We start from the raw sequence: 273,280 nt of genomic DNA on the forward strand, positions 1-273,280 counted from the left end.
GTATCTCCAAAGTTCATGTGCTAGAAACTTAATAGCCAAAGTTCATCGTTAGCAGGTTTTGGAGGTGGTGTTTTTGGAGGTAACTGGGATTGAGTCACGAGGGTCAGGCTCTGCACGGTGGCCTTGGTGGCTTCAAAAGAGTTGGGGACTAGGGTTAGCATGCTTACTCTCTCTTCTCATCCTTTGCCAGGTCACAATGTGGCAAGAATACCTTCCCAGACACCAGTGCTGAGCTCTTAGAGGGCCCAGACTTCAGAACTGAGAACGAAACAAACATCTATTCTTTAGAAAAGTGCCCAGTTTATGGTATTGTGTGGTGGCAACAGAAACTGCCTAAGACAGCTGCATGGGGAGTCTGGGCCCAGGTTCCCCTATCTGTAAAGTGCACGTGTCAAGTGGCCCAGTCATGGAACACCCATGAATGGTGCTCCATTCATGTAGAGAGCCGCATCCATAGGACAGAACTTGTTTGATGAGTCTCAGAGGCCAGCAAATATGAAGACCATCCCCAAATATGGAGGCCTGGCCATCTGTGAAAGGTCCGCTCATTCATGAGCCAGCAGGGACGCACACGTGTATACAGCCCAAGGCATTGGACATTCAAGATGGTACAGGACAGTCAGATGTTGAGCAAACCAGACCTGGTATCTCCTGGCACAACTTTTCCTGCCCGTTTAGACTGAGAGGAAAGTGGCAGTCCCTAAGCCGACCCAGGGTTTGATAAGTCTCACCAGCGACCATTACCTTGAGCAGTTGTGGAGGCCCTCAGAAGGCCGGGCACTTGAGAGGAGAGAGAAATAAAGATTCTAGGGTGGCCTTCCTCTTTCGTGGCCTGACTAGCCTAGGAATGGTGGCTTCCAGCGGATGCTTAGAGCCACTGTGGTGCTCTACTTGTTACATTTTTTATTACGAGTCTCTCCAACCTCGTCTTAACTTTTAACAACACTGTGTGCAGTTCCCAGGGCCCAGGCAGCCCACCTTTTCCATCTTACGCACGCACATCTGTACAGCTTGGTAGCATCGGGTGCTGGAAGGAGATGCACAACCCGTAGCCACCGCAAGGCAGCTGCGGACAGGACTGCCAAGTGACAAGAACAAGCAGGGAGAGGGCTTTAAGCTGACTCAAAGCAAGTTTGGTGCTTTGAAAAACAAATGCTGATCGACGTCAGTGGGTGAAAGAATCAAACTGAGATAGAAACAAAATATATTTATTAGAAATCGTACACAGTGGCACACCTTACCCTTGGGAGCCCTGTCCACCTGACAGTACGTCACATCTGGGCAGTGCTTGGTGCTGTCTATGTGCTCTTGAGGGAAAGGAGGCCACAGGTATATCAAGTGCATTCAACTAATGTAGTTAAAGTCAGTGAGCTACTCAGGGTGTTCCAGTCAGAACTCCAACCTTGTCGGAGGACCTAGATGTCCAGGGGCTTCAGCAGATGCTGGAAAAAACTTCTTTTCAATCATCTGGGGGTTCTCTCTCCCACTTGTGCCAGCAGCAGGGCAACTCAAACTAGAATACTCAGGAACTGCTGGATTTGGTGAGTGGGTTTGTCCCTAAGGGTCTCAGTTCTCCATTTCCATCAGCCAGTGACAGGTTTGCAGGGGACAGAGAGGTCAGAGACTGACACGTGGCTGGTGCTCATGGGAGACAGGAAGATAGTATGGCCAATATTCAATATTGCTAGATGGTTGATTGCTTTGGGATAGCCCCACACTCTCTGCCAACTAATCCCAAATCTCCAGGCTCAACTGATTCTCCTGTCTCCATCTCCAGAATAGTTGAAGCCACAGGTAGCAGCACTGTGCTAGGCAGGACATGGGTTTCTATCTTCTAGCCATGGCTTGTATTCTGGATGGTCTACAAAAGCTGAGGAACAGCTGGATGAAGAATGAGAACCAAGGACAAGTATGGATGCGGAAGTGAGAAGGACTAGGAAGGTGGATGCTCCTTGGAATATTGCCACTGTGGGCAGCGGCCTTAGTGCTACCACCTGCTGTCAATTCAGACACCACGCAGCGCTGAGAAACAGACTTCTTTACGCCTTAACTTCTCAGGGCCTTGCACTTTACAGATCTCTTTAGCTGAGGGCAGATGCGAAGAAACATGGCTGTGGAGGCCTCCAGCGTCCTCTGAATGACAGCTTGCAGAGACACAAAGAAAACAACAGAAGCTAAGCACCAAAGCTGGGTGTGGTATCTAATCTCAGCACCCAGGAGACAGAGGCAGCAAGACCATGAGTTCAAGGCCAGCCTGGGCAACAGGAGGTCCTGTTTCACAAAACCCAAAACAAAGCAAAACAAACAATAACAAAACCAAAAACCAAAATCAAACCAACCAACCAACCAACCAACCAACCAACCAACCAACCAACCAACCTACCAACCAACCAACCAAACAAACAAACAAAAACAAGAAAAAGTAAGGCAGCCCCCGCCCCTGCTGCCATGCTTCTGTTCTTAGCTGGTCAGTTTTTAACATTCATTTTTGTGACTCAGAGATCTTCCCAGACCCTGCACCTTCACATGCAGTAGTGTGGCATCTTGACAGAGAACCTGAGCTCTATCGGTCATGCATGTCCTCTGCCTGGCAGTACCTGCATGCCATTCCTCTCTGACGCCCCTGGCAAGACCTGCAGCAGTCAAGAGAAACCCCAGGCAGAATACAGACAAGAAAAGATGCAGCTGGCCAGTTCACAACGACCTGGGGCCCCAAAGTCCCTCTACTTACAGACACTGTAAGATGTCTGGAGACCAGCACAGAGGCTGCTCTGCTGAGAGCTCCCAGATTCTTAGCACCCTGAAAACAGCCAGAGACAAACCAAACTCTCATGCCTTAACTGTGGCCTCTCCTACACAGCTCCGGAGATTACCCCTGAAGAAACAACACCCAGTTGTGTGGGACAGCGTTCCTGCCCACCCTACTGTGTTGGCCGGGCAAAGCAGACTGGAGACAACTGATGGGGGAGGGCACAACATCAATTATGCCAACACAACGGGCACGGGAGGCAGCCCAAGTACTAGCTTTCAGAGACACATTCATCAGCAAGGAGGTTCTGAGCCCTCATCTTCCACCGGGAAATGAAGGGACCTATTTCAGCAGCAGCTCCTAATGGGAGAACAAGGGGCCGGGAGTAGTGTCCTCCCTCTCTGCGTGGCTGCCCATCAGTTCTGGAGAACTGTGAGCATTGTGCAGACTCCATCTCTGCTTTGTTCCAGTTATTCTAACTCACCTGATCGAGAGTCAGGCATGCAGTTCCCAGGGGAGTCCCAGGGGATCGGCACCGAGCCACAGCTAAGAACTACAGACGGAGCCTACAGGTGGAGTCTGTGGCTCCATGAGGCTACGTTAGCTTGAGAATCAGTGCTGTTGCACCCAGCTGCTACTTATCAGAGCAATGGACTGGAGGGAGGGACAGAACCTAGGTCCTCCAAGGATAGGGCTGGGCCAGCAGAGTGGCTCAGACAAGCAGGCAGAGATTCATTGTAGCTACGGTGGTCATTCGCAGGGGTTGCTATGAGCGTGGTCCTTTCTCAAAGGACCAGTCCAGGGTTATTTGGCACTTAGGACAGTAATGGGTGTTTATGTGCACCCGACTGTCTGAGACAGGAGCGCCCTCATTTGCTATGAAGTGCACATTTGTTCAAGAAAACTAGAAAGACGCCTCTAAAGCAGTGGTTCTCAACCTGTGTGGGGTCACATATCAGAATTCTATATATCAGATATTTACACTACAATTCATAGCAATAGCAAAATGACAGTTATGAAGTAGCAATGAAATACTTTTATGGTTGGGGTCACCACAGCATGAAGAACTCCCAGCATTAGGAAGGTTGGGAACCACTGGTCTAGGGCCTCAGTGGCTTGGGTACTCAGGGAGGGGCTGTGCTGCTTCCTAGGGATCCAACGGGGCATTGGAGGACAGTCACCATTACCGCTGCTAATAGCTTCTTTCATTAGGCACACGTAAAAGGCCCAACAGGTACCAAGGGCCAAACCTGTTTGGAGCCAAAACATGTTTATATTTCTGTCCACCCAGAATCCTAAGGGGCACACCTCCCAACCTGCGGAACTGTGCAGATGTGCAGAGCTCACCATCACAGGCTGCTCCACACACGTCAGAGACTCGTGTGGAGCTCTGTGTTGGGCCAAGAAGTGTGTAAATGGGACTGTAAATAACAGCAGGGCAGAAGGGGCTGTGGACAGCGGTCACGGTTCTCAGCCAGGACACCAGTGCTGTGCTCAGGCCGTGTGGTTAGGGAGCAAGCCAGCTGGCCTCCCATGCACCCTCAGCAAGGTACCTAAGTGCTCCTTGCACTTGTGAGAAATCAAATAGGGACAGCGAGATCTATGCAGTGCCTTTAAGTCCTCGGTTACATAGAACTATTACATCGTACTATTTCCCTAATCAGTGTGTTTCCAGGTTGCTAAGAAGCAAAAGCTGCTTTTGTTTTTCTGTTTTGTGGGATGTCGTTTTATTGGGGGTGGGCAGGCGGTTGGTAAGGACAGAGTTTTGGAAAAAGCAAAGCCAGAGCAGTTTTAGTAAAGGAGGAGGAAGGAGAAAAGACACGGTGACTGAAGTGCTGTTGTCAGTGTGTAGGCCACGTGTGGGCAGCAAATGGGACCGGCAACACTCTGGAGTCTCACAGAAGAGGGCCTGGGTTTGGAACCCACTGTGTGAGAAGCGGGGCCTGCCTCTCTAAAAACTTCCCATTGGGAACAAGGATTCCTGAGCATAGGCTCCAGACATGTTTGCATCTGAGATGGGGACACGTTGGAGCCACCTCTGCTTCTCAATGGAGTGCTGGTCCACTTGGCTTAAGCCTTCCTTGGAAATCCAGACGGCTAGACGGTGGGCACAGCAGTTTGGTGGGCAGTGAGCAGGCGCTTCAGGATGAGCTTCAGGCCATGCGGCAGCTGCTGATGCTGGGTCTTCTGTTTATGTCTCAAAGTACTTGTAGATCTGGGCCACATAGTGCATCACACTCTGCCAGTCGGGCCGGTCTGTGTACAGCATCTCACTGAGCTCCTGCAGGGAAAGGGGACAGCACAAGACGGACATCTCAGTCCCCTTTTACCAAGTGACTCTGATCCAGGTCAGGATTGGTACTGATTGGTACCAATCAGGATTGCTACCTTCCACTAACAGGAACCAAAGTGTAGGCAAACACAGACCATGCTAATGTGCTGAGTTAGGCTTCTTAGCTGTTTTTCCTGGGAGGTATGTCTCTTTCAAAGACCAAAGACATGACTTCCTATTACTTTCATCTTTAAACACCATTACAGATTTTTACAGTCACCTGAACTTCCACATTAGAAGATGGCTTCTGGTTTTATAATATGCATATGAATGTAAGCCCAGTTTCCTAGGCTCCCACCACAGTGGGCATGCTTTCACACATCCCGTGTCTTTCCAAGGGACATTCTTGTGCAGGATTTCCCACACCACTGTACTTCCATGGGTGTGCGCTATCTGTAGTGTCCCTTCACTTCCAATACATTGCACTTTGCAATGTCAAATTAGTTCCTGGAGAGCTAGTCATGGGGTTATCACAGACACCTTGAGCCAACTTAAACCATGTGCTTTACTAGGGTTAATATCTCTCAGCATCTGGGCTTTTCTTTCTTTGCTTTTTTTCCTTTCCTTTCTTTTTCTCCCCCTCTTGTTAAGTGATTTTTATTATTATTATTTATTTATTATGTATACAGTTCTGTCTACATGTAGGCCTGCATACCAGAAGAGGACACCAAATCTCATTACAGATGGCTGTGAGCCACCATGTGGGTGCTGGGAATTAACTCAGGACCTCTGGAAGAACAGCCAGTGCTCTTAACCTCTGAGCTATCTTTCCAGCCCCGTGATTTTTTTTTTTTTTGCTATTTATTTAGTTTTATTAATTTACTACCTGTTGGGGGCTAATTTTGCAAGTAAGGCCAGGCCAAACAGTGATAAGACAGGTGGGTGGCAGGACACCCCACCAAGCTCTCTAGAACACACTTAATTATTAACACTGGGATCGGATGTGGAGTCTTTTGTGGGTGTAACAAAACATGAGCCAGAAGCAGAGATGCAAAGGAAAAAGAGGCTGAACAGAGAACATCTGTGCCTGGTAAATCCTGCCAACTAGTTAACATCTGACATTTCTCTCCTGCTCTGCTCCCTGGTCAGGCTAAAATGATCAGCACCTCATGATCCGCCAGGAAGCGCACAAAGGAAGCAAGAGGGACCTTCCACACAATTCTGCCCAGAAAAAATTTTTTAAAGAAAAAAATGAAGTCTTAGAGCAGAGATTGCTAATGACAGCAGGGACACATGATAAAGAGCGACAGAGTTCAGTGGGGAGGCAGAGGCAGGGGGATCTCTGAACTCAAGGCCAGCCTGGCCTAGACAGTGAGCCCTAGGATAGCCAGGGCTACACAGAGAAACAGTGCTGATTAGGAGGCAGATAAGCTTCGGAAGGAAGGGCAGCCTGAAGACATGCCTAGGAGTTGAGAGGGGCAGAAAACTTTCCGTTCTGTAGAGAGAGGCCTTCGGTCTCAGATGATTCGGGAGCACAGCCACTAGTCACAGTTCAGCTCAGCCCGCTTCATACTAGCGATTACTTAATCAAGAATATCTGAAAATCTTTGCACGTTTCAAGGGGAGGGAGGGAGGTTGTCTTAGTAATAATTTCACCACCCATGAGATTTACTTAAATTAACAGTTAACAGCCCAAACACAGGTCAATATGATTCCACCAAAAAAAAAAAAAAAAAAAACAAAACCACACAGAAGAACTAATTAATATTAGTTATTCAGTCTCCAAAAACGGAAGACAAGAGAATGCTTTGCAACTCATCCTGTGAGGTCAGACTAGCCTACAACCAGAGTTGGACAAAGACACTAGAAGAAAACTGTACATCAGCTTCTCAGATAAATAGACACAAAGCTACTAGCAATTTGAAAAAAAATGTTAGAAAACTGAATTCATTAATCTATAAAGTATTATGATTAAATAAGGCTCGTCCAAGGAATGTAAAGCTGGCTCAATGCTTTTAAATCAACATTAGCATATTAGTAGACTGAGAAAAATAAGATCAACAAACTTCAGAATCTGTTCATGACAAAAAACAAAACAGAGAAGCTAACTTATTTTATACACTAAAGGGTATGTACCTCCTAACCCAATAGCTAAACTCACTTAACTGTGTAAGACAATGCTTTTCGCCCTCAAATCAGGACTAAGACAAAGATGGACTCTCCTGCTTGTCTTGTTTAGTACAGTAGATGAAATTTCAGCTAATATAATAAGGCATAAAAAAGAAACAAAAAGGCATACAGATTACAAAGGAAACAACAAAACTGGTTTTGCAGACGTGGAGGTTGACAGTCGAGTCTGCACACAAGGCAAGCGGGGTCCCATTACACAGTCCACAGACCTCAGCCACTTTCCTGTATGCCAGAAATCAAAACAGGAATTTTTAACCAGAAAAAAAATATTGTCTGCAACCACTCCCACGTTTGTTTGGTTTTAACTTTATGTAAGTGTTTTCCCTGCATATATGTGTACACACCACATGTATGTCTGGTACCCAAGATGAGGGCATCGGATCCCCTGGAACTGAAATTCCAGGTCATTGCGAGCTGCCCCATGAGTGCTAGGAACCAATCCTGAGTCCTCTGGAAGAGCAGTCAGTGCTCTTAACCACTAAGTTATCTCTCCACCTCCCACCCCTACTTTTAAACCCTAAATCTAACATAATATGTACACATTTTATATGCAGAAAACTATAAAACATGGCAGAAAGCAAATATCTAAATGAGAGACATGTATTGTTTATGAGTTTAAAGATATTGTTAAGATTATTAATTATTCCCAGTTTGATATATAGATATAATGTAATCTCAATCAAAATCCCAAGAAATCTCTGTTTTGTTTTGTTGTTTTGTTTGTTTTTGTTGTTTTTCCCGAGACAGGGTTTCTCTGTGTAGCCCTGTCTCCTGAGTGCTGGGATTAAGGACACGTACCACCATTGCCCAGCACTCCCAGCATATCTTAATTTTGGTAGATACTGACAAATGATTCTAAAATTTATGAATGCAAAAAATAACAAAACCATCTAGAAGAACAACAAAGGGGCAAGATTTCATGTCTGGGAAAGGAGAGATAAGGATGCTTTCCTAGGCACCGGGTACTGCCCTGGACAAACAGCACAAGGCAAACAGCACGCAAGCGACTAATGCATGCTTCACAGATCACATAAAAAGTAAATCGGAGACTGCAATTGAAGCTTTCGAAAGTTCTAGAAAAAATACAAGAGCAAATCTAAGTTTGCAACCTTGGGTCGGGTGATGAGCTTTTAACTGCATCAAAGCACGGCCTTGAAAGAAAATGAAGAAAATGAATTATAAACTGCACCAAAATGTAAAACTTTGCTGGGAAAGATACTGCTAAGAGAATGAAAAGATAACTTTCAGACTAGGAGGAAATATCTGAAGATCAAGAATGAAAAGGACTTGTATCCAGTGTGTGTGTGTGTGTGTGTGCGCGCGCGCATTAAAAATTAACAATAAGAAAACAATTAGGTTTAGAAAGGGCAAAGACACCACACCAAGGAAGACAAGTGGCCAGGGAAGAACTGTGAGCAAATCAGAGCTCAGCATAGTTTTCCAACAGAGAAACTCCGAACAACAGAGAGGGCTGTGGCCATGCAGGAGCATCAGGACTTCAAGGCCAGCCTTGACGTAGTGAAAGTGTCTCAAAAGACCCACCCCACGACAAAACTAATCAAAACAAAACACAACAAGGATACAGGTGCTACAGAAGCAGCTAAACCCAAATGACGATGACATTACTAGAGGCAATTGACAAAACACTCTTGCTGTTAAAGCACTATAATAAAATAATAAAATAAAATAAATATAATAAAATAAAACAGTCATAGCATTTATGGATAATTCTTTGATTCTACCAGAAGATATTCACTCACCCAATGTGTGTGTGTGCACGTGTGTGTGTTACATGTGCATGTCATGGCATACATGTGGAGGTCAGAGAGAAACTTGCAAGAGTCAGTTCTTCCCTTCCATCATGTGGACCTCAGTGACGGAACCCAGGCCATCAGGCAAGAAACTTTACCTACCAAGCCACCTCGCTGGTCCACACGGCAGTTCCTGACAAGACACTGGAGGTGTTTTTGTTTTTCTTTTAAATTTCATTTTATGGGTGTTCTGCTTGTATTTCTGCCTGTCCACCACATGTGTGAATGGAGGTGTTGTTTTGAACAGGAGACAAAGAGGAGCTCCAGGTAGCATTAAATCTAAAAGATATCTTCTTCTCCTACTCAACGCTACAGCAGAACAAATAAAATGAAACACAAAAATTCCCCAGTCAGAATGAACATGAACTTGACTTTGAAAACACCGGATAAGAATTTCTTAGTACCTTGTTGCTGATGAGCTTATAAAGAACACTAGAAATGTACCACTGGGGCAGGAGAGACAGCACAGCAGTTAGGAGCACTGGCTGCTCTTCCAGAGGACCTGGGTTCAGTTCCCAGCGCCCACATGGTGACTTACAACCATCTGTACCTCCAGTTCCAGGGAATCAGATGCCATCTTCTGGCCTCCATGGGCACTAGGCACATATGTGGTGTGAGCCCACGTGTGCGTGCGTGCACACACACACACACACACACACACACACACACACACACACACACACAGGCAATATACTCATACCCATAAAATAAAAATAAATGAAACTTAAAAAAAAACAACCAAAACCCAGAAACGCACTATGACTTCTTTTATTCATTTCTTTGCACATACTTGCTACGAACAGTCTACGACCTGGCGCTGTTCTAAGGGCCTTTAGCGATAGAGAAAGCGCTTGTGCATCCAGGTTCACAGTAGCGTTTGCCAAGAAGAACTTAACTACGGTGGCACCGTAGTGTTTCAGAACAGACGAACAGACAAGCAGAACATGGTATAACCGTATCATTTGCCTTAATGAGGAAGGAGGCTCTAACAGATGGACTTTGAGGACCTTACACTATGCCACATAAGCCAAACATGAGACACAGACGGCGGGCAAATACACTTACATGGGGTGTCTGAGACAGGTGAGCTTTCAGTGTCTGAGAACAGAACAGTGGCGACCGGGCTGAGGGCGGGGGGTGGGGAGTTAATGTTTAACAGACTGGGAGTTTCGATTTTGCAAGATAAGAATTCTACACTGGGAGGGTGGCAATGATTGCTCCACAGCGTGAAGGTAATTCACACCACTTAGAATGATTAAGACGGTAAAACTATAAAAAGTAGCTGACCTCACTTACCGGACTCTCAAAGCTTTTGGAGTTCCTGCTTTCAGGATGCTCAGTCTTGTGCAGTGACTACCCTACACAGGCCCCGAGTAAGCAGCATGTCATGGGCAAAGTGACTAAGGCCATAGTGAACCCTCACCAAGCCACAGACGGCTAGTTCTGGAGAACACACCAGAGCTGATCTGAAGCAATCGCGATGATGCCACTAATGTTTGCCCAGTTCTTCTGGTACGGATGATGATGTTGGCTTAAGACGCCCATTTCATGGTGGCTGGGCAGGAATGTGTTCTAAAGCTCGAGGTACACGACAGAGCTTCACTTTGAAGGAATCTTCCTTGCTTATCTATTTACCCCAAAACATGATGGGCTTATACAGATACAGATACTCAAAAAAAAAAACCCTTATTTTTAAGACTTATCTTTAATATTTCTTAAATATGTATATGTGTGTGTTTGAATGTAGGTTTCCGCACAAAAGTGCGGTGACTGCAGAGGCCAAAAATGGGGTGTCAGATTCCCTGGAAGCGAAGTTACAGACAGCTGTGAGCTGCCCAATATGGGTGCTGGGAGCGAAACTTGGGTCCTCTGCAAGAGTAGTGCACTCTTAACTGCTGAGACTTTTCTCCAGCTGGATTTTACTTCTTGAATATTTAGCATCCTATTTTTGAGTAAGGTCTAGAGAATACTTCTATTTGATATTTGAAGGGTATTGGTGCTGCCACTTAACTGTCCATTCTGTTTCAAGTTAACATCGGCATGACATCATCCATAGCGCGGCTGTCTCCACAGCTCCTTCACTTTACATTTCTCCAAGTCCTCCAACCTTGGAAGGCTACAGACTTACATCCCACTGTTATTTCAGCTTATATTTTCCTGACTGTTCTCTTTTCCCTGATTGTATGTGGATTAAAACAACAAAAAACTTTGGCCACACATAGTGTGGTGGTGCATGTCTACAAACGCAGCACTTAGGAGGCAGAGGCAGGAGGATCAGAAGTTCAAGGTCATTCTCATAGTGATATCAAAGCCAGCCTTGTAACACACACACACACACACACACACACACACACACACACACGCACGCACGCACGCACGCACGCACGCACACAATACATTGGGTTACACTTGGCATTTTAAAGCTACAACCATCCTGAAGTAACAACAGTAATTAATAACCTTTGGCCAGTTATACTGAAAGATTATATAAGAAGCTCCAAGAACGGGAAAGCCAATTAACAGTTGCTTAATGAGATTTTCTTTGTTGTTGTAAACAAGAAGCCCAGAAGTAGATTCCAGATTGGTTACCACTAAGTGTTGTCTCTTTTTTCCACTCCACAATATTTATTTATTTATATTTTATTTTTGAGACAGGGTTTCATGTAGCCTACAGTGGCCTCAAACTTGCTGTGTTTGTTGGCTTTCCCATTCTAGAAGCTAAATACACATTAACCAATAAACGTTCTCTACTGTTTTTCAACCCTTCATTGTCTATTCAGCCTGTGGGATGGTTTCCTTGTATTTACTGTGAATCCACCATCTTTCTCCTTTGCTATATTTAACCAGTTTGGCAACCCATCCATGGTCTTTTTCCCCCTCCAAATTTTCATTTCTAGTAGCTTTGTGTAACCTTCCTAGTGGCAACAAAAAATATTCTAGAAAGATCCTTGTGCAGGTCTCTTTGGATATTGGCCTATTTAAACACTGATCCCCAGGAATTGTAATTTCTCCAGAAATCTCTTGCTGGGACAAGGGAAGGATGGAGGCTGGCGCCAGCAGGAGAAAAAGAAGCTTGTCTTGGTGAACTATCCGTACAAGTCTGTCAACTTGTGAGACCACCTGGCAGGGAGACTGACACTAGGCAGTGATAGGTACTGACTGGCAGGAGGACACGCCAGGACTGCTTAATTATATGTCTCTTGCACTCTGTCTCAGCCTAAGCCTCTTGTCAGGGCCCTGAAGATGAACCGGGAGTGTTTGTGTAGGGGTCACGGGGCCTCTATGTCCCCAGTGTGGCCATATTGTATAAATCCCCTGTTTCCCTGCTTTCATGATTTTAACTGGCTTCCTGAGGATGGTCAAGCTTAGCTTGTTAGGGCTGGGAGGGCTGAGGCTCCGACTCAAACAGCTCTGGGAACAGACATCAGTCTTTTCTAAATCTCCCTCTCTTATATTTATAGCACTATGACCCTCCCTGGTTTCCACTCCTCTTCATCTTCTTTGTTCTCTCTCTCTCTCTCTCTCTCTCTCTCTCTCTCTCTCATTTTTGAAGCTGGAGGGAGTCCCTGTGTTGTACAGGCTGGGCTTGACTTCAAGAGCCACGCGAAGTCTCAGCTCCAGGAAACCAGGATTAGATATGTACCACCATGTATGTTCTCTTAAACGTTTTAGTATGTGTGCATGTGCTGCGTGTTGGTGTATAGGTGCCGAGGTCCAAAGTTGGCATCCAGGTCTTCCTTAGTCCCTCTCCACTTTTGGCTACAGGTGCCCTCAGGCCAACAGGAGCTCACAGCCAACAAGAACCTCCCGGCACTGGGATTACATGCCTGGCTTTTTTATAGGGCACTGTAGATCTCATGCTGCCATGCCTGCCCAGTTGGACTTTACCCACTGAGCCATCTCCCCAGTGCCTCTTACCTGCCTGCTAGGTTTAAACAGCTAACATTTGTTACCCCCAGTTCTGGCAGGTAACTCCCTCTCTCATCTGGTGTAACTGTTAGCTAGAAAACTCAATCCTTTTCCTATCTACTTTGTAATCTTGGCTTGTGCACATTTCAGTAGCCATTAAACGATAGGAGCTTCCTGCATCCTACCATTTAGCTAGGTGCTCCATACAGAAATCTGGGTTCCAAACCTCATCTGGCCTTTTAATTCACCCCACCTCCAAGGCAAGCTTCAGCATCTCTCCAGAAGCAGGTGCAGTTCCCACAATGTCTGACTCTTAACACAGACACACACACACACACACACACACACACACACACATTAAAGACAGGGTGCCTTTGTGTAGCCATGGCTGTCCTAGAACTCACCGTGTAGACCAGGCTGGTTTTGAACTCATAGAGATCTGCCTGTCTCTGCCTCCCAAGTGCTAAGGCTAAAAGTGTGTGCCACAATGCCCTGGTGACATTTCTTTAAAAAAGACATTTCACTGACATTGCATGTTGATTTGAACATGAGAATTTTAATAACAATCTAGCTCACTGTTTTTTCAGAATTGTAATTTATTCTTAATGAAATCTTAATTTTAAGAACTCTGAGTCCAGAGCTAGAGAGATAGATGGCTTAGCAATGAAGAGAATTGGTAGCCCTTCCACGGGACCTGGGTTTGATTCCTAGCATCCACATGGCAGCTCACAGTCATCTCTAAGTCTAGTTTTAGGGGATCTAGCAACCTCTTTTGGCCTATACAGGCACCAGACACGGGGTACACAGACCACTAACAGGCAAAACACCCACAAACATACATAATAAGAATAAAAAGGAAACAGAAATAAACAAACAAACCCTCTAAGCGTATATCCTTTCCAACCAGCTGGACAACTTCATATTAGGAATCCTGAGGGACAGATCTGCAAATGGACCTGGGTGTCCTTTATCAGTTTAGTGGGTAGCAGGAAGTTCTTTCTCATGAATTAGGAAAAAAAAATATCAAAAAGGTACAAAACAGGGTACTTACCAGGCTGGGTTTGATGCCTACACTTTCAGCTGCTTCAAATGCCAACAAGAGATTCCGTTTCTGTATCAGAAAGACAAAGACAATGGATGAGAGCAGGGACAGCACAGACTCTGCAGATTGCTCACCGTGAGGAAGCAAGCAATGTCATGTCAGCCGTGCAGCCCAGCTCCGTCCCCGCAAGGAAAGGGTAGCAGGTCACGACCGCCACTGGGGAAAACAACACTGACTGACATCTGACTAAAGACAAAGTTTCATTTGTGGCCTTTTCAAGATTTACAATACTCACCATGTTGTGTTTCTTCACAATGTCACAAATGACAATCAAACCGGGAGTGGCACTGATGCACTTCTGACTAAGGCAGGAGGATTATGAGTTTGAGGCCAGCCAGGGCTACAGAGTGAGACCTAGTCTTTAAAAAAACTACCAAAGTCATATGTGAAGGTAGTTACCCATAACCAAATGAGAAACTGTTTCTTCCCCGGTCCTAACTCTCAAGACAACTGCTCTCTACTTTGTCTTTATTTCCTGTAGTGACTTCTAGGTGACTGTGATTTCCTCACATCACTATTTAGTTTTTAACCTATTCCTGTGTGAGTGTGCTCACATCATGGTGAGCCTGGGGCAGTCAGAGGACAGCTTGCTGAGACTGAATCCCAATCTTTCCTCTAAGGTTTGCTTTTCCCTGTAGCCTGTGCTCATTGGTGACTTCTCTGGCTGAGAGAACGGCCCCTCATCACCTGGTTTTTGCTTGTTTTATTCATCTTGGTGCTGGTGTGAAATCCCTAACTCCTTGCAGCCTGCTGCTTTTCTGTCCTCACACAGTGAGGGTCTGGTCCTTGTATTGCTTCTTGCTTTCTCCTTTTCAAACTCTGACGCTCTGAGCCATTACTGTTACTCAAAGAAGTCTTCCTGCCCCAGGAATCCCCTGAACCTCTTATCAGCTGCGGGATTACACCCCATCTCCCCGGAGAACATTCTTGAGAAAGGCTGTAGAGGAGAAACATTTCCATATGTGTTCATACAGAAAAATCCTCTTTCTACTATCATGCTTGGTTAATAGAATTCTTGGGCAGGGAATTCTAGGCTGAAAATACTTTCCTCTTAGAACAAGAACAGCACCGTTCCCCAGAATCACCGAGCCCGAGTTTGGGCTTTGTTCCCAGACTCTCCTTGGCTACTGTCTGACATCTCTTTGTACAGATAATCTAAATTACTTGTCATGCCATCCGCCTCAATAATATGAAAGTCATTACGTTTTAGAAATTTAACTAGATGCTTTAAGTACCACTAAAAAGCATGGTCACAGTTTATGTCCTATGTATAATTTTACAATTTGATTCGTTTAGCTTTCTTTTTTCTTCCCCAGTACTGGGGACTGAACCCAGGCCTTATGCATGCTAGGCAAGCACTTTACCACAGTCGTATTAAAATTTTGTACATAAGCTGGGATGCATTTGTGGCCCCAGCTATGTAAGAGGCTAAGGGAGGAGGATCCCTGGAATCCTGGAGTTCAAGTCCTTTTCCATCTATAATTTTCTATTTTTCTGTTTCCCCGTAGTCGTCACTCTGCCCCGTCTAAGCATCTGGCCCTGGGTCAAATGGTTCGGCTCGACACTGAAGTCAACTTGCTGATGTATAAATAATGTCAGAGGAAAAGCAGACATGCCTATGCATGCTTCTTTCTAGCCTGTGATGTAACCCTGGGAAGCAGCTGAGCCATGGTGATATTGCCCAGTAGAGCAGCCTCCTTCCTCGACACCTGGAGAGATTGATGGACAAGAGCTGGAAACCTCACCCTTGTTTCTGTGATGTTGCTCTGTTCTGCTGAGCAGAAATGGGTAAATGGGCCCGTCCAGCCCGCACAAGGGGAGCCACCCCCGTTTTGGTGCCAATGGAACCTTTGTTCTTATTTTAAAATCCCTTTGGTTAGGCCAGTGTTTAGGTTACACTGCTCAGGAAGCTGGGATACAAACAGTTTTTATGGCTCATGAGATTGTAATGCCAAACTGGTTCCTAAAAAGGCACACCATTTTCAGCCCCCATGTATCTTTACCTGCCAAATGTGTCAAACTAAACACTGCATTTTGATGTTTCAGTTTGTTTATTGGGTTACTAATAAGGTCTAAAGAGAAGGCGTTTCTAAATCAAATATTTAATTAGAATTCTGTGTGTTTTCTAAGAACCTGAACACAGGATAAACGGTCTGTATTGGAAAACTGCCTCAAAAAGCTCTGAAACAGCATAGCATGGAACACATGGGGTGATTATTTTCTTTGTTCATAAAAATGATATTTGCTCATTTTAATGGAGGCGGAACAACAGTGACCAGGGGTCATCATCCTAATGACCTCCCACTATGCACTGTTGTGGCTGCTGTGCAGAGGCCAGAGAGCAGAAGAGGGATGCCCAGTGAAGAGGCTGGGGAGGAGAGTCAATGTCCTCAGGCCATGAGCTCTGCCTCAGGAGGCTCTGTCATACAGGTGAGGACAGTGAGAGGCCATTCATTCTTCAGTGTCTGTTCTGTGTGCATGTGTGTGCATGTGCGTGTGCGTGTGCGTGTGCGTGTGTGTGTGTGGCGGGGGTCGGGGGAGCGGTAAGCCTGAGCCTCCTAGCTCAGAATAATCTGTTCCCATCTGATGCAGACCTTGGTCTCCAGACTGGCTGGCAGGACTGTACTGGTACAGTATCTTTCTGCTAATAAGAGGGAGAAAGGATTTGATTCATATTCATATTCAATTTCAGATATCAACAGAATCACTTTCCACTCAATAACCTGACTCTGGGCTGCATGGAAGAGCTTCATATGTTGACATATGGAGACTGTACTTCTAATGAAAACAAAATACTTCACTGAAATCTTCCAGTCACTGTGATGTACACCCTGTGATTGAATATTCCTTTACTACATGTAATCTTTGCCTATTTGAGACACCACCTCTTGTAGCCCTATCTGGCCTTAACCTTACTGTGTAGCTAAGGCTGGCACTGAACTCCTGATCTTCCTGCCCCTACCTCCTAAGTGCTGGCTTTACAAGCATGCACCATTGTGCCCAGTTCTTACTTTTAATTCTGAACTAGTTAATTTTCTTTGGTGCTGGGGATAAAATCCAGACCCTCATTGATGCTAAGCACAGGCTCTACCATTGAGCCTAGATCCTTTAACATATTATTTTTATATTTCCATTTTAATGGAATTTTACAAACATTATATTTCCCTTCTTGATATTATTCCACAAGGTACAACCACCCAATCAATGACCCCCTCATACTGAGTACATAAGACCACAGGGCAGAGTCTGAATCATGTTCATTTACCCCAAAGGGTCTGTAGTAGGTATGCTCCCTTCTGTGAAAACCTGCCCAGTGGTACTGTCACCTCAGGGAAATTACCCTTATTAAAAGCTCCGCACATGCTCAGTTGATGCTGTAGTGATGGGCTTTGTGGTTGACGCATCATTTTGACAATCTTCCTCTGTAATGGATGGAGCTGGCCTTTCTCAGTGCACTCCCACCCCTTCTCATGACATCCTGAGCTATAACCATTTCTTCTCTACTTAGGGTGCAGCCAGTAGCCATTGCTTCTCCACTTAGGGTTCAGTCAGGAAGGGACTAGATATTCCTTCAGTGAGTAGTGAGCCAGTGGTAACCAAAAGATCTAGGTGCCGGAACTCAAACTCAACTGGAGTTGACAGGGGAGCTGTGAAGTCAAACAGGTCTGCATATGACACTCCTGGTACATGATGTTGACTCCTTAATTGCTTTATAATGGGCCTTCACCACTGGCATTTCTTGATGACATCACCAGAGACCCAGAAAAAGAAACTCAAGCTGATGTGTGGGAAATAGACACCCTTGTCCTGTAAGAGTAACAGAAACAAGAATCCTGTTGCCAGCCTGCCCTGATGCACAGTTCCTCCGGGTGCCTGGTGCGGGAGGCTCAGGGATGCAGAGTGAGCCTGGGTTTTGGTCACCAGGAAGCAATGCTCACGATACACTGTGAGAGCAAACACTCGCAGGCCCATTATTTTCCAACAGATCTGAATTGACTGGAGGACAAAGAAGCCAGGCCTGTTGACTACCGATAAACAAGCCACTTTCAGGAGGACTCACATTTTAGAATGTGTGTGGTCATTTTAGGAAAGTCTGCTGATTATTTTGAAATTTGTTATGTTCAGTATTGACATAATTATTTTTGTAACATCGCACCAGAAAGGAAGGCAGAGGAAAATCAAAACTGTTCCTAGGTGACAATCAGATGCCCTGCTATGCCCTTGGCCTCTGTGATGGCTGACTGTCCTGACTCCACTCGGCTCTATGGACCTCTGCTGGGTCCTCTCTGTACTTCTCCTGTGCTTGGACAGGGCTTGAGTGTCCCAGAACGTTCATGTGCTGAAAGCTTGGCCAGCAGCACACGTGCTAAAAATGAACCTTTAAGAGGAGGTAAAGCAGGTGACTGGGAATCTTAATCTCTGAAGAGATCAATGCAGTCCCCATGGGACGCTGATTACTCCCTGTGAAAGCAAATTATAAAAACAGCAAAGTTGGCCTCTGAATCTCCCTGGCTTCCTGCCTCCCCGTGCATCTCTCTTCCACACAGGTTTTCACCGCTGTGATACCACCTACCCACTACGAGATCCTCACGAGAGGCCAAACAGATATGACTGCCTCAATTGGGATGTCTCAAAGCTCTAAAAAACCTCTTTTCTTAACAACATACACAGTCTCAGGTATTTTGCTATAGTTACTAAAGTTGCTTAAGACGGTTCCCTTAAGCCTGGCGGTGGTGGCGCACGCCTTTAATCCCAGCACTCAGGAGGCAGAGGCAGGAGGATCTCTGTGAGTTCGAGCCATCATGGTCTACAAGAGCTACTTCTAGGACAGGCTCCAAAGCTACAGAGAAACCCTGTCTTGAAAATAAAAAAAAAAAGACGGTTCCCTTAAAATCAGGGGAATTGGCTAATCTTCAGTTTCATGGCTTCACACGCCATCTCTAGTTACCCTTCAAACATTATTAGGCAGTGCAAATTCAGAACACTGACTGCTTCATCTCAGGAAGTCCTGCCAAATAATACGAATCTTCATGGATTTCTCCCAAATCCATTCTTCTAGCTCTGATTTCCCATCTGAACTCCAGATTTGCTGTTTGCCTGCCTAATATAACACTTGAATATTTTAGACACCTCACACTTAACATGACACACTGCATATTTTTTTCTCCCAAACATTACATGATCTTACTCAGCCTCTTTCACAATTTATAAGGCATTCCACATGGAAATGCTTTGAAAACATTACTTTTTCATTGCTAGAAATTAAACCCAGGGTCTGGTACATGCTGGATTAGTGCTCTGCCATTAGCCACACTGCCAGTCCTGTAAGATATTCTGTGATGGCTAATTTTTTTGTGGTAACTTGGCTATGTCTGGAATTCAATTTTTTTTTCAAGACAGGGTTTCTCTATGTAGCCCTGTCTGTCCTGGAACTCACTTTATAGATCAGGCTGGCCTCAAACTCACAGAGATCTGCCTGCCTTTACCTACCAACTGTAGGGATTAAACACATGCGCCATCACTGCCTGGCTGGTATTCAAATATTTAGACAGACGTGTGTGTACGTGTGTGTGTGTGTGTGTGTGTGTGTGTGTGTATTTATAGAATGTGTTTGTGTGAATGCTCATGTGCAGAGAGTAGAGTACTTGTGGGAGTTGCTTCTCTCCTTCCACTATGTGGGTCCTGGTTATTAAACCCAGGTTGTCAAGCTTGGGAGCAAGTGTCTTTACCCGCTGAACCATTTTGCCAGCCTTCTAGGCAGGTATTTAAAGGATGAGATTAGGCAAGACATGGTGATGCACACCTCTGATCCAGGATGCAGGAGGCAGAGACTGGCAGATGTCTGTGAGTTCGAGGCCAGCATGGTCTACAGAGTTAGAGGAGATTAACATTTACATTGGAGGATTTTTCATAAAGAAGGTAACTCCCTGGAACATGAGTGAGCCTAATTTGTCAGCTTAATGGAAAAAAAAATCAGAACCTCCATTAAGAGGAGGGAATTCTGCTACCTCTTCTAGCTCCATTCTCGGCACTGGAAGAGACTTTGAAAAATAAAGGTCACAGCTAAACCAGGGTTTTCTACAGAGAGCAGGTGATAGGGTCCTATCAGTGACCAAGCAAACTGAGACTCACTGTTCTTCTTGGTAACAAATGACATGCATTGAGAAGGGCAGGTGAACTCGGAAGACAGAGGCAGGAGGATCTCTGTGAGTTTGAGGCCATCCTGGTCTATAAGAGCTAGTTCCAGGACAGGTTCCAAAGCTACAGAGAAACTGGCCTCTGCTGGGATTAAGGGTGTGTGCCACCACACCCTTAAAGGAAAGCATTGAATTGGGGCTGGTTTACAGTTTCCGAGGTTTATTCATTATCATCATGGCAGCATGGTGGCAAGCAGGCAGACGTGGTGTTGAAGAGCTGAGAGTTCTACATCTTGAGGCACAGGCAACAGGAAGTGAACTGTCTATTACACTGAATGACGCTTGAGCACAGGAGACCTCAAAGCCTATCTCCACAGTGACACACTTCTTCCCTCAAGGCCACACTTACTCCAATGAAGCCACATCTCCTAATATTTTAGGGGCCATTTTATTTCAAACTACCCACCCACCCTCCCAGAAATGCATTGCTACAGAAATTCTATTGGCTCTCCTGGAGGAGAAATGAGGTGGTGTAGACAGTGACTTACTTTCTCCTGACTGTTCAGCTCCTGGTATGGGATGTGGGCAGGCAGGTAGGTGTGTAGCAGAGCACAGAGGGCCAGCCCATCGCTCCAGCTGCTGCTGAAATTGGTGATATCAATGTTCTGTGGAGAAAGAAAAGCCAGTGTTAGCCCACAATGCACTGTCAAGAACATGGCAGACAATGTTCCAGTGTTAATCCACACTGCACCGTCAAGGGCATGAGCAAGACAACGTGATACCGGTGTCTATTTAGGTAAGACTACACAATGAACTGCATTTTTTGGGAGTGTGTTTAACTTTGGTAGCAGGAATGGCCTTCTGTGGTTCACATCCATTCACAGGTGTATATGTAGGGGAAGATGAGACCATGGGGAGTTCTTGCTTAATGGGGGATCCATTAAAGCCTAATATTAATCTTATGTCAAGTTACTTCCCTGTTGGGTTTTGTATATCCAGAATTTCCCAGACTGATTGGTCAAGGGAGAACAATCATCACAATCATCTATCACCACTATCACCATCATCACCACCATCATGGCCATCACCACCATCATCATTACCACCAAAACCATCATCATCACCATCACTATCATCACCACCATCATTACCATCACCGTCATCACCAACATCATCATAATCATTATTAACATCACCGTCATGACCATGACCATCACCACCACCATCATCATTACCACCAACACCACCATCATCACCATCACTATCATCACCACCATCATTACCATCACCGTCATCACCAACATCATCATAATCATTATTAACATCACCGTCATGACCATGACCATCACCACCACCATCATCACCATCACTATCATCTCCATTGTAACCATCACCGTCATCATGACTACACATAACCCAACATCAAGCAGACCAGACAAAACATGAGCATGGAGCCCAGGCTACAACTGCTTCTGCTCTATATTCCCTTCCTTAACTAGAGCAGCTTCCTAGGGGCAAGAGAAGCCTCAGGCTCAACAGTCTCCCGGCCAGACAGAGAACATGCGAGAATCATTCCACTGGTGGGGAATGAGGCTCCTCCTGCAAGACAGGCAGTGAGTTAGGGTCGCTGCTTGACACACAGTGATAAGCAACATTATCTTCCCAAAGATGTAATTTTTAAAAGATGTCCACAGGCTGGGGAGTTGACACAGTGGGCAAGGGCATTTGCAGTCAAACCTGACCTTCTGAGTTCAATCCCTAGGAACCACGTAGTGGACGGAGAGAAACGATTCCTGAAAGTTGTCCTCCGACCTCCACAAACATAGAGTGGCACACACATAATTATAATAACAGTAAAGGAGACAAGGGCTCGAAGTCTGGGATCCCAAACCAATGAACTCAAAGGTTAAAGAGAGACATCACAGGAGCACAGTCTAAAATGATAGAAGCCAGGCTAAGTGTGTTCTCTGCCGGAAGGAGGATCTCTTAGCTAAGTTCTTTCCCTTTTGCTCTATTATATCTTAATTGCCCTCAATTCTTTGCTGCTCATTTACTCTGAACAGACTTGCCTCTATGGGTGTGGAAATGATTCCTCTGTAATAAGGCATTTCTCCTGAGTATCAAATTCAAAGGAAAAACCTCAGTCCACCTACGGTTCTAATCTGTGTGGCCATTTAAAATAAAGAGACCAGGGGGTGGAGAGATGGCTCAGTGGTTAAGAGCACTGGCTGCTCTTTCAGAGGACCAGGGTTAACTTCTCAACACTCACACGGCAGCTCACAACTGTCTGTAACTCCATTTCCAGGGATCTGACACCCTCACACAGGCAAACTTGTAGGCAAAATACCAATGCACATAAAATAAAATAAATGCTAAATAAGTAAATAAAATTAAAAAGACCAAAGCTATTTATATACCAAGTCATAGCTTGTCCAAACTTATAGCCTCACAGTTCAGAATTGTTTCATCTTATTGGTTTTTTTTTAAAGAGCTTCTTAGGGTAGAAATCTTATTCCACTGAGAATTTATCTTCAGAGAGAGAAAGAGGCAACTGTGGTATAGTTTAAATCTTGTTCAGCAATGGGATCACATAGACCCCAAAATATTCATAATAGGCTATTGCCAATGACCGTGGTTACATTTCAGAACTTGCTGAAGATACTATGTACTTGAGCCACAGAATATGGAAAACTCAAGCTGGTACTCAACTGGAAGGGGCTAGACATGCTTGCTTTCAAAGGAGAAAAATAACCACCATTCTCATCCAGTTGTGAATCCCACAAGCTACAATGAATGACTGGCCTGACAAGATACACCTGCGGGTGCAATAGTGACAGAGATGCTATGGGAGTGACCAACCACTTTCTGATTAGTTCTAAAGCCCTCACCATGAGATGGAAGCCATAGCTAACACTACTTAAGGGACTAAATAGGTCACAGGCCGTAGGGAACCTAATACTATTATTCTGCTAGAATTAAAACAACTCCTAATTGCTATACCCACAGATCAGAGCATCTCTCAACCTTCATCAGAGAAGCTTCCCTTTGCAGTGATGACAATTAACACAGAGACTCTTAACTGGTCAGTGTGTAGAGAATAAGAAACTGTGGAGTGCCTAGGGCTAAATGGGACATGTGTATCATATCCCTACTTCCAAAGCTCGGGAGTCTTCATGGAAGGAGGAGGTGGGAAGATGGTAACCAAGTCAAAGGTGGTTGATAACATCAAGGAAACAGTGTTTTCCAGACACAACAGGGCAGCTGCACCTACGAACTCAGCAACTGTGACAGCACGTACAAGATCTTCTCAAGGTCCAGCCGGACAAAATTACAACATGGGGGTGGGGTGGGGTGTAAAGCTGCCATGAAACTCCTCCACTAGCTGAAGCGTTCCAGGCACTGACAGCAGCTGGATGAGGAGAGTCAGTTCTTTAATGATGTGACCCCTGGTAGCGGCCCCACTCCCAAGACTAGCTGGGCAACACACACTGACCTCCATGGGGAAAAGGGGCGGGGAGGGAGAGAGAGGGAAAGAGACAAAGGGAGGGAGGGAGGGAGGGAGGGAGAGAGGGGGAGAGAGAGAGAGAGAGAGAGAGAGAGAGAGAGAGAGAGAGAGAGAGAGAGAGAGAGAGAGAGAGAGAGAGAGAGAGAGAATATGAATGAATCTTTGCCAGTTTTTTTATCAACCTGACCCACACAGAGTTATCTGGAAGGAGGAAGCACAGTAAACAATGCCTCCATCAGACTACCTGTAAACAAATTTGTGTGGCATTTTTTTTGGGGGGGTTAATGACTGATGGAGGATCCAGTTAACATGGGTGGTGCCATTCCTAGGCAGGTGGTCCTGGATTATATAAGAAAGCAGGCTGAGCAAGCCACAGGGAGGAAGCCAGTAAGCAGTGTTCCTCCACTGCCTCTGCTTCAGTTCCTGCCCTCACTTCCTTTAATGATGGGCCTGGATGTGGAAGTGTAAGCCTTTAAACCCTTTCCTTCCCCCATCGCTTTTGGTCATGGTCTTTATTATAGCAATAGTAATCTAACTTGGAAAAAATATCTCGAAGTTGGGTGGGAGGGTAGAAAAGGTAGTTATGGGATGAGTGGGAGAGGGTGGTATATGTTCAAGATGAATTTTGTATGAAACTCAAAGATGTAATAAAAATATTGTTACATACCCTCTCACATACATACAAAATATCTTGGCTGGAGGAAAGTAAGTCCAAGAGCATTTGGAACACAGAGAATGTTTTCTTTCTATCTTTAAAAAAATTAATTCATTTTATTTCCTATGTATTAGTGTTTTGCCTGCACGTATATATGTGTACCATGTGCATACCTGGCGCCTGTGGAGGCTGAAAGAGGGTATATGACTCCTGGAACTACAGCTATGGAAGGTTGTGAGCCACCATAGGTGCTGAGAACCCAACCCAGGTCCCCTGCAAGAGCAACAAGTGCTCTAAACAACTGAGCCATCTCTCTAGTTCACCAAATTGGTGTTTTCAATTCTTTTGTGGCTATACTCATGTGTGCCTCCACAGATGCTTAGGGATAGCGTGTGGCGCAGGCAGAGGGGATGCTCCTCTCCTCTCCACTCTAGATACTCTTCCAGCGCTGATCTGTCTCCTTAGGATCATTATGGGAAGTCTGCCTTTATATCATTATGGGAAATCTGCCTTCTATTTCCTTGGACTCCAAACTACTACAAAGCCTCAAGAGTTAGGATAAGCCTGATCCTGAGGCGCTAAGACAAAACAAAACAAAAACAACAGAGGTTAATATTTTACTGTAATACTGTCTGGTCTCAACACACAGAGAGGAAATTAGCCAAAAGATAAAATCTTACACTCTAAAATCATCCCACAGCTGGACCTACTTTGTAAAAACTAAGGGAAGTGATCCTAAGCGCCTTATTTAAGGGTCAGTATGGCAGTTGGTAAAATTCCTCCCCTGGAGGAGACTAAACAATGTCCACCCCTCCTCCAAAGATCCCAATGACAAACTAATAAGGTGCAATTCCACCAACGTTCACTATGAGGAACCAATGCATTAATTAAGCATACCTGCAGAGCAATGTGTGCGGGGTTATAGGCAGGCGCGTGGGTGGCCTTAAAACAGCCATACTGGGAGGTCTGCACCCAGTGGGGATGACAGCTCCTCTGTGGCCACCTAGATGGAGCCCCCTTCCCAGTCATATACTGCTTGTCCTTCCCTGATGCCACATGCAATTAAGGTAGAATTGTACACACTTGGTTGGGAGTGGCGGTTAGATACTCCAGTTATGGTCGCCTAGCTCTCTCCATCTCTCTCCATAGAAGGGAGAGTCAGCCGTCAGTGAGCCCAGCGAAGGAATCCTCTGCAAGTGAGCACAGTTGAGCTCACGGGGAGGTGGCAGTTTGGTGCAGAGGACAGCTCTGTGTAGCAGTGACTCTCTACCAGGATCAGTGACATTAAAGAAAGTAATGAGAGGAGAAAACCAAGCCTCACAGGACACACAGAAATAAAGCTTCTTGTCACCTGTCCACTCTTACGTCTACAGCATGCCTCTAAAGAGAATGTTCGGACACTCAGGTGCATCTTAGAATCCATGTTTAACCACAGACTTTGAGCAGAAAAACAAAACAGAAACCAACCATGACAATCCTTCTCTGAGGACCCCTGAAACAGCACTAGAAACTGGTCCACACTGGGCATGTTCACCTGTCTCCTATGTTGATTCTATCTTGTCTATGGGGACTTCCAAGTCCAACTCTGTTCTTTTTACAGCACCTCTGGTCTTCCGGCAGCCTTTCTGAATGAACACAACTTTTCCTTATGCTGGTCCTATTGCTCTGTTTTTCCTTTTAAAAATTTATTCCTATAACTTCCTAACACAAACAACAACTGTTAGCCTAAGAACTTTTAATAGTACAGGAACCTCGGGCTCTACAGACTCAAAGAGACCTGAAGAACCCGTCCCAGACACATCTGGAGGTACTCAAGGCAGACTGACAGATGACCAAAGACCCCTTTCCAAAGACAGAGATGGGAACATCTCACCTTGTTATGTAATTATGTTAATTTGTGTTCATGTGTGTTCCATGCAATTGTTTGCATATCCTCTGATGTTGGGACAACAGGAAACAGAACTCAGTCTGACCCCAGAATTTCCCCCAAATAAGGTCACTAATTTTTTTCTTTTTTTTTTTCTTTTGGAGACAAGGTCTCTTTATGTAGCTCTGGCTGTTCTGAAACTCACTATAGAGACTAGGCCGGCTTCTACCTCTCAGAGATGTCATACCTACCTTAAAATGTGTGTAAATGTGACTATTTGGGGGATGTACTTTGTAAGTATGTGCTTACAAAGTAAGGCATTCACTTTCCTTCTTGAAGCCCATTAAAATAATATCTTTGAGTCTATTAAATGCTTTATAAAATCTCAGAATGTCATTTGTTTAAGAAAACAACTTTTATTGGAGTCATAAAAGTTTCATTAGGTTATAAAATTTGATTTTGGATACAGAGATTTTAAATAATGATTTCTTTCCCCAAAACCTCTTTAAAATAATCTTATTTCATCTATGTCATAGGTAACAAAAATAATAGGACATAAAAATGTTTCTTGTTAGTTGGGATGCCCTGGGTAAAGTATATTGTACATACGTGCTGGACTAATTGTGATGGATTTCTTTTTCAGAACTATTCTTTTTTTCTTTTCTTTTTGAGACACGGTTTCTCTGTGTTGCCTTGGTTACTCTAGAACTCGCTCTGTAGACCAGGTTGGCCTTGAACTCACAGAGATCTGCCTGCCTCTGTCTCCCAAGTGTTGGGATTTAAGGTATGCACCACCGCTCAGCTTTCCAGAACCATCCTTTATATATATAAAATGTTAAATATGAAGTTTTTACTAAAGCTGTAGTACATGTAAAATGATAAAAATGTTTGTCAAATATTTGTTAAATTTCCTGTCATGGTGGGGATGATAGAAGACACAATACCAACAAACAGTAGTATTAAATAGGTGGATAAATTTATATAATACGATGGCTGAATTATTAAATATTAAGATGATAATAACATCTTATGTTTCTAAGGTGAACTTTAACTTACAGTTATTACGTTGAGATTAAAATTCACTGCCTTGGGGCTGGAGAGACAGCTCAGTAGTTAAGAGCACAGGCTGCTTTTGCAGAGGACTGGGTTTGAGTCTCAGCACCCACACAGGGGTTATCAGTGTGTCAGTAACTGGGGTTCTAGGAGGTCTGAAATCTCCTCTGTCCTCCAAGGATACCAGGCATGCATGTGGTACATTCACATAAAGGCAAAACACTCATACATGTAAAGTGAAATAAATCTAGCAAAATAAATAGTTTGCTTATTCTAACCAAACATCAACGAAAACAACCTAGTACTTTTCTACATGTGTGCTTTCTATCTTCAAAAATTGGGGTTTTCAAGATTTCTAGCTTGTGCAATTTAAACTAAAGGTTTAAAAATTTCTTTTAGTCAGGCAATCGTGGCATGCACCTTTAATCCTAGCACTTGGGAAGTAGAGGCAAGAAGATCTCTGAGTTCGAGGCCAGCCTAGTCTACAGAGTAAATTCCAAGACAGCCAGAGACATAGAGAAACCCTGTCTCGAAAAGCAAAAAGAAAAGGTTTTTGTATTTTAAACCAAGACATTGGTTCTGCTTGGCCTGACTTTAAGCTTTATCAACAGTCATACAAAGCCCTATGTCTTTAAATTTATTGATTTTCTAATTTGTATCAAAATTATTTTTTAACTACTTTAAAAAAGTTTATAAAAGTACAGATGTTTTTGGGCAGGAATGGTGGCATGTCTTTAATCCCAGCACTCAGGAGGCAGAAGCAAGAAGATCTCTGAGAATCTAAGGACAATTTGGCATACATAGAGAGTTTGAGGCTAGCCAAGGCCACACAGTAAGACCCTGTCTCAAAAAAATTTTTTTTGGATTTTGTATTAAGAATTGTTCATGCCTTTATAAAATAGGATCTAACCAACAGTCTAACCTAAAACCTCTAACATACACAAAATCCTTAGTATTCTTAAAGAATCTATATGTTGTATTTATACATTCAACTTCCTTTAAGTAGTGTACATTAAAAAGGATTTTATGTTTTGTCAAAATAATTGCTCATAGTTTCTACTAAGTGTGTCAGGCTTCCCATTAACAAACCGAGTCTTACATCAGGCTTATTGAACACTTGTCCCTGCTAGGCTTTATCTAAGTGCTATACAACAGTTCAATTTTAAAGAATGATTTGTTCTCCAGTACCGGTATAATGGGCTTTCTGGGTACTTAACCACAGTTGGAGACCTATGTTAATATGGAAAGAGACCAAAATTTTGGTCCTTGCCCTATGAGGTCAACTTGGTCCCAGGGACATTTCATAAAGAGTCTGGCATCTCTGGGAGTCACTCGTCCTCTTAACCTCAGAGGCCATGGAGATTTGGACAGCTGGCTCTCACCAGTGTACCTTCTGCAAAGAGAAAGGTCAACAGAGGGCCATGTTTCCTGTTCTTCCAAAGGAAGGCCCATGGTCAGCAAGACCTGGTTCAGCCCAGAAGATGACAAACTGGTTAAACAAAAGATGAAAGACCCACAGGCTCCTCCCTTTCAAGTGACCCCAAGGACCAGATTCTCAACTGGTCTTAACAGTTAAGAAATTAATGTTTGGATATTTACATGGCAGGAAAGTACAGGGAAAAAATGACTGGAACAATAAAAAAAGATAAACTAAACTTTAAAACATGACAAACAATAATTCAAGGTTTATATAGGTCTTCCCATTGCATCCTGTATATGTGTTACTGACATATCAAATGAGACAGCTGAAGTCACCCAGCTACAATACAAAGGCAGGTTGTATTTATATAAACATACTCAGGTAAATTTATGTAAATGTATCAGCAATAGTAACCTTGCTTCATGCTCTAATTTTCTATTTTTCTTTTGCTGCTGTTGGTTCTCCATAGTTACATCCTCACACTATCTCCATAGTTACATGTTCACACTATCTATCTCCATAGTTACCTGTTCACACCATCTCCATAGTTGCCTGTTCACACTCTCTCCATAGTTAGATGCTCAAACTATCTCCATAGTTTCATGCTCGCACTATTTCTGTAGTTACATGTTCACACTATCTATCTCCATAGTTACATCCTCACACTATCTCAACAGTTACATGTTCACACTATCTATCTCCATAGATACATGCTCACACTATCTGTCTCCATAGTTACATGCTCACACTTTCTATCTCCATAGTTACAACCTCACACTATCTATCTCCATAGTTACATGCTCACACTATCTATCTCCATAGTTACATGCTCACACTATCTATCTCCATAGTTACATGCTCACACTATCTCCAGTTACATGCTCACACTATCTATCTCCATAGTTACATGCTCACACTATCTATCTCCAGTTACATGCTCACACTATCTATCTCCATAGTTACACCCTCACACTATCTCAACAGTTACATGTTCACACTATCTATCTCCATAGATACATGCTCACACTGTCTCCATAGTTACATGCTCACACTTTCTATCTCCATAGTTACAACCTCACACTATCTATCTCCATAGTTACATGCTCACACTATCTATCTCCACAGTTACATGCTCACACTATCTCCACAGTTACATGCTCACACTATCTATCTCCATAGTTACATGCTCACACTATCTATCTCCAGTTACATGCTCACACTATCTCCACAGTTACATGCTCACACTATCTATCTCCAGTTACATGCTCACACTATCTATCTCCATAGTTACTTGCTCACACTATCTATCTCCACAGTTACAAGCTCACACTATCTCCACAGTTACATGCTCACACTATCTATCTCCATAGTTACATGCTCACACTATCTCCATAGTTACATGCTCACACTATCTTCCTTTTACTCTATTCACCATCACATTCACTCTTTTTGTTTGAGACAGGGTCTAACCACACAGTCCTGGTTGTCCTGCAACTCTCTATATAGACCAGGCTGGCTTAGAACTCACAGAGATCCACCTTCCTCTGCCTCCCAAGTGCTGAGATTAAAGGCCTGTGCCACTACAGCTGGGATATTCATTCTTAAAATACAGCCATCAATTTTTTAAAATTAATCCAACAGCCAGCTACAAAGGATGCCTCTCCTGGGATAAACATGGCATGGCTTTCCTGGTCCTCACCTTTTTGAGATCATGGGTTGGCATAATCACGTTTCCTTAAAACTTGTATTTCATTCTTGTAGAATGTGTGTCTTCTACAATACACAACCATTTCAAACTAAACTCCCCATGACACAGGGATTCTAGAAACTCCTATTGCTGGAAATCTAAAGTCTCTCCGCCAACCAAGAGACAGACCTTGTGGTCTTTATTAGGTGGGGACCATACCCTTCATCAACATGAAAGTGGCTATAGACAAGTGACTGATCATCACGAGTCTGCTCACCAGGAAGTGATGTGGGAGGGTCTTCTGTTTGAGTTGATTTCATTGGCTAATAAAAAAACTGCCTGGCTCATTTGATTGGCCAGCCCTTAGGTGGGCACAGTAGACAGAACAGAATGCTGAGAAGGGAAGTTAATAAATTGCCATGCCTCTGCTCTCTGGGGCAGACTGCCCTGCCTCTCCTCAGGGTGACAGATGCAATGGAGCCAGCCACCAGGTCAGACATGCTGAATCTTTCCCTGTAAGACACCACTCGTGGTGTTACACAGCTTGTTAGATATGGGTTAGTCAAGATGTGAGTAAGAGGCTGAAGCTAATGGGTCAGGCAGTGTTTAAAAGAATACAGTTTGTGTGTTGTTACTTCGCGTGTAAAGCTAGCCGAGTGGGATCCGGGCGGGACGAAAAGCAGGCCTGCCCACAGCGCCACACTACAGAATGGCACCCAACGTGGATAACTGAATCCACAGAAAGCTTGAGAAAGCTTGGGAAAGAATAGAGTAAAGCTCTATTTTTCGGGTCTGGCAAGCAAGCGCTCTCATCTAATAGAGGCTTCCTGACTCAGCTTCAGCTGCAAAACATTGCAGCTCTTTTAAGGGGTTCTGCTACGAAACACTTAAATGCTGTTGATAAAAGCTGACTGCATGCTTGTTTGTTTTCAGCCGTAGCAGGAAAAAAGTTGTGCTGTTTTAAAATGCTGGCGTTCTGGTCTGTACTGCCAGGACAAACTCTGACTCTTTCAAGCAGGCGGTCCTGACTATGGAGCTTTTGATTGTTGTTTAACACTGTTGCAGCTTGCTTGCTGGCAGAGACCTTGAAACACTGTAGAGCTGTGGCAATGAACATGGCTCTGGCTGGTACCTCAGCCACAAGGCTGTAATCGCAGAAAGCTAAGGAATGGGCTGGATCCAGCCACCAAAGTCAGCTTTAGTCCTACCGATATTGCTCAGTAAATTAAAGACTCATGTGGTCAGAAAGAGAGAGATATACAATAGAGAGAGATTCAAAGATGAAGAAAACCTCTAAATGTTTTACAGTGTGTTAAAAATATACGCAAGCTAAAGGTTAAAATTCTTAAAAGTAAAAAAGAAAAAAGGAAGTAGCTAGGGTGTGGTGGTACACACCTTTAATCCCAACACTTGGGAGGCAAGGTAGATTGACCCCTGTGACTTCAAGGGGCAGGGGTGGATTGACCTCTGTGACTTCAAGGTGTGGTAGCACACACCTTTAATCTGAATGCCTGGGAGGCAGAGACAGACAGATCTCTGTGAGTTCAAGGTGTGGTAGCATACACTTTTAATCCCAGCACTTGGGAAGCAAAGGCAAGTGGATCTCTGAGAGTTCAAGGACAGCCTGGTCTGCAGTTATTCCAGGTCAAAGATATACAGAGAACTTGTCAAAAAAAATAAAAGTAAAAATAAACAAAATAGAGGTTAAAATAAAGCTGCACAAAGATGGAAAATACACAGAGAATCTTGATACTGTATACTATTATGCTCTCTTTGAATTGTTTGAATGCTGAGGAAGAAGCAACAGCTGCTAAAAGATATTTGTTTATAAATGCTGCTGAACTAATCCAAGATAGACATTTTGAAAATACCTTGACTTCAGAATTTAGATCTAAGGATATGATACTTTGGAAAAGAGATTCTTCTTTTGTTTTTACAGAAAATGAGACCTTGTGGATTGCTTCTATCCCAATATGGTATGATAGACCAAGTCCTCCTGAAAGGTTGCTGTGAACACCTTCAGAAAATTACCCAACTGATGACTGAGATGAACCTTCATCACAGGTTACACCATGAAAGATCTGATTAACAGCACCCCTGTTCAGCAGGAAGCAGTTTGGAGAGAAATAACTGTGCTCATGTTCCCAAATATTGTTTATAATTTTTTTTTTACATTTAAAGGGGGATATGATATAGATATGAATAATTTGCATTGATATGGATTTTGCTTTAGTGATTTAAATTTAAGGTCAATTTTGTTATATGTATATGTATTTCTAATAATGATTAAGGTATTGTGATTGTGTAGTTCATTTAAAAATGTATAATTAGGAAATATAGGTTGTTAATGAATAATCATTGATAACAGTTAAGCTTGTAGTCATGTTAGTTAGATTTTCTAGATATATAGAGATATATTTCAGTTAGATAGGCATTCCTAATATCTTTCAAAGACTACAGAATATGGCATTTAAATGTTTTAATAACTTAGGACTGTTCATGACAGTGAGACATGTCTGCTCCTGGCAGCACCAATCTACTTCAAGAAGAAGATGGACATCGAAGAGGATCCTTATGGAGTCTGATAGCCATTTGGGCAAGAAACTGCTCTTGCCTGGACTGTTGGCATAAACTGGACACAAAGAACCCACAGAAAGAGGACTGCTGAACTTGCCTAAAGGTGAGATGATCTTTTGGGGTTCCTGATTCATGAAGGAGTCTGCGAGACATTCTACAGGACACAGCAGATACTGACTGAACTGCTTTTGAAATTCCTGCTTTATGGAAATGTCTGCTGGAAACTATGGGCCTGTAGGCCGAAGATGGATGCCCCAACGATACAGAGGAACTTTGGGTGACTGTCCAGGCAGCGAGATGTCTCTGTGATTTCTAGAGTTTTGTAAGTTGCTTACTTCTCTTTTACTTAGGTAATATTATATCCTTCTGGAATCTTTGATGGAGTTGAAGAATAGATAGTTATAGTTGTTTTCCTTTGTTATGATAAAAGATAAAATGGATATAAATATTGTAACTGTAATTCTTACTTGATAACCGTTTCATTATATGTAATTTTGCTATGTTAAAGTTAAAGCCTTCTTTTTTTGTTTAAACAGAAAAAGGGGAAATGATGTGGGAGAGTCTTCTGTTTGAGTTGATTTCATTGGCTAATAAAAAAACTGCCTGGCTCATTTGATTGGCCAGCCCTTAGGTGGGCGCAGTAGACAGAACAGAATGCTGGGAAGGGAAGTTAATAAATTGCCATGCCTCTGCTCTCTGGGGCAGACTGCCCTGCCTCTCCTCAGGGTGACAGATGCAATGGAGCCAGCCACCAGGTCAGACATGCTGAATCTTTCCCTGTAAGACACCACTCGTGGTGTTACACAGATTGTTAGATATGGGTTAGTCAAGATGTGAGTAAGAGGCTGAAGCTAATGGGTCAGGCAGTGTTTAAAAGAATACAGTTTCCGTGTAATTATTTTGGGGCATAAGCTAGCCGGTGGCCGGGAGCTGGGCGGCGGGAAGCCGGCCCATAGCTCCACACTACAAGGAAGGGCTTTGGGACCACAGCTCTGGAGTGGGAGTGCATAGGGACTGTGGCAGGCAAGTAGAGACAGAACTGGGACATCAAGGTTAACACGTCAAAGAAGAAAGTTTGCAGAAGCCTGGAAGCCTTCACAGACCTGGGCTTATCTAACAAGGCATGGGAGAGGGGAAGCACCCCAAAATACAACCAGAAAAACCGTAGGAAATGTGGGGTTATAAAGACCCTAGAGAGACTATATACCACCACAGTGCTTGCCTGGCTTTGCCCTCAGCTCACAGCCTGTGTACATTCTTGCGAGTGCTCTTCCTTTCTGTGGAAACTGTCTCTGTTTCTATTTCTGTCCATGTGACAGTCCTTTGCCTTGGAGAGAAGGGCCTGGAGGGGGTGGTGGTGGAGGTGGGAACGACTCTCTGAACTCAGATCCTCTGCTCCAGACTCCTACTTAAGCTTTCCCTGACACTCTGGGCTTTCTCAACGATGCTCTGACCTCCACAGCTGAAAGGCATGTCTATTTCCATCTCCACTAGTCCTGCTGAGGACCGGGATTCCCAGCTTGCCTGTCTGTGCTGATGATTTCCCCCAAAACTCTAATGAAATTGTCCTCAAGCTTCCTTCTGAGTCTGTAAATTCTTTTATTTCTGAGGTTAAGAACTCAAGGCAAGCTTAGTTTTCCCAGTTATAATATGAAGAACTGGGCAAGTGTGGGGGGCCCTTTTTAGGATTTCCCCATAGACACCGGGGCTTACAGGGAGGCCCACTGGCTCCTCTTAAGAACACCCTAACTCTGGAGAAACTGAGCCAAAAATCCAGGCAAAGACCAAAAGGAGTGATATTGGCTTGTTTTAAGGGAGTAGAGTCTGGCAGCCCCTCCTCCACTCTGCACAATGGCCAAAGGCAGTGCTAGAATTAGTCAGCTCCGACTGCCCTGGAGAGCTGGATTGGAGCGCTTCCATCAGAGGCAATGTGAGGTTTAAGGGGAGAGGAAGGGAGAACATGAAGTTAAGCTGGACCAGGGGAGGCAGACTCCATGGAATTCTTCTCAAGGTGAGGACAGAGGAGACTAGGAGACTACAGGCTGGACAGGAAATGCAGTGAGACACAAAGTATTGTTTCCTGTGATTAGGGCATCGGGAATAAACTGCAGTCGCAGTTGAGCAGAACCTACATTTCTAGTGTCTGGGATAGTGAAGCTCTTAATTGATAAGGCAGGTCAAAGGCTTTGTGTGATAGGAGAAGAAGTGAAAGCTAGAAGTAAGTCTGTGGTTTATCTAACATCAGAGACACCAGACACTCAAGTCCCCACATTTCTGTCAAATTGTCTCTTTCCTCCTGCCGGAGTTCAACATGAGCCTAGGGGCCCTAGGTGTTTCCCTCACAGCGCAGGCAGTCTGCTCTGCAATTACATCCACAGCAACACCTCTATGCCAGTTTTCACGACTCACGCACTCCTGCCTCGGAGCAGCTTCTGGGCATCCCTGCTACATAAAAGTCTAGAATGTTCTTGTTGCAGGGCCCAGGTTTTCAGGTCAACTGTGTAATAGTCAGGGCCACTGGAAAGCTGAATATTCGGATTTTTGACTTCCATATCTCTGAGTTCAAGCTACCCACTGAGTCTGCAAAATACTTGGGTTTTACATGGTCTAGAGAAATGCATGTGCTACAAAAGCAGAGGAAATAATGGGCTGTGACAGTCACCCATCTGCTCACCCATGCTGCATGTGGACAACAGAGTCCAGGAGGGGAGCTCCAGGAGACACTCAGGCCAACCTGGGGGAAGGCAGAGAACCACTGCACTTAGCACAATAAAATTCCCTTCCTTCTTTCCTTTGCTCTGCAGTCACATATTTTTTAAATATTTTATTTATTTATAACATTTTATTGTATGTGTACATGGTGTGTGTGTATGTGTGTGTGTGTTCAAGCACATGTGGTACATGCACATATGACGTGCACACATTTGCAGGTCAGAGCACAACCCACAGGAGTCCGATTACTCCTTTATTACCATCTGGGTTCTGGGTTCTGGGTATCAAACTCAGGTCACTGGCATGGCAGCAGGTGCCTTTACACATTAAGCCATTTTGCTGACACAGTGTACAGTGTTGGTCTGAGCCAGCTGGGTCATACTTAAAGCTTTTATTTTTTAAAAAAATTAAATATTTTATTACTTTATCTATATGAGTGCTTTACCTGCATGTACGTATATGCACCAGATGCATGCCTGGTGTTGTTGAAGGCCAGTATTTAGATCCCCTGGGACTGGAGTTACAAGTGGTTACAAGCTGTAATTTGGGTGCTGGGAATTAAACCCAGATCCTCTGCAAGAGCACAAGAACTCTTACTGCTGAACCAACTCTCTAACCCCTGCTTAAAACTTTTAAAACTTGCTGTATCTTTCTCTTTTCCAAAGCACAAGAACATCTTACACACACAGGTACCTGAGAGTACATCTCCACACCCATGTCTCGTGTGCCTTGGAGGAAGGAAAGCCAAGCTTTCATTTCAGGAGACTTCCTGCTTACTATTTATGATGACGCCGATGCCTGAGTAATGGGGCAAGCAGGGCAGCACACTGGGAAACTCCTTCCACAGGTAACACCGATGCCCACTCTTCATTTCCATACACACATACAGAAGCTGCATCTGGGCATGAAGACAAATGCTCAGTGATCAAGGTAAGAGCCGCTTAAATCTCGGGCTCCAAAAACGGTGGGATGTAGGGTAGTAACACAAGTTGGGCCTTTGATGCCTGCCACTGAGCACATGTTCCTCTGTTCCTCAGAACTGCCATATATAGTTAATTGGTGTCCACCCATTTTATACACACAGGTGCTGTGGCACAAAGAGATACTGTTAGCGTCAGAACCAGTAGAAATCCCAGGTCCACAGGACTCTGAAATTCACATGCTATTTGCTACGGACACCACCCTGCAAAATGGTAGCAGGCCAGGGTGAGGGCAGGACGACCTCACAGGCCTGTGAGGACACTGGAAGCAGACCTAGCAATTTGTTCTTCTTGCATGCAGGAGAAAAGAGAACACAAGGTGGAGGTGAGAGAGGGTCTAGACTTAGCTTTCACTCACCCTGTGAGTTAAAGAACTAAGAACCATGGCCAACCAGAAGCAGGCTGGTGGGATGGAGTACATTGGTCCACTGTGGTGAAGCTGACCTGGCTGAGGAATATGTGAGTCCAAAGTGGCCAGACTGTCTGTCTGTCCATCCTTTCTTCCCAAATTTATACCTACATTTTAATAAACTTGACACATCTTTCTTGTCCCCAAATGCTACATTTATTTACATGTATTTTATGCCATTTGTCATTCTGTGATGAAAGAAACAGACTGAGATGGTTCATTTTCAGTATGAGTCACAGGGAAGCAGGAGGCCCGGACCCTCCTTCCCCTGGCTGGTGGCTGGCACTGGCTGTCTCAGAATTCAGAGCTGGAAGGCTACAGGTACTTAGCTGTACAACCGAGCCCATGATCAGAGAAGGGGGCTGCCTCAAGTCCCAAATCTTCATTAGACAAGGGGATGCGTTCTAAACCAATGAGATGAGGAATTTGGGAAGAAACAAGTTCTGACTATGAGAGAAGAAGACAGGAATTTCTCCAAATCTGGAACTTCAGAAGCTAGTGCCGTACCAAACCAGCACACCAGTCATTTCTGCTCTTTCTCTTTGATGGCACCCCATTCTGCAGAATTGTATCTTAAGAACTTTGTTTCCACTAGCCTCTTGGGTTTATTATTTTATTTACATCAGTGAACAAAAGTCATTGATTTGGATACAGCACTTCCAGTGGGTCCCAGCACTGGTAAGCCAAAGAGAGACAGGCACTCAGGGGCATCCCCCCAAAATAAGGCAGTCTCCTCCACCTTCTGAGCTATAAAAAAGGACCCTGAAGTGTTGGGTGTCAGTCCATGAGCTGTGTTGTTTACACCGGTTCTCTTTCCTTGTCTTCTACCTTACACAACCACCAGTCTGCCAGTGGGGCTTGTGCTCTATTTTGTAGTCTGGAGGCTGTTCTGAGCAGAAATGAATTAGTTCTATAATTACATTTGTTGTAATTGTATCTTTTGAAAGACAACAACATGAAACTCATTTTCCATTACTGGCATGATCTTCAGAAGCATTCTGAGAGGACAAATACAGCCCAAAGTCATCCAAATACTAGGTTAACGAAATCCCAATTAAGAACAGCTCTTGATCTATGACTATGAATGAGTAATACATTGGGACTAAAATCTAGTGCACATTTTCCCCCCTCAGGAAAGAACAATAAAAATCACCTATCCCCTCAGGAGAGCAGGGCTGCAGACACTTCGGAATAGACCGTGGCCAGCAGACCCTCCTGGGGAGATGAGGCTTATTTTGTTTTCTGGGTTGATTGATTGACTCACTGGTTGCACTGGGGGTTGAACTCAGAGTTGAGGTGGTTCAGTGGTAAACTACTTGCCTCTCATGTATGAGTCCCCAAGTTCTGGTCCCAGTGTTACTCCCTCCCCAACCCCCAGCAAAAAAAAAAAAAAAGAAAAAGAAAGAAAATGAAAAACCAAACCCTATACATTTTAATGCAGACATACATCAGTAGCAGGTAAATGCACAAGGAACCATGCAAGGAGAAGTGCCCTCTGTACCTTTTAAAATAGGGGCTTGCTTTGGAAATTCCAAATCTAGTCAGGAAGTCCAATCCAGCATCTGGGCCAGGAAATGTTTCTCTTTCATGCAAACTGTTCCCCATGTTTAAGACGTTTTATTGTTCTGACACTGATAATGCAGCTATGGTGTGTATTATTATTTATATCCATTCCAGATTCATCAAACCGTCAAATAAAAACCTCACCCTTTTTATTACCAAGAGAGCCTCCATCCTTCCCTGAATGCTATTTGGAATGGTCTTAGCTTTTAGGTGTTTAAGAGAGCTGAGAAAGTGGGGTTTTGCTAGTGTTGTTTTTTGTGTTTTTCTTTCCTTCAGTTCTGGGTATTGAACCCAGGACCTTGTGCATGGTAGGTAAGTGCTCTACCACTGAGCTATATCCTGAGCCTTGAAATGGTCTTTAATTCCATTTGAGGACTAAGCGTGTGAATAATCCCCAATTCAACATACTGGCTGAACAGCTGAAAAGGAGTATATTTATGACCCTTAGTAATGAACTGACCATCAGCCTGTGAGGAGCCATACACACCCCAAAGATTGCTTTCTGTGATGACTGCAAAAGTGGCTTCAGCTGGGCAGTGGTGGTGCACCCCTTTAATCCCAGCACTCAGGAGGCAGAGGCAGGTGGATCTCTGTGAGTTCAAGGTCAGTCTGGTCTACAACAACTAGTTCTAGGACAGGCCCAAAAGCTACAGTGAAACCCTTTCTAGAAAAACAAACAAACAAACAAACAAACAAACAAACAAAAATGGCTTCACTACCAACATCACCGAGGTGGGTTTCTTTAATGAGGCAGCCCCTGGTATGGGTAGCACAGTTTGTTCATTGTTCTTGTTTTATGTAGATTAGGAGAAATCAATGCAGATGAGCTGATGAATGCTTTGTCAGATGTCTTCCCTTCATGTCATCTTGGGGGTGCCACAAGGCTTGCATTACTGTCCCCTGTGGGCCCATCTACAGACTGCTGCAAGCTGTAGACCTCAGAGAGACCTAGGGGCGGAGGATAGGAATAGGTGGTGCACACTGAGCAGGAAGGAAAAGGAGCAACATAGCAGGGTGTCTTGGTTACTTTTCTATTGCTGTGATAAACATGGCCAAGGCAACCTATAAAAGAAAGCGTTTAATTGGGCTTATGGTTTCAGAGGGTTAGAGTCCATGATGGGAGACAAGGAACAGCTGAGAGCTCACATCTTGATCCACAACCACCTGGCACTGGGAATGGCTCTTCTGAAAGACTGATCCCATTGATGCACCTCCTCCAACAAGGCCACACAGCCTAATCCTTCCCAAAAAGTTACACCAGCTGGGGACTGAGCATTGAAGCATGATCCTGTGGAGCCATTCTCATTCAAATTACCACACTGAGATTTCTGAAGTTAGCCCAGCTTTTATTTTTGGAGTTATATAGTTCTGGCTAGAATGGAACTTCCTATGTCTACCAGGCTAGCCCAGAACTCATAGAGATCCACCTGTCTCTACCTCCCAAGTGCTTTTTTCTTTTGTTTTGCTTTGAGACAGGATTTCTCTATCACCTTGGCTGTCCTGAAAATCTGGTTCTGTAGACTAGTCTGGCCTTGAACTCATAGAGATATCTGCCTGCCTCTGCCTCTGGAGGGATGGTATTAGAGGCACGAGCCACCACCACCTGGTTTCTAAGTGCTTTTTTATGTAAGAAAATCTTAGATGTAAGAATTAACATTCCAAGTACCTCCAAAGTAGGCCACTTTTCTAGAGTCTTTTTTAATATTTATTTATTTATTTATTTATTTATTTATTTATTTATTATGTATATAATATTCTGTCTGTGCGTATGCCTTCAGGCCAGAAGAGGGCACCAGGCCCCATTACAGATGGTTGTGAGCCACCATGTGGTTGCTGGGAATTGAACTCAGGACCTTTGGAAGAGCAGACAATGCTCTTAACCTCTGAGCCATCTCTCTAGCCCCTCTAGAGTCTTTTTAAAAAAATGTTATAAGATACAGAACTGTTCTCAGTGAAACAAAAATAAAATGAACACACTGACTATACAGAAGAGGCAAAGACCCTAACTTTGCTGAATACCCAAGGCTGCCCTGGAGCAGCAGAGTGTGGTCTCATGAAACGCAGTGGGACAGAAGCAAAGCAGACTATACCGCCCAGATCTTTCCTGCTTTGTGTTGCCTAGAAACACCAACATCTGGTGGAAACATTAGCCACAGGGGAAAGAAGCTACAGAGCATGATTGAAATGTGCCCCGAGCTCAATTCCACTGAAGACACAGCTGGGTCTGGCAATGACCTTTTCTCCACCACTGCATCTTCTCTGAGGAGCCTGAAGCTCTCCCCACCCCCGCCCCGGTTCCAATGTATGGACTGTGTGTGCCAGTAAGGGCTGAAGTTGAAAAATGGACCCAAAGAAAAGAGCAAAGCTTCTGGGGGAAGGCAGGAACAGATTAGAACACACTGTCCATTCATTCCTCAGGAGCTGGCTGTCCAGGGCCTGCTGATCTAAATGTCCTCAGTAACGCACTATAGATATAGATGATAAAAGCTGTTCATTCCTCCCTGAGACGGAGCATATATAATAACAGCACAGGGAGACCAAACCTCCTCTGAAGATGCAGTACAAAGACATGGAAACACAAACAGAAACAAATATGGCCTACAGCCTCTGCCCTGCACGTGTGTCCTTGCCTCCGAGAAATGCATGCACCCACTGAACTCTAGCTTCTCTGCTTCGGTCTTGGGCTACCTGGAGAAGCTCGAGGAAACCTGCCCTGTGCCTTTGCCGTAGACATGCTTATGGACACTTGTATGCGTCTCTCGGCATGGTTCCCTCCTTCCGGTTGGTCCCTCCCATACAATGAGATGCCCTTCTGCCCCTCTGGCTATAGTTTTTTCCTGTTTGGCTCTCATGCCAACTCTCGATGCTACTGTGTGAAAACTGGCTAGGCAGACAGGAGTGTCCCTTCTCTTTCTTAGCAGCAAGCTCTCAGTGGATAAAAAAATAAATAGATAAATAAATACATAAATTCAATGTATTAGGGGAAAACCACTAGGTTCATAATCTTGGGGAAGTAGGCCATGGAAAGCACACAACTGAAACAGGTAAAAGGATCGAGAAGTCTGACTTGATCATTAAGTTTCGGCGTGACAAAAATTAAGAGCAGTGTGTGCAGCAGATGACTAGTAACTAGAACACGTCCCTATAAGAGATAGGTCAAGCAAAAGCTGGCCAAATGAACCAGTGACACACTACAGAGACAATCTTCTACAACATGGAAAATGATGCTCAGTCTCTCGAGAGATGAGAATGCATGGTTACCGCATCTGAAACCGGAAGTTCAGAAGTCCAGCGTCACTCTCCCTGGATCTCGGATGGCCCGAAGGGACAGGCTTGCATGTGACTCCTCAGACTTTCCAGGCAGGTCATAAGAAATCTCGCTGTTTCTACCCAACACTCATAGAAAGCTCTGTCTGGGCATCCGAGGTATGGGGAACTCTGAAGGAGCCCAGCATGGCCTAACTGTCTTAGCCTCTGGCCATGGGAGGTTCCGGATATCGGGGAGCAAAGAAATCAAATCTAAATTGTAGATTTGTCGGAAAAAAAATACTAATACTGTTGTTTTTCTAATCCACTAAGTTTTAGGTGGTTTGTTATTTACAACAGATGACTAGAACACTTTTACTTAGCTTCCTTGATACTTAAAGAGGATCTAAGGAAGAGATTATCTGCAAGGGGTTGGCTTGTGGGTCTAAGATCTAGCCCATGTGGATGGCATGTAGGCAGGAATTCCTGAACTGCATAAGAGGAGAGGGATCATGTTGAGCATAGGCAAGCCAACAAGTGGGCATGCATGCATTTCGTTTCTCTGCTCTTGTCTGTGGATAAAACCAGCTCCCTTCAGTTTCTGCTGTACTTGCCCACATGCGAAAACCCAAGGCTGATGCTGGGAACTGTTGATGGGTGACAATGAAGATCAAAGAATCCCAGGCTAACTCGAAGATAGACCAATTATATTTTCTTTATTATAAGGGGCAAACTCACGAAACAGGAATGAGAAGTTCAACCTCAGCTGTGTAGCACAGGAACCACAGAGAGAGAGAGAGAGAGAGAGAGAGAGAGAGAGAGAGAGAGAGCGCGAGCCCTGGGTGGGCCGGTGGTTTTTTTCTGGGTACCCAAAAGGTCACGTCCTAACCTGGTCCAACCTCTTAAAGATCATTGGCTGACAGTGGTTTCCCATCTCCTCCCTCCTTTTTTTTTTTTTTGTCTAAATAAGAGAGTTCCAAACCTAATACAAAACCATATACAATAGGAACAGATACCAAGTATAAAATTAGGATTACAACCAACATAAACAATATTAAGCAAGGAACACTTACTAAGTGTTTAATAAACATTCTAAAGAGTCTAAGTCTTGCATCAGAAATGGTTTGGCTAAATCATAAGAGGAAGAAGGTAACTATGACTATCTAATCTTCAACCCCACCGAAGGCCCGAGAAGGGAGATAATATTACTTGAGTAGGCAGGAAGTGCAATCAAGCAGCTTCTAAAATGTGCAGTATATGACAAAGACAACTGGCTACCTGAGCAATTGCCCAAAGTCTCATTTGCAATGTTGAAGTAACCAACTTTGGCCAAGGTCTAGAGTAACTGACAGAGCATATTTAGAGGCAGGAAAATTTTTAGAACTGTCTTACTCTGTCTTGGCAAGCTTTGGCAGTCCTTTTCCTTGTGTCCTGCTTATACACTATGTACTTTGTCAGTAGTTGAGGCATGGGCAGTTCCTTGCCCAAAGGCCAATTGTGACAAGAAGAAAACAAGCTCCAAGTGGAGTGTCTTTGGTGTTGAACATTTTCTTGGGAATAGATCAGTGCTGTCAGGAGCAATTGTGTTTCATGTTAACAGAACCCTAAGTTATTTAAATGCCATGTTTTAAAGATCCTTGAAATGGTTGAAGATTACCTACTGATGCAGAATATAGTCTCTATGTATCTAAAGAACCTAATTAATCTGACTGTATGTATGACAAACATGAATAACTATTGACCTATAATACTTAATACTTGTATAACTTAAAGACTAAGACTTTATATATTAGAATATTAAATAATCTGTAAATAACTGTGCAGTAAAGGAGGACAATGACGTAAAAATGTAAACAGTTTATAAGTATCTTTATCAGATGTAGAAATGTATAATGCAATATGATAAATATATCCTAAAAATTGTATCAATATACAAAATGTCTTAAACAGAGGTAGAAACATGCATGTATACAATCTGACAGAATAACTTTGCATAGGTGTATAAATATTGTAAACAGAAATAACAAATATAATTTGAACTTGTATCAATATATAAGAAACTATACCAATACAAATTGTCTATAAATAATAGCTCACAAGTATTTACTCTATTACTCACTATTATTATTATTATTATTAGTGTGAACAAGTTCACACTCAATTACCTATTATCCCATTTAATTTTTGCCCAACAAGCTCTTAATCTCAGGGTCGTGGGTTCAGGCCTCACGCTGGGCACCAACTATTGATGGGTGAGACCATGGGTCAAAGAATCCCAGGCTAACTCCAAGATAGACCAATTATATTTTCTTTATTTTAAGGGGCAAATGCAGGAAACAGGACTGAGAAGTCCAACCTCAGCTGTGTAGTGTGGGAACCACAAAGAGAGCAAGCCCTGAGCGGGTGTGAGGTTTTTCTGGGTACCTAAAAGGTCACGCCCTAACATGGTTCAACCTCTTAAAGATCATTGGCTGACAGTGGTTCCCCATCAGGGAATCATCCTCAATGTGTTTCCACCTCATTTATTGATGGAGTCTTGCTTAAACTTGCAGCTAGCAGTTATGGCTGCTCTTGCTAGTCAGTTTGTTATGGGAATCCCTGATCTTCAGCTTCTGAGGCTGGAATTGCAAGAACACTTCTCCAGTATGTATGTGGCTTCTGAGGATCCAGACTCTAGCTCTCAGACTTGCACAGTGCATGGTCTAACCACCAAGCCATCTTCCTAGTCTCGTGGTGCAGCTCTAACCACTGAGCCACCATCCTAGCCACATGGTATAGCTCTAACCACCAAGCCATCTTCCTAGTCCTGGAGTGCAGCTCTAACCACTGAGCCATCTCCCCAGCCCTGTGGTATAGTTTCAGCCTAAGTAGGGCAGGCCTACTTTCATCATCATTCTTTTTAAAAGCTTATGTGTGTAGGAATGTGTACATCTGTGTTCTGCAGCACTGTAAACTTGTGGTGACTAGTCCTCTCCTCCCATCATGTGGACTCCAGGGAGTGAACTCAGGACACCAGGCTTGCTGGCTATTTTAGCTACCCCTCCCCCTGATAAATTTTTAAAATGGTTTTGTTAAATATGAGGAGAAGGAAATTATACTGGGATTTTCATCAGAATTGCATTAGGGTGCTGGGTGGTGTTGGTGCACGACTTTAATCCCAGCACTCAGGAGGCAGAGGCAGCTGGATTTCTGTGAGTTCAAGGCCAGGCTGGTCAACAGAGCAAGTTCCTGGACAGGCTCCAAAGCTACACAGAGAGGCTCTGTCTTGAAAAACTAAAAAAAAAAAAAAAAAAAAAAAAAAAAAAAAAAAAAAAAAAAAAAAAAAAAATATGCGTGAGGGTTAGAGATTAATTTGAACAAATCTGAGCAAGTTCACTGTTAACACAGCTCCTCTCAGTCTTTGCTCCCATTGAAGGAACAGAGGGGTTGAGGCCTGGGAGAGCTGACCCCCGAGCACAGCACAACTAGTCAGCCTAGGAAGGGCTGTGTGTTGTTTTACAGGGCAAGAACCAGAGGGCTAAACACAAGGGATTTTGGAGAAGGAACACTCCACTGGGGGTGGCTGTCTCCAGAGATGTTTAGGGAGATTACTGCACAGCCGAGGGAAACAGTGGCTGAATGGGTGTTAAAATGGCTAACTTTAGCTTCTGGAAGTTTGTCTGATAAACCAGAGGGCGTTACTTCTGGGTGTTCCTGGGGTTTCAGAGGAGACTGGTCTGTGAGTGTTGGAGATTTCCCTCATCTCTGGCTGGCACCAACTAATTCACTGGAGAACTAACTAATAAACTAAATAAGAATAATTTTTTTAAAGAAGGCCAGGGAAAAGATCAGTCTCCACCCGACCCCATCAGGGCTCTGGGGCACAGGATAATTTGCTTTTCTGAGGGCTGTCTCGGTAAGAAGGCTCTGCTGGCCACTACTACGGTGTGCTTGTACGCTACTGCTTCTACAACCGTGACTCTTTAAAAACAACGCATGGGCGGTATTCGCTGAAGCAACACAAAGGGGTGAAGAGAGGACCCAGCCTTCTTGTTTCTCACTTAGGGTCCTCCTTTCACCTAAAAACAGAAGACCCCACCCACATTCCTTTCCTGGGGCCTCCTCATCTGCACATGGCTCTGGGCCCTGCTGACCAGGAACTCCAGGGCTACCTGGCTGGTCCAAGCCAGTACTGCTCCTTCCTGTGGTGGCTGCTGCGTTAGTGCTGGACTCACACAGCCAACCCTGAAGGAAGATGGCAGGGTTAACTCAGCGGCTGCCTCTCCTATGGCTTCCTAAAGATTCTCTACAACCCCAGGCTAGACCATGAGACCATGACCTCAGGGGAGCCTGAAATTTTCTCCCCCTCCCCCATATTTTTTCCTCTACTACTGTGAGGATTAATCCTGATTGTGAACTTGATAAGATTTAGAATCCTAATGGGAACAAATCTCAAGGCAAACGTGTGAGGGTTTTTTAGAGCAGGCTTACCGAGGTGGGGACAACCCTAAATCTGAGCAGCACTATTTCCTAGTCTTGGGTCCCGACAAGAAAACACCAACAGGGGCATTCATCCCTCTGTTTCCTGACTTTGGATTCAGTGTGAGCAGCTGCTTCAGGTTCCTGCTGACCTGATTTCCCTACCATGGCCTGACTGCACCCTCACAGTGTGAGGCAAGAGGAAACCCTCCCTTTCTTCCTTTACTTTACCTAGGTGTTTTGTCCAGGGAGAGACGAGTAACTAAAAAGTGACCTTTCTATTAAGTCAGTTGCCTAATTTTAAATAATTTCACTCTCCTTTAGTTACTTTTTCTAAAAAGTAACATTTGTCAGTTGTACCCACCTTCCAGCTTCAGTTATGGGTTAGCATCCCAGAATTCCTCAGTTGCTTCTATATGCAGCTTATCTACATCCAGTAATTCAGTCAAGGAACGGAAAAGAATCTTATGAGCCATCTTCACTAATGATTCAACTCTCTAGGTGGGGGGGGGGGGGGATCTTCATCGGTCAGCTTTAACAGTGACATTATGGTGACATTATACCGGAGAAAACAACTTAAGGGAAGAAAGGTTCATTTGAGCTCATGACCACAGCCCACTGTTTTTGCCTGCAGCAAGGGGACAGCAGAGGGAAAGCTACTCACTTCTGGGAAGTCGGGATGAAGAGGAGAGTCAAGGGTAAGAACAAGACACTCTCTTCAAGTCTTGCCCCATGACTGACCCTTCCTACTAGGCCCTGCCTCCTAATACCCATTCAGCTGTGAGCTTGACCATACATCCATAATTCAATTATTCCTTAACAGCACCACCAGCTGGACCCAAGCCATTAACACTTGAGCCATTGGGGACACTTTATATGCAAACCAAACAGGGTGGAATCTGCCTGAGGGCATTATATCTGTAGTTATAATGGCTATAATATAATAGCTATAATATAATAATTTGTAGTCTCTTTGTGTATAAAGTGCTGAGGGACATACAAACATAATGAAACACGGTCCTGTATGGCACACCAGATGGAAAGCAGTAGTCAGGACAAGAAACATTGGATTCTAGAAAGTAGAGGGGACAAGATGTGGCTGCCCTCAAAGAATGAGCGAGTCACTGCCAGGATTCCCTACACAGCTCTGGGAACCCAAGAGACAGAAATCTAGGCTTGGTCTTTCTTTCCTTTATTACCTAAATGAGGGAAAAAACGATTCAGATTGTGACCTCTTTCCTCCGTCATAAAAGCTGTGGTGTGACTATGACTCCAGGAAGATGACTCACCAGTTCTGGCCTTTAGTGTCCTGTCTCTTACCAAGTGACTGGGTGGTAGCAGCAGTTTCAAAACGGCGAGGTATGGAATCGATTCCTCCCACTAACATTTCTGCAGAGCTTTGTAAAGGCAGGGTTTGAAAGCCACACTGCCCATTCTTTTCTTTTGCTTCCATTCACACTGGCCAGTACAATAGTCACTAATTAATTGGAATTAACGCATAAAAATTTAATTCCTCAGCCCCATTAGCCACTTTGGAAGTGCTCAACAGCCTCACCTCGCCTATGGCTACTAGATCAGTGCCATTATCATATGTTCCACGAACAGTACTGCTTGGTGTGTATGCTACACACACACACACACACACACACACACACACACACCTTGCTTTTGTGCAAATACCAGCATGGTTTGCATGCTTATCTAGAGGTCTCACTACACATAGATCAAACACTACAGTGGGAAGAAGCCCTACTCTGAACATGGGTAGCTCTGTGCCATGGACTGGGGTCCTGCACTGAACCGACAGACAAAAGAGTCAGTTGGGCACGAGAGTGCTCCTTCCTCTGCTTTCTTATTCCAGAGAGATATAATGAGGGGCCCTAAGCTGCATGTTCCTACCACCAAGGGCTGCCTGTGGCTATGGACATCACAATGGACTGTATCCTCTCAAAATATGAACCCCAATAAATTCTTTCTCCCTTAAGTGGCTTCTTATCAGGCATTCTACCATGGTAACAAGAAAAGCAACACAATATGGAACACAGAGGGCTGTAGTCACGATTAAGTGTACCTACGACAGGTACTCACATGACAAACAGCTGTTACCCTCTCTTCCATCAGCAGTGTGCATCCCGTTCTCTGCTAACACAAGGAGGCCCACCAAGACTGCTCAGAGCCACTGCTGTTGCGGCCAGGCTTTGCTGCAAGCACCGGTGCAGTAACTATCCTGATATGCACTCGTCTCTATATATGTGGAATAAATTTTGATGGATTCTGCTAAATTGCCCTCAAAGGTTCTTCCACCTTATACTCATTCTTCAACATCACGGAGACCATTTCTCTCTGCTATACAGCATGTGCCATCTGCTGACTAGATGATTTCACTTAGCATAATGTCCTAAGGCTCAGCACTCATGTGTCAACTGTGGACTTCCTCACACATTCCCTACCCCACCATGGCTCAGACATCATCGTTCTTGAGGGAGAGTTCACAGTGATGATACCACAGCCTTCCAGAATTAAAATCCAGTGGAGCGACGACCTGCTACCATGATCTTAAAAACCCTAAGGATCCTGGATCCAAATGAATTAGACCCATGCTGCTGGCTTGTGTGGACAGACACTTTTGTAGAAAATAACATAATTTGTTCATATAATGATGCTCTAGCACTTCAACTTGGATAATTTTCTTTTCCATTTACTCTCTCTCTCTCTCTCTCTCTCTCTCTCTCTCTCTCTCTCTCTCTCTCTCTCTCTCTCTCTCTGTGTGTGTGTGTGTGTGTGTGTATGATGTGGAGGTCAGAAGACAACTTCCAGGAGTTAGTTCTCTCCTTCCACTGTGTGGATCCCAGGGCCTGAACTCGGGTCATCAAGCTTGGCCACAAGAACCTTTACTGCTGAGCCATCACACTGACCCTTGAGTATTTTTAGTAAGAGGAAAAAAAAATATTTTAAAGCGAACGGTTTGTAAAGGTCAGTTTTTTTTAAAAAAATATTTATTTATTATATATACAATATTCTGTCTGTGTGTATGCCTGCAGGCCAGAAGAAGGCACAAGACCCCATTACAGATGGTTGTGAGCCACCATGTGGTTGCTGGGAATTGAACTCAGGACCTTTGGAAGAACAGACAATGCTCTTAACCTCTGAGCCATCTCCCCAGCCCATGTAAAGGTCAGTTTTAACTGTCAACCTGACCCAATATGGCATCACCTAAGAAGACAGTGTCAATGAGGAACTTTAGGAAGGCCTGGGGGAGACTTTCTTAATTGGGTTAAAGTAGGAAGACCCACCCGAATGTGGGTAGAACCATTTTCCAGGCTAAGCCCTGGATGGTGTAGAGGAGAGCCAGCCAAGCACAAGCACACATGTACTTATTCATTGTTCTCTGCTCTTGACTGTGGATATGAGATGCGTAGCTTTAAGTTCCTGCCACCCCGATTTCAACTGTAAAGATGGCCTATAACTTGAACTTAGAGGCTACAACAAACCCTTTCTCCCCTAAGCTGCTTTCATCAAGGTATTTTATCACAGCAGAAATGACACTAATACACAGCTCTTCTATGTTTCTGGGTATGCGCACCTATAATCCCAGTACTTGGGAGGCAGAGGTAGGTGGATCTCTGAGTTCAAGGCCAGCCTGGTCTACAGTGGCACTAAGCCCATGTCAGATGGCCCTTGGGAAGAATGAAGTTAGGGCACTTTAAATCAACTTTAATTCCAAATAGGAGATTTTTTTTGACGTTTTGACTTCAAAAAATTTTGTGTGTATGGGGTGTTTTGCTTGCCTGTATGTCTGTGTACCATGTGTGGACAGTGCCTACGGAAGTCAGAAGAGGGTGTCAGATCCCAAGACTAGAGTTACAGGTGGTTATCAATTCTTTTTTTTTCCAACACTGGTACCAAAAGCCCTTCTTTAATAGCACCATGGAGGCTTAAATACCCCGCAGTCAATGGCCAACAGGTGAAAATCCTATCCTCTGATCCTCTAGGTAAAGCACAGCTTTTAGTAACTTTAATTAGAAGGCTCTAGACAGGGAAGTGCAGCTGAAGGCCAGGACTCATTAGTCCCAACATCTCCCCACTAAATTTTTTATACAACAGAAGACCCTCCTGTCTTAGGTCATCTCAGAAGAGTAAACCCTTACCTGTCTTTGGGAGGTCCCTTCCCTGTCTTAGGTGGGCCCTCTTCTGTAGAAGTTGCCCGTCTATGGAGGAGTCTTCATTGTTGGTGTAATATTCGCAACCAAACCTGGAGTACGTTCAAGTTACTGGCCAACAAGCTCAGAAGGACTTGCTAAGTGACCATATGCTGCATTCTCATGGGTTGTCTGATCTTACACAGGATTCAGAGATGAATGCCCATGGCAACAGGTGTTAAGATTGCCAGCAGTAGGGTCCCCAGTCACCACTGGACCCAGCCTCCCATTTGAGCTATGGTATTCAACCAACCCTTTGGCTAAAACAGTTACAATCTGGTGAGCTAACTGTAACATTTCAAGGGCTATTCAAGTAATCATTGAGTTGTTTCACCACATAAGAGGCATTAGCAATATTAACAGATGTCACACAAATGGAATGATAAAAGTGTGAACAAGACATTTGTTGTACTAGCCATAAGTCCACCTGCTCCTACAATAGGGTGGTTATCAATTCTTATGTAGGTGCTGGAACTTGAATCTGGGACTTCTGGAAGAATAGCAAGTGCCTCTGAACATATTCTCTATCCATCATTAAAAAAATATTTAGTATTTATTTAGTCTGGCATCATGTTCAAACTTTTCGATACATGAAAAAAAAATTATCCAGCAATTCAATTTCTGTTTTTTGTTTTGCTTTTTTGAAATAAGCTCTCCTGTAGCCCAGGCTAGCCTAGAACTATCTATATAGGGGAGGATGACCTGAACTCTTGATCTGCCTCTGGCTCCCAAGTGGTAGAATTACAGGGATAAGCCTCCATGCTCAGCTACATTGGCGATTGTCTGTCTGTCTGTCTGTCTGTCTGTCTGTCTGTCTCTTCTGGAACTCACCAGATAGAGATCTGCTTGCTTCTGCCTCCCAAGTGCTGGAATTAAACACCACCACACCTGGCATTTGAACTTTATTTTTAACTCCTGTACTTACTTATATGATACCTAGCATAAGGTGTTGATATAGTCTGTATGCTTAGATCACAAAAAGCATACCTTCCTTCTCAAATGGCTATCTTTTCTGTGAGGTAAACATAAAAAAAAAATCCTTTCTTCTTCCTAAAACATATAGTGATACTGCCCCCCACAAGGCTTTCAGCTGACTGGGCTAGTGCTGGTGCTATGCTCTGTCCCTCCAGAAGTAACTGGACTGCTTCTGTGTGTGGTGTATGTGTGCATGTGTGTACATACATGTGTCTATGGAAGCCAAAGGTTGACCTTGGATATCTTCCTCAGTCATGGAGAAAATTTAAAAAATAGATTATTTCATTTATTTATGTGTGTGTATGTATTCAGGCGTGTGTATACCATGATATGGAGGTGGGGGGGGGATCAGCAGAAAATTCTGGGGACTCAGTTTTCTTCTGCCACCTTGGGGGACCCTGAGGCTGTCAACCCTGTGCACAACTGTCTCTACATACTGAACCATCCTGCCTGCCCACTTACCTTATTTCTAAGACAGTGTCTCTCACTTCATTTAGAGCTCACAGATTTAGGTAGGAAAGCTGACTGGTGAGCTCCAGAGACTCTTCTGTCTCTATACCCCCCGCCCCCCGCATTGTCTACCAGCCTGCTTTTCTTTATAAAAGCTTCAGCCTCAGGTATTTTATTACAGAGATAGGGACCTGAGGGGAGATGCATGCTTGTCTGGCCAATGCACAGACCTCTACAAAGCATGCTTGTCTGGCCAGTGCACAGACCTCTACAAAGCATGCTTGTCTGGCCAGTGCACAGATCTCTACGATGCATGCTTGTCTGGCCAATGCACAGACCTCTACGATGCATGCTTATCTGGCCAGTGCACAGACCTCTACAAAGCATGCTTGTCTGACCAGTGCACAGACCTCTACGATGCATGCTTGTCTGGCCAGTGCACAGACCTCTAATTCATCTTCCCTGGAAAGTACTCTTGGTGAGAACAGCTGACTGTAGGCTTTGCTTGCAATTCTGATTTCTGTTTACAACAGAGCCAGCTGAAATAATAAAGAGACTAAAGCCAGACAAATAAATAAACAAACACGTAAGTGAGTAAATAAATAAATGAGGAGAGAGAGATAGACCATTTCTCATTAATGAATCGGCTCCACAGATCTACATACAAAAAAAAAAAAAAAAGAAAAACAACTGACTGACCTGTTGTTGAACTGGATGAGCAGAAATCGGGAAATAGGAAACCAGTAAGAATACTAAAAACAGAATTAAGATAGCAAAAATCATAGAAGCTATATTAATAGCCACAAAAACATGAGTGTGCGAAGCTTCCCTATTTCAGGGATTTTTAGGTTAAGTGTCAACCTAAAATAACTACAGGAAAAACAAATGATCAGAATGGGGTGAAAATAAGAAGCACCAAGATATGACACAAAGAAAACAAATGAGAATATCCACTTGGCGCTGTAAACATCTGTGTCAGAAGCATTAATTGAAATAAAAGACAAAACCACAAGGAAGATACTAGGAATCTTTAAATGTGGTTGAAAGTATTTACAGCAAAAAATCTAGAAATTAAATTTTTTTTAAAAAATTCACACTCAGAGTAAGAGACTTTACGACCTTACTCAGAACCTCAGAGATGCTCAGGGACCGTGGGAGAGTAGGACGAGGGAGCAGGCGCCCTGATACATGTGGGGATAGGTGGGGTACTCCCAGGATCCGGATCTGGGATAGCTCCCAGAAGAAAAGGATATTTAGTACAAAGTCTTCAATTTCAGAAAATACCAAAACTGAACCTTCAAATGAAATTTCCCAATTGCTATCAGAAAAGAGAAAAACAAAACAAAACAAAATACCAAAGAGGTTTTCAGTCTGGAGACGGCTCAGCGGACACTGTCACACCAATGTGAAGACCCGAGTTTGAATTTCCAGAACCTATTTAATGCTATGCACTGCAGCGTGCAACTGCAATCCTACTTTTCCCATGGTGAAACAGGAGGAGGAAACAGGGGACTTCCTGAAAGCCTGTGAGCCAGCTGGCCTGGGGTACACAACCATGAGTACAAGAGGCAGGCTGCGCAGGTATGAATGGCGCAGTGTGCAGTTTATCTGCAAAGCCCCTCTTTATTCTCTGACACAAGGTCTCATAGCTGAGGATGACCTTGACTTGCCTGATTCTCCTGCTTCTGTTTCCTGAGTGCTGACATTACAGGCTGTGCCATCATGCCTGGTTTTTGCAGTACTGGAGATCAAAGCCAGGACTTTGTGTACATTAGGCAAGCCTTCGACCCAGGAGCTGCACCCGCCAGCCCACAAATTAAATTCCTATCATCTTGTTTTGTTACATTGACATAAGGTCTGGGGCAGCCCATGCAGGCCCTGAACTAACTGTGAAGCTGAGGTTGGTCTTGATCTGATACTCACACTGCAGGGCTGAACCACCAGACCCCGTTCATTTCTGTCATCTCAATGTGACCTCTATCCCACTGTGAGACGAGATGGTAGAGGAGTGGTCTTAAAGAGATCAGGTTCATCTCTCCTAGGAAGAGATCAAGACACAACCAAAAGAAAACCCAGTTCTGAGCTTGCTATGTAGCAAGGTAAAGGTGAACGCCACAGAGCCAGTGGGTGGGCACAATGGTGCTGCAGTCTGGGAGCGTCTCTGAGGGTAGTCCAGATGCTTGCTGCCATAGGCTTCTTCAGACCTCACTATAGGGGTGTGTAATGTTGGCAGACATAAAAATAGATGGTCAACCACAAAGATCTCTTACAAATTTTGAAGAAAAAGAGATGACCAGATGTTTTTTTTCTAACCTGCCACGCAACTATACCAGTATCTCACTGAAGTGATATATAAAGGACCACAAACCCAAGATATGCCCACTTCTCCTAGCAAAGAAAAAACTAAAAGCAATGTCACTTTCTTGGTGCACAGATCAAGTGAGTCCCTCCAAATATGCTGGAATACAGTCTCAAAGATGCAGACAGATGTGTGACAGGAATGGCTCTACAGGATAACAACATGAAAACATGTATCAAAACAGAAAGGACAGCATACTCTGCAGAAAGCAAATTTACCCAGGAACTTACTTGACTAAAACTTAGGATTATTACAGACTTAGCACAACCATAACAATGGCGGACAAATGATAAACACCATCATAATAGTGTAAAAAAAAGGTTTTGGGCTTCTTCTTCTTCTTTTTTTTTTTTTTTTGAGACCAGTTTTCACCATGTAGCCCTGGCTGACCTTAAGATCAGCAATTTTCCTGTCTCAGCGTCTTGTGTAATATGATTACAGGCATGCATCTGGATATCTTGGCTTTTTAAAAACTGAGGTAAAATTCTTATAATATCAAATATATCATTTAAAATTAGTTTCAAGGGCCTGGAAAGGTGGCTCAGTGGCAAGAGCACTTGCTGCTCTTCCAGAGGACCCGGGTTCAATGCCCAACATCTGTAACTCCAGTTCCAGGGGATCCAATGTCTTCTTCTGGCCTCAGTGGGCACCAGGTATGCATGGATTGCATAGACATACAAGGAGGTAAGACATCATACACATAAAATAAAAATAAATGTAAAAAAATAGAACAATCACCAAGTCATTTTCATGGTAATTTAGTATCTATCACTACTATCTAATTACAGAACAGGTTTTTTTTTTTTCCCCAATAGGATTCTTTGTACCTCTTAAACATTCCTTCCTGCCTTCTCACCCTCACCCCCAAATTCCTGGTAACCACTAATGCTATTCTGTGATTTTCCTATTCTAGACCTCTCATGTAAACACAATCATATAACATGTGGTTTTTCTGACTCGCCTTGAATTCCCCTGGCATAATGTCTTCAAGGCAGATTCATGCTGTGGCCTGTGTCGCTGCTCCACTCCCCAATATATCTAAACATGGTGATCACCAGGAGGACTCACTCACAATTACTTCTAGTTATAGGGTAATGCTTTTTTTAAAAAAATTTTTTATGTTTTGAGACAAGAGCCTCACTGCCTAGTCCCTACTGGCCTGAAACTCTCAATCCTCCTTCCTTGGCCTCTCAAGGGCTGGGATCATAGGCATGTACCACTTCTACACCTTGCTCCTACTCACAGATATACGGCATAAAAGGCTATAAAGCAGAATGAGCAGAGGGGGGAGAATGGCCGATGGGCTGAAGTCCAGAGGAAGGCAGGCTTCACCCAGAGGACAGCAATGCGCTGTGAATATTGCCAGCGAGGGAACCTCATGAGTGATGCCATGCCTAGGGTTTTTCTAGGGCCTGGTCTCACAGGACCCTTTGCCTAGCACGGGCTACGCTGCAGGTACTCAGAAGGAAAGGAGGTGTTCAACATGAGCCAGTATTTGCAAGAACACTGCAGGCACAGCAAGCTATGCCCATCCATCAGTGCTAGCCCACGGCCAGTCTTATAAGGAGTTGCTAAGGAGAGCTGTCCTGGGTCTGCTACGGCCACTCATTTCTACAGCGGCGGAACTATGGCTGCCAACAGACCCCAGGTTTCATGTCATATCTTAGAATAACTTCTAGTTTTCTCCAGCGTTGCCAGGGAAGGTACTGATGGGCAAAGAATGTCACGGCTGCTTCTCTGGGGTCTACCGAGAGGAGAGGATATGGTCTTCCCACTTGATGTGCAAGCTACAGGACAGAGCTTTTGTTTCAGTTTGGCTCTGATTGCGGTTCTTATGGCTGGAAGTCTCACCTCTGTGCCATACACACACTAGTGGGAAAGTGAGAGGGGGCTCCAAGGCAAACCAGCTGGAGGGATGGACACTGGGTGAAAGTGAGTGTGTGTCACAAGCTGGGAAAATTAATTTTTTTACCTTTATTTTCCAACAAATTCTACTGCTGTTTCAGTTTTTAAGATTAAAGCCTAGGCCATTTTACACGTCTTTACAACCCACTGTGGATACAGCAATCTGGCAAAGACCTTGATAATAGTCATTTTTCATTGGGAATCTCTTTTTTTAAAAAAGCTTTATTTTTATTTATATTTATGTGTGTGAGGAGGTGTGTGTGTGTGTGTGTGTGTGTGTGTGTTGTGGGTCTCCAAAGAGGCAAGAAGGGAGTGTTGGATACTTAGAGCTAGATTATAGGGAGTTGTGAGCTGCTGGAAGCGGGTGCTGGAAACCAAATTTGGGTCCTTTGGAAGAGCAGCAGGGGTTCTTATACAATGAGCCGTCTCTGCAGCCCTCATGGGAATCTATATTTATAATGAAGTCAAGAAAAAGAGTCTCTCAGAAGACAATAAATAAATCAGAACATTTTACATTCTTTGAATTGTAGCCCTCTAGAGACCTGTCTCAAAAAAGAACATATACACAGAACTCAAAATGGCCTGATATTTCCTAGGCTGATTGCTTTTGGATTAGCACGTTGCCCTGCTTGTCTGTGGGAACTAAGGCATGGAATAACAAGAGTTGCCTGCAATGTGGGTGTTCTGTCCAGATTCAAAACCAGATGTCTACAGACTGACTTTTTTTTCCCTCCAAAGGAGAAAATGAAGGTCTTAGTTAACAAGTCCAAACATAACTCAAACCTGTCTTTCTCTCAATGATTGTGCAGGCATCTTCTGCTTCTTGAATTTCAAATAATACAAAACGAGAAACAGAATGGATTCAGATAAAATTTTAAGCAAATCCAAGACACTTAAAGCCTTGTTCCTTGTTGTCTGAAATGCAAGACCCAAACGGGATTTGAACAACAGATCTTTCATGGTTTTATCTAAGCCAAGGGTCAGCACACCTCTGGAGAGGCCCAGGTTGGAAACAACTCTAGTTGAACAGGGTGTTAACTGAAAGCTCTCTGTTGTGCTACAGTGACTCCAACATGTGCTTCAGAGGATGGACCTGAGCGCTTCCCTTACAAAAACACGTGACTGGCTAGAGTTGGCCTGTTTAATCTGAGACAAGATAGGTTCAGCAGTGTCGGCCTGATGTTACTATGGTTTAAGACGGTAAAAACATTGATGATAAAAAGTCCATATTCACTGTCTTTCTAAAAGCAAGGACTATGAGAACATGAGCAAACTGAGTTACCCACAGTATGTATAAATTAGAGGAAAGGCATTGAAGTCTTTTTATGAAACATGCTTTATCAATCCTTTCATGTCTATATATTATTTGTTTATTTGAGACAGAATTTCACTTTGTAGCTTTGGCTGGCTTGGAACTCACTATGTGGACCAAGCTGGTATCAAATTCACCCTCTGCTTTCCAAGTGCTGGGATTAAAGGTGTGGGGTACCATGCCCAGTTTATACAAAGACACAGTTTAAAGGAAGTTATTAGCTTGCTAACTGCCTCACAGTTTTGAAGGAGGAGATCAGAGACATGAAGGGACCCATTCAACAGAATTCTAAAGTGAATCTGAGTGCTGTAGTTACAGAAAAATTCGCTTCCAATTATTTTCCATTCTTAGTTTTTTTTTCTTTCTAGAAAATACCTGGTTTAATTATTGACTGTAATGAACTTTTATAGCCTTTTCCTCAGACTTCCCATCCCCAAATTACATGCCATAATATAACATTCAACGCAAAGAATATATTCACATTATGAATCATAAGAAGATGAATATTTGTGAAACCCATGTCCTAAATAAAATCTAGATTACAAATCCCTGACCTGCTTTACTTTATTGCTTTTTTTCATAAACCTAAAAAGCTATGCACAGCTAAAGAAATAACAGGATGAAGAGGAAGCCCACAGGATAGGAGAAAACCTTCGCTAGCTGTATATCTGACAGAGGTTACATATCCAGGATATACAAAGAACTCACCAACAACCTCCCCCCGCCACAGAAAAACTACCCTGAACCAAAAAAAGGGGTGGAAAGAATGTAAGAGCAAAGGATCAGGAACTTTGCTGTGAGATTGTGTCTCTCAGTAACATCAGAAAAAGTCTTACCAACGTGACCGCCCACATGTGAGCTGAACAAGGATATGGTAAAGGTGAAAGCCCACAAGGCCTCAACTCTCTCTACACAATGAACTATAAAGCAACTGAGTAAAGTCAGGAGCAGGAGAGGTGGCTCTCCCCAGAAGAACACACCAATTAGTTGTCTGGTGCTAAATGGTCAGCCCTGGGAACACACATGCAAGTAATTATAGGGACTCAAAAGGTTCTATTTAGCAATATATATGTATGTATATGCAATTAAATTACACTCTCAAAAATAAACAATAAGTAAACAAAAAAGAAAACCACCCTAAAGACAAAGAGTCATATTTCTATTTGTTTCTTTTCTTTCTTTCTTCTTTCCTTCTTTTCTTCCTTTTTTTTTTTTTTTTTTGAGACAGGGTTTCTCTGTGTAGTCCTGGAACTTGCTCTGTAGACCAGGCAGGCTTCAAACTCACAGAGATCCACCTGCCTCTGCCTTCTGAGTGCTGGGAACTAAAGGCATGCACCATTACTCTCCAGCTTCATGGGCATCTCTGATAGCTGTAGTTTTAAAATATAGATTACTACAGTCCCTATCTTGTTCTTACCTTCTCTCACCCACTATCTCCCAGTCCCTGTTTTGAGCTCTTCTAACTGCATTTATTTATTCCTAAGACACACGGTGTATTAAAATAGTCCACATACCATGAAGTTTACTGTAAGCATCACTATTCAGTACTTTTTAGTACATTCACGAGGGTGGGCATCAGCCCCACTACTTCCTGAACTTGACTTCATATCCAAAGCCACCCAGCCCCCTTAGCAGTCATCGACTAGCCCCTCCCTCTTCCCTGTGAAAGCACTAACTTACCTTCTATTCCTATGGATTTTTCTGATCCAGAAATTCAATATAAATGGAGTCACATAGTATGTGTCATTTGTGTCAGACTCTTCACTCAAAAAAGACATTTTAGGGGCAGGGTTTAGCTTGGAGAGAAAGCCCAGAGTTCGGTCCTCAGTGGTGTAGCTCATGCTTAGTATCCTCACCACAATACAAAACAAACCCCACAAGGACGCCATTTAAAATAACTGTTTTCTAGTAAAAATGCTCTGTGTCCATTTAGAAAACTTTTTAAAGCATGAATGAATTTCAAATGCCCAGAGATAACCCTAATTATTTACATATATTTCTTTTATAAATTGAAGTGCTATGACCTTGTCTTAGGTTGGGTGTGGCTGTAAACACCTGTAATCTAGCATTTGGGAGGCTGAGTCAAGAGGATCACAAGTTTGAGGCCAATCTAGGCTGTGCCATAAAATTTTATTTTAAAAAGAAGTAATTTCCTTTGGTTGCTGCCTCTGGGTCTTCCATGTCCTTGTGCATCTGCATGCTGGGGGACCCCATCCATATCTCCCAGAACTGGGAGGACGTTGGTGTGGAGGACATTTACTGCCATGACTTCCAGCGTGCTGTGGAAACTTCAGGTGTGGTCTTCTGGCCAAGCGTCTGTGGGTTCCTGCTATTGGTGTATTCACTGAGGTCCTGGGAGTTGCGGTGTCCTGTAAGTTTGGTGTGGCTGAACCAAGAAAGAAGGCATGTACAGATTTCTTCAGAAAATGAGTCCATGAAAGATTTGAAGATACAAGGAAGGCTGGTATCTTTCAGACTGCAAAGTGATTTGAGAATGTAGAGAATTCTTTGGATTGGGCTCCACAGAAGTTAATCACTAATCTGTGTTCCTAAGGAGTAGTTTCTCTCAATAAATAAACAAGTAAGAATCATATGGGCAAGAAGAAGGAGGAGGAGAGGGGAAAAGAATTAAACTATATTGAATCTTTTTTTCCTCATCTGTTTTTGCAGTGCGAGGGATGAACCCCCAGCCTTGCACATACAGCGTAAATGTTCTACCACTGAGCTACACCCTAGCCCTCTCTTCAAAGCATGATGTTTAAGGGTTTTGAAATATTCTATCACACTCATATACCATAATTGATCTGATTCTGCAATGTAAGCAATTTTGATTCTTTTCCAATTTTTAAAAAAAAATACAAATAAATCTTTATAGGCATCGATGACTATTTTTTGACATAAATACCTAGGAATGAATTAAAGGGCATAATCATGTTTACAATACCTGTACACATTTCTAGCCTTTCTTTCCCAAGACTGGTATTCAGTCTGTTTGGAGTAGGATTCTCATTCTGAGCACTTCATCATCATCAAAAAAAAAAAAAAAACAAAAAACAAAAAACAAAAAACCAACCAACCAACCAACCAAACACTTCCCAAATGGTAAGCAAAGAAATGGTAGCCCATGCTTCCAGTTGTACTGCTTTGATGCCTGATGTTCAGTTTTAAACATTTAGTTTAAAACACAGTGCCGGAACACAGTCCAAGAATGAAGTTATGTGAAGAGAATTCAGAGTGCTTGTAAGAAAACTCCAAGACAAGAGTCTTGTGACCTCAGTTTCTTCAAAACACGGAATTGTTCCTGGAATGTGCTTTCCTGCCCTCCCAAGTGTAACAGATAGGAGTTCACTTTAGCTCATTCATTACAACTGGATATTGTAATTTGTTTATATACCTATATTGGAAAAACATGTTTTTGCCACATGGGGATTGTCCTTGTGACTGTACACTTTATTCAGGTGACTCTTCTTAATACTCAGAGTATAAATTGTCTGATGCTCTTAATAAGTTGACTATTGCATGAGGCTTTAGTCTGCCTCATTTTTAGGCTGGCTCTCCCAGGTTTACGCTGCCAACTAGAGCAGTAAACAACACAATGTTGGTATTTTTGAGTACTTGTAACTATTTTATTTATATTTTTCAAGTCAGGGTTTCTTTGTATAGCCTTGGCTGTCCTGAAGACCAAGCTGGCCTTGAACTCACAGAGATCCACCTGCCTCTGCCTCCCAAGTGCTAGGATTAAAAGTCTGTGACTTATTTTATTAGCTTGTTTTGAGTGTGGAGGTTAGACCCTCACAAATTAATGTAAAAAACTTTCCAACTGAGCTAACCTCCATCTCCTGCTAGATTGTTTGTTTGAGACGGATCTCTTTGCATAGCTCTGGCTATTTTAGAATTCTCTATGTAGACCAGGCTGGCCCCTAACTCACACAGACCCACTTGACTCTGCCTCCCTGGTACTGGGATTAAAGTGGAGCACTACCACACCCAGACTGCTAGAGATTTAAAAGAATCCATTTACATGCAGCTCACTCTACTGCTCTCAGGGATCTGGAGGCACAGGTAATCATCAGGGCTTGTGCTACAGAACAGACACTAAAACCTCCGGGGAGGCAGGAGTCACACTTCCCTTCCCTTGGAGACAAGTGGGGAATGCAGAGGAAGGCAAACTATGCTGTGCACATCCTCACTGTCCAACAACTATGCTATGCACATCTTCACTGTGCACACATTATGCTGTGCACACCTTCACTGTACACACACTATGCTCTGCACATCTTCATTGTCTACACAACTATGCTGTGCACATCTTCACTGTACACACAACTATGTTGTGCACATCTTCACTGTACACACACTATGCTGTGTACATCTTCACAGTACACACAACTATGTCGTGCACATCTTCACTGTACACACAACTATGTGCACACCTTCACTGTATACACACTATGCTGTGCACATCTTCACTGTACACACACTATGCTGTGCACACCTTCATTGTCCTCACAACTGTGTGCACACCTTTAGTCACCACTTTCCAGTTGGGACACAGCAGAGGCCAAGTACCATCTCTCCTGAGTGGCTGTCTACTCAGATGCCTTACCAGCACGTCTAGCAGAAACAGTCTCTCAATAGTACCTTGACTGCCTTTCCCCTGCCTGCCCATTATCACCCCAAACATGATCCTCTGCTCTGCCCTGCCTCTGCTCAGGACCCTTTCCATACCTGTCTGCACAGATTGACTGACTGATCAGACTGCAGTGATATGGGATGGTTTGAAGGTTGCAGGTCCAGAGCCTAAGCTTTACTTCCTCTTGGGCTAGCTTTAGCCCTCTAAATAGTCATTCCTTGCCCATCTCTGTGTCATAACATTCTCTGATTGACAGACAAAAATCTTTTGGAAATTACTGATGTCCACCAACCCCATGGCTAAGAATGGAGGCCGGTAGGAGAGATTCCCCCATTCCAACCACCTCTCTGATGTTTCCACCAACGTATTCTCAAAATACCTTGGTTTAGAACTCTCTCTGTTTTGTTACTATAAAACTCTGTTGTGGGATAATCTTTCTGTACACAGTGAAGATCTGTCTCTGCCAAGGCACCTTCTGATTGGTTTAATAAAGAACCGAACAGCCAATAGCTAGGCAGAAGATAGGTGGGACTTCTAGGGAGAGAGGAACTCAGTGGAAGAATCAGAGAGGCAGAGATTTGCCAGTGATACTTGGAGGAATTTTGACATACTGTATGGAAGAGAGGTAATGAGCCAGGCGGCAAAATGAAGATTAATATAAATGGGTTAACTTAAGTTATAAGAGCTAGTTAGGTCAAGCTTTTATAATTAATAACAAGTCTCTGTGTCATTATCTGAGAGCGTCAACAGTCCAAAGAAAGTCTGAATATAAAACTCTTCCACCCTGGAACACGAACCCTGGGGTAACCTAGCTCTGTGTTTCCTGGGACATGCTCACTCAAATTTGACTACTTTTTTGTGGGATTTTTGTTTGTTTTTCCATCAATAGTACGGCTAATTATTTTGGTGATCTTCTAAATGTAGCCTAAAACTAGTTTCTTTACTTCATGTTTAATACTCACTTAACTGTCTCCCAGATCAGGTGTGGAAGTATCCCTTTGATACTCTACCTCCCCCAGAACTGCCATGAATCGAAACTATCAGAAACACTACTGACGCTGCTGGCCTTGGGCTGACACAACACTCATCTGTGCTGACAGCAGCACTCAGATCCCCTCCTACAGACGTGCACTAGGGACTGCACAGCGAACACACGGCAGACTTAACATCCAGGACACAGCATCCAGTTCTTAACTCCTACAGACGTGCACTAGGGACTGCACAGCGAACACACGGCAGACTTAACATCCAGGACACAGCATCCAGTTCTTAACTCCTACAGATGTGCACTAGGGACTGCACAGCGAACACACGGCAGACTTAACATCCAGGACACAGCATCCAGTTCTTAACTCCTACAGACGTGCACTAGGGACTGCACAGCGAACACACGGCAGACTTAACATCTAGGACACAGCATCCAGTTCTTAACTCCTACAGACGTGCACTAGGGACTGCACAGTGAACACACGGTAGACATAACATCTAGGACACAGCATCCAGTTCTTAACTCCTACAGACGTGCACTAGAGACTGCACAGTGAACACACGGCAGACTTAACATCTAGGACACAGCATCCAGTTCTTAACTCCTACAGACGTGCACTAGGGACTGCACAGCGAACACACGGCAGACATAACATCTAGGACACAGCATCCAGTTCTTAACTGCTGCTCCTCTCACGGCCTTTCGGTCTCACTCCTCTCTGATCCCAGTACCTATGAAACAAACTGGAGACTTGGACTGGGCCTTGGTGAAATAGGAAGCTAAAATGTGAATCACACTGACTGGTGAAAGGCTCTGAGGGGAGATAATCTTGGTGATGGAGTTTTCTCACCTTGCTTAAGGCATTTTAAATTATCCCACTAAAGATATGAAAGAAGGGCTGTGAGTGTCGCTCACTCTGCAAATCGCCATGGTTATGATTTTAGGAGGTGGGCCTTTGGAAGACAGTATGTCCCCTGACGAGATCAGTGTCTTTACAGGAAGGGCCTGAGATCTGTCTTACTGCTTCCAACATGCAATGGCACTGCCAATGATGCCACCTATGAAACAGAACAGGCTTTCTTTATCATAGATCTGCCTTGATCTTTGATTTCCTAACCCTTAACTTCCTATTGTCTGTAAACTATCTTATCTGTGGTATTTTGTTGCAGCAACCTGAAAGAGCTAAGACTGATATTCAGGCAATTCTGATATGTGGGAAGCATGGAGAACCCTAGTTTAAAGGGTGCTCTTGACAACTATGTACCTCAAGATTCCAAGAGCCTGCAAGCTGAAAAAGTAGGCTATACAAGAATGACAGGAATAGCTAGATGAAAAGACTGTCCTCTGTCCATCATTTAGCGGAAGCAAACATCTGAATCTACAGAAGGGTCTGTGAGGTTTTGTGTGTGGCCTGACTTCAGACGGAGCAGCTTAAACAGCACTCGCTTAGCAGCTTTCTCTGTTTCTGTTTCCACATGATGGGGGCAGGGCTCTGACCTAGAGGCTCAGGAAAGAATCAGCTTCCAAATTCAATTAGCCTTAGCAGACTTCACACTTGGTAACTTTGCCCTGACCTAGACTGAATCACCAATGTCTACCAGAGTCCAGGACATGGCAGAGCCCTAGGAACATAGCCAAGGTGCCCGGTGAGACAACTATGCCTTGTGCTGCTTAGGAGGTAATAGAGGACTTTACAGAAATTTGGGGTAAATTCTATGCAATCCAGGTCAAGGTCCCTTGGGGAAGGAAGGCAGAAGAAAAGCAAACTAACTCCTCAGCCCAGCTGGCTGCAGTACCTGTAACCATCAACCTCACAGATATAAAGCACCCCACGATGCATGTTGTGGGTACCAAGAGGACCTCAGTATTCTAATGCTCAATGCTACTTATTCGCTGTCAGGCAGGGACCCTGAGCCAGAGAAGTGGTGTTTCAAGGCCTCCCTTCCACACTGTCCATTTCAAAGCAACCCCTGGCTAGGTAGAAAGACAGGTAGAAAGTTATTTGAAGTAAAAACCCATATGGCTACGGGTCTTCAAAAAGATTATGAACCATCTGAACTTTCAACAATTGGTTCTGGCCTCTTAATTCTCAGAGTAAGCACAGAACAGTTTAGGGAACAATGTGTGCAAACTGGTCTAGCTGGAGAATAGTTTGTCAAAGGTGTAAGCGAGACACATGTGTGATTTATACTTCTTTCTAAACTTATAGACATTTAACCATGAGTGAAAAATATTCTTCACACACAATACATTGTGGGTTTCACCAAACATAAAAGTATTTTGAAAACTTAATACAAGATATTCACAAAACAACACAAAGTTTAGTATAACAAGAAATTTTTTTTTCAACTTACTGGAAATAGTCTGTCAATCTCCTTCCCTCCATCTAATTATAACATCATGCCACAAAGGGCCAATTTATTCTGAAAATTGTAATTGCCTTTTACCTCCTCTTGGCTCTGTCCTGGATCCACTTCTCTAGTAGAGAAATGACAGCACCCAGTCAGAGATGACCGCACTGGGCTCAGCCACAGTTGAGACTGATTACTCCTTTTGATTGTTTTCTTCCATTTTCCATTACCATATTGTCTTGATGCTAGCACACACCTTTCTGCCCGGTGCCACACACAAACAAATATTCGGCAGTCTCTTGCTCCTTTTGCCTTTCCATTTCCTCAGCAGCATGGCTGACAAACGCAGAGATTGCTGTTACTCAAGTGGCTTCCATTTGTGGGACAGTTCATCCCTTAGAATGGGGTTTACATGGGATAAACAGAAATGCTTAAGGAAGAAAAATGAACTAGAAGTAAGTATGTCCTGGGAGCCTTTATGACCATATTTTAAGTCTTGTGAAATAAAAGGAGAACTTAAAAATGCCAAGATAAAGATATTACTATTCTTGGGTAGACTCTGATTTTAAACTATTGTATGGTTAATAGAACAGAGAGACTCTCAGCCCTGCTTCTCAGCTCACTGAGCTGAGTCTCAGTCAAGCCATGGTTTCTTCTAGCTTCTTTCTCAGTCCTAGCTACTTTCAAAATCTTGACCTTAGGAAGGTGAGCTATAACGTCAGAATCTTCCAAAGTTTTAGCAAAAAGGAGGAACGAAGCCAAGGAAAGAAATTAAAAAGGAGTATCCACTTAGAGTTAACGCTAGAAAAATAAAGCTTCACTGTGAATTCCAGGCTGACCTAGAACTCAGAGATCAGCATACCTCTACCTCCAGAGTGTTGAGATTAAGTGCGTGTGCTACCACACCTGGCTCGCAGAAACATGATTCCTAGGTAGAATAGCAAAAGCACTTAGCCACTAGAGGAAAAAGATGGCCCTAATCAGGTATAGTAGAAATTAAGAGCTCTGAGCTGGCAAGAGATGGTGTGGCAGGTAAAAGCAGTTGCTTGTATTCCTAAAGCTCACATAAAAGTGGAGAAAACCGGCTCTACAAAGTTGTCCTCTGATCTTCACGTGCACTGTGGTGGCAGGTATGCACCCACACACCTGCACACAAACATGTATAAATTGAAAAAAATAAATACAAAATATTTTATTAAGATTTCTGCTTCTCAAGAGTGGAATTTCAAGTCACATTCAAGAATCTGTGTATGCGGGGCAGGGGTGGTGACACCTTTAATCCAGCACTCGGGAGGCAGAGGCAGGCGGATCTCTGTGAGTTTCAGGACAGCCAGGGCTACACAGAGAAATCCTGTCTCAAAAACAAACAAAAAAGTGGGGGAGGGGTGGAGAGAAAAAAGAATCTGTGATAGATCTATTTAACAAAGAACACAGACTTTTAAAATTAGAATTTATGTTTTATTTTACCTATATATGACTGCTTAGCCTGCACGTTTGTATGTGCATCAGCAGGTGCCAGAGCCCTGGAAAAGAAGACTGTGAGCTACCATGCGGGTGCTGGGAACTGAACTCACATGCTCTAGAAGAGCAACGAGTACTCTTAACTACGGAGCCATCTCTCCAGTCCATACAAAAAAGTTTTAAATGCAATAAAGGAAAAACAGAGAAAATTATTTTAAGGATGGGCAGGAGCTTGGAAAGCAGCTCAGGGGCAGAATGTGTGCTTTGTAGGAAGCTCCTGACGGCCAAAATAAATGCGAAGTAAATACATAAGGATGAAAGGCCTAACTAGGTATATCTCTACAGAGAGGCTGTCCAAATGACCAGCTCACACATGCACAATCTCATCAGCCAACAGGAAAACAAATACCAAAACCATAACAAGATACCACTACACCTCTACCCAAACACCGTGAGTGAAGAACACAGCACGCTGATGAGAATACACAGGAACAGATCTCCCATAAACTGCTGGTGGGGTGGACAATGCAGTTACAGAGAAATTTGCTTGGCATCATCTACGATATTTGAATATGTTCATGCAGCTTTAAGGCTCAGGCACGCCATTCCTAAGAGCACATCCAGCAGAGATAAGAATATCAATAGAGTAGACAAGTTAAAAAATAAAAAAAAAATCATATAACATGTTACTAAATAGTGAGGAAAATAAAATATAGCAATAAAGGGCAAATCTTACTAACTTTTTTGGGGGGGGCGGGGGGGTTCAAGACAGGATTTCTCTGTAGCTTTGGAGCCTGTCCTGGAATTAGTTCTTCTAAGACCTGGTTGGCCTCGAACTCACAGAGATCCGCCTGCCTCTGCCTCCCAAGTGCTGGGATTAAAGGCATGCGCCACCACCGCCCGGCCAAATCTTTTTAACTTAAGACTGTGTGAAAAGATGCAAATATTATACAGCTTTCTGTTCCTTTTATCTAAGAGCTGAGAAAGGTATCACTACTCAAGCACTCACACTGTTCCAGAAACCGCAAGGAGAGAAATGAGGCAGACAGGAACCTCGGGGAGCAGCAAGGGACTCTGGCTGGAAAGTCCTGACAGGTTTGAGGGAACTGGAGATGCTACTTCAGGATGGGGTTTCTAACTGGGTTCTCATTTCGTAATGATTAATGAGACTCTAATTCATGCACTTTTACCTTTGTGTGAATTTATTTCATAATAAAAAGTTTAAACCCATATCAGGTATCACTTCCTTGTCTGCTCTTCTCAGAAAGTAAACACCACCCTAGACAAACTAAACTAAACTAAATGAAAACTCACAAAGCTACAAAAAAAAAAAAAAAGATAAGAAAACTTGGGAAGCCTTTATGCATAGGAGAAAGAGCTGCCTCTTTGGGAAGATGCTTTATCAACAGTTATGGCCAGGGCAGAGAGAGCAAAACACCTCCCCCTCTTCCCCTCGCAGTAGATGTGAGTACTCGCAGTCTGTGGGGTGGACTACAGAATGGCCTTCTGTCCCCCACCCCTTCTCCTCACAGGGAGGCCTTAGCATAGTACAGTACACAAATACCATACCCTCCCCGGAAGTCACGGCTGAGAGAACAGAGATGACATTATATGCAAACTGGGCCACCAAGCACATGCACACATGGACCTGGCAAAGGACCACGAACATCCAATTGGCAGCACCGCTCCTTACCGCATAACCTTCTGTCTTCTTCTGACACCATTTCAGGAGTGCATTACGCTTAGAGCCACCATACTCCCGGGCCAAGGCTGCCAGAGGGTCTCTTCTTTCAACACTGTTTACAAAGAAGAAGAAAACGCAGTTAAGGATGGTATTGGTGGAATGGCTTTTTTTGTTTTTCTTTTGAGACAAGGTCTCATATGGCCCAGAGTGACTTTGAACTCCCTATAGGCAAGGATGACTCTGAACTCCTGATCTTCCTTCCTCCACATCCCAAGTGCTGGGACAGGTGTGTACTACTTCATCGGCCAAGACGTTGGCTTGTTTGTTTGTTTGTTTGTTTTGTTTTGTTTTGTTTTTCAAGGCATGGTCTCTCTGTATAGCCTTGGCTATCTAGAACTTACTCTGTAGATAAGGCTGTCCTGGAACTCACAGAGATTTGCCTGCTTCCTTCTCCTGAGTGCTGGGACTAAAATCATGAGCCACCACCACTTGGTTAAGATGCTGGCTTTTAAAAGCCTAAAACATACATAAAAAATAATTAGATTAAAAAAGCCAAAGTGTAGTTTATTCAAATAGTACTCTAAAGAAACAGCTAAATTAGTCACATTAAAAATATGTCAGCCAGGCTGTGATGGCACATATCTTTAGTTCCAGAACTTGGGAGGTCAAGGCAGGCTAATCTCTGTGAGTTCAAGGTCAGCCTGTCTACAGAGTGAGTTCTAGGACAGCCAGGGCTACCCAGTGAAACCCTGTCTTGAAAAACCAAACCAAAACAAAACAAAACAAAAAACTCCCCTCTACACATCACATGAATATACTTTAACATATAAAAGATAAATGAAAAGGCATAGTGAAACTGTAAACTAGCTGTTACAGGAGGTTCTTAGAGTAGAGAGGAAGAGAATTAATAAAATAAAATGAATTGACTCAGAGTCTTTGCCCAGTTTATGGATCATGGAATCTGAGCACAAGATGAGCCAAAGTTGAGATGACATCACTACTATAATATCTTAGCATTCTAACAGCACATTTTAGGAACCCATCCTTGATCTTGCTCAACAATGACATTAATTTTTATGCTAACCAAAAATACTCAAATATTATTAAGAGATTTAAGCTCATACAGTTCCTTCCCTTCTAGCATGGAGGCCATGGAGTCAGAAGTATACTGCTATAGGAGTTTTGTATAGTACTCTATTCCCCAACACCATCCACAGCAGGGCAGGGAAAGAAAGACTCACCAAAGGGCAAAACCTACAGTGGAATAGGAGTTATTAATCTACTGCTAAGGTAGATAGATATAATTGAAACACAGACCCAAGAATGCTCAAGGTAGTACTCTTACAATGGTAAAAAGATAACCAACTACATGCCAACAAGCAAACAGATAAATAAGTTGAGGTCTAATCACATTCATGGAATATACCATGGTAAGAAAAATTATTGCAGATATGTGATGTTACATGTTACCACCTTACCACAGGTCCAAAGCAGCAGGACCAAGAGATCATGGACCTTCAACCTTCAAATCATGAGCCAAAACAAACCTTTTCTTTGGAGAGGTTAGTCATCTCAGGTTATATGATGGAAAGAAAGCTAATTAATAAAAGCCCCCCCACCCACCCATCCTTGGTTATTCCCCTTCTCAGCATGGACACAGACTTTCTGCAAAGTTCTCCCCTGGCTCTGACCAGGTCCAAGAAAAAATGAACACAATTGCCTTTAATCTTCATTTGCCAGACCAACAGAGGAAGAAAACCTGTGTCAAACACTACAACCAGAGTTCGAGGAGTGCACAAAACACAATCCACCACCCACCTAAAACTCACCTAGTCCCCCTCTCTTCTCGCCTGGGTGAGGCTATTGAGGTTTTAACCACTCAGCCTCTACCTTCATTCTCATGGTTTCTCCATGGTTCCCATGTTTCTGCACATTAACAAAATTTTGTAATTGTTTCTGGTTGATCAACTGCCAGTTTACTTCATAAGTTAAAATCATCAAGCCTTAGAGGAAAACATAATAAGAAAAAATCTGTATGTGTGCAGAGAGAGAGAGAGAGAGAGAGAGAGAGAGAGAGAGAGAGAGAGAGAGAGAGAGAGAGAGTGTATGCATGAAGGCGCATGTGTATGTGCACATGTGTGGAGCGCAGGGGTTGGTGGCAACTGTCTTCCTTAATTGCGCTCTGCCTTATCTTTTGGAACAGGGTCTTTTACAGAACCCAGTGCTCACTGATTGGCTACAATGGCTGGCCAGAGCTCTGGGGATCCACCAATGTCATGCCATAGCCCCGCTCCCTGCACTAGGGTCAGAGACAAGGCAAGGGGCTGGCTATCCAAACTTAGGTTCTCATGCTTGTACAACACATACTTTATCTAGCTAAGCCATCTCTCCAGATCCTTAATAAAAACATTTTTCAATAATTGTAACAGAGGAATAGATGATTCTAGATCTCAGGAGTATGAACTAAGGTAGACAGGTTTTAAGAAAAGTACTTGAAATATGAACTAAAAACTTTCCTGTATAATTTGGTGACAGCTTCTCCATGTACTAGACAATTTATAAAATTAGGCCATGGTGGTCACACCTGGAATTATACCATCCTTTATAACTGACTAGTTAGAGAAAGTAGTTTCTGAATAAATGAGAGGCTCAAGAATTTACCATTAAAAATACTTAAATATGGGGCTGGGAAGATGGCTCAGCAGGCAAGAGCACCTGCTGTGAAGGCAGAAGACCCGAGTTCAAAATGCCCATGGTCGGTCATGCCTGCGACCCCAGGGATGGGGAATGGAGACAGATGGCTCCTCGAGCTTACTAGCCAGCCTAGCCAAAGAGGCAAGCTTCAGGTTCAGTAAGAGCCTATCTCAAAAAATAACATGGAGAACAAGAGAAGAACACCCAATGTTACACAGTTAAATGATTGCCCTCATAAGATATTTAAAAATAGAGGCTGAAATTTTATTTTATTTTGAGACAGGAACTCATTATGTACCTCAGGCTGGCCTTGAACTCCTCATCTTCCTGCCTTAGCTTTTTCATTTTGTTGAGACAGTGTTTCTCTGTGTAGCCCTGGTTCTCCTGGAACTCACTCTGTAGACCAGGCTAGCCTCACACACAGAGATCCACCTGTCTCTGCCTCCTGAGTGTTGGGATTAAAGGCATGCACCACCATTGTCTGGACTGTCTCAGGTTCTTAACTGATGGAACTGTAGGCATGCATGACCATGCATACTTATATGCAGATTGAGTTTCTAATGCAAACAATTTCAGGGTTAACAAGAAGGTCCAGCAGGTAAAAGCATTTTCTGTCAAGTCCGGTGACCTGAATTCAATCCTTATTGATACTTATGTTAGAAGTTAAATTAGGTAGAAGTTGTCCTCAGATTTCCACATGCACACTGTGGCAGGGCACACACACAGATAAAAATGAATGCAATTTTAAAAATCTAAAAAATTCTATTCTGTCATAGGTTAATCTTAATAACATGAATGTAAAAGAGATAAGAAATTAAGGTCACTAATCTGACCTCTTATGAAGAAAGGTATACTATAAATAGCATATTCATATATGCAAATTTCCTCTGTGTTTACAGCACTGATTTGAGAGTAGCACTAATTCTGGTCCTTCAAACCTGTTTCTATTAGTTCATATGCAGACAAGCAAGTGATCTATATCTGGGACATTCATAAAGCTCTTGAAATGTCTGAATTTACCTATTTGGGATCAAATATTGGTTTCATCCAAAGATGCATCCGATCTGAATGTATTCAAACTCACAAAACTTCCCATAAGACACAAATAGATGATTATACTACCTACTATAAAATTCTTATCCTTGAAGTAAACAGCACTTTAGGACTCATTTGTGGGTGAACCATTAGATGGAACACAAGGCAAAGCACCAGAAATACCCAAATGTAGGATGACATATTTATCATCCATGAGACGACAGCAAGTTATTCATACTATAAAAGACATACCAGAGTTACAGTCAAATGAGTGGAAGACCCCCAAGCAGGAGTTGAACTTAGGTCCTCTGCTTTCACAGGACATGCTCTCACCTACTGAGCCATCTCCTATGTACTATTTTTAATGGTAAATTCTTTGGTCTTCCATTTATCTCGGAGTTAAGGGTGAAGCCAGCATCACAGGTGAGTGGGATGGAGCTAAACTGTGCACACTCAGAAGGGCAGGATGCAGAGTGATGGCTGCTATGAGGGTTGTCTACGGTGGGACACTAGGTGCTTCAATCAGAAGATTGCCATGGAAAAGCAGGGAAGACTCCGGGGAGAGGGGAGACAGGTGGGACCTTGGTGACCAGGGGCACTGGAAGGGAGGAAGCATCAGAAGCATGGGTTCAAACACAGGCTCACTGTTCGTCTCTTCCTCTGCTGCATACTATACCTCTCTGCTAACGCCCCTTTAAAACTGATCTCAAAAACGTCTCTCTAATCCTCTTTCTATGCCACCGTGCTCTCAATAATCTTCCTTAAATAGCAGGTCTGCTCTTAATCACTACTCAAAAACAAAAACACAATCCCACAGACTTAGTGGTTCCCCACTGCTTTACCAAAATAAGTATGAAGCTCTTTTTGGCAATGCAGACTGTTTGCAATAGGGCTCCAACCTACCTTGATGGCTGTAGCTCCCCAGCTGTCTACCTATGTTGGCTAGGAGTCTGCTGTATATTTGGCAGGGCCTTCTTGAGGCCCTGAGTTGAGTTCCATCATCCACTCTCCCTGGCTCCTTTACAGCTACTGACAGGAATCACATTCCTCTCTAGACTTCCAGATTCAAACAACCCCTCAAGTACTTTTGCTTAAACTTTTATTTTTTATTTTTTTTTACTTTTATTTAGTTTTTTAACCCTAACCCTAACCCTAAACCCTAACCCTAACCCTAACCCTAAACCCTAACCCTAACCCTAACCCTAAACCCTAACCCTATTTTGCTTAAACTTTAAAGATTGATTGATTTAATCTATGGGTATACATGTGTGCCTGAGTGTATGTATGTTCACCATACATGTGCATGTGTTTCTGGAGGCCAGAAGACGGTGGTAGATCCCCTGGAATTAAAGTTTTAGGCAATTGACAGCCATCTGATGTGGGTGCTAGGAACTGAACCTGAGTCCTTTACAAGAGCAACAAGTGTTCTTAACCATTGGGCCACCTCTTCAGCTCCTCTTTTCTAAAATTTTCACTTTCTAAAAATTCTATTATTGGTGTGTGTGTCTAGCATATGCACGCCATGCATTGCATATGGAGGTCAGAGGACAACTTTGTGGAGTGGTTTCTCTTTTCCACGGGTTCTGGCGACTGAACTCGGGTCATCAGGCTTACACAAGAGCCTTTACTCACTGATACTTCTTAGGGCCCCTGCTTAAAAAGGCACAGCCCTTCATGTGGTTTTGTCCCAAACCACTGTGAAGTATCTTCTTATTAGCCTTGTGGAAGGTGTGTTCTATATCTCAGTCATTGTCACTCAGAAGCAAGTTGACTGGATGAAACAGACAGAAGAGAATAATATTAGTCTCATATTCTGAAATTCAGTACCTGAGCTTGCTTGGTTTCAGACCCCCGGTGGATGCACTCAGCAGTCTGGTGTTCCCAAAGCCCAGGGAGGGGGGTCTGCTCAGGGACTCCAGTGAGGGACTCTTCCGGAGATAAGGGTCTGACTTCCGGTCCTCGGCCCTTCCCTTCAGAAGATCTGTGTGAATAACAACATTGTCACCTATTTCTAAAGAGAAGAAATCTGATTGGTTATCATATTTTATTATCAAGTACAAAGAAAGACATATCTACATAGGTTATGTGTATATACTCCTACATATACACATATACACACATAAATGTTTTTCTTTCTGAAATAATAAAAATGCAAATAGGGACATGGTATTTTCTAGAAAGAATTCTCTAGACAGGACTACCCATATAATCTGCAAGACCTTGTGCCTGGGTGGATGGCTCAGTTGTTCAGACTGCTTACGGCAGTCATGAGGACTTGAGTTCAGATCCCAGGAAGCTAGGTGTTCTGCACACATCTACAACCCCAACTCTGATGGAAATGGAGACAAAGAGAATTGCTGGTGTTTATTGGCACACAGCTTAGACAAGAAAATGAGAACCTCAGATCGAGGGAGAGACCCTTCTTCAAAAGGACTAGGTAGTAAATGATAAGAATGTTCAATATCCTCTTTTGTCTTCCTCATATTCACACACACAAAACAAACAAACAAATAGAAAATGTATCTTTAAAGAAGGATCTACAGTACTAGGGCGGGAGAAATGACCCAGTGGCTAAAAGCACTGGCTGGGTTCAATTCCTAGCACCACAACTGTTGTCTGAAATTCCAGTTCTGGGGCATTCAAGACTCTTATTTGGCCTCCATAGCACCAGGTACATAAGTGGTGCACAAACATACTTGAGGAAAAAAGGAAGGAAGGAAGGAAACAAGCAAGCAAGCCAGCTAATGTCAAAGTAGTCCTTTGTTGAAAACTGATTCTAAATTTTCAGACAGCGATCAGAGTATTAAGTAAAAATGGGCCCTTCTAAGAGCCTTGTGCAACTATCCAGTTAGGTCACCCACTCCTCTAGCTCCGTCTCTAGCTGGTGTTGTTTGCATTAGCTGTGGATCAGAGAAAAACCTGGTAGGAAAATGTCTCCTGTGACTGTCAGGTCACAGACAAAAGCAGAGAAAAAGCTTGGAACCGAGAACAATAGCCCACAGGAGAAAAACTGTTCCAACTACAGGCTTATAGTTCACTAAAACCTGAGCAAACCCCCTCTCTTTAAGGCTCCGTTCTGCTGTTGTATTAGTATTAGTGAAAACAGGCACAGAAATGAGCTGAATTCTCCAGGTATCTCTGAAAGGATCACAAAAGCAGAAGGGAGTGGAGAAGAGAATAGTAGAGGCTGGCTGACAGAGAGAGCCAGAGCCGGGAGACTTGGGCGGTTAGTTGAGCGGGACAGCTGGGGCCACCTCCTGTCACCCACAGTCACAGAAGAAAACAGGACCTCTTCGGCTAATAGCCACCAATTATGGGCATGAAGTTGGGGGTGAGGCCAATTAGGTCTAAATAGCAGAGAAAAACAGTTCTACATCACTGAAGATCAAAACAAAAACAGAACATTAATCTGCAGTTAGGGATGACCTCAATGTTGACAAGCAGTTGCTGGAAATGGCTGGAAGCAAATGATTTTCACTATGCAGTCCTTTATTATAGTAAATAGAATCATCACCAGGAGACAGGTGCCTGGGGGGGTAAGAAGGAGGAGGGCAGCCAATGAGCTGCACAGCAATAATTGTGGTCTCAACTTTATTATTTATCTTGTCAACCAAAAGGATGGCTCTTTAGATAATTAGGAAACTTGGAAGTTGGTAGAATAGCCTGAAAAAGACATGAAAACTATGATCACTCACAGAATACTAAGTTTGACGTTTATAGCTTCTACCACAATTAAAAAAAAATTACCTAACACTATTGTGCAAGTAAGTTACTCTCTATTTTAAACTGTATAATGAGTGCTATGATATTACATAATGATGCATAGATTTAAGCCAGACAGGTTTTCAATCTTAAGTTTTAGCCTCCACCCTTAATTTCTGGGAAAGAGGTGCTCAGACTTGAATGCCTTTAAATTACAGCCATATATGCATTTACCAAGGCCTGGGAAGCTTAAGAATGGTTTTAGCTCAATTCTGCCTATACCTTGTAAATGAAACAGCAAAGACTAGATTGCAGTACGTCTCTTTACAACACTGTATGAAATCTTTAAAGCCCACTGCTAAGACCTATGGCTTGCACACACAAAAATTCTTTTCAAAACCTCTCTGTGGGGCTGGAGATAGCTCAGGTTAACAACACTGGCTGTTCTTGCAGAAAACCCGAGTTCAGTTACCAGCATTCACATAGCAGCTCAGAGCTGTCTCTACCAGTTCCCTGAGATCTGAGCCTTCTTCTGGTCTCTCGGGGTACTGCACACACGGTACACACACATATACACACATACACAACACATACACATCATCATTATCATAACGATAGCATCATCATCATCATCATAACACTCTGTCTAGGGACTACAGCATATATCAGTGGATAAGATGCTTGCTGCACAAGTCTGACGATCTGAGTGAGTTCAATCCCCAAAAACCATGAACAAGTATCAGGAAAGTTTTTTTCTGATTTCCACAGTTGTGCTGTGGTACATACATGTTTACACATACGTTATCGACATGTGCAGTAATAACAAAATCAACATCACCTTCACTGCCCACTGAAAGCCCACCTGGTCGGTCACTCAAGAGAATACTGATGAAGATGCACAAAATTAATGTTCTTTTGTTAACATTTCTTAACCTCCTGACGCAGCGGCCATTCCACAGCCAATGGATCAAAGAGTAATTCTGACTTTCAAGTCTTATTAAGCAAATATTTCATAAGCTATAGCTGCAACAAATAATGACTCCTCTCATGAATCAGAGAAAAATAAATGGAAAGCTTTCTGAAAAGACTCGGGACTCCAGATGCCAATAGGAACATTCATGGGAAGAAGTAAAAATGTCAATATCAATGGGAGTTTGGAAGCAGGTGATCCCAGCCCTTAATTATCAATTTGAGGGATCCCAGACTGTAGGTGTGAACATAGCAAAGGCCCTAGATTGGCAATGGAACCCGAGGGGCAACTGAAATGCTGCCATCTCAGGAGAGGTGGGTGTTGAGTTGTTTCTGATGGAGGAACAAAGAAAGCAGCCTCTTAAGACAGAATCCCTGCCTGGTGAAGGTGCTGTGAACACCTGAAATGATAACAAAAGATTCACAATATGACATGAACTCAGGGGGGAAGGTCAGGTTTTGAAAGGAGTGAGTCTGATTTGGAAAGAAGTGCTATGTGGGAGAAAGCCCTTGGGAAAGGCAAGGAGAGGTAACATGGTCAACATCACTGGTGTCTTAAGAACGGCCACCATTACCCCAGCTACAGCAAGTACCACCTGACCAAAGTCAGTAGACATCAACATCGAGACAAGACCCTCTGCTGGGAAAAGATGCTAAGTTGCTGAAGGCTGCTGGATGATTATCTGTAATAATGTAATTATTAAGCAAGCTATGGGTATTTTTAGATGTGATGCTATTGCATACTTAAATTACAACACAGAGTAAGCAGAACTTTTTGTGTCTTACTTCACAATACTTTTGTGTATTAGCTTGGTGCAGGGGACTAGAACCAAGCTTCCAGAAAACTTACTAACATTTACTAGAGCAAAAGCACTGTTGTTCTTTCTCTGAGCATGCTCACAGGCTCAGCAGACAACAGCAAGGAAAGATTAGCGGCAAGTATTTCTATGATGCCCACGACACACGAGGCAGTGACCTGGTTTTAAATGAATTAATTCAATTCTTCAAATGACTCAATGAAGTAAAGTTGTTTTTCTTTTTGTTTTTTTAAATCAATTTTTATTTTGTTATGTGTATATGTGTGAGTGTGAGACTGTGCACATGAGTGCAGGTGCCTCCAGAGGCCAGAAGAGGGCATCAGATCTCCTGGAGTTAGAGGTGATTATAAGCTACCTAATGTGGATACTGGGAAGGAAATTCAGGTCCTTTGCAAGAGCAGCAAGTGCTCTTAACTACTGAGCCATCTCTCCAACCCTGGAAATATTTCTGTATTAGAGATGAAGAAGCCAGAGCATAACAAACCCAAAGCTGGGATAGGAATGACAATGCCAAGAGACTCAAGGCCAACCAGGGCTTCGCTTACTTTCCTTTAATGGCTACAGCTCTGCACCATCAGCACTGGAGGCCCAGCAGAGTAAGAATGTGACCCAGGAGACCCACTAATTACAACCTCCGCTTCACTGTCAGGATTTGAGTTTGAAAAGGATACAGTGCAACAAGAGGAAGAGAATAAAACTCAAAGTCTAAATATGGCACATTTTAAGGACTGTGGAATTAGTTAACAAACACAAAACCAGACAAGGGTTTTGTATAACACAGTAAATTTTTTAAGAATACGAGGTACTATCTTCAGATTCAGTTTATGAAAGAAAGAAAGAAAGAAAGAAAGAAAGAAAGAAAGAAAGAAAGAAAGAGAGAGAGAGAGAGAGAGAGAGAGGGAGGGAGGGAGGGAGGGAGGGAGGGAGGGAGGGAGGGAGGGAGGGAGGAAGGAAGGAAGGAAGGAAGGAAGGAAGGAAGGAAGGAAGGAAGGAAGGAAGAAAAAGAAAGAAAAGGCCAGGCTTCTAACCCCAGCACTTGGGAGGCAGAGGTAGGAGTATCTAAGTGAGATCTAGCCTGGTCTACAAAGCAAGTTTCAGGACAGCCAGGACTGTTACACAAAGAAACCCTGTATCAAAAAACTAAAATTATTAAGCAAACAAACAAACAAACAAAACCCATCTGGAAGGTAGTGGTGCACACCTTTAATCCCAGAAGTCTGGAGGCAGAGGCAGGCGAATCTGAGTTTGAGGCCAACCTGCTCTATAGAGTGAGTTCCAGGACATCCAGGGCTACACAGAGAGACCCTGTCTGGAAAAAAACAAAACCAAGCAATAACAATAACAACAACAACAACAAAAAGAAAATCAAATTTAGCCAAGTTGGTATCTCTTTGCATCCACACACACTGAGGAAGATAGCAAGTAGGAGACATTTCTTCTAGTATGAGCTGCACATTTGGATCTGATGGGCAAAATGATTTCATCCTGAGGGGATGAAATCAGCAGAAATAAATACCACCAAGTTCGAGTTCATGCAACGGAAAGTGAACAGCATAAAATAGGACAAAAGCACTTGTGTTTCCACAAGTTACCTGAGAGGGGAAGGTCCGGCAGATCCAAGCGCTGAGCCATCCCTTTGCTGGCTGGCCGCATGGTGCTGTAGGTCGAGTGTCTCTGTCAAAACCAAAGGGCACCTCAGCATGACGAGCTTGCGACGTGACAACAGCAGAACGCAAGTGCACACTGCTGTGCCTGGACACGACTCTTAATCACATTGTCACACCTAGGGAGCTTTTAAAATAACTTACTTTTTCAAACTGTAATATAACTTCAACTGGCTTAAAGAGAACAAATATGAAAAGATAATCCCCAGTTCACTTCCACCACCAATTCCTTTTTCCCAGTGGCAACTGTTATTAACCGGTTTTAGGAATACCCTCTCTGGAATATTCTATACATTCTCAAGGATATCTGTAAACACCATGTTTTAAGTGAGGTGGGACAGCATGCCTATGATCTCAGCACTGGTAAGCAAGAGACAGGAGAATCCTGGCGTGATGGTAAGGGGTGCAGTAAAAGGGGAATTTGCTGGTCAGCTAATCTAGCAAATTGGTCAGCTCCATGTTCACTAGAAGACCCACCCTGTGTTAAACATAAGACAGAAAGCTATGAGGAAGATACCTGATAATGACCTCTGGCCTTCACATATACATGCACAAATATGCACACCTGCAAACATGTATACATCACATATACACATACTACACACACATGCACACATGCACACACACATACACACACATCCCTTTGGGGTATCAAGGGTCAAAGAGTATATACAAAAATGATCCACATCACCAATCATGAAAACACAAATCAAAACCAGGAGACACCATCTCATTCCAACTCTTAAGACTATTATTTAAGAACAAAAGAAAACACCAAGTATTGGTGACAATATGAAAAGCTTAGAATCTGCATGCACTATTGGTAGGCATATAATGATGCTAGATATAATACAATGAAGGTTCTTGAAAAACTTCAAAATAAAGGTAGATGTGTTGGCCCCCGCCTAAATCCAACACTTGGGAGGAAGAGGCATGCAATCTTTGTGGGTTGTGGCCCGTCAAGACTTTGTTGTGAGTTCAAATTCAGTCAGAGCTACATAGCAAGACACTGTCTCAAAAAAAAAAATCCAAATAGGTCTATCATATGACCCTACTTATAGGCTTTTAACCAGAAGAATTGAAAACAAGATCTTCAAGAGATGTTTGTACACTCATGTTGATTGCAACATTAATCCACAATAGTCAAGAGGTGGAAACTGCCTAAATGTTTGCCCAGCAACTCCTGTTGGATGGCAGAGTCTGTCCTACTTCCGGAAAAAGTTCTGGTGATCTGCAGGCCAACATTGTGTTTATAGTTAGCAATACTACGTTGAACTCCAAAAAACCCAAGAGTGTGGTTGGTTATCCTAACGCATTTGACACTTGAGTCAAATACCTCATATTGTCCCATAGATACAAGTGCAGATCTTATCACACGCACATGCATGCACACATACACTCATATATTTACACATGCGTGCACACGTATAGCTATACACACACATACACACATACACACACACACTTGCAAACACAGGCTATTCCCATAAACAAAAATACCTTGTCTATAAAAGCATAAATATTAACACCACCATACTTATTGGGTGCCATTTGGCTTTGTTTGTTAAATCCATCTTGGAGTTAATTCAATGTGGGCCTGGAGTTGTGCTGGACTCTTGCCAAGCTGTATCCACTACAGATTCACATGAGAACTGCAGTAGGAGTGACCACATGACCCAGAGGGGCCTCTGCAGCCTGAATTCCACCAACTGCCACATGCTTTTGGGCCATGTGATTTTCTGCGCTTTAGCTAGAAAATGATGTGACGCTAATAGTGTCATGGAAATTGCTGGGAGGATGAGATGACTAAAAATCCATTCAGAATAATGCGAGCATCTCATGGGTTAGCTACTATCATTTCCATAGTTCATTCGACCCACAATGAACAGCAATACTGACCTTGACACTGTCTGTACACAGTGCACAGAACCATCTTGAAACTTCCCAGAGCATTTTTTAGGAGTCCCACTCTACACTGATATTAAGCATAAAATGCATGGTTCCCAGTGGTCCTCATAAATAAAAATTGTTTTAGAATACAATTTTCAAAAAAAACATTTTGAAATTTTATTTTCGAAGTCATTATGTTAAGTAAAAGATCCCTAACAATTTAGTCTTACAGAAAAACACCCAAAATTTCATCACCAAGTATTATTACTGCCAATAATAATAAATATTATTATTATGATATAGATTAAAGAATTTCCCAGAGAGGGGCTAGAGATACTGTTGAATGGTACTGGCTGCTCTTCCCAGAAGAACCATAATCAATTGTTAGCACCCATATGGCAGCTCACCACCACCTGTAACTCCAGTTCCAAAGGATCTGATACCCTTTTCTGGCCTCCAAGAGCATTAGCATGCCCATGGTACAAATATATACATGCATGCCAAACACCCACACACACAAAATTTAAAAAAAAAAAAAGAATTTGAAAGAGATAGTACACATGAATTGAACACTGGCACCCGTATGTCACAATTAGGAAAAAATGGCTTACATAATTGACTGTGCTGGTTAGTTTTGTGTCAATTTGACACTAGCTAGAGTCATTTAGGAAGAGGCCACCTCTGTTGAGAAAATGCTCCCACCATATGAACCTGTGGGAAAGCCTGCAGGGCATTTTCTTGATTAATGATTGATGTGGGAGAGCCCAACCCACAGGCAGTGACGCCAGTCTTGGGTTCGTGGTTCTGGATGATATAAGTAAGCAGTCTGAGCAAGACATGGGGAGCAAGGTTCCCGCCTTGCCCTGAGCTTCTTCAGGGATGATTCCAAGCTCTAAGATGAAATAAACCCTTTTCTCCCCAAGTTGCTTTAGGTCATGGTGTTTTATAACAGCAATACAAACCCTAATTAAGACACTGACATAAAGAGAAAGTGTGGTGATCACAGGATAATATAACACAAGGAGAACCACAAGGCTGGTTCTCTCCTTCCACCGTGAGTTCTCACAGTCAAACTTGGCTAGGCTTACAAGGCAAGTGCCTTTACCCACTGAGCCATCTCAACAACCTGAGGATTTTTTAATTTGTAGTGCTGGAGACTGAACCCATGGCCTGGTCTATACTAGCCAAGCATTCTACTACAGAACTATACTCCAGCTCCTAAGGTTTTTCTCTTTGTTTAAATCAAGAAGAGTCACCAAAACTCAGAAGGTTGAGGCAGAGGATTAAAAATTTAAGACTTACTTGGAGCCTGGGCAATATAGCCAGACCCTATCTCAAAAAAACAAAACAAGAGCTAGGGACATAGCTCAGAGGTAGAGAGCTTGCCTAGCATGTTCAATTGCTAGTGTCACAAAGGTATTCCTCAATTACACTTGGCTGTTACCCACTAAGATGAGAATACACATTTTCTTTCTTTGTTACTATGGTGAGTTCCCTAACTCTTCTTAATAGTTAAAACCTTCCATTCTTGGAGCAAAACCCCTTTGGCATACTTCTCATATACTATTCAATTAGGTTTGATAAGATTTTGTTCAAGAATTTTACATGGAGGTTTATGAGCGACTCACCTTTTAATTGTCCTGTTTTTTCTGTTCTTACCAGGAAAAATAAAACTACTCTGGCTCATGAGTTGAAAAGTGTCTCCCTTTTTCCTAGTATTTGTTTGAATTCATGACTACTACTGATGTTATTCCCTTCCTTAAGTGCTTTAGATTTTATTATTAAGCATTCTGGGTCTAGTATTTCCTTTGCAGAAATAATTTGAACTCCAGGCTACTAAAATAAACATAAACTTTACAATTTTCTAAGATTTTTCAAAGTTATCAGCACAAAGTGATTATAATGATTTCTTATGATTATATGAGAATAAAAAGGTTTAATTTTATTTAATTGCATGTTTCTGTGTGTGTGTGTGTGTGTGTGTGTGTGTGTGTGTGTGTGTGTGTGTGATGTGTGAGTGTACCAGTGGAGGTCAGAAGGAATCCCTGGAAACAATTGCTCTCCTCCAGTGGCTCTGGCTTCTGGCTTCAATCATTTTATGGGGAAGCTGTGGTCTTGTCCTGGCTCCCTTGACACCAGAAGCCTGGTCCTGAGTGCCCTACAGTGCTTCTTTTTGTCTCTAGCAGTTTTAACTGATGCACCCACATTGCTCTTTTTGTACACCTCTAGCTTGGGTTCTCTGTTGTTCTTGTCTGTGGCCCGACTCTTTCATCAGCTCTCCAAACTCTTGGCTTTCTCTTTACATCTCCCTCCTGCCAGATCTAATCCTACCCCTTTTAGGAAGTCCTATGTGGCTGGAATTCTATAACTGACTAGAGGACTCTGTATATGGAAACAATAGCTGTACCAGGTGGTAGCCGTGCAAGCCTTTAATCACAGCACTTGGGAGGCAGAGGCAGGCACATCTGAGTTTAAGGTCAGCCTTGTCTACAAAGCAGAATTCCACAACAGTCAGGGCTACAAAGAGAAACCGTCTTAAAAAACAAACAAACAAACAAAAACATATTTAAGAGAAAGAAAGAAAGAAGGAAGGAAGGAAGGAAGGAAGGAAAGAAGGAAGGAAGGAAGGAAGGAAGGAAGGAAGGAAGGAAGGAAGGAAGGAAGAAAGAAAGAAAGAGAATGAATAGCTGTAAGGTAGGTTCCCATATGAGATTACCTTTCTCAAAAGATTTACTTCTGCTGCCAGGAGGTTCTGAAGGTGGGAAATGAACACCTAGATACAAACCCATGTTTTTGTGGGTTTTAAAACTCAACAAATAAGTCAGGCATGGTGGTGTGCGTGTTTGATTTCAGTACGTGGGAGGCAGTGTGGGTGGATCTCTGTGAATTCAAAGCCAGCTTGGTCTACATAGGAAGTTCTAGGTCAGCCAGGGCTATACAGTGATACCCTGCCAAAAGAAAAACTCTTCAACAAAATAAAAGGCTTCTTTGATACTAGAGAAGAATATTTTAATAAGCTAATAGAAAGATACTTAAATGATACAAAAAGTTCTTAAAGCCATGAAAGAAAATACTGAACAGTGTTATCTTTAGTAAAAAACATTTCAGGAAAAACAAACAAAACCACCTCTTCAGTGAACGGAAATTATGATTTTACAAGATAAAACAGTCGCTTCTAAAGAAAAGTCGGGCGGCTTGCTATGTGTGTAGGTATAGGCGTGAGTACAGGTGCCTGTTGAAGAGGCCAGATACATTAGACCCCTGGAGCTGGAGTTACAGACAGTTGTGTGGCTCCATGTGAGTACTGGAAACTAAACCTGGGACCTTTGTAAAAGTAGTAAGTCTACTTAACCACTGAGGCATCTCTCCAGCCCCTAAAAGAAGTATTCTGTATAAAAAATAAAGGTTAAAGAGAATGCATCAAAGTATCTTATAAACAGGAAAAAGCCAAAACCACATAGTAAAGTGGTCAGTGTGAATGTAAGTACATACCTGGAAGATGCAAAGCAACATTACATAGTCATGTAAGAAGAAGCACACAACACACAAAAGTGAAACCCAGTGTCACCTCACTTACTAAAATCTTCAACATGTACACAATGTCAAAATTCTTGGGAAACAGAACTTTCTATGTGAACAAAGTGTACACAGAAGGAACATATCTATCAAGTGTTTCAATGTGCGAGGACAAAGCCAATCCTTCTCCCTTTTTAACAGGACACTTTCTATGTCTAGAAATTGCTTTCTAGAGTTCTAAGGACTAGCCCCTCACTGCTCACTATTTTGAGAGACTAGAAAGCTAAAGGATATGCTTTCTAAACTTCTTAATGCTTGGTTCACGATGTCAGACAGGCCTATCTCAAAACTCTGGAAGATGCCAGGAGGACGCAGCTGCCCTTCTGCTGGCTGTGGATTCATTTGCTTTCCTGTTACAGAGGAGCTCTGGTGTCTGATCCCACAGCTGTGGGTATTATGAGGCATGTGTTTCGCTGTCCTGGATGCACAAGTGGTAGTATATAGTTCTGAAGCTGATCTTAGCTCTCCTCGGAGGCCACTGTCCAAAGTAAGCACTTAGTGAAGGATATTCTGAATCAAGCAAAAACAGAAGCACATTTAAGGGGCAATTTGAGATGTCAGAAAGCCTTTCCCATGAGCTCACCAAGGTTTTAGCTATCTCTTCTAGTCTTGAAGTACCAAGGCCTCTGAACTAAATTCCTTTCTGCTAACTGGAGCAATTTCCAACATTTTGAAATGAATCCTGATATGCTTTCATACAGAAATAAGGCTTCAGGGCATCGAAAGCTTGCACAAGGACCTTCACTGTATTGTTTTTGTACCAAGTTAAATCTATGATGACCGAAACAGCCATCAAGAGTGACTAAGTAACTGCAGATGATGAAGATGTGGTCTTTAAAATAGAATGGCTACTACAGTGACAACCAACACTGGACGGTCCTTTAATATAGAGTCCTTCACGCGATAAAAAGAAATTCACTGCGCTCTACTGTGATGTGATGACCGTCACCCACTCTTCTAGCCAAGAGACCTAGTAGTGAACAAAATACCAAGTATCTCTGTTGTCACAGGTCTTACACTGCACTATTAAAGTGAAATGAGTGTTGGAAGGGTATAGACTCTGTAAGTCCTCTCGCTCTACGGGCACACATTGACAAGTGTAAAGAACACCTGGGTTACACAGAGCTGCTTCTGGGTTCTTCTATACCTGCATTGGAGAGACAGCAGCTGCTGGAGCAGTCCTCACTGGGATCCCACTCAGGGGACTTCTGGGAGTCTTGTGGACAGCAATACTCTGTCCAGCTCCACCTGCCAAGAAGAGATTAGAACATAAATACCTAAATCCAGTTCAAAACTGCAATAATGTTTTTTGATCTGCTACCCTTGTTAGGTGACTCAGGATGAGTTGTGTGTGGTGATGTGCACATTAGTCCCAGCACTCAGGACTCAGGAGGGTGGCAGAAGTCAGCCTGGTCTACATAGTGAGCTCCAGGACAACCAGGACAGACAGACCTTGTCTCAAAACAACAAAACTCTCACAATGTCGGTTTAATGTCTACTCTATTACCCTTTTCTCCTCTGCACTAGAGCTGGTTTGGGGTCACGAAAGGGGAAGTGTGGGAAGTGTTAGGTGAGTGAGAACTGGTCTCAGATGTCGATCGGAGGAAGAGGAAAAGGAGTATGTGATGAGGTTTTTTCTTGGGGGGAAACAACAGGAGCGTTAATGCACCAATCATTACTGATGACTCATGCTCTATCTACAGACTGACTCACTGGCTTTTCCTGCCTCTCAATATGTTGTCTAATCTTAATCTAAGCAATTTGGAAACTATTTTAGCAGAGACAACCAGATCATCCTAGAATTAGCCACTATTGCAGTTTTCCAATACAAAGCACATTTGTGGCAGTCAAAAGAAGCAAATCATCTCTATTATGAACCGAAGCACAATGTTTCTTCAACATGCTATATTTGTGCATATGCTTAAAGTATGAATATGTAATTGCCTCCTGTGTCTAAGATGCACAACCAAAGCGAGACTATGAGTCAGTCAGACAATTCCAGAAAAAGCTGGCAACAGACAGATCAGAAGCAATAAACAGATCTAGGAAAGATCCCATTTAAGACCAACTAGAAAGACATCTAATAGCATATTGCAAGTGAGGATGGTTGAGACGCCCGACAACGAGGCCAGATGCAGGCAGGTGATGATCACTTCCTGGGAGATAAAGCTGCTGGTCATCCTTGCCAGTTCTCAGAATACAGGACGTTGGTCCTGAAATTGATGACTCCATGAAGCAGGAAAGGAATGGAGGGGTACGACCAGAAGTGTAAGTAGGGATGAGGCTGTCCCATTGTTACCCATGGCCTCACAGCCTCAGCAAGGCTCCCTGCACAGGGTGGCAGGAGCTAGAGTGAGCCCTTGGTTCTAACAACTTGGGGCCTGTGTGGCAGAAACAGGCTTGATATGTAAGGCTAGGGTTTGGATGTATAGTCTTGTAAAAATACCTGAGTGTCCTAAGTCAAATGACTTGATCAGGGACTTTACAGTGGTTGCAGAGTCTGAAGGAGCTGGAGATGCTCTGTTGACATAGACTCCACGCCATCGACCAGCAGCATCCACCTCTGAGGGCTCTGACTCTTCATTCACAGGTCTGTATGGCAAAGAGTACATCAAATTGAAAAGGTGGAGGGGGTTTTCAGTGGGGGAGAAGACAGAGATGGAAACAAAACCAATGTGGACAAAATGTGTGAAGCTGGAAGGGGAATCCTAATTTTAAAATTAGTTTTCTGAATTTAAAATTATTTTTATACTGTCTTAGGAAACAGTCAGGAATAATATACTTATAAATAGAATAATATCTCTAAGTGAAAAACACATGAATATCTCTGCAATTGTGAAGAAATATACAAGTGTTATTTATCATAAATAACTGTCAGGAGTGTACGCAGTGCCCTGATGGCACGTGCTCCAAACTGCACGTGGCACATTCAGAGGTTGGATAGATGAATCCCAAGACTCTTTCTTAGCTAAGGTTTCATATGACTTAGACTCTCCATCAGAGGCTTGGGCCAGAGCCAGGACACCAGGCATTTACTATGTTGACACAGATTGTAACAGAGAGAAGGTGCTCCTGGGGCTAGGAACTATAGTTGGAGTTTTCTAAACAGACAGGCAACCTCCTGGTTTAGGGTTCCCAACATGGTGAAGGCCCAGTTGTGTTGTAACTCCAGAAAGCTGTTCCTGGAAGCTCAGTCTATAATCTTGTTGATTCAGTTTTCCCCGCAGTTCTGCAAGTTACTTAACACTTTTCTGTCTACGCCAAATAAAGTACAATCCATTACACACACCAGTCCTTCTTCATATGACGCTTGCCCTCTGAGAATAAGAATGGAAATTCTGTGCGAAGCTTCCACTCTCATGCAAATTTTCTAGTATGTTGTATGGTTTCTAAACAATAGCAGGGAATCATGGGGGACTATTAAAGACAGATCATATGATTCGGCTCTCATACGTGGCTTTCTTATCTAGAGGATTTTAGGATGTCATTTAATCTCCTTGTGAATGAGCCAAGATGAGAATTCCCAACCTCCCTGTTGCTAAATCACTGTACTTTTTATTATTATATCATATTGCCACAGCTGTTATGCAAGATGACTGATTCATGAGAAAGGCTCAAACAGAATATTTCTGGAAATATATTTTAATAAGGTCAGTGAAGGTTTAAAATATTTCCTGATTTTCTGAAACTAATCTAGCTATGCATAAGCTCCTACGATTGAATTTACTGTCATTATTCTCTTAGCTTTCTTCTATTGCTGTGACCAACATCAATATGCTACATTTAAGTGAGGCAGAAGTAAAGCAGGCAAACTACTCTTGATTGCACTGTTCCTCTTTTTGAGTGGGGAAAAAAATCAGTAAACTGAAAACTTCCTTGGGAGGAACTATCAGGCATTTCAGAAATGGTAAGGGACTGATTTTTTTTTTTAAAGTAATTTATAATGATTTGATGCAAAGAGGTGGTTGTTTTGCTCCCCACCTTGTGTTACATGGTATAAAATCAGATAGTGGGCCAGTGTGATTGTGTAACCCGTGGCCCCAGATACTGAGGAAGCCAAGGGATGATCACTTGAGCCCAGGAATTTGAGGCCAAGCTGGGCAAAACGGGAAGACTCAACCTCAAAAAAGAAAATAAAAGAATTAAAGAACAAAGGAAAATCAGCAAGTAGATATTCAGAAAGAAAATGAAACCAGCTTAAGAGATCAGGTCTGGATAGAAAAAAATCTTATTCCTACATATGTGACTCTCAAGCACATCAAACAATGGGCCAACAGTGAGACACCGTTCATTCCATTTAACTGGCTTATTGCCAAAGAGCAACCAAGACAGGTCATTTAAAATATCTTATTTAAATGTCATTCCTTGTTAATTTAGTAGGGATAAAATAGAGGATCTACATACTGCAAGTTATTCTTTTCAGGTGTCTAAGTTTCCCAGTGATATGAAACATGAAATGATAAGTGGAAAGATATCCTTAGGCCTCATAAGGACACAGCCATACAAACTAATGGAAAGGATGCCTGTTTTCACATAACCAGATGATACTGACCAATCAGCTGGATTGGCTTTAACAGTAAGAATAAGTCTGATCATTATCATATGAAAATCTGAAATCTGAAATGATCAAACATCTGAAATTAGGGACTGGAGAGATGGCTCAGCTTTGACTGCTCTTCTGCAAGACCCAGGTTTGATTCCCACCAACCACATAGAAGCTCACAGCTGTCTGTAATTCCAGTTACAGGAGATCAAATGTCCTCTTCTGACTTCCATGGGCATGAGGAAGACATATGGTATATATACATACATAAAGACAAAAACCCATATACATATATTATATATATACACATATATATTATTTACAAAAATTTCATAATCTTTTGAATGTCAATATGATACCACTAGGAAATTCCATACTTGACCCCAAGTGTCAGGTCGTGGATGCATTAAAAGTATAATACAAAGTCACCTTCAACCTATATAAAGTATGTATGATACAGCAATGAATTAGAGAAGGACCGGGTCACAATCCCCCAGATATCTAAGTATACATATGTAAATTTCTAAAAGAAAAAAACTGAGGAAGAAATCCTGTAATTTAAAACACTCAGATAGAGAATACCTCACTCATATTTTAATTGTGAACCAGCTGAAATTCCCTGTACTAGATTGTTTGAGAGTTGTTACGATCTGAGCAATAAATGAATGATCACATTAATTGTGTTCCCAAGAGGAATATGAATTCTGTACATTATGAAAGATATTAAGAAATATTTAATCAGCCAGGTGGTAGTGGCACACACCTTTAATCCCAGCACTCAGGATGCAGGGGCAGGCGGATCTCTGTGAGTTCGAGGCCACCCTGGTCTACAGAGTTCTAGGACAGGTTCTAAAGCTACAGAGAGAAACTCTCAGAAAAAAAAAAAAAAAAACCAAGAAAGAAAGAAAAAGAAATATTTAATCATATAGGAATATCTCAGTAAATTCTGTAAATAAAGGGTAAAGTGCAAGATTATACACTTGGCTAAACCAACTGTTCAAGGCCAACTCTAGCCTCTAGGTTGGATCACACATGGAGTTAAATATGCCTTGAAAATCGAAGTCACCCATAGGCACAGCTTCTGTTGGCTTCAAAATACGAACACACTCTGGTGCTCAGTAAGTCCAACACATTAGTTTTCCCTATAGCACTGTGCAGTTTGCTCTTCTCCTTAGCCATATCCTGAAAGAAATGGCCAGCTTCTGGTTAGGAATTGCATCTAAAACAGAAACAAAGCATGTCTGCCACCACATCTAAAGCTGTAACAGTGATTTCAGTAAATGCACAGGATAGATCTTAACTGCATATGCCAGGAAGTGTAACATGTCACAAAACCAGCATCTCAGACTTGGGAAGACTGAAGAAAGAGTATCCGAAAGCATAATTATCTACAGAAATCCCTTACGTTATATTAATTTTGAGGAAAATCTTGACAAAAGCTACATGGTACCCAAGTGATGAATCTGGGTTACCAACTGAGCTTGTGGGGGAGTGTTTGTTTAATTCTCTGTAGGGTGTGCATGTTCCAGGAGAGGTACACACATAAGGAAAAAGGCCACCAGCACTCACTTCAGTACTCTCTTAGTTCATTACTTTGCATGTGGGAGTTGGAAGCCCATCACCTAAGAACAGAAAACCAGAGGCCAGATATTCTGGAGCATGAATGCAAATGGATTATGTGTTTGTCAAAAGGCAGCATTTCCCATCAACCACTGGTTGGCTGCTGGTCCACCTTCTGTGTCTTTTGTTGTAATTTAACATATGTATACACACATCTGTGATGACTTTCCCTTCAGATCCCCCCATCCCCTCAAACCCACAGCTTTACCTTGTTTGGCTGTAGAACAGAGCTTTCAAATGGTGTTGATTTTGGTATCACTTGGTGGCATTGTCTATTTTGGCCCAAGTCCAGGTGAGCTCTTGTGTATTATGATTTTTCAAGCATTCAAATGTTAACTCTACTTGTCAAGTGTCACATCACAATGCTGATGTGCTTTCACACTAGACAGATTGTTTGTAAAGAGGAGTGGTCCCACCAAGCTCACACTTACACCTGCCACGCTGGAACAATAGAATAAAGCCTGGACCCAGGCTTCTCACAGCGCCATTGTGGGCTTCGGTGACTCCTCTCTGTCCATCTAAGCTTTCAGCTTTCAGCTCAGCCACGGAAATTTCGTTCCTTTTTATGTCCTGATTCAGTGCCTTTGAATATTCTTTGCCCTTATCTGGGATGTCATCTTCACAAAATTATTAATGTTTTTAACAGATCTAAAAGAAGTTTGTTGCTCTTATTATAAGGCAAAAATAATGAGGTCTTTGATCTCAGGCATCAAACAGTATCTTCTGAAATTCACTTTCTATTTTCAGTACTAGCAAACAGAACAAGGGAAAAACATCAAGTAAAATGGTAGCTTAAACACATCTTACTTTCCAAATCCCATCAAGAAAAATCAAAGCAGTTAAGCATCTTCCATCAGCAACAGAAACTAAGGAAGGGTACCATCCACAGCTTAAACTTTAATTCCAGCACTAACGAGTCAGAGTTAGAGGCTGGCAGATCTCTACGAGTTTGAGGCCAGCCTGATCTACATTGTGGGCTCTAGGCCAGACAGGATTATATAGTGAGACTGTCTCAAAAACAAAACAAAACAAACTTTTAAACTCTCTGGTATACAGAGAGTAAATATATATATTTTTACACATTATATATATATGTGTGTGTGTAAGTGTGTGTGTGTGTGTGTGTGTGTGTATTATGGGTGAGGGTACCAGGGACTTTCCCCCAATTCCCTTACAAAGAGAATAAAGATGATAGATAGGGGTCTACCTTGCTAGTATCCTCTACCCTACAGGGCCAGGGCTGGAGAGGAGCATGAAGCCAAGAACATAAAGCACATCCTCAGGGATATGAGCACTATCTGAGGAGTCCATGGAAAGATTCTGAACACAGGTCAGGCAAAGCCATGCAGTATATCTAACATGGACAATAACTAAGCCAAAGCAGACCCAGAAATGTGGCTTCCACATCTAGGTTTCTCCAGAGAAGAAACTACACATCAACAAGTTTCAGACAGGGTCTCACTATGTAACCTGGCTGTCCTGGAACTCACTGTGTAGATTAGGCAGGCCTCGAAATGAGAGATCCACCTCCCTCTGCCTCCTGAGAGCTAAAATAAGGTGTGCACCACCACACAGCAGGATTAAAGGTGTGAATCACCACACATACTGAGCACCTTCTCCTTTTGCACACTATTTGAACTTCAATTTTCTTTGAGAGCACACCCTCTTGTTTATGGTAGAGTAGATGAGTAGAAGCATTCATTGACAGGCAGAATGGTGTATCCAGGTATGATCTACGAGTACTCAGGGAAAGGTCAGGCCCTGACATATTTGTAGCTATTTATGCAAGAGTCTGTGATGAACAGAAACATCTCCTCACATAAAAACATTAAAAAATGAAAAAAACTTAAGTCCTAATCTATAAAAATGTTTCATAAAATAATAATCACATTTAGGAGAGAACAGACCTTCAGAAGTTTATGAAAGGAAAGACACAATTGATAATATTAACCTTAAAATTTCATAAAATAGAATAAAAGATGAAATAAGACAATTTTACTTATGGGGTTGTTCTTTCTTTCCTTCTTTGTTTCTTCCTTCCTTCCGTTCTTTCTCTTTTCTTTATCTTTTTTTGAGATAGTAGTCCTAGCTAGACTCAGACTCATTGGATAACCCAGGATAACCTTTAATTCTTGATCCTCCTGCCTCTACCTCCCAAGGGCAATATTTACAGACATGTAGCACCATGGCTAGCAAGTTAATAATTGTAAATGAAAGGCCAAGTTTAAATATGTGTACACACACACACGGTATAATAATCCAATTAAAATATTCTGAAGCAGAACTAATTCAAAAGGAAATGAAAGAAGAGCGTATTTAGAAAGGCCTCTCTGGACACAGGGAGCACAGATGAAATAAACAATGAAAAGTGACATTTCTATTCAGCAGAAAAGAATTATTTTGATAATAAATTATGCTGGTTGGACTGGCTATGTTTATGGAAAAAAAGAACTACATGCTACATCAGATTCAGTAAACACAGGTGGATCAAATGTCTGGGTGTGAACATTCATATGTGTATGAAATGAAGGATACTTAATAAACTATTTACAAATACTGGAGTAGAAAAAATCTTACACACACACACACACACACCCCACCCAAGAAACAAAGGAAAATACAAATAGATTGTATTATATGAAAGTATTATGGGCTTGAGGTGGTGAAGTGCTTGCTATACACATAAATCTCTAGGTTCATTCCCAGCATCATAAAACAATAAAGTTCTGAAATTATATTCAGGAAAATTTTTTGAACAAAGTTTATCATAAGAGCCCTGCAAAAATGCAACCAGTGATTAAAATTCAAACCGCAGACTCCTCTAAATAATATTTATTTAGCACATCATAAACACATATAAAAACATTCAATAGTATCCAGAGTAAAGACAGATCAATACACAACTGCAAATATAGCTGCGCACTTGAAATTGAGGCTGCATTTTCCTCATTGTTTATATATGAAAATGTTCGGCACATAAATTTTAAGTCATTTTGGAATTCTCAATCTGATGAAAAGATTTTTCAGGACAAATTCCAGTCCTACTTGGACAAACCCTGCTAGTATCTACATTATTTTTTACAAGTTTTCATACCAAGCTTTTCACACCAAAAATTTTTACAATTCTTCTAGTGAAATCTGTGCTCTTGAAGTTAATAAACTCAAAATGTCTTCCTGAGTTTAAGAATAATTCCACATCTTAATTTTCATTTTTCTCACAGATTAACTCATGTCTTCTAATATGATGTAGCTAGAAAGCCTCCAGGGATATGCTGGAGCTGCCTCTCACACAGGAAGCATGGTAGATCTCTACTGGAGCTGCCCCTCACGTGAGAAGTGCAGTAGGTTTTTGCCTGATGGTCTTTACACATACACATGTATCTCCAGAAGTCAAATCATAGGCTGCATTCCAGACCACTCTGAGCTGTGTGCTTCTGCATTGAAAGTCTTTAAGTTTCCCAGGTGAGTTTCATGTATGAGGCTTTTGTTGTAAGTTGTCCTTCATTAATTTGTTAGGTTTCTATTGGCGTCTTCACCTAACTACATCCTTTATCATCAACCAAACGTGTTTATGGTTAACCCATCAAAGACTCTGGAAACCAACCAAAGCTTAGGGGCAGCTTCCTTCAGATGAGGTAATGAAATGATACCATGGCTTGAAAAGGCTCAAGGAAGCCTCAATGTTAGGAGCAGAACTTTTTCTCTGGTCTAAGGCATCATGCAGATGGCTTCTTATTTTGTTATAACTAGCATGAATTTCAAAACTGTTGGATCCTATATTTAAGTAGGCAGCAAAAATGTGAACATCACATGGGCTGCATTCACCAATACCTGGGGATTGCTAAACCACTATTCTTTGTGTATTCTAGTTACATATAAAATATTTTTTTCACAAGACTTGTATTTTGTTTTTCAGAACTTCATTTTATTCTCCAGAGAGAGGGAGGGAGGGAGGGAGGGAGGGAGGGAGGGAGGGAGGGAGGGACAGGAAGGGAGAGAGAGAGAGAGAGAGAGAGAGAGGGAGAGAGAGGGGGAGAGGGAGAGAGAGAGGGAGAGCGGGAGGGAGGGAGGGAGGGGAAGAGGGGGAGAGAATGCTGAATTTTCTGAGAGAAAAAGGAGGGAAACATTTTTGAACATGTGATTAGGCAGTGAGCTGATTCCAGCGTGAAGGGAAGCTAAAGACACTCTGGCTGTAATGACTCTGTGTGGAATAGTGAATGGCACAGGAGACAAATGCGCTCTTTACACAGTGGTAATCTCCTCTACAGATCCCCCTTTCATATAGAAATGGCAGTAGTTTCCAATCATGGCAAGGGCTGGGCTGTCTTTCTTCCACCAAATGCTCTGCTAGCTGACAGAGACCATGGAGCTGTGAAGATAGAAATGGGAGGGAAGTCTGGTAAAGGAGTTATATAAGCCAGTGGGATCTTTGTTTACAAACACAAGAGCTACCAGCTTATCTTCTCACAGGGAGGAGCTAATACCCAGAATATAGAGTCACCATGTTTTCATTTCTATTGCTGCAATTTTTTTTAAATCTTTTTTGAAGCTAATGTTCTTTGGATAGAAAAAATGGCAAAGACTACAAAATGCTATTACTCTGCTTCTTCCACCAGAACTTCTCCAAGAACTGTCCTGATAAAGTAGAGACATCCAGAGTGCACATCAGTCCCTGGCATTTGGAGAGTTTCATGCTTCCCTCCATCATCAATGCCAAAAGAAAAAAACAATGATATTTTTCTTTTTACTGTTCCAGCTTAAAAATTCTAAAGACTTGGGAAGAACATATCCATACTTTCTAAAACAAATCTGTGAAGATCGGGGTCAGATCAAAGAGGCACATATAGCCCTTTAGATTACAGTCTGCTAGGCTGCACAACAGCGAGGCTGTTAGAGACAGGGCACTCGTGTAGCATGCGCAAGGTCCTAGGCGTGGTCCTCAGCATCACACACACACACTGAAACGTCACTGAATAGGTATCGAAAGTCATAACTGTGTATTTTAACGATGAGAGCATATGCAAGTGACTGAATTATGCTTGCTGAGAAGACCATAGAAGATGGTCAATTTTTACTTTAAGGGCCAAATGGAATGCCTATGGCCCCAGGAATGCTAAGGTTAAATAAGAAACTGCGTAAGAATTTCCACGGGAACTGGTCTCTCCACCAAGGCCAGGGATTCAATATCACAGAGAGCTCCAAGAGACATTTTTGTCACCCAAGAACATTAGACCTCCATCATACGAACTTCTAGCGGCAGCTACAGAAAGAGCCCACGCTGTGTGGCCGTGAAATGTTAGCGCTTAAGGACGTAACAGGGCAGCACAGGTACACACGACGGACGTTAGTGCACAGCGCATATCAAAAGCCAGCTCCAGCAGTCTGTACGGGACAAGCTACCACACTGCTCGCTTAACTGAGGGTAACATGTGCACTGAGGACAATGTGTGATCCAGGGGAAATTCAAGGATCAACACATGTGAATCTGAAGCATTTTATTTTGAAAGTTAATGTTATAAATTGGGGGCAAGTATTTCGTGTTTTTAATAGGTTCTTTCTTTTGAAGATGTCTTCCAAGAGTGCTTATTGGTACTATTATGATAAACTTCATAAGAATGGGACAAGTCATCTTAAAAATAATTTCCACTATTATTCGTGATACCTGTACATGTCCTGTTCATCATCAACACCTTTGGTTAGAAGGACTGTAAGTGGTTCCATGGAATCCAGACACTGAGATGTTTCTCTGTATCTGCTGGACTCTAGTACTCAACTTCTTAGGAAACAGATCTGATGGTTTGCTGTATGTATGTATGTGGATGTTGGAGATTAAACCCAGAGTCTGGTACACACTAAGCAAGCAGTATACCAATGAGGTACATCCTATCCCAGACTTGATGTTTTAATTGGAATGAGTTTTCATTTCAATGCCTATCTCCTAACTGTCCAAACAGAGAAGAAGCCATGACTGAGAAAGTTATGTCTTATACTTTCATTCACTAATTTATATGTCCAGAAAACAGAACATTTTATGTTCATTAATAAAAACACATTAGCTTATTCAAATTCTGGAAGAAAAATATCAGGCCCGCAAGTCACAGCTAACATTTGGAGGTGGCCATCAGTGAAGCTCCAAGGACTACATGGGAGACTACATGGGCTTTCTGACTCAAACCCTTGGGATGCTGACTCAAAAGAGAAAGGTCAGCTAACCAACCAGCCTCAGAATGGAGAGTTTGGAAGTATTTACAAACACTGCCTACTCATAGTCTAAACAGAGTAGAGCCGCGCAGGAGAGGAGACAGTGCCAGTCAGCGAGAAGAATGAGTTTACAGAGCGTGATTATTCTCTGTGACTTTTGCATATTTCTCTTTATAGCTCATGCAATTTCTGTTTTATGATTGACTGTTGCTGTTAGAATAATTAATGCATGAATAGTCACAAATGCTTTATCTTATGAATTAAACCCTTTGGCATCATAAAAAAGAAATGAATTAACAACATCAAGATATTAGTATTAAGATATTGAGATACATGGGGACATATGTATATATGTACTTATATTGCTATATACATGTGTGTATGTATATTTATACACACATTTGAGGAGTATCTGTATGTGGTGTGTGTATATACGTGTATGTATTTATGCTCACTTGTGCTTGTATGCACAGAGACTAGACAAAGATGCCAAGAGTTTTTCTCTATTGTTCTCTGCCTTATTCTTGTGAGACAGGATCTCTCAATGAACCTGAAGTTCACTGTTTCAGCTAGGCTGGGTAGCCACTGAACTCCTGGGATCCACCTGATTACAACCCCAACTTGTGCCCATGACCAGCTTCTTTACTTGGTTACAGGGAGTCCTCATGCTTACAAAGCAAGCATACTTACATACTGAGTAAGCCATTTTTCTAGCCCCCCCCCCCGTTTTATGATTTTCTTTTTAAAGATAGGATCTCATGTAGTTCATGCTAGCCTCAATTTCACTATGAAGCCAAGGATGATCTTGAATTACTTATCCTTTTGTTCAAGTATGGGATAGAGATGTCACTAGCATACCTGGCAATCCCGTGAATAAGATCAATTACTCTGACTCTAAGGGAGTAATGGCATGTGCTAAATACTAGGGAAGATGAGGTGGGAGAATTACTTGAGCTCAGAACAAAACACTCAAACCACACGAAACAAAAAACCACATTTGAAAATACAATGGGACTAAAGAATACTAATGAGTTAAATACAACCCACTTCGCTTTAGTTACTTGGTTGTTGATAACAGACGCTGTTCTGTACTCCTACCCAGGCTCCTCATTTGCTCACCTATCAGCTTCACTCTACAGTGATTCCTTTGAATGTCCACTTACACAGAACGGGAGTATGAATTGCTAGCCCCATGTTATAGTTGTGCTGCATTTTGATTGCGCTTATTTTCTCTCAGCTGTGCCTGGAGGATCTCATCAGAGAATCCTCTGCAAGCTGTCTGGCTGTGTCTCTCCATGAATGACCCTTGGGTTCTTATGAGATGACCGTCAAAGTCAAATCGCATGTCAGGCAAGAACTTGTTCCACTAAGATGGAAATATTAAGCTGCATCAGGAGCTTTGAGGATGTGGGCTGGCTTCCATTTTTGTTCATATGGTAGGTTCGGGAGGGCACTGAGTTACCAGCAAGGAATTTTCAAAAAGTCAGTTCTTCAAGGAGGCAGCTTGTGAGAAGTGTGAAATCAGACACGCTATCATCAGCAGTTGTCCCATGTCTTGTCAAATGCAACGAGAGGCAAATCCACTCTGAAGCCTAATGGTTTTCAGTGACACGTCCGCTCTGACCATTGTCGGTCCTAAAGTTCTGAAAGGTTTTGTGATAAGTTGCTTGATTTGGGTAGTTGGTTTAAAATGTTCAGGAAAATAAGAAAACGGATGTGTTTTTAAAGAGACAGAATGTAGCACATGGAGCCCTACACTGTCTGGACACAGGCAGAGGTTTCCTGTTCCATCAGAGTTTCAACTGGGATCTGAGACCCTACACAGGAAATGCACCATTTTGTACAATAATCTATGCAGAGTCACCATAGAAATGTAGAGCCCATATTTTATAAAACATTAATCTTTAAAATAATGCAAATAGTAAGCAATACAAGTTATGGCGTGGTTCCTCTTCCAAAGACATACAATGTGGAAGCAAGACAGACAACAAAAGCAGGTACACAGGCAAACAGAAGGATCATGTGATCATCTTAGTAGGGGACATCAGGAGACCTTTATTCCTATTCTCCATCTGACTTCAATCTAAAAAAACGAAACAAAAACTTCACATTCTTTGGTGGCCAGAAAGTAACTTTACTACAAAATAATGGTCTTGAGAGCTGACTACTGAATTCTTCTGTAGCCAAGGAACAAGGCACAAGGCACAACTGGAACAGATTTGATAGACAGAATTCAAAGAAACAGAATTGTGAGAAGAAGCTAACAACTTTCCCAAGGCTGTGAAACTCATGATCACTGATCAGACCCCAGGCTCAGCAAGTAAGTCAACAAGCAGCCTTTCTAATCCTGGGAAGCACAAAGATTAAGGCAACCTCCAGACTAATATTTAGAAGCCACTAAATTTTACTTTAAAAGACAGTATTTTATATTTGAAAGACATTTGGAAGCTCAACATTAATTTCTGAACACTCAAAATTCTCAAAGTTAAGGATACTGACTCCCAATTAGTGGAAGACGCCACACTACTAATGCCAAAAATGCTGTTTATAATTTTGTCTATGAATCCCACTTAAATTTAAATTTTATTTTATGGGTATGAGTATTTTGTATGCATACATGCTCATGTATGTGCGTACCTTGTACCCTCTGAGACCAGAAGAAGGCATCAGATCTCCCCTGGGACTGGAGTTACAGATAGCTGTGAGCCACTGTGTGGTTGTTGGAAATCCAACCAGGGCCCTCTGAAGAGCAGCCAGTTCTAGTAATTGCTGAGCCATCTCTCCAGCTCCCCACTTAAATTTTATATAATAATAAATTTCAAGTTTGCTTTAGGAACACCCTCCTCTTAAACACGATTGGACTGAGGTATTGTGAGCTACCTGATGTGGGTGCTGGGAATTAAGTTCAGGGAACTCACTATGTAGCTGAGGATGACTCTGACTCCTAATCTTCCTGCCTCTGTCCTTGGGCTGGGATTACAGGTGTCAGTCACCACTGACCCCAACAGAAACATGACTTTTCTTGTTTCTTTTTGTTTGAGGCAGGGTCTTACCATGTAAGGTAGCCTTGGCTGGCTTAGACTTGCTATTTAGACCATGTTCTTCTATCCTTGTGCCTCTACCTCTGAAGTCAAGGCCTTTTTGCAAGAGCCCATGATTGGCAATCAGGAGACACAGCCCTGGGATGGTAGGAATGGATCCTTTATCTAGAGGCAGTGCTCCTTCAAAATCATTTTAGCTTTTCCTGATGTATGAGACCTAGGCAAGTTAGTATTCACGAGTGTGCTCTCCCTATGCTGATAAATACTAAAATCTAACAAGTACCCTTTCTTTAAGTATAAGAGGACATCTGGCTAGATCTTTTCCTTCACATATAGGTGATGTGTTTTTTTCTAAAATCCTGTGCAGAACTCTGACAGAATGTCTTTAGCTGCATACTGACGATGGTAGTGGTACAGTGATCCTAGAAAAAACACAGCAAAACCTGGCACAGAGAGACACAAAAGCATCCCATCCCCCACGACTCAGCAGCCTAGCCACTACACACACACACACACACACACACACACACACACACACACACACTACACCACACAGATCAAGAGAAGCAAAGCACTGGTCATGTGCCCATTAGACTCAGAAGTGTAACTCTTCCTGTAACCCACCTGCTGTGTCCCTGTATGTCCCCCAGCTCCTTCTGCAGCCTGGCATTCTTCTCTTCCTCCTCCAACAACCTCCTCTTCACAGTTCGCAATTCCTGTTGAGCCTCACACTTGATATCATTGGCCACCACCACTGCAGTCTGCAGGTCCGCCTGGAACCGCCTCCATTCCTCAGTTTCCTCCTAAAAAATGACAGAATCCACACGTCCCTCAGATACTGGGCAGGGTGCTGGGGTCTCTATGCATGGGCTCCTGAATCCTAGTATCAGCCACTAAGAAAGGATTAAGCAGAAAGATGTGGCTTTAATGGTGTCTCACTACTTAGAAGAGGCACAAGAGGTTAACTCCTTGGTGCCCTGCCAGAAAGGATATACGACTCAGATTCATGGCCTCCAGATGCTCTAGGACAGCAGCTCTCAGCTTGTGGGCTGTGACGCTTTGGGGGGTTGTATAGCAGACATTTATGATTCATAACAGTGGCAAAATTACCGTGATAAAGTAGCAATAAAATAATGCTGCGGCTGGGGGTCATCTCAACAGGAGGAACTGTATTAAGGGGTTGCAGCAACAGGAAGGTTGAGAATCACTGCTCTGGGAGAAGCTGGCTGGGGGAATGGCAGGGTTCTTTCCCAATGTTACGACCTAAGACAGGAATAATGTCCAATAAGATGACAGAGGAGGTTCCTGGTCATGGCTTTACCTTTATCTGTTTTGTCAGGGTCTTCAGCTGCCGTTCTAGGTCTGATTTCTGCTCCTCCAGCTTGATCACACTGCCTAGAAGGAAATGAGTTAGATGGGAGTTAGGAAGTTGCAAGGCTCCTGGACAGGTAAACTGCAAACCAAGAGGCTTCAAACCTATCCCTGTCCAGTAAGTTAGGTTGTAAAGACTCTGAAAACAGGGCTAGAAGCAGAGTCCTCCACGACAGAATTGGATGGCATGCCACCGCTGCTTAGGTTATATCCTCAGAAGGTTGTATGCACTGTCGTGTAGCACTACGGAAGGAGGTCTCAACAGTCACACAGCTCACACGCTTACCACAGGCTTCCCTTCCAATCACACACAAGCTTCCTGAACAGCCTTTATTACTGAGATTTGGAGGGCTCTGGTGTAAGAGAGGAGTCTACTGGTAATTACTCCTGTGACTTTGAAACTCGTTTCTAGAGTCACCACTCCTAACCACAGTTAACCCTGAGAATCACATGGGGCACAGGTGGGCAAGCGTAAGCTCTAGACCCATGGGTTCAGGATCTGGGCCCGCATATAGAACAGCTCCACAGGTGGCACAACTACCTTTCGATAATTAAGAACTAATTCTGTCCCCTGTTCTCCCTGCCTCCAGCTCTCTCCACACTGCTATCAGAGCCATTTAAATATAAGTATCAATACGACAATCACCAAGCAAAAATTCCTAGTGTTTTTCTATTAAGGATATGAATCAAGCCAGCCATAGTGGTACATACTTATAATCCTAGTCCCTAAGTCACAAAGTGATTCTCTCTCAAAAAAAGAAAAAAGGAAGAAAGGAAGGAAGGGAGGGAGGGAGGGAGGGAGGGAGGGAGGGAGGAAGGAAGGAAGGAAGGAAGGAAGGAAGGAAGAAAGGAAGGAAGGAAAGAAAAAGACAGACAGATAGACAGAAATAAAATTTTAATGGGAGGGGGTTGAGGAGCAGGCTATGAATTAGAATCTCCAGAGAAGGCTGGGATCCATACAGTGACGTCCTGCCCAGAGGCTCTGAACCAGCTTTTGGGGTCTGAGATTTATGTTTAGGATCAATGCCACAGAGTAAGATGTCCCCCTCTTCATTTCTTGTTGTTTTGTCTGTCTCTCTCAAGGATCTCATGGCAGGAAAGGATTAATCTAAGGCTGGATTTGAGTGTCCCTGTCTTCCTGACACAAATATACTTTAATAATACCTTGATATCCCTAGCAGGAGTTTAAAAGCTTCTCAGAAGATGGTCCGTGTTATTTTCAGTCTCAGATATATTATGATATAATCACTAGATGTACGCCTGAAATTTGCTCTGGACATTAATTATACACTGGTTTTCTTGGTGTGTCTGGGCTGACTTTGAAGGATTTAGAGACAATACAGCCACATTCTCCACAGTGCTAAATCACAAAGCAAAACAAAACAGAACTTGTCTCCCTTGACCTTATTCTTTATAAAGAGGGTGCTATGTTTGGAAACAGACAGTGGCCAGATATTTAATTGCATTCTCAAGAACGACTATTGAGCCTGGGTGACACTGAATGTCAGTGCTCTACAGTCCATGACAAAGGCAATGGCACTGTCACTCTGACATTAGCCTATTAATCCAGGCACAGAGCACGCCATCAGCTCCTCTCACAGAAACCATGCTTACTCAACTAGAGAATTCTGGGCTGTGGCATTCAAAGGAAACACAGTGCTGGATTTCTGTAAGCTTTTGGTCGCATTTTTCATCATCCGAAATACTTCTTGTGTGCTATAGTTCTGCCAGCCAGAGTCCTTATAAAATAGGCCTGTCCCATAGCATCAGGAACTTCATCTGTTCTGTTTTTTTTTCCCCAATACCAAACAGGAACTTCTAACATTCTTCTGTAGCTCCCTTGCCTATGCAATCTTCTTGCCGTAAGTATCCTTTCTCTTACGCCTATGGGTACAAAGTGCAAAGCAGTGAACATTTTCCTGGCCCTGGGCTATGTTACGATGAATTCTTCTTGTCTCTGGCATTGCAACACTGCCGGCTACTGGCCTTCATTCCATGAACTTATAAGGCTCCTCCCCGCCCATCGATGAAGATGTATCACTGTTCATAGCTGCTATCATCCCAGCATTCTTGTTAGGATTGGAGAAGGATCTTCTTCTCTGTCAGGATACACTGGACTCCTGATAGGCTGACAATGAACTTGAATTCACCACCACAAAAGCTCAGGCCTGACCAAGATTCTCTAACACACCTATTTCTTTTAGTATTTCAAATATCAAAAACCATGAAAAACAAGGACAAAAGTGTTGTTTGTTTGTTTGTTTGTTTATGGGACAGCATGTAAAAACCACCTGTGGGCTGTTAAGATGGCTCAGTGGGTAAAGGCACTTACCATCAAGCCTGACAACTCTGAGATTGATCCCTGGGTCCCACATGGTAGAAGGAGAGAATCAATTCCCACAAGCTATCTTCCACACTCAAAATAAATAAAATTTCTAAGAAACAACCTTTCTCAAGACCTAGTAATACCACTTTTGGATATATATCAAAAGATGCTCAATCATACCACAAGGACATGTGCTCAACTATGTTCATAGCAGCATTGTTTGTCATAGCCAGAACCTGGAAACAATTTAAATGCCCCTCGACTAAAGAATGGATAAGGAAAATGTGGTACATTTACATAATGGAGTACTACACAGCAGAAAAAATAACAACATCCTTAGGGCTGGCAAGAGACTTGACTCTAGAGGGGTTCCCAGGTGTCCAAGGAGATATCCCCAGCTTGTTCCTTGGGCAGCTGAGGAGAGGGCACCTGAACTGGCCCTATCCTATAGCCACACTGATGAATATCTTGCATATCACCATAGAACCTTCATCTGGCGATAGATGGAGATAGAGACAGAGACCCACATTAGAGCACTGGACTGAGCTCCCAAGGTCCAAATGAGGAGCAGAAGGAGGGAGAACATGAGCAAGGAAGTCAGGACTGCAAGGGGTGCGTCCAAACACTGAGACGGTGGGGCTGATTTAATGGGAGCTTACCAAGGCCAACTGGACTGGGACTGATGGAGCATGTGATCAAACCGGACTCTCTGAACATGGCTGACAATGAGGGCTGACTGAGAAGCCAAGGACAATGGCAATGGGTTTTGATTCTACTGCATGTACTGGCTTTGTGGGAGCCTAGTCTGTTTGGATGCTCACCTTCCTAGACCTAGATGGAGGTGGGAGGACCTTGGACTTCCCACAGGACAAGGAACCCTGACTGTTCTTTGGGCTGGAGAGGGAGGGAGAGAGGGAGTGGGGGGAGGGGGAGGGAAATGGGAGGAGGGGAGGAGGTGGAAATTTTTAATAAAAAATAAAAAATAAAGCAAAAAAAAAAAACCCCAAACCCCAACATCTTGAATTTTGCAGGCAAATGGATGGAGCTAGAAAACATCATTTTGAGTGAGGTAACCCAGACCCAGAAAGACAATTATCACATGTACTCACTCATAAGTGGTTTTTAAAGATAAAGCAAAGAAAACCAGCCTACAAATCACAATCCCAGAGAACCTAGACAAAAATGAGGACCCTAAGAGAGACTTACATAGATCTAATCTACATGGAAAGTAGAAAAAGACAAGATCTCCTGAGTAAATTGGGAGCATGGGGACCTTGGGAAAGGGTTGAGGGGGAGGGGTGAGGCAGGAAGGAGAGCAGAGAAAAATGTAGAGCTCAATAAAAATCAATTAAAATTTTAAAAAAGAAAGGCAAAATAAATAAAATTTAAAAAAAAATTTAAGGAAAAAAAAGGACACTTGTACACAGTATCAGAATTTAGACCAGAAAGCAGAAGTCTCCTGAGCTGGGTCTCTGCTGGGAACAGAGATTTTTCTGACTTTTTGGCTGACCTCTCTCTGCATATCCCCAAACCAGAAAGGTGTTTTGAGTACCAGTGGGGGGCGTGGTACACGTACATTAGTGAGTAGGTGAATTCAGGAATACAGAAGCTGTGAATAATGAGTCTGCTGTGCACACAAGGTAGGAAAACTCCTCAGGCAACTAAACAATTAGTAATAATTAGTGCCATACAAAGTTTTATTAATTAAGTCTTGTTACAAAAGCAAAGCTCATTAGATGTCATATTTGATAAGGCTGGCTTGAACAAAAGCAAAGGATATTTAAAATTTTTTTAAATGTCTACCCCCACCCCGAGCAGTGGGGGCACACATGCCTTGGGAGGCAGAGGCAGGCAGATCTCTGTGGGTTCGAGGCCAACCTGGTCTACAAAGTGAATTTCAGGGCTGCCAGGGTTATTATACAAAAAAAATCCTGTCTCAAAAAACAAAAAAACAAAACAAACAAAAAAAAAGGAAAAAAAGTCTTTCCCTATTCAAAGCAGTGACGTCATAAAGCTATAAACCAATAACTCTTCAGAAACTAAGTACCTAACGAATCTGTGAGAAACCCTACACCTTCCATCAGTGGGAAGCATGCTGGACTTGACCACAGGCATGTATTATTTGTTTCACTCTGAGTAGATGACCTAGCTCTCATGCATCAGATTCTGAAGACAACACACCGCTGACACAAAGGCTGTGAACAATTTATTCTAAATAACACTCTTAAACCCTGAAGGTCATCCTCAGGGAAAAAGCCTCTCATGGTGACAGCTGAATTTAAAGCAGGTTTGGTTGTCTAGTGATGGAGGCCTCAGGATGCTGCACAGCTACACCTAACACTTCCAAAATGCACCTGACCTCCTGCAAGAGCTGCGGTCATCTATCATCTGTTACCCAGCTTTTTATCTAATTTCAGAGATTGCTGCTTGTCTCATAAGTGCTGTTTGCTTGGGAGATTACAGTGATCAAAAGACTCCCTGACACCCCAGCCAACACACGTCCTTAGAAACTCCTCCCGTCACCCACCAAGACAGCATCTACTACATCCGCTGCACCTCTCCGGGTTGACGTCACTTACTTTCCAGCTCACTGATGAGCTGATTATTGTGTAACTTGACGGCACGGTGCTGTTCCACCTGGTCTTCCAATTCAAATATGGTTTCTTTCATGTCTTTGATTTCTGCGTCACTCTCTGAAGCTTTCTCTTGTAATTTTAGGCTGGTTCTGCTCAGTTGTTCTGCTTGATGATCACAGACCTCCTTTAGGTAAGAGTAATCTTTTTCCATCTAGAGAACAAGGAACATTGTCAGTTTAACAACAGTAACAACAACAAACACTCATATCTTCAGGAAGACTTGTTGGGTGCATACTGTTCTTCAGTCTACAAACAGACAACACTACGTTAAGAGAGAGACAATGTGTTCAGAGGGTTAGATTCTGTGCCCCTTTTTTACAAGTGGGGGAGGGGGGAGGACTCCTAGCATATGTGACTCTTTCCCTTACCAGGGCAGAACAGGGAATCATGAAAACCTGAGAGGCAACCCTAACCTCACATTCTTTATAGAGCAGCGCCATCTGCTGGTGAGATTCAATATCCTGGATGCCTGAGCCACAGACAAACCTCAACCTTAGAACACCAGGTTATGTTTCTTTGGAAGACACACTACATAAAAATCTGGGTGCACTAGAAATAGAAAGTCATCCAAGCACATTAATTGCATCTGTTCAACTTTAATTAACACACTTAGATGGAAAAAATAAAATAACAATGCACAGACTTAACAAATTTTGCCATATTTGCTAAATCTTTTAATTCAATAAAACATGTTAATGCCTCAACCTTTTCTTCTATTTCAGCAAGTAACAGGCATTGTTGTAAAGTTAGTGCGTGGTCATTCCTTGAAGGCTTTCCCACACTTATTACATTGTGCTTAAGCCCTTGATAATATATAGACTCATTCTAGGTATTTTGAAACTTTACACAACTGGTTGTATATGTGTGTTGATTTGCAGTATGTAATTTGCCTTTGTCTTGTACTAGAAAATGTTTATTATGCTATTTTAACTTAATTTTAAATGTTAATATATGTAGATTGATACACATTACAACAGGTTACTTATGTGTGGCCTGTGCATTTTCACATGCATGTGGGCACATGTGTGGATGTATGTATACAAGTTTGCATACATGTATAAAGGTCAGAGTTTAACTTCAGTATCTTCCTTGACCACTCTCTACCATCAATATTGAGGTAAGATCTCTCCTTAAACCCAGAGCTAGCTAATTCAGCTAGCCTATCTAGCTGGTTTGCTCTGGGGAGTCCCTGTCTCTACACCCCGAGTACTGAGATTAGGCAGGCTACCATGCCTTCCCCATATTTTACCTGGGTGTCAGGGTTCCAAATTCTAATCTTCATACTTACATGGAAGGGGCTTTATCATCTACTAAGCTATCGCCCCAGCTGTCACTAGATTATTTTAATTATTACATACTGGAAATCCACTGCCTGAAAACACCATTCTGTTATTATAAAAAATGCTACAATAAACACTGTCCTTTTTCTGTCACAATTTGACAATAATAGGCATATATTTACTGGACAATATAAGCTTGATATGCAATAGATTTCTTCCTATTTTTTAAATCTGGGGTGCAGTCGTCACATCCATTTTTTTTTTCCAATTGCAGTTCTGGCTGGGGACTCTATAGGAACAGGGACCTGGTCTACTCTATCTACCACAGCACACAGCAAACTTTGAGTCTTGCAGGCTCATGGCTGGACTCCTCAGGCAGAGGCATGTCACCTGGGGCACAAATATACACATGTGACTAGTGGAAAATACTATAAGTGTAATATTTCTGGGGAATATGATGAGGGAAGTGGTTGAGCATCCTGAATGAGGTCTCTGAGTGCAGCTGAGACTGCTGACCCTCAGAGATTTTGGTTTTGTTTCCCATACACTGATTCATCATGATCATGGGCACCAAAGAGCAGCATGCATGGGGAGGGAACAGAAGTGCAGACTGTGGTGAATCTACAAATCAATACTGTTGCAAAAGCAGTCACTTCTTTCTTTATATGAAATATATCCTCCAAGTCTAAGAAAACTTTGTTGTTTTTGTTTTATTTTAGAGTTTTGGTGGTTTTTTGTTATTTATTTATTTAGAGATAGGGTCTCGTCTTCATAGCTACATAGTCCTGGGTGTCCTGAAGCTCACTATTTAGACCAGGTTGGCCTCAAACTTGCAGAGAGCCACCTGCCTCTGCCTCCTGAATGTAGGAATTAAAGGCATGCACTACTATGCCCAGCCAAAAACTGCTTTTTTTAAAAAAGTAATTTTACCTTTTCATCTCATAAGGACACTCACTAGATCAAAAGGAAGTTATTAATTATGCTCATTTTATAGATTAACATACATAGGGAAATTAGTCAAAAAGAAGAATGTGGGCTGGTGAGATGGTTCAGCAGTTAAGAGCACATAAAAGATAGTTCAGCAGTTATGAACACATACAGTTCTTCCAAAGGACCTCAGTGACTCCCAGAACCCACACCGGGTGGTAACTCCAGCTCCAAGGAATCTGATGTCCTCTTCCGGCCTCCACAGGCACATTCACATAAGTGGCATGTCCATACTCACAGGCACACAAACAAACTATTTTAGGAAATTCAGCATGCAAAGAAGCAGAGAACAAAGCTCTGTATTTTTATGACCACTGGAGTTCTAAAGATGCCTCTTTTTGTGATACTGGCCTCCTTCTGCCTGGCAATGCAAACTTTTGAATTTAGTTTTTCTAATTTGGGAGTTACACGATCAGATAGAAACCACTTCCAAGTGCTCCAAGCATCTTTCATCTCCAATCAGATTCAAACAGATTATCTCAGAGAGAGGGACATCAAGAGTCCCTCCTGATTCACCAACAGCAACCAAACCTGGGAAGCAACCTAGTCAGCTGTGATCAGACCAGGCTAGAATCCTAGGACCTGTCACCACCCCTCCAAGCTTGTGACAGTGAACTGGGGAAAAGTACTGCTACAGGTCAGTTTCCTTGGAAGTACCTGGAGAAGGGCATGTGCACACAGGAAAGTTTTTGAGGCATGCTCCCGATGCTCGCTGTGGGAAAGACATGGAAGCAGGACTGGCAGAAATGGCTGTCTCACAAGGGCATCCACTGACCCCTCAGGAAGAGGGCTACATCCAGCATTCCCTTTGTAGTGCCTCAGCTGCAAAGGCCGTGGTCTTTATTTTCTCAATTTTTGATTAGCCATGTGAAGTACCACCCAGAGAGGGCCATCTTGGAAGGGGCTCCAGTTGGGTGCTGTCAGCTGCCATATTGATCCCCAACAGCTGGAGAAAAAGTGTACTTTGGTTGTGGGAGTCCTGAGTGCAGATGTTAGAGGGTTATATTGCCATAAACATTATCTGGAGTCTTTCCTGCAGGAGATGTGTGAATAACTGGCTGTGACGGCTTTAGCACTGGGTGAATGGACTACATGGAATAATGATTTCTGTAAGGTGAATCTATAGTCTTTAGTTTATTATGGTGAGAAATAACACAAAGAACATCAAGATGGGAGATCAACTATGAACCAAGGCCTTATCATAACACAAACTACCCCCAAGACAGAGAATGCTGAATAAACTGAATAAGAAAACAAACGTATAGCCAATACAACAATATCACCAATGCATAAGGAAGCAAAAGTCCAGTGCATTAAAAGTAAAAACACGATGTGAGGTGAAAACGGGGTCTGAACATTTAAGTTTACAGTCGCGTTTAGTAGTTTCTGATGACAAAGACAGCATCTTGGAAAATCAGGCCTGGCCTTTGAGAAACCATTTATCTTCTACTCAAATAGTCATACACCAGGAACAGAGACCAGGTTGGGCACAGAGCTAGGTCACTGCCATAAATTCTGAATGAATTCTAGCAACACTGAAGTTGTTCAGTCAGGGAGGAACACCAGGCGTGGTGCTGCCCAGAGAAGAAGCCTGGCTTGTGAAGCCCCTGCTTCTGTTGTCAAGACAGCAGCATGGAGGCTTTGTTTCCACAGGGCTGGGGATGAACCCAGAGCCTTGTGCATGCCAGGCTAATACCCTACCACTGTGTAACATGCCCAGCCAGAGTTGGCCATTTTACTAGATTTGGTTATTATACTATCCATTAAATAATTTTGAATACTAAAAAATAATTAAGACTGAGATCAGTTAAAGATGTTAAGATTCCTTTCTATCTTTTTCTCATCTTTAAAAATTATTTTATGTGTATGGATATTTTGGCTATATGTGTAGCTACACATTACAAACATGCCTGGTGCCTGCAGAGATCAAAAAAGGGTATCAGATCTCCTGGAACTGAAGTTACAGACAGCTGTAAGGACCATGTGGGTGCTGGGAACTGAACTCAGGTCTTCTGGAAGAGCAGCCAACGCTCCTAACTGCTGAGCCTTTGCGCTAGTCCTCGCCTCCCCTTTTCAATGGTACCTCCTCCCACAGAGTTATAAACCTACGAATGTGCATCAGGACATTATCATTACACACATTTTTACTGCTTAGAAAGGGAAGGAGGGCGAAGGAGGTCATGACCTAGGAGGCACGTGGTCTAGAGGCTGAGCAGACATCGATGTCGTGTCAGTGACTGCACCACAGGAGTTGACCAAAGCCTTGGTAAGCAGGTCTGAATGTTGTTCCTGCTCCCAGGCAACTCTCCTCACACTTCTCTGGATTCTATGTGTCCTCTCAGGAAACAGCACAACCACGCTTACAGCCACCCAGGCCTGGATCTGTGCAGGGAGTGAAATGCCTCTTTCTGCAATCCCCAATAACAAGTCAGTACTCACCAAACCCTAATCTAAGTGTCTCTCCATTCCCTGCCCTCCTATTCCCACCTGGTCAGTCCTTGGCTTTCTCATCTGTGGCCAGTTAATCTTTCTCAACTGTAAATGTGGTCATATAATTATTTTTAAAGATTCTTCAGACCAACAATATGTGGGTGAAGTCACCTGCCACCAACCCTGACCTGAGTTTGCTTCAGAAGCTCCACAGAAGAAATAAACCCTGACCTCCACATGTAAACTGTGGCACATGCACCCAAAAGTAAAATAAATAAATTAAAAATGTAAGAAAGCAAACAAAAAATATCCAAACAAACAAAAACAAGACTCAAAATAAAAGATTAAACAACAAGACAAGCTGGATTTCATAAAATTAAAATGGCAAAGTATAGCCCTCCAGAGACATTATATAAAACAGTAACAAATGACCCTAATTAGTGAATAAATAAACAAAGTGGAATGTATTTGTACAATGCATTATTAGCCAGGGGAGAAAAGAGAAGTTCTGACACCTGCCATACATGGATTTACCTTGACAACACCATGCTAGGTGAAAAAAGGCAAAGGCAAAAGGCCACAGGATGAATGATTCTCAAAATGCCTGGCAGAGTCGAATCTAAAGAGCCAGAAAGCAGATTACAGACAGCCAGGGATTAGGGGAACATGACTTGGGGAGTTAGCTGTAACTAGGTTCCAAGTTTCCTCATGGGAGACAAGAGCCATCAATCAGACTATGGTGATGGCTGCACAACCACATGAACATACTGAAAAGCACTGATCAGTTCACTTTTTGAATCAAAGCTAGATAAACCTTTTTTAATCCCTTCCTTTCCTCTCTTTTCCCTTTTTCATCCTCCCTCACCTTTAAGACAGAATCAGTATGTAGCTGAGACTGGCCTCAAATACATAATCTTCCTGGCTCAACCAACTAAGCACTTGGGATTGCAGGTGTGTATCATCATGCCCAGCCAAAACTACTTTCTTCAAGACTGATTAGATGATGATGATGATGATGATGATGATGATGATGATGATGTATAAAGTGTTCTGCCTGCATGTGTCCTTGCCGGCCAGAAGAGGGCACCAAATCTCATTACAGTGCTTGTAAGCCACCATGTGGTTGCTGGGAATTGAACTCAGGACCTCTGGAAGAGCAGTCAGTGCTCTTAACTGCTGAGCCATCTCTCCAGCACCAAAACTCCATTTTAGGGAGTGGGGAGGTTCGAGACAAGGTTTCTCTGTCTAACAGCCTTGGCTGTGCTAGAGCTTACTATGTAGATCAGGTTGGCCTTGAACTAATAGAGATCCACCTGCCTCTGCCTCCTGAGTGCTAGGAGGATTAAATGCATGTGCTGCTACCACCAGGCCATGTTTGTTTTCTTTGCTGTAAATTCCTCCCACCTAACAAAACAGGATGAAGATCTCCTAGTATTGAGGCTTTGCTTTCTCTGAACCAAAGGCAGTTGGTTTTAACACCAGTATATAAGTCGTAAGATATGCTCTGAACAAGATCCTGTCTTGTCTTTCATTGCATCTCTTTCTTCCTTCCTTTCCTTTTCATGTGAGACAGGGCTTCTGTGTAGCCCTGGTTGTCCTAGAACTCACTCTTGTAGATCAGGCTGGACTTGTACTCAGAGATCCCTTTGCCTCTACCTCCCAAGAGCTGGAATTAAAGGCATGTGCTACCACCACCTGGCTGTCTTTCATTTCAAGAAGCAGTGCAAATTCATGATTAAGGGTATGTGTAATATGTATAGTCTGGCCTAGCTTTAACCCTGACTTCAGCAATTAACAAGTTAGGCTAATAATTGTTTTCTGCCTTAGTCTCCACAGTTGTAAAGCAATGGATAGGGACTGAAGAGATGGCTCAGGGATTAAGAGCACTGAAGCTCCTCTATATCACCTGAGTTTGGTTCCCAGCACCCACTTCAGGCAGCTCATAACAGTCTCAATCCAGCTCCAGGGGATTTGACACCTCTGGCCTCCATGGGCACCTGCACTCATGTGCATAGACACACACACAGTTAGATATAATTAAAAACAATAAAATACATATTAAGAAAGAAAAAAATAATGTGGTGTCCACAGGAAACACTATAGTTAAATGATCTAGAGTTCTTTTGCTCAGTTGGGACAAAAATCAGGAACAGACAAAATGCCTGTCAGACCTGACATCAGTGGCTCTGGACTCTTTAGTGTACAGTATGCTCTGAGTGTCAGTATCTCAACATCTAGCCATGGTTAGTCAATCCTCAGCAGCCAAAGCTACTCGTTCTTGGGTCTCTCTGGAACCCTTCCCATGGCAGGGCCACAGTCCCACTCTTCATTCTTTGCCGTTCTCTACAGTACTTCACCTTCCACAGTTCCCAGCTTTCCTCTGCGCCCAGGATTCTGTAGACATCCTCTAGCTGCTAGGTGTGCCCAAGTCTGGCAGCCCTTGGTTGTGATCTGCTCTTGGTGCAACTACCTCAGCCTACTCTACCCAAGATAAAACCCTGAGTAGGTAACAAAATGACAAAAACGTACTGGAGACTGTGCTGTAGCACAAGAGGATAGTGTAAAAGGCGGGGGTCTCCTGGACTACTCAAGAGACAGAGAGGGGGACGACTCTTCATATGTTTAGAGAAGGGCAGGACCATATGCACAGACTGGTCCACCAGTCTGTGCAGGGCTGCCTGTTTTAAGACCAGGGTATAAATTTTTAGATCTGCTTTAGGTAGACATGTTCCTCCCTAACCAAACTGGAAACATCTGCAAAGTGGGTGGAGATATAAACAGCAGCTTCTAGGGCAGCTATGACAGCTGAGGCTGCTTCTGCAACTGGAACAAAGCCTCTCAGGGTTGTCAGGATGACAGTCTTCAGGTAACTGAAGAAGTAGCTGCTTGATGAACAACAGTAGTGATTTCCAGAGGCAGTGGGGATGGGTATTGAGGAGACAAGGGCAAGGCACTGAAGTGCACCATGACAGCAGGGGTCACCAGGTGGTCTGGTTCTCTGCCCAACCTTGAGCTGCTGCTTTCCTGAGCTTCAAGACAGTTGCCACTGAACTGGTGACAAGAGCAGGGTTTGAAAGCTGTCAACCAAGCACCCGAGCTACTCATTTTTAGCAACCCTTGGCAGCTTTAGTCACTTAAAAGGTATATGTAACAAATATCCAGCAAAATTAACATTCTTCTTCAGTAAACTTTATCTACTACTTAACTCATAGCCAATGTCCTTAAGGGAAGAAACAAAAAAGATAGTCTTGTGAGTGTCTAGAACACACAAGAACATTAAAATATTAGTTGTTATTAAAGTATTATAGGCTTTCACCTATTATTTGACAAAAGTTACTAAATATCTGGTATGCACTATATTATAATTACTGTGATATATAGTAATTATAATCTACAGTGCTAAGAGTGGAAGGCATACAGTAAAGCATGAGAACAGCCTGAGAGCACTGCCAGGAGGAGGAACGTGTGTCGAGTTTGCTGTTCTTGTTTTGACATCTAGCATGGCTACTGCAGAACTCTTCTGCTGCAGTCTACTGAAAACAGAGGTAGCAATGCTGCATCATATTGTATTCTTATTGACCTAAATCTGGTGGGGATTTTGTTGTTGCTGTTGTTAGTTTTGTTTTTAATGCTATTCTGCCTAGGAAGGGCTTATGCTAGTATATTTACACTTTTGCCATTAAAGAAATTGACAGGTTGGAGAGATGGCTCAGCAGTTAAGAACACTGTTCTTCAAGAGGTCTTGAGTTTAATTCTCAGATACCACATGGTGGCTCACAATCATTTATAATGAGATCTGATGCCCTCTTCTAGCATGCAGGCACACATACAGGCAGGACACTGTATACATAATAATAGCTTCTTAAGGCTATAGAAAATGCAGAGATGAAGCTAGAAATTTGAATTTTGCCTTTGAGAACTAATAGTCAGCTGCAAAAGCAGGGTTCTATCTAGGAAGGATGTGGACAGTAGGTGCTGCCCCCAAACGTAGAACAGAGAGGTGGAGGCACCGCTGCTCTCCCTGATGAGTTCTGAGGTCAAGTTCAAGGAAGAGAATGGTGCTGTGTGTGATCTTACCTCACTAGAGATAATAACACACCTAAGAAAATAAATACATGTCAAGGAAAGGAGGTTAGAGAAGGAAACTGAGGTAAGGAGTAGCCAAGGCCTGTCCCCTGGGAGAGGTAGCACACTCTCTAGTGGAACCACACGTAATAAAGGGCAGAGCCTCAAAGAGGATTTGGCTCCCACTGACAAACCATCCTTCCTTAATCTACCACTTTTCAGGGGGCTTTAAGATCAGAGGCCTGCTGGGGAACCAGGCACAAATGCCAAAAGGCATGTGATGAGGGATGCAGACATGCTGGCTGTACAGTTTAATCTTAATGAGTTTCGTATCATAGCTTGTTTTCCTTTGGGAATGGGTTCCTTCAGAATCATAACTGGAATCCCTGGTTGTTATGGATTAGTTGATATTCTGTAGTAGGGATACAGTGAGCCATCAGTCAATGCTACAGTTTGAATATGGTGTGTCTTCACTCAAACTCATGTTGAAATTTTATTCCAGTGGTGTTGGTATTAGGAGGAATTATGGATAATCTTAACTGTCAACCTGACTAGATTTGGAATCACCATGGAAACACATCTGGTGTGTGTCTAGGAAGACATTTCCAGAAAGGTTTAACTGAAGAGGGAAGACCTACTCTCAATACAGATGGCACTATCCTGCGCTGGGGTCTAGGACTAAGTACAGGGAAACCAAGATGAGTGACAGCACTCAGCCCTCTCTGCTTACAGGCTCCAGAGTGAGGAGCGGCCGCATGCTCCTGCTGCCAAGCTTCCCCTCTTGTGATGGACAATACCCACAAACTGTGAGCCAAAACAAATCCTTCCGTTCTTAAGTGTTTACTACGTATTTTCACAGTCATGAGAAAAGTAATGGATAGCGGAGGTAAAGCCTTTTAGGAATGATCAGAAGGGGTACTACCCTCATGAGTATGCGTGTGCAGTCTCATGGGATCTCTCTTGCTCAGGAGACTGTTATAAACGGAAGGTGACAGCTTTGCTCACTATCTCACCCGTGCTTTCCCGCATGAGGTAATTTTTTCTTCCCATTCTACTGTGAGTAGAATCCACATGGAGCCCTCATCAGACACAGCTGCTTGACTTTAGGCTTCCAGCATCTTGAACTAACAGCTCGAACAATCCTTTCTTTTCTGAATTACTGAGTGTCAAGTATCTGTTAAACAACAAAAGTTTAAGAGGTCTTGGATTTGCTTTTTCGGTGTTGATGTAATACAGATGTATTATAGCTCTTATACATCCATACTCTCTGTACACAACCCAGGAGTCTTAAAACCTATAAAAGGAACCCTGTGTAAGAAGTGTTACACCTTGGGTATGTTCTTCCCTTAGACTCTTAACTAAACACTAGCTAGACTCCTACATTCAGAACATAATAATTCTAGCTGGCAGAAAATCAGTAAATATATGAGCTATGTGAATTACAGTTTAATTATTTAAAAACAGCTATAAGTTTGCATTTGTGTGTTGTGCTCTACAGAAAACACACACTTTCCGTGTCCTCCAAATAGATTAAATTTATACAAGATTTTACTGCCTTTACTTTGGCTAAGCCATATGAAAGAACAAAATTATAACTTTAAATTAAAACATGGTAGGGTAAAGGTAAAGATTTTTACTCAAGAAATCAGGAAGAAAAACAAATTATAAAAATTATTTTAAACAAACTGGGCAGTGGTGGTGCAGGCTTTTAATCACAGTACGTGGGAGACAGAAGCAGGCGGATCTCTGAGTTCAAGGCCAGCCTTGCCTACAGAGTGAGTTCCAGGACAGCTAGGGCTACACAGAGAGACCCTATTGGGATGGGGGTGGAGGTGGGGGGAATAGGTTACAAGTTTTACACTAATTAGTTTTACACTAATCTAACTGGCTCACTGTTTTCGTGGACTGTGCCACATGTGCTCTGTTCTTTTACAAAGAAAGATGAAATATTATAATCCTGTCAACATAGGTTTGTATGCATACCCTGGTATATATCAAATGAGAAAAATGTCTAAAAGATATACAGCAAAATGTTGGCAGATTTCCCTCCGGATGGTAGGACTAAAGGTAATGCCTGTTTTCTTTTCTATACTTTTCTGTAGTTTACTAAATCTTCTGTAATGAATTTAATCATTTGTTTAGAAAAAGAAGCTATTTAAGATGTCAAATTACTTAATATTTACATTTACTGTAACGATAATCAAATTGCCAGAGAAAGAAGAGAAAGAGATTAAGGAAAGACTTCAAGATGGTCCACGGGGAGCTGGCAATAGCTCAGCAGTTTAGAGCACTTGAGAGGACACAGGTACTATTCCCAGCATCCACATGGCAGTTCACAGCCCCAGTTCCAGGGGATCTAATGCTTTCTTCTGGCATCTGTGCGCACACATGTGATGCACATATAGGCAAAACACTCACACAAATAAAATAAATATAAAAAATATTTTTTAAAAAAGGTCCATCTGGGAGATTAAACATTTTACAGAATAGGTAATGACTGATCTTTAAACAACGAAAGAGAACACTCTTACTTTACAAGTGACTTAAGGCAAAGCGTCATTTGTCAACATATAATTCAAACGAGCACCTGGCTCATAACCACTAATGCTTCCTTCCGTTCACTCAATAAAATACCTGTGGATTTACAACAAAGACACAACCTACACGACCTACCACCAAAACCGTAAGACAGCTGTACAGAACTGGGTTGCAACTGACTGACCCTAAAACAGACAGACAACAGGCGAAAATCTCCCCAGGAGCTCACAGCATAAACTGCTTTTGGAACACCAGCAGCCAAGAAATAAGGTGGGGAGATGCTTCCCCCCCCTCCAGCAACACCCCAAGTCATGGCCCCAGAGCTGGAAAGACTGAACAAGGAGACAGCACTGTGAGGCAGACGACTGCCACAGTCACCACCGAGAATCTTGCATCATCACATAACATTGCAGCCAAATCAAAAAAGGATTTTAAAAATGAAAGCCAGGACCAATTATTTCATCTTGGGCCCTCGGCTAAAATAATTTCAGGAAATGATTAACAGATTTGAATGACATAATTTAGTACCAAGTTTTGGCAAGGACTCAAGGAAGCAAGTACTCTCATGAACTGGTGGGAACAAATTGGCATATTATTTCTGGCGGGCAATCTGGCTAAATGTGTTGAAATCTTTAAAATGTTTATACTCTTTGACTCACTAAGTCAACGTCTAGGAATTTTTCCTGAAGAAGTAATTAGAGATATAAAAAATTACTTTTAATATTCCAAGACCAGAAAGGACATAAACAACAAATAATACACACATGGCAATAACAGTGAACTAAGTGAATATAAAATTTACTTGATAAATCCTAGCTGGCATTTAAAACAACATTTAAAAGAGTCAATGCTGAGAATATGTTCAGAAAGCATTAAATGCATCAGAAAGGCAATCAATGTATACAGGATGGTTCTAAATTTTATTTTATCCTATTTTCATGTGGTGCTAGGAATCAAATCTAAAGCCTCAAGGATGCTATGAAAGCATCTTCCAACTAGATGTATCCCACCGCTGATATTCTCCATAACTACATCATACCATCTGATATAATTCACTATATTTCCATTAAACTTTGAACCATCTGTACAGAAATCTGAGTGTTTTTACTTTGGAGTCCCCAGTGCCAACCTGTATACATTCTAATAGATCTTCAAACTAGAAAGCTGGATTCACAAGGACAGCTGAACAACTGATTCTCTTCACTCCATGATTTTAAGGTCTTGAAGACAAATGTCAACAAATACTAGTTGAGAGCCCTCTCCTTACCTTTGCTAGGAGGCTGGAAATGTGTTTAATTTCACCATTTGCCTTTAGCAATTCTTGTCTGAGCTCCGTGCAAGACAGTTGCAATTGATCTTTCTCAGCTCGAGCCACTTTCAGCATTTCTTGAACCTCGAAGTTCTCTGCCGTCTGCCCCGTGGTACTGCTGCCCTCCACAGCCTTCTGCTTATCAGTCTCCAAATGAGCCTTCAAGGACCCATTCTCTATTTTCAAGCCTTCCAAGGTAACCCTACATTCCTCCAAAGTTTTGGCCATCACACTATTATTACATCGTTCGTGTTCTAGGATCCCATTCAGTTTTTCATTTTCCTCCTTCAGGTGCTTGATCATGTCTATAGCTCCTTGGTTTTCTTCCTCAACCTTCCGCAGGCTACAGGTCAGCTGCTGCTGAATGTTAAGCAGCTTCTCTCTCTCAAAGCGGCTCTTCTCCAGAATATCTGTGCACTTCTGCTCCAGCTCCAGGATTTTTCCTCCTTGGGCACTAGGCTCCTCATTCTTCACTCGCTCTTGTAAAAGGTTGATCAGTTTCTCATTTTCCTGACTCAGCTGTTCTGCCCTCTCTCGGTGCTGGTGGAAAGAGGTCTCTAAAATGGTCTTCTCATCCACCAGCTTCTCATTCTCGGCTGTCAGTTCCTGCACCATCTGCTGCTGGTCTGATAACTCCTGCAGAGTAGCCTGCAGCTCTTCGGCAGTGCTGTGCTGATTCTCCTCCATCTTCTGTATCTTCTCAGTCAGAGATGCCAAGGACAACTCGCTCGCATTGTTTGGGGAGCTCCCAATAGGGGAGCACTTGGAGCCCTTAAAAGAGTTGCTGGTGGCTGACAGGGGCCGAGATGGGGTGTCCGCAGTGATATGCTCAAAATCTGAGGCATCTGGTGACAGAGAGGCTTTAGTGACATCACTGCTTGAAGACCCCGATGTCCGCAATGCACTTCCTTGTGTGCTTCTTCTATACTCGTCCACTTCACTGGACAACTCATTTCCAACTGGGCTTCCGAAGCTGGACTCTTGGGTTATGGATGTTGGGCAGCTGCTGTCACCAGTGTGACTTGCTGCCCCTTCCGAATTTGGTGACTGCTCAAGGTAAGTCAGTTTCTCCTTCAAGGCCCTGTTTTCTTCCTCTAGGTCAGCAAGTTCTTTCTGAAAGGTCTTGTTCTTCTCCTCCAGCGTTCTTATCAAAGGCTCTGCATCACCTACTGGGGTTGATGTTCCCTCTGCTCTTAGGTCTGATGTATTGGTGTCCTCGGTGCTTAGGGCCCACCTTTCTTTACATTTTTTTAGTTCACTTCGAAGACGGTTGATTTCACTGTCTTTGGTTTTGGCTTCTGCCAGAAGTTCCCGCACCTGGGACTCGAGTACAGACTTCTCTGTGCCTTCATGGTCTTGCTTAGGTTTTGCAGAGGTGGGCCTCAGGTGCTTGGTAGGAGTGGGGGTGCAGGAAGAAGTTGGACTAGAGCCCAACTTCTTTGAGCTAGAGGGACCACGTGGCACAGATCTCTCTCTTGAGATAGTTACTGAGAGCTCCCGTGGAGCTGGGATGCCTGTCCGTTTGGTTGCTGAAACAGCCCCTAAAGACAAAAGATGAAGAAAAGAAAAGCAATCATGTTCATAATGAAACTCAAATGTCTTCAAAACATGGCATAGAGGATGGTATGGCTATCACCACCCATCCAATTCTTCTCCTCTGGGTAGTAGTTACTCTGTTTTGAGAAGGGGTTCTGTACTCTTCCCATGGGCTTGGGTTTTAAGGAAAGCACACTCAGTCTGAGCAATCCAGAACAGTCCTATCCCCACCACAGTTGGTGATTCAAGGAAGAGACATATAGCTCAATTAAGATCTATGGACACAACCAGGAATTCAAAGCTGCCATACTAGGTAGGGACTCAGAGAGCAGAGAATTGATTAACCATCAACAAAGAAGCTTCTTCTTGCAGCAGACAGTAATTAACAAAGAGATCCACACCTGGACAACGGGCAGCGCATGAGGAACACTGGAGCACTCAGCCCAAATGGGATGTTTTTACCAAAGTCCTCCCCTTAAGGATAAGGGATCTATGTGGAAGAGGAAAAATTTTACGAGCCAGAGGTGGTAGATGACTCCCAGGAAACAGTACTTCCAGCTCTAACTGAACTGACAGACATGTGAACTCACACAGACTGACAGCATACATACCACACAGATTCAAATCAGACACAATCCCAGGACTGAGAGGAGAGGCAGGCACAAAGTCCCACCCCTAACCAAGAAACTATTTGCAACTGATATCTGGTGGGAAAGAGCAAATTAGTTTTCATCAATGCAATGTCACTGGGCATATCAATCACTCTCCAGGACAGGCCATATGACCACAAACTCCATGCTTTTTTTCATGCACATTTTTTGTCTTATTGATTTTTTGTTTGTTTGCTTATCTGTTATGATTTCCATTTTTGTTGTTGGTTTTTTTAGAGGGATCTGGGAGGAGCTAGGGAGAGGAAAGCATATGATCAAAATATACTGTATGAAAAAATTCTTATATAAAATTTTTAAAAAGATCTATAAATATTAGAAAAAACATTTTTTTAAGGGATGCAGGGGCAGGCTAGTAAATATCACTAGCCATCAGGAAAAAGGTATATGATGTGGGAATGGTTGGCAACCAATCTGCCATCTTGTGAGGAGGGTGGAACTTTGTCTGCGGTACAGAAAGAAGAAAATCAAATTCTTAATGGCATCATATCAACACTGGAGCTTGGTCTATTACTGATCTTTCACTTACAGCAGCTGAGTTACATCTTTTCTGTAAGTCACTCTGAATTCTTAATACAGATACACAGATAATGTTGGAAACTAAGTAAAAAACAAGTTTATTTACATTTCCCAATGACATATTTTACCTGAGGGCAACTTTGAGGTAGGAAGAGGGGCTGGGGATATAGCTGAGTGGTAACACACGTGTCTGGTATATCTGAGGCCCTGTATTTTATCTTCAGTGAGGAAGAGCAGGCGGGGAAAGGGAGGATTCTAACAAAGAATTAGAAAATAGAACTGGCATGGAAGGCAGAGGCAGGCTGAATCTGAGTCCAAGGTTACACTGGTCCACAAAGTGAGTTCCAGGACAGCCATGGCAACACAGAGAAACCCTGTCTCGAAAAAACAGCAACGACAACAACAACAAAAAGAAGAAGGGTGAGGAGGAGGAGGAGGAGGAGGAGGAGGAGGAGGAGGAGGAAGAGAAAGGAAGTGAGGGAGGGAGGGAAGAAGGAGGGAAGGAAGGAAGGGAGGGAGGGAGGGAGGGAGGGAGGGAGGGAGGGAGGGAGGGAGGGAGAAGAATAGAAAACAGAATTGGTGTTCTCCTTTATAGCCATAGAGAAACAAAAACAAACAGGATAAGGATGTGGAATAGCTACAAATTTTAAAGAGATTCATAAAACAGGGAAATGAGACAGACCTTAGAATATTATTATGAGAAATCTAAGTTCAAGGAGTTATTACATTTTACTATATTAGAGAGAATGCCAATAATATCTAGAGGTAAAAATAATAAAGTTCATACAGGGGTCACAGGGAAATGAAGACTCTGGACTTAAACTTACTTAACAATTGCAAACCTCTGGAGTCTGGGCTGACTGTGATAGTCTGGTCTCTAATCAGGAAAGAGCCCAGATATGACCCATCTCTCTCTCTCTCTGCAGTCTAGGAAGGGGGTATAGAATACTCCCTTGGCTGGTCACAGTCTAGTGTTAAGAGACTCAGAGTACAGCCTGACCCAGGCTGCCAAAAGAGGAAGTAGTAGCTAGTCTCAACACAGCAATGAAAACGGGCAGCAATGGCAGTCATTGCTAAGTCCTATGTTACTTTACAGAAACCCTGGCTCTTTAACTTTTAAATAATATTGGAGCTAGACAGATAGATGAGCACTTGTTGCTCTTGCAGAGGACCAGGTAGTTTATCAGCACCCACAAGGTGGCTCACAACTATCTGTAACTCCAGTTCCAGGGGATCTGACACCCTCTTCTAGCTTCTGCAGGCAGAGCACTAAGCCCTCATGTGATGCACATTCATGAACATAAAAAACAAATCTAAAATATTAAATTATGTTCTTCAGACACTGAGTACTCTGACAGACTACTAAAACTTGTACTTATCTAGTTAATTTGCTTACATCACACTAAATTACTCAATAAAGAAAAGGTTTAATTATTCTTATAAAATGAAGATTGCAACCACTCAGCAATAAAATGTTTTTGTAAGACGAATCTTCTGGAATGAGGTCATCTTGGAGAGGGCCATGCTAAAGACTGGAAGGTCACTAATGTTTCAGAGTAACTGTGTCTATTCAACAGGCAAACCTGCAGATCTAGGATTATCACAATAGTATCTGCCATTCCTCAAATATCACATAAGTGAGGCTCCTCTTCCTTCCTTCCCCCATTCTCTTCCCACCTTTAGTCATTTGTTGCTTTTCCTTCCTTTTGCTGCCAAAGTTTGTTCTGTTCTTATAATTATTACTTGTGCCTTGTATAAACCACTCAGAATTTAACAGCAAACCAACGCTTATTTATGATATATACCCAGTGTGTTGTGAAACATAAAATGCAAATATTTGTTACATCTATTCTTTTTTTCTTTGTAAAATTACACCACTTTTTTTCCTAAGGCTTTCTGTACCTCTGTATTCTCTCCATTCTATCTAAGGGCCTTCAAATCATATTTAAAATCTCCCTCCTCATTTCTTTCTGTAACCGACCAACTGGTGAATCCTATCAACAGTTATAGAAGTGTTCCTAAGCTGTTCCTTTCCTTTTGTTTTGGTCTGAACCTATAATATTTTTATGTACATGTCTGAGAATTCTTTCAGGTTTTCCTAACTCCAGCCTCCCATACCTTTGGGACAAACTAAACAATCAGTTAAGTATCACATCTGTATTTCTGTCCCAGAATCTGTGTTACTTTTTTGTTTTGTTTTCAGATAGGATCTCACTATGTGCCTCTGGCTGGCCTAGAGCTCTCTATACAGACTAGGCTGGCCCCAAACTCACCAAGATCTACCTGCTTCTGCCTCCCCAATGTTAGGATTAAAGGCATGTGACACCATGCCCAGCCAGAATTCATTTCTTATCCAAGTCTATGCCAACAGCAGACTTTTGTCCCTAATCATTGTATTTGACCTCATTCACTTCTCCTTGACTCTCAACACACCCAGAAGACTCTAGTTGATATCTCCGACATTATACATGGGCAAAGACTTTTCAGTGTGGCTGCTTTAGAGTACCCACCCTCCTGACAGTAGCCTTTCAGCGATGGTCAGTAAGTCAGTCCAACAAACTCAACAGCTCCCTAGGATGAACTCTGATGAAACTGAACTTTGATTTATCTTTAGGACCTTATCAGAGAGGACACACATTGCTTAGCTCCTCCTCCCCAACTGGGAGTAATTTCTTACAACATATAGGAAATTCACTTCTTAATGCTTTTATGTCTTGTGGTATTCAGAAAGAGAAACAGTAAATAAAATGGTAGAAGGATGTAATAATGGAAATTGTTTACTAAAGATGAATTTAAATATATGAAAACTAAGATGGGAGGATGTTTCCAGAATGGAAAACTAGAAAGTTTACACAAATTTTGAAGGTCTGAGTAAGTGATTTAAGGTACATAAAGGATGAAACTTAAGAGATGATGTATATGGGTTTTAAATTTTCAAAGATCAACAATCAGAAGGACTGGTTAAAATGTGTATGTCTAGTCTAAGTTTATTTAGAAATGTTTGGTTACTGAAATATTATACAGTAATTAAAAGTACCAGACTGGTGTAACAGATCTTCTAGCTGTTCAAGAACCAGACTTGGAGGCTATACTAATGTGCTCAGAGGGACTAACAAGGAGAATAGCTTCTCCTTGCATTCCAAGGTCACTGAGGTCCCAGGGGACTGTGAGCCATCTCCTGAATTGTTCTGTAACTGCAGAGGGAAGTTCTCTTGTTCAGGGAAGTCTCTACTATATCCAGTATCAAGTCTACAAAGAGGAGGATCAACACCGAGAAAAAGTTTCCTTACTGTTTTCAAGGGAAGCCACAATCGGTCGAGCCAAAACTTATCCTCACAGATACAGAACAACTGGTAAAAGAAAGGTTAGAGGGGCCAGAGGTTCCTCTCAAGCCCAAGTGATCCCTGAGGACTAGATCCTCAACTAGCCTTGACAGTCCAAAAAGAAAAATAAATTTTGACCACATTCATGGTCTTAAACGCTTAGCAGAAAAGAAAAACCAAAGTCTATGAATATTGGTAACAGTCCCCAAATACCAGACATAGATCTACATGAGATGTTATTTAGACAACTATATCTAACTATTTACTTCTTGATTTAGAAAAATATGTTATTCAGATACAAGACTTCAGAGCTTGGCTCACTGAAGCACCTGTGTATAGCCAAGGGAGAGACTGGTCCACTATTGTTTATAGTTCATAGCCTGAGTCTACCTCTGCTTCGCATCTGACACTGCCATGTAATACCTGAAAGTTCCTGCATTGAGCCCAGCACCCCAACCACCATGCCTTCCTGACACGAGCCTGTGGGTTATGGTAAACCCTTCCCCTCAGTTCTTTTAGATATCTGGTCAAGGTGACCAGAGAAAACTGGTACCGCTGCTGTGATAAACCTGACTACTCTGAAGGCTTTTGCAGTTGGTTTGTGGAAGAAATGTGGAAGATTTTGCAGGCTAATGAGAAGCTCTAGAATCCAGTCAGCGATTAGTGGGTGATTTTAATGAATGTTTCGAAGACCAATATCCAAAGAAATGCAGACAGTAAAGTATTTCAGAGGGGAACATGGACTCTGTCAGGACCTGGGCTAGAAACCATTAGTGTTCCATTCTGGCAAAGAATCTGGCTGCATTCTGCCTGAGTCCTAAAAATTTGAGTAAAACTGAATTCAAAATGTATGAACTAATTTGGTTGGGGGGGATATTTCAAGAGAGCATAGCACTCAGACTGCTGAATAGCTACAGCTCACTGCATTTACCCAGATTTATAGTGAGTAAAAAGTGGAGAGAAAAGGAGGTAACTTTCAGGACAGGGAGGAAACAGACAAGAGGGGCACAATTGTTTAAGACCAAGATCAGCGATGTGAAGAAGCTTCTGGCTTTGTGCTGGGACAAAATGGGAGGAGCCAGACCTCACCAACTGAGAGCTCTAGGGCACAATACAGACTTCATTTAGAGGACTTGCCAGGGGCCTTCAGGGTACCTTGGTGAGAAATGGCTTCCTAGCGAAGTGTTTGGGCAGGTTTAGCTATGAAGGCAGAGGCTTTTGAGGACCCAGGAAGCCAGGCTACATCTTAAGCTCTAAGTAGCTTATCATCATCCAAATGGTGCTGGTTTTGCAGACATGCAAAATGCAAGAAAGCAGGGATCATGAAGGCTTGTAGTGAGACTCCAGAAAGAGCAGGGTCGAATTCCCTCCGTGGAGCTCCTGAACAGGCTCTGAGTGACGCTGGGAAAGTGGAGCCTGAGTCCAAAAGTTGCGGAAATTCCAGGATGTTGTAAACATCAGGAATGTGGGCTAGGAGAGCAGCCACATTTCCCTCCATACCCCCCCCCACAACAGATTTGAAGATGTGGGGGCTACCCAAGCCCACTGGAGCCTCAAGGTTGCCATCACACACCCCAGATACAAGACACAAAGCTACAGGTTTGTGGATCTTTGAATCATGTCTTTCCTTGCTGTGCCCTGCCCCCAATTCCTTCATTTTAGAATAGAAATGTTTACTCAGTGCATTTGTGTGCTGGGCGTAACTTTTTTATTCTTTTAACAGAGTCTCAAAGTTATGAGTTTGCCATTTTGAACCTTTGAACAGTGTCAAAAATGTAAGATTATGGGGACTTCAGAGAATAAATAAAAAACATTATTGCACTATAAGCCAGCTTGAGCCTATGGGGGCCAGAGGTGAAGTGCTATGGTTTAAAGGTAAAATGCCTCCCACAGTATCATGTGTTTGAACACTAGGTCCCCGCTGATGGAACCTTTAACAGGTGTGGCTCAGCTAAAAGAAATAGGTCACTGGGGACAATCCATGAGTTATATAGTTAGCCCTGGTTTGGCCTGGCCCTTCTTTCTCTCTCCCCCTTTCTCCTTTCCCATCTGCTGCGATAGTTTCACCAGGTCCAAGTTCAAATGCCAAGGTTAAAACTAATAAATCCTTCCCCAAAGCTGCTTTTTTCATTTATTTATGAAAACAAATGACAGCAAAACAGTCACAAGTAAAGTAACTAGTACCAGTACCCAGACGCAAGTGTGGAAGACGTCTAGACTAGTTCAGGGGTCAGAGTGCCACAGAGGGGGTTTCTTTTATAGAACATCTAATTGTATAAAGAGTATGAAAAAATTAAGATAAAACAAAAATAGTGAAAAACCAAAATAACTTTACTCAACACAGGAACAAATAAAATAGGCAACAAAACTATAACCCATGACTTGACCCTGCAAGAAAGAAGAGATACGGAGTCACAATAATATCAATACTACATAAATTGCCTAGGCACAGATCATTTGAATGTTATGCTTAAAGGTGAAAAATGTTAAAGAACAGGCAAGGAAGTTGAGAAGCCGATGACAAGGTAAAGAGAGTTGGCAGGAAGAGAAAATAGTATTAATAGCTACCCTAGTCTAACAAATACTGAATCAAAGATACTACATCAGATGACACAACTAGAAATAAAGGTGTAAAGCGTTAATATGAGTGACAACCAGCTGGGTGGTGTCAGCACACACCTTTAATCCCAGTACTTGGGAGGAAGAGGCAGGTGGATCTCTTTGAGTTCAAGGCAGCCTGATCTACAGAGCAAGTTCCAACACAGCCAAGGCTACAAAGCCAGGGCTACACAGAAAGACTCTCTTGGGGAGTGGGGTGATGGGGTGGGGGAAGGCGGTGGTGACAACCAAAATGGAAAAAAAAAAAGACTAAAAACAATGACATTATGGCACTCTGAGAAGGTACAAAGTTAAGAGTTAAATTTTCATCTATCATAACAAGAAAAAAACCATAAATTTGAAACTTTAACAACAGCAATGTCAAGAGAAGACAAGCCACAGTCAGAGAGATAATCTTTGCAAATGCCAGCTGATAAAGGATGCTATTAACAGTATATAAAGAACTCTTAAAGCTCAGTAATGAGAAAACGGCCTGCTTAAAAAACGCACAGAAGTTCTGTGTCGATACCTCACCAAACAAGATACACGGGAGGAAAACAGGCGTCAGAAAAGCTCCACGGAACATCATTAGGGGATGCGGGTCACAACAGTGAAAGCTGGGCATGGGTGTTCACACCTATAATCTCAGCTACTGGGGCACTGACCCAGGATGTCTGCCAAGTGTTTGAAGATAGCCTGGACTACATGTGATACCTTGCTCTAAGAAAACAAAAACCCCAAGCAATAGTGTGATACCATCACATGCAAATTACAATGGCTAAAACCTCAATCAGTGAGAACACCAAATGCTGACGAGGGCATATATCTTAGTTTCTTTCCTGTTGGGATATAGCACACTGACTGAAAGCAACCTTAGGGTAGAAGGGCTTATTCTGCTCACAACTCTAGGTTACAGTCCATCCTTGTGGGGAAGCTGAGGAAGGAACTTAGGACAGCTGGTCATATTCACAGTCCAGAACAGCAAGAATGGATACACGTGTGCCTATCTGTGTTCAGTACCCCTCTGTACTTATACTCAACCCCTGAGAATGTGGAATATTCCTTTACACTGTGTGAATATATGTCACTGGGACTGGTTTAAAAAAGAAGCATTGGCCAATAGCTGGACAAGATAAGGTTATGTCGGAGAACCAGACTAAGGACACTAGGAAGAAGAAGGGCGGAGTCAGAGGAGTTGCCAGCCAGACACGAAGAGGAAACAGAGGTAACACTACATACCAGAATGTAGATTAATATAAAGGGGTTAATTAAAGTTGTAAGAATTAGCTAGTGACAAGCCTGAGCTATTGGCCGAGCATTTATAATTTATATTAAGTCTCTGTGTCAGTTATTTGGTAACTGGCAGGTGGGAAAGAAAAGTCTGCCTACGTGAGAATACAGCAGCCCACTTTTAGGCTGCAACATAATCAAAACAATGCACTCAAAACATGCTCCCCTGAGCTGGCTAATCCCTCAGTAAGACTCTCAGGTGACTCTAGACTGTGTCAGTTTACAAAAGTAGCCTTGAGTGTGCAAACAACAACTCTCATTGTTTGTGGGAACCTAATATTACAGTGAAGGACACTTCAATGGTTTCTTACAAACTATATTAAACTAAACAATACTTACATTACATGGCCCTGGTTTAACAAAAAATACATACACTCCTGGTTTAACAAAAAATGTTAAATCCATCCCAAAACTCATACACAGATATTTTTAGTAGCTTACTCATAATGACCAAAAGTGGGAAGCAACCAAAATATCCCTCCTTGGGTGAATGTATATTATTTGCTATTATATAATGCTTACAAAAAGAGTCATTGGGCTGTGTTCGTCAGCTATCTGTCACTAAATCCCTAAGATAATCAACTTATTAAGATAAGTGCTTTATGGTTTAGCTTTTGAGGTTTCAGTCTATGAGAAGTTAGCCCCATTGGTTTTGGCTTATGGCAGCCTGTAACCATAATCTCAGGCAAAACTGTTCATGTGGCCAGGAAACAAGTGGGAAGGGCGAGAGAGCAGGTCCCACAACCTCCTTCGAGGGCACACCCCACCACCTGAAGGCCTCCCATTAGGCCCTGCCTTTGCAGTTTCCACTGCTTCTCTACCAAGCTAGGGGCTGGGCCTTTAATGTGGGATTTTAGGGGACATGGATCCAAACATGAAGCACAAGTCAAGAAAAGGCAAGGGAGAACTTGTAAGGACACATCATTGAGTAAAAGGAGCCAATCTGGTAAGGCTGCATCCTGTACAGCTGCCATATTTAACATTCCAGAAAACACAAAACTAAGACAGCAGGAAACAAACAAACAAACAAACAAACAAACAGAAGCCCTACTATCAGTAGAGCTTAGGAGGAGGAACAAACAGGTAAAGCACAGAAAATGTTCTGCACGGTTCTAAAGTGATGGATACATGTTATTTTATATTTGTCCAAGAACATATACCACCAAGGTCAAAACCCAGTGTAAACTATGCAAGGTACCAACACAGGTCCACTAACATAAACATGCCTGTCTGGTGAGTGTGTTGATAATGGGAGGCTGTATACATATAGCAGGAGGTGTTGTGTTTAAAACTGATCTAGAGGTGCTGGAGAGATGACTCAGAAGTTGGGAGCACTGGCTGCTCTTCCAAGGGTCCTGAGTTCAGTTCTTAGCGGCCACATGGTGGCTCACAACCATCTGTGGTGGGGTCTGGTGCCCTCTTCTGACCTGCAGACATCCATGCAGAGTGCTGTATACATAATAAATAAATAAATCTTTTTAAAAAAAAACTGATCTAGAAAATAAAAATGTATTTATTTATTCTTTTATTCATGTGTTTATTGGGGGTGCACATGCTGCAGCAAAAGTGTGGAGGTGAAAAGCCAAATTTTAGGAGCTGGCTCTCTCCTTCAGCTGAGACTTACAAGGGTTGAGTGTGTTCCAGGGAGCAAACTTAGGTCACCAGGTTTGGTGGCAAGGGTCCTTTCCAGAGCCATCTCTCTGTGTATGTATTTTAAATGGCAGCAATAAACATAATCAAATAGTTGCCTCTGAAAAGGACAAGACATGAAAAAGTCAGGCAGCTCTGGTCTGGGTTCTCAACAGTTTCTATCCTCCTTCATTCTAACCTGTGCATACAGCACCTGTACAATCAAATTAAGAAAAAGCAATGTGAACACTGTAAATCCAGCGTGGAGGCAGGCAATCAACAATCGTTGGTTTTACAGGCAGACTGAGCCTTTGGACTTAGAAAGACAATTCAGCGGACGCTCTGCTATAAGGAACTATGTTATTACCCTGCAGCCCCACCCTAACTTTGTAAGAAGGGCTTTTCCAGGGCTGGGCTGCCTTTCAGGAGTCTTGGTATGAGGCTTTCTAGAAATACATGTTCTCCAACTAAAGTCAGTAGAAACCACTTTGAAAATCAAACAGAAGGGAACGCATAAGAGTCTTACATTCATCCAAAAGAGCGAAATTACTTGCTCACTTTGTTAAAAGCAAAAACAGTAGCTTCAATGTTTAGAGATGTTTTTGTAAGATGATAACTGAATCGTTTTTATAAATGCAAAATTAATTCCACTCATTCCACTTACACAGCAATTTGGGTTAGCATTTAAAACACTTGTAAATCTACATGCTCCTCTTTCCCAAATGTTCACTCTATACCATGGCCACTATGCATAGCACTCCAGAAAGGGGAGGGGGTACAGCTTCTGAACAAAAGACCCCTAACACTCAGAAGGGGGCCCCAGCCTGAAGAGGACACAGTGACTGCTCTGTGCTGGGTTACAGTAAGACACAGGACAACACAAAGCAGCAGTGTGTGAGGAAAGATAATGCTATGGTCTGACCACTCACAGGGAGCCCACACACTGGCTGCTCTTACTCATCTCCAGAAGCCAAAATGCAAAAAGGCTCTGGAAAAGCAGCTTCCAATGTGCGAAAGTCTGAGAAGTGCAGAGGCGCGTAGCCTCAGAATTCACTCTGCAAGGGTCAGCCTCTCCTGAGCACTGTGTAGGCCATTAAGATCCTCACTGACTGACTCCAAAGCTTGGCACCTCTGAACAGAAATCCCTCAGCATTGTGTAAAGATAAAGCACATGGTCTCCAGGCAGCAAACACCAAGAATAAGGAGCTATGTGTTTGGGGGTGGGGGTACTTTCATGAATGAAAAGATTTGCTTCTCCACATGCAGCCCTGCTTTAAGGAGAGATGGGAAAAGCTTGACCCCCAGTTTTGTGATGATCCACACAAGTCAGAGCTAACCAGTATAGATCACAATGGAGTTCTACGCCTGGCTCACAGTAGCTATGTATGTCAAAAATACCATGAACTACAGCCTCTGCCCAGAGCTTTGGCTTTCAAAGCATTTTCACACACACACACACACACTTACTTGAAGTTCATAAAATTCAACTGACAGAAGGGATTCTGTCTTGCTTCGGTTTGTTTTTGTTTTGTGGCAGAATCTTGTTAAGTTGTTCAGGCTGGCCCTGAAACTTTTAGGTGCATATGATCTCCTTCCTCAGCTCTCCCAGCAACTGTGATTACAGACGTGTACTACCATGCCTCATAATATTAAAAAAGCAGTATTAGCATCATCTTAAAGATGATAAAACTGGGGTCTGAGAGGCTTCACCATTTTCCCAAGGGTCACACAGTAAGTCTTCTGATACTTAGGAAAGAATAAAATCATGTTAAGTTCAGAACTGGAAGAAATAGCCCCATCTTTCATACAGAGTAGTATCGATGCATCTAACTTCTGCTTTTTACTGAACCTTCATGTTCCAGTCACCACTGAGTACTCTGAGTGAAAGCGAACCTAGCCCCAGGCTTGTCCAGCTCACAGTTGGACAATCCCTCTTTATCTGAAGCTGAAATCTGTCCTCCTTATCATGGTACACACTGGTTCCAGTTCTGAAAGAATCTGGAACCACAAAGAATAAACTGACTGCCTCTTCCACATGATCTCTGGGTTTATGGAAGTAGTTTTGTTTCCTGTTGATTTTCTATTCTTCAATCAAACCAAGCATTCCTAATTCTCCATGCAAGGCCTCACAGGACCCAAAATTAGTTCACTGAATTGCATAGAGATTTTTTTGATTTGCCAAAATCCCTCCAAAACTACCCAGAACCATGAAATGCTTCTGATATAGTCTTTTTGAGCTAGAAATCTTTTTTTTTTTTTTTTTTTTTTTTTTTGGTTTTTCGAGACAGGGTTTCTCTGCAGCTTTTTTTTTTTTAGAAATCTTTTCTAAGAGAAAACATAACTCAAGCTTGCAATGATACAAAGAGAAGACTTATTTAGCACAACTGAAAGTCTAGCATCAGGACAGCTTGAGTCTGCTCAATAGGGGCTCTTGGGGTAGGTTTTCTCAATCTCTTGCTCTCTCCTACCTCCCTCAGTCACCTTTATTAGTACACTGCCTATCCTCACGGCAGAATGTGGTTCCAGCAGCACTAAGTTTCACACATCATAGCCCAGCAAATCAGCTGAACAAAGGTGTCTTCTGAAGTTCCACCAACTCATGCTCTTGAACCTGAGACATCCTTTAAACAATTAACACTGAGACCAATATTTCAGTGTTACCACTGAAAGGAGTTGTCCAAGAATTTCAACCCTGGGAAGAAAGTAAGGTAGAAGCCAGCAAATCAAACAAGTATTTGAATGAGGTCTGACCAGGGCTAAGTCAGTTCTCTGTTACAGTATACTAACAGTAATACAGCAGACAGGTAATGGAACATTGCTGTATTGCCTCTAATCTCCCTTCAGCAATGGGACCATTGGTGGGTAACTGAAGTCATAGATACTGAACCCTATTTATGCTCTCTCCCTCGTATACATACAATCCTATAAATTTAATTTGAAAATTATGCATACTAAGAGATTAACAATAATAAAATAAAACAACTATGACAATATGCTATAATAAAAGTTATGAGTGAATGTGGTTTCTTTTTCAAAATCTTGTACTATACTCTTCCTTCCCCTGATGACTTGAGATAAGACAATGCCTATATTATGAGATAAAGGGAGGTGAAGAATGTGGATACTGCAACAGCACTAGGCTGTTAGGTAAGGATTATTTCAACACCCTCATAAGTCTACAACTGATCTGACAACCAAGATGTAGACTAAGTGACTAATGGGAGGATAGGTTACACAGCATGGCTAAGGGAATAGTTAACATCCAGGCAGGACAGAGTAAGATAATGGGAAATTTCATGGTAAGCAACTAAAACTTAGGGTTTATTTCTGTGATTTTCAAGAATATCTGGGAACAAGGTTGACTATAAATAGTGGACTAAAAGCATGGAAAGCAAAATCAGTCATAAGGGGGAAGGGTGGGGAGCCACTGTACACTAAGCCAATAGAAAAGATACAAAGGACTTCAGGATCCAGTAGATACTATTAAGCAAGAAATGAAAAGGGAAATTAGATAAGCTATTTGGCATATAACAAAATAATTAAAAGATATTGTTAAATAGGGGGTGGCAGGATATTAACTTTTAAAACTATTAGAACTGTGATTAGGCCAGCATTTCTGGGTGCAATGAACAGCTGGGGCTGTCTATGAAGGGTCATCCAGCATGAGTGAATGGTCTCACTCACCATGACTTCATTGCTAAATCTACAAGTCTCATCTATTACCACTGTTTGCAAACAAGTGTCCATAAATTCACAACTTAACAGAACTATCTTGTGTTCTCATGATTTTAATCTGGGGAGAGCTTGGTTAAGTAATTTTTGGTTAATGCTCATGTGACTTCAGTCTGAAGTTGATTGGCCTATGGTCATCTGAAATTGTGGCTGGACTGGACATCCTGCCTATCTCACCAACATGGATGGTGTCATATCGAGCTTAGCTGGGTTGTCACAGTGACCTCTCCAGTATGGTTGCCTCCCAGGAACTAAATTCATTACAGAAATGTCTCAGAACTCCTGCAAACAAGTAGATGCATGCATGACCTTTCACAGCTAGCCTCAGCAGCCACACTTACCACTTCTGCCCTCTCTGTCCGACTCAGACAGTCCTAGGCCTGCACAGATTCCAAATGCACGCCCTCCGTGGAAGAAGTGGTGAGGTCACACTACAGAAAAGCATGTGGGGTGGAAGACAGGGTAATAGCTGTCTCTGTAAAGTAATCTGTCATATTTCAGTGGACATTTATTGTGCCTCTATTTCCCAGAATGATGTCTGAATCACTGAACACCCAGACATGGAAGCAGACATGAGCTTTATCAATAGCTGGCTAGTTTCAAAGATGCAGCAAGAGCTGCCATTAAGTTTCTCCTGGTAAATACAGGATCAGTAGTGCTCTGTATTCTACAGCTAGCTGGGCTCTCTCTTCACTCCAGTGCCAAGGAGGCAAAGGAATGATGAAGAAACATTTTGTGTATCACTGTAGTCTTCAAAACCAAGTCCTTTTCCTAATGACTATGTCTGAGGGAAAATTAGTCTCCCAGCAGGCCATATGGAAAAATGATAGCACATTAAACCTGCATGTCTTAGAGTCCTGTCTGCATTACTTCAGCTCTTCTAGGACCACAAGCAGCTCTAATACTTTTAACCTTATATTGTATAATTCTAGTTAAACGTATACCTAGTTCTCTTTGGATTTGTAAGCTGGATTTTTCCTCCTTCATTTTCCAGTGCTTTCCAGTTGCCTCTAGTGCCCAGATGTACATACTTACTTCAAAAGCCTGAAATGCTCCAAAACCCAAAGTGGGTTAGAGATTAAGAAACTTTACTTGGAAGAAGTATATTTGTTTGTTCTGGGTCTAATATAGCCCAGGCTGGCCTTCCAACTCATTCACTGTATAACCCAGGCTGGTCTTTAACTCCTAATCCTCTTGCTTACCCTCCCGAGTACTGGGACATGCAGCACCACACTCAGGTTACCAGATAACGTTAACTTATAGATTTCAAATTTTGAAATCAGAAACACTTTTCTGCATTTTGAAAAAGGTATATTCAGGCTGGAGAGATGGTTCAGAGGTAAAGAACATTGGCTACTCTTCTAGGTCCTGAGTTCAATTTCCATCAACCACATGGAGGCTCACAACCATCTGTAATGAGATCTGGTGTCCTCTTATGGCAAGCAGACATACATGCAGGCAGAACTGTATACATAATAAATCTTAGAAAAAACGAGAAAGAGGGAAGGAGAAAGAAAAAGTATATTTAATAAGAACGGGGAGAAGAGCATTTATATTTTTATATATTTATTTTGCCTTAGCTTACAAGCTCTTACTCTCAAAATGAATTTCCTTTTTCATGATTTAAGCAAAATATAGAAAGAAATTTGTTGGTTTTTGTTTCGTTTGTTTTTACTTTTCAAAAACTGTCTTGGAATTCACTCTGTAGACCAGTCTTGCCTCAAACTCACAGAGATCTGCCTGCCTCTGCCTCCCCAGTGCTGAGATTAAAGGTGTGTCCCACCACCCAGCTCTTTTACTTTATTCAAAAATAATGTTAAATAGTCATGATAACGGCTAGTAAGATGACTCCACAGGTAAGGACTCTTGCCACCAAATGTGACAACCCAAGCTTGATCCCTGGAGCCCACATAGTGGAAGCAAAGAGACAGCTCCCACAGGTTGTCTTCTGATTTCTATGTGTGCAGTGTGGCATGCACATATGCAAGCATGCACACACACACACATACATACACACAAAATAAGTGTAAAATGAAATCAATATATGACTACACTACAGGTTTTCTATTTTCTTAGAAATAACTTTCTGAATTTATATTTTAAAAGAACTGCCATTTTCTACAGTTTTCCAAGTGAATTATTATAGACTTATTTTTTCCACACTCATTGATTCTTTGTATTTTTCTTTTAATTGGGGATAATTTTCAATATCTGGCGTTTCAACAAATAGTATTTGGTTTTACTTCTCTATTCTCTTGTTTCTATTCCATTCTTTACGTTTTTAACTATTATTAATTTCCTTTTGCTTGCTTTATAACTGATTCATATGTACTGCCTTTCTTATAGTAATAAATGCATCTATAATTAAACATTTTATCACAGATTTGGTTTCCTTCTTAAGATTTTGTTGCAAACTCTTCAATTTATTGCAAGGAAATATTTAACTACTATTTTGACTTCCTTTTGGTACACAGATTATTTAAGAGAGTCTCTTAATTCTAGGTTGGGCATGATGGCACACACTTTTAATCCAAACACTCTAGAGGCAGGCAAAGCTCTATGAGTTTGAGGCCAGACTGGTGCTACATAGTGAGATGCTGCATCAAAAAAACAAAAAAGAAATAGTGTCTCTTACTTCCAAGGTACTTTTTGTATAATCATTTTTGTTACTAATTTCATTGGAGTTAGATGAGAATATAAATCATAGTTTTATGTTTTACTTTTGTTTTCTGTGACAAAGTACATGATTCAATTCTATAAATACTCCCTAGATCTAGGAAAAAGGTATACCCCTTGTACCATAAAAAAACTGAGTATATTATTTATACTGTCTATATTTTGGGATTTTAAACACAAAGAGTGTGTTTAAAAAGAGAGCAAAGAGTGAAATTGGTGGTCTGCAAGCTACAGAAAGGCTTTGTCTTAAAAAATGTTTGCTACAAAATGTAGGTATGTCACTACCTGCAGACAAGGCATGCTTTTTCCAGTTAATATTGTTTCCCTTATCCTTGCTGTCTTCAACATATTCATGCTACCAACCAGCTCCTGCATGCATCCAAATTCATAATCAGTGTACTTGACTGTCAACTAGCAGAGACGTGTAATGAACATTTCCTAGCACAGTATGTTTTTGAACAAATTCTCTTTTCTCTGAACTTTGGGGTATTTTTTTTCTTCTTTTCTTGGTGCATAAAGGTTTATGACAAACATTTTGGGGTTGTATCAGTATATGTTATATTTAATGTCTCTATTTGTTCTGTGCAATGTTTCTGCTCTTGAATTCGGCTGCTTCTGGTGAAATGCTGCTGATTTTGACTTGATAGGTGGAATTAGCTTAAGAATATTTATAACAGTAATAATATTTTGGCTTATTTCTTCCACTTTATTAACTCGGTTCAGCTTTTTCCTCTCTTCAATTTGCTGTTTGGTATGTTTCTTTCTGGCTTGTTCATTATCATAGTCAATCTCTGGTATTTTGGAAATACAGTTTGAAAGTGTTCCTTATCTCAACAATAGAAATGTTTCAGACTTACTGCTTTTTGGATTTTGAAATATTTGCAAAGACTTTACAGGTTGAGCATCCCAAACTTGAAAAGCTAAACCCCAAAATGCCCTGAGAAGAGCCCAGTCTTAAATTTTTGATTTTCAGGTTGGAATGTTATGTAGAAGTTTGCCACTCCTAACAGTCATAGTCAAGCCTTTTTGTTGTTGTTGTTGTTTTATTTTGTCTTTTGAGACTGGGTTTCTCTGTATAACAGCCCTCGCTGTCCTGGAACATAGAACCAAACCTTGATCAACATCCCCAATCACATCAACAACAAAAATGAGAATTTTAAGAGAAATTTTACATTCCAAGGCCTGGCATGTTCTCACCCTCAGCCAATACTGAGACAGTTCAAGGTTAGCCAAGCTATTTCCTGGGTTTTCCTGCTAGGCCCATCCTCAAGAATCTGCACTTTGTACCACATCTGCATTTTCAGCCACATATATTTTTATATATGAATATAAAATATAATTTACATAACTTATTCAGTGTTTCCTGCTGCAAAACTCACTGCTCACCAAGGTATCTGACATCCTTCATTTTTCTCTATTTCATATTTCTGTTCTAACCCAATGGCCCATATCTAGTTTGATGTTTAATTATTTCTTCAAATAGGATAAAGAGTTTATGTCTAAAAAGATCTCTTTTGGCCTTAATTCATTGAATAGAATCTTGTCAGGAGTATCTGATTCTGACATCTAATATCTAGTGAACCTTTTCCTTCCCATGAACCTTTTTTACACCTCATAAGCCTTGGCTGAAGGCAGATTCCATTTCCCATTATAAGATGAACTTGTCTCCTTGCTCAGTAACCCCTGGCAGCCAAGAAGGCCCCTTTATTTTCACCTAGCTCTAGGAACTGAGGCTACAAGCAAGGACAACCAGAGGAAATGTTCACTAGCAGCAATGGTGGTTGCAATACATCAAAATCCTGGTGCGCACAGGACCAAGTCACTGGGGATGTCAGTGCCAGTTACAGGCGGTACATGCTGTACCATCTACGATCCTGAAGCAGTGAGTCCTCTGCCTGGGTCAATTCTGCATGAATGCGCAGCATGCAGCACTGTTCCTGGCTGCCTGGCCTTACCCATGCACGCTAGTAGCTTACCAGTAGCTCTTTGGCCCTCTGGACAATTCCCTTTCTCAAAGGAATTTTCATATCACTCAAAATCCTTTTCCTCCCTAAATGAACCACAGTCAACTTTTGTGACCTATGGGAATGCAAGCAAAGATGAAAATTCCAATCTGTTTCTCCTCCAAATTCACCTGCCTTCCCCCTTAAAGTGAAACATACTGTCTCTTTGCTAATATGCCTTTGGTCTGTGGTATCCTAAGAAATCCTCACACAGAGGAAGACTTAGAAGTTCCCGTTCTAGAGTCTTGGTATATATGAATTGGTTCTCGGTCCCTTCTCCTGGATGTAGGGGATATAGGGGATGTAGGGGAATATTTCTGTCTGGTGTTAGATCTCTGAAAACAAAAAAGGAGATGTACTCCTAAACCAAGGAAATATTTAAACAAATAAGCACATTTTCTACATTAGTATTATATGAAATAGAAACCCATTAGAATCTAACAATAGAAAGATTACATTATGATAATATTACTATACACTAGAATGTTAACAATATTTGGGAGTATTTACAAGAAGAAATGTTATGATACCCTGTTGCGATGTAAAAACTGAATTTGAATATATAGTACATATATGTTTATATTACAATTTACTTATTTTTTATGCCTAATGAGTATTTTACCCAAAGGTGCCAAACTCCCTGGAACTGGCATTATGGACAGTTATGAACTGTCATATGGGTGCTGGGAAATTAAACCTTAGTCTTCTGCAAGAACAGTAAATGCTCTTAACCACCAAGCCATTTCTCCAGTCCCCAGTATGGTTTAATTATGTAAAAGTATGGATGTATGTATATCTGTATATACACATAAAATTAAAATACACACAAACATTAATAGTCTTTATTGCTGGGTGTCAGGATTATAAGGAATTTTATCTTTCCTGGTACACTTCTTTAGTGGTGACACATGCCCATAATCCCATCATTCAGGAGGCTTGTGAGTTTGAGTCTAGCCTAGGGTACAGAGTGACATTCTGTCTCAAAAACCCGTGACTTAATTATTCCTCAAAATTTCTAGATTCTTTCACAACTTTACTTCTTGGTAAGTGTTGTTTCCTCCCACTCTCTAGCAAACACCTTTCTGTTCTTCAACGCTTGGTTCCCAGTCTCCAGCGCCTATGGAACTTTTCCCAAATCCACAGGAAGAAATGATTGCCTGATTCTAGGTTCACTCCTCTTTGGTTAGGACACTTCTGTGGAGGGACCCCCCACTCTGCACTTTAGTCAGTCTTCCAATGATCCTCCCTGTGCTACACTGAGCAATGATTCTCTGAGGAGTTCTATAACTTACTCTCTCTCACGCCTATATCGCCTTACATGACCAAGGAGTTCTGCAGATGTGGTTAAGGAACTTGAGATATCAAGACTATACTGGATTATCTTGTGTGTTCAATGTAACTGTATGGGTCTTACTATAGCAAAGCAAGAGTAACAAAGACAGCAGAGAGATGTGACAAGACCAGAGACTAGAGTGTAAAATGGAAGTAACAAATGTGTGTTCAAGGCCACTAACTATGATAGTTTGTCAGAGAGTAACTAAAACTTAAATACATTCTCTTACCATATCAATAGTACCTTACAACAGCCAAAAAAGACACATGGAAGCAGCAGTAGAGCTAACATCTGGCGAGAGATGAAGTGTCCACATCAAGGAAAATGACTGCAGTGATGACGGAAACCCAGGGGGAGCAGAGGCAAGAGAAAGAAGAGAGTGTTGGAACATATTTCCAAATGCAACATTTGCTGTCAATTTCCTTAAATATTTGTTGAGAATCTACTAACTTAAATTGTTCCAGGAACTCATATAAGGAAATACTATTACCCAATTTTACAGAGGAGAGAAAAAAGCAAGAAATTATGTCCTAGCCCAAGACCCCTCAGCTAATAAGGAAGGAAGCCAGGATAATAATCCAAGAACAATTACAACAATCCAGAAACACGCTCTTAACTAGTAAGAAGAAAGTGCTTATATACTGGAGGAGTTGCAGGAACTTGCCCATCAATATAAGAAAGTGAATGTAGTCATTTTTTAGGATTTATTTTATGTGTATGAGTTTTTGCCTGCGTGTGTATAAGTGTACCATGTGCATGCAGAGTCTGCTGGGGCCGGAAGATAACATTGGGACACCTAGAACTGTAGTCATAGAGAACTGTAAGCCACAGTGTAGGTGCTGGGAACCCAACCCCAGTCCTCCACAAATGCAGCCAGTGCTCTACATCACTGAGCTATCGCTCCAAGACCCATGAGCGTAGATTTTAAAAGACTGAATTTATCAAATTAATGCTCTTGTGTTCAGTGAGGCTGTCTTCCAAGTTGTACAATTCATCCCTGAATTCAAATCCCGAGATGTGATAAACTCAAGGCTTATCATGCCATGGAATCTCTCCCTCTACACAGTCAGCTCACACCTCTGCCCCAAATCGTTGGCCTGCAGAAGCCTGCAGTACACAGCCTGCAGCAGGGCCCGAGCCTGGTGGAGTTAGAGGAAGTCCCAGCAGCAGTAAAACTTGTATTCATGAATAGCCTCCTGATCAGGATGGCTGCTGGGAGAAGGGTGACAAAAAGCAGGCAACAGCACTTAATTTCATGATGCAAAACAGTTAAGGCTCGAAAATACTCAGCTGTCTGGGATACAGTCTTTGGGGAAGTTTCCTACATATTTGTAGCAAGATTTGAAAGGAAGAAAAAGCAGTCGGAGAAAAAGCTCAAGGTGAAGAAAGTGCTATACTTTAAAGGGATCACAAATGGTACCAGACAAAAGTAATCAAAAGAGATTCACACCCATAGCAAATGTTCCAAGCACTGTGCTGACTTAGAGCAAATGTTTTCTAAGAGGGTAAGGCATATTGAGGGTACCAGAACCAGGAACCAAGGAATGCCTGGGTCCTCAGACTAAATGTGTTAGGCCCATGGTGAGTGAACAGAGAAACTCTCTTCATGACTTAGCCTCTCCAAGGCTAAACAGAAGAACTGGGATGGGGCGGGGGGGGGGGGGGTGCAACATAGTTGAGAGGCCACTGACCTCCACTTAGCCCTCTGTAAAGCAAGCCAAGACCTGGCCTCCCCACCCTGCCATCTGCAAAAAAGAGGTGGGAGAAAGGCCTGGTCAGACGAAGTCCAAGGAAACAGGCCCCAGCAAGGTCTACACCAAGAGTGGAAGAGAATGAGTGAGGCCCAGGCCTGACCTCCTGAGTCAGCCAGGCCATGTGTAGGTAAGACCTGTGGTCAGCCATGGAACCAACTTCCTGAGAGCAAACATTCATAAAAAAGAAAATACTGGAAAAACAAAATAATCAGAATTCAAAAAGAAATGAAGAGAACAATTGCTAGAAAAGGCAAATTCTCCCTAAACTTTCCTAATTTTTACAACTGGATGATGGAACAGAGGGGTGTGAATACCTGGACTCCATGTGGGGACACTGTGAAAGGCTATCCTGGCTTGAGTTCTTTTGGGAAGTATCAGCATCATCTGCTTCCTTCACCAACATATATATTTACATACATACTATTCCCATAGTCAGAAATCTGAATCCCAAGACCTAGACAGCAACTAGGACCATCAATTATAATTATATATTCACTTAAATTTTTTATTTTCTTTAAGCCTCACCTTTGGGGGCTGGAGAGATGGCTAAAAAGTTAAAAGCACTTATTGATCTTGAAAAAGATCTGGGCCTGATTCCTAGCCACACACAGGCTCACAACCATCCACAACTCTACTTTCAGGGGATCTGATGCACTCATCTGACCTCTGTGGGCATCAGGCATACACACTGTTCTCAGCACACATGCAAGCAAAGCATATATATATATATATATATATATATATATATATATATCAAATCATTTCTTTAAAAAATAAAAATCTTTAATTAAAATTTAATTCCTGTATTAACCTTATTTACTTATTGTGCTAGGGATCAAATCTAGAACTGTAAATATGCTACATATGTATTCAACCACTGAGCCCCTAGCACTTATCTTAGGTTTTAAATCAGAAGTCAAAAATCCAACTGTGACCTGCAGGGTGGCTCAGCAGGAAAAATACTTGCCAGGTACTCTACCCTGTCCATTTTCCTGAAGAGCATTTCCCATTCTTGGGTATAATCCTCACAATCACAGGTGGGTCCCCAGAACCCACAATGAAAGAAAAACCTGCTCCTGAAAGTTGTCCCCTGACCATTACATGGCAGGCACATGTGCAAGAACACATAATACATACATATACATACACAAACACACACACCTCCCCTCCTTCTCTCTCACACACAGACACATACACAAATAATAAAATATGTTTTTTTTAAATCAACTGTGTACAGAAGCAGATAGGCAAATAACTGTAAAAGGCCAAGTAAAGAGCCAAGGGAATGGTAGGAGCTGTGACACACAGAGACCTCAGGCCCAATAAAAGAGCTCATTAAAAAAAAGTACAGAACTTCTGTAAGACAGCAGGCTATGCCAATTTGTGTTCTCTGGGTTACCCTTTTCCAAATCACAATGAGCATACATATCATTCTGCACTCCTCCCTGTTCATTTATCTGTAGAGCATTTCACTATTTTGAGGTTTAATCCTGAGAATCACAGTTTAAAATGGCAGTGTACATATTAACAATGAATCAAATGATAATTGTTACTTCACCATTCTTTTATGTTTATATCCAGAATAGCATGCAATGACCTGAATGTTTGTGCTTCTACTAGATAAGCCCATGCTGAATGTCTCCCGTGGTCATTTGAGCCTAGATTAATTTCTCTGAATTTAGTTTCCCAGCACTTCTCACAGACACAATTAACTTTATAAATAAAACTGACCAGAGCGCTGCAAAGCTAATATAATCATCTTAACATTGTGCAAATATTTTAAAATCTTAAAAGAAACTACTTTGGAAAACACAGTCGGAGTTGACCGTTGCACCTAAATATGAAATAAAACAGAAACCTTTAGGTCAACCAACAGACTGCATTCTTTTCATTCCAGGGCAAAGGCTAGACTTGCTTTTTAGTTATTGTTTCCCTTTTGTTCCCCAGACTCATGGAGCCTTATTTGGAAGTTTCCCTTTCTGGCCTGCAATTGTCAGAGGGTCACGATGGAGATACAGCAATAAGTACGACGTAGAAGTTCAAAACGCTTTATAATCTGGATTTCCCAAAGCGTGAATACAATCATACACCTCTAAAAATCGGAAGGGTCTTTATGATGCAAGTGTAGCTCAAATCCTTGTTTTATCAATGTTAAAACCCACTGAGCTGAAGGAAGCAGAAAGGAAGCTGAGAGTGTCTGAGACCAGGGTTTGTCTATTCATTCAACCTATTGCCTAGAGAAAACAGATCTGTTTATTCAGTTGAGTCCGTTTCTTATCCTGCTTCACCAGAAGTCTCCCCAGTATTCATTCCTTCAGGCTAATCCACATTCCATTTTTCAAACACGGAACTCTGACTCTTGCAGCCTTGAGGGGTGGTGAGTAGACCAAATTTCCTCCAGGGACCATGAAAGCAATTGCACTGTTAAAACTTCCTGTGGATTCAAGTCAAAGCACTCTCTGGGCTCTCCCCCCTCCTTATCTGCTCACAGCCTCTCACCAAGCCCTCCCTACCCATCCCAGTACCTGGATGCCTTAAAAAAAAAAAAAAAAAAAAAAAAAAAGCAGGGTATCACTATGTAGTCTTGACTGTCTTGGAACTCACTATGTAGACCAGGCTGGCCTCAAACTCACAGAAATCTACCTGCCAAGTGCTGATATTAAAGGTTTGTGCCTTTATACCTGGCTACCTGGTTGCCTCTTAAGAATAAATATTTAGGGACTGGAAGAGATGGCTTAGCAGTTAAGAGCACTGGCGGCTCTTCCAGAGGACCCAGGTTCAATTCCCAGTACCCACATGGCAACTCACAACTGTCTGTAACTCTAGTTCCAGGAGATCTGGCATCCTCACACAGACATGCATGTAGGTAAAACACCAATACACATAAAAATAAATCTTTTTTTAAAAAAGAATAAATGTGCAGTGTGTTTCCTGAGCAAAATGGGATAATGGTCAACCTGTGGAGGGTTCAGCTATAAAGGGCTATGAAGGAAAATACAAGAGCCTAGAGATGAGAAGTAGAGTATGGTGTTTGGGACAAAAGGGTGGCCTAAGTATTTTCCTTGGGTGCTATAGAAATGGCACTGGACCAGGTACATATACAACTACTCTAAGGAAGACATCACAGTTACACACATGAGCTAACCCAAGCCAGGAACAGAAAAAGATCTTCAGGAAAGCTAAAATGTCTGTGCCCTAAACACTGCACCTTTTTATCTCTGTCTCTCTGTCTCTCTGTCTCTGTCTGTCTCTGTCTCTGTCTCTCTGTCTCTCTGTGTGTGTGTGTGTTTCTTACTGTGGTACTAGGGCTGAGACCTAGGACCTCACAGGTGCTTGCTGTAATTAAGTGTCCCTAAGTCAGTGGTTCTCAACCTTCCTATTGCTGGGACCCTTTAACACAGTTCCTCACGTTGTGGGGACCCCAACCATAAAATTATTTCATTGCGACTTCATAACTGTAACTTTTCTACTGTTATGGATCATAATGCAAATATCTGATATGCAGGATAGCTGATATGTTACGCCCATGGAGGTTTGACCCACAGACTGAGAACCACTGTTCTAAACCATGGGATTGCCATCTTGGGAAATTCAGTTGCATCCCCTTGCAAAAGGTTTATCCCAGCTGGCCTTGTCATACTTACTTCTCTTCGTTGAGGAGCATAGAGGGCCACTAGACCCTCACCTGTGTACCCAGCTGTCCCCACTACCTGTTGTACGCAACTCTGCCTTAACTGCGCATGGCCTTGGGGGGAGGGGCTAACGCATAGAGACTGAGGAAGATGGGGAGAGGGCTTCCACCTATGTGGCTGCAGGAGGAAGGAGCTTTTCCAGCTGTGGCCTGCTGTGGGGAGGAACATCCAGACCCCTGTAAGTAACCCCTCACCTATGTTCTGTTAGCTCCTCTGAGTGACTTCTGGCAGACTCATGCTTCGGTTTGTCATTGGGACCTTAGAATAGACTTTGCTTGTTTCCCCGGGGAAGGAATTTTAAGAGCATGCTAGGTAAGCACTCTACCACTGAGCTCCACCCCAGCTCAATATACTATTTTATAAAAAAGAGAAAAGACAACAGGTATATACATAGTCTGGCAGGTTTGGCTACAGTTTCCAGGCACCAGGAAGTGATCAGAAAAGCAGGTGAGAAGTGAGAAAGGACCAGAATGCTGACAAACAAGGCAGGCTGACTCCAGGTTCAGGAGGCTCTCAGAGCATCACAAAGCAAGACCAATGGGAGAATTAACATCAATAAATACAACATAAAGGCGATAAGAAAACAGTTAATGGAAAAGGTATCTTGCCGGGTGGTGGTGGTGCAAGCCTTTAATCCCAGCACTTGGGAAGTAGAGGCAGGCAGATCACTTTATGTTCAAGGCCAGTCTGGTCTACAGAGTTAGTTCCAGGACAGTCAAGGCTGTTACACAGTGAAACCCTGTCTCCAAAAAAAAAAAAAAAAAAAAAAAAAAAAAAAAAAAAAAAACAAACCCACCACCACCATTACCAACAATAACAAAAAACCAAAAACAAACAAAAAACAAGAAAAAGAAAAAGAGACCTTGCAATAGTTTAAGGACAATATATACACAAACTGGCTAGTACAGAGTTCGGGATACTGCAATTATATAGACAGGAGATGTGACAATAAACATTCCATGCACCCAACCAGACAGCTTATGGCCTCCTACAACTCTGGTTCTAAAGGATCTAATGCCCTCTTCTGGCCTCTGCAGGCCACCTGCATACATGGTGCACATACACACATGCAGGTACACATACACATAAAATAAAACAAAGCAATTCAAACCAAAGCATAAAGCACAAGAACAGAACACCTCAGGAAATTAACATGTCACGGAAGATGTGAGGGGCACACACACACACAATCACAATACCAACCTATAAGCACACAGAGACATGTACCTTTCCCACACAATTTGTTTACCGACCACAGACTTTCTTTTAATAGCCTGAGGTCCATTGTGTAAGCATATAATTCCATGTAACTTTGGCACCCTGTACTGTTTTCAGACTGAAGGAAAATGAGAGACCAGATTATGTCTATCAATAGATAATTTCCTAATACTTTTATAACCACTGTAAAAAGTCTCTTTGTTTTATCTGTTTTGAGATCAGAAGGTTAAACTGCTGATAATTTGACCTCCAAGATTTTTTTTCCAATTTGGTTGTTAATGTTAGGGAGAAACACAAGACCCATTAGAGAAGAGAGATGAGTTTTATGGCATATAAAACAAGAGGATTTTCAAGAGCTTTGGAGGTCATGTGTACTAGCTCTTTACTCACTATAGTTCTGGGTCAAATCCGTGACTTTACTTCTCCAGGTTGATCCTAAGCCCTAACTGTTAACATTTATCCACAGTACAGTTACATCTGGGACAATAAGGTGGAAATAAGGGGAGGATCGAGGAAACGGGACTAATTGTTCTAGGCATGAAAGTACATGCCCATAATCCCAGCACTCAGGAGGCTGAGGCAGTATGTTTGCCAAGAGTTTAAGGTCAGCTTGGTCTACAAAGCAAAAACAGGTTATCAGGGATACAGAACAAGACCCTGTCTAAAACAAACTCACACCCATTGTTTTAAAGTAAGAGAATTAAAAAAGAAAGTGAGCAGAGGAAGATACTAACAAAAGAGCATCTATAACCCACATGAGTTACCGAAACCCAGGGAAGCAGGGGTCCTCTGACAAGGATGAGAGAGGCAGTGGACAGGTTATTATTTGTGCTGAAATAAAGAAAACCTACTATGCACAAGCTTTTCTGAAAATCATAATATTAAATCATTCTTTAATATCTAATTTTAAACATTTGGCCAATCACATTAAACCTTATCATACACCAACCTTCTTTTCCTGAGAATTCAAATTTTCCCTAGGAATATGAGGGAGAGTTGCATCAGTTCAGCAGAGCTTTACCCAGAGGACTATGCAGAGAATTAAGACACAACTGGGCACCTGGCATCCATGGGCGTAGATGTTGACGGTGAAGGTAGGAAGAAGATGGCATTAGGAGGTAGGAGGGTAACAAGAAGCTGAGCTAGCTGCAGCATGTCCTGGAAGAAGCACTGTCATGGAAGCCGTCACAAGGATTCGTACAGCCTCGCACGTGTTTTCACAGGCACCAGCAGAACTGCATAAGCCACTCTGTCCTCACTACAGCCATTGGAAAAATTTCTTAAAATAAAACAATTTGGGGCTGAAGAATTGGTTGAGAGCACTTGTTGCTCTTACAGGGGACCCAGGTTTGATTCCCAGCACCCACATGCTGGCTCACCAACGTCTGTAAGTTCCAGGGGATCCAAATGCCCCCTTCTGACCTCCAAGGACACCAGGAAACATATGGTACTCATATTTATATGTATTTATATGTGGAGACTGTGTATTAGTTTCCTTTCTGTCACTATAATAGAATAACATGACCAAAAGCAACTCAAGGAAGAAAGGATTCATTTTAGCTTATGGCTCCAGGGAAATAGTCTCCATAATAACAGGAAAGGCACATTAGCTCATTTCCTTTATATCTGATCTGTTCCTAACAACAGATACAGATCTGACGGTCACTCTACGCTTTCCGTTAATTACCAAGTACGAAATAATTGACATACACATCAAATCATTACTTGCCCTCTCTGAAAGACAACATCTTTACAAAATGTCACACTACTTTTTAGCATAGAAAAGTTCATCTTCCTCACAAGTGAAAAATCTATCAAACCATCTGGGCTCAGGGTATTCTGAAATCATTTTCTGGTATCTTTCAAGATACCATGTGTGTACAAATATTTAATTTCTTTTCTCTTCCTCCATCTCCTTCCCATCTCCCCTCTCTCATAAGGATTAAATCCAAGGCCTCACATACGCTACTCACAGATTTTCTCACTGAGCTATACTCCCAGGCCTGTTTCTTTATAAGTTGATTTTTTTTTTTTTTTTTTTTTTTTTGGTTTTTCGAGACAGGGTTTCTCTGTGGCTTTAGAGCCTGTCCTGGAACTAGCTCTTGTAGACCAGGCTGGTCTCGAACTCACAGAGATCCGCCTGCCTCTGCCTCCCAAGTGCTGGGATTAAAGGCGTGCGCCACCATCGCCCGGCTTTTATAAGTTGATTTTATTAAGTTTTGTTTCTCTAGAAAATTTTATCAAAATTTACTTTTATTTTTTATTCTACCTTAAACAAAACCCTCCAACATCCCTTATAACATGAATCTGTGTGTGTGTGTGTGTGTGTGTGTGTGTATGCATGCACACATGTTTAGACAGAGGTCAAAATGACCTTGTTTTTCAAAATGAGATCTTCACTCTTGGACACTGCTTGCCACCACCTTTTTTTGAGACAGGGTCCTTCAGAGTTTGTGGATTCAGCTGGACTGGCTGACCAGCGGGCCCCAGAGCCCTTTCTGTATAATCCTCCCCATGCTGGATCTGCAGGTGCATGCTGCTCTGCCCAGCTTTGTGTGTGGGTGTTGGGGATCTAAAGTCAGGTTCTCAAGCTTACACAGTAAGCACTTTACTGACTGTGCCCCCCATGTATTACATTTAACTTGGGGGCATTTTTTTTCTGGATGAATCTAAGTGTAGCTTTATCTACTTTACTGTTTTAACAAAAACTCACTTCAGCATTCTTCCACTTCAGTAGTTTTCTCTTCTGTTCTCTCATATTTATCCAACAAACACTAAGTGTCATCCATGTGCTACATGCAAAGGACAGGGAAAAGTAGAAAAGACAGTCTTTTTTCTGTTGTCAAGCCTGGCTTGCAACTCCTGAACTAAGTAGTCCTCCCGCTGGCTAAGATACAGGTTCTGCAGTACCAAGCCTGTTCTGCTGGCTGTTTCTGAATGTTTTAGTACTGACTCCATTCCTTTTCCTTTTTTTCATACTTGATAATAAAACTTTTCAGAAGAACGGCTATGCTTATTGTTTGTAACTTCATCAGTATTTAAAATTCTTTCCTAAATGATCTGTAAGAGCCATTTTAAACTCCAAGTGAGTCAAAAATTTCCAAATAATTTTTAAAATTTCAACTTTTATTATTTATAGTTTTATTGCATTATGATCACAGAGTGACCAGTAAAAATTCTCTAAAAGACTCTAATGATGCTTTCTGTCTTTAGAACGGGTCAACATTTTAACCATTCTATGAACATCCTGGAAAAATAGTTTGCGTATGACACATGGTTAAATTCTTCCAATGTTTTGTCAGCTAGTGTACCAGTTTAGGATTATGATTTTACCATTGTGAAAGATCTACCGTCTCATTTGAGAAACTTTGAATCCTGTGTCTTTAACTGGCTGTTTTTAATTATTTCAGTAGAATGACCTTATAAGTCAGATAAAGTCAAGAGAGAACCATAGTTAAAGCAAAAGTCTGGTCTATAAGAGCTAGTTCCAGGACAGCTAGGACACACAGAGAAACCCCATCTGGGGGTGGGAGGGAGAGTACCTAATACAAAACCAAGCATACTACCTAAAGTTAGTCAAGAAATAGATTAATAAAAATAGTGAATAATAGGTTTCTTAAAAAGAGTTTTTGAGTTGTTTTTTGTGGAAGGAGGAATCTGCTGGGAGCCGAAACGAGGGTCCTGCACGTACCAAGCATATGGTCCTCTACTGAGTCACACGCTTTACCCCTTAGCCTTTTAAATACATACCAAAGTTTATAAAACCAAGTTAGGATTAAAAATATACCAAAATTTAGCACTGAATATCTGTACAGCCACCATGTGTATTTTGATACTAACAATGGAATTAGGGTTTTTTTTTTCTTTTAGACAGGGTCTCACTATGTGGCCTTGGCTGGCCTAGAATTATTATGTGGTGCAATCACAATTTATATATGACTTGCAGAAAATGGGCACAAGAGATATAATAGTGGAAATGCATTTAGTTCCTCTACTTTCACAGCAAAGATTAGTGGCGAACCATGAAAGATAATCAAAAACAGTACAGATAAAGAATATTATGTAGACTTGTAGAGATAACCACGTTTTTTAATTATATGAAAAAATAAAATGGAACCAGGCACAGTGGCACATGCCTTTAATACCAGCACTAGGGAGGCAGAGGCAGGCAGATCTCTGAGTTCAAGGTGAGCTTGGTATATGTAGTAAGTTCAAGGCCAGCCAGGGCAACATTGAAAGAAGGGGGGGGGGGTCCAGAGAGAAAGAAAGACAGGAAGAAAGAGACAGAGAAAACGAAAGAAAGAGAGAGAGGGAGGGAGGGAGGGAGGGAAAAGAAAAGAAAGGAAGGAAGGAAGGAAGGAAAGAAAGAAAGAAGAAAAGAAAGAAAGAAAGAAAGAAAGAAAGAAAGAAAGAAAGAAAGAAAGAAAGAAAGAAAGAAAGAAAGGAAATAGGGCTGGGATTAACTCAGTTGGTAGTGCTTGCTCATCATACACAAAGTCCTGACCTTGATCCTCACCACTGTAAAAAAAAAAAAAAAACAAAAACCCATGTGCCTGTAAGGCCAGCGCTTGGGAGGTGAAACAGCAGGATCGTAAATTCAACATTCAGCTACACAGTCAGCTCAAGGTGAGCCTACAGGATCCTGCCTTAAAAGCAAACTGAAACAAAGACGGGCAGATGAAGAGAGATGGGCAGAGGGATGAAAGAAACATGGATAAAGGAGCATAAACTTATATAGATGCCTTTTAGCTATTCAGATTTTAAAAATTATTATTATTATTTATTGACTTTTATCGATATAGGGTCTCTCTGTATAACAGTTCTGGACCCTGCTCTGTAGAAGAGGCTGACCTCACACTCAGAGATTCTCCTGCCTCTGCCTTCTGAGTTCAGATTAAAAATTTTATAATGAAATATTGACACAATATGGTTGAGAAGGCTCACATTTGCATATTTGAGTGTTGACTTTGAGTGTTCACCGCTGGCCATGCTGTCCTCTACCTGCCACTGCAGAGATACTTCCAGTCTCCTGGTGTCGAGAGCTGTGTAACTATCTAGCATATTGAGTGCAGGTAGAAATGGCATGTACCTCTCATCCTTAACCCTTAAAACCTTCTGTAGGATGCTCCATACTTCTTGAGTGTGGGCATATCCATGACAACGCAGGAGCCAATAACTCCCTCTATGGTCCCTAGCTTACAGTTTACTGAGACAGGAGAAGATAAACCAGTTGTCTTAAAGGTTATTTTGGAAATTAATCTGTGACGATAGTTAACATTAACTACAGTGAATGGCATGAGACCCAAGGAAGGTACTACAGAAGGAAACGTCTTTCATTTTATATCATTTATATTCATGTTAAGCTCTCAATGAAAATTTAAAACAAATATTACATGGATACCTCAGCTTGTCCTATGACTAAGTGAGCCTTCTCAGCGCACCTTCTAGGTAAAATTGTAAAATGGCACCCCTCCCTCTGGGTCAATACAAGTCCAAGCTGGCTGGGCTTGTTCATCGCTTTACCTACATGTTTTTAAACAGTACAGACTGTTGCCCTGTGGCAACCTCCCTGGAAAGGGAAGGGCTGTTAACTAGAACCTGTAGCAAGTAAGGGATTTAGCCTTCCCCATGCTCTAACTGCCCTTAAACATGAAACTTTTGTCATTTTCTTTAATAAACGTTTTTAAAACTTTACTTTATTTTATGTGTGTTGGTGTTTTGCCTGCAGCTAAGTCTGTATGAGGGTGTCAGATCTTGGAGTTAGAGAGAGTTATTAGCTGCCATGTGGATGCTGGGATTCGAACCAAGGTCCTTTGGAAGAGTAGCAAGTGTCCTTAACGGCTGAGTCATTTCTCCAGCTCCCAGAACTTTAACCTGCCAGTACCACAGTAAGTTACAATGAGCTAACTCAGAAGCCCACAGACATAGGAGAACCTTGCTGCCACTGTGTTGGTCATGGAGCTATAAAAGCAGCAACCGCAGCAGCTAAGGAGTTGGGTTCTGCCTAAACACCCCTCTGAGGAGGGAGGAGCACTGCCTGAAGAATGGGCCTATACAAACAGCCTTCGTGTGCCTGCAGAAGGGGTCTCAGAGAAGGATGCATTCATTTACTCTTTACTGATATATTTGTTTACTTGTATGTGGTGGAGGGGCAGTCAGAAGACAACTCACACAAACTGGTTCTCTCCTTCCTCCTGTGGATTCCAGGGACTGAACTCAAGTTGTTAAGACTTGATATCTAGGCAGCGGTGGTGGCATACTTCTTTAATCCCAGCATTTGAGAAGCAGAGGCAGGTGATCTCTGTGAGTTCAAGGCCAGCCTGACCTAAAGAGTGAGTTCCAGGACAACCAGGGCTACAAAGAGAAACCCTGTCTCAAAAAATAAATAAATAAATAAATAAATAAATAAATAAATAAATAAATAAATGGATGAATAAATAAATAAAAATTAAAAAAATAAACAAGACTTGGTATCTAGCCCTTTAATCTAGTGACCCATCTCACTCACCCTCATTTTTCCTTTAAATAAAACCTCCTTGTCCAAACATCTGAGGTACTGTTGCCAGCTAGCCCTAAAGAGACATCATTAAAATCTCTATTTGAGAAGGAACACACCATTCAGGCGCCACCAGGATTTGAGGTTTCGCTGTGCGCGTGCACGCGCGCGCGCGCACACACACACACACACACACACACACACTGCCCCCCAGCAGCTTCTGGCCAATGACCCCCCACAAAAGAAGGACTAGAGAAAGACTGGTGGGCAGAAAGCTTAAAATCTCCGCCAATGATTAGTTTTGTGGCAGAACCCATCTGCAGGCTAAGACTTCAGATCAGCTTCATTCTGAGGCTCTCCCTGAGCTGTATTACCATCTGAGGGCTTTCCCTCATCAATTCTGCTTCCTCTTTCCTTTGCCTTCCTTGGCTCTTTCTTCTTGTGACAAATCTCATGCAATCCTGAGTGTCAGCTCCCTAAGGAAACAACACAGTGGAGGAACTGGTGACATTCAGACTCAGGTGTTCTTGCCTCTTCCCACTCCCAGTCCTTTCCTACCACCACCCTCGTCTTTGGTCCTTTGCAGAAGTTCTTGTTCAGATTCTGGTCCAGTGCACCAACAACTGCACATCTATCCTGCACAGAGCTCTCCTTTCAAGAATCTCACCAGTAAGTTTCACAGCATTTCACGAAGGCCTTACTGAAGTTACAGTTGTCCTGCAGCCAGGAGTCCAGTCTTTAAAGCCTTTGCCAAGATTTCCAATCAAGTATCTCTCCTAGCAAGTTAGAATGAATTCCCATTCTGAAATTAAACTCACTTTGAAAACCCACAACAAAGGGCTGGGAACAGAGCTCAGCGGTGGAGCATGTGCTTAGCATGTGCAAAGCCCTGACTTCCATCTGAGCGACACAAATATCAAGATAAAATAAGCCCCTGGCATACACATATCTTTTGACTTCCTCGTCACTGGAGAGCTTTAAAACATAAGGGCTCTCGGAAACTAGAATACCAAACAACCGACCAGCAAAAGCAACAGTGTCATTTTTTTTAAGTAAAGGAAATAATAGTTTCTCACAATTCTTTGACACTGACAGGTATTTTTTAAATGTTATATACCTTTTACCCAATTCATCAACAAGTTAGCTCATCCCAGCTTTTCTCAGTAGAATAAACAATCGATTATCTTTATTTTACATTTATTGGCTATTGTGTACAAAGAAGTTCGAGTAACTGCTGTGTGAGATTCCTATGTAGTCTATACAGTAACACACCCCAAGATTGCTCTTTCTTCACCCTCAGATTCCAGGGTGGCTGACAAAGTTTCGAGCAATGGCTGGTCTAACAGTCCAGTATACCCAAGCGTCAGGAAGGCCGATGCAAAGGGGCTGAGGTGTGAATGGAGAGCTATGGATGGAGGTAAAGATGACTGGGGTTACATGCGGAGCACTGCTCTAGATTCAAAGGACAAGTCATTGGACAAAGTCACTTCACCTCAGAGCCTCAATACTGTCCTCAAGTTAACAGCTTCGGCCTTGGTGGGACAGCAGGAAGCAGAACTGCCTTCCAAGTTAAACACTTGAAAACTGCTATTATGATTGCTTTTCCTTTTCCAGGGGTGCTGCTTTGAGGCACTCAGAGCAGTCCTGAGTTTGACACATCAACCTGGGCTTTCCAACAATACGGCCTCTAACAAGACTGGGCTATCTCTCACCCCTGCCCAAGTAAGGTCAGAATAGCACCAAAATCTGCACGTGTTGTATGCCCAGGCAGAGGGGTTCCCGCTGTGAGACCCAAGTCTAAAACAGAAACAAGTTAGCAGCGCCTAAGGAGGTTCCACATGCACAAAATGTGTCCCAAGAGTGTGTTCCTTCTTAAGGAGCAGTAAATGGAAAAGTGTTGAGGGCATAAGCAGAGTCAGAAAGCTAAACAAACGGGAAGGTTTTTTTTACATAATAAAAGAGGCTTGGTCTATGAAAAAATTAATAGTTCTGACTACTCAACCTGTCACAAAATCTTTCCAATAGGCCAGGATGCTATTTTGCGGCTAAATCAAATCCCATTTAATTCACACGACAGTTTTGCTATTTTAAATACACCCATCGTATTCAGCATCTAAACGTGAGCGAGTCCAGTCAGAGCAAACAGAAGATGAACCCAACAGACTCCCTACCGAGCTTGCTTCATTTCCAAGCAAATAAAAAGTTGATAAGCCGATAACTTCTGGCATCCTAGAAGAGACCCAGATTATTTTGGGTCAGAAGCAAGTCACAATCAAGTCCTTGGTCTGAGCACGAGTAATCAAATCAGCTGACGGGTCACCACCTTCTAAGGGGCTCCAGAAAGTGTACGGTATGCAAATAGCACACAGCAAAATGGACAAAGAACCAGAAAAGCACTGCCAAGCCACACTTTTCATCTCAGATGCCCCCCCTAGCTTTGGGGGGGGGGGGAGGGTGTTGGGACTGTGGACACAGGAGGTCCCCGCCACCGGACCGCCGCCTGCAGCGTCCGCCCCGCCCCGCCGCCCGGCGAGCACAGGTAATTTCACAACCCCATTAGCGCATTCCAGAGCGGAGACTCACGGCCCGGGAAGTTCACCTTGCCTCGCGCCCCTGCGCGGGGTGGGGGAAGGGCGTGGCGGTGAGGGGGCGCGACCCGCACCCCACAGACCTGGCTCGGGCTCCTCCAGCTTCGCCGAGTGGTTGCCCATGTTCGGCAGACTCCGATGGCCGAGGGCTGGCAGGCCCCGGACCGAGTGGCTGCCGTGCCGTGCCGCAGCGCGCGCCTGCTCCGGCTAGCGAAGCGGTGGCGGACGCTGGTCCGCTCCAGTCAAAGAAAGAGCCGAGCGCCTTCCAGTTCCCGGCGGCCAGAGAGCCGCTCCTCGCGCCCGCGGGCGAACCCCGCCCCCTCATCTGCATACACCACGCCCTCCGGGTTCCTCACTACCCGCCAGGCGCGACCCCGCTCACCTCATCTGCATCCCGCCTGATTGACCCGGCCCACCCTCCCCCTTCAATGCCTTGTAGTCTGTCAGGCGAGACCCGCCCCCTGGGCTCCTCAGTGTCTGCCTGGCGTGGCCCGCCCCTCTTATCTGCATCCTGCGGCCCGCCCACCTCAACTCCTTGCTGTCTGTCAAGAGAGACCAGCCCCCTCATCTGCATACTGCTCCAAGTGTCCAAAGCCCCTCCCGGCCCTTTGTCGGATGACCGACTTCAGGCCTCTCTCTACCCGCCCACGCGGAGAGCTGCAGCTGGACAAGGTAGGCTGGAAAAACCCCACCGTGGAAGGCTGAAGCCCAGTGCCATGGCCAAGGTGAGGTCTTGCACATGAGAAATAAGATCTATCTGAACAAGGAAAACCTAGTGTTGAGGCAGGGCAGAACAAACAACTCTCAGCGAACAGGGGAAGAAAACCAAGCAGAGTCCTGCCCATGATCCAGTGCCAATCAGAAGTAGAAACTGTTGTCAGAAATGAATGGTTTTATGGAAATGACCTTGTCCATCTTTCTTCCTACGGTTCAAACAGCCAGACCTAACTAAACCTCACAGTGACAATACATAGGAATAAGAAAATAGCAGAAGGAATGGCTGGTCCTTTCCCTGCCTGTCGGAACACCACTTTGTTGGTTAGTTGGTGTATGTAGCCCTAGCTCTCCTGGAACTTGCTATATAAACCTGATTGGCCTCGAAGATTGGCCTCGAACTTACAGGGATCTACTTGCCTCTGACTCCCTAGTGCTAAGATTAAAGGCCTGAACTACCCAGGATGAGGGAACACTGTTTGGTTTTTTAACTTATTTTTTTACTTTTACTAATTCTCTGAGAATTTCATTTAATGTATTTTGACCACATTCACCCCAACTCCTGCAACTAACTCCTTCCATATCCTCTCCTCCCTACTCAAGTCCCCTATTTCTCTTTTGTCTTTTTTCTTTCTTCCTTTCTTTCTTCCTTCCTTCCTTTCTTCCTTCCTTTCTCTCTTTCTTTCTCTCTTTCTTTCTTTCTTTCTTTCTTTCTTTCTTTCTTTCTTTCTTTCTTTCTTTCTGTTTTAGTTTTTCAAGACGGTGGCATTTCTGTGTAGCTTCAGAGCCCATCCTGGAACTCACTCTGGCCTTGACCAGGCTGGCCTTGAACTCACAGAACTCACAGAGATCCACCTGCCTCTGCCTCCCAAGTGCTGTGATTAAAGGTGTGCCCCACCTTTAATTCTTTTAAAATAATCCATCAAATCCAATTTGTACTGCTCACCATACAGTCTAGATGTGGGTCATCCACTGTAGCATTTCTTAAAGGCCACACCCTTAAAGAAAGCTCTCTCTTCTGCCCCTCGAAGCTATAAACTGTCTATAGTTTCTCAGTTAGGGAACCAGCCCCTCTCCCCTCCCTGCTAGAATGTTGACAGGCTCGATCCTGAGTGAGCAGCTATAGTGCCATGAGTTCATGCATGTGGTGGTCTTGTATGTCTAGAAGGCATGTTTTACTGTGGTTCTCCTCCCATGACTGGCCTCCAGCTCTGAGACTCTTCTCACCCCTTCTCCTGGGTCCCTGAGCTTTGGGTAAATACATCTTATCTTCACTGATGCTCTCTGCTCTGATCAATCTTGAGCTCCTCTGTGAACCAGCATCCACACACAGAAACGTGTCTGGTGAGGTGTGAGAGCTGCAGGCTTCTCTATGGATCTAGAGATTCGAGTTTAGAGAGCAGTTCCCCTGGGCTGCATCTTCTGGGTGGCCTCGCTCTCTCTGTTGGTCCTTCTCTCACCTCTAGACCCTGGAGTGCCCTAGAGCTCCACCATGTAGTCTTTAAATTCTACCAGTGTGTGGCCAGCCTGGCCCACTACCACCAAAGTGGGGCCAGCCTGGCCCCTCTTCTGAACCACAGACTTTTGTGAGTTCGTTGCCTTCTTGACAGCACCTCTTGCAAGTGCTCTGAAAGGTCTAAGAAGCAACCCTACTTTATCAGAACAAAACGGAACGTCTGGATTTTCTTCCACAGATGTGTGTCTCTTTTATTTTCTTTATCTCCATAATTAAAAACTTCATCTTTCCACTGACTCAGATCAACAACTTCAATTCCTCTCACATCAAGTCTATCAGCAAATCCTGTCATATAGATTGGATATTTTGTAAAGCTCAGCCTGTCTCAGAACTCACCAGATCCCTGCTACCCTACAGGCCAAGCAACTGTCACCTCTAAACAGGATTTCTGTAACCACCTCTGAAACAGTGTCCTCTCTCTTTTTCCTGGCCCTGTTTGTAATAAGGAAGCGGTGCCTTGTAATCCGAGCCCAAATGAGTAAGTCTTTGCTCTCCCCTGTAACTGATCCACCTCCTCAGCCTCTTCACCACCTCTCAAATTGGCTGAGCATGCTCCCACCCATGCAGCTGGCTTGCACTTACTGTTTCCTTTTCCTGGAGTACACTTCCCCCAGACACTCATGTTGCATAGACCCTATGACTCATCCCCAGATCTGGGCCTGAAAGTCCTATTCAGAGAGGCTGCTCTCATCACAGACCAACAAATGCACTCCCGACTTTGTGAACTCCCGCACACTCTTTGCCACTGGGTAGAGCAACACTTATCCCATGGGGGTAAGTTTCAGACCTCCAGTGAATGTCTGAAACTGCAGTCTTATTTATACTACATTTCTTCCAGTACACACACTTCAGATAAAACTCTATTTATTAATTAGGCACAGCTAGAGACTGACAATACTTTGCAACTACATTATAAGCCTTTTTATTCCCCTGTCCCTTTGGGAATTTTCAACTTTCTATTTAAGGGAGGCACTTTATGGTATCTGTGTGGCATATCTATATTTCCAGTGTTACTACTCTCATGCTTTCGGGCCATTGTTAAAATGAGGGTGCCTGGCACACAGCATTGCAATGCTGTGACGGGATCTGATAAGGAAGACGGCTGCTAACTGACCAACAGGAAGGCAGTATATAGAACGTGGACATTCCGAACCAAAGAATGATTCACATCCTGGAGTAGTGTGCCGTGAGACTTCGCTGTGCTTGCTACTCAGAATGCTGCACCTTTAAAACTTATCGACTGCTAGTTTCTGGAATCCTATACTTCATATTTTCAAATGATGGCTGACTTTCAAAAGATAGAGACTTGAAGCTGAAATAGTACCCATCCACAAGTGGTGGGGGGGTTCTGATCACTAATTGTTATCCTCCCGCCAAACTAAGTTTCATGAGATCATTTAGAAATAAATGAATAGACAGATGGACAGATGAATGAACATACAGGCTCTACTGTACATAAATCATCCCTTTAATATATAATGCTTTTATTAGTGTTTACTGTTTATATAAAATAACATTACTCCTTTCTAGTGGTAATACCATGAACTATTTCTTCCACAAAACCATTTGGTTGAAGACAAGCATCACATTCACTTCTGTGATCTTCAAAACCTAGCAGAGCTCTAAGATGCATGGACTAAGGAAAATAAACCATCCAGGACAGTGTTGAACAAAAATCCACACAGGATCATGTTCAAGCCCTCCTCCCTATTTTTAAAGAGGTGAAGAATGGATCCAGAAAAGATGGCCGACTTCCTCAAATCATTCTCTAATGGGAGACAAACCCTGAGTCTACAAAGATCTTAAGAGTGGCACAGCTTCTGTTTACAAAGTCGTCCCCAGCTTATCCAAAGAGTCTGGAAATGGATGAGTCATTTTATTAATCCTGTAAAATGTCAAGCACACCATTACCAAACCTCTTTATGAAAACCAGACAACAGCCCAACCTGGCCTCCTTGGATTCTCTCAAATCTCGCATCTGGCCACACTGGGTCCCTTCTGTATTTCATGTTCCTGCAATGGGTTAGTGTTTACCTCTTTCTTGGCTTTGTGGCCTCTGTTCAATGCAGGCCTTCATTGCTTTCAAGGTTGACTGCATTAGCTTTGCCGCTCTGATTCCAACTTTAGAAAAAAATGCAAGGGCTGGAGAGGCGTCTCAGCAATTGAGAGCACTTAGTGCTCTTGCAGAGGATCTAGGCCCGATTCCCAGCACCCACGTGGTGGTTTACAACCATCTCTAACTCTAGTCCTAGAGGATCCAATGCCCTCCTCTGACCTCTGTTGGCAACAAGGACACACACAGCATACATACATACATATATGCATACAGATATGCAGGCAAAACAGTCTCACATAAAATAAAATATATAAATATAATTTTAAAAATTAAAAATAAGCTAATAAAAATGTAAATATGACTTTATGTTGTCTCTGTTTAAAAGCTCCCCCCAACCCCCCTCTCTATTTAAGATGAGGTCCTCAGTTCTTAGGCTTGGCACATGAGTCCTTCTTAAATTCTAGGACTTCAGTTCCGCTCATATAACTTCATTTTTCAAAAGTGTGGCATGCTTTCTACTTTATATTCTAGTATCTTCAAGCCTGGTTGTAGTTCTGAAAATACAGTAGCCTATTTGTCTTAAGCCTCTGTGTTTTGGACCTGACACTACCCGTCCATAGCCTGGCTGCCCAGCAGGTGCCTATTTATCTGCTGTGAACCAAACTGTACCCCCCACCCCAAAGGAGCGTTGATGGAGGACTCTCATTGGTTAATAAAGAAACTGCCTTGGCTTTTTGATAGGGCAGGATTTAGATACGTGGAGTAGACTGAACAGAATGCTGGGAAGGAGGGAAGTTAGTCAGATGCCTCAAGCAGTTGCCATGACTCTCCTCTCCGAGATGGATGCAGGCTAGAATATTCCCGGTAAGCCACCCCTTGTGGTGCTACATAGATTATTAGATATGGGTTAAAGCAAGATATGTGAGAATTAGCTAATAAGAGGCTGAAACTAATGGGCCAGGCAGTGTTTAAATGAATACAGTTTGTGTGTTGTTATTTCGGGTAAAACAAGCCAAGCCGAGTGGGAGCCAGGCAGGACAAAAAGCAGGCCCACAGCTCCTCACTACAGAGCCTGCTGAAATCGCAACATCCAGTGTGATGGTTTAATGAGGCTTTAATGGTGGGACCTTCCTCTTCCTACTGGTAGCTTTAAAAGGAGAAAGACATCTCTCTTCTTTTTGCATTCACAGACATGGTAAGAAGTCACCTTGTTTAAGAAAAGAATCCTCATCAGAACTGGGACGGGGACCTCAGACTCCCAGCCTCTAGAACTATGGGAAATTAATCTCTATCGATTGAGCCACATAGTATATGATATTTGGTTATGATACAACTTTATTTACTAAGTGGGCACAACTAGCATTCTTAAAGTTCTTGTCCAGACATCTCCTTGGCAGAATTCAGTATTCTCTTTCACTGGACTTCTGGACTTTGTAAATGTTTACCTTTCCCCCACATCCCTACCCTATTCTAACCAACCTTCCTTGTGAGACTGGGGTCTCTCTGAGCAGCAGAGGTCCCTCTGCCTCACCTGTGCATCGCCGATACCTAACACCTAGAGATTCAGTTATGTCCTAGTTTGCTCCTCTGTGGATACGTCAGCACAGCCAACAAAAGCAGCTCCAGGGAGGCAAGGTTTACTGGGCTGGCACTTCCAGGTCACAGCCCACTGCTGAGGGAAGTCAAACAAGGACTGAAGCAGAAATCATTGAGGGACACCGCTGCTTGGCTTGCTCCCAAGTTCATATTCTCCTGCCTTTTTTATACAGCCCAGGCACTGCTCATAGACTAGGTTCCCTGACATCAACTAGCAATCAAGATAATACCCCACGGACAGGTTCATAGGCCAATCTTATGGAGGCAGTTCTTCAGTTAAGATCCCCTCTTCTTACTACTGTGTCAAATTGATAACTAAGATTAGTCTCACAATTTAGTAATTTATTTACTCACAATCTGACTAAATGACTAAAGCATTAATTTCTCAAACAAAAGCTGTCATGGGTATTTGACTCTCTAAAGAATTATTTGAAACTAGGTATGGTGGCTATACCTGCAATCTCAGTAGCTGGGAAACTGGAGCAAGAGGAATGTGATGCATTCAAGGCTATCCTAGGCTCATAATAGGACCCTGTTGTTGTTGTTGTTGTTATTTTAAGTCTTTTCTGTCTATAAAACTTGTTATTAAAATGAGAAGACAAAAATCAATCTATAATTTCATTTACTTATTTTTGAGACAAGGTCTCACTATGTAACCCTGACTGACCTGGAATTCACCATATTGTAGGCCAGGCTAGCCTCAGACTCACAGAGATCTGCCGGCCTCTGCAGGTAAAAGGTACGGTATACCACCATGAAGAATGGAGCACTATCTCTTTGAAAATGGGCAATAGATCTGAAGAGACATTTCTCAAGTGATATGAGTAGCCAACAGACATTTGGAAAAATGCTCAAATCTCTAATTACCAAGAAAATGCAAATTAAACCCACGATGCATCACCACATCTCTGAGGATATCTATTACCACCAAAAGGATAATGGTAAGTGTGATAAACCACAGATGTTGGTGAGGATACAGAGAAAAAAGAACCTTATACACTGTTAGTGGGGTTGTAATTAGTATAACCTCTCTGAAAATAGTATAGAGGCTCATCAAAAACAAAAAAGATGAGATACCACATAACCCACAATCCTATTTCCTGGTATGCAAAAAAAGTTAAAATTGATGTCTTAAAGAAATATCTATATGCCATGTTCATTGCAACTTTACTGACAGCAGTCAATGAAAGAATGTCATCAGTGGACAAAGAAAATATGGAAAAATACCTGGTGGAATACTATGTAACCTTTAATAGACCAAATTCTCTCATTAAAAACAACATGTGTGGGGCTGGAGAGATAGCTCAGCAGTTAAGAGCACTGGCTGCTCTTCCAGAGGTCCTGAGTTCAATTCCCAGCAATCACATGGTGGCTCACAACTATCCGTAATGAGATCTGGCACCCTCGTCTGGCCTGCAGGCATACATGAAGACAGAACACTGTATTCATAATTAATAAATCTTAAAAAAACAACATGTCTGGAACTGGCGTAAATTGCTAAGTGAAGCAAGCAGACATGGAGAAATGCTGCATGATCTCACTTATGTGTGCAATATGGAAAAGATGACCTCAAAAGGACAGGATACAGAAAAATGGTTACCAGAGGCTTCCTCAATGTTAAGAAAATAATCACCATGTTTTAATACAGCTTACTTCCAAAAGGGAGTCTTTTAGATAACGTTTTAACTTTTAAAATATCTTCCAGTTTTTCCCTTCAAATCTCTTTTCAAAATTTATCTTATGTATATGAGTGCTTTGACTGCGTATATGTGTGTACCTTGTGCATGCCTGATGCCTGCAGGATTCAGAAGAGGACATAAGGTCCCTTATAACTGGAATTACAGGTATCTGTGAGCTACCATGTAGGTGCTGGGAACCAAACCTGTGTCCACTGCAGAGCAACAAGTGCTCTTAACTGCTGAGCCATCCCTCTACCACGTTTTGAACCTCTTTTTAATTTATTTTAAAAACTGAGGTAAAATCAGGCAATGGTGGTGCATATCTTTAATGCCAGCACTCAGGAGGCAGAGGCAGGTGGATCTCTGTGAGTTGGAGACCACAGATCTATAGAGTGAGTTCTAGGACAACCAGGGCTGTCATTCAGAGAAACCCTGTCTTGGGATAAATATACACCATTTTATCCATGTTGAACTGAATACAGTTTCACAGTGGGAAGTCTGCTTACACTGCTGTGCAATCGCCACCACAGGCCAGCTCCAGAATGCTTTTTATCTTGAAAAACTGAAGTTCTATAGCCATTAAACACCAAACCCTTTTCTTCCTCAACAACCACAGGCAACCACTGTTTTATTTAGTGTGTATAGATTTTTTTTCTTCTAGATAACTCAGAGGAGTTCTGTACTTTTCAGGCTATCAAGCACGAATTGTTTTAGTTTAAAAACAATTCCATTTTCCTTATCAAAATTAAAAATAATAGTTGGGCATGGTGGCAGCCCTTTAATCCCAGCACTTGGGAGGTAGAAGCAGGTGATCTTTGTGAGTTTGCGGCCAGCCTGGTCCACATAGTGAGTTCCAGGACAGTCAGATGTAGAGAGACCATGTCTCTAAAATAAAGTATTAAAGTAGCTTTATGTGCACTATGCTCCAAACCCTAGAGGATAACATAGTCGGCATCTTAGAGGCTGTTGATTCCTTTATTCAGTAAATAATTTTCAGTATTCATTTTGTGTGTTACATTATTCAAGTTTCCCATTTTCTGGAGAATGAAAAAAAAGCTCGGCTTCCCAATGAGCATGGTCCCCTTGTTGAACAAGGACCAGGTTCATACACGAAGAAAGCCAAGCGATGCTTGAGCATGAGCAGAAGGTGACAAAGTCAAGTGACTGACTTAGACAGAGGGCTCCTTAGGCAAACGACTGCACACTGGGGTAGAACTACTCCAGCTTGGGAAGTGGCAGATACTGTGCAGGGAGGTTCTATCCAGACAGAAGCAGATCCGTGGCTGGTCTGAGCTGATGGTAGAAACCAGGTGACTAGAAACAGAAGGAGGGAGGACTGACAAATGTGCTTATGACAGTCATAACTTGGCCAATTTACTAAAAATCATGGGACTGCATACCTTAGATGAATTTTAGGATATGTAAGTGTCGTCCCGTCCTCCCCCCCCCCCCCCCCCCCCCCCGCAGTCAAGTAAGATAAGTGCAAAAACTTTCAGACTGTATTGTTTTCTAACTAAAACACCTGGGCCCTCACTGCATTTAATCAGCAGGATTGCAGTCTGGCAGGCTGTGGAGAAGGGGTGGAGGCATTGCTCTGACCCAGGAGGTGTCTGGCTCCAGAACTGGACTTTATTCAAAGCAATCAAGGACTATTAAGCAGGAAGGAGAAGCAGGCAGGGCGGGAGATGGTGAGTGTGATTTTAAAGAGAAAAGCACATCCTGCTGTGAGCTGCTCCAGAAAGAGCTTCTGAAGGAGGTGACACCCATGGGCTGCTCTCTTCCCAGTGACCCGCATTTCCGTGCATGTCTGCAGTGGCAGGAGGGCACCTAGGGATGGGGAGGCACTTGGCATGGACACCCACATCCTGAACAACAAGGCCCAGCTCTGGGCTCTTCTTTGTTCGGGACGGTGAACAAAGGTTTGATTGTGAGAAAGTCACAATCAAAGCACCAATGGGGCAAGGAGATACGGTTGCAGTGGGATCACATGAATCTAGGCAAGAGGTTGTGAAGGTGTCTTCCCTAGTGAGCTGGCTGCTGAGCAGGAAAATGGTCTGGTGAAGGGTGTGGCTCTAGAAGACCGCCTGGTAATACATATTGAACACTCTTCTGATAACCAATCCACCAAAACAGCCAATGCGCCCCAAGTATTTCAGACATTCCCACCCTTGGCAAGGTGAATACTTTGGCTGAAGTAGGTTCCCTCAAAGGCGCCTGTACGCCACTCCCCCAGCATTGAGCTGTGTCCTAAGAGTCAGGCGTGTTTGTCCCCAGACAAATGCTAGCTGCATGTAAGTTGTATAACTTAATTATCCCATGAACTAATGTAAAACGAATGGGGGCGGGACAAGAATACACTGGATTTATCAAAAGGGTGAACAATTAAAGATGCCTGCCTGCAGTAACTATAAACCAGGAGGGGATGTCAATAAAAGTGTACAGGGTTCTACATGAACTGTGTGTACCTATCTTCTTCCTTGTGCTGGAAAAGAAACCGACTCAGCCAGCAGCTTGCCTCCAGCAGTGGTGACTTCCACATCTGGCTGCGGCTTTGCCTGTAGCTGGGAGTGAACTCTATGCCTTAAACGTGTGAAAGGGCTCTACAGTACTGGATGTAGCTAATATTCTTACTCATGCTTGAAAATAAAAATGCCTCTAGCAGTAGTGACTGCTACACTCTAGCTACGGCTTTGCCTGTAGCTGGAAGGAAGATGTTCTGCCTTTTCCACAGCCAAGTCCCCAGCCTCTCAAACCACAAGACATAACCCAGGAACACCCCCAAGTAAAAGGCAGGGGAGTCTGTGCTGGCCCTGTTGCACCACCGTTTACACCCAGGGCGGTGCCACTACTGCTCCCTGATTGAATAGGCTAGCTGCTGCAGAGAAGAGTCCCTAAGTTCCTGCCTTTGACTCCTACAGCAGTTGAGAACCCCTGTGGGGTCACAAAGACTTCCATTCAAGCTGCCAGCAACAGTGTAGCGATGAGACGTAAGGCATTTCCTAGCTGAAATAGACACAGCTGATCAGGACTCATTAGCACCACCTATTACAAACCGGTAAAGCACGGCTTCCACAATGGCTCAAAGGAAACAGAAGCTCCCCCCCCCCCCCCCCCCCCCCCGCCCCAAAGAAAAGGAAGACTGCGCAACAAAATAGGGACAGGTGATGCGTGTTTTCTCCAGGCAAATGATAAGGCATTCTTCTAACTGGTAGGGGATCTGCACAAGTTTCCAGAGGGCAGAATAGGTGAAAACACGTTGACAATTTTAGCGTGTATCATGACTGTGTCACAAGGACAAAATAGCACAACATAAGAAAGGCCTTCTAAAGCTAGCTCATTGTTTTTAGTTATAAGAACAGACAAATCCCGTCGTAGAGCTAGTTGCATGGTAGTATACTGAATGGTTAAACATTGCTAATTAGTTATAAAAACACAAAGCTACTTACAGATGGTGTGCTCATTAAGCAATAATTGCAGAGTATAACAGATATAAAATGTCCTAAAAGGGGGTGAGGGGACCTAAAATCAGTTTGTTTCACAAGACTATAACCAGGTGAACTGAAGAAACAGGAAGAATCCATGGGAAAGAAGTTTGGAGATGGGGGCTGGAGAGATGGCTCAGAGGTTAAGAACACTGACTGTTCTTCCAGAGGTCCTGAGTTCAATTCCCAGCAACCACATAGTGGCTCACAGCCATCTAGAATGAGATCTGGTGCACTCTTCTGGCCTGCAGGCATACATGGAAAGAATGTTGCATACAAAATAAATAAATAAATAAATAAATAGAAGTTAGGGGAACAAAACCAATGATTTCAAATTTATGCTTAAGGCAACAGATGCTGAGAGCACTGATGATCGAATACATTTTTCTTAGAGGTATTGATAACAAATACAACACCACTGAAGAGGGCCTGCAGAGACAGTTCAGCAGTTAAGAGCACTGGAGGACCTCCAGAGGACCTGAGTTCACTTCCTCGTGCCCACATCAGGTAGCTTACAATGGCCTGCAACTCCTGCTCCAGGGGATCTGGTACCTTCTACTGGACTACATGGATACACACAAATACACAGCATATACACATCTTTTTTAAAATGTCACTAAATGACCAGATATGGTGGCATATACCTTTAATCCCAGTACTTGTGAGGCAGAGGCAGGCAGATCTCTGAGTTCGAGGCCAGCCTAGTCTGTAGAGAGAGTTCCAGGACAGCTGGTGCTATACAGAAAAACCATGTCTTGAAAATCAAGACCAAAACCAAACCAAACAAACAAAAAGTCACTGAAGAAATGACTTCTCTGGTACCCTTAAAGATATAGGTCAGTCAAGATTTTTACATAAAGCAGTAAAAATTATGTTCTCTAACCACTGTTAACATATCTGATCTAAGCTGATGGTGCCCTTGTTAGTAAAATTAATAGATGACAATGCTATCACTGCCCAAAACTCATATTTAATGAAGATCATTGAATAGTAATCAAGACTGTAAATTTCCTCAGGGTCAAGATATTATGTCATTGACAACTCCAGGAAGTCTTTAAATCAAACAAACAAACAAAAAAGTGTTGATGCCAACTATGGCAACATCTTTACTTTTCAGAATATGGCTAAATCAAGGTCAAATGTTGGTGATATTTTATGACTTGAGATCTGTTCGTCATTTATGGTACCTAGAACAAAATTTGGGGTGTGAAGGCACATGCTTTTAATCCCAGCACTCAAGATTAGAGTTTGAGTTGAGGCCAGCCTAATCTGCTTTGTGAGTTCCAGGCCATCCACAGCTATACAGCGAGACCCTATTCTCCCACTCCCCCATAAAAAAAAAATTGTACCAAAAACTGACAATAAAAACTGGCTTAAAGATTAGTCTTTTAATTGATTTAGTTGCTCGTTTGGATGACTTAAACAAGTATCTTCAAGGTGAAAACCAACTTAGTCAATACAACGTTTCAACTCATAATACTTTCCAAATAAAATTAAGTTATGATAAGCTCAGATAATTTTTATGTATTTCTACTCATTGGCTAAGCACTATAAACAGTGGAAAATGGGTATCCCCCCCTTTTTGATTTGATACAATATGAAAACTGATTTCAAAATTTCTGGGAAAACATTTGAGATTCCAATTTTAGTCAACAAAAATATATTTCCTCCCAATCTTTAAATGCAGAGCTGAGACCTAATACTCAACTTAGAGGATGATTTGATCGCATCTCTTTTCTAGACATTTGCAGGCCGGTCCTTTCTTCCCAGAGACAAATACCCCTTGCATCACAACCACGTGTGACATCACCTCACTCTTTGCATCACCTGCATGTGTGAGCAATGGTTTTCAAGACTGAAGCACACCATTGGGACCGGGATATCTAATGAGCACCCTGAGAGCACACTGCGAACTGCAGCTACATCCAGTGAACCAGATACTGGTGCACTGTTTTTCAGATACAATGTCAAGTGCCCCACTAATGTTACGTTTTTCTCTTTCGTTCTCATTTATATAAAAAGCCATAAACCTGAAAATTATAGAATATGCATTACAGTATGGAAGGATGTTGTCAGTTAGCAAGCCTAGTCTGAGAACATGCCTGATCCTAACCAAAGATCAGGAAACAAACTCACGAGTTAATATTTGAGGGCAAACAATGTTTAAATTTGTTTATCATCCTTTCTCTGTCTTCCTCCCTTCAGCCCTCTCTCTTGATTTTACAAGGTTTTCAATTAGTTGAGCCCAGATGGGCCCCAACTGCACACGGCGAAAGAACAACAAACTGTTCAGGACCAGGGGCAACAGAGTCAAGGAAACTGCTCTACAGTGTGGGGAGGACCAGGGGACAAAGGAAACAAAGACAGCCACATGTAACTGCTAAAGACAATTGCACAGGGCAGGAAACACGCTGCTGAAGATAACTCCAGTGCTAACCCAGGCGACCAGAATGTTTTCTTCAACTCAGAAAAACCCGGATTCCACGTGAAGTCATTAAGGGACTCAGCAGCGAGGATGTTGAATTTCGTTTGAACATGTTGAAAAGACATGTAATCCACAAGAACAGAGACTTCCACTGTCTATTTATTGCTACGTCCCTAATGCTCAGAGAGAAGCTTGGAACACGGTGGGTAGACATTGACTATGTAGGGAATGAATGTGGACATCAAACATCCGTGAGCCATTTTCAACCAACAGTTGGAGATGAATCAGTTTTAGGACTAAGAGCAAGTTGAGGCATAAGTCATAGGCTCCCACTCATTAGGAATGGAGTTTGTCCATCTTGTAACCCTAGTGCTGGCACTAGCAGTGTCTTCCACACGAGAGGATACAAGTCAAATACCTACAGAAAGGTCCTCAACCTTAAAAGAAATGGAAATGATGAACTTTTAGCCCTACCACCCTGCAATACCTCCACCTTTTTACTAATCACATGGACTTATTTCCAGCATGCTCATCTCAGAGTGTCTAGAGCTACTAGAAAATTCTTCTGTATATATATTCCAAATCTGGTCCTAGTTTTCATGGTGAGGATCAAAAAGGAGAAGTTTCATTTTGAATGGACTGGCTGATAAATTGCAAATAATAATAATCCTGGGGGGGGGCGGAATCATCTCAAGGAGACAAGGCTTTACGGGTATAACTAATACCTTTACTCATAATTGCTAAACCTGAAGTCACCAAGTGAGTGATGAACCGTGGTACATCCAGACACTGGGATATTATTCAACCCTAGAAAGAAGTGAGCTACTAAGCATGTGAATACATAGACAAATTGTTTTATTTGTTTATTTATTTGTGTGGGGTGTTTTGTTTGCATGTATGTCTGTGAATCACATGTGTACCTGGTATCCGGAAAGGTCAGAGGAAACCAGATCCCCTGGAACTGGAGTTGCAGAGGTTGTGAACGGTCATGTAGGTGCTGGGAACTGAACTTAACTTAAAACTGAACTGACTTAAAAAAGAATGGCCAGTGCTTTTAACCACTGAGTCATCTTTCCAGCCTTGACATGGGGGAATTGGAAATGGGAAATTTTCTTTTTTTTCTTTTTTCTTTTGAGACATGTTCTCTACATAGCCCTGGCTGTCCTGGAACTCACTCTGTAGACCAGGCTGTCCGGGAAGTCACAGAGATCTGCCTGCCTCTGCCACCTGAGTTCTGGGATTAAAGTTGTGCGTCACCATGCCTAGCAGCATGGAGAAAAACGTGCTTTACTAAGTGGAAGGAGACAGTCTGAACAGGCTGCCTGCTGTGTGATCTAGCTGCCCAACATTCTTAAAAAGGTAAAACTATAGAAACAGAAAGTAAACTAATATTTTGTCATCAGTTAGTTGAGCGGGACAAACAGGCAGGCCACAGAGGCCTTTTAGGACAGAGGAACTGCCCCCTATGACACTGTAATGGCAGACACATCATTTGACATTTGATCCCCAACCTAAGTAATGGGCTTTGGGTGATACATGGGTCAATATGGGTTTGTTGTAACAAGAGCTCCGCTGTGTAGAGGTGTGGATGATGGGGGGAGGGGAGGATTGTGAGAGACACATGGGGAAATCTCTGTACCTTCCTCTCCACACTGCTCTGAACCTAAGTATGTTCTAAAATAATAAAAGACATAAAAGAAGGAAAGCAAAGCCTGAGGAGTCTTTTCTGTAGATGGTGAGGAGGGAGCCACAGTTTGTAACAATATCTACATTTGGGGTTCTGCTCACTGTCCCTGGTGCAGTCACCATTTACTAGCCGAGGGCGGGGTTCCCCGACCCTGCCCATAACAAGCCTTGAGTGTCTGCTCTCTGCAGACGTTGGCGCAGACAGGAGAGACACTCGGTGAATGATGCCTGTGATGCCAGCAGCGTGACGACCTGAGCTCAGGGCCCCATAGAAATCCAAGGGTGGTGTTTGCCTATCAGCCCAGCTGGGACAGGAGCGCGGAGCAGACAGATCTCTGAAGTGCATTGGCTAGCTGAATCACACATGCACGCACACACGCACACACACACACACACACACACACACACACCACGCATATGTAGGCAAAAGATGGCATAGTCTTTACATAAAACCCATATAGTCACTGAACTGAACTGTAGGTCAGGGAATCACAAAGAGAAAGGACCTATATAGGTTCAATGTAGACAAATTGCTTTTTCCGACTATTTTTTCCATTTAAAGTTGGTTAGATCTACAGATGCAGAATCCATGGATGCAGAAGCTAACTGAGTACATTATGTCGTAACTTCTAGTGATGGTGTGATTATCTACAAAAGAGGAAACACTCAGCAAAGCTAAAAGGCTTGTACAAAGGCACATGTGGGCAGAAAATTCTCAGCGTTACAACTCTGACCGCAACTGAGCAATCAATTCTGACTGGGAAAAGAAGGGAAAGATCCCCAAGAATACAGAGTAACTACCAGTGGCTCTTGGTGTGTTCAAGTAAAAATAAACATGCACATTAAAATCTGGCAACAGGCGGGGAAGGTGGTCCAGTGGGTAAGAGTGCTTGCTACATAAGCATGAGTTCAAATCCCCAGCACAAACAGAAAGAAAAGCCGGGCACAGCCATGCATTTACAACATTTGGCAGTAGAGACAAGCGGCCCCTGGGGACTCACTGGCCAGCCAGTGTAGCCTAAATTGCAAGTGAAATGCTTAATCAGAGACCCTGTTTTAGGGACACTCAGTGTCCTACTCTGGCCTCTGCATCCACATTCACACATGCTTGTGCACACATATTCACATTACATGTTGACAATCAGGCAATATATGCACACAAGCATATGTGCATACACACACATATAGCATAGAGCTAGGGAGATCGTCAGTGAGCATAATGCTTGCTGTGTAAACACAAGGACCCAAGTTAGAGTCCCAAGAACCTATGTACAGCCGAGTGAAGGGGAAGGTGTCTATGATCCCAGTGAAATGGGAAGCAGAGATGTAAGAACCCCTAGAATCTCTTTAGGTTTTTTGAGACCGAGTTTCTCTGTGTAGCCCTGGGAATTGTCTGCCTCGAACTCAGAGATCCACCTGCCTCTGCCACCCCAGTGCTGGGATTAAAGGTGTGTGCCACCATGCCCCTGGCCTTGATTTGTATTTGTGAGTATGTGTGTGTGCGTGCATGTGTGTGTGTGTGTGTGTGTGTGTGTGTGTGTGTGTGTGCGCGCACGCACGCGCGTATGTGTGATCCCTAGAATCATGCAGGCTCCTAGTCTGGTACATGCAGCAGCAAACCAAAAGAGCCACTGTCTCAAGGTGGAATATAAGCACTGACATCTGAGACTGTTCTCTGAGATCCACGTGTGCACCACGGCATGTGTGTATACTCTCACACACAGAGACACGCACTTATACAATACAACCACACATATGCACACACACAAGCTTTTTAAAAATGAAAATAGGACAAATAACTGAATGTATAGGGGGTTGGCAGAAATGTAAGAAATGACTTGGGGAGTTAACCTGGAAAGGAGCGAGAGTGGTTTACCAGGGTGAAGGTAAAGCAGGCGTTGTGACACACAACTGTAATTGTACCTACTCAGGATTGAGAGTTCGAGGCCAGCCTGGTCTACACAGTGCGACACCAATATCATGGACAAAAGCTACCCTGTGTTCTCTCAGCTCTTCTCTCAGGCGAGTGCCCCCAAATGGCCTTTGCCCTAGTCAAGCTTTAGTTGGGGAAAAACCAAAGTTCAAGGAAATTGTGGAATTAGTTGAAATTTCTAGATCCAGGGAATCTGTCTCCCAAAGTCTCAAGGTGGCCTGTGAATGTACAGGAATGGCTCTCACACCGTCAGGAACCATGGGACAAGCGCCAGAACCAGAGTGAGGATGACACAAAAGATCTGGCTCTGAATCTCAGGCAGGTCTTGAACTGAGACCTGCTGCCTCAGCCTCCTCAGCATTGAGCCTGATAGCTTCTGGGCCCCTGTCACTGGCTTTCACCTAGAAATCCACAGGCACGGCTGTCCCAGGAGCGGTGGGGGATAATATGCTTCAAGTCTCACTGCCAGGATGACCTGAGGGGACAGGCAGAGCTGTGCCCCCACCCCCTCAAACTTCACACGTGCGTGTTCTTAAAATCTCCACATCGCTGCAAGTCTGTTCTGGACATCAACCTCAAATACGGTTTCTACCTGATACCCTGCATACGGGACTGTTAAATGCGCTGACTTAATTTAATATAAATGTCTTAATGTTCCAGAATCAATTCCCACCACATGAAACTGCCTTTACTGCTTTATCTTTTGGGGTGGAGCAATTGAGGATTAAAAAGTCCATCCAAATGGCATTATGAGAACCTTAGCTTGAGTTCACTAAAGAGAAGTGAGCTAGCAACACCACCCACTTCTATTCTGACCATCTGCGTTGCGACAGCAAATTAATTTTTGAAGTGGAAATTAATAGGCAAATGAAGACAGTTCAATAGCAAATTCAGTCATCTAAACGAGCACTCAGAAGGGGACCATAGCACTGAGAATCTGCTGTGTGCCAGCAGCCAGGAACAGCAGCGTCTGATCGAATCATGTTTTCCACTCAGGGCCTTGAACATTTCAGAAGGTCACAGCCAAGTTCAAGGGCTGGAACTTTATAGTATTTCATGAATTCAGTGGAAAGACTTCCAGTTCCCCTTCCAGCCAGTGTGACGATTCTGAGGCAGAACCAGAGAAGCAGAACCTTTCATCTGGAATAGAGAGGCAGTTCTTCGGTAGGGCTCTACAATCCTGTTTTTTCCTCTCCCATAATGCAGCCTGGAGAACTGGCACCACACAATGTTCAGAACCCGAGCCAGCTCAAATGAAGAAGCCACCTTCACGATCACTGTCTTAGAGAACTAACAGATCAACACACATTTGCAAAAAGAAGCGGTTTAGTCCCGATGTCCTTCGAGAACAGTGTCCTGTATCTTTAGTGCTACAGTCACACAGGACTGTCTGAGATTTCACAGTGGTTCTTGGTAGGTTAATTTGCAATGCCCCATACACATGCATTCCAATTGATAGACAATATTTAACACAACCATCTATTATTGGTACTATCTCCATCCCTGACATTTATTACTTCATTATTCTACCACTCTCCGGGTTCTTCCTATTCAAGCACAGCTCCCAGCCCATACTGCACTATGGCTTCAGCATACCCTTAGCCTTCCTGTACTGTACAGAAAGGCCTTACGTAAGTCATTTGTATTCTTGATGACGGCCTGACTAGAGTGAGAGGGAACTTTAAAGCAGTTTTAATTTGTACCTCTCAGGCCCCCTTCCCACATGCCCAGAGCTCAAGGAAGAGGCACTGCAGAGAGAATAGCATATAATAGCATACATGCTTTCTTTTCATCCTTCAATGTGTCAGTGTTTCCAGCTATGAGAAATGCTTTTGCAAAGGAGGCATGACATCTGACATCCAGCTTTTTTTTTTTTTTTTTTTTTTGGTTTTTTCAAGACAGGGTTTCTCTGTAGCTTTGGAGCCTGTCCTGGAACTAGCTTTTGTAGACCAGGATGGCCTCGAACTCACAGAGATCCACCTGCCTCTGCCTCCCAAATGCTGGGATTAAAGGCATGCACCACCACCACCTGGCCAGCTTTTTGACAGTGCAAACAAGTAAGGGACACACATGATTGGCTGAAATATATATCCTAAGAGGAACACCACTAGTTGGACTAGGCACGTGACTCAGAGGTAGGGCCTGTTCCTAGTATGGATGAGATCTTTGCTTTAATCTTCAACACTGGAGAAAAAAGGCAGGGAGGGAGGGAGAAGTTGTCTTTCTTCTAGTCCCATTTTTTCTTCTCTTCCCCAAGTGAAGGAGTGAACATGCTAACTAAGTACAAAGCAGGGGGTTAGGGAACCATGAGGAAATGCAGGGTAGGGCTTGGAGGCTAGAGAACGAGCAGCTGGGTGAAGGATTTGGGAGAACAGTTACATTAAACAGATAAGCAAATAAACTGAGAATGAAAAGGGCGGTGTTTATCACTCCCAGAAACAACAGGGGCAAAGCTAGGAAGAATCTGACATGTAGTATTGAAATTAAAGATATGGCTTTATGACATACACTATATTGATATATTTGGTAATAATTTCATTGTTCAATGTATAAATATACTTTTACATATTTACAACATATAAAGATAACATTTATATTACATATAACATAAATATTTAGAGTGTATATAACACAAATATGTATCTACAATGTGCTGTACGTATCTGCACAGCAAAACATGTAACCGTCTATGTGTAACACCACCATGTCGACCCAGGTAATTATCTCACATCTAGTTTCTTTGTCCTTGAGATAAGAAGAGACTGTGTGAGGACGCAAAGGTTGTACTGCTGAACATACTGAGAAAGGGATCTAATTGCTGTGCCAGGGAAGAGCTTCCTGAGATAACACAGATGATTCAATATGCTGAAATGGTTTTAGATTAGCTAAAGCAGATTCTTCCACTCAGCCAGGAGAGCCATGTGTTCTGTCCAGTGTTCATGTTCTTTCTTTTCTTCTAGTCCTGGCAGGTGATTCTTGACTGCTTATAAACTCTTTAAGCTCTCGGCAACAGATGTCGGGGACTAAAGAGCTTTTATAAAACTAAACAAGTCTTTTATTCTTAAACTTGTATACACTTGGGGATGCTGGAAAGATGGCTCAGCGGTTAAGAACACTTGCTGCTCTTACAGAGGACCCAGCACCCACATCACAACCATCTGTTACTCCAGTTTCAGGGGATACAACACCCTCTTCTGACCTCTGAAGGCACTTGGCATGAGAGAGGTGAATAGACATACATATAAGGAAAAACACCCCCACACATAAAAAATAATTTAAATAATTTTTTAAAGTTTGTATATATTTAAATTTAGATATGAGTCAAATGTAATTTTGTGGGGAATTTTTTTTATAAAGGCAAAGCCTGAACCCCAACAAGTGCACTGCACACTAAGGCAAGTTTTCTAGCTGTAATTCCCAAGAGAGATTCTACTATGGGAATAGTTCAAAGGGAGAAACCACCAAAGTTATAATAATATCTGCAGTCAGGCTAAGTGTTTATCTATGCCATTTCATTAAGTTCTTGAAATTATATTGGTATGGGAAGTCCTTCTGTATATGTGTTGCTTTAATTGGTTAATGAATAAAGCTGCTTTCGGCCAATGGCTTAACAGAAAATAGCCAGGCTGGAAGAGATATATAGAGTAGGCGGAGTCAGAGAGAAGCCATGTAGCCACACAGAAGACAGACACAGGATGCTAGACAGAACTTTACCAGTAGGCCACAACCACGAGTTGATACAGAGATTAATAGAAATGAGTTAATTTAAGATATAAGAGCTAGCTAGCAATATGCGTAAGTGATTGGCTAAGCAGTGTTACAATTAATATAGTTCAGTGTGATTATTTCGGGTCTGGGCAGCTGGGAATGAATGAACATCCTCTGCCAACATTATATTAGATAAGTGAGATGACTTCATATACAGCCAAAGAAGTAATTAAGATAGGGCAGAAATCAATGAAGTCACAAACAAAAAGCAATAGAGAAAAATTATTAAAAATGTTGATCATTAAAAAGTCAATAAAATTGGCAAACCTCTATGAAAACTAACAAAGAAGTCAGGATGATGGCTTACTTCTATAATGCCAGAATTTGGAAAGCTGAGGCAGGGGGTCTGCTGTGAGTTTTTGAGAGACATCTGCACTACATGGTAAGTTATAGACCAACCTGGGCTAGAGTGAAACCCTGTCTAAAAACAACCACAACAAAATGCATTTGTAGTATTCTTTTGTTTTTGTTTTTGGCTTTTTGAGACAGGGTCTGTCTGTAACAGCCCTAGCTGTCCTGGAACTTTCTCGGTAGACCAGGCTGGCCTCAAACTCACAGAGATCTGCCTGCCGCTGCCTCCCGAGTGCTGGGATTACAGGCAGCTCAGTGGGTAGAGTGCTTGCTTCAAAAGCACAAAGCTCTTGGTAAATCCCTAGAACCACATAGACTCAGCTGGTGCTGTGTGCCTGTAATCCATTGCATTTGGAAAGTAGAGTCAGGAAGATCAGAAGTTCTAAGTCATCTTCGGGTGCATAACGAGTTTGAGGACAGCCTGGGCTACATAAGACCCTGTCTCAAAACAAATTTAAAAAAATTTTTAATTAAAAAACCAAAACGAAAAACAACTCCAAGCACAGAAATTCTACCAGAAAATTTATCAAGTAGATAATGGGGTACTAACACCGACTCTAACAACTTCTTCACAAAATAGAAGGGCGTATTTTCTGAAGTAGAAGAATCTGATACCAAAACCATACAGAAAATGAGGGTACAGCTGCAAGAACCATGGCGAAAAGAATCCTTTCTACTACTGTTACTGAATCAGGGGCTCACTGGGTAGCCCTGACTGGTCTGGGATTGTGTGTTTAGATCACACTGACCTCCTGCCTCTGTCTCCCAAGTGCTGGGATTACAGGGGTACACCATCTTCATTATGTCTGCCTCCATCTCTCAGGACAGCCTGGAACTCATGTACCTTAGTGACATACACAGTCTTCTTGGCCCCAGTGCTGAGATTTACAGGCATGTGCCACTATGCCCAGACGGTAAAAATAAAGATTCGCACAACGCTATTATCAGGGGTCTGGAGAGATGGCTCATCAGTTAAGGGCACTGGCTGCTCCTCCAGAGGATCAGGGTTCGATTCCCAGCCCCCAATGGCTGCTCTAAACTGTCTGTGGCTCTAGCTCCAGGGGATCCATCGCCCTCTTCTGGCCTCTGCAGTCAAGAGGCACGCACAAGGTGCACATATGTACATGCAGGCAAAGCACCCATGCATACAAAATAATTTAAAAACACTATTAACAAATAGAATTTGGCAATATGAAAAAATATATAGCATAACAGATATGTAAGGCAAGTTCAAGACCAGAAAAACAATTCAATGTAGTCATTGATATGAACAGGCAAAAGAGAGAGAAAGAGAGAATGCTTGAGAGAGAGAGAGAGAGAGAGAGAGAAGAGAAGAGAAGAAAAAAATATAAGATCACATCTATTAAAGCGGAAAAAAAATAGTTCACAAAATTTAAAACCCTCTCATGATATTTTAAAAATACAACAGAAAATCTTCGTGTGTGCCAAGCCAGTTAAAGTTGCATAGTGAGAACCTGTCTCAAAAAATCAAACCAAAACAAAAATGGAGTAGAAGGGGCCAGGTGGCACACACCTGTAATTCCTCACAGGGAGTTATAGACAGGAAAATCACAAGTTCACGGCCAGCCTAGGCTATGCAGTGAGTTCCAAGCCATCCTGGGTTACCTAACAAGACCTGGTCTAAAAAAAAAAAAAAAACAAAAAAAAAAGAGAAAAAAAAATAGAAGTAAATTCTTCAGAAAAATCTCATGAAAACTGGATTAGAAGGGAAAGTACTCAACTGGATAAAGAATACCTAAACCCTCCTACCCCACAGCTAACATTACTACTCAAGATTAAACCCTCCTACCCACAGCTAACATTACTACTTAAGATTAAAACCTCCTACCCCATAGCTAGTGTTAATACTCAAGGTTAAACCCTCTACCCCACAGCTAGTGTTAATACTCAAGGTTAAGCCCTCCACCCCCCAGCTAGTGTCAATACTCAAGGTTAAATTCTTTCAGCCTGGGATCAGGAAAACGGCAAAGGAACCCATCCAGTCAGGCCAGGGCAGTAAAGCAAGCTAAGGTTGTAAAAGGCAAACAGATCAGAAAGGGATGGATAAAAATGTCCTCATTTGTTGACGATTCCGTCCATAAAAATTACAAGGGATCTAAAACAGATAAAAGCTTCCTAGAACTAATAAGCTTTGCAAAGTTAGAGATACAGATGTGATACAGATGTGAAAGAGCTACTGCACTGCACTGCACTGGCAACGACACACTAATACCAAAAATACAGAATCAACAACAGTTCTGCAAAAATTAAAAGTGAAAAGAAATATTTATAACATTTAGGTGTAATATTTTTCTTTATTTTCCCCCTTCCTCCCTCAGGTATGTATCTAACCAAGTACACGCTTAAGACATTTTATTTGTGTGTGTGTGTGTATGTGTGCATGTGTGTGCATGTGTTTGTGTGTGTGAGTGTGCACGCATGTGTGTGCACATGTGTATGCAAGTGCGTGTGTGTATGTGCATGTGTGTGTGCACGTATGTGTGTACAAGTGTCATAGCACACCTATGGAGACCAGAAGCAACTTGAGGAGTCAGTTCTTTCCTTCCTCCATGTGGGCTACAGGGATTGAACTCATGGTATTTTTACCCACTGAGTCACTTTGTCAGCCTAAGTACAATATTTCTACACTGAAAATTACAAAACGTTAATGAAAGAAATCAACCATAATAAAAAGATGTCAAGAGTCCATAAGCTGACATACAGACTGAAAACAATTCCTATCAAGGCTCAGATGATTTTTTTTGTAGGCATAAATGAAATTATTTTAAAAACAAGTTTGGAAAAGAAAAATAAAATGAGGAGAATGAGTCTACTTGACGTTTGGAGGTATGACAGAGCCAATATAGTCACCATTATAAGAGGTAATGGCAGAAGGACAGAAAAAAATGGTACAAAATAGGAAGCTCAGAGATAAACATATACAAGTATGCTCAATTGACTACTGATGAAAATGCAAACTCTATGTTTTCAGCAAATGCCGCCTCAGTGACTTCAGAGTCAGAAAGTGACCCTTGGCCCATGTCTCACAACCTACAGGAAAATAACTTAAAATAGATCACACACATACCCTAAGGGTAAACATATGACATGTTTAGAGAAATGGACAGGAGGTAATCTTAATGGTCTAGGGAAAGGGAAAGTGTTTTAAAAATCTAACACCAGAAGCACAATCTATATAAGTGAAATGTTAATAAGCAGAGCTGATTGAAATGATAAATGTTTGCCGTGTATGTCATGCCTGTGATCCCAGCTACTCGGGAAGCCAAGGCAGGATCACAGGATCAAGGCCAGACTACAACACAGTGAGTTCAAGGACATCCAGGCAACTCAGAGAAACCCTGCTTTACAACAAAAGGCGAAAAGAGGGCTGGGGCCGGGCGGTGGTGGCGCACGCCTTTAATCCCAGCACTCGGGAGGCAGAGGCAGGCGGATCTCTGTGAGTTCGAGACCAGCCTGGTCTACAAGAGCTAGTTCCAGGACAGGCTCCAAAGCCACAGAGAAACCCTGTCTCAAAAAACCAAAAAAAAAAAAAAAAAAAAAAAAAAAAAAAAGAAAAGAGGGCTGGGGATCTCTCTAAGTGGTAGGAAATGTGTGACTATTATGCTCAAGCCCTGGAGGAAGTCCTCAGGACTAGAGAAAGGAAAGACCATGAATGAAAGCAAAGCAGAGCCTGGGCGATCAGATTCACAAAGCTCCCATTCAGCAAAGAACTAGTACCCAGAATATCCAAAGAACTCACAGAATCCTGCAGGGAAAGCATCACACTAGCCACCTGGAAAGTGGGGAAAAGATGTGAACAAACACTTCACTGAAGAAGATATACATAAGAACATGAGAAGATCATCAGTAACCAAGAAGGGATGGCAAAGTAATATCAATGGAATACCCAACCTAAAGGTTAAGATAAAAAACTAGTGAGGATCAGGGTTGGAGAGATGGCTCAGTGGTTAGGAGCACTTGTTGCTTTTACAGAGGACTGGGGTTCACTTCCCAGCACCCACTTGGTGGCTCACAACCACTTAAAACTCCAGTTCCAGGGGATCCAATATCTTTCTCTGACCTCTGTGGGTATGTGGTACACATACACATGCATACACATACATATGCACAAATTAAAGAATAATAAACAAATCTTTTTGCTTAGATTCAGGTGCTGTGACACACACCTTTAGCCCCAGCACTTGGGAGGCAGAGGCCAGCAGATCTCTGTGTATTTGAGGCCAGCCTGATCTACAGAACAAGTTCCAGGACAGACAAGTGATGTGGGAAGTCTTTCTGTGTATGTGTTGCTTTTATTGGTTCATGAATAAAGAAGCTGCTTGGGCCTATGACAGAGCAGAATAGAGCTAGGTGGGAAAACTAAACTGAATGCTGGGAGAGTAGGCAGAGTCAGTGAGAAGCCATGTAGCCACCAGAGGAGAAAGACATGAGTCGTTAGCTGGAACCTTGCCAGTAAACTACGAGTCTCATGGTAAAATATAAAATAATAGAAATGGGTTAATTTAAGATGTAAGAGCTAGCTAGAAATATGTATAAGCTAATAGGCCAAGCAGTGATTTAATTAATACAGTTTCTGTGTGGTTATTTTGAGTCTGTGCGGCTGGGAACAAACGAGCAGCCTCTGACAACAGACAGGGCTACACAGAGAAAACGTTTTGACCCCCCAACCCAATCTCTTTTTTTAAGGCAGTATAGTGAGGACACTGAGCGCTGACAAGTATGCACAAAGCCTGGACCATCTATACACTGCTGATGGAATGTGAAACAGCAGAGCAACCAGGGGCACACAGTCAGCAATTTCTTAACAAACTACATGCAACAGGACCCCAAATATGTACTCCTCAATATTTTCCACAGAAATTCCCCTGAAAGTTCACCCAATGGCTGGGAATCTAACTCAGGGTCAGAACACTTGCAAGCATGTATGAGATCCGCAGCACCAAGGAGATTTTTTTCTTTACACGAAAACCTACACACGAATGTTTATAACCACTTAATTCATCATAGTAAAAGCGTAGGAAGGACCCAGACTCAAGGAGCGGACAATCAAAGAAACCACGATACATTCACACTGCAAAAAACCTATGAAGTCACAGATGAACAACAGTTAGCACACTGAGCAGCCTGGATGCGTGTCCAGAGAATTATGCAAAGCGGAAAAGGCCAAATCCAAGGGCCTCCATGCTGTGTGACTCCATTCACAAATGTCTTTGAAACAACATAATTGCAGAAACAGAGAACAAACTGGTGATAGACGGTGGAGGAGAAGGTGTGGCTGAGAAGGGGTCACACGAGGACCCTTGTATTGGGGGAAATGTTCGAAGGCCTCTTTATGTCAGGGTCAACGCCTTGGTTAGGGTTATTCTGTCAAGAATACATCAGGAAAAGCTGGTAAAGAACACTGCAATCTACACACATTACCTGTTATAACTGCGTGCAGATCTATCATTGCAAAACAGAGAGCACAAAGCACATTTAACTGGGTAACACACGGAATATATTTTCCCTAAATTTAAAAATGTTCATATTGATTTTACATGTTGGTTTTAAAAGTGTTTGTTTTGGAAACCATTTTCCAAACCAGAAAGGATCACAAATTACAAAGTGACGGAAATGAGCAAATGCTAAAGTAAAACTCAGGAGGAAAGTTGAGAAGCAAAGATTTGGTACATAACATGCACCCTCCAGATGGAGCTCCATGAGTTCAAGGCCAGCCTATTCTACACAGAAAAGTCCAGTCAGCCAAGGTTACACAGTGAGACCCTGTCTTTAAAAAAAAAGGTTTTTTTTTTTTTGGTTTTTCAATAAAAATAAAGTTTTTTAATAAATAAAATTAAAAACAATGAAAATGAGCTAGAAAACTATGTTCATTAGGTCTACAATCTACTAGGTCATCTGAAATCTGTAGTGAGAAACGGCAGGGCTGTGTCCGGCCACCCGGCTAGCTTTACCCGAAATAATTACACGGAAACTGTATTCTTTTAAACACTGCCTGGCCCATTATTTCAGCCTCTTATTGGCTAATTCTCACATCTTCCTTTAACCCATATTTAGTAATCTGTGCAGCACCACGAGGTGTGGCTTACCAGGAGATATCTTAACCTGCGTCCATCTCGGAGAGGAGCAGCATGGAGACTCCCTATGGTGAATGCCTGAAGTGTCTCCCCAACTCTACTTCTTTGTTCCCACAATTCTGTTCTGTCTACTCCACCTACCTAATTTTCTGTGTCTTAAAGGGCCAAAGCAGTTTTCTTTATTAATTAACCAATGAAAGAAACATAGACAGATAACTCTCCTCCATCAGAAATCCCTTAGACATGGTCCATTCACTAGGACATTTAATTACTGACCAGAACATTACAAATGAAGTGAGCCGGCCACCTGGCAAGCATTGGGGTATGCCACACCTGAGCCCCATCCTGTTTCCTGGATGGAGGGAAACTGTTTTTAATGACTAAGACCACAATCCAACTCTGTCCCGCACAGATGCACAGGGACGGCTTTACAGAACGTCATTACTCCGAGTCATCTAGCAATGGAACATGGAACCAGAACTGGATGGAGGGAAGTTACCTGCTCCTCCTGCGACACAGCCCAGCGCTCTCCCCAGTCAGTCTCAGGTGCAGCAGTTTCTAGTGACAGAATCTATGGTGTGTAGGCTCTCCCTCTTTCTGAAGGAGTCAGGTGCCTGCTCGCCCATGATGCCTACTTCATTAGAATCTGGCTTCCCAGTCTTTCTCTTCTGTATCAGGGGGAGCATTAGATTGGGTTTCTTTTCTTCACTCACTCGTTATAGCCTCATAACTTTCACTTCAGGACATTAAAGCTATTCACAAAGTGCTCATCGTGCAGAAAGAAAGTAAGTCGCAAGTCAAGGCCCCTATATGAAGCCCCTCCAGAGAGTGGTCCAGGATTCCTATGCTTTTGACTACACTTCATGGAAGATCATGCACGGGAAATAGCCACAGCTGGCTAATTAAGAACAATACAAGCTAGGGCCAGTGAACACCACAGATATGTACTCCCCTCCCCCCACGCCCTCTCAAGATTAAGGAGGGAGGATATCCTGACACACGTTATAAATTAGATGGACCTGGAGGACATTCGGAAAATCACAGAAGGACACAGAGCATGATCTCAGAAAAGCTAGCAGAGCTCACTCATAGGGGCAGAAGGTAGACTAGTGGGTTAGGGATTGTGGAGAGGAGTCAGTGAAGCCGTGGGTGGCAGGAGCTTGAAGAGGCAGCTGGTCTCGTTGCATCTGCAGACAAGACACAGAGTGCGGGGCTGGAGAGAAGGCTCAGCAGTTCTGAGTCCTTGTCCTGTAATCCTTAGGGACTGGAGTTTAGATCCCAGCACCATTAACAAGCCAGGCATCCTACACATGCCTGTACCCCAGCTCCAAGTGGGGTGAAGACAGCAGGGTTGTTGTGGTCTGTTGGGATCCAGGCTATCTAAGAAAGCGTGTGCCCCAGGTTCAGGGCAAAGCCCTTGCTTCAAAGGAATAGGAAGAGAGTGATAGAGAAGGCCCCGTGATGTCTGCTTCTGATGGCTACATGCACAGTCAGTCAGTATGCTCGTCATACACAGTGTGTTTGTGTACACACGGTATGCTCACCATACACACACAGTGTGTTCATGTACACATGGTATGCTCATGCATACGTATATAGGCACAAACATTCCAGAGAGACATACAGTTTAGATTAATACTAAAATCTTAAAAAACAAAAACAATACAGAGAAGCAGAGAATGACCGATGTTGTGTTCAGTGGCTTTCCCCTTTTTATGTGGACCAGAACCCAAGAGTAGGGAATAGCACTGCCTACTTTTAGGGTGAGTTTTCCCACCTCACTTAGCCTGATCAAGATAATCACTAAAGCCTAGAAGGGAACCTAATAATCCCCCAAAGGTGTGTCTGGAGGCTTGGCTTGTAGGTGAGTCTAGGTTCTGCCATAAGAATTCTAGATCTTGCCAAGTATTCTTATCATAATTTGAAGATAAATTAAATGTAGAAAAATGAAAATACTGAATTTGAAATTGTTGTTTTATCACAAAATCTAGTCATGAATAAGTAGTCTCTCTGAAATTATGAAAGCAACAAATGCATTCCCAATGCTGCTATTGTGTGAACTTTCCAGATGGACTATGACCCTTGACCCGCCCCACCCTCTCCCTCAGTCCTTCACCAGGGCCCCTCGAAGCTCAGAATGCACTCAGCAGGGCATGTCCTCAAGCTGAACTCCTATCTGCTCTGAGCCCAGGTCTGTGTCTGTGTGATCCTACGCCGCCACCACTGCTTGACTGCTGGGTGGCCTGCGAGCTTCCTCTACTGTGCTTTCTCTTCTGGCTGATAAGTGGATACCTTCCATTTTTCACATTCCTGTAGCAGAGCCTGGCTCCTCTTCTCCCTGTTGTCCCTGTTGCCTCAGCTAAGCCCTTAACTACTGACCCTCAGGAGCTCTTCCTGTGGGAGTATTCCAGGGTCGGACTTCCCACCTCGTCCTATGGTCAGTCACCCCCAAGCTCTGCACCGTGTTTTTTCTACACATGCTCCTGCAGGTCACCATGCCCTGGTTTCCTCTCAGTGTCTGCGGTGTGGATGAAGACAGTTGGTGCTTTCTGGTCTGTCTTCTAGTCCAAGGGATAGAATGGTACCACCTCACTGGACGGCAGTAAAGGAAAACAGATACAGCACACAGTAAGCAGCATAGGTACAGAAATAATGAGTCTTCAATAGAGGAAGAAAATGAGGGTCCCGCCCCGCAGTGAACTCTGCAGCAGAAAGAACCCAGTTGTCAGAACCTGGCTCTGAGTCTGGGAGTGCCATAGCTGCCTAAGCCTCTTTTGTTACTCCTGAGGGGTGGTGAGCAGAGCTACCTGCTCGGGAAGGGGTCAGCACAGTCCTCACCCCTGTCAGCCAGGACAGGTGTCACCGATCAGAGTCAGTTCACTGCAGAATGATGGGCCTGTGTCCTGTGGGGCCACGGATACCTCCTACAAGAGGGCTGGCAAGATGGTTCCGCAGGTCCCAGCACTAGCCAGCAAGCCTGATAACCTGAGTTCAACCCCCGGGGCCCACATATAAGAGAGAGCTGATTCTCACTATTACTCCTCCAACTTCCACACATGGACTATGACAAATGCATGCACACATTCACAAAATAAATGGACAAGATGTGATTTTTTAAAAATGTCTAAAGGAGTGAATTTTACATGTATTTTTTTTTTTTTTTTTACAGTAAAGGATCAGGGCATTAGACTGGTTGGCTTGACCCTTTGAAATATGTCGAGAACCTGCCTGCTGCTCCCAGCTCCCAGCCTCATCCAGGCCAAAACAACTTGTTTCGTCATTTATGACAGTGGCCACCCATCTGGTCTCCCAACCTCACCTGTCTACTTTCAACAAGCAGTTGAAGGATTCCTTAGGAAATGAACTCGGGAGCTGTCCCTATTCCGGGGAACCCTGCAGAAGTCACTCATGCCTGCCTGCCAGGCTATGGGTTCTTCTGTAGCCCTGTCTCTCTGCTCCCAGGCCATGCTGGGCACTAGCGGGCACAGGCAGTCAACCCTGCCGCAGTGGTCCTGCCCAGCCACCACCCAGCCTGCTTTCTCTCTTGATCATGTTCTGCTCAGGTGGCTCAACGGAGGCAGCGATCTTTGTCCTGGTGCCTTCTTCTCAGAACAGTGCTGAATTCACATGGAGTAAGTGTTCAACTTATTTGTTAAACTAAAGAATTATTTCTGAAGTCGACAGTGCCACTTCAAACCAAGACTCCAGGGCATCAGTATTTTAGACAAGGCTGCCACCTGGTGGTAACATTCTACCACAGCAGGATCTTCCCCGTGTCCAGTTGACTTGAGAGGCAACTCTTGGCACAAATACTCTAAAAGCTTCTTGCTTTGCGATCTACATCACTGGGGAAGAAAGGGTATATATAAAGGGCACCCCCAAATGTAAAGCACACCCCAGGGAGAAGAGGAAGAAAACATGGCTTACTCAGAAAGTCCAAAAGTAAGTGCCCAGGGAGAACACAACATGGGTGAGGCTGATAGAAACCCCAACCTATGTGCTGCTTCAGACCCGATGAAACACTCAGAGCCCTAAATCTGTCTGAGGAAGAAGTGCCAGCGGGCTTGCGAGGTCAGGGACCAAGGGGAGAGAGGAAGGGCAGCCGATGGCAGGGCAGCAGGTAGCGCGTTTGACCTAAGAGATGCTGCCTTGTTGGAGCAAACTCCAGCAGTGCACTAGGGCATGGGGCAGGGAAGGAAGGGAACTAGACACAGCCTCTGAAAGAATGAGAAGGAGGGCTTCTGGGTAGCCCATACTTACCAGGTTAAGCCACTCCCATCCCGCCTGCCATGTGTCAGTTGTCCAGTGTTAAATATGAGTGTTGGGGGCTTGAGATGGACACTGGCTAACTGTAGGTTTAGAATAAAGTGCAAGGCAGATCTAAATAAAGAAATGATTGGCAGCACAGGTACTAGGCCAACGGTCAGATCTGATCCACGTGAACTGCCTCCGCATCTGTATTAGTGGCTTTCCCTGTCCCTGGGACAAGAGGCCTGACAAGAAGTAACTTAAGGGAGGACCCTTTTTGGCTCATGGTTTGAGGGGACAGTCCATCACAGCAGGAAGGCACGGTGATGGAGAGCGAGGTGGACACAGTGCACTCAGAAAGCAGAGGCCGGACTGGAGCTCGGCCCACTCTCTCCTGTCTCCCATTTCACTCAGCCCAACACTCCACCCCATCTGCATATCACCCAGATTATTTCAATCCAGTCAGGTTTGACCATGACATTAATCATTACAGTGTCCCATAAATATCTATCTACACATACACACATATGACAGTTTAAAAATGAAAGACTTCACCAGGAGAAAGACCAATAATATCCTCAAAAAATATATATTACCATCTATGTATCAGAGAAAAAAAAGTCAAGTTTAGGCCCTAAGTCTGTGTGGCATTAAGACCCCTTCTCAGAATCTCTATGTAAATAATAATCTCCCTTAATTTATGGAGATTACCTACACACTGACAGCATTTCTTGACTTCCTAGAGTTGGATGTTTTCCTTCACATACAAACTTGCAGAGAATTGTATTATATTGTCTTGCCAGCATGTAAGATGATGCTCTTCACATGCACACACGCACACACAGGTACACACACAGGTGTACACACACAGGTGCACACACAAACACTCTGAACATAAACAGCAGATGGGTTGGGGTGTAGCTCAGTGCTAGAGCAAACACTTAGCCTATGAAATGCCCTGGGTTCTTGCCCCAGCACCAGTTATAGGAATGTGCTGGACCAAATACAAACCAATACAAACTTAAAACATTTAAAAATTGGGAGGACAAAGAGACAGCTAAACCAGCAAAGTGCTTGCCACACAAACACAAGGATTTGTTTCAGCCTTCAGAACCCATGGAAGAAAGTCAGGTGTGCTGGGTGGCAGTGGTGGCACACACCTTTAATCCCAGCCCTCGGGAAGCAGAGACAGGGGGATCTCTGTGAGTTTGAGGCCAGCCTGGTCTACAGAGCGAGTTCCAGGACAGTCAGGGTGGTTACACAGAGAAACCTTGTCTCAATAAACAAAATGAGGAAATAAAGAAGTGGAAGGAAGGAAGGCAGGCAGGCAGGGAGGGAGGGAGGGAGGGGGGGGGGGAGGGAGGGAAGGAAGGAAGGAAGGAAGGAAGGAAGGAAGAAGGCAGCCAGGTGTGACCGTGTATGTCTGTAATTCCAGCACTGGGGCTAGAGACAGGAGCATCGTAGGGGCTCACTGGCTGACCAGCCAAACCAACCAGCTTCAAGTGTTGCCAGGTTTGTCCAAACTGTCCATAAGTGGTGTGTCTCTTCCTTCTACCCATATAACAATAGCGATGATTTCCTGTTTTGGTTTTTCTAATGAGGGTGTCATATATAGAATTATTGTTCTGAGTAATAGCTCCTTAGCGACAAGTGAAGCCATAGATGGAGAGCTATTAATTTACTATTGGATATCTATTTTTTTATATGAGCTACATATTGCTCTACATACTTCCTTATGGGTTTGGATAATCTTTGAAAACTTGCATGTATTATAAATAATCTTTCAGCATCCTTGAAAGGGTATTTATTTTTATTTTATGTGTATAAGTGTTCACCTTCATATATATGTGTGCTGGGTACTCGTGGAGGACAGAAGAATGTGTCAGATCCCTTGGAAGTGGAGTTACATGTGGCTGAGCGCTGCCATATGGGTGCTGGGAACTGTGCTCAGGTCTTCTGAGTGAGCGAGTGTTCTTAACTGCTGAGTCATCTTTCTCGGGCCCTTAGGAGCTTTCTAATGATGGGATGCTCTTCCTTTGTTCCTACACAGGTTAACTCTCTGGTGTCTTCTTTATGTTTAAAACTTTGGTTATATCTATGTACGTATGAGTGTGTATGTGTTATATATGTTTGTGTGCGTGTGTATGTGTGTGCACGTGCATTCATGTGATCATGTATGTGAACATGTGTACAGGTGAGGGGTGTTAATGTGGAGACTATGGGTCAACACTGAATGCCTTCTGCAATCTCTCCACCTCGTTTTGTGAGCCAGTCTCTTTCACTAAACCTAGGACCCTCCACTTACCAGGCTGGCTGGTCAGCAAGCCCTGGGGAGCCACCTGTCTCCACTTGCCCAGGGCTGAGGGAACAGGTAGGCACTGCCTCATTTGGCTTTGCACATGGGCACCAGAGGACGAACTAAATCTTCATGCTGGTACAGCAAGCATTTTACCCTCCCACATCCCTGTGACTTATTTATGTAAGAAGAATGAGATGAGTTCCAATTTTATTTTTCAGAGTTACCCAGTTTTTACTTAACTTACTTTAACTTCTTGAAGTACTGGGGATTGAACTCAGGGCCTCTCACCTGCTGAATTTGCGCTGAACCCTAAACCACGCCCACAGGCTCCAACTTGACATAAGCCACCTTTTACCCTGTACCAAATGTGCATGTGGATGCCGCCTTCTTCCGTGGCTGCTCTGCGCTGCCTTTCTTTGCTGCAGGCAGCCCTTTGAGTGCTCTTCTTCAGAACTTCCCGGGCTGTCCTGGGATGTTACTAGATCAGGGCTTCCGAGCAGCAGACCTACCCAGTCCGGCAGGACACTCCGCTGTCCTGCGGTCTCTGGCTAGCAGCATCTCCACCGCTATCCACTAGATGGAAGTATAACCTCCAATCAGGACAACCCAATACCTTCCCCTGGGCTAGCTAGTGCTTGCTGGCTGCTGAGGGACCTCCTCAGTACCATTTTACTCATGTGGCTGCTCCCAGCTCCTCGTTGATATGTTAATTAGGACGAAAATGAATTGATGGAATAATTTAGACACCCTTAATAGATTTAATATGTGACACTACTGAATTTAGTCTTTACTATATTTAATCTTCCTATCCCAAGCCCACACATTTCCTCCCATTTATTCACAAGGACATAGACGTGTTCTCCAAATGGGTGTTAGATTTCCTTTAATGTATAGGCTCTTACATAACTGAGATTATTGCTAAGTGTTTCTCCTTTCTTTCTTAATGTTTGTTTGTTTGTTTGTTTGTTTGAGAGAGGGCTTCTCTGTGTGTAGCCTTGGCCGTCCTAGACATCACTCTGAGACCACCAGGCTGACCTCACATTCACAAAGATCCACCTCACAAGTGCGGAGTTTAAAGTTACATACCATCATGGCCTGGCTCGACATCTTTTCTTACATGAGATCATTTCTTCGAATATTATATAACCAGTCTCTGGTCAGAGAACTATTCAATCTTTTCCTTTCAGACAAGGTGCCATTGAGCCTAGGCTGGCCTGAACTCCTGATCCTCCTGTCTCGACCTTCCAAGGGCTATTTATTTTTTGAGATGAACTCTTTGTCTTGCTCATCTAGTGGGTTCAGGTGACACTCCTGTCTCTGAGTACTGGGACCACAGTTACGTGTTGCCAAATGCAACAAGATAACATACGTTTTTGCTAGAGCCTCTCTACACACACTTACCATTTACCAAGAGTTTATTACTAAACCAGAATGGTGGTAAATTCTGACAGCTCCATTGCCCACATCCATCAAGATGACCATGTGGTTTTTCTGTGGCCTACGATATGCCTAGCAGGCATATAATGCTAACGTTCATTCATTCACTCATTTTTAAAAAGATTTAATTTGACTTTATGAGTATTTTGCCTGCACGTAGGTCTATGCATCATATGTGTGCAAACCCCACGGAGGTCAGGAGAGAGCGCTGGAATTACAGACAGTTGTGAGCCACTACGTGGGTGCTGAGAACTGAACCTGGATCCTCTGGAAGAGCAGCAAGAGCTCTTAACCACTGAGCCATCTTCCAAGCCCCTCATTCATGCACTGTCAGATGACGCAACTCCACTAGGTTGTACTGTCCGCTACTGTCTTTTGAAGTTTTCGTGGACAGCATTTGCTAACACTTTAATATCTCACTTTTGTATTAATATTGAGAATAAAGCTGGCATTCGTTTTTAATTAATTATTACTTTAATGGCATCTGTTAACTTTGGAATCAGTAGTCGAGGCTTGGTGAAAATGTGTTACTTTCATTTGCTGTATTTAGGACGAATTCGGTCTTTAAACAGCTAAGTCATTATGTAGAAACACAAGCCCTTCTCCTTACACCCAAAGCCACATTCAGGCCTCATTTTTACACTCCTTGAAGGCCAAACAAATTAAAACATATATTCGGAATGTGATGTTTGTGTGAAATTGATCAAAAAGTGATGAACGTCACACCCGTCAACAATCATGACCAAGGAAGACCACAGCTGTTCGTCACCTTGGGCCTATCCATGATCCACTGCCATCCATTGCCATCGTCCGGGACGACTCCAGAGCTACAAGAGGATTCCTGAAGTGACATGACAAACCATTGCCTTTCTGTTCTCCATCAGTCTCCCAGGTTGTACCCTGTCTCCCCAGTGCGCAAACTCCACAGGTAAGGACTATGCTCCAGGCCAGGGTGATGGGGGAGAGCGGATCATGAGTGAAAAGGAGCTTCCACTGGACAGGACGCCACCGAGGTCCTTCCTACCTGTGTTGCTTCTCAGGCGGCTCTCAGTGAGCTCGGAGATGGCTCCGGAGGTTGAGGTCTTCTTCAGGCGCACCGTCCCCGCCGAGGCACTGCCAGGCTTGTTGAGCATGTCCTCACTGCTGGCCCTCTTGAGCTAGAGAGAAGTTAGAGGGACAGTGAGCGGATAAAGACACGGTAAGGAATGTTGCACCCACCAGGTCAGGGACATAAAGAATTACAAAGGAGGCCGTCATCCCTGGGAATCAAAGCACCAAGCTACTAGTATAGAAGGAATAAGCAGGAAGAGCACCCAATTTGGTTACTACTGCATGTTCTTTCTCCATTTGTGGCTTTGTTTCCTGTTACCCAAAGGCAGCTCGGCACCCGTCTAGGTTTCTGGCTTGCTATGGAAGATTCCCCGTGAAGGTATGTGCTCAGGGGTTGCTTCGGTGTGTGCAGTAAATACTCTAAGGGCCTCACTGAGATTGATGCTGCTGAGAGCCTGAGCTCACAAAGGAACAGGTTTAAATGTCCCACTGATCAAAGTAACTAAGGAATTCCCCTCCATTTCACAGAGAGGAGAGAAAAACCCCAACGCTCCATCATCATCAGCGGCAACAAAATCCGGTCTCTAACGGTTGGTAACTCTCTGTGTTTGTAGTCCTCAAACACAAGCCACTATCAATTGAGGCGAGGGTTTGTTTAAGGGCCATTGTGGTGCACGCCTTTCATCCCAGCACTCGGGAGGCAAAGGCAGGAGGATCTCTGTGAGTTCCAGGCCAACTTGGTCTACAGAGTGAGTTCCAGGACAGGCACCAAAAAATACACAGAAAAACCCTGTCTCAGAAAAAGAAGGAAAGAAAGAAAGGAAGGAAGGAAGGAAGGAAGGAAGGAAGGAAGGAAGGAAGGAAGGAAGGAAGGAAGAAAGAAAGAAGAAAAAAGCACACACCTGACTTCATCTCTAACTTTTTCTCTTCTTTAAATTTATCTATGAATTATTCTATGTACATTGGTATTTTCCTATATGTAGGTCTGTGTGAGGGTGCCAGGTCCCCTGGAACTGGAGTTACAGACAGTTGTGAGCAGCCATGTGGGTGCTGGGAATTGAACCTGGGTCGTCTGGAAGAGCAGCCAGTGCTCTTAACCTCTGAACAGATCTCCAGCCCTTGACTATGTCTCTTCTTGAACTCAACGCCAACCACCAACTTGCCAAGTCCCCAGGTCTGAGGCAAACATTTCTAGGGACTGTGACAATATTTAGAGCAGTCTGTCTATGGAAATCGAATAGGACACACCTTGGAATTTTACCTTGTCTGGTAGCTACAGGTACGAGTCTGAAGCACATAAAGAGTCTTATGGTGGCCTAGCTAGACAGTTCATTGGGAAAGCACTCACTGCACAAGCCTAACCACCAGAGTTTGGTGGCAGGAGAGAACAGACTGCCTCAAAACTCCACACACCTGTCCCTGCACCACTACCACAACAACAATATATAATAACAATAATTTTTAAAATAAACTTTATACAGTGTGTGGTGGCATATCCCTTTAATTCCAGCACTAGGCACCCAGAAACAGGCAGATTTCTATGAGTTTGAGGCCAGCCTGGTCTACACAGTGAGTTCCAGGACAGCCAAGTTACATAGAGAGACCCTGTCCTAAAAAAGAAAAAGACAGATAGACAGACAGACTTTATAAGTGATGGTTATGTCAGTAAAGTCCCTGCTGCATAGACACGAGGACCTGAGCTTAAGAACCCCAGCATCCACATAAAAACACAGCAACAGCCCTGGGAAAACAGACAGGTGGATGACTGGAGCTCACTGGCCAGGCAGCCTAGCAAAGTGGCGGGCCCCTGGAATAAGATTGTATCAATACATAAGGTAGACAGCAATCAAAGAAGATCTCTGATGCTTACCTCTGGCCTCCACACACACATGCAGGCACACCCATGTGCACACAAATAAACACACACACACACACACATACAAAAGGAATTTATTTTTAAGTGAACATATAAAAATATTATCAATATGTGATCAATATAAAATGCTCATAATCCTTTAATGAAAGGATATTCTGAGAAATGCATAGTTAGGCAATTCTCTCCTAGAATGAATGCACAATAAGCTACATGGTATATACAGATATTATATAGATAATATACATATATGTGTGTATGTATATAGCAATCGTTTCTGGGGCTATGACAAATAAACAGCATATGAACAAAGAGTATATCAAGCACAAGAGAAAGGACAAACTCAGGAGATGCAGTCACCAGCACTGTGAACGAAACTACTACAGCCTCACACGGCAATTTCACAGCACACTCTTTCTCTGTGAGGAGGCATGCTCCAGGATAGTTATTAAAAAGCACAGCAAATGCATAAACCAGGAAGACAGCTGGTTATCAGATTTATCATACTGATTAGATATCTGGGCATGGCATTCCCTCATATGACTGGCAGAGCAGTCACACAACATGTTACCACACACACATGAGCACTGCACTGTGTTCTGACACTACAATGGCTGTGCCACTAGGCTACAGAACATCTTCAATATAGTGATATTCTATTTAAGTTTTAATACATAAAGCTTGCCTAAAAATCAGAAGGGCAAAGCTATGCCACTAGATGTCAGGCAGTGGTGGCACACACCTTTAATCCCAGGATTTGGGAGACAGAGGCAGATGGATCTCTGTGAGTTCAAGGCCACTCTGGGCTATACAAGATCAATGCAGAAACAAATCTAGGTGGTGGTGCCTCACACCTTTAATCCCAGCACTAGAGGGAATATAAAATGGGAGGCGAGAGAGGCTCTAGTTGCTTAGTCTGCTTAGTCTGTTCAGCCTGCTGAGTCGGCTAGTCGGCTTAGTCTGCAGTTGCCCAGCCTTGGTAGAGGAAAGCCTTCTCTAGTGGCTTGGCTGCTTTGCTTTTCTGGTTTTCGGTTAGAACCCCAATATCTGTCCTAGGTTTTATTATCCGTGTTACACGTCAACCCCATTATAATCTTCTAAAGTCATTGCATGTGTGTCCATCGTTGGCTGTAGTGTCATCTCATGGCTTTTGGCTGTATATTAGTGAGCTCTCCTGCAGTTTTTGGTACTAACTCTTTAAACCTGGCTTAAGAGCATATCTGCATTTTGACTGAAGATTTTAAGGGCTCCATTGCCACAGATGGCTAGGAGCAACCATACTGAGAGCATTCTGTAGGAACTATCGCAGAACACTGTTGGGACTCAAGACTCAGACAATGAGCCCGTGCTGGAAGGCTGCCCTCCTTCAAGGATGTACTCTTACAGAACATGCTGGGAAGACTTGACGTCCTCAAACAGGTCCAGAATGGGGCCAGCATCTAACCACTCCCAGTTATGTTTTTTTTTTCCCTTATTTTTCTTTATTTTTCTCCTTTCCTTTTAACAAAAAATAGGAAATGAAGAAAAAAGCAACCAGGCCTTTCAAGAGAAGCAGAAGGTCAGTAGGTTGGTTGGTCATGTACTTCATATATATGCTGGGCAAGGCTGGGCATCAGGAGGTGACACAGAAGCAGTGACCAGCTTTAGAGCCAGTCCTTGGACCAGCCTCTCTGAGATGCCGTCTTGAACCCTTGTCCCCAGAGATGTGGGCACCTTAGGCTATGTTCATTTTACTATCATCCTTAGGGCTTCCCTGCTGTGAAAAATTAGTTTAAGATGTGCTACGTTTATGCTGTGGGGATATTTGTTTAATGATGCAAAGATGTGTTGCATTCTTTTATGTGGCGTTTGTTTAACTCCATAAAGCTGTGTTACTTTGTCTTCTTAAAACACCTGATTGGTCTAAGAAAGAGCTGACTGGCCAATAGTTAGCAGGAGAAAGGATAGGCAGGGCTTCCAGGCAGAGAGAATAAGTAGAAGAGAGAAGAGAGAGGAATGAGAAGAGGAGAATGATGGGGGCCAGCCACCCAGCCACCCAGCCACCTAGTCACAAAGCCACCCAGCCAGCCACAGAGTAAGAAGTAGAGAAAGGTATAGAGAACAGAGAAAGATAAAAGTCCAGAGGCAAATGGTAGATAGGATAATTTAAGAAAAGCTGGTTAGAAACAAACCAAGCTAAGGCCGGGCATTCATAAGCAAGAATAAGTCTCCATATATTATCTGGGAGCTGAATGGCAGGCCCCCAAAGAACAAAGAGTAAAAACACTCATCTATACTTAACCAAACTCTACTCAAAAAATAGTAGAAAAAAATAGCATCTGTTCAGAAGATGTAGGTTGTTTTCCTCATCTTTATTCATAAAACATTACCACGTAATAGCTATTTACCTTAGATAGATATTATAAGTAGTCCAGAGAGACTAGAGGCATCTAAGGACACAGGACTGGTGGGCTCTGTGACAATACCCCTGTTTCAGACGAGGTCCTCGAGCACCCACAGATTTGGGCACCCATGGGAATCCTGGACGGTGAGACACAACTTGAATTTTTTTTTCTGTTCATACAAACTCAAACCAATGTTTTGTCGACTGCAACCAAGTAAGCTCTGACTCATAGCCTCGGGCCTTCTGTTGTGGCTGGACTGATGTGGCCTGTTGAAGTCAGAGCATGTGTGCTGCTGCCTGAACACCACAAAGAGGGTTTGCAGCAGCATCCCTGCCCCCATTCTTCCTGCATCTCCTACCTTGTGCTTTCAGCCCCTGCAGCTCAGCCATCATTTGAAATTAGGGATTAGGTTCTATTGTGAGTGGATCTGACTCAGTTTCCTATTTGTGAACAGTTAAGACATCCCCATCCCTTTACTCTAGACAGGCATGACGACGTCGACGAGTGCGGGCAATGCTCTAGGGACATTTGCTACAGATTCCAACTGTCCTATCCACTTGGAAGTTTTCACTGGGGAGGGAAATCTACTTGCTTTTCTGACCATCACCTCTACCTCCTTTCTTCTGCTCTGTGGGCTTTCAGGATCTAGTGCCCACCCTCGGCTGGAAAGAACAGGGCTGGCAGGGGGTGGCCACAGTTCAGCTCCTCCTACAACTCTTCCCAGATCCGGGTGTTCGTTTCATAATATCAGGCCAAGAAAGCTCCTGTAGCAGAATGGAGAACAGGAAGCCTGCCACAAAACTACTTGCTTTCCCTTGACACTTCTCTGTGGAAGAAGCTTCTGAAGCAATGCCCTTCGCTGCTGGAAAGCACAAGTCCAGGGCAGGTGGTTCCAACACCCGCCTTGAGAGTTCACAGGCACCAAGTGGCTCAGTCTGCTTTAGAGTGCTCTCACTGCCCTGAACCCCCACCTAAGCCACCAGGCTGACTCTCCCAGAAGAACAGAGGGCCATCGCGTTTCCTACACACTAAGTGCTCAGCAGGCAGCACAGGCTTTCCTAAGCAGCGCTGTGGTCGGCAGAAGCATGCAGTCCTGCTCTCCTGGAGCTCACGGCCAGACAAAGGGAGACAGGTGCTCAACAAACCAGAGGTGCGGTGGAGTAGGAGCTGCAGGGGACCCTGAAGAGGGTGTGGAGCGTGAACTTGGTCAAGGAGCATGGCGCACAGGATACTCAAGAGTGGTCTCTGACGTGATGCCCTCCGAACAGAGACAGGAGGTGATACAAATACAGAAGTGTGCCTGGCATGTCCAAGGGACAATCATTACAGGTACAGAGGAGTATGACAGTGTCTAGCAGGAGATGGGGGGGGGGGTTGACAGCCTCTCTGGTCACTAGGAAAGGTTTGCTTCTCACTCAGAAAGAACTCGAGTGGGCGTTCGACTGAGAAGTGGCATGCCACATACGTTAAAGGGACTCCCCCAGCATCTGTTGGGAAAAGAATGTGGAGTACCAAAACAAAAGCGGGACAGTGGTTTGGGAAGCCAGACAGGGAAGGATGGCACATGGGGAGAAGGTCACAGAGGAGGCTACAGTAAGGGGATTCAGGTAAAATCTATTCTCTAGGCAGAAGGAATGGCTTTTTACTGATGCACTGTGGGAACATGAATAACGGAGCTCTCAAGGACTCAGGTCTAAACAACTTAAAGGAAAGAGGAACCATCCGCTCTACAAAGGGTAACTCAAAGAGGAGCAGATTAGGAGGTGATGGAGGCAGGGGTTTGAATTTGGATAGGACACATTACAGTGGGGGTAGCATCTCAACACTCAAGGCAGTGAGAAGGTTCCTGATTAGCAATAGACATCTCGATACCATTCATAGAACAGAAGCTGTCCCCTGGAAAATGGCTCTCAACAAGGACCATCCTGCAATCTGGGTGTGTGTTAGAAAAGAGAGGGTGGTATGCAGGGCGGCGGTGGCGCACGCCTTTAATCCCAGCACTCGGGAGGCAGAGGCAGGCGGATCTCTGTGAGTTCGAGGCCAGCCTGGTCTACAAGAGCTAGTTCCAGGACAGGCTCTAAAAAAGCTGCAGAGAAACCCTGTCTCGAAAAACCAAAAAAAGAAAAAAGAAAAAAAAAAGAAAAGAAAAGAGAGGGTGCATTTCAGACGTCACCATGATTGGATGTGGAGCTGATGTAGCAGAATGGGAAATTTACATATTCTATGATTCACATGTACAAAAAGCCCCCCTCCCCAGTTTTCGCTGAGTCTTTAAACAGCTCACACATCTCTTTCCCCATCCTGGAGCACCCCACTGTCTCCCATTCGCTCCATCCCCTCAGGTGCTGCTGGGGTTTGCTACTGCCCCTTCCATCCCTGACACAGAGGACACTGAGAAATCTCACAGACCTGCCCTGAAAGTCTGTACCTTACTAAGCCGAGACTCGAAGGCCAGCGAGGTTGAAGACTTGGAACTCTTCATGCCGGAAGGGGTCCCAGGGAGGGGCCGTGTGCGATCAGGGCCATGGCTGCCTGCTTTGGCAACTGGACTCCAGGGCTTGGTGGCACTCCGCATGATGTCCTGGGGAGATCTTCTCTCTGTAGAAGGGAAAAAAGGAAAACACTCGTCTCCCTGACGCCACTTGTGAGTGGCATGATAAGGCTTTACAAACTCCTTCACCAGGCTCACCATTGCTACCACAGAATGAGTGCTAGGATTTAGCCAGGTATAGAAGAACACCGTGCACCGAAGGTGCTACTGTGGCATGCTGCTCATTTTTATACCTCTGAACGGGTGTTTACCAGTTTATTAACATGTATATGTGATACAATTGATATTCTGATATTGCTTTTCAGTAAATGATACCTTGCTCTTGTTACAGACACCTAACAGCTACGTATCCCAATACACATCTGTAAGTACACGCATGCCCTCGTGCACACGCACACACACACATACACACAAAGAATATGGTGACTGGCATCAAGACATAATATGTCCCCAAGCTTTGCAGCTTTAGAACTACCAAAACAGTCTCCTCAATTTTTAAGCACATATAAATGAATTTATTTCATAGTTAGAGTTCACAGAAATACAAATGACTCCTTTTAGATAAAAATGGATACCATTAAAAAATTAATAAAGCACATTTTAATTGATTAGACTTGACATGCAGGATTATTTCCCTAGTTAAATAATTTATGAATGAAAAATTATTGTTCAAAGTATCAGACTGCAAGGCTAAGCTATTCACATCTTTAATCCCAGTACTCTAGAAGCAGAGGCAGATGGGTCTCTGTGAGTTCAAGACCTGCCTGGTCTATATAACAAGTTCTAAGACAGCCAGAGCTATATAGAGAGACCCTGTCTCAGGGGAAAAAAAACCCAGCAGACTGCAGCTAAGGACCTGGGAGAAAGTTTGAATATAGAGGCAGAAGTGCCAGCAGTCCAGGTAAAGTCATCAACTGTCACTCACGATCCCTTGCACCCTCCAACCCTCAGCCTCGCCATCACAGCATCTCCGGGATAGATCAGAAGTCCTGGTATCTTTCTACAACCACCTTGCCTCTGTCTGTCCCCGTGGACTCTGGTATGACACAAAGTACCAAGCCACAGTGTCTATCCTTTCAAATAACACCCACAGAGGACAAGCAATTCCGGAAACCACTTCCATGGGGTACAAGGCTCTGTCTAACCTTAAGGGGTGGTAGCTGGTACTAGAGTTGAGGGTCTCCTCAGCCTCATTGCATTGTAGGACGTCTGCAGCCCAGCTCAGGCGGCCATCACCTCGTGTTCCTGTCCCTTCCCTGACCAGAAGAAACTATCTCAGCAGACAGTATCTGTCTCTCGGTTCCTTTTCCTGTTTAAGCAAAGTAATTACATAGAGATAAGTATCCTATGTAGCTGGTACTCTCTGCAGCTGCATAGATGTGGCTAACAATGAAATTGCATTTATATAACATGAACCAGGCCCTGGGTTCTATCCCTAACACACACACACACATGCATGCACCTGAATTCATTACTGGAAAAGAAAAAAAAGGATTAGCATGTGCTTTTCATAATTTTTCCTAAAGAAAATGATATATGATTTCAGTTACATGATTCGCTCAGAACTTCTTAGTCTCAGCTTGGTTCCAGGTCTTGTGATTTCTTAAAATTCAGTATTAAAAAAAAAATCAGCTTACTGCCAATGTATTTTACTGATGCTGAACACTGATTATTTTTCTTTCTCGACCCATGCTTTTTCTTTCTGGTTTCCACAGCAACAGTAAAAGAACGCTTAGGTTAAGACCTGTGCAATGACTAATTTCTTTTGGCTGGCTCTCTCTCTCTCTCTCTCTCTCTCTTTCTCTCTCTCTCTCTCTCTCTCTCTCTCTCTCTCTCTCTCTGTCTCTCTCTCTCTCTCTCTCTCTCTCTCTCTCTCTGTCTCTCTCTCTCTGTCTCTCTCTCTCTCTCTCTTTCTCTCCTCTGTATAAAATGAACTACTGCAGCTCAAGAGATTCCTCAAGAGAACTGGTAAACTTTGCCCCCAACTACAAGACAAGCAGGACCCTGTTAGGCTGACTCTGACTCATAGAGATCATTGAATAAAATACCCACTTGACGAGCACCCTTTTATCCATTAGAACTCCTTGGCAGTGAGCATTGCGGGGCTTACTTTATGAAAACTCTAGATGTGTGCTTCCCAAATCCTGCCAAGGTTACCCTTAAAATGAAAGTCCCTTTAACCTACTCCCCACAAGAGAAAACTATGAAGCTAGAAGCAACAGTAAAAGGACGGACATTTTCCCTGCCGATCGTTTTCCTGACCTTTTAGGGAGACTCAATCAGTTAATGAATCAATCTTGATCCAAATTCAAATATATACACTCAGCTCTTGATTTCTGGCAACAGATCTGACAGGCTGGGTGGAATTTAATTTTCTTTTTTTTTTTTTTTAAGTCAGCAGGTTGCTCGCTCTGTTTTAAATTCTCTGGGGACTTCTTGCCACATCACCTTCTGTACTCTCCGCAGATGGTCTGAATTTGATAAAGCTATTCACAAACAAATATCCCCAGGTAAGGCATCCACACTGCCTTCTCTGGGAGTCTGTCATTCTTTCCCCTTCTTCACTGGACTTGGCTCTCCCTTCTGTACTGATCCACACGCCAACCCCTTCTCTGCCAATTCCATCTTTTGGAAGTCAAAATGCTCAATGATGAATCATTAACATCCTACCTACCCCATAACCAAGAATCATCTCCTCCGATGAGAGCAGGATATCAAAACTGGCAGGCAGTTTAGAGAGAGGAACCACCGTTCTTGTCCTTGGCCATATGCCAGCAAGGTCTTGTCCTGGCTCAAGGGCACAAATAGCAGATAGGGTCTCTTTGTTTCCTGGTCTGGTTTCTTATTAATTTTCTTCTCCTTTTACACAACTAGAATGAGCCCTACTGCCTAGAAACTATACACGAAGACATAGCTGAAACTACAAAGCATCTAGACTTAGTCAGGCCAACTGGACTGACCAGCTTACCTCCCCATGCCGTTTCTAAATTCTACAAGAAGTCCTCAGCCTAGCAGTTTGATGGTAGCCCATTTTCTGGGACCCTCTCCTGCTATTTAGGAGTTCTGCCTTCCTTCTTTCTCTTAAGTTCCCACCTAAAACCCTATACTAACACTGCTTTCTAAGCTCATCTTCCCATCATCTGTGAACGTCATTCTGAGTTCATGAGAAAAGAGGCCCAGAAGCCACTGGTTTGGAATAGCTCTGCTGTCCATTGGTTTGTCTGGGACCTTAGCGCTGTGAGATCAAAACAGTCATGGCAAGGAGAAGTAAGTGAGGAGGGAGGATCCGTCCCTGTGCTGCCAGATGGAAAGGCAGCCATAGTGTCTGCCCCTCAGGCTCCGTGTCTTAGGAACATACTAAATTTCACTCTGTCCTCTACTCCAACCCTGATGAAGGCCCTCTCTGTCTCCTGAAATCCTGGCAGTCCCTGGCCCCTCCTAGCCTTGGGCTCTTTTCTTCTTCTTCTTCTTCTTCTTCTTCTTCTTCTTCTTCTTCTTCTTCTTCTTCTTCTTCTTCTTCTTCTTCTTCTTCTTCTTCCTCTTCCTCCTCCTTCCCTCTTCCTCTTCCTCTTCCTCTTCCCCTTCCCCTCCTCCTCCTCCTCCTCCTCCTCCTCCTCCTCCTTCTCCTCCTCCTCCTTTGGCTTTTGAGACAGGGTTTCTCTGTGGCTTTGGAGCCTGTCCTGAAACTAGCTTTTGTAGACCAGGCTGGCCTTGAACTCACAGAGATCTGCCTGCCTCTGCTGGGATTAAAGGCATGCGCCACCACCGCCCAGCCCTTGGGCTCTTCTGAAACAGACTTGAGAGAGGTGGATGGATCCCCTGCGCTGCCTGTAGAGCTCAGGCTAACACTGGCCTTGCTGTCTCTTCTCTCCCAGGAAGGCCTCCTGCTGGACAGGGAGCAGGTGCACTCCAGGCCTGTCCTATGCAGAGCCCTTCCACTCACCCCCCCACCCATTGCTTCTGCTACCTCCCCCTCAGTAGCCACCCTAGTCCTGGCTCCCTGACACACAGAGAACCCTTACTTCACAAGACCTGCAGTGACCAGGTAGCCGTGTGCCATTCCACTTTGAGTGGAAGGTGCTGGCAAATGCCCCATGTGGATGGTTCCTTAAATTACCTCAACCCTGGGAGGTGTTGCCTGGCACCACAGTCAGAATATTGGGTATCCCCCAAACTCACACACTGAAACCAAAGCTCCCATGTGGTACTCTTGGGAAGCAGGACATCTGGGAGACGACAATTGGGTCAGGAGAGCAGACCCCTTTCAAAAGGACCAGTGCCCTTACAGAAATGGCCTGGGGGAACATTTTTGGCCTTCCTTGAAGTGGGGACACATGAGAAGGTGACACCATGAACCAGGCACAGAGCTCTCATTAGACACTGAATCTGCTGGCCCTGTCTCAGGTTTGCCAACCCCTCAGCTGGGAGCAGTGACGTCCGGTCATTTACAAGGCATCCACTTTAGCTCTAACCAACTAAAACCCTCCCGTTAGACCGAGGAGGAAATCTCCTTTGACTCAGGGAGCTCAAGATATTTGCCTAGAACACAGAACTCATCTGTAGCCAAGATTGAAAGCAGGGGTGGACAGACTATCCGGGTTACCTGCACCCTCATGTGAAACAAGAGTTCTATGGATGACACACACTCCCCCCCCCCCCCCCCCGTAGGTCTAGCTCCTCGATGATTGGGCATGTCTGAACTCTGGGCCTCCCAATATCAGACGGCGTTACAAGCAGCAATGTCACAAACCAGCGAAGGGCTAAAGGTGTACATCACATGCAGGGCCGGCAGAAGACTCTTCACAAATGCTAGCTCTCTTCTGTCAACTATGTCGATCAGCCATTGCTTATTAGCTCGACAATACACCGCCACTGATGAACTAAATCTTCAGGTCGGGGGCTGCCGGGCGTGCCGGGCAAGTGTTCTTCCTGTGCTCTGAACAGCCTGTTTTCATTTGGAAATACGGGCATGGAGAAGTAGAGAGGAAAATAAACACTGAGGCAGATGACTTACAGTCTTAGGTTTGGTTCTAGAAAATCTGGGCTGCCGCAAGATAAACACAGGTGGGCACACTCGCTGAGTAATGGCTCTCTCCTGGACATGAATTAGTAACAGAAAAAGAAATGGGTGGCCTCTAGCCAAGCACGGGGTAGCCAGAAGGGAAAAAAAAAAGTTTCTAGCCTTAACTCTCTGACTTCTTAAACTCCTCATAAACAATACAAAGGGTCAAATCAATTAAGGAATTACTGTTGAATTTGAGAATTCATTCGAGAGAAGGGATGGGAGCTGGAGGGAGGGCATGGAGGGAGGGTCTTCCCAGGGTGTTTTCTCTTTCAAAGTTCAAGCATTTTATTTTGATGCCAAGCTTCATTCCTGTTCAGAAGAGTGTATGATTACATTTAAACTGTCCCCCATGAACCGCCCAGCATAAAGTAGTGAAGGAAGAGGAAAGGGAGGGGAGGAGGGCACAGAGGAATATAAAAAGGTGCTATGCTCCAGCAAAGCCTAGGAACTGTGGTCTTCCCGGCCTGTGCTGGGGCTAGCTGTGGGCCTTATCGCCATTTCCCTTTTAAGGCAAGAAAACTGGAAGGCGACCGGGAAAGCATTCTGGATGAACAGAAAAGAATGAGTCTCCAAGAGTGGGAGGGCGCTCAGGTCTCAGCTGCAAGCACAATGAGCAGTCGGAAGCAGAAAGCTAAAGCATTCAATCTGGAGAGCTAAGAAAATAGGAATGTGCACATAGCTCAATTACCATGGGACCCGGCAGGAAGTGCAGCGCCAGGGCTCAACATGCTGAAAATATCTAGCCAAAGACTGTTAGGACTGTATTAAGTTTGCTCCAGACATTTGGATGTGCCAGTTCCAGGACTGAGATAACTCTGCCCCCAGGGGACTCAGGCATTTACCAAGTCAACTTGGGGCGCTACTGCATGAGGCTGGAGGTGCCATTGGGCATCCTACCCACCAAAGGAATCACATGACCATGAAGCATCTAAGTCAAGATGTCAGTGATGCTGTGGGGGAAGAAGCAGTGTCGGGGTTGCAGGGTCTTGGACAGGCACCTGCTGAGCTTCCTGTGGAACACAGCACTGAGAACTGCCCTCGGACTTCAGTGATGGTCACAGGAAATGCTTCCAAAATGATTACTTCCTGTGGCTTGGAGATGAAAGAAATCGTCCCAACAGACTCAAATTCCTTCGTGGTCAACAGGGAAAAGAAAAGTTTTCCACACAGCATCAGAAGAGATGCTGAAAACCAGGACTCACTAGTCCCATCGTCAGACAAGAGCTACGGAGGAGCAAATGGAGCACTGGCATATCACAGACTGCAAAGAAATGCCGTCGGGAAGTCACGGCGCTCTGCCAAGGGCGGGACGCAAAGCAACAGAGACAGGGCATAACCTGGAATGAGAGGCCAGGGCGGGGGGCAGTCATGACTATGAAATGCAGGTGGTGGGGGAGGCCATAATCTGCGGCTATGTTGAGATCAAGTGCTCAGAACTACTAGTCTAGGGCGAACTTCTGCTCCAAAGCCAAACCAAGCTGGCATCCTGGAGAGTGTGGTGACCACTAATGGGCAGTTATTTCCTTACTTATCCTGTGGCTTCACATCAGAGGCTAGAAGTGGGTGAAACAAAGCTGTCGGAAAAGGAGATGGAAATTGAATCCCTCAAGAGCCCTCTCTTTGGGAACAGCTTTAAAGAACACGCGGCAGAGGAACAAAGTGAGAAGGAGAGGGAGCCGAAGGCTTTCATGCTTAGTCAGGCTGAAGCATCCTGAGTCATATTTGTTCCGTCCTGGTTTGGGGCATCTGGTGCAGGCCTCCACTTCTGCCTGGAATGCCTCCTGGGAAACTGGGTTGAGAGGAATAAGGGCATGGCAGGGTTTGTAGAACCCCGGGGCTATTAGCCTCAGCACCTCCAGCCTGTGGGGACAGTGGAAGAGGCAGCTAGGGCCCAGAGAGAGCTGGACCAAGATCCAGAAGATACAGAGGATGCAGCTGGGGAAGAACCACTTCTCCCCTCCCCACAGAGTGCCAGCGAGGCTGGACTGTGAGCCCAGTGTCTCTGGTGGCCTTGCATGGCACAAACACAGGAAACCGAGGACACCCGCCCAGCTCTCTTGGCTGGCTCCCTTAAACACTACCTTCCAAAGTGGACTCAAGTCTCCTCCTGCTAGATTCTGTTTCTCCAGCCACAAAGGGCTCCTCAGGGCTCCAAGGCAGTCTGTCCCCTTACCCACCTGCCAAACAGATCTGCAAGCCTACCCAGAGGGCATCCTCACGGAGACAGCCTGTTTACAAGCTTCGGCAGAGTCCTGAGCAGATAGATAGAGCCTCATAACCAGTCTCACCCCAACTTCCCCATCTGTCTTCAGCACCAACTTTCTTTGAGTCATCTAGCTTCAACCTTCGGCATCATTTTGGACTCCACCCTAGGGACTCATTTCTCAAATCCACAGTTATGGATGTGCAGATCAGGCCTTTGTACCCAGCAGAAACCTGTGCCAACACCCCACTCGCCCCTCCTTGTATTCCTGCCAGACTTCTACAGGTTCACTTGGGGTCAGTCACTTCCTCTTAAAAACCCTTCGTTTCTCCTTACTTTTAAGCTGGTGTTTGCCAATACCGTGAGCCAGCACAATGAGCAGCAATTCCTCTTACTGTCTCTCATGTTCCTGACTCCCTTGCCAGGCAGCCACTGACATCTACAGTTTACACATCGGAGCTAAGGAATAAGAAGGCTGCTAACTCCCCGAGGCACGCCAGGCAGTGCCACCTTCCACTGTGCAGCTAATCCTAGGCCACAGTTCCTCCTCATTCACCATCCTCGTCCATTCTGGGTATTACAACGAAATGCCTGACGGGGCTGAGGATGCAGCTCAGGTGAAGACTGCTTGCTTCTGTGGCATGCACAAGACCCTGGGCTCAAGCCCCAGCACTACAAAAACAAAAGAAAAACCAAACTAAGCCAAACAAATCAACAAAGAACAAAAATCTTTACTGGGTAATTAAGGGGTATTTTTGTGTGTGAGGGCATTTCCAGACACAGGGGACATGTGGGAACACAAACGAGGGAGACCATTCTGTGCGGGTGGCACCATCCAATAGGTTGGAAGCCTGATGCCACAGAAGTGAAGAGGAAGCCAGCAAGTGTCAGGTCCTCCCCCGACACACACGCCCAGCAAAACGGTGCTCTGCCAAAAGCAATTTAGCCAACCAACCATGCTTGGAATCTCTGACACTGTGACCCAAAATGAACTTTTGCTCGGTGTCCTAGTTAGGGTCACTGTCGCTGGTATGAAATACCAACAACCAAACAGCGTGGGGAGGAAGGGGTTCATTTTAGCTCACACTTCCAGGAGACTGTCCATCGCTGAGGCTCTGATGTCAGGGCGGGAATTCAAAGGGGGTAGGGACCTGGAGGCGGGAGCTGATTGATGTGGAGGCAATGGAGGGTGCTGCTCACTGGCTTTCTCCTCATGGCTTGCTCAGCCTGCTTTCTTGTAGAACCCAGGACCACCAGCCTAGGGATGGCCCCACCCACAATGGCCTGGCCCTCCCATATCAGTCACTAATAAAGAAAATGTCTTACAGGCTTGCCTGCAGAGCAATCTTATGTTGCTTTCTTTTGGTTTGTTTGTTTGTTTGTTATTGTCTTTTGAGACAGGATTTCTCTGTGTAGCCCTGGCTGTCCTGGAAGACACTCTGTAGACCACCACCACCACCACCGCCTGGTGGGCAACCCAGTCGTAGTAGGGCATTTTCTCAGTTGGGGCTCCAGCCTCTCAGGTGACTCTAGCCTGTGTCAAGATGACATAAGATTACCCAGCATGCTCTCTTTGCTCATCTCACGTGTTTTGTCACAGGAATGGGAAATACAGCGTAGCTCACAAGGGGTGTTGTGCGTCAGTAGAGTGTGTGCTTACCACACACACCCAATACCCTGGGTTCAAACCCCAGCAAAGAAACACACAACGCACACCCCAACAAAATACATTGTGTCACATCCTACACAGAACATACTAGCCCCTCACTTCTCATTGCATTTGGAATAAAAAGCCAAGCCATGTAGCATGACCCCCATGGTCTCAGGCCATGTCTAGCTCTCTACTTTGGCCCCAGTGCTAACTAACCCCTGTTCACTCCACTTCAACCAGACAAGTTGTTCAGCTCCTTGAGACATCTGCTCTCTCTTAGTGAACTCTGTGCCTACTACTCCCTCTGTGCCTGCTCCTCCCTCTGTGCCTGCTCCTCCCCCTGTTCCTGCTGCTCCCTCTGTGCCGGCTTCTCCCCCTGTGCCTGCTTCTCCCTCTGTGCTTGCTGCTCCCTTTGTGCCTGATCCACCCCTGTTCCTGCTTCTCCTCCTGTTCCTGCTGCTCTCACTGTGCCTGCTGCTCCCTCTGTGCCTGCTCCTCCCCCTGTTCCAGCTGCTCCCTCTGTGCTGGCTTCTCCCCCGTGCCTGCTTCTCCCTCTGTGCTTGCTGTTCCCTTTGTGCCTGATCCACCCCTGTTCCTGCTGCTCCCCCTGTGCCTGCTGCTCTCTCTGTGTGTGAATTTCTCCCAGATGCTCACATTTCGGGGTTGCTCATCCTGGGTCCTGTCTCTCTTTTAAGAACACTTTCTCTAAGCCGGGCAGTGGTGGCGCACGCCTTTAATTCCAGCACTCGGGAGGCAGAGGCAGGCGGATCTCTGTGAGTTTGAGACCAGCCTGGTCTACAAGAGCTAGTTCCAGGACAGGCTCCAAAGCCACAGAGAAACCCTGTCTCGAAAAACCAGAAAAAAAAAAAAGAAAAAAAAAAAGAACACTTTCTCTGAGAGGTTCTAGCATAGTGCTTCCACCCAGCTGACAGTCCCCAGTTTATCTCTTCAAAGCCTTTATCGACAAACCATGACCAGTGTGGCCATCCATTACCTGTGATTGATCACTTCTCACTGCCTCTCCCATCACATGGTTCTAATCTCTGGTTACAAATGAACATGAAAGGTTTGTGTGCTAAAGGCTTGGTCTCCAGTCTGTGTTTCTAATGGGGCCTGGTGAAACCTTTATGAAAAACCAAGTCACTGGGAGCATGCCCTAGACGGAGACATCGGACTTCGGCCCTCCCTCCTCTCTCTCTGCTTCCTGGACACTAAATGGGCAGTTCCCTCTGCCTCATGCTGGGCTGGATTGCCACAGACCTAAAAGTAATAGGACCACACATTTACCACCTAAAAGAGGGTATGCAAGTGAGCGGGTGCCTGCTCTTGAGCCCATTCAGCTCCCAAACTCCCAGAGGGCACACAGGCCCTGCAATGGGATAGGGTCACTAAGTTGGTGCTGAGTTAATGGGTAAGTACAAAGCAGAACTAGAACACACTAGCATGCCTCTTCTAAAAGACAGTTGACATCACTCAGAGAAAGGCCCCACACTGCTCTCAGCACGAGAATGTCATCGCTAGAGCTATGGAGTGTTTTGGTACCATCGGCAGCAGATATAGTCATGCTGATGCACAGCCATGTACATCATACATCTTAATTTCATTAACTCATATTGGCGAGGTGGCTCAGCGGGTAAGGACACTTCCCACCAAGACTGACCACCTGAATTTGATCCCTCGATCCCACATGATGGGTGGAGAGAACCAACTTCCCACAGTTGACCTCCAACCTTCACAGGTATACCACAGTCCGTGCTGCCTCCCACTGAGTGAGCACGCACACACACACACACACACACACACACACACACAAATGTAATAAAAAAAATACTTAAAGAAAACAGTTCCTAAAGTTATTCAATGCCAAATCTCTAAAATAATTCACTGCTCCTTATCATTTCAAAGATTCACAGTTTATGGGGTTTTAAATGCTCTTCTTAAAATGACATTTTTATCTGTTGTTTATGTACGTGCATGCCACAGTGCATGTGTGGAGGTCAGAGGACAACTTGCAGGGATCTATTCTCTACTCCCACCGTGTGGATCCCAGGGACTGAACTCAGGTTCTCAGGCTTGGGTGCAGGTGTCCGCCTACTAAGCAATCTTGCTGGTCCAGTTTGTGGTGGTAATAACCAGATGTCTTAATAGAAATAGAATGAATGAATGTATATAAGTCGACACTTCCAAATGTGAGGACTGGTGGTAACCAAAGGTTTATGGAACTAATACCTCAAAGATCTGTCACTGGGGACTGTATCCATACTTTCTTTGTTCCTGAGACCCCTGTGTAGACTGGGACAAGGGGCACAGCTTCTAAGACAACAAGCAAATTCTGTCTCATTTTCCAGAATTTCCTCTCAGGGACAATGCAAGGACTTTAGGGCACCCCACCCCACCCAGAAAAAACCCTGAGCCCTTCACCTATATCCGAACTACTGACATTCAAGAGGGAGGGGACAAACTTTGCCCACTGCACTGCTGAATGTAGCCCCTCTGTGACAAGAGCCCCCACCTATGAGGGGGCAAAGCCACCCTCCCACACCACATCCACTATTTTTTCTTTCTTTGCAGGGGGAGGTTTGAGACAGGGTTTTTCTGTGGCTTTGAAGCCTGTCCTAGAACTAGCTCTTGTAGACCAGGCTGGCCTCGAACTCACAAAGATCCACCTGCCTCTGCCTCCTGAGTGCTGAGATGAAAGGTGTGTGCCACCAAGCCTGGATACAAGTAAATATTTTATTGATGGAAAAAGAAAAAAGAGCTGGGCAGTGGTGGCGCACACCTTTAATTCCAGCACTCGGGAGGCAGAGGCAGGCAGATCTCTGTGAGTTCGATGCCAGCCTGGTCTACAAGGAGAGTTCCAGGACAGCCAGAACATATTGAGACCCTGACTCCCCAAAAAAATTAATTTTGTGGGTTTTTTTTTCACTCAAAATTTAAAAGTTGGCATTGTCCAGAAATTTTAACAGGCTTATAATTGTCACAGAGTTGAACTGTTGAAATGCATTCATTGAAACATTCTGACTTGCATTAATGCTTTACAACCCACATACATACTAAAAATTACCACACAAATGAAAATGGAAATGGAAAACTTTCCAATAGCTAACTCCGGTCCCTTATTTTTCCACACACAGTTGGACACTTAGGTAACTTTTGACCCCATGAAAAAAATCTCTAACCTTCAGAATTACTGGAAACAATAAGAAGGGGCTAATTTCTTTTCCAGAATGAAATGTTTCCCCTCATAGTGAGTTCTTACACACGTGTATGCAGCATGCTAGCTGGATACGTTCTGGAATAATTGCTACACGTTTAGCATGGCTAGAACAGGCTGGTATCCTGACAAAGGCTGACCATACAGGCCTCGCCTGCCTCCTGCAAAGCATCCACAGCTGCACCGAGCATCACAAGTTCAGGGGACTCCTGATAGCGTCCGATCCCACGAGGGCCACGGCATCACATACCCACTGCTTTGTCTTCCCCTCTGCCTCTCTGACCACGGGAAGACATCAGTAGAGAAGCCAACACCAGTTCCAACACCAGTTCCACAAACCCGGGACGGGCAGCCCTCAAGCCCCATGCCTGCCCCATGCTGCATATATTGCAGATGAAGGTCACAAGAGAGTTCACAAAAATCATCAAGACTGCCCTCAGAATTGAAGCAGGCACTGTAGAAGCATCCAACCCACACCCATACTGTGGTGTTGTTGTTATAACCCATACTGACCTCAAGATCACTGTCACCTCAGGGCGTGGTGGCCCATGCCTTTATTCCCAGCACTAAGAAGGCAAGGGAAATCTCTGAGTTACAAGCCAGCCAGGGCTATAAAGTGAGACTGTAGATAGACAGACAGGTGGACGGAAGGACAGACAGATGGATGGATGGATGGATGGATGTCTTCCTGTTTTTGGAATACTGCAATTATAGGTGTCTGTCACTAACCCAGCTATAACCCCTGCAGATTCAGAGAGCTGGTGTCAGCTTGTCGCTACCTAGGAACATGCTACCTAGACAGTAAGCTCTGCAGGTCACATGACGAGACATCCCCAGATGGTTTATTTACTCTGATGCTTTAACCATGATTATCTTCTCTTCCCCCTTGGAGACACACACTCAGCTCTGCCACCCTCCCCGCTCATCCTTATCCGACATCAAATGCAGGCAGAGAACACCAGGGAGGGGGTTCACTGAACAAATGACCAGGCTAACTTGATTGCTGGCCCTGTGCGTGTGCAGTCACACATATGAACCCACGTGAGAGCGGGCATCAGGAGGAGACAGGCAACTGAAGGAGTAAATGCTGAGCCCGGTAAAACTCAGAACTGTAAGAGAAAAGGACAAGGCTGGTCTTTGGCTCCTCTTGCCACCAGCTCCAGGATGACCATGTCTTTGACCTGATGCCTTCAGAGTCCTACAGTCTCTGACACAGTCACGAAGGCCTCCGATCAGGTGGAAAAGAATCTTCAGTGCCATTTCTGTATTCGGCAACACAGCCCAAGGCCCTGTAAGCTTGAAGAGCTCAATACAGAGGGGCTCAAGTGAACCCCCACATCACGGAATGCTGTGGCCCGGGTGTCAAGGAGTCTGTCTGGCAGATGAGGCTGCAAGGCTTCTTGGGAGCGCTGTCAGTCTGGGACTAGAAAGGGAGGTATGAACTGGGTTACAAGATACTGAACGAGCTGTTTCCTCAGGAGAGCTGGTGCTCTCCCACCATGATCCCCGTGCCTTCTGGGACCCCTTGACAACTTGGTTCCAACACCTTGAAGCTACAAAGGAGCATTGTGGCAGCAGTGGCACTGCCCACGTGGTGGAGGTAATGTGCCAGGGGCTGGCTCCCATCTCTGGTCCCCAAAGCCATGGAGCTGCCTGCAGGACTGTGAACAGCAGAGGCCTTGGGTGCAGCGGACACAGACAGTAGCAACCCCAGGAAGTGTGCTGGTTGGAACAGAAGTCACCTGAAGCCCGGGTAGTAATTAACATCACTCCCGGGATCAACCTTGAACACCAAGAGAAGGAAGAATATAGCTGAAGTTTCTAAGGACATAGAGGATCGTGGGACCTAATTTACAGCTACATTGTAACCATGGTGCCCCAAGTGCAGAGGACACCCACCATTCCCTGGTGAACAGTGAAAGTCTAGCCCTCACACCTCACACACGCATAGGTCTGTGGGTGGCTGCCCTTGCTCAGAGCACTGAGTCCTGCATTTCTTTATTGTTGCCGGATTAAGTGAAATCAGCGACGCAGCTATTTCTTTTTTGTTCTCGCATTTCTGAATTTCTCTTTTCTAACCCGCAGGCTTTAGCTATCTTCCTGGAGTGCCAGCTGGCTAATGAAAGCAACCGCTGTGCTTTGCAGGGTTAATGGATTCAGTGGCTTCACTGTGCCCCATCTCAGCATCAATGCTTCTCAGATTGGGTTTTAAATACACATAAAACCCACACGCTGAGGGATAATTTTGTCGGCTGCTCCTGGGATTACCTGGTTGCAACCCACTCTTTGCACAGTCCCCAAAAGTAATTCTCCAGGGACAGCAAGTACAGTAATCAGCTATGTGATCTGTGCCTAGGGTGGTGGGACGCAGTTATGTAACAGCCTTGTTTCCTGTTATGATAGGATCACACCGAACCTTCAACGGGCAGGACATGGTCTATCCTGAAGCCACCCAGCTTTTCTTTATTTCAGGACAGGAGACACTGAGTAGTCCATATGTGGCCCTGGTTCCCTTCTGTCCCCTTCTGCCGGCCTCCTGGCACACAGACAGTTGCAGGGACACCATCACCCAGACCGAGGCCTCCCTAAAACCTCTTAAACCCTACAATAACAGGCTTCCCTTCTGTGCATCCTCTCTTCCTAACTCCCCTCTCTGGGGAGCCGTGCTTAGACAGCCAGTCCTAACAGTGCTGTTCCCAAGCTCCCCAGCTCTCCTTTCACCTCAGGAAAGTCCCCACCCACGGCCCAAATGCCCTGCAAGGAAGGCCTCTTGGGTGGTGCAGCCTGCCTAAGCCCAGATTCTGCTCCACAGAACATTTTAAAGAAAGATCACAGACTAAAACTTGAAATCTAAGACCAAAAAATGTCTTGAGAACAGGAGGCAATCTTTGTGACCAGGAGGTAGACAAAGGTTCCTTTGGTGTAAGGCCAAATGCATAATCCATAAAATAAACCTAGGACCCTCTCAGTGCCCGGGCAGTGGAGACACGGAGGACCAGGAATCCAGGGTTACATTGACCACAGAGTGAGACCAACCCAGACTACATGAGACCCTGTCTCAAAATACCAAAAAAACTAAAACAAAAATCCCCACAGATTGGAAATTATCAAGTACAAACTTCTGTTCTTCAAAAGACGCCGCCAAGAAACTAAAAGCCACTCCATGAGAAAACACAAACCCGGAAAGCACTTGAGTTTTAGGTTCACAAAGAGCTCATGAAACTCAATTATAAAAAAAAAAAAATCGTAAGAATAACAGCAATGTGCACAGTTCAAGAAAACGTGATCAAAATGTAAAGCAGCATCTCAGAGATGAACATATCTGGTTCGAATTTTGTTTGTTTGCTTGCTTTTTGTCTTTGAGACAGGGTCTCTCTGTGTAGCCCTGGCTGTCCTGGAACTCCATCTGTATGTAGAACAGGCTGGCCTTAAACTCACAGAGATCCCCCTGCCTCTGCCTCCTGAGTGCTAGGATTAAAGGCGTGTGCCACTGTGGCTGGGCTGCAACTAACATATCCGAATGGCAAAGGGACACGGGAAAGATGCTGGATGTCACTAGTCATCAAGAAAGCACAAGGCAGCGTGGCTGCTGGCCAGCGCTCAACCTCCTAGCAGAGATGGAGGCACTCACATCCAGGGGCAGACATGGATTGTGGGAGGCATAATGTGCAGCTATGAGAAGGGCAAACAAACAAACCAAAAACAAAAGGAAAAAGATTATAGTGCTGGCAAAGCTACGAAGCAACTACAGCTCCTAATCTGATGCCCGGGTAAAGGGGAAGTCCTTCTGTAAAACAATGAGGCAGTTTCGTAAAAACTGTACTCTCTGACATGGAATCAGGAACCCACTCCTTAGTGCTTACTTAGAGAAATAAATTCTCATTCAAACAAATGTTCTTGGCAATGCCAATGTCCAGAGAAGTTTGATTCATATCATTGAACCCCAGAAATAACCTCGTTACCCTTCGGGGTAGGTAGATAGACTGGCATATCCACTAATTAAAAGGAATGAAACGAAATGAAATTCCTCGGTGGTAGAGAAAATACCAAGCATTTATAAGAGTCATGGTTCAAAATCTACCACCATTCAATAGGCCAGCTGGTAAGAAAGAACAAACTGAAAATAAAACAATCAGAAGTAAAGAGATGGGGGTTAGAGAGATGGCTCAGCAGTGAAGAGCTCCAGCTGCTCTTCCAGAGGACCCAGGTTCAATTCCCAGCACCTATGTGGTGACTCACTACCAACTGTAACTCTAGTTCCAGGTAATCCAACACCCTCATATAGAGCATATACAGATGAAACACCAATGCACATAAAATAAATAAATCAATCTTTTTTTTATAAAAAGTAAAGAGACAACCTACAACCTAAAGTATTTGAAAACTAATGAACATAAAATAATCCAAGAAGGCATTAATGTCCAGTGCACACAAGGAACTCAATTCAACTTCAAAACAAACACCAAGCAATATGATTAAACAATAGGCAAAAAGAACTGAAGAAATATTTCTCAAAAGAATATATACTTGGGAGGCAGAGGCAGGCAGATCTCTGTAAGTCTGAGGCCAGCCTGTGCTACAGAGTGAGTTCCAGGACAGCCAGGGCTATAGAGAGAGAGAGCCCATCTCAAAGGAAAAAAAAAGAATATATACAAAAGGCCAATGGTTAGATTTTAAAACACTCAGTTCTAGGTAGATTGCTCAGTGGATAAACTGCTTTCTATGCAAGTGTGAAGACCTGAGTTTGAATCTCCAGAACCCAGGTGGAGCCAGGCACATGTGGTAGCAAGTTTCTATAATTTCTGTGTGTCCTAAGAGATGGCAGGCAGATGAAGGCAAACCGGCTCCTATTATTTCCTGAGCTTTGGTACACCGGGAGACGGAAAGTCAGGCCCTAGAAAAACACAACGGCTGCACGGTTTCATTCTTTCACCTGTCTAGCAAGCATTCTGGGACTGCCTCATGTACCTCAGACACTGTAGCAAGCATCATGGCACAAGGACAAGCAAAATCAGCCCTATCCCTCCCACCTGGGTTCATGGTCCAATACAGAGAACAGAAATACATATTGGGAAAAAAAAAAAAGGGAAATGCTTCCCCAAGAAGAGACATACCCAAATCAGGAGGGGAAGACTCTGGTGACATTGTGGTGGTGACATTGACAGGAGGGAGCATAACAGCATTAGGAGTGGAGACACCAAAGCCAGAGGAGGGAAGACTGCGGGTGGGACTCAGGGCTGCTGGTGGACCTCAGGAGGGCCACGCTGACCTCATCATCTATCCCGGTCCCTCCAGGCGGACGCAGCCCTCCCCAGGAACAGTCTATGAGACCATCAAATCACACAACACAAGCTGGTCCACCGAAGCTTCTGTACGGCATTTCCCATGGCGGCTCACTCTACCAAGGCTCCCTGTACCATATAAAGCCAGGATTTACTTTACCTCATCGGAAAGAGAGATGAAGTTCCTTGGAGGCCTGAGTACCTCAGAGATCCTCACAATGCTGGACTTGGTGAACACTTATACCCTTAGAGCATCTCCCAGCACCCCACCCTTTAACCTGTCCCTCCTTCCCCTCCCCTAGGGGAGGTGGAAAAGGCCATCTGTGGCTCGTTCTTCTGAAGCAGGGCTGCCTATTTCAGGCCCTCATGGTTCTTCCCATGAGGAGGCCGTTACCGCAGCAACCAGGTATGGTTTCCACACAGACCTGCCTCGGGGGAACCCCTGCTCCCCAAGATGTAAACCATTGCTGACTTACCTCACACACTCTCAGAATTACCCAAAAAAATACATCTCTCCAAGTCTCTCTCATCTCTCGGGCAGCCTTCGTACGGAGCTGACTAACAGCACGGTTTCTGCTTGTTAATGCCTCAGCCTGATAAGTTTCCTTCCTCCCTATAAACAGCGGCTCTGTGACCAAACCCACCCTGCCTTCAGCCTTCCCAGCAAGGCGTTTAAATCTGAACTGTTACACTTGGCTTTCCTCACACTCTCCTTGTTTCTCACACGGTAATTCGGTGTTTCCGTCTGTTGCTAATGGAAGGTGGGTTTGGGGACTGTAGACGTCTTGGTGGCTGGCAATGGCGACAGCCACGAGAAGAGGAATTGATGACTAAATTCTGTCATCCTAGAGGAAAAAAAATGTTGAAGTGGGGGGAGAAGAAAAGAGGAAGCGGGAAGAACTGGAGTGGTGGAATTAGCAGGAGGTGAAAAGGGGCACAATGGTGGCCAGGAGAGGCCCCAGTGAAGATGCAGACACCGCAGGAGCTTCCCAGAACAGCCCCAGCTCAATATGCAAAGGACCCTCCACCTGTGACTCATCCTGCATCCTCAGGGTGACGTCATAGCTACACTCACATCACTGATATGACTCTTCAGAGTGTATATGTCCCTTTATCATGGCCTAGAACCTCCAGTTGGCATCTCTGCCATGTCCTTATCTCCTGGGTCACGATGCTGCCTGTTTCAGATTAGGTGCCGGTGTCTGCCGGGTATTTAACTAGATGCTACAGTTTGTAAGCATCCTTCAAAGATCTGTGTGCTAGAAGTTTGGTCCCCAGTATGATGATGGCATTGAGTTGGGGGACCCTTTAAGAAGCAGGACCTGTCGGGGTGAATCTACTACCCTCATTCTGCTCAACGGACACAGACTCAAACTGCCCTCCAAATTTACATCTCTATATTAGTGCAGCTCCCAGATTTCATCAGAGAAGTTTCTCTGAGCGGTAGATAATGGTTAGTGCATAAGATCACACCCGACCAGAGCGTAGAGAATAAACGTCAGGGGAGTGCTCATCCACAAATGGGACCATCACAGAAGAGGGATGGGAAGACCCTAAGAGCCAGAGATTGGAGAAGACCAAAGCAGAGCAATGTCTTCCAGATGAGTTCACGGCAGCTGCGGTTGCCTGCACCAGACTAGCATGAGACCCAGCCAGTCAACACTTGGGCATGAGCGGGGAAGGGATGCATAACCCACCCCAGTGAGGAGATTCTGAAGTGTTGACTATGCTCCAGTGAATGGCCCCACACAGGAGTGTGTAAGCTGCACAAGTTGGGCTCAATGCACGGTTGTTTGTTTGCTTGTTTGTTTAAAGAATTAAGGCTGGGGCCGGGCGGTGGTGGCGCACGCCTTTAATCCCAGCACTCGGGAGGCAGAGGCAGGCGGATCTCTGTGAGTTCGAGGCCAGCCTGGTCTACAAGAGCTAGTTCCAGGACAGGCTCTAAAAAAGCTGCAGAGAAACCCTGTCTCGAAAAACCAAAAAAAAAAAAAAAAAAAAAAAAAAGAATTAAGGCTGGTTAGGGAACAGGGCTTTAATCTTAGCACTAGGGAAGCAGAAGCAATTAGACTTACATAAGTTCAAGGCCAGCCTCGTTTACAAAGTGAGTTCCAGGCCAGCCAGGGCTACTACACAGTGAGACTCTGTCTAGAAAACCAAAAGGAAGGAAGGATGGATAAGGGGGGGAAGGTAGAAGAGAGGGAGGGAAAAAGGAATTTTAAAACAAAATTTTAAAGAAGTAGAGCCTGATAGGAGATGGTTAGGTGGTTAACATAATACTTCTGGGACCGCACCGGCTCCCTCTGCCATGCTGCAATGTATCTAGAAAGCCCTCAGCAGAGGCTGAACACATGGGGCTGCACACCTTGTACTTTTGCTCCAAGGCTGTAGGCCAAGAACTGCTTTATAATATATAAAGTACTTGGTGTTCCATCTTCTCTTATAGCAACAGAAAACAGATTAAGATGCTGGATGAAGGGTTATTTTGAACCTCGGGTGGCAGCTTTTAAATAAGGAGATAAAGAACACATGGACTCTGGGGGTGGCGCTGAGCTCCATAGGTGTTCACCGCATTAACCCTGAGGACAGGGACAGAGCAGGGAAGAGACCAGCAGGCATAACTCCGCAAGGGTTCCTTCAGTACTTGGTGTTCTGCTTTCTCAACAAGCTCCTCGCTTCTTCTGTAACCTAAATCAGGCTTCCACTGCCTTCCAGATACTCTCACTGCTATTAAAATCTGTCATCTGCTTTCCCAACTCTGGGCTTCTACATCTGGGATCCTGTTCCCAAGAATCTTCCCGCTTGTGGGTCTGAGAAATTTCCTGATTATCTATTTGTGTTACATAAATACACAAATACAGACGCATAAGAAATTCCAACACTGATGTATATCCACCCCAAAGAGAAACAGACCTTACCCTCTTTGGAGGTAGCACCACACACAGCTTGGTATTCACACATCTAGCACTTTTTATAATGATTTTGTATGTATATATAAAATAAATTATGTTTCTTAACACAACAGAAGAATTTAAACATAGATTTGATCACACTGTATGTTCTTACTTTAAAGTGTACAGTCTTGGGCAGGAACATGCCTAGTCGGTAAAGTGTTTGCCATGCAAGCACGGGGACCTGAGTTCAGATCCCAGCTCCCAGGCATGATGGCATGTGTCTGGAATCCCAGTGCTGAGGAGGTAGAGACCTGCTGCTCTTTGGGGCTTGCTGGCTGTCGAGGCTAGTCAAATCAGTGACCTCCAGGGGCAGTGACAGTGTCACAACTGAGGAAAATACCTGATGCTAATCTGTGGCCCCCGGATGCCTCTTCACAAGAACCTGCATGCGTGCACACATACGCACGCACACATGCACAACCACACAAAATGTATGGCCTTGTCTTTTTCTTTTTGAGATGGCTCTCCCTACACAGCCACGACTGGTCTGGAACTCACTCTGTAGACCAGGCTGCCCTTGAACTCAGAGATCTGCCTGCCCCTGCTCCAGAGTGCTAGGATTAAAGACCTGTGATACCATGGTATTTTCTAAGACAAATCAAGAAGTTCATGGTATTTCCTAAGATAAATCAAGGGTGTGCATTATGTATATTTTACATTTTGATGTATTTTATAAATTTGTCAAATAAAATCACTTTACTAATTTTTGTTCTGGGGTGTTAAGATTGCTAATCTTCACTTCCATATGTTCTTGTCATTGGTATTATTCATGTTGCCAGTGTTTTTGCCAAATGGCATTGTACTGCATTGCATACCCACCATAAGACTGAACACCGTGTACTTATTAGCCTGCTGTATTTTTTCCAGGAATCACCTGTTTATAAACTTTGCCCATTTTTCTTGTTTATTTTTTTTCTGATACATGGGAATCTTCATTACACAATAGCCTTTGAAGCAAGTGTGCCACACACACTTCTCCCCGCCAACCGCTAGGCTGTCTACACAGTCACAGTGTAGCAGTTCCTAATGTGTGGGGGCTCCAGATTACACAAAAGGGTTTCTTAAGCAAAAAAAGGACTACACAGAAAATTAGATAGGCGGAGTAAACAGAACAGAATGCTGGGAGGAAGAAGGCAGTGAGGCAGACGTCTCAGTTAGTCGCTATGCCTCTCCTCTCTGAGACGGACACAGGTTGAGATCTTTCTTGGTAAGACACCACCTCGTGGTTCTACACAGATTACTAAATATGGGTTAAAGCAAGATGTGAGAATTAGCCAATAAGAGGCTGAAGCTAATGGGCCAAGCAGTGTTTAAAAGAATACAGTTTTCGTGTAATTATTCTAGGGCTAAGCTAGCTGTGAGGGAGCCAGGCAGGACGAAAAGCAGGCCTGCCCGCAGCTCCTACAGAGTGGCCCCAACGGGAAGCGGCCCGCAGCTTCTTCAACACACTCATATGCATAACCCCCCCCACACACACACATACATACATAGATACAAAAATATATCGGAGACCATGGGGTTACTTATAAATGATACTGGAAAAACAGTCCAGTATTATTTTTAAATGTCAGCTTAAATCTACCATCCACACCAACCAGTAGAGTAATTGCTAGAAGGGAAGAAATTCTGTAAACAAGAAGACTCAGAAAAAGTAGGACAGATTCAACCGTGAAAAAAATACTAAATAGCCACATGTGTTCCCAATAATTCATTTTTTATTTTATCTATATACTATTTATTTTAGGGGTTTTAGGGATCAAACCCAGGGTCTTGTATATGGCTAAACAAGAATCTACCAATTTTTTTTCCCTTTGGTTATTTAAGACATGGTTTCTCTGTGTAGTCCTGGCTGTTCTGGAACTCTGTAGAGCAGGCTTGTCTCTTAATTTAGAGATCCACCTGCCTCCGCCTTCCCAGGTGCTGAAATTAAAGACATGCACCACCACCACAGGGCCTCCCAAATTCTTTTTACTTTTATTTATTTTTGGGGGGAGGGGGTTGAGACAAGGTTTCTCTGTAGCTCTGAAGCTGGTCCTGGAACTTGCTCAGTAGACCAGGCTGGTCTTGAACTCACAGAGATCAGCCTGCCTCTGCCTCCTGAGTGCTGGGAATAAAGTCATGCGCCACAACCACCCAGTCCAAAATCAATTTTTAAGATTTATTTGACTTGAAATATGCACATTTGTGTGAGTGGATAGGTATGAATACTTGGGTGCTGGTGTCCGCAGAGGTCAGAAGAGAGTGTCAGATACCCTGGAACTGCTGTTATAGGCAGCTGTGAGCTACCTGGAGTGTGTGCTGGAAACTGAATCAGAGCCCTCAGCAGGGGCAAGAAATGCTCTCAACCACTTGGCATCTTTCCAGATCCATGAAAAAAAGGTAACAATGAGCTGGGAAAGTAACCGGCAAAAGCACGCCAGACCTCACGTGGGACCGAACGTCTGACCGAAACAGCCTAAGGATGCAAGGTCTCTCTGCACTCATGGCTTTGCAAGTTTCAGTCCACGACAGGGTTGGGGGGCCCAGGGGACTGATCCTCTCATGAAGGAACCAGGGCAAGGGTGACAGGAAGCAGACTGGGCAAGGCACACCTCAGGGCTGTAGTCCTCCAACCAGGGCCACGTCCCACCTTCCCACCACAGCCAGAGTCTCCTCAATTCTGAAGCCACGGGTGGGTGAAAGCATCGGTGAAGACTGACCCCTCATCTACTCACCTGTGGGAACGCCCTCACAGAGCGCCCAGAGTCTGCCTTAGCTTAGGCGCCCTGTGTCAGACCAAGATGTCATTCAAGATCAACCATCACATATATTCCCCTAAAACCTCATAAAAGTCAGCAGCAACGAGATGGGTGCAAGACCTTAAAACAGTCAAGCGTGTTCTGCCTCTCACCTTGTTCTCCCCATGGTGGCAAAGAAATGACATTAAAACAAAATGCTCGCACACAGTGGGGAGAGAGTAACCCAGAAGCACGGACAGGCACCATTAAAAAGCTCACACCCGGGAAGCAGCTCAGGGGTACAGCACACGCTTCACACTAGGCTCTGTGTTCAGGACCCAAGACATATACAAAGCATTCACACCCTTTGACCCAGTGATGTACCACACTGGCAAATTTACAGAAATAACCCATAAACATGGTAAATGTTCTTTGATCAAAGAAAGTTACTGAAATGATATTTATAATGCAAGAAACGGAAGGGATAAAGAAAAGAAGGGAGGGGAAGGAGGGGAAAAAGACAGAGTGGAAGGGAAAAGGAGGGAGAGAAGGAGGGAAGAGAGGAGAAGCAATGCTTCTTTTTAGTTTTAAAATTTTTTATTTTTCCAATTAACTGGTTAGATTGATTATTGAGACAGAGTCTCACTATGTAGTCCTGGCTGGCCTAGAACTCACAGAGATCTACCTGCCTCTGCTTTCCAGAATCAAAGGCGTAACCTGGCTTAAAAAAAAAAAACAAAAAAACTAATTCTTAGAAACAGAATAATTTATTGATAATCATAAAACAGGGTGCTGAGCATTATTTAAAACAACCATAAGAGCACACACCCCTGAAACACTCTCACGCTCGTTTACGACTGGAAACACTGAGATATTCACTTTGACTCTGAGGGTAGGTGAGTCACTGTTTTGGCTAACTTCCAGTTGCTAACTCTTGTATCGAGCATAGCTCTGGACCAGGAAGTCAAGACGAGACTTCCCATTTGACTGCACCATCACCTGTCTGTCTGTCTGCCCGGCTGCCTGACCTTACTGCCTCCACCTCCTTGCATGTGAAATAAAGGCCACAAAGCCAGCCACATCAGGGGCTACTGTGAGCAATGAATGGATGGAATAGCACTTACGAAGCCCCTGACAGCTTTGCCTGTTCCAGGGGGAGAACTCCAAAATATCACTTTGTCATCTAGCATTTGAAAAATAAGACTGAAAAGAGATTTTTGGTTTTTTTGTTTGTTTTTTGGTTTTAAAGGATAGCTCACATGCAAGAGTTTATTTCCAATTTCGGAGTTTTTAATGAAAACCGAGTGTGGCTCATTTTGTATTCTCCTCTGCCTTTGGGGTTTCTGTCTAGAGGGCACTTGACAGTAACTCGCTTGGCAAAGGGAAGGTCCTAGAAACCGGACCTAGCGTAACTGGAACCCAGCTACTCTAAAAAGCCCCGTGTGACACAGGGAGAGTAGAGACTGGAGCTGCACTGGGACAGACAGAGCCCTGGAGGAGAACTCCAGCAGAGGCTGCAGGCTCACACCCTCACCTTTGCAGGCTGACATGTTGCAACTGACAATACAAACTCCCTGAGTTACTGAACTAAGTCATTCCAATAAAAAGTTAAGAGTCGGCCGGAAAAGAAAATCAAAGCCCAAGCTGCATTTCCAGAAAACAGTAGAAACTAAGAATAGAAATCCAGGCTCCTTTGGAAGATATGTCAGAGTACTGACAGCCTTCTGCACGGTCCAGGGAGAGGGTCACAGAAGAAACCACGGAGCACACAGCTTCCTAGTATAGCCAGGACTGTTGTGCTGTCATTACTTTGAAATTCGCCACCTAGACTTCAGACCCAGAACAAAGATGGTCCCAGCTGCCGAGCACTGGGATAGACTCTATCCCTCTGCCAGACACAAGGTCACACTCCACATGCTGTTGTCCTCCAAGGGGAAATGGCTCTAGATCCTTCTGTGGGCCAAGAATCTTAGCTTTTCTCCACACGACTTTAGACTTCTATCCAATAGAACGCACCAAGCAGGCCTGGTCTCCTTACTCACGAGGAGAACGCTCAGCATCTCTAGTGACTGGCACCCAAGGACAAGGTTTCTCGGCAGAATTTTACACAGTAACTTCAGCATGAATCATCCTGACTTTGTACAATTAAAAAAAATGACTCACAAGAAGACTGTTCCTCCCAAGATAGTATATGAGTTTCAAATGCATTTTCAGCCCCCAAAGCAGACACGCAGGGCTTGCTTCTGTGGTTCACGCACAACAGAAAAATGCGATGCTATTGTGTGAGTGGCATCAGGTCCAGGGGTGCAGCAGGCCCTCTTCCCCTGACAGCCATCTCCTAAGATTTTCCATCCCAGTCTTAAATAATAAACAGTTTCATACTTACTGCAAAGCCCTCGGCTTCTCGTGTGTCCTGGGAGCTGCTGGCCTCAGTCAGTAAGCCCTCTGCACTATTCTGAGCCAGTTGCTGCCTGGGAGGAAAACCACATTCAGCGAGTACTTGGGCAAGGCCTGCTCAGGAAGCAGGCGGGCTCTACTCCCCACGCCTCTCCCTCCCTCCCCCCACGCCACAACACACACACTTACAAGTTCACATCTATATGTGATGCAAAATCAAATCTCTCCCTGACTGAGTCCCACGTACTTAATTTAGACTTCTCCAAAATGAAACATGTAAAGATGTCAGCTGGCTAGCAATAAAAGGGAACTTCAACCCACAAGGCGCACAAATACAAACACCCTGAGATACTGAACCAAAAGAAAAAGCCAGTCTGGCCTCAAGCTTCAACCCCCTCCCACCCCTACCCCACCACACCGCACCCCATGAGTGCTGCTATTTGTAGAGTTCTAGGTTGAGAGGAAGTTGGGAACCAGGAAGCTCTTCAAAGCAGGCTCCCAGGAGCCAACTGAAAGATCTCAGAGGCCTCTTAACCACTGGGACTTCAGTAATGTGTTGTGATTTCTTTGTTCATCCTAAATAAATAGGTTCCTACTGAATTTTTAACTCAGAAAGCTTCCAAATGATATACCCGCCCTCATAAAACCTGGCTTGTGTGCCCCTTGCCTCTATATGGACTCAGCCAACCCCTGTGCGCAGCTAGCTGCTGCAACAGGGGCAATGACACTGTAGGAAATGCATGCAAGAAATTCTGTGATGGTAAACACCAAGAAAACAGCCTGGGAAAAAGAGGCAGAATTCACTCTAAATAGAATGTAAAAGCCAATGACAAGATGGGGCAAACGCACACTTACAGCCCTCACTTCGGTTATCTGCAGTCATAACGCAGGCTACGACATCATCACTCAGTGTGAGCTCCCGTGTTTGAGCACATGGTCCCCAGCTAGTAGCAATACTTTGGGATGTTGTGAAGCCTTTAGGGCACAGAACCTGACTGGAGTCACTGGGGGTGGGTCCTTGGAAGTTCTGCTGGATTCTGGTTCCAGCTGGAGCTCTCTCTAACACTTGGTGCTTAGCATATGGAGAAGTAGCAATGAGCTCCGACTGCACCCCTCTTTGGTGAACTGAGACCCTGTCAAACTATGAGCTAAATCAAGGCCTTCCTCCTTGAAGCCACTCCTATCAGGCATTTTGTCACAGACATGAAAAAAAATGCAAAGCTGTGTGAACAATTGTGATCAGGATAACCTTGGTTATAAACAACAATAAATAAAATAATTAGAAGTCTAATACATTACAATATGTCCACATCGCTCACCCTTATGCAGCAGTCAGAAACAATCTTTACCCTCTATCTACACTGAATGTATCAGTCTGTTCTCCGTCATGGCAAAGTTAAATTGAAAGAGGGAAGGTTTGTTTTAGATCAGGGCTCAGAGAAGTCAATCTATAGTCGCTTGGAGTCATTGTTTCTGGTCCTGTGTGGTATGGCAGACCGTACGTGGCAGAGCCAAGCAGCTCAACTCGTGGCAACTGGGAAAACCAGAGAACCAGAAGGGCCAGGGTCAAAGAACAGGATCCCAGAGCCAGTGAGCCAGCTCAGCAGGTAAAGGCGCTTGCCTCGCAAGCTTGACAGACACCTGAGGTGGATTCCCCAGAGCACACACAGAGGTGGAAGGAAAGAACCAAAGCCGCAGCATTGCCTTCTGATTTCCATCCAATCCAACAGCATTAGCATGTACCTACTCACACATACACACACACACACACACACACACACAAATATATACACATACACACACATAAATATACACACACATACACACACAAATACATACAGACACATATATACTCACATACACACATAAATACACTCATACACATGCACTCACACACATATACAAAAAATACATACATACACAGACACATATAAACTCACATACATACACATACACACACAAATACATACAGACACATATATACTCACATACACACATAAATACACTCATACACATGCACTCACACACATATACAAAAAATACATACATACACAGACACATATACACTCACATACACACACATACACACACATAAATACATACACACACATACACAGATACACACTTACATACATATTCATATACACCCCCACACAAATACATTTAATAATAATAAACAATTTTTAAAAGAAAAGAGAGTGCTATTAATGACATATTTTTCCAATGAGGACCTACCTCCTATATTTCCACTCTCTACCATAACCTCTTCAGTTATCAAAGCACAAATCAATGAACCCATCCACAAGGTCAGAGCATCCACAACCGGGTCAACTCCCAGATAACCCATCTTTGAATACTTCTGCGCTAGAGATGAGGCTTTTGACATCGGAGCTTTTGAGTTCATTTAGGATGGAAATAATAGAGGCTGGGGACACGGCTCAGTGACAGAACATTTACCTGGCGTGGTGGTTTGAAAGAAAATGGCCCCCAATGGGAGTAGCACTATTAGGAGGCGTGGCCTTGTTGGAGTAGGTGTGGCCTTGGAGGAACTATATCACTGTGGAGGTAGGATTTGAGGTGTACATTCAAGCCACTCCCAGAGTTTCAGACCACTTCCTGGTGCTTACAAGTCAAGGTAAGGATTCTCAGCTCCTTCTCCAGCACCATGTCTGCCCACATGCCACCATGTCGCACCATGATGATAAAGGACTATACCTCCAAACTGTGAGCCACCCCAATTAAATGTCTTTTCTTCATAAATGCTGACATGGTCAAGGTGTTTTCTTCACAGCAATAGAAACCCTAGCTCAATCCTTAGTACCTAAAAACAAATCAAAAGAGCAAAACAAACTCTGTAATAGAACAAGAGCAAATTAAATCTAGCAATATATACAAATGATGCTATGCCGTGACCGGAGATTTATACCAGCAATTTGATTGATATCACAAATGAGAATCAGACACCATAATTCACATTAAAAGACTAAAAGAGAAAACCCACAATACCATTTCAACAAATGCAGAAAAAACACTTGGCAAAACCCAACAGACTTTCATGATTAAAAAAATTATAACCACTAGGAATGAAAGGGAATTTCCCCAGCACAACAAAAGGCAGCAGCTACAGAATGCCCACAACCAACACTGTATGCAATGTGAGAGTTTAAAATGTTTCTCTTGAGGCCAGAAACAAGACCAGATTTCTCTGCTCTACTGATTTCTAGTCAACACTGTACAGGAGACTTCAGTCAGGGAATTTAGGCAAAAGAAGGAAAGAGAGAGCACCGAGATGATCAGAAAGGTAAAATCATCTCTATTAACATAACGGGACCTTGCGAGATATAGAAGAGGTATCTACAATATAGAAGGGGTATCTATGATTTAGAAGTGGGTTTCTACAGCTCAAAGGTAATGAAGGACCCAGCAAGCTCACAAAAAGTAAGATAAAGCCCCCAAATCAATTGTGTTTCTATACACTTGCAGGAGTAACTCCTGATACATCCAGAAAACAATTCCACTTTCAGCAATAGCTCCACGGTAAAGTGCTTGCATCAAAAGCATGAGGACCTGAGTCTCACTCCAGAGCCAGCGTGCGAATATCAGGCATGCTGGCGAGAGCTTGTAATTCCGGCACTAGAAAGGCAAGGACAGGAGGATCCCTGAGGCTTGCTGGCCAGCTACTCCAGCCTACCTGGTGAACTCTGGACTAATGAGGGACCCTGTCTCAGAAGACGTGACCCGCACTCCTGAGGATAAAACCCAAAGTTGTTCTCTGGCTCCCACATTCATGTGTACACACCATACATAAGCATGTACACTCACTCACACATGAACATTCATATGTGCATACATATTCATGCATTAAAAATGCTAACATGTTTACAAATAAATAAGCCGAAGATGTGTTTGCTGCTAACTGCAAAGCATCATTGAAAAAGCTGAAAGGATGGGTCAGAAAGACTGCTTAGCATTCAGGGTTATAAGGCTTGCCTGGCTGCATAAGTTCAATTCCCAGAACCCACAGAGAGAACCAATTCCCATGCGTTATCCTCTGGTGTGCATGTGCCTACACACATGTACATACTCACATAAAATAAATGTTTTTAAAATTAAACTTGAAAAAGTAAGGTAAATAGATAGACGTTGTATGTGTTAGGAGGATCTATGTGGGGTCCAGGCAAGCCTGGTCTACATATTAAATTCCAGGACAGGCAGGGCTATATAAAGAGACCCTGTTTTAAAAAAGAATCTGATTATGGCCTCTCTGTTGGAGGCCACAGGGTAGGTCTCAATCTGGGTCCTCCAGGGCTTCTGAGACGGATTCCTGGCTACTTCCCATGGATGGGACAGCTGACACAGGAATGCAGCTGCACCCAGAGCTTGGAAGGCACATAAAGGTTGAAGAACTGGCTTTGGAAATGTCCCTGAAGACTGGAGCCTCAGATATGCCCTGAATGGTGAACTTTTTTTTAAAAAAATTACTTATTTTATTTTTATATGTGCATAGGTATTTTGCCTACAAGTGTTTGTGCATCATGTGTGTAGTACCCACAGAGACCAGAAGGGTGCGACAAATCCTCCAATCCTGTAGTTAGACAGTGGTAATCTGCTTTGTACAACACAGAAATGAAACTGTTCCACTACCAGCAGAGTGTAGCTAAAGTTTGTCTGTGTGGACAGTACACAGTTCCTGCACAGACCTACTCCATACTGCATCATAGGACACCAGCCAGAAATCGTGCTCTAATAAAAAAGAAAGAAAGAAAAGATTTTAAGGTATGAATTGCTTGGAAAGTAAATTATATCTTAATTTGAAAGATAATGTTGGAAACAGTTTATGATATAAAACAGTGACTATATATTTTTGGAAAATACAGATCATAAATGATAAAAACCCACATTTATTTTTATTAAGAATGATTCTTATTGACAAAGATGACAGAAGATTTTAAGTTTCTTTATGCTTTTCAAATTTTCTACACTACAGTAAATATTTGTCAATTGGGGGCAGTATAGAATAACATTTATTTATATTATTTTTATCTGTAGAATATGTTTTCTTTCTCTCTTTCTTCTTTTTTTACTTCTTTCTCTTTTTTTTTTCTTTAGATTTTTGAGATAGGGTTTCTCTATTTACCCTGACTGTTCTGGAACTCACTATGTAGACCAGGCTGGCCTCAAACTCACAGTGATTCCACCAGCCTCTGCCTCCTGTGTGCTGAGATTAAAGGTGTGTGCCACCACGTCTGACAACTGCTTTCTTTAGAACAAAAAAATCTACAAATGACAGATATTACTTCTTTTGTCAAAAACTTCTTCAAGCAAGGCAGTCTGCATGCCATTTGCATTTAAAATAATACAATATTGAACAGTGGATACTAACATTTTTATCTGCGTCTTAATCAACAATTAGACTTTTAAGCCCGATATTGGCCACTTGCTAAGAGGTAAGTGTTCAGGAGGACCGACAAGCCTGTGGCAGTAGAAACTACACTGGAAGCTTGGTGTTGCTCTGTACCCCTCAGCATCAGGCGCTATTTGTGCAACTCCACAGCTTACACTGCAGAAAGCAAGCTCAGCCAGACCAAGAAAGGCTTTCTTAATTGTAGCAGCCACTGACTCTCTCTGCAAGCACTGCAATCATTTTCTGGGTTCCTGAAGAAGGGTGAGCAGACTGATTACCATGCTCCTCAGAGGCATCCATGAGTACGGGAGGCTGGGGAGCACCCAGGAGGCCAAGCCAGGACGCACCCAGCAGCTGAAGGAGCCAGGGCGACGTTCACAGCTCAGTGAGACACCTGCCAGCTCTCTAGAGAACAAGAATTCCCTAGATCCTTGCCCAAACCAAACCTTAAAAAATGTTCTGTTTTGCTGCTGGAAAGTAAATTTATCAACCCTAAAAATAACTAGGACAAACTCAAGAACCGAGACTGATGCCGAATAAGTGTCAAACAGATGTTGGGCTAATTTTACAAAAACAGTCAGCAAAGGTGTCCCGGAGACTTATTGATGACAGCAGAGGGGAATGTAGACAAACCTGGCGATAGGGAACGGCAGGGCACAATCAGAGTGGGGAGGAGGGGCGCTAAACCCTTCATGAGTTGCTAGGTTTCCTCAATCCAGTATTCAATCCAGTGTTTATTAACAAATGATGGTTAGCGGCCACAACGATCACACTAATGTACTGAATGAAATCTAGAAACTGGCAGAGTATAGGACAACATTTGTTAGCCAACCTTCTGTTACCATATCAAAATACCCAACATAACCGACTTACAGGAGAGAAAAGTTTACCCTGGGAGGCTTCAGCCCATGGTCAGTGGACCCACGGCTTCCCAACCTGTGACAAGACAGCAAGGCATGGTCAAATATCATGGAGCCCTGCTACTCCCCTCACAGCCAAAACGCAAAGTGGAGGGCATGCCCCACGTCTGGGAGACTTCCCAATGGGTCCTGCCTCTGGGTTCCCCCTTTCAGTCTCTCAGCCTTCAACACAAGAGACTTTAGGGGACAGTGAAGGATCCAATTATAGCAACACTGCTCTTCGTGACATCGATAATGTCTACCTACAAACACTTGTTCTACAGAGAGGAACTTGACTTCTCTGTGAACCAAAACATCTCTTCAGATCACTTTAATTTCGTTCTAAAGCATCACATTTCATGGTACAAAATTACAGAGAGAGAGCTAATTACAGAGGAAAACGCCCCACAGTGGGCATGGGATGGCTAGTGAACCCGACATCTTAAGAGCTAGAAGACAAGGCTCATCATGTGGGCAAAGCTCTCTAGAGCTCCCGGCTGGGAACAAGAAGTATGTCTGCTGACAAGTCGCAATATGTGGGGAGGTTTGCATTTTTAAAATCACCACTACATTGCTAGGTGAATTCACACACTGCAAAGGTCACACAGGGAGAGATGTGTATGGCTTCCATGACAGGCCCTCCTGCTGTCCTCCCACCCAGCAGGGGCTACCCTGCTGTGGAATAATCCTTTTGTATACTATAAAGAGACGTCACTGGAATTGATTTAATAAAAAGCTGACAGGCTGGCAGCCAGGAAGGAAATATAGGCGGGACAACCAAACTAAGGATGCTGGGATGAAGAAGTGTGTTGTCAGAGGAGACGCCAGCAGATGCAGAGGAAACAAACCATGAGTCACATGGCAGAGGGTAGATAAGAAATATGGGTTAATTTAAAGTGTAAGAGTTAGCTAGTAACAAGCCTGAGCTATAGGACAGCACTTGGAATTAATATAAGCTTCAGTGTGTTTATTTGGGAGCTTCTGGCGAGAAAGAGCAATCTACCTACACCACCCTCTGCTCCTGATACTCCAAACCTACCACCTACTCTAAGCTTCTGTCCCAGGCTACATAGATCTTTAGGTTTTTTAATTAGCCAGGAATAGGAAATCAGCTACCTTTTTTTGGATTCAAAAACAGATGTTGAACTAATTTGGGGAGAGTGCAAACTAGACAGGCCCAGCCTCAGTCATGTGACCGTCTATCACATTGCCTGACTTTTAGATCCAAGAACTGTGATGCCTTCCTCTGCCCTCCTCTTGTTTTCCTTACCAAGTCCCATTACCATACTTACCCCAAGCTTGGCTCGTTGGCTCACATGGAGTTGAAGCCTCTGGTCCCTCCTTCTTTCCTGGTTCTGGTTCTCTCCTGCTGGTCCCACATACCTCCTTGATGACTCCATCTCGAAGATCACCTTCCACCAATATGACCTCATTTGTGACCCACCAACCTTTTTAATTTGTTTAATTTATTTTTAATTCTATTCGGGTCTCCAGACAGAAGCAAAAGATCAGCTTTCCTCAAGATTCTCTTAACTGGGGGAAGACAGTCCTCTTGCTGTCATGGGTATTTCAAAGTTAGCCTTATCGGTAGAGACAATAGTCTCACCTCAGGGTCTCTGCTCCCGACACCTCACATCTTGGTTGACTCTGAACTATTTGTGCTTGTCCCTTGATTGGTCAGTTGGCTGTCTCCAACTTATCAAACCCTGTCCCAGCCTCTTGAGTGCTGGGATTACAGGTATGATTTATGGTGGTGGGTGGGAGGTTAAGAGGAAGGAAGAATGACCTTAACACTGTCTTTCTCAATTTGTGACAGCTACGCTTGTACCTTTGCTTCCACCTGTCAATGTGCAGAAAGGCACTTCAGAAACCACACAAAGGAATAGAGCCAAGCAAGGACACAGACAGCAATTATTAAAGAAACTGAACAATATTTTCCAAACAGTTTTGGAGATTAACAGAAGTACAGGCTGCTTCAAAAGGATTAACCAGAGATACCTCTCAAAAATCTAATCAAGGAAGATGAAGAAATACCCAAATTAGAAATAAGAAAGAAGGCATAATTATATACATGGATTTTAAACCAAGCAAAACTGATCATTTTCTATGAAAACACAGATTACCAAAATTAACTCAAGAAGAAGAAAACAGTCCACCAGAAAAAAGGCAAAGGATATAAAAACAAAAATGTATAATTTGTTACCAAGTATACAGAGACATGCTTAGTCAATAGCCAGCAAGCTTGAGCTAAAGCAATAATACACTTTAAAGTCTGCAGTGTGGATTAATATTTTAAAAAGAAACAGCAATGTTAAAAAAAATGGGAACTAAGTCAGGCACCCCTATAAACCTTGCGCTCAGAAGGCTGAGGTATAAGGGTCCCCATGAGTTTGGGCCATCTTAGGCCGCAGACAGAGTTCCAGATGAGCTTGGGCTACAAAGTAATACTCTGTTTCAAAAAACAAGAGAGAGCTAGCCAGCCAGCCAGAGAGAGAGGGAGACAGAGACAGACAGAGACGGAGACATAACACACTCTGGTGAGTTTATCTGTGTGGATTTTGGGGTCATTCAAAATGAGAGTGGTAAATAAGATATTTCATATTTCAGTTTCTGTATTTGATTTGTTAAAAAATATATATTATTTTTATTTATTTTAAAGACTTATTCATGTTAATTTAATATACACCATGTGGTTTGAAAGAAAATGGCTCCCAAAGGGAATGGCACTGTTAGGAGGTATGGCTTTGTTGGAGTACATATGGCCTTGTTGGAGAAAGTATGTCACCGGGGGGGGGGGGGGGGGGGGGGGGCTTTGAGGTCTCCTATGCTCAAGCTACCTCCAGTGAGACGATGCACTTACTGTTGCCGCCAGATCAAGATGCAGAACTCTAGGCTCCTTCTCCAGCATCATGTCTGCCTGCATGCCGCCATGCCTCACCATGATCATAATGGACTAAACCTCTAAAAATGTAAGCCACCCCAATTAAATGTTTTCCTTTACATAAGAGCTGTCATGGTCATGGTATCTCTTCACAGCAATAGAAACCCTAACACACACACAGACACACGCGCATGCACGCACACACGCACACACACGCACATGCACACAGGTGGATGTTTTGCCAGCATATGTGTCTGTGTATCATGTGTATGCCTGGAAGCTGGGTCCCCTAGAACTAGAGCTAAGAACGGCTGTGATCCAGCATGTAGGCGCTGGGGATGGATACTGGGTCCTCTGGAAGAGCACACAGTGCTTTTAATCACTGAGTTATGCCCCTAGCCTGTATTTCTGAATTTAAAAAAAAAAAATGTGTTTTCTTGAGTCGAAACTGAAAAGAATAAAATAAAATAGAACTTTTAAACTCTTGGAAAGGCTTGATGCCACAGTTGTTACTGTGTGTTCACACAGGAGAACAGGCTCGGAAAGGAGGACGTGGAGTGAAAACAGTTTGTGGGTCTGAAATACACTGGGCGTGAAAAACAGAAGAGACAGAAAAACAAGTGCAGAATGAGAGCCACACACTGCTTGTTAGCCTGAGGGTCAAACTACGGCCCTGCTTCAGCGTGCCCGCAGTTTGCAAACCTACTCAGGGTTTGTCAGATACAAGAAAGAAAATGTGACCAAAAACAGTGCTCTACGTGTTAGAGAGTGTTCTATGATCAGTAATAGGGAAGACTTCCAAAAGTATCTTAGGGGGAAAGAAATATCAGGGCTGGAGAGATGACTCAGTGGTTAAGAATATATATTTCTCTTCCAGAGGACCCAGGTTCAGTTCCCAGTACCCACACTGAGAGGCTAACAATGCCTCTCACACCAGCTCCAACGGGGATCCAATGCCCCCAGCTTCTGTGAACACCTAAATTTACATGTGCACACACACACACACACACACACACACACACACACACACATATAATTAAAAGAACAAAACCCAGTCCACACAGTCTTGCTGGTGAGGGATCCTGACTGATGACTAACTAGGCTGTGGACTACCAGATAGCAGCTAAAGACCTAAGGATCCCAAAGGGCGGATCTCTAAGAGTCTACCCCAGCCTGGCATACATGGCCTGTGTGGGACTAACTGAAATCCCCAAAAGCACAAACTCAGAAGTCATAATCCCAAATGCTGGCCCTAAAAGACCAAAATCCCAGAAATCCCAAATCTTGACTTCCGATTTGTGATTCATTTGAGTGCTGGGATTAAAGCCCTCAGCTGCTGCTCCAGCCAACAATGCCTGCTGTGATGTCCCTGCTATGAACTCTTATTCCCCCGGAACCATCAGCCAAGTAAAGCCTTCCTTCTATGAGCTGCTCTGGTCATGGTATTCTACCACAGCAACAGAAAAGGAGCTAGCACACTCAGCTATAGAGTGAGACTCTGTCCTAATAATTAAGATAAATAAATAATATAGATAAATAAATAATAAGGGGTATGATGTGAATTTCAGTTCAAAAGAAATAAGTGAAACAAATTTATTCCTACGCATCTCACATATTTAGATATAAAATTTAATTCACTGGAATCTTGTTATACTCTTTAAGCTTTTTTTCATTACTCTCAAGAATTTCATACATCTGCTAAGTGGCAGTGGCACACACCTTTAATCCCAGCACTCAAATGGCAGAGGCAGTTGTGAATCTCTGAGATTTTGAAGTCATTCTGATCTACAAAGCAGGTTCCAGGGCAGCCAGGGCCGTATCACAGAAAACCCTGTCTTGAAAGCCAAACCAAAAAATTCATACATATATCTATACAATGAAATAATATCACGTGTAATCGCTATTCCCCCCCACATACCACTTCAAGCACACTCTCAATTTTGTCTCAGTTTTATGTAGACATTGCAGTTGTCTATTTGTGCATTGCATATACACTCTTTTTTGTGTGCCTATTTAGTTTTCTTTATGTGTATGGGTGTTTTGCCTGTGTGTGTGTGTGTGTGTGTGTGTGTGTGTGTGTGTACACACGCGTGCATGCACGCGCGCGCACCATTTAAGAAGTCAGAAGACCAGTGTCAGAACTGGAATTATAGACAGTTGTGAACAGTTCAATGTGGTGACTGGAAATTGAGCTCAAATCCTCTGCAAGAGCAGCAAGTGCTTTTAACACCTGAGCCATCTATACTCTGTATATAACCATTATGTTTGAAGTTCAAAGTCATATTACAAATATTAGTCATTTATAGCCGGGCGGCGGTGGCGCACGCCTTTAATCCCAGCACTCGGGAGGCAGAGGCAGGCGGATCTCTGTGAGTTCGAAACCAGCCTGGTCTACAAGAGCTAGTTCCAGGACAGGCTCCAAAGCTACAGAGAAACTCTGTCTCGAAAAAAAACAAAAAAAAAAAAAAACAAAAACAAATATTAGTCATTTATCTAGAGTTGAGCTAAAATGATATGGTCATAATACTTATCCACTGGCATTTATATATGGGTTTGTGTCAATGTTTGTTAAAATTCATTGTTTTCAACCCTTAATTTTACAGTACTATATCAGTTCAGAAAGACTACAGTGTGGTCGGTCAGGTGTGGTGCACATGCATTTAATCCCAGCACTCAGGAGGCAGAGGCAGGCAGATCTCTGTGAGTTTGAGACCAGCCTGGTCTACAGAGAATTCCAGGACAGCCAGGGCCATCATATAGAGAAAATCTGTCTCAAAAAGAGAGAGGGGGAGGGAGGGAGGGAGAAAGGGAGGGAGGGAGGGAGAAAGGGAGGGAGGGAGAGAGGGAGGGAAGAAAGAAAGAAAGAAAGAAAGAAAGAAAGAAAGAAAGAAAGAAAGAAAGAAAGAAGGAAGGAAAGAACTTCAATATAGTTTGACAATGTATAAAAGTCACACTGATAATAGTAAAATAACAATTCTTACCAGATATAAAATTACTGTTGACTAGAACTCAAATGTGTACCAGGAAGGTTGTGATGGCTATCTTGGTTGTCAATTTGACTGCATCTAGAACCAACTAAAATACAAACCACTGGACACTCCAGTGAGACATTTTCTTGATCAGATTATCCGAATCAGGAAGACCCACCCTAAATGTGGTTGGCACTTTCTGATGGTCGACCAGATAACAAGATATGGAAGAAGGAAGCTTTTGTTTTTTGCCTGCTTGCCCTCACTCTCGGGGCAAGTTTGTCTCTCCTGGTGCTGCGTCATTCCTTTGTGGCTATTAGAACCAACTTCCCCTGTTCTAATGTAGACAGAAGACCAGCAGTTCTCCAGGAATCCTCCACACCTCCAGTGGCAGAATAGCCCTAAGACAGCCAGCCTCACAGACTGAGCAACGACCAGATTCTCAGGCTCCCCTGCATGAGACAACCATTGCTAGATTACTGGGACCACATCCTGTATGCCAGCCTACTAAATCCCTTAAACACATGCATGTACATACGCACGCACACACACGCACATTCTATCACTTATGTTACCGACTATAACAGGGGTACATCTCTGTGTATCTCCAAGTGACACACCAAAGTACTGGAAGCCACTAAGTGAGACAGACACCTGAAGGAGAAAGCTCTTATGCTAACATACATTTAAAACATCTTTTCCTTTTGTTTCACCTGAAGAAGAGTGAACCTGCCCAAAGACATTCTTTTATCACCTCTACGGAGAAGCTAAAAATGCCCAAACATGTTCTTTTCCACCATTTTAATCTTCCAGACATGTCACTGACCTAAGCATGTATCTGCCATCTTGCATTCTTGAACGATGACCTTAAAAATGAACATGCAATTGTATATATCTTATAGAGTATGTGCAGGCATGTTCCTGCCTCTAAACTGCTTTCCTATAGGAACATGGGTAGATTCCTTCAGGAAAACCCCCACACGTCCTTTGTTTGAGAACATTGCTTTGGAAATAACTCCTGTGTTCTCCCTTACCACTGAAGGCAAAACATTTCTCTTCACTCTTCTGTCTTAGCCATGTTTGTAGTATGATAGTAAATACGAAAACCTTGGGGCTTCCAGGTAAGAGGGCAGCCTAAAAACTGCCTCGTTGTGACCTGCTGAAAAAGAATCTGAATGAGAAAAAAGCAAGCTCTGCTCCAAAGAGCCTTGGGAATCGGAGCATGATGACAGGACAGCAGATGGGCACCCAGAAAAAGATCAGAGACACACCAAGAGAAGCCAAGCCCAGCACTGCTCCAGTCACACAGTCCCCGCGGGGCGGGGAGGGGGAGCAGAAACCTCACCCACCCAGTCAGGAGACCCTGGTCAGAAGAGATAGGCTTGTCTCTCCTCAAGCCAAACCCACGGCCCTCATAAGCCTCAAACCCAATTGCAGGTTTTGGTGAAAGAGTGATTCTCTACGGGCAGACTCGAGCCAAATTGACGGATCCTCCTGGCAGCACCAGGGCTGGGCCACAGGTCGGATCTTGTGCAGGAAGAAATTTAGTGGGATCAGCGAAGTTCACTGGGACTGGAAAAAAACAGGTTTGTCAGTCATGTACAACGGTTACCTATTGATACACAACAAATCTCTTAAAACAAAATATACATTATCTCACAGTTTCTGTGGGTCCGAACCCTAGGAGAGGCTTTGCTGGCTGGGTCAAGTTCAGAGTTTCCCAGGATGTTATATTTGGGGGCCTCATCTGGAGCTGAGGATCAATCCAAGTTCACATACCCATAGGCAGTACTAGCTATTGGGAGAGTCTGGTCTCGGCTGTCATAGTTGAGTTTAATGTCAATTTGCTATAAATTAGAGTCATCTGAATAGGGATCCTCAATTAAAGAATTGTCCTTTTTGCCTTAATTAATATGGGGAGACCCACCCAAGTGTAGCTGGCAGTCCAGATCAAGAAGGACCAAAGAGGAAGATGACCTCTTTTGTTCACTTGACCTTTCTTTTGCTCACTGGACCTCCTTTCAATGACAGAAGGAGGCTCGCACTAGTAGCTGAGGACCAGTGGCTCCCCAGAAGTCCTCCAGGCTTTCAGCTGCCGGACTGGGACTACTGAGGTACCCATGTCCATGGACTAAGCCATTAGCCGGCTCTTAGCTTCTCCAGAAAGAAACAGTCACTGGGGGAACTCCAGTGCTGAAGCAACTCACCCGTGGACTGAGCAATTACCGGGTTCTTGTTGTTTTAGGTGAAGTAGAAATTGCTACTCTTTTAGTGGAAGCTGGTTTAATAAAGTGTGTGTGTGTGTGTGTGTGTGTGTGTGTGTGTGTGTGTGTATGTGTGTGTGTGTGTGTCTGTCCACGCATGTGAGTGTGTGTATACACTGTCCGTTCTGTTTCTCTGGAGAACCCTGACTATTGAAGCAGCCAGGAAAAACTCCCTATAGGGTTGCTAAGATGACATCTGTCATCCTAAGAGGCACTGCACTTCCCAGAGACAATGACCTAGAAGAGCAAAGGAAGCCACAAAACCATAATGGCCAAGTGATTAACATTTCCTCCTACCACTTTTTATTTTCTTTTGGATTTGTTTACTTATATTTTCTGCATATGGGTATTATGCGTGCATGCACATAAGTGTACTAGGTGACCTTCTAGACCTACTGAAGTTTTCTCTAACACCAAGCTTGGTATAAACGCAGCACTCCTCTGCTATGCATGACTGCAACAAAATCTGGCCAGCAAGATGTGAACATCAAACTCTGCTAGCTCGTGGGCATGAAGATGCTGATGCCAGCAGTTCCCTATCTTAGCAGTTACCATGGAGACAAGTGGCATCAACAGCTGTTTAAAGGAGTTGTCATTGAAATATCAAATCTTGTTAGCCTCGTGATATTAAACATATAGAGATCATAAAGTTATTTAAAGTTTTTAATGAATAAAGTGATTAAGCTAGCAATAGTATAATTAAAAATTAATAAAGTAACTATTAAGGTCTAACAGTTTTTCTGGTTTTTGTCCTTGTGTGGTGGTCACATCTAACTATTTAACTATTTTTAGGAACAATATTCAGTCTTTACATTTATTTGTGGGAGACGTGAGAGGGTACATCCATGCCATTATGCCAGTGTGGAGGAAGAGGAGTCAGTTCTCCTCCATCATGTGAGTCTGGGGGTCAACATCAGACCAGGTGGTCAGGCATAGTGGCAGATGCCACAACCACTGAGCCGTCTCTCTGGCCTTCACGTTGAATTCTTTCTTTTTTTTTTTTAGTTTTATGTATTTATTATGTATACAGTGTTCTGCCTGCATGTATGCCTGCAAGCCAGAAGAGAACACCAGATCTCATTATAGATGGTTGTGAGCGACCATGTGGTTGCCAGGAATTGAACTCAGGACCTCTGGAAGGGTGGCCAGTGCTCTTAACCTCTGAGTCATCTCTCCAGCCCCCCACATTGAATTGGCAACAAACTACTATGAGCTACCTATGATTGTTCCCCTCTGGGCTATTGAGATCCAAGAGGTTTGCAATCTGCTAAGGGCCACACAGCTCGCATGTAGATAACCTGCGATCAGGGGCTCTTAGATAAGTAAGATCCATCCCTTTTATTTCTCCCCAGGCTCTCTTGATGATAATGTGTGATGCTAAGTGAGGTTGATTATTAACTATATCAAACCCTTACTAGACTTGACTCAGGGCACTCCAATATCACTCCCACAATGCTTTGCTTCTCCACACCACTGATTACACCCTGAGATTATAGTTGGGAGAGAACACACCCCCCCATCTCATCTGCCTTGCTCTCCAGCACATATCAGTACCTAGAACACTGCCTCCCATGGGGCAGATATCAGTTAATATTTGTGGAGTTAAAGGAATAGAAATATCAAAAGAGGAAAAGCACTAAACAAGTGTTCATATAAACACCACAGTCTAAAATAAAGAAACCAACAAGCCCAAGATGGAACTTCAAAAGTAAGCAAATGTGGCCAGGCATGGTGGTGCACCCCTTTAATCCCAGCACTCCTGAAGCAGAGGCAAGCGAATCTCTGTGGGTTCAAGGTCAGCCTGGTCTACATACTTAGTTCCAGGCCAGCCAGGAATACGTAATGAGGCCCTGTCTCAAAAACCAAAATGAAACAGAGTAACTTAGTGCTTATTTGGAGCACGGTGTGCTTGTTTTCCCACGCATCCATTCACGAGCTCTCGAGACGAGCAGTTAGCAGAGATGCAGAACTGCAGGGATGACAACATCCTTCCGCGGCCCTCAAGTATTCTGCCAGCTCGTTCATATTCATATGCCAGTTTAAAGTTTGGCATAATTCTTTTCTAGGGAATATTCATGGTTGCTTATTTAACCAAAGGAGGGTGTTTGGCAAGGTGAAGCTACCAGATGTGAGTCGAAGTTGGGCCAGTTAAAGCCAGAATTTGCAGAACAACAGCCATGCTGGTTTCCTGTCAATCTCACCTGCAATCCCCTGTCCCAAGTCACTAGGGCAAGAGTGCTGTAGGAAATCCTACAGTCAGTAGCCTTTAAGTTACCAGCCCACTCGGGTGTGGCCTCTTATACTATAAATGCTGATGTAAAGCTGCTGGATTCAGTTCCTGTTCCCTGTTTGTGCAGAGGACTATGATCTGTAGGTCTACCCCTGAATAAATAACCCTTTATTATACTCAATTCTGAGATTGTGTGGGATTTCTTTTTAGCGCCCATCTTCACGAGAGAATGTACACTAGACAAGCAAGAATACTTACTTCTGTCAGTACAGTTGACTCATCGCAGGTAAGTGTCCCAACGGGTCCTAACAATCAGTAGCAGACTACCCAAGAGAAGAATCTAGAACATCTCACCATGAATAAACTACTAAAACCTTCCAACATGGCTTTTCTTTAAAGTAAGTTTAAGCCTAAGGTACGGTGTAGCTCCGTGGTAAATTATTCACCTAGCATTTTGAGGTTCTAATATCCTCCCTCAAAACAGTTAGCCTAACTTTAAAAAAAAATGTTTGATATCAATACACGATAACGAATTGATAAACAAATATGGGTTAGACAAAGAATTAGATCCAAGCACGTGGAGAAATTTAGTCAGTGATAAAGCTAATATTCCAAGTCTGGTGGTGGTGCACACTTTTAATCCCAGCACTCAGGAGGCAGAGGCAGGTGGATCTCTGTGAGTTCAAGGCCAGCCTGGTCTACAGAGTGAGTTCCAGGACACTCAACGCTACAGAGAAAACCTGTCTTGAAAAACAAAAACCAAACAAATAAATGAAAGCTGACATTCCAGAAGCAGCAGTAAGTGGTGCAGAGAGAACAGATCCCCAGAAGAAGCAAGGCCATGTCTCCTCCTCAGTGCGACACTGGAAAAGAGAAAAGAAAGCACAGAACTAACAGGACAGCGGAGTTGGGGGGTGGAGAGAGTCTATTCAATGTAAAGCCCAAGAAGCACAAACACAGTCAAATGACCACAGTGGGATGAACAAGGGCAAACATGGCTTCCCCACCTCCGGACGGAGGACTGATTCCCTCTGTATAAACAGCACCAACAAACACAAAGGAAATAATGCAATAACCTACAGGAAAATGTGCAGAGTTGGCAAACGGACAAGTCACAGAAAACACAAATGGCTCTTCAACACATACAATCTTCAATCACTTTTAATACAGGTTATCAGATTATCACGTCGCTCTACCCAGCAAATGGCAAAGAGGCCAACAGTTGGCTACACCATGCTCAGGCTGGTGACGATGCAAGGAAGCTCCCCTCTCATGCCATGCTAGCAGCGTGTATGGCACGGGGCCAATGCTGGGCTCTGGCCGTTATCTGTGAAGTGCGCAGCACCTCCACCCTTGACACAGCAGCCCCCACTCATCTGCTCCCTTACCCCAGCAAAATGGATGAGGGGTTCACAAACAGGACAGAAGATGAACTTCTCTTCCTGAGTTATTTTTGAGCATGCAGAATTTACAAACTATAATTTTATGATATGTCTTGCAATTTTTATAAAAGAACTTTAAAAAAACCAACTAGCAGGAAACAGGGTCTCACCATGTAGCCAAGGTCAGTCTTGAACTTAATGATTCTCCTGCCTGAGCCTCCAGAGTAGTTGGGATTATAAACCTGTGCCCACAGCACCCGGCAAATAAAAACATTTAACTACCCTCCCTTTTGTCCAGACAATACAAAGGAGAATCACTATTAAGGGGAGAATGGCCTCCAGTCTATCAACAGATTAGATCTCTAAGGACAAGATAAAAATTGACAAGCTGGGAGCCACTTCCCTAGATCCTCAGCAGGTTACAGATTTCTCTAAACAAGTGACAGGCAATAAACATTGTATTCTGTGTCCCCCCATCTCCTACTGAAAAAAAAAATAAGTTAAAACAGAATAACTAGGTGAGGTGGTCTGAATAAGAATGACCCCATAGGCTCATATATTTGAACACTTAGTCATCAGGGAATGGCAGTACTTGAGAAGGATTAGGAAGTGTAGCCTTATTGGAGTAGATGAGGTCTTGTTAGAGGAAGTGTGTCACTGGGAGCGGGCTTTGAGTTTTAAAAGCCCAAGTCAGACCCAGTGTCAGTCTCTCTCTCAACCTTCACATCAGGATGTAGAACTCTCAGCGACTTCTCCATCACTACACTTGCCTGCTGCCATGCTCCCTGCCATGATAATGGACTAAACCTCAGAAACTGTAAGCAAGCTCCCAATAAAATTCTTTCTTTTGTGAGAGCTGCCTTGGGTATGCTGTCTCTTCACAGCAGCAGAACACTAAGACACTAAGGGCTGGAGAGATGACTCCTTTAGTAAAAAGGGTCTGACGTCAGTCACCAGCAGGCACATAAGAGCCAGGGATAACCTCAAACATTTGTAACCCCAGTGCTCGGGGTGAGGTGCAAGTGAGACTTGCTGACCTCTGTTGCTCAGTCTTGCTGAACTGGTGAGCTCCAGATTCAATAAGAGACTGTGTTTCAAAAAATAAGGAGCAGGGGCAGGAAAAATGGCACAGCAATTAAGAGCACTTGCCACTCTTACAGCTGGCCCAGATTCAGTTCCCATAACCAACACAGTGGCTTACTATCACCCATACATAACTCTAGTTCCAAGGAATACAGCACTGTCTTCGAGCCTCTGCAGGAACCACATGTAGTACACAGACATTCATATAGGCAAAACACATATAAAATGTGAACAAGTCTTTTAAAAAATTAAATAAACAATAAAGTGGACAGCAGCCAAAGTAATACCTGATGCCATCTGGCCTCCAGATGCATGCACACACATGTACACACACTATTTCACACACACATACAAGTACATATAACACACATACACACAAAGAAGAAAGACAGACGAGCTAACAGACAGAGACAGAGGACAGTAGCACCATCATGTCACCAGGAGAAAAACTTGAAGAAGGAACATTCAATTATTTATGTGCAGCTCTGACAGGTATGACAGAGAGGAAGACACGGTGCTTAGCGAAGGGACAAAAGAGAGCTGTAGTAGACGGTCTGAAGCGAGGAATTCTCGACATGTTAACCTGTTAAGAGAACATCACCAAATACCCTAATATCATCTAAATAGCCCTAATCCCTAAGTATCCTCTCCGTGATCCTCCTGGAGCACTCCCACTGCCAGAGCACACATGTGGCCAGACATAGACACAGTGATGTGTGCAGCAGTAGTGTTTATAACGGCAACAAAAGGAGAAACGGAGCCGGGCGGTGGTGGCGCACGCCTTTAATCCCAGCACTCGGGAGGCAGAGGCAGGCGGATCTCTGTGAGTTCGAGACCAGCCTGGTCTACAAGAGCTAGTTCCAGGACAGGCTCCAAAGCTACAGAGAAACCCTGTCTCGAAAAACCAAAAAAAAAAAAAAAAAAGGAGAAACGGGTGTTCATCAATAGGACCCTGGCAAATGAGAAACGAACAAGAGAATTCAATCATCAAAAGCAGCCAGAGTCAGGTGTGGTGGTTCATGCCTCTAATCCCAGCACTTGGGAGCAGAGGTAGGCAGATCTCTTAGAGTTCCAGGACAGCCAGAGCTGTGAAGAGAAACCCTGTCTCAAAAAGAAAAAAGAAAAGAAAAAGAAATGAAAACCGGCCAGAGCTTGGCATCTCAGCTAATTGAAGGACTAAGAAAGGGGGATGGACTAAGCCTTAGCAGTTTGTAGCCAGCCAGAGGCATATTGTGAGAGTCTGACTCAGAAAGAGAGAGGAAAAGTCCAACATGTATGAGGCCCTGTATCTGATCACCAGTAATACAGTATTTTTATTTGTTAATTTTGCTTGTTTGTTCATTTGTTTTGAGATAGGTCTCACTACACAGTTCTGGCTGTCCACATAATGACCCCAAAACTTGTGATTATGCTAGTATGAGCAGTTTTTCTATAAAAAGAATTCTAGAGCATGCACAAAAAGAGACCTGAAAAAAGAGAAATAATGGGCTAATGAGATGGCCCAGTGGATAAAGGCACTTGTCACCCAGCCGGAGGATGAGTTCAATCCTCAGAACCCACATGGAGGAAGGAAAAAAACCAATTCCACAAGCTGCCCTCCAACCTCTGCACACATGCTGTGACATGAATGTGTACCCACAGACACATACAGAAGCAATAAATAAATAAATGTAAAAAAAAGAATAAAACAAAACAGAGAAAAATCGGGAGGAGGTTTGTGATTTTTGCCCAAAAGCAAGAATTACTTTCTTTTTCTCTTGAAACAGGGTCTTCCCTAGACAGCTTTCAAGCTCCTAGGCCTAAATGATCCTCCTGCCTCAATCTCCCAAGTCGCTTCAAATTAGAGGTGAAATCACCATTCCTGGCAAAGAAATCATTTTGTGGAGGGAGGCTGCTGGGATGGACATGGAGCCCAGGTTCTTGCATGAACCACCCCAGCACTCTGGCCTCATCCCTCTGAGAGTCACTTCTCTTTTTGTTTGTGTTTTGTTTTGTTTTGTTGGTGGTTTTTGAGACAGTGAGACAGGGTTTCTCTATGTATACTTGCTGTCCTGGAACTTGCTTTGTAGACCAGGCTAGCCTCGAACTCACAGATATCTGCCTTCCTCTGCCTCCCAAGTGTTGGGATTAAAGGCATATGCCATCTTGCCTAGCTCCTTTTTTGTTATTTTAAGCCAATATGTAAAAACAGCAAAGGTATACCTATTAATGGAGTACCATGCAACATTCCACCTGTCAGACAACAGTGAAGGGTCTCACCATAGCTCACTATGTCTTGGAATGGTTTGTTTGGAATACTATCACAATCTCTCAAGAGAAAAATGCAGAAAAGAAACTGAATGCGTGATTTTCTTGAAGTCATAAAGCAGCAAGAGAAAAACCACAGGTCTCCTGTGAGGAGGCTAAATGCCATTTCTTACCATGCATCACTAAGGTGAGCCAAAGGCTTTGAAAGCTGCCCTAACAAGCATGCTAAACATAGACAAGAATTATGGATTAATTTAAGTTGTAAGAGCTAGTTAATAATAAACCTAAGCTAATAGGCCAAAAGTTTATAACTGCTATAAGCCTCTGTATATATCTTTGGGACTGAATGGCTGTAGACCGGGCGGGACAGAAATTCCATTTACAATCCAGCATCCAAAACAGTTTCTAGGTTGCTGACAGCGATGATCCAGCCTCACAGAATACTACAGCCTTGAGTTAACAATTATCTTAAAGTTTTCAGGTTCCCCAAAGATTACCAGCACTCTCCCAATCTGCAGGAAGTAGTCTAGATAATTATGCCCATATTCCCCAAAAATGGGTTATGGATATTTATTATCATTTAAGGAGGAATTAGTTACAAGTTGTTATGGATAATGGTCAGGAAAAAAGCTAAACAAAGGAGATTAGACTCAAGGATCTCTTTCTGAAAAGAAAAAGAGGGATACAATAATGATAGAGTAAAAGGGTAGATATTGAAACTACGTTAATCCAAAAAAAACACAACTATTAGTCTTAAATATTTTACATTGGCATGGATTTTAGTTTATTGATACAAAGTTAAAGTTAATTTTTATACTATATGTATATTTCTACTCTTATTTAAGGTATTGTGTTTCTGTAGCTCATTTAAAAATGTAATGCATAATTAAGAAATACAGACTAATAATCACTCATAACTATCAAACTTATAGTCATGTTAATTAGGTTTTCAAGGACTTACAGAGATATATTTCAGATAGACAGGTAATCTTCAAACATTTCAAAGACCTATAGAATATAGCATTTAAAAGGTTTAATAACCTAAGGCTTTTCATGACAGTGAGATACATCTGCTCCAGGCAGCACCAATCTACTTCAACAAAGATAATGGGCATCGAAATAATTTCATATGGAGTTTATTTCCTTTATGGCAAAAGCTAGCCACGTGGGCAAAGAAACTGCCCTTGCCTCAATTGCTGACAGTTACATTCCAAACTGGACTAGCAGGACACAAAAAAAGTGACTGATGAACTAGATAGTCATAGATTTTTTTTAGTTATGATAAAAGATAAATTTATTTATGTATGTGTGCATGTATGTATATGCATGTATATATGTGTGCATGTGTGTGTGTAGACATGTGTGTGTACATATATGCATATGTATGTATACATGCACACATACTTATGCCTGTGCCAGAGTGCCCAGTAGATATCAGTGAACAGCTTGTAACATTGAGTTCTCTCCCTCCACCATGTGGGATCAGGGGATTGAACTCAGGCTGTAAGGTTTTGCAGTAAAGACCTTTACCCACTGAGCCATTGAAATTACCAGCCCTTGGATTACTACTTAAATTCAATTTTTAAAACGCCCACTCTTTTCTCTCATATATTTAAAGTTTAAAACCATTGCTTTCTAAAAGGAATCAGGGCTCACTTGTAGGGGCCGAACCAGTATAACACAGGCAAAAAAAAAAAAAAAAATCACTGACATCTTGGGGTGTCCTGAAATCACTGACATCTTGGGGTGTCCTGGGAGGAAGGAAATCATCAAAGATTTTGAGTGGTAACACTGGATGAACTTGGTAGTTAAACTGAAGCAACTTGAGACAATCTCAAAAAAATAAATACAATGATGACAAATTACAAAACATTGTCTCAATACATACTGATAATAACAAAAGAATAAAAGTTCAGGAGGGGATGTCTTATCTACAGAATACTTGTTGACAAATGTAAAGAAAACAATAGAATTAGGAAGAAATAATCACCATTTTGCAACCTTAACATAGCTGCTAAGACAAGCTAAATCCACTGAAGGACAGTTATGGAAAGGCACACTCATGTAATATCAAAGTTTTGCCCCACAGATGAAGTTACTAACTGTAAAGGGGAAGCCACGGTCAAGTGATCCTCTGCATCATTGGGCCGCCTGTCATTCTGGGCTTCCAGGCACGATGAAGACAGACATGAATCACTCCTGAAACCTCTTGCCAGTTCAGAACACTGCAAGGTGAGATGTGGGGCATTCTACTGGAAAACTTGCCTGGCCTCTTAAAGAAAAATTCATTCATTCTCAAACTATCCAATTTTCAAAGGACAAAAGTATATGCCAAGATCCAGGAAGATCCAGACTGAGGGAGAGCGAAAATCAATAAACAGCAACACTGAGAACAGAGCTAATGGGATCTGACAGATTCTAAAGCCACAGATGAGGCGTGGTGATGCACATCTTTAATCCCAGCACTTTAGGAAGCAGAAGCAGGTGGATATCTATGAGTGAGTTCCACCCCAGGAAAGGCTTCATGGTGAGACTCTATATCCAAAAAAAGGGGGGGGGGACCTCAAGGTTACAAATGTGACTCAAACAAACAAAAAAGAGTCTCAGCAAAGAAATGGAAGGCATGTATTTTAAAATGGAAATTTTATAATTATTTTATAATTGAAGAATGCAGGAGGCAAATTCTAAGGATGTTCTACATGCAGAATGGAGGAGCCACAAGGAACTATCAGTGAACTTGAACATAAGTCCCTTATTCCACCATGAGCACAGAGGCTGATGAAGAAGTGTGCTGTGGGACAATGGTCTGTACCCTGTCACTTGTATTTTAAATAAACACTGATTGGCCAGTAGCCAGGCAGGAAGTACAGGCAGGGCAACTAGGCAGGAAGTAGAGGTGGGGCAACAAGAATTCTGGGAAGAGGGAAGTTTCAGTCTGCAGTTGCCACCCAGACACAGAGGAAGCAAGATGTGATGCCTCGCCAAAAAAGGTACCAAGCCATGTGACTAACACAGACAAGTATTATGGGCTGATATAAGTTATAAAAATTAATTAATAAGAAGCCTGAGCTACTGGGCCGATCAGTTTATAATTAATGTAGACTTCAGTTGTATTTCTTTGGGACTGAACGGCTGCAGGACTGGGCAGGACAGAAACCTCAGTCAACAGAAGTGTGACAAGGAGGTGGGAAAGAGCAGCCTCAAGGACAGGTGACAGGTGGGACCAGACTTAGGCTCTAACACTTGGCATCAAGGGCCCAGAAAGAGGAGACAAGGAGGACAGAGCCTTTAAAAACTCAGAATACAGTAATTGAAAACATCCCCAGTTTGGCAAAAGAGATAAACCTATACATCAGAATGCTGAAGCACAAGGCAAAGGCCCAAAGAGGTCCATGACAAGACAGATGAGAGACAACCAAAACAGAAAAGACAAAAATGGAAGCAGCGAGGAAAAGCCCTGCTTTACCCATGGGGAAACAATGCTTTAGTGGCAGCCGGTCAGCAGAAACTGCAGGCTGGAAAGAAGAAACACATTTCTCAAGAGCCGAGAGAAAAGGTCTGTCAAGCCAGAGCCCTCGGAGCTTGTGAAAATATCCCCTAGAACTCAAAGTCTCAGAAAAGGGAAAAACAAGAGAGCAGGCTGCCAGCACACCTGCCCTAAAAGAATGGGGGAGGTCCTGGGGGGCCATAAATCTTGTAGCGTGCTTATGTAGCATGTGGAGGACCCATGCACCCCAAAAATAAATAAATAAAAAATCTGCAACAGAAAATTGCTCAGCGGGAAGGAAACACTGAGGAGCAGATGGGAGGAAGAAGAGACAGAAAACAAAGTATATTCACAATACACATATTCTCTAACTTCATGATTTCTAAACAGCATTTAATTCTTGAAGGAAAAAAATTACAACCCCATCTGATATCCTTCCAAATGTATGTATAGGTTTATAAATGGGGAAAGCAAAGAGAGGTGGATTTACAACACTTCCCTGAGTAACAAAATAACGACACAAGGAAAGGTAAATCATGTACAAAGGTTATACACACAGCAGCTCTAATAATGCTGTGTAATGAATCCATCAACAAAAACTCCCATACAGGCTGGCGAGATGTCTCAGATGGTGACGAACACTGACTGCTTTTCCAGAGGATCCAGGTTAGATCCCCAGCAACCATACGGTGGCTCACACCCTTCTGTAACTCTAGGACCAGGGGATTCATTGTCCTCCTCTGGCCTCCGTAGGCTCTGCATACACAATGCACAGATATTCACAGGCAAAACACCCATACACATAAAATTTAAAAGATCTTGAAGGACCAGGCAGCTTTAATCCCAGCACTCAGGAGGCAGAGGCAGGAAGATCTTTGAGTCTGAGGCCAGCCTGATATACATAGTGAGCTCCAGGACAGCCAGGGCTACAAAGTGATACAAACAAACAAAAACCCAAATAGTTCATAGGAAAAGAAAATAGACATAAGACAGAAATCCAAAGCAAATATTTAAATTTAAAGAAATGGTAGAATCAAGCTCTGAACTGTCAATTTATGTATGTGGAAATGACCTAAAAAAAAAAAAAACAGCGATTGGCAAAGTGGATTTAAAAACATGTTTTAATAAACACCACGTTTTCTCTCATACATGGAAATTGAGTTTAAATTCTGTATGTATGTATGTATATACATATATGTGTGTATATATATATAGTGTGTGTGTGTGTGTGTGTGTGTGTGTGTGTGTGTATGCGAAGCATGAACAAGACAGCAGATCAGGAGAGAAGGAAGATCCTTTAAGGTTGGTACAGAATCAAACACCAAGGGTAATGAGCTATGTGTAGCAAGAAAGTAGAAAGGGAAGCAGCTGGTGGGGCAGGCAGCACACTGGAAAAGTGGGGAATGTCGAAAACAAAGCGCAGAGGCACAAACCAATGAAGGTGTGGGGGGCGGGGGACAGGACTGCCTGCTGACCTATGCAGTTTGAAAAAAAGAAAAGAAAAAAAGTGAATGTAAGAAACTCAGTTTAAACATCAGCCAGAGGCTGGATGGAAATAAAGAATGGATATTTATATCCTACATTATTTATGAAGAAAGTGGGGTAGCTAAGTTGATAACAAAATAGACTTCAAAGAAAACTTCCAGGTACCACATATCAGTGTGTGGGACACAGTCAAAGCAAGACACAGAGAGAGACATGCAATACAGATATGCATGCATTAGAAAAGACAGCTTCTCAAACAGCAACCCCAGGCCTCACCTGAAGAACTTAGAAAAAAAAAAGAGTTGAATAAACCCAAAGCAAATAGAAGAAAATACTAAAGTAAATAAATGAGGTTGAAGAACAGAAAATCAATGAGATTAAGTGTTAATTCTTTGAGGATCAATAAAATTGAAAAACCTCTAAAAGAGAAAAAAGATAAGGGCTGCCGTTACAATAAAAACATATCACTGGGCTGGAGAGATGGCTCAGCGGTTAAGAGCATTGCCTGTTCTTCCAAAGATCCTGAGTTCAATTCCCGGCAACCACATGGTGGCTCACAACCATCTGTAATAAGGTCTGGTGCCCTCTTCTAGCCTGCAGGAATACACGCAGACAGAATATTGCATACATAATAAATAAATATTTAAAAAAAAAACAAAAACAAAAAACACATCACTAAGTGCTCAGAAGATAACACTGCAAGCCACTCGGCATGTCTCAGCTTGATGGCTTGGAGAGTCCTGTAACTATCTAAAACATTGAGAGAGTAATTCAAATGTTCAAAGATAGGAACACTAACCTTAAATTCTTACAAATGACACATTAGGTAATTGTGACTTTCCCTAACAAATAAAAACAACAACAGCAAGTGATTTTGTAACTACATCAAGATGTTTTATATTCTGTGAAAAAAAAATGTTCAGAAAACAAGAGTTTTATTAGAACACTAAACTCTTGAAACAGTTTAAACCCCATTCAGGAAATCTCTGAGCCAAGAGTTTCACTGAGAAATTCTACCACATTTAAGGGAGAATTCGCTGTCTGCTGAGACGCCTTGAGACAACAGAAGAGAAGGGAGCATGCGATTCATTTTATGCAGCTAGCATCCCATGCTGCTAGAACTGGATAAGAACTATACAAAAATGAAAACATCCATAGACCTCACACATATGACACGAAACTCCACAAATTCCATAACAGAATATCAGCCAATGTAAGCAATACATAAAACAATTACATACCATGATGTGACAGGGTTTACTGTAGAAATGTAGAGTTGGGTCCGTATTTAAAAATAATAAATATAACCGACCATATAAACATGTTAAACATGGTAATACCTATGATCACCTCAATTAATGCCAGAAAAATCACTTGACAGACCACAAGGATGCAGTTCAGTGGTAAGGAATGCATTTGGTGTGAACAAAGTCCTGGTTTAATCCCCTACCCCCACCACCCAGCACACACACTAATAAGACAGTACACTTGAGAAAAATCCAACCCCCATTCGTGATAAACATTTTTGAGAAAAAGAGCAATAAAAGGACCATTTCTCAACTTGATAAAGGACATCTTATCCAAGAGCACACACCTCAAAGCGGAGTCTCTCAAAGGAGTTGAATAAGTTACAGCTTAGGCTGAGCATGGCCCATGTGCCTGTAACCTCAGTATTCAAGAGTCAGAGAAGAACAGGAGTTCAAGGCCAGCCTTGGCTACATGAGCTTGAGACTAGCCTGGGCTACATAAGAATCCATCTTTAAAAAGAGAAATAAAGAGGCTGGAGAGATAGCTTAGTGGTTGAGAGCACTGTTGCTCTTGCTGAGGACCAGGGTTCAGATCCCAGCACCCAGTGGAGGCTCACAACCATCTGTAACTCCAGTTCCAGGGCATCTGACACCCTCTTCTGGCCTCCTAGGGCACTGTGTACATCTAGTGCATTTCATGTAGGCAAAACACCCATACACATAAAATAAAAATAATACATTTTTTAAAAAAAAATAAGAAGAAAGAAAACAAAATGATTACAACGTTTAGCCTGTGGTGGGGTCTGCAGTTTCTGAGAGGCTAGGTAGGTGCGGCAATTCTGTAGCAAATGAGGAAGGAAGGGAAGGAACAGCAAACCACAAGGCACTGCAGCACTGTACATCCTCCAGGACAGCGAGAAATGTCGGATCACACCCATGTAGGCAGGGACAGGCAAAAGGCAGAGCCATCACTCACTACCCATGGGACTATGAAATTAAACAGCCACACTGGAAACGTGCCCTGCCGGTCTTCAAATAAATTAAAGAGTTCCCATCTGACCCAGGCCCCCCACTTCCGGGTAGAAACTCAGAAACGTGAGAATCCATGTATACCTGAGAACATGAGCGCTGACCGTGGTAATACTAATGCCTGCCAACTGATGACGGATGAATAACATGTGGCGTATCCACACACAAGGGCTGTGGCTGCAGCTCAGGGGTAGATGCTAGACTATACTGCCTTTCCATATGAAGCAATGGCATGCTGCTATACGCTACAGCATGGGTAAACCCTGAAATTATTCACCCAAGTGAAGAAACCCGTCAGATGAGAACGCAAGCATGATTCCATTTGTAGAAACTGTCCAGAGTAAAGAAATCTACAGGGATGGGACAATGAGTGGCTCGGCGGTGGGGGACGTGGATGCATCCATTTGGTGGGATGCCATAGCAAAGTACCCAGTCCTGGGGGGGCTAGAGTTATGAAAATGTCTTTTCTCTCAGCGCTGGAAGCCAGAAGTCTGACATGAAGGTTGCTGCTGGCTCCTTCTGCAAGCCATGAGGGAATTTCCAGACCCCTTTTCAATGCTTGCATGTGTGTAAGTCACATGTATACACACATACACACACAGAGAGAAGAAAAAGAAGAGAAGGGGGGCCAGTGAGTGGGTACAGCTGCAGTCATTTTAATGCCTGTTTTTCCTATGAATAGCATCTTCTCCCTCACCACCTCATCATCTCTGTACATGTCTGTGTCCACATTTGGACTGACTCATCCTGGCCAATTCCCGTGCCCAAAGTAAAGTCTACTTTGAGAGAAAGAGACAGAGAGAGAGAGAGAGACAGACAGACAGACAGACGGACAGAGCTGAGGAGATAATTGGGACAGTCAAACGCTCACTGTGCAAGCATGAAGACCTGAGTTTGATTCTCAAACCTCCACAAAAAGCCAAAAGCATGGGGCTGGAGAGATGGCTCAGTGGATGACAGAACATAGTGCTCTCGCTGAGGGCCCAGGACCCACATGGAGGCTCACAATTATAACTCCAGTCCCAGGGGGATCCGACGCCTTCTTCTGACCTCTGCAGGCACCAGGCATGCACATATGCATAGATACACACACAGGCGAAACATCTATCCACATAAAACAAATTAAGTCTAAAACAGATTCTTTCTAATGTCAGGCACAGTGGCACAGGTTTGTAATTTCTAGGGCTGGGGAGTGGAGACAGGAGGATTCCTGGCACTTACTAGTCAGCCAGCCTAGTCTAATCAAAAAGCCTCAGGCCAGTGAGAGACCTTGTTTGGGGCAGTTGGGGTGCAGGGAAGGTAATAAGGTAGACAGCATCCAAGGAATGACACCTGAGGCTGAACTCTAGATTCGTGTGTGTGTGTGTGTGTGTGTGTGTGTGTGTGTTTATATATACACCCATATATGTATGCACATAAAAAAGAAGAAGAAGGGCTGGAGAGATGGCTCAGAGGTTAAGAGCATTGCCTGCTCTTCCAAAAGTCCTGAGTTCAATTCCCAGCAACCACATGGTGGCTCACAACCCTCTGTAATGAGGTCTGATGCCCTCTTCTGGCCTGCAGGCATACACACGGACAGAACATTGTATACATAATAAATAAATAAATATATCTAAAAAAAAAGAAGAAGAAGAAGAAGAAGCCCTGAATGGACACAAAGCATAGCCATTCCAATGTCTGTTTTTCCCATTAGAGTGTGAGTACAGATGGAGGGGCTTTGATGACAGCAGGCAACATCCAGTGCTGCTCCCCTTGAGCACCATCCAGGAGAAGCAGCTTAGTAGAGGGAACTTAATGCAGTGACTAATCTCAAGGTTGGGGAAGGACTGAGAAGACCAGCTGCATGGTGAGCCAGCCCAGAGACTTGTCACAGCAGGATCCCTCTATCATCTGTATGTCCAGAGGGCAAAGTTAAGAGGCAAGAGGAGTGGGTGTGACAGCCCATACCTTTAATCCCAACATGAAGGAGGCAGAAGCAGGTTCTTGGCAGCCCAGCCTAAACAGTGAATGCCAGGCCAGCTGGGACTACTTAGTGAGACCCTGTCTCAAAGAAAAAAGGGGGATGGGGAGATGATGCCAGGGTCCAACAGCTGCAGCTGGGACCACTCCAGCACCACTGTCCAAAGCAAAAATTAGGAAAGAAGTGTTCTGGTCTCTTCTTTCCAGCATGTTCCAAACTCCCACAGGTGCCTCCCACTGCCTGGCCAAAGGCAGCTAACAAAGGAGGCTACAGAATGACGTCTGTGGGAGAGAGAGAGGGGGGGGGAGAGGAGAAAGAAAGAAAGAAAAAGGGAGAGAGTGAGAGAGGACCAGAAGAAGTGAGGAGGAGAAGGGGAAAGGGAGAGTGGGGGAGAGAGAAACTGGCGGAGACTGGCGGGTGCAGAACTGGTGCATTCTACCTTCTCTGTGTCCCCAGGACCTGCCACGGGGCTGAGCTGCTATGGAGGGAAGACGCTGGGCGCTGAGCTAACTGAAACTCTGTATGGAAACACCAGAACACAGCACTGCCAGACCTGGGGGATGAGAAGAACTTAGCCCACACGGAGGCAATGAGAACAGATGCACAAAGACAGAGAATGCAAATTTATGGAAATAATGAGAAATCAAAGGTAAGAAGGCAGGGAACACTCCAAACTGATGCCAGGAATGAGACGAACAAGTTCTACCCAGCACCTTCCAGCACCTCCAGAGATAATTACGAAACTTCCCCCTTTATTGGGACACTGTAGTAAACTAATAAGCATCCTAACATTAAGATGTTGTCCGGGTTTCTTACCCTTTGACAGTCTGCTGAACCCATTTTGCTGTTTGTTATTCAGGATCCGGGTGCACACAGCGTATGAAAAGTTTGCCCGCACCTTACTTTTATGGGCTTCTGCTCTTCCTCCCAGGGTTACGTTTTATCGTGAATGAGTTGCAATGCTTGAGTGTTTTCTTATGCTCTGACACATTTTAGTAGCAAAGGAGCAGTCATCCCCAGGCTCAGATGTGTAAGGATCAGGAGCCCATGTCAGGGCTGTCTGTCACACTCTGCTTTCCGACAACTTTCCCTGTTGCCTCTATCCCAATCCTCCAGATCACAAACCCCTGCGACTAGTGAGCTCACTATCCAGCTGGCTCTTTCGGGAGGAAGTACAAAAAAGGCCTGGCTTTGTCCCCACAAGCTCCTCCCCACACTCAGATGGGCTTCCAGGAAGTGTTATCTGGCACGCCCAGCTCACAGTTCCTACCTTTCTAGCCCTGTGGTCCCCCCGTCCTGGTTTGCCCTCCTCTTTGTAACTAACTGTTCTCTCATCTGTCTCCTGACACAGACATTAAGCTAGAGAGTCTTTGTGTCTTGTCTTCCATGTTCCTCTCAGCACCTACCACACAGTGGAGGATTTATTATGTATTTATTAGCAGACTATCACAGGGTTTAAACCCCTAATGCAAACCTTAAAAATTCAGACATTTTATTTCTTTTTATGTTGTTTTATGGTTGTTTTTTGTTTGTTTGAGGTTTTTGTTGTTGCTGTTGTTGTTAGTGGTGGTGGGTTTTTGTTTTTGTTTTGTTGTTGTTGTTTTGACACAGGGTTTCTCTGTGTAGCTCTGGCTGTCCTCTAACTCACTCTGTAGATCCGGCTGGCCTCAAACTCAGATTCAAGTGCTGGGATTAAAAGTGTGTCCTACCACCACCCAGCATCAAACTTTTTTTTTGAGTGCTGACATGATGCCACACATGGAAAATCCCAAGCCTGAGGATCTTATATGGCACATCACAGTCAAAACACAGACGCCCTAAGAATGTAGAAAACTGCCTTCAGGTGGTAAATACAAGGTACACATGAAACACAAATGAATTTCAAGACTTGGTTTCTGCCGCCAAGATAACTCCTATATATGCAAATACTCCAACATCAAAAGCAGTGTGTGTGTATGTGTGTGTGTATGTATGTATGTATGTATGTATGTATGTATGTATGTATATAACCCTGACCTTAGCAACAAGAAAAGAGGAGGAAAAATCCAAGTGTGCTTTGGGGGGGTATATGACATGGTGCAGGCCATCTGGAGAACAAGGTGTCAGAACTGGGGGGTAGGTAGCATGGTGCAGGCCATCTGGAGAACAAGGTGTCAGAAGTAGGGGGCAGGCAGCATGGTGCAGGCCATCTGGAGAACAAGGTGTCAGAACTGACTACATTAACACAGCCATCCCTTAGTCACCACAGGGGACCCCCCCTTCCTCACCTGTCCCACCACACACATGCCAAGATTCACAGATGCTCGAGTCCTCCATGTAAAATTATGTCATCCCTGGCATAACGCAATGCTGTGGAAACATTATTTTCATAATGCAATTAAGGAGTAATGCCAAGGAGGAACAGCTATACAAAGAGGATGTCTTAAGGGTTTGTTGCTGTTGTTGATAACGTTTGGAGTGTTGTTTGTTTGTTTGTTTGTTTGGGTTTTGTGTTTTGCCTTTCAGCTACAGTTGGTTGAGCCTCTGAGTGCAGAACCTATGGACACACAGGACTACACTGCAGATACCAGGACAAGACAACACAGCTCTTTCCCAAAGCAGTTCCCACACAGATCCCTAAGGGGACAGTGTAAGTTTCACTCAGCATCCTCTGTGGTACCTGGGAGTAGGAATTGATCTGAATGTCCATCCACAGTGATGGATACAGAGACCAGGCAATCCCAAAGCCACAGGGTGAGTGGGAGTGACACCAGACATGGTGGGGAATGTTAGAAGAATTGGGATAGAGTCTTCAATGTTACACCTGTAATTCTGGGCCTTGAATGCTGAAGCAGAAGGATTAAAGTCAAGGCATGCCTGGGAGACATACTTCAGTTTCAGATCAACTTGAGCTATAAGATACATAGTGAGATCTTGCGTGTGTATGTGTGTGTGCATGAAAATAAATAAAAACACATGCACATAAATATTACTTATTTTAAACTGGCTGCTGATGGTGCACGCCTTTAATCCCAGCACTCGGGAGGCAGAGGCAGGCAGAGCTCTGTAAGTTTGAGGCCAGCCTGGTCTACAGAGCAAGTTCAAGGACAGCCAGGACTGTTGCACAGAGAAAACCTGTCTCAATCCCCCCCCCAAAAAAAACTTATTTTAAGTATATAAGCAAGAAAAATGTATACATGAAACATGAAACACATTAGAATGTTGGCTGGAGTGGGAACGAGGATGGGTAGATGGATAAAATGAAATAAATGAGCATATGAATCAATAAATAAGGAACTAGCAAAACAAAACGGGGGGAAACTGCTGAGACCAAGAATAGGATTCATTTAGTTCTCCATGTCTGCAGTCTGAAATCCAGCGGGACAGTCTATAATTAAACACACGGAACAGTGAGACAGGAAGTCAAGCTGATATTAATCCCATCAGAGGTCAGATGACAAAGATGTCCTCCTATTCTGTAGGCTGACTCTTCACTCTGTCAGTTCTGCTGTGCAGGAACAGTTTACTTTTTGGTGGTGGCAGGTGTGTGTGTGTGTGTGTGTGTGTGTGTGTGTGTGTGTGTGGTGTGTGTGTGTGTGTGCACATGTGTATGTTTGAGAAAGGGTATGTATGTATATAGTCCTGGCTATCCCAGAACTTGCTATGTAGACCAAGTTGGCCTTGAACTCGAAGAGATCTGTCTGCCTCTGCCTCCCACGAAAAGCATGTGTCACCAAGCCCGGCTAAACATTTTAATTTGATGCAATTGCATTTGTCAGTTCTTGGGCTGTTAGAGACCTGTTTAGAAAGTCTTGAAGGCCTGGATAATGCTGCACGCCTTTAATCCCAGCACTTGAGAGGCAAAGGCAGGTGGATCTCTGTGAGTTGAGACCAGCCTGGTCTAAACAGCAAGTTTCAGGCCAGCCAGGACTATATAATGAGACCCTGCCTAAATTAAAAAAAAAAATCAGGTTTTACTTTAGTGCTTTTGGTCCATTCTGAGTTGACTTTTGTACAGAGTGATAGAAAGAGACCTAGTTTTACACTTCTAGACATGGATAGCCAGTATCCCAGTACTATAGGTCAAAAGGGTGTCTTTTCTACACTTCCAGGACATAGATAATAGAAATGTAGCCTATATATTAGGTATAGAGAATGCCCAGAAGTATGAATATTCCAATCAGTAGGTGGGTAAACTAACGAAGCAGATGCTTTTGAATTCAAGAGAGTAAGTACACAACACCAATAAATACAGGGAAAATGTTCATCATCTTCCAAAATGTTTCTAGCTTGTATTTTATTCATTATTATTGTGAGAGAGTGTGTGTATGATGGGGGCATATGTGTGCACAATCCACATGTCAGAGGACAAATGTGGAGTTGATTTTCTCCTTCTTTGTGAGTTCTGGGGAATCAAACTCAGTCATCAGGCTTCTGCAGCAAGCCCCTTTACCTGCTGAGCCATCTTGTCTGGCCATGTTTATTAACTTTAGCCCTGAGAAAAATGCAAATAAAACCTATATTGAAATTGCATCTCATCCCAATAAGAACAACTATCATCAGAGAAACAGAAAGTAACCAACATCAGCAAAGATGTGAGGGGAAATGAGCCACACAGAACGTTATGGAAACGTAAGGTACAGCACTTTAGAGATTAGCAAAGAGGTTCAGGAACTACAACCCATCCATACCGCTCCTGAAGGAACCAAAATCTACATTCGGTATAGACATCTGCATACCCGGATGTAAACAGGGACACTATTCCCAGTGGCCAAATCATAGATGCAGCCTAGGGGGCCATCCATCAAATGTGGTATATACAATACAACAGAGTACTCATTGGTTACTTTTTAAAAGGTGGTATGGGGGAGGGGAGTGAAATCATATTGTTTGAAAGAAAATGTATGAAATTCAAGACCATCAGGTCAGCAATGGTGGAGAACACCTTTAATCTCAGCACTCGGGAGACAGAAGCAGGCGAAGTTTGAGGCCAGCCTGGTCTACAAAGCAACTTTCAGGACAGTCAGGGCTACACAGGGAAACCCTGACTCAAAAAACAAACAAACAAACAAAAGAAAAAAAGGAAGGAAAGAAGGAGGAAGGGAGGGAGGGAAAGAGCGGGGAGAGAAGGAGGGAGGGGGAGAGAGAAGGAAAGGGGAAAGAGGAAGGGAAGGAAGACTAGACATCATCATGTGAGGTAAAGCAGGCCCAATTTAGGATGACAGGTGTTTCATGCTTGCTCTCAAATAAGGTCAGCAGGGTAGGGGACACCTAAGTAGAAAGGAGGCTGTTGGAGAAGAGGACCAGGGTGGAGGGGGGATAAGAAAGAGTAATAGAATATGATCAAAACAAATTATGTATTTTATATACATGAAAATGTCTCAATGAGAACTGCTACGTGAGTCAACAAGATAGCTTAGCAGGTGGAGGAATTTGCCAGCAAGCCTGAAACCTGAGCTCAATCTCTGGGACCCACATGGTCCAATAAGAGAGCCAACTCCGATAGTAGCCCGCTTATCTCTACACACACGCCATGACACAGATACACACACACACGCACACACACACATACACTCACACACACACACATACACACACACACACAAATAAATAAATGTAATTTTTAAATTCTTTGGAAAAAATTACTTTAGCTGGGTGGTAGTAGAGGCAGGTGGATCTCTGTGAGTTCGAAGCCAGCCTGGTCTACAGAGCTAGTTCTAGAACGATCAGGACTACACACACACACAAAAAAAAACCCGCTCAGGAAAAAAAAAAAAACTGACTTTAGCCTGTTGTAATGTCATCCACCTATAACCCAAGCGCTCAGCAGAGGGGAGAGGATCGCTGTAAATCTGAGGCAGAGGTGTGTGTGGTGGCACACACACCTTTAGTACGAGCACTTTAATCCCAGAGGCAGAGGCAAGCTGGATCTCTATGAGTTCAAAGTCAGCCTGGTTTCCAAAGCAAGTTCCAGGCCAATCAGGCCTACATGTCAAGCTCCTGTCTCAAAAAAGAAATGATGGGAGGGAAGGAAGAGAAAACAACTACTCTGTACAATTAATATACGCTGATTTTTAAAATTATGATTTGACAATCTAAGCCCATACTTAAGTTAAATGACCTCAAGAAGCCTTTCACACTCAAACATTTAATTATAACATCTGCTGCAGACAGAACCCAGACAACCATCACAGACAATGTCAGCTTAGTGCTTTAAATCTATACCCTCAGCACAAAGTAAAAATCAGGTGTAAACAAGGGACAGAATGGGGAGGGTACTGCTTCCTTCTTCCTTTTAGTTCTTCTGTCAATTAACATCAGTAAGCACCAACTGTAAGCCAAAAAGACACAGGGCGTGTAGCTAGGTATGTGACCTGGACCAGCAGGGTGTTCTTCAGTGACAGGATCCTGAGAAAGAGGACCAGGGGATAAAAGATAAGGAGACATATAAGTTTGGAATTTGGAGGTCTTGCACAAGCAATGTCCATGCCGAGTAAGCTGAAGAAGGTACAACATCTTGTACACTATTTCCAGAGGAGAAATGGAACAGAGTCAGCAGAAATGATCACACAATGGGGCCATGAGTGAAAGCTAATCAAACAATGTTGCGCAAGGGGAACACATGGTGTCTCAAGAACATTACAGACTGAGAACAAAGCAGCCTTGGGACAGATAATCAAAGAGTTGAGGGCTCCAGATCTGAAGCCACAGCTCCCCCAAGGCCCTGGCCCCAAGCCAGTACTGACTTTGCCAAGCATGTGCCTGGTTTTAGAGAAGGAACAGTGTTCTTCCTCTGTACATCAGGGCCTTGAGGGAAAGGTACCAAAGCCCCAATCCCAGGCTATTACTGGAGAATGTTTCTTCCATACATCAAGGCCACAGGGAAGCCCTCAGCTGATCAGTCCAGCCCTTGACAGTATGGCTGCTCAGTCCTCAAGGATTCCCAATGTGGATGGCAATCAGATACGATGGATCTAATACAACCAGAAGCAAAGAGGGGAGATGTCACATGACCAGAGACAGGTATCAAAGTGTGGGTGAGTAGAGACCATGATGAAGGCTGGGGGCAATCAAATTGTGGCACAGATATGACAAAAGCTGCAGAATGCTGTGTTGGGTAAGGTTCTTGAAGAGACCATAGGTTAAAACAAAAAGGGAGAGATCACTTTAAATGCTGGCTCTTGTATGCTCTGTACAACACGTCACACTATAGAATCTCTTCCCAAGTCAAGAAATCATTCTTTAATCAGTTCACATCTTGTTTTGCTTTTCCTTGGTGCTGGGGATCAAACACAGCTCCTCACACATAAGAGGTAAGTGTTCTATCAGAGCTTACCCCCAACGCAGGCGCTAATATTTTTAAGTATTAGTGTTTATACCTAAAGAGTTACTAACGTTTTTCTCGGAGAGGGTGAACAACACTTGATCATCTGCCAGAAGTCATTTCCAAGCGTGCGGTCTCCATGTTTCTTTGAAGAAAATAGGAGCGAATTTTTGCAGAAAAGTTAACATAGGAGGGTCCGAGCCTGCTGTCCTTTAAAGGATCCTTAAAAGACGAAGTTGGTATCATCAAAGAAAAGAAACAACAGACGATGCCGAGGGTGTAGAAGAATGGGAAATCTTCCTTCTTCACTGTTGGTAGGAATGCTAGCTGGTGTGGTCACTGTGCAAACCTGAGCAGAGGCTTCCCCCCACCAAACAAACAAAACCCCTAAAAACCATGGGGCTAGAGAAAAGGCTCAGCAGTTAAGAACACTGGTTGCTTCCCCAAAGGACCAGGGTTCAATACCCAAAGTCTACATGGTGGCTCACAACCGCCAGCAATTCTAAGTCTAGGGAACTCAACACTCTCATCTGGTCTCTGTGGGCACCAGGCATGCACATGGTGCACACAGATATACGTGCAGACGAAACACTTACACTCATCAAATAAAAGCTCTTCTAAAACGAAAACCTACCATACAGCCCAGCTATGCCGCCTGGGTATATACCCTAAGAACTCTCTATCCCACCACAAAGACACGTGCATGTCCCAGCCATTCTAGTCACACCAACTAGGAAGTAGACCCAGCCTAGGGGTCCCCAGCTGATGAACAGATAATGAAACGGTGGTACACGTATGCAATGCGGTTCTACTCTCTGTAAAGGAAAAGGCGATTATAAAGCATGCAGGGAAATGGATGGAACCAGAGAATATATTAATTGAGGTGACTCAGGCACAGAAAGGCAAACACTGTGTGTCCTCTTTCCAATATGGACCCGAGCTTCTTGTTTTTTATATACTTATCGGGAACAAGTGGAGGTTGGGTGAAATCCAGGAAAGTATAAAGGGGCCTGGAGGGGGGATGTGGCAAGGGTAAGAGAACTAAAATGGCATGAAAGTCAAAGAGAGATAAGGAAGCAGCAGGGTTTTAACTAGGATGGGGTGCAGAGTGGAAATTTATTACACTGTATGCAATTTAAAAAAATAAGAAATAAGGGCACAGTTGACCCTTGCATGGCTTATGAAAACGTACAGTTCTCACCATCCTATCTAGTAAGAGCATAAGAGTTTTGTTTCAGGGGCTTTTGTTTTTTTGAGACAGGTCTATCTATTTAGCTCAGGCTGGCCTGGAACTCATTATGTAGACCAGGCTGGCCTCAGACTCACAGAGATCCATCTGATTCTGCCTCTCAGTGATTAAATGGGCATTCCACCACAACAACAGCAAATTTTTGTAACCACTGGTTTATGCTGGATATGCAGCTTTCTTCTGGGCTAGAATGAGTTGTGTTGACATGACCAATCCCCAGAAAAGCCCTCCCTTTAAAATGAGTGTGGAGTGACTCTCCTTGGTAGACACAACTTCACAGCTCCCTGCTGGGGAGCTAAGCACCTCTTACATGGGGAGAAGACTCTTGGGAACTAGCCCCTCGTCTCCACACAGAGCTCACCATTTAAGGTTTCTTTGTGGCCTTGTACTGAACTAAAGTACAACCACTCTGAGTCTTGTGAGCTATGGTGAATCACCAAATCCGCAGGTGGCCTTGGCTCACAGAAGAAATAAATTCAAGACAAAAGAACCAAGCGTATTCTTCTGCCTTTCAAGTGGCTTCACATTACCTGGAAGAACAGAAGTATTATTTTTAAAACACTCAATCAATAAGCCTAGAAAACAGGGACCTGTGCCAGTGGCCAACTTAAATGCCTAAGGAATTCCGGCAGTGTCAAGAGTACTCAGAACCAGACCTTCAAGCAAACCATCAAACCACACCATGAGCTTGGGAGGAGGCTCGGGCAGTGGAAAATAGTACCAGCCAGGTTCCGAGTGCGTAGAAAGAGACAAGGATAGAATCTAATCACCCAGTCCCCAGGAAACAGCAGCTGAGCTTGCTCGGGGTGTTAGAACGGTTCCCCATAGCTTGAGCCACCCACAGTTCACCAGACATCCCAAGTGCAATCCCACTCAACAGCATATGATAAGTCAGCAATTTTGAGATGAGGCTACAGCAAATGGAACAGGCAGGAAACAAGAATCCTCACATTCAAACATAAGGCGCTGTCGCTTGAATTCTTCTCCAGACATCTTGGCTCTGTGTTCTCCACTCTGGTTCGAAACAGAATCTGACAGTGATGATCAGTACTAAGGCACAAGGAACAAGATTCCATATGAGTCCAGCGGGAAGCAGCCAAAATCCGAGAAGAAAAATGGAGTCAGCGTGAAAGGGAGGCAAAGACAGCAACGCCGAGACTGACCGGTTCACAAAGGTTACCAGAGTCACTGTCCGGAAATCTAAGAATATTCTCTTTGTCGTCAGAAAACCAGATGACCACGAGAGCCCTGCTTTACATACCTATATAATTTTAGGGAGCGCCAAGAAAATTTATCTCAGCAAGTATAGTTAGCGGTTGCTGAGAAATCCAAAGTTCAAGGAAAAGCTGTTTCAAACATACAAGAAAATGAGCAGAATGTAGAGGAAGAGGCTGACAGCACCAGGTGGGGTGGGGTGTGGGGTGTGTGTGTGTGTGTACACTAAGGTCATAGAAATAGTCAAGTCACAAACAACTGTGTGGAGAATAAAGGAGCCTGAGAGGTGAAAGCAATGGTGTGGAAACACTATGTTAGCAACATAACGCTCTAAAAACCGGGACCCTTTTACAGCGTTTCAAAGAGGAGGTCTCCGCCTGGTTTAAAATCTAAGCTGCTTCTATAATTAATAAATTAATGGTTTTTCATTAATGGGGTTTTTAAAAAACCTCAAAGATGAGACCTCAAACACTAGGAGTCACTACAGTTTGCTCTGGGGGTTTACTTGAGGTTGATTTACCACACCAGGGATGGAACCCAGGGTTTCCCAAAGTACTCTACCACTGAGCCACATCCCCCCACACACTGTTGGTTTTTCTGTTCTGGTTGTGTTTTATTTGATTGTGTGTCTACGTGTGTTCTGGGACTTTGTTTTAGATTTTGTTGCTGTTGTTTTGAATTTGGGGGGGCAGAAAAATCTATGTGGCACCTACTGGTCTTGAATTCCCGGGCTCAAGCAATCCCATGTCAGCCTCACCACCATACCCAACACTGTAAGAGCAATGGCTCCCTTCGGACCCAACATCTGACCATTCAGTGGGTAAATCAAGGGTCTAACAAAGGACTCCCCACTGTCCCAGAGCTTCAGCTTGGGGGCTGGAGAGATGGCTCAGCAGTTAAGAATGCTGGTTGCTCTTCCGGGGGACTAAGGTTCATTCCCAGCCCCCACATGGAGACTTGCAACCATCTGTACCGCCAGTCCCAGTGGAGCCAACACCTTCTGCTGGCCTCCACGGGCACCAAGTTTGCATGAGATGCACAGACAAACATGCAGGTAAAACAACAATATACATAAAATAAAAACAAGTAATTTTGGGGAGGTTCTTTTTTAACTTTTTTATTGTTTTTATTAAACTATATTTTTCCCCATTCCCCTCCCCTCCCCTTCTAATCTCTCCCATGGTCCCCATGCTCCTAATTTACTCAGGAGATCTTGTCTTTTTCTACTTCCAGGTAGATTAGATCCATGTATGTCTCTCTTAGGGTCCTCTTTGTTGTTTAGGTTCTCTGGAATTGTTAATTGTAGGCTGGTTTTTCTTTGCTTTATATCTAAAAGCCACTTATGAGTGGGTACATCTGATATTTGTCTTTCTGGGTCTGGATTACCTCACTCATTATTACGTTTTCTAGATCCATCCATTTGCCTGCAAGTTTCAAGATGTCATTTTTTTTTCTGCTGTGTAGTACTCCATTGTGTAAATGTACTGCATATTCCTTCAGTTCAGTTCAGGGGCATTTAGGTTGTTTCCAAGTTCTGGCTATGACAAACAAAGCTGCTATGAACATAGTTGAGCACATGTCCTTGTGGTACGATTGAGCATCCTTTGGGTATATCCCCAAAAGTGGTATTGCTGGGTCTTAAGAAAGGTTCTTTCCTAATTTTCTGAGAAATCACCTTGTGATATCCAAAGGGGCTGTAAACTTGCATTTCCACAAGCAATGGAGGAGTGTTGTTCCCTTTACCCCACATCTTCTATAATATAAATTGTCATCAGTGTTTTTGATCTTGGCCATTCTTACAGGTGTAAGATGGAATCTCAGAGTTGTTTTGATTTGTATTTCTCTGATGGTTAACAATGTTTAATATTTCCTTAAGTGTCTTTCAGCCATTTTAGATTCCTCTGTTGAGAGTTCTCTGTTTAGATCTGTACCCCATTGTTTTATTGGATGACTTCTTCTTTTGATGATCAATTTCTTGAGTTCTTTTTATATTTTAGAGATCATTCCTCTGTCCTATGTGGGGTGGGTGAAGATCTTTTCCCAAAACAAAAGTAATTTAAAAAAAATAAAAAGATGAGGGCTGGCAACAATAGGGCTTACTGGGTAAAAGTGCTTGTCACTAAGCCTGACCTTCTGAGCTTGATCTCAAGGACATAAACAGTAGCAGGAGAGAACTGACTCTCACAAGATGTCCTGTGACCTTCACACACAGTCACACAAATAAATAAAATGTAACAAAGAATATTTTTTTTTAAGAATGGAAATAAAGAACCTGATAGCTCAGCCAGGGCTATCAGGAAAGTGTGAGTATCTGGCATACCCCTGCTAGTGAAACTGCCATACCATGAAATTTATTGTTATTCAATAAACTCTGACACTGGGCAAAGACACAAGGATGTTCACCTATATTCTTGCCGCAACCACTGTTGAACTCTGACAGCATTAGGCCAGCAGTTCTGGAGTCCCAGTGCTGGAGGGCTTGGTTAGTGTGATAAGAGATGAGGATGGGTGGGGGCACTGACCAGGCATATTCACACTGAGCAGTTAGACTCCTAGATTCATCAGTGCTCAACAGAAATCCAGGTATGCATCCAACAGAGCAAGTACTGGAATGTTCATAGCATCACTGTTTGTAATCGTCCAAAACTACAAACAACCCACATCAATCATGGTAAAAATGGCTATTTATTTTACAGACGTGTTACACATGTGTAGCAGACCTTTTTCTTCTATGTACAGAGAATAACATGTCCTGGTAGCCATGGCAACACCTGAGCAAAATAGTACAGGAACAGCCAGGTCTATGGTAACAGTAATGGCAATCTTCAGATTCTGTTTGGATGAAGGAAGGAAGGGAAGGTCATGGACCCTCTCTGAGAAGTCCAGCTATCCCTCCTTCCTGCCTTCCTCCTGCTGCAATGATTGTAAAGTGGAAGCTGAGTTGAAATCGGGGATCTGTTAGGCAGCATCCATGAGGTTAGCATGGTCCAACTGCTTTGGTGGCACCTACACACCTGTAAGTAACCCCTCACTATAAGGAAGCAAAATAAACTCACTGGTTCCCCAAGGGGAACTTCAAGCGGAGTCGTACTGTGGTCTGTCACTGGGGCCCTATCTAGGGGGGATTTATTTTTGAGTCTCTCTAAGAAAAGTCAGTGCAGCAATACAACAGCAATAAGAACAAACAAACCTCATTTTCTCTAAAGAACATGGGCAATTCTCACAAAAGGTAATGCTGGTGGGAAGCAGTCGGGCACAGAAGAACACAGACAATCTGTTTCCATTAACACAAAATGAAAGAGCAGGCAAAACTCGATCATTGTATTAGAAATCAAAACAGTGGCTATCCTTCGTGATGAGCTGCCTGAGGTCATGAGAAAGGAGCTTGTCTCCTTGGAGCCAGAATAAAACCCCTCGGCAGCTGAGAAGCAAGAATCCCAACACAAAGACGGACACCTGTGGTAAAGGCTGCCAAAGGCTGAGCCCTGAATGCATAGGACTCTGGGTAGGGCATCACCCTTCCCCAGCCACCGCCAAAGGCTCTCAAACAAGATTTCACCTTGTTTACGTGACGACATCTTGCCTTCCTGCATCCCAATGGACTTTAATCTTATCAACTGTAATCTTGTCAGGTGCCCCCCCAGGAACCACACAGTGGATAGGACAGAAACTGCAAACCCATAAAAATCCTAGCTATGACTTGTAAAAACAGTGAGCTGGGCTCTCTCCTCCCTGAAGCCATAGCCAGACCTGGGTGTGTCTCACTTGCCTATTTCTTATGCCTAAGCCCATATAAAGCATCTTTAATAAAATATCCAAGGCTAGTCCTGAAATTATCTTTTAGTATCAAAGCCACAAATGCTGCTGTGAACTTGAGTTCAGGTCTCTAAAACTCTAGAATTCCTCAGGCTGCTAAGATGTAGTGGGAAGCTGTACCTCCTTTATCCCAAATTGCTCATGGAATGAGGAAGACTCAAGGGCACAGAGAAAGTCGTTTCTTATTCGAGGGTTGGTTCTAGTCATTAAAATTCATTGAACTATACATTTATAGTTTGCATGCCTTTATGCTTGCATCCCAAAGAGCAGCTGTCACAAAATATATGGGTACATAACCGTATATAGAGTAGAAAAATATATTTAACTTTCAAGTCTTGAGTCAGATAAAAATAGAATAGAACTCAATCCAGCCAGGTGTGGTGGTACATATACTTTAATCCCAGTATTTATGGATCTCTGCGAGGTTCACAACATAGTGAGGTTCTGCTTCAAAATAAAATAAAAACAAACAAAACCTCAATCAAACAAAAAGTAGGGTGGAGGAGTGGAGACTAGCGATAAATAAGAATAAACCACAGAAAAAATAAGGCAGTAGAAGTAAGCCCAAAGTATCAACAGTCTAAATAAACACTGGTAGGTTAGAGCAGAGCCCAGGGAGATGGCTCAGTGAGTAAAGGCACCTGCAGCTAAGCCTGCTGACCCGAGTCACCTCCCTGGGACACAGGTGACAGAGGCAGGTAACTAACTCTCACTAGCTGTCCTCCAGCTTCCACATGAGCATCCACATTCACACACACACACACACACACACACACACACCTATGCACACAAATATGTACACACAAAAAAAATAAATAAAATATAAGGCAAAAGCTGCCTATTGAAAAGTAAAAATATGTATCTGTCAAGATGGCTGTGTCAAGAGAGAGGAAGGACATGAGAGTCACAGGAAGGTAAAAGGAACAATTTATGGAAAACAGTTTGGTGGATTCCCAAAAAACCAATTAGTGCATAAGCTAGTTATTCCAATTTCTACGTGTATTCATTTCTCAAAAGAATTGAAAACAAATTCTTGAAGAGAGACGTGTACTCCCACGGTCATTGACAGTCCCTGAAATGTGAACGCGGCATGCATCCACCGACAAGAGAGCAGATGACCAGAAGATGAGCACCGTGGGCATACACAGAGAACGGAATACTAGCCTCAAAAAGGAAGGAAACTGCGACAGGCATGTGATACAACATGGAGTCCTAAGGAAATCATGTTCAAATAAAATACTCCTGTCCCTGAAAACCAGCTATCTGTGACCTAAGCCTGGTCACAGAGGCAGAAAGAGTGACAGTCCTGGGGTCTGGGGAGAGGTATGTGCTTCCAGTTTCATTTTCAAGATGGGTGGGCGACAATGTCAACACTAGCAAAGCAGGTGCCTAAAAATAGGTTAAAAGTCACAAACTCCCAGTTCACGACACCACAAAATGTATCTTTTTGCCTCCTTTCCCTTCAGTGATATGGTAGCCTGGAGATCCCCAAATCTCCCAGCTACAAAAATCTTTCAAAAATGGTAACATGTACACAAGCTGCACAGGCACACACACACACACACACACACACACACACACACACGGAATTAGATTAAATAAAGAAACATGGGGAAACCCAAGTCCAAGAATGCACACAAAAAAGGGTATTCTCAGAGATCATCAACACAGTTTATCATGACTGAATGAGATTTTAAAAAGTGTACTTAAAGGAAAAGGAAAATGGTCCTAAGAAGACGGTGTGTGACAGGAAACGGAATGGAAAATGTGGAGATGACAGACAGGTAGCTAGCGCAAGCCTTGGTGAATGTGATGAATGAGCACTGACTTACAAGACCAGAGCTGCAGCGATGCTGAACCCAAGGGTTCAAGTGAAGAAAACACAGCTCAGGCCACAGGGTGAAACTGGACATCTTAGACCTGCTCGGCACAAGAGCCAAATGATTAAATAAAGGAATCATATTTTCAGCCCAAAAGGACCAGAGCTTGAACACAATCAATTCAAATAAGTATGAAGAAGCCTAAAGTTTAATAACAGAAATTAGCAATGTAGGAAGATAAAAATCAATAGCATTAATCAGTAAATCCAAAACCCATTTCTTCGAAAGGATCAAGAAAAGAAGCATTATACACAAGCCTTGCCAGTAAAAAAGGAGAAAAGGTGGGTGTGATCAAAGTACATGATCTACATGTGTGCAAATGTATGAAAGCCATTGTTTTATACAATTAACACATACTAACAACAAGAAGAAAAGCATATACAATTAACACATACTAACAAGAAGAACAAGAGAAGCCTCAAAGCATTAGCATTAATAAGAATAACATCATATATACATGAGTTTATCTTCTCAAAGTGAATAGGTACCAGATGCTAACATGTATTGATTATCAATAATGCTAATGATTTCTTGGGACAATGAGGGGTATTAAAATGACTGAAGCAACAGGCCAACTGTGAGCAATCAATGGTTATGGACACAATTGAAAAGGTGGCTGAAGGGTGGCCTCAGCTTCCTAAAGCACCCAGTGGCAGCCCCGGCGGTCTGCAGGCAGTTCTTGCCAGACTTCAAGGAACAGATCATTCATTCAAAGAAAATGATAGGAAGTCCCCACCAGATCGGTGTGAACAGCACAAGCATAATTTCATGGTAGGAGGAATCGTTCATAGCAATGCCACTTACCTACTCCTAAGGAAAATGTCAGCTTTTCAATCCAGCAAACAAGCCAAACACGCATTTAAGGTGGTGTTTTATTGTTGTTGGGGGGATGGTTGTTGGGTTTTTCTGTTTGTCTTCAGTTTTTTGTTTGGTTGTTATTATCATTTTTTTTCTTTTTTTCTTTTTTTTTTTTTCTTTTTTTTTTTTTGGTTTTTCGAGACAGGGTTTCTCTGCAGCTTTTTTAGAGCCTGTCCTGGAACTAGCTCTTGTAGACCAGGCTGGCCTTGAACTCACAGAGATCCGCCTGCCTCTGCCTCCCGAGTGCTGGGATTAAAGGCGTGCACCACCACCGCCCGGCTATCATTTTTTTTTTTTTGAGACAGGGTCTTGCCATGTAGCACAAGCTGGCCTCAGACTCATCCCTCTTGTCTCAGTCTGAAGTGCTGGGATTACAGGCATGAGCTACTATACATAGTTCCAAAGAGTCAGAATTACAGGGTTCTAGTGAGACTATCCAGCAAAATAATAATGCATTAGAGATTTTTTTAAGAAGGAAATCTTACATGGTCATATCAATACATGTTGTACAAAAGCATGGGGTATGAACCAGGTATGAATAGAAAAACACTTTAACACAATAGAGTACACTTACAGAAAAGACAGGGGGAAACACTTCTCTAAAATCAAACAAGACAAAAAAATGTCCTATGGTGCTTCTTAAGAAACGAGAACGTTATCCACCTGGCGCATCCACACATCAGCTTTAAAACTAGCACTAAAACCGAAGCAGGCTTGAGAGAGACCACCGTGTCACCTCTAAAAATGTTCTCTTTGGCCAAATGTGGCGCCTCACTCCGGGAGTCCCAGCGCCCAGGAAGTGGAAGGCGGGGGGGGGGGGGGGGGGGGGGGGGGCACTTTCAAGTCCAGTCTGGGCCACATAGCAATTCCAGACCGGCCAGAACTTCCTAGGGAGACACTTTCTCGAAAACAAAAACAAAACAACCGCAGTGTGAGACCTAGACCATCCAGAGATAATTAGCGAGACCCTGCATCAAAATAATCAACAAACAAACTTGATGACTTTGAGTTAATCAAGCAAAACTATTTCCCTTAGACTAGGGAATTAGAATTGACAAACCTCTGCCCCACCCTCCATCTCCGTCTTAAACGGTGAATAAACAGTGTTTGAAACCGGATAACCAAATCTTATGAAACCAAAAATTGATCACAAGGGTTCGGTCGTGACTTCACTCAAAAACACTTTATCTCTTGCCTCCAGCCACCGCAGTTACTAATGGATACCCATGTCAACCAGTCCGACATAATTCATCCGATAGAGGGCAAGGAAGAGCACCTTCATGGGATTTTTTTTTTCAAAGCGTATACTGCTTATTATATAAACTTGCGTGTTGGCTTATGAAGCTCCCACAAAAATCAAACTAATATATTCAGAGTCAAAGTTGTTTAAAAAAATAAAT

General features: G+C 43.4%; 1 protein-coding gene across 2 annotated transcripts; it reads right to left on the bottom strand.

Annotated features, from left to right (window-relative positions):
• Nucleotides 1–3,803: 3,803 nt before the first annotated feature.
• Nucleotides 3,804–225,079, bottom strand: Specc1 (sperm antigen with calponin homology and coiled-coil domains 1). Of its 2 annotated transcripts, XM_038326804.1 has the most exons (15): nucleotides 224,982–225,079; nucleotides 199,390–199,559; nucleotides 192,679–192,811; nucleotides 119,273–120,855; nucleotides 106,649–106,856; nucleotides 101,694–101,767; nucleotides 100,997–101,175; nucleotides 87,414–87,559; nucleotides 86,115–86,215; nucleotides 79,430–79,511; nucleotides 74,176–74,329; nucleotides 68,629–68,731; nucleotides 20,719–20,835; nucleotides 13,983–14,042; nucleotides 3,804–5,030 (listed from the first exon to the last, which is right to left on the bottom strand). In XM_038326804.1, exons 2-15 carry the CDS (start codon nucleotides 199,534–199,536, stop codon nucleotides 4,941–4,943), a joined length of 3,177 nt encoding a protein of 1,058 aa, XP_038182732.1. In that variant the 5' UTR covers nucleotides 199,537–199,559; nucleotides 224,982–225,079; the 3' UTR covers nucleotides 3,804–4,940. The 2 variants fall into 2 exon arrangements, with proteins under 2 accessions (XP_038182732.1, XP_038182734.1); XM_038326806.1 differs by lacking the exons at nucleotides 192,679–192,811; nucleotides 199,390–199,559; nucleotides 224,982–225,079 and adding an exon at nucleotides 156,453–156,567.
• Between the last annotated feature and the right edge of the window lie 48,201 nt (nucleotides 225,080–273,280).

The sequence above is a fragment of the Arvicola amphibius genome, chromosome 4, assembly GCF_903992535.2.
Source record: "Arvicola amphibius chromosome 4, mArvAmp1.2, whole genome shotgun sequence".
NCBI lineage: Eukaryota > Metazoa > Chordata > Mammalia > Rodentia > Cricetidae > Arvicola > Arvicola amphibius.

Bases quoted from the DNA above. Each gene is read 5' to 3' on its own strand.
- Specc1 (XM_038326804.1), bottom strand. From the start codon at position 199,536: ATGCGGAGTGCCACCAAGCCCTGGAGTCCAGTTGCCAAAGCAGGCAGC. The intron at 120,856-192,678 runs GTAGGAAGGACC...TTTTGTCTTTAG, and splicing joins CCGCCTGAGAAGCAACACAG to GGGCTGTTTCAGCAACCAAA. The intron at 101,768-106,648 runs GTAAGTGACGTC...ATTTCCTTCTAG, and splicing joins GCTCATCAGTGAGCTGGAAA to GCAGTGTGATCAAGCTGGAG.